Source organism: Staurois parvus, unplaced genomic scaffold (assembly GCF_062004578.1).
Source record: "Staurois parvus isolate SC_StPar_1 unplaced genomic scaffold, SC_StPar_1.0 ptg000655l, whole genome shotgun sequence".
In the NCBI taxonomy this organism is placed as follows: Eukaryota; Metazoa; Chordata; class Amphibia; order Anura; family Ranidae; genus Staurois; species Staurois parvus.
Window position 1 is genome coordinate 627,065 of NW_028318451.1, and position 228,234 is coordinate 855,298.

The window sequence follows — 228,234 nt, forward strand, 5'->3', positions numbered from 1 at the left end:
AGCTCTTTGGATCTCATCTTGAGAGTTGACAGCAACAGATTCCAAATGCAAATGGCACACTTGAAATGAACTCTGGATCTTTTATCTGCTCTTTGTAATTGGGATAATGAGGGAATAACACACACCTGACCATGGAACAGCTGAGAAGCCAATTGTCCCATTACTTTTGGTCCCTTAACAAGTGGGAGGCACATATGCAAACTGTTGTAATTCCTACACCGTTTACCTGATTTGGATGCAAATACCCTCAAATTAAAGCTGACAGTCTGCAGTTAAAGCACATCTTGTTCATTTCAAATCCATTGTGGTGGTGTATAGAGCCAAAAATGTTAGAATTGTGTTGATGTCCCAATATTTATGGACTTGACTGTATATCCCAAAGTTTGTGAACTTTATAACTTTCCTACAAACTAAAAAATACATCCTAATTTGGGTTATTTTCACCAAAGACATGTAGCAGAATACATCTTGGCCTAAATTTATGAAAAACAATTATTTATTTGCAAACTTTTATAACCGAAACAAAGAAAAACGTGTTTTTTTTTCAAAATTTTTGGTCTTTTTTTGTTAATTTAGCAAAAAATAAAAACCCCAGTGGTGGTTAAATACAACCAAAAGAAAGCTCTAGTTGTGTGAAGAAAATGATAAAATTTTAGCTTGGGTACAATGTTGTATGACCGCGCAATTGTCATTCAAAATGTGAGAGCGCTGAAACCTGAAAAATGGCCGGGGCAGGCAGGGGGTAAAAGTGCCCTGTATTGAAGCGGTTAAGGGCCCTGACATTTCAAATTTCCTTCTGTTCTGTTTCATGAAGTCCTCTTCTGAGTAGGAGGCAGCATAATATCTGCAAACAGATTTTAAATAAGGTTTTTTTTTTTCTTTTTAACCTTAATGCATTCTCTGAAGCTAGGTGTTGTATAAAAATCATCTGAGAGTGAGCATAGAACTGGCCAGGTACAATATTTTTTTCTGCAGTTCATATTTGACAAAGCATTAACTAAAAGTTGATAAGACTTGTTCTCTCAATATCTAGTTGACTGATTGAAAAGACAAATGTTACTATAGTAGTGTTTTAGCTTTTACCACGTGATGTACATTATGTGCCTACTCTTTTAATTGTTGTTATATCTGTCACCAGTGAATATACAAGGAGTCATTTGCAATGTATAAAGAAAGCTGATTTTTGTAAATTTGCATTCGAGCTAACTATTATGTCAAATATGAAAACACAAAAATGGTAATCAGATGTATGAGAATTGGAGTTAGATGGAGAACCACTATGGTAGGCAGGTTGTGAATACTCCTAAATGATTTTCTCTACTTCTCTGAAAGGAAATCTGTAAGGATAGAAACGCTATCATTAGTTACCATTGTGGACAGCACTTTGGAGTGCAGGCTTATCAGGCTGTCATCCTGACTCACGCTTAGTAAGTCACTGACTTGGAACAAGCATACAGCAAGTAGGCCTAAAATTGTCCATTCTTCTCCTACATACATAGGTCAGGTCAGTAACTCCCTATATAGTGAAGCCTGGATCAGGATGACACTGTGCTACTTTAAAAATAAGTAGATATTGGCAGTGCCCATAGTTCTATCCTCACAGGTTAGCTTAAAGGGCTGCACATGATAATGTTTTTAAATCTGCTTGTTAATAAAAGTAATGAGTGCATTGTTTCAGTTGTATTTACTGTTTTCTCTGCAGTCAGTGTGAGAGCTCCCTTTAGTGGATCTTTAATCTGAAACCAACAACAATGTGAATAGTGACCACAATAAACGTGCAAATTGTGTCATTCACATTTCTCATTAACATCATCCGTACAGTGCTGGTGCATGTCGTTCTTTGCATCATTCTCACAAAAAAGTTGTGTGTAAAAGGGCATGTATATTGGTTATTAAAACCTGATCTGCGGATAAGTGTGCCCTATACAGTATTTGACACACAAGTCTCTTAGAGCCATTAGACAATCGGTAATCCAAGTCAAAATGGTAGATGCCTAATGGCACACAAGGGGGATTACTTCTTGACAAATAAAAAAAATTCTGCCTTTTAGCAAAGTTTGGGGGGATTAAATGTTGTGGGGGGTTTTTTTTTTATATATAATCTGGTTGGCATCATCATGGATGCTGTTTGTGCCTCTGGCTACTTATTTTTGTAAAACTTATTGTGCGGCTGGAAAGCTCACAGTGTGTAGATTTGCTCTGCCTTCAGCCAGCCATAGATGGATCGACATTCAGCCAGTTCAGTAGGGACCAGTCAAATTTTGATTCATCTATAGGCAGGCTGGTTGTCCTTCAATCCAATTTTTTTTTTTTATTTGATCTCCCCTGCAGTCCCCCCCCCCCCCCTCATCTGTGAACATGTGAAAGTCTGTGAACATGAGGGAGCAGTCAGTGATAATTGCTACACCTGTAAATACAAACTGCATATCTGCAGTTCCACAGCCATCTGTCCCATATCAGCTAAGCTTGAGTGGTCTCATGCAGTGCACGCTGAGAGGTGTCCACTCCCCACGCTGCTCTTATAGAACATACCTGGGCTGGGCGGCGGTTTAACAAAAACAAAGTTCCAGCTTAAAGTGTATTTCCACTTTTGCAGTCAAACTTGAGAAAAATACTGGCTATATGTTATGTGTTCCTAGTCACAGAGTATAATTGGAATTCGACTGGTCCCTTTTAAACAATAATTTCTTAACTTTTTTTAAGAAGTTTCTGAGGAAAGGGTGCCATAGCAGACTGAAATGATCTGTCAGCTCATTGTGATCTGTCCTAATAGCTGTGCTGGGGACTGGCTAAGTCTACTTCTGAATAATATACAATTGAGAAGCCAAGCTGTATGTTACTGAAAACAGGACTCAGCTGGCAGACAGCCCAGCTATTGGGACAGATCAAGAATTTTTTTTTTGTTCAACCAGCAGTTTGAACAAGAAAAATTAAATGACCTGACTTTTCTCCATCTACACGCTCCACAGGGATTAGAGAATACTTCCTACTGAGCTATTGTATTCTGACAGAGGGGGTGCTGCCCTGCCTCAGAATAGCTCAGCACTGCTATATCGGGGGAAAAAACCTGACAGGACAGTTGTACAGAATTCAATCAGTAGATCGACTCCTATCCAACCAGCCTGCACATGTGTGAATCGAAAGTAGTCTGGTCCCCGCTGAACCGATCAAATTTCGGTCCATGTATGGCTGGCTTAAAGTGGAAATTCACTCTCTCCAATAAGTGTTGACTATTTTTAATCCTTATGCTGCTAGCATTAGTAAATAGAAAGGAAAGTATATCATATTTACTTAACTTTATTTATTTATTTTTTTACCATTCCTTCAGTTACTTCCTGGTTTCCATGCCTAGGCAAATTGTTATACATCCCAGGAGAGTTCAGGAGGGGTTTTCTCAGCTAAGCACACCCTCCTGTCTGCATGCCTGAGATACGGGCAGATGGATTCCAGGAAGTTAATACTACATGAATCATCTGCCATTACGTAAGCTGGCCACAGCCATAAATGTTAGGGGTATCTTTCAAAGTGATTTCATCAAAATAAAAAACGGAGACATGGATGGATGGGTGAGTTTGCCTTGAATATGAAAAAGGAAATAAATAGTGGTTTTGGTTTGTGGTGCTCTCATGCCGTGTAGTTCCATTTTAAGCTAGCTAAGAAATGCTGGCAGTCAGCCATGACACTTAGGCTTCCTTAACTTTTTGTTAAGACAGTGTTCAAATATAATACAACTGATAAGATATTATCTGCTTTCATAGTGCAGAAAGGTTAATTATGGCAAACACAACCCCTTCATCACAAGGAAAACTAGAATTTTTCATAGCTGGAAGTTCCAGAAAAGAGCATTTATAAAACGGTAAGTTGCAATGTTTAATGTATGCTATACGAATGGGGACATGAAACCAATGTAATGTAGATATTATCCCACTGTGGTTGCAAAAGTAGAAATACCCTTTACATTTTGTTGCGAAAGAATAAGCCAATTGTAGACTGAGAACATTAATAATTGTTTCCCTTAAGAAAGAGAATTGTTGTGAATATAGTGGACAATTACTGGCCTGCCCATCTGGTTTATCCAAAGATTCTTCTTATGTACAAGATATGCCAGGTGGCAAAATATTGCTGGTTATCTCCTATTTCTGCTTTATTTACTTGTATGTGGTTGGTTGCGTTTCCTTGTTGTAAAATGGAAGCCCTTTAAGAGGTTCTAAATGCAAGGAGGCAGAGGCAGGCATTCTGATCATGTGACCACTGTTAATGGCAGTCACATGGAAAGCACCTGATTGCATCGGGAGCTTTCCAGTACCCGCTAATTACTGTGCTGGGAGTGTGCACTCCAGTACAGTAAATTGTTTAACTAGGCAAAGCCCACCCCAGGAAAGGCCACACTGTATGTGCCAGGTCAGTGGGAAGTGGTTAAAGGATAAGTTCACCCTTTGTACCCATACTCTGAGTATAACCTGTTATGAAAGGACTGGCTCCTGCTCCCTCATTTTGACAGCTAGAGGGGGATCTTAACACCCTGCTAGCTGTCACAATTTAAAAAAAAAAAAGAAAAAAAAGTGGCCGTGTGGGGCTCTGCCCGCCCAGCCATGTCACTCATTCACAGTATTCTGTGAATGGGTAAACTAAAAAATGTAAACTACAAGTTTTGACAGCCTTTGCGGCTATTACCTTGTAGTTCTCAAACTACTACGGTGCTCTGGTAGTTCATTGATTCTTCCTATCAGAGTGTATCTGCTTGCCCATCCGAGGTACGAGCACACAGATATACTGACAGATCTGCAGTAGTCCTGCATGCAATTCTTTCTAGGCTCCCAAAACAAAAAATAGTAAGTGCATGTTTATTAGCTGCAAAAAAAATGTGCATTTAATATTTTTTGTTAAAAGGTAAACTTAACCTTTTAAGTGCTCCTGGTCCCACATATTTTACTACTTGTATATTAGACAATCAGGATATTTTGCCATGTGTAAGACAACTTACTCATGACAAAAATTAGAAAAGCAAATAAAAATACGACTGCACCTCAAAGAAGTTCCTGTCAGAATAGATTTATTTCCTCTCACCCTAATGCCTGCTCTGAATACGTTTTGGAACCCCCTTTTTGTCTTGATCCCTCCTTCCATTCCCGATTGTAGTTGATGCAGTTCCGTAAGAAGAGTACGAGACAAAACTGAAATAAGGGGCAGGAATATGTACACAAAATACATATTTAAAGTCAACTTCAAGAATTAAATAGTATCTTTGCTTTATTTTTAAGGGGATCAATAAAGAGGCTATTGCTTTCCTCCTCTGCCTGAAGCTCCAGTGCGTGGATGGAGGCTCAGGGTCATCCTCTACAATACAGGGCCATTATCTTTGTATTGTATGCTGAAGAGGTTGGAGTGGGACCAGAGTCACTCACATCTTATAGAGGAACTGCAGGGGATGGGTCACAGCCCTAGAGGGACCCCGCTGGAGTGAGAAATAAGGTAAGTATTTACACTTTATTCATGAACCCCTAGCGTTGGCCTTTAAAGAAGTGACCTATCGAAAAATGCTTAAGGTTACCTGAAAAGTGTAAATGTAAGATGGGTAATAAACTGCAATCAAAAAGAGAAAAATTGCCTACACCCAAAGAACCAACAATACCAAAAGTGTGAAGATATGTTTAAATCTACTGTCCAAATGAAAATAGAAAGGTAGACTTTTAAGGTATTCAACAACCAGTAATCCCAAATTCAAGTACTTGTCTAGAACGTGAACTTGGTGCATGCTGTGGCACTTTTGCAAAATCTGTCTGTGCCAGGATTTCTCTCTGTACGCCAAAAGAGAATTGATCTAAATTAGCGCCACTTCCATAAGTTACAAACTCAGTATTTTATTTTTAATTTAGCACATTTGTTGTGCGACAATGTTAAAGCGGTGCATTTTTAAAACTACCTGAATTTGGCTTTCAGAAGAGTTGCATATGCTTCTTGAATTCGGTGCAAAACATTAACAAGTGCAATTAATGCAAGAAAAGTGGTGCAGCAGCTTTACTGAATTCCCTTTTTAATGTCTTTTTACATTAATTTTTTACATACAGTTAGAACAGTACAGTTGCAATAAAGGAAGTATGTTCACAATTTATATTTCCATAAATAAGAGCCCCATTTGAAGAGTTTCATCATACTCCCAGTTTGCAAAATGCCATTTTCTTCATTACTTGTCCATTATCATATTGTACACACATGATAAATATTATGTTGACCGATTTTAAATTACAGCACCAATTTGGAGTGTAATATGTAGCGCTAAACTCGAATTGCCAGAAGAGCATTCCACTTCCTCAGAAGTATAAATGAGGGAGCAAAGGGGAAGAAACATCTGGTCTGGTTATGATTTGAGGTCACAAGATGTCACTGACTTCCGAAGTAAAAATATGAAATATGTTTGTGAATTTGCGTAAGGCAGAGGAAGCTCTTTTATATTGTGCTTTCATAATGAGAAGCTTGTATCAGTTTTAGAATTTTAAGATTCAATCTACACACACATTCCCAGGATAATCAGAACTGGATTAATTTGTATAAATGATATCCAGCAAGTGTTAAGGGGAAAAGTAGAGAGATGGTCGTGACTATGGGATATATACTGTCTCTTTAAAAGTTACTACATCTCTCTCCAATTCAGGAGATAATACACTCATCCAGTGACAGCAAGACATCAGCTAGACTAGAGAACTCATGGGTATAGCTTTTGAATTCACAATGTAAACAGCATGTAAGGGCATTAACAAGCATGAACACAATGGTAGTAGGTCTATGAATGAAATGACCAATCCCAATGGCATCTGGGGAAAAAAAATGAATGTTGCATGTAATTGTATTACTGACAATTCATAAATGCCTATAATGGAATAGTACTGACCTGATATCAGCAAATAAACCTGAGAATTGCAGTGTCAGATCAAGATCAATCCTTGTGCAGTTGAGAAAAGAGGCAGGGTGTCTGTGTGGTAATCACTGAAACACAGAGTACTGTGTTCCATAGGTAATATATAATCAGCCCAAACTCAAAGCAAAAACCTTTCCATTCCATGCTACCAGTGGGCGTGAGCACATGTCAAGGAGGGCACATTATATTATATGATTGTAATGTACTTGCCTAAAAAGTCTTATTGGTTGAAGTTGGTACAATTGGTGTATTAGGGATGTTGGCAAGCTCATGTTCATAGTTACATAGTCTGTAGTCTGGTTGAAAAAAAGACAAAAGTCCATCCAGTTCAGCCATAATAAAAAAAAGTTATAATCCTATACCCAACAGAGGAAGGCAAAAAAAACTAGCAAAGCATGATCCAATTTGCTCCTGCAGGGGAAAAATTTCTTCCTGATCCCCCGAGAGGCAATCGGATATTTCCTGGATCAACTTTACCTATAAATGTTAGTATCCAGTTATATTCTGTGTATCCAAGAAAGAATCCAGGCTTTTTTAAAGCAATCCACTGAGCTGGCCAGAACCAACTCTTGAGGGAGTCTATTCCACATTTTCACAGCTCTCACCATGAAGAAATCTTTCCGTGTTTGGAGATTAAATTTCTTTTCCTCCAGATGTAAAGAGTGCCCCTTGTCCTCTATGATGACCTCAGGGTGAATAGCTCTAGACCGAGTTCACTATATGAACTACTGATGTATTTATACATGTTGATGTACATGTTGAGCTCCCACCTCACCGACAACAACCTTCTTGACCCTTTACAGTCTGGCTTTCGCTCACTCCACTGACACTGCCCTACTAAAACTCGCTAATGATCTACTAACAGCTAAAACCAATGGCCACTACTCCGTACTCTTACTACTTGAACTCCTCAAAAAACTCCATTCTCTTGGGTTCGGAGACTCTGCTCTCTCCTGGTTCTACCTATCGCAGCGCTCCTTCAGCGTTACCTATAACGCTGCCTCCTCCTCTTCACTCCCTCTTTCTGTAGGGGTCCCTCAAGGTTCTGTCCTTGGACCCCTTCTCTTCTCCATCTACACCTCCTCCCTTGGTCACTTGATACACTCCCATGGCTTTAACTACCATCTCTATGCTGATGACACACAAATCTATCTTTCCACTCCTCACCCCTACAATCTCCTCTCACATTACTAACCTACTAAGTGACATATCGGCATGGATGTCACTCCACTTCCTCAAACTAAATCTTTCCAAAACTGAGCTCTTAGTATTCCCTCCAGCCCGTGCCCCCTCCCCTGACTTCTCCATCAAGATCAATAACACAATCATCATTCTCTCCCCTCATGCCAGGGTGCTAGGTGTAATCCTAGACTCCCATCTGTCCTTTCACCCCCAAATCCAATCACTGTCCAAATCTTGTAGACTTCACCTCCGCAACATCTCCAAGATACGCCCGTTCCTAACCTCGGAAACCAGTAAGCAACTTTTCACTCCTTTGTTATATCTCGCCTTGACTATTGTAACTCCCTCCTCATTGGCCTACCGAATCGCAGGTTATCCCCTCTTCAGTCTATCATGAATGCTGCTGCCAGACTTATCCACCTTACTAACCATTCTGTATCTGCCACCCCTCTCTGCCAATCCCTCCACTGGCTTCCCATTGCCCAACGGATAAAATTCAAAACATTAACAACATATAAAGCCATTTATAACTGTGCCCCAAATTACATCAACGATCTTCTCTCTAAATATCACCCAAACCGTATTCTCCGTTCTCCGCAAGACCTCCTGCTCTCTAGCTCCCTTGTCTCCTCCTCCCATGCTCATCTCCAGGACTTTTCCAGAGCTTCCCCCATCCTCTGGAACTCTCTACCCCAGTTTATCAGACTATCGCCTACTCTGCTCACTTTTAGGTGATCTCTGAAAACCTATCTCTTCAGGGAAGCCTATCCTGCCCTCAGCTAATAATGGAATCTTCTACTCTTCCAACCAGTCCATCCCCCACAGTTACTACCTTTTGTACCACTAGCCCCTCCCTCCTAGATTGTAAGCTCCAAGGAGCAGGGCCCTCCTATCTCATATTGAACTGTACTGTTGCTGTATTGTCTCCCGTTATATTGTAAAGCGCTGAGCAAACTGTTGGCGCTATATAAATCCTGTATAATAATAATAATGTTGATCATATCCCCCCTTAATCTCCTCTTCTCAAGAGAGAATAAATTCAGTTCCTCCAATCTTTCCTCATAGCTGAGCTCCTCCATGCCTCTTATCAGTTTGGTTGCCCTTCTCTGTACTTTTTCCAGTTCCCTAATGTTCTTTTTGTGAATTGGTGCCCTAAACTGAACTGCATATTCCAGATGAGATGTTAGTAATGATTTGTACAGCGGTAATGTGATATCTCTCTCTCTAGAGTCTATACCTCTTTTAATACAAGAGAGGATTTTGCTCGCTTTAGAAACTTCAGCTTGGCATTGCATGTGATCTACCAGAACTCCAAGATCCTTCTCCACCATTGATTCCCCCAGTTGTACTCCCCCTAGTATGTATGAGGCATGCATAGTCTTAGTCCTCAACATTTATCAACATTAAACCTCATTTGCCACATAGTTGCCCAATTAAACAGTGAATTGAGGTCAGCCTGTAAGTTGAACATATCCTGTAAGGACGTTATTCCACTGCACAGCTTGGTGTCATCTGCAAAGACTGAAATGGGATTTTTAATCTCAGACCCTATATTGTTTATAAATATATTAAAAAGAAAGAGTCCCGAAACTGAACCTTGGGGTACACCACTGCCAACCCTAGACCATTCAGAGTATGAATCATTAACCACTACTCTTTGAATACAACCTTTTAGCAAGTTTTCTATTCATTTACATACAGATTTTTCCATGTCCATAGACTTTACCTTACACATTAGCCGTGTGCGGGGAACTGTGTCAAACGCTTTTACACAATCCAAGTATACCACGTCCACCGCCACCCCTCTGTCCAAGGTTTTGCTCACTTCATAAAAAGATAGCAGATTTGTTTGACAACTTCTCTGTTTCATGAATCCATGCTGTCGCTTAAAATATTTTTTTCCAGCAAGAACTTATCTATGCGGTCTTTTATTAAACTTTCCAGTATCTTCCCAACTATAGAAGTTAAACTAACAGGTCTATAATTACCTGGTAAAGATAAAGATGTTCACCCGACACTTCTTTCAGCTTGAAGCATTGCTTTCCTGTGTTTCGTATTTAGGTATTCATTTTAAGGTGAAAATTCAAATTTAGTTTTTGTCGCCATTTTAAACTGCTAAATTCTTCACTCTTTGACCTCACTGTCCTTACAATACAAAACTGTAAATCTGTCAGTGACTGCTTTATCTGACCTGCAAAAATGTGGTCTACTAGTCAGTCTCAACCTTTTTAAATTCAGAAGACTTTTAGGTACGATGTGCGTGAATTAGAATGTATTTCTCATAGTATAAGATATATAGATTCAAATTGTTTTCAGGGGGTACTAAATCAGTAAGGTGAGAGCTATTGCTCATCGTGAATGTTATTTAGCAAAATTCTGTGTGGGTAGAGATATTTGTCTTGATCTATGCAGTAGTCCACAAAAGATGAAGCCTACTTTTTGGGTGCAAAAACCTATGGGGAATCCCCAGTAGAAATAAGTAACGTCAAAGTCATGCACTCCTAACAGGATATGTTTGAGAAATAGAATAGTAGAGACAGCTAGATATGGAAAATTCATGCTATATTATTTTTTTTCAAATTCCTCGAAAAAACACGTACATACTGGAATTCCAGTGTTTAAATGATGAATGGTGATCATTTAAATGCTTTGCTTAGAATAAAAAGTTACAAAGACTATAACCGAATTAAGTAAAAAGGAAATCAAGGCTGCAAAAGATCAAAATGAAGGATAGGTTGCAAAAGAGAGTGGGATAAACTCCCAACAAATTCATCAAATGTATTAACAGTACAAAAGTCAGGTCTGAGCATGTAGGCCCTTTACTTGGTAATTTTGAGTTGGTGATTGAGGACAAAGAAGACAAACTTTATTAAATACCTTCTAAGGAAAATGAGGGAGCTCAAGTCCTTAATGGGGATAGTATTGACAATAGCCCCAAGTGAACCGCAATGGCTCACAATTGATATGGTCCAGAAACACTTAGACCAGGGGTGCTCACCCTTTTAAAGAGCGAGGGCCACTCAAGTAATTTGGTAACCACAATGAAATAGTTCAGAGTTTAAATTTTTTATTTTGAATAGCATAATGAACATTTTCCTCCTGCAGCCGCTGGAATGTCAGTGGGAGGGAGAGGAGGAGGAGTCGGCTTTCAGCGGTTGCAGAAGGAAAATGGAAAGGATCGGTTCCTGTATATGCTGCCCCACCACCCTTCCTGTCCAAGTGAAAAACAGAATGTGACAGGGAGGCCGCACGAGCCCTTTGGAGCATAGGGTGGGGCAACATTTCTGACCCCTGATGCTATAACAGTGGTTGGGGGAAGTGTAAAAAGAAGTCTCAAGCATGGGGTTTTACCACCCCCCTCCCCCAAGCCATAAATGTAAATGAGCCCTTACTGTCCTGAGCCCCCTATATGGCTGCTTTCACACTGATGTGCTGCAGTTTACCTGCACCATGAGTGCAGCCCAGTGCACCTGCGGCTTTCCTTCAGGTTAGCTGCACTATGCCATAGACTTCCATTTTATCTTGCGGGTGTGGTTCACTTTCTGAAAGCGCACCAAAACTCCTGCATTCAGGATATGCATTCAAGGCATACCAAACCCGCAGGATATAATTGAAGTCTATGGCACAGTGCAGCTAACCCGCAGGTGTACAGCTCTGCACCCACAGATCAGTGTGGAAGCAGCCTAATAATTGTTAACCCTTTTAGGTGCTAATATGCCAATTGCAAAATTTTCAAAAAACATTTGTGTTGTTTAATACACTGACCTTTTTTTTCCCCTCTTCCAGCTTCTGCTGGCACTGCTCTCCAGGCTGCTAGAAAGGTCCCAGGTGAAGTGCACTTGAGATCACTCTGCCTGGGACAGGAGCTGGTGTTGAAGAGGAAGCATCAGCTTATGTGTCTCCTGCTCTCTCCGTCGCTGCCTGCTTTCTCCACTGCCGGAACTAGCTTGATGCACTCTGATGCTCTGGGATGGTTGGCTGGCAAGCCCAGATCGCAATCAATGGGTTGCCAACCCTGTGCATGCACTTCCTTGGTTTGAGGTTGAGAGTCACATTGGAGGGCTCCTAGGGCCACAGCAGCCCTGACTTAGACAAAATAAAGGTGGATTAGGCATCTGGACCAGATGGCTTACACCCACAGGTCCTCAAAAAGTTGAGCTGTGTTATTTGTAAGCCATTGTTTCTAATTTGTAGAGACTATTTAATGAGTAGCTAAACAAAAACTTTTTTCCTTGTATTTTGCAAAAGTATCTGACACAGTTCCCCACTTGCTGCAAATGTTTAAATTAAAGACTATAGCCTTAGAAAATGACATTTGGAAATAGAAAACTGGCTAAAAGACCATATTCAGAGTAGTGATTAACTGCTTCCCAACTGCTCTATAGCAGAAATATCGCTACAGGGCGGCACAGGTGCGCAACATCGTGTGTGATTTTGCATTTCAGGCTGTCGATCACCGCGTCCCAGCTGGTGATTACCAAGGATCTCCGACGTGGAGGAGAACTGTTTTGTTTACTAACAGTTCTCCTCCGTCAGCTCGGGCACACTGCTTTGGATGGCTGTGCACAGCCACCCAAAGCAGTATGCTTACAGTGAAGCACACAGACACCGCCCCTTGTAAAATACTCCCAGCACACAGTTAACCCTTTGATCGCCCCTCATGTTAGCCCCTTCCTGCCCAGTGCCATTAGTACAGTGTCAGTGTTTTTTTTTTCTTCTAGCACTGATCACTGTATTGGTGTCACTGGGGATGTCAGTGACACCAAGTTAGTTCCCCCCAGTATCAGAATGTCTGCCGCAGTCCCGCTATAAGGCTCTGATCGCTACCATTACTAGCAAACAAAAAAAAAAAGAAAATCCCAGTGTATATATACCGCCATTTGTAAATGCTATAACTTTCACGTAAACCAAATAATTTACATGTATTGAGATTTTTTTTTTAGCAAAGACATAGCAGAATACATTTTGGCCTCAATTTTGCCGAAATTTTATTTTATTTTTTTTTTACTGGACATGTTAAATAGCAAAAAGTCAAAAATACTGTTTTTTTTCCTCAAAATTGTTGGGTTTTTTTATAGCGCAAAAAGTAAAAAACGGACAGGCGAACAAATACCACCAAAAGAGAGCTCATTTTGTGGTTTGTGTGCAGTGTTGCATGACTGCGCAATTGTCAGTTAAAGTATTTAGAGTATTTCATGATGAGAATCATTTCCCTTTCTGTACTATTTCAGTTACAGAAGAATGTTGCATCAATAAAAATAGACAATTTTAACATTAATTTTAGAGACATTAATATTATTTTTGTTTCTTTAAAAGGTCATGATGGTGCTTGGTTACAGTGACACTGAACTCTAGTTAAAAAAAAATTCTATTCATGTATGTATTCATAACTCTCCTTCTATTGTTCTCAGCCTCCTCCAAAATTCCCTTATCCTTATTATAGGCTGATTATTCACAGCCCCCGTGTTATAGACTGGTACCGTCAGGTGCTTTGGACACTGGCAAACTTTTGTGAACATGTCCCATCAGCGTCATCCCTATAACCCTTCTCCAATCAGTGAGTCCTCAGTTTTTTGCTAGTCTCCTAAGGTGATGGAGCAATCACTCTTAGCCTAACTAGTTTCTAATTTTCTTTTCCAATTCTTCGGTCTACTCTTCATTGTCTTCCTATACAAAAATAGAAGCAGTGCATCTGGATCAGGGCAACCTCTGTAAAAACCTAGGAAAGAGTACCCAAACCCCTTGCTGTGAGGGTGGCCTGTCATGTTGCTTCAAGCACTGGATCCTGTATGAAAGCACATTTTGGCTCACCTTTGTACATTGCATGTAGTCGCAGGATCCTATACAGGTCCAGGGCCGTTGTCTATTCCTATGGAACTCAGACCTTGAATACCACTCCAGAGGTATGCACATCAGGACAGGCAAAGCTTGCAGCCTATATAGGGGCTAGCAACTTTGACTGATATGTAGAATGTTACAGTAAAAACAAAAAGGGACTCTGTTTGGCATTGTATTCACTACAATGTAAACTTTTCAAACTTGGTGTTAAAATTCAACCACTCAGAGCTTAGTCTCAGGTGGATGTCCAAGTGTTACATCACTCCACAGGTGCCACACTTTACCGCCACTTCTGTGTAGAGCCCTTTTAATGCACTGAGGTGCTTCCTCCCACCTTTTTGCCACAAGGCCTTCTGGTACAAGCCAGTCTGCACCTGGGTTGCCGCATATTCGATCTTGGACTCGCTTACCCTGTTTCTGCATCTACTTTGTGGAGTACCTCACAGGGAAATACCCTCACCCATGGCATAAACCAGGCAAAGAGGAGCCATGGAAAAAGCTCAGGCAAACGATAGGTTTGCTGAAGCCCTGCACAATGCGCAACAACAAAGTGACAAGGCTTCCCTAGCAGGACCTGATTTTGAAATTGCTCTCTGCATCCAATTCTAGGTCTATCTCAGGGATTCAGAAGGTGGCCTACCTGACCAAGGCAGACTTTCCTGAAACGGTGTCACAATTCCTTGGAAAATGAACAACTTTAATACAGCCATCAATGTCCAGGGCTCCTTTTCCAGCTCCACAGTTTCTACCTGAGTCAGATCCTGATGCCTGGAAGTGGCAGACAAAAAAGGGAATGCAGAAGACCTAGAGGAGGCTGCAGAAGAATCCTCACCCCCAACCTTCCTGGGCTCCTACGCACCTGATGTCATGACTTCCCTCGTTATGCTTGCCATTGTGGATATGCTCACTTCTGCTGTCCTAAAAAGCCTCAGCATTGGCACACTTGACTCTTCCCTGCCTTATGTACCTTTAGGTACAAAGAGACCTGTTATATCAAAAAAGACATTTTCTGTTCATGAACAGATAGAATGGGCAATTTGTGACAATTAGGTCAATCCAGAAAACATTTTTTACCCCTCACTATACCAACTGAAGATGTTTCTTCATTCAAAGATTGTGCAGAAGGAGGTTTAAGGCACGGTTAAAGGCTCTCTACACCTGCAGGTCCAACTTCTACAACCAATATTGTTGTAATTTCTGACTGTCAAACTGCAGCTAATCAACAACCAACACAATCAAGGCAACAGTTGTATCAGGAAGGACTCCCTATTTGTCCTACTATCAGGACCTTGCAAGGGACATCCTGCTTTCAAATCCACCATTGCTAGATGGGTAAGACAACTCATCACCAGAGCATACATGCAAAAGGACAAAACTCCTGAGCTTTTACAAATTCATCCCAGGGTCTATGAATACTCTGCCTGTGTTCGGTGCTGTACAATTAGGATGAAGGGAATTTTGACTTCCATGTAAATTCCATATCTTAGAGTACATTACAGGACATGGGCCACCCCCCTCCCACCTTATATTTCTGGGTTACTCTTCTTTGCTTTTTATAAAACTGAGGACTCATGGAGTAGAGTTATAGCGGGGATGCCCAGGGAGGGGCATGTCCTGAAAACCTAGCCAGTGCCCAAACACCTGAATGTACCAGCGTATAACTCAGAGTCTATGAATAATCAGCCTATGTTCTGTACTGTACTCTAAGACAGAGTACATTGAATTTACAGAAAAGTCAATATTCAATATTTTTTTTTGCTTCTCTGATCTTCCTGTTAGAGGGTGGTTATGTTCATTCTCTGTGGTTCCATTGTAGTAACGTAGCCATCCTCTCTTGCTTATTCCTGAAATGGGCTAGAAGCTATGGAATGTGGGATTTGTAGTGTGCACAGAGCAGTACACTGCTCGTTCCAAACAATTGTAAGTGAGGGGGAATAGAAGAGGCTTGGAAGCTGATAGACGTTGCAAGGCAGAATAACACAGTAATAAAAACTATTCATGAAAAATAGATTACAGGACCATTAACAAGGAACTAAACCTACTGATTTAACTGCCTTGAATGATAACTGTTGAAGTTATTAATAAATGATAACTGTCAGTTACTAGTGTGCTTATGTTATTCTCTTTTATTTTAATATAAAAATCAGCTATACATTTATAAACATTCATTTTCAGTTTACAATCCCATTAAAACAACACAACACTTCCAATTGTGCATTGTTATTGCCAGACATTTCTGATGTTATGACTTTGATACATAGTAACACATTGCCACAAAGATTTTCTGAAAAAACAGTAATGACTCTTAAAGAAGAGGTGCACTTATTATGTTCTCAGTTACTGATAAAACGCCCTCTAGATTTAGCTAGGTAGGATTTAGTCAGAGGCTGAGTAGTAGCCTGGGATGAGTCAGCCTGTGAGTGAGACAGGAGTTCACCTCAGGACAGGTGGGGAGGCTCTAGCAGATCAGGGCTTCTAGAGTCCTCCCACCCCTCCAAAAACCTGGGCGCTTTCTAGGGAAGGGGAGGAGGCATAGATCTGCATGTTTGAGGGACCTTGGGCAATCCCCTGGCAGGAGGCTGGGCATGGTGACCAAAGCAACCCTCAAATATGGGCTCTGGGAGGGCAGTAGACAGTGTTGGGTGGTAGATGAAGTGAGGAACACTGGAGTGTAGAGCCTGGGAGGGGGCCCCATGGAGAGGGCCTACCTACAGGCAGCTTCTGGAAAAGAGGACCTTCACTGTTACACCATCTCCTGGGGAGGACATTCTGAGCAGCAGAGAAGGAGCCAGGTCAGCGAACGGTCTGAAGGCAGCCATCAACCCACTAAGCTGCCAGGAAAAGGCAGAGGCTTTTGTGGTCAGGTGAAAGACCCGACTAGCGTCTCATCCGGGATTGCTTGTGCTAAATTGGCAGCTTTTGGGCCCCCAGGGATACCCTTTAGGCAGCTGGCTAAAGAGGAAGAATCATCCCACTATCCGCATTTTGTACATGGTTGCTAAGGTGTTGTCCTCACGTTGTGCAGTGCCAGGGGCATCCCATATACCCCTAGACCCCATCCAAGTTCTTAACCCCTTAATAAGGTCACAAAACCAAACTCAAGGACCGTTTTTTCACTCTAGTGTGCAAGGTGTGGAGGATGCATGTTGCCTGGCCATGCATAGCTTAAGGGTACCCAAAACTCAGCAACTCCTAAGAGGATAGTGTCAAATAATGATGGACACATTTAAGTAGCATGCATATTTCCCTTTGAACACAGTTTACTAAAATCTCTGCTTCTATCTTCATGGCCTAGAATTGGACACCTCTTATGGTTTACACATTTTTCATGCTGTCATCTTGTCAATCCTGTCCTCTCTTATTCTGTTGCAGTAGGTGTAGCTGCCAAGCAGTTTGCAGGCGCTACGAAATAGCTTCCCTAAGTCCTGAAAAATGTTCATAAACTTATTTATTTTCCCCTTGATATTACAATTCCTAATGTTCAGATTACTTATAATGTAAATCACTGATTTTGTCATCTGGACTTCTCAGCTAAGTTCTTTACTTTCTCAGTTTCTTTTTAATGCTTTATTTGTGTGAAAAATCTTCTTTCAGGAAATGACTTTCAATGCTTACAGTGGGGATCGAAAGTTTGGGCACCCCAGCTAAAAATTTGTATTAATGTGCATAAAGAAGCCAAGGAAAGATGGAAAAATCTCCAAAAGGCATCAAATTACAGATTAGACTTTCCTATAATATGTCAACAAAAGTTAGATTTTATTTCCATCATTTACACTTTCAAAATAGCAGAAAACAAAAAAAATGGCGTCTGCAAAAGTTTGGGCACCCTGCAGAATTTATAGCATGCACTGCCCCCTTTGCCAAGCTGAGACCTGCCAGTGTCATGGATTGTTCTCAATCATCGTCTGGGAAGACCAGGTTATGTCAATCTCAAAGGTTTTAAATGCCCAGACTCCTCTGACCTTGCCCCAACAATCAGCACCATAGGTTCTTCTAAGCAGTTGTCTAGAAAACTGAAACTGAAAATAGTTGACGCTCACAAAGCTAGAGAAGGCTATAAGAAGATAGCAAAGCGTTTTCAGATGTCAATATCCTCTGTTCGGAATGTAATTAAGAAATGGCAGTCATCAGGAACAGTGGAAGTTAAAGCAAGATCTGGAAGACCAAGAAAAATATCAGACAGAACAGCTCACAGGATTGTGAGAAAAACAATTCAAAACCCACGTTCGACTGCACGATCCCTCCAGAAAGATCTGGCAGACACTGGAGTTGTGGTACACTATTCCACTATAAAGAGATACTTGTACAAATATGGTCTTCATGGAAGAGTCATCAGAAGAAAACCTCTTCTACGTCCTCACCACAAAAATCATTGTTTGAACTTTGCAAATGAACATATAGACAAGCCTGATGCATTTTGGAAACAAGTTCTGTGGACCAATGAGGTTAAAATTGAACTTTTTGGCCGGAATGAGCAAAAGTACGTTTGGAGAAGAAGGGGCACAGAATTTAATGAAAAGAACCTCTGTCCAACTGTTGAGCATGGGGTTGGATCAATCATGCTTTGGGGTTGTGTTGCAGCCAGTGGCACAGGGAACATCTCACGAGTAGAAGGAAAAATGGATTCAATAAAATTTCAGCAAATTTTGGATGGTAACTTGATGCCATCTGTGAAAAAGCTGAAGTTAAAGAGAGGATGGCTTCTACAAATGGATAATGATCCTAAACACACCTCGAAATCCACGGGGGATTACATCAAGAGGCGTAAACTGAAGGTTTTGCCATGGCCTTCACAATCTCCTGACCTCAATATAATTGAAAATCTATGGATAGACCTTAAAAGAGCAGTGCGTGACAGACAGCCCAGAAATCTCAAAGAACTGGAAAGAACTGGAAGACTTTGGAAGAATGGGCAAAGATACCTCAAACAAGAATTGAAAGACTCTTGGTTGGCTACAAAAAGCGTTTACAAGCTGTGATACTTGGGGGCAGTACAAGATATTAACTGTGCAGGGTGCCCAAACTTTTGCAGACGCCATTTTTTTGTTTTCTGTTATTTTGAAAGTGTAAATGATGGAAATAAAATCTAACTTTTGTTGACATATTATAAGAATGTCTAATCTGTAATTTGATGCCTTTTGGAGATTATTCCATCTTTCCTTGGCTTCTTTATGCACATTAATACAAATTTTTAGCTGGGGTGCCCAAACTTTCGATCCCCACTCTACATTGACATCCAGAGTAAAAGGTCAGTGAAGTAAATTGGCTGTGGTTTTGACTTCCCCCCCCTACTTAAATTATAAATATGTACAATCTTGTCTGTTCCTGTAATTAGCTAGTCTAGCAAAGCTCTGATAATATTAATACTGATAACATAATAACATTACTAGCTAAAAAAAACCCACAATGCTCAAAGCAGCAAAGGTCTTATTTATTTAAGAAGAAAGTAGAAAACGAACAGAAATCTAAAAGAATATTATAGAGCATATAGAAATAAAAGAAGTTACATAAGTCTGTTCTCTATGTTCTGTATCGTGGCTGAGCTCAAGGAAGAAAGAGACCGTTAAATCGCTGGACATCACATTTTTAAAGCACTCACAAACACAACCACCCTCTGCCCGCCCTGTGTAGTCCTCTGTCCAATGAGCTGCACTCCGTAAGCAATAATGGTCTGTCCTTCCTAAACACCAGGAAGTATGGCATTACTCCGAACAACCTCCAGTAAGTATGCTGCTGTCCTCTACTAGGTGGCATCGGTGCCCCGTGAGCAAATGCCTTGATCCAGGTCAACATTCCAGTCCACATCTGGCTCATTTGATCTTATTGCAGGCCAGTAAATCAGTCATTTTAATCTCCGCATCACCAGGGAATCTGAGTTGAGGCTTTCTCTTCTCCATGCCCCACCGCTAGGGGCTGCGTGAATTCTCTTCTAGGTCTGGTATGCAATCTTTGTTACACACGCCCTAGGGTGTAATCTTGCTCTGCTGGCATTCCAGGCTACCTTCAGCCGTATCCAGATGGCTTCAGTCTAACCAGATTTCAACAGTCCAAAAATATTTGATATACACTATATTGACAAAAGTATTGAGACGCCTGCCTTTAAATTGCACATGAACTTTAATGGCATCCTGGCACCCTTGTCTTAGTCCATAGGGTTCAATATTGAGTTGGCCCTATAACAGCTTCAACTCTTCTGGGAAGGCTGTCCACAAGGTTTAGGAGTGTGTCTATGGGAATGTTTGACCATTCTTCTAGAAGCGCATTTGTGAGGCCAGGCACTGATGTCGAATAAGAAGGTCTGGCTCACAGTCTCCGCTTTAATTCATCCCAATGATGTTCTCTCGGGTTGAGGTTAGGACTCTGTGCAGGTCAGTTAAGTTCCTCCACCTCAAACACGCTCATACATGTCTTTATGGACCTTGCTGTGTGCACTGGTGTCATGTTGGAACAGGAAGGGGCCATCCTCAAACTGTTCCCACAAAGTAAGGAGCAAATTGTCCAAAATGTCTTGGTATGCTGATGCCTAAAGAATTCCCTTCACTGGAATTAAGAGGCCAAGCCCAACCCCTGAAAACAACTCCACACTATAATCCCCCCTCCACCAAACTACACTTGGCACAATGCAATCAGGCAAGTACCGTTCTGGCAACTGCCAAACCCAGACATGTCCACTGGATTGCCAGACAGAGAAGTGTGGTTCATCACTCTAGAGAACACATCTCCACTGCTCTAGAGTCCAGTGGTGCAGTGCTTTACACCACTGCATCCAACACTTTGCGTTGCACTTGGTGATGAAAGGCTTGGATGCAGCTGCTCGGCCATAGAATTGGGAGGGGTGTCCCAATACTTTTGGTAATATAGTGTTATCTATAAATAAAAAAAACCCAAATGTTGCACCTTCCATCAGTCGGAAAAAAATTCTTCGATATTCACAAAAACTATGAACATAAGAATTGCATTTCATAAAGCCAAGAAACATAACAACTTGAGTGAGAAAAAAGGGAACGTGTAAGAAGATATACATTTTTACACAATACACAACTTGATAGCTGACATGTATGTGGTTGCTAGAGCTTACTTTCTGGGGGAAGTACCTGGAAGTTAAGTGACCAGTTACCAGATATAACAAAATGGCAGCCATGTCCAAGTAGGTAAATTGTTGTATTATGGGCATTGTAAGGGATAGTGGGGAGTAGGGGAGAAGAAAGAAGGAGGAAGGAAAAAAAAAGGGGGGGGGGACACTCTCCAGTGGCGTCTGCAACACAGTTTCGACAAATACATATGCACACTGCATGCTTAAGATAGCTCAGAGTCAGATTGAGACATTATCTGTAGATAATTATCGGTGCAGGTGAAGTATCTCCAGGGCTGTCTTAATTATTGAGCACAAAAACATTATATGTACCTGCCCAGGGGGATAGGTTTGTTTTAGCTGCTTATATAGGGTGCCCCTTGGCACTGTTGGTTACATTATAAAATATTTCCAGGGCCTCCACTTTTCTCAAAATGCTTCCTCAGTGTTGTGCAGTTTAGCTGTTACGTCTTCCATATGAAGAAGATCATTAACTTTGGAATACCATTGTGATCTAGTTGGGTGCGACTGTTTCCACAGAACCAGAATTCAAGCTTTAGCCACATTCACCAAGTGAATAGTAAGAGAAGCCTTGTAGTTCTGGATGGGTTTCTCCATTAGATGAAACAGGCAAGCTGCTGGGTAAATATGGAAAAGAAACCTCCAGTGCTACCAGTAACTCACTAAACTAGGTGAGTTGCAGCAAGCACTTAATTGTGTACCCAAAAACCTAGTAAATATTGAGGAATCCAAACAAATCCCTGAGGAAGTCATGTGATTTGTAACACAACGCATAGGGCAGAAGTGTCGTGACGTAATTTCTTGGTATACCCATCCCTATACTGTTTGCCACACTGGCAGGTGAAGAAGCACAAGTGGTGGTCACCGGTCAACTTATTGTTTATTGAAGCGTGTCTTTTGTACAGTAGACTCTATTGGGACTATTCTCCATATTGTGATTTTTTTGCACATATTTTGCACGCCCTTTTTGCTATTTGTCATGTAGAATTCTCAGCCAGGTGTTTATTATTCTGATTGTGTATTCCTATTCTTTTCACATTGATTACTGTTTATATCATTCTCCATTTATCCAAGGAGAGGTGCTCTGTCGGGTGTATATTTTATTTTTTTTTTTTTTACCGTTTGTCCATTAGTTGTTTTGTATATAATATTCTAATTGATTGCAATTTTTCACTTTATGGTATTATCATATGATTCATCAGTGCACATTATCACATTAGGGGAAGTTGCTCTGCCAGGTGTTTATTATCTTACCATTGTTTTTTATCATTTGTTTTATTTCTTCATGTCTTTTGGTATTTGGTGAGAGGTTTTGATTTGGAATTGATGGTTAAAACTTTGGGTTATTGGCTTTTCACTATATGTTGAGTAGCGCAGAATCATTTTTGGTTTATTTACAAGCTGCTGGGTTCCTACTTAAGTCAACTAAAGTCAGATGTTTGATGGTGGCTGTCACGTACACCCAGAAGGGACTGAGTTTGTGGCAAAACCAGAATATATGAGCTATTGTACCTACTTCTGCAGCACAATGCCAGCAGGTGTCTGGGATGTTGCAGTCCATTTTGTGAAGGACATATGGACTCAATACCATCTGGCTAGTGTCTTATATCCTGTTCCTGATATTTATTAGCTAAGGAAGATTTTACTTTCTCAGTTTCATTTTCAGTGTGCCTGGACTCCCCAGTAACTGCATGCTTGGAAATGTACTGTTTTTAGGCTCTGATTTAGACCAGTTTGCATTAATACTTGTATGTAATGGGCAATTCTCATTACTTTTAAATTTGTTAAACAAACATACTGATATTTCTGTCAGTATTGTTAATTGTGCACGTACACAACATTTACTACCCATATATTAAAACAACAAGACAACACTGCAATTATAGGCGTGTACTACAATTATGATATACATGGATAGGTGCCTTCATAACGAGGCGGAGTAACCTTATAAAAAGCTCTCAGACTCACCAAAATTGTGAGTGTGGGTTTTAACCTAAAAATAGCATAAAGAAACAAAAAGCAGCTGCAGATAGCAGACTACCAGAGTAGGTAATAACACACCCAATCAGAGTAGCTTCACATATAAAAACATTATTTTATTGATATCATGATAAAAACAGGTGATATCTTCAGTGAATAACCTAACATAATCACCTAAAAACACCATTAAAACAAAACAATCCAGATTGTAAAGCACCAGTAATGTCTATTAAGACATAAGTGTGATATGGTAGCTTACGCTAAATGTTCCTAATTATGGAACACCATTGGGCAATAACCAAAATCCCCTTAAAAAAAATAAACATCATATGGTAAAGAGTATGCTCAGTGATTTGTGTTTTCTATATAGATCAAAGCACAGTATGAGTCCATCAATCATATATGAACCAAGATAGGGGTTTAAAGTATAGATGTAGCAGCTGTAAAGATTTTGAGTCTTAGCTGGTTATACAGCATTATGAAAATTCATCAAAATATAGCATGAAGGCAAAGTTCTATGGTCAGAATTGAATTTTTTTTAATCCAGGTAATTGCCTAATATGATAGTGAAGCTACAGTTCCACTCCGACCATTCGTGCATGCAGTGGATATGATGTCAAGAGCCGATGTTAGCAGATAGGAAGACCATATCAGTAATAGGAGAGGAATTAAATTGGTAGAGTGTGAATAAGATGACATATAGATCGTATGTATATGTTTCTCACACTTACTACTACCATCCGACAGGGATTACTAGCAGTTCAGCCTCTCTTGGGTCCTTCCTTGTATAATGGCTCAGTAAACCATGTAATTGGCATTTGATCCATTCCAATAGTTATGCACTGTCCATGCCACTACACACAGTGTGTAGTCGTGTTGCCAGCTAATGGAAGATTCTTCCGGGGTTGATTGAGCTGCCCTGGTGTCATAAGACTGTCCTCACATGTCTAATGCATAGACCTCGTGGAGCACAATTTCTGAGTGTAATAACGTCATTGCGTTGACGCGTTTCGTCCACCAATCCTTGCGGACTTCTTCAGAACAGGGAGGGGTCAGTTTCCAGCTGCTTAGATACCTTAGTTTCAATTACGGCCATAGAACAGCACCCCCTAGTGTTATGTCATCATTACAGTGTATTAAACTGATTAAAAAGAACTAGGTTGCATTGTAAATGTATTGTAAAAACAGCAAACGGATCCAGGCACAACAAAAAAGGCATTTCAAAGTAATGTATGAAAAACATTGTTCAGAATCATAACTTAATATTTTTTACACATATATATACAGAATGTCAAATAATTATTTTAATCAAGAAAGACCTTGAAATTGAGTTCTATATTTAAACCTTTTGGAATTAAGGTTTCTAATGTATAAATCCAGAACTTTTCTTTTTGGAGTAAGAGTTCATCAGTCTCCTCTTCTCGAAGATATGTTAAGGGCAAAGATCTCTTTCACTTTAGATCCTCTTTTAGTTCATTATGTACTTCCCTGAAATGCTGAGCCAATGGATTTTCCTGTCCCTTTTCACTGGTTTTAGATTTATTCTTTATGTCTCTCAAATGTTCACCTATGCGAATTCGTAATTGTCTTTTAGTTTTGCCTATGTAAAGTTTTTTACGCAGCACTCTATCATATATACAACTTTACTACTAGAACAATTAATGAATTTACGGATTTCATAGAATTTCGTTCGATCTGCACTTGTGAACATTTGTGTTTTTTCTACTATTAATTTCTGGATAATGCAATTCAAGGAAGTGGGCCACTGCTATGATCCCCCATTTATGGGGAATGGACGTGTACAAAGATTCCACGTCCATCCCAGCTAGTAAGAGTCCTTCTGAGACCTCCTTGAATAGAATAAGCAGCTTTTTGCTTCACTACTCATTTTCAATCCAGAGCCATCCACCACAAGATGTCCTTAGTGTCCCTGCTTGAATGACTGCCAAAATCATTCATGCCATTGCTAGTCGACATGATCTTGAGCCCAACTCCAGCCTGTTGCTCGATAGTTAAGCAGAAGCAGTACAGTGATGATCCCATCTATATTATTCTACTTTTGCTGCTTGCCCACTGCCCTATAGTAGAAGTACTGCGGCAGGGCTGCGCAAAATCATGTATGTATTAACGTGATTTGTATTTCCAGCTAGGGGACGTGCACGTGCCATTGACGGCTACGGATGTCAATCGCCAGTTCCCAGCTGGAGATTCCCCGATCGCCGAGTAAAACGGACAGGGGAAAGACCTGTGTGTAAACAACACAGGTCTCTCTCCTGCCAGCAAGCACATGCTGCTGTGTATTTCTCTGCAGGGAAATACACAGCAGCATGTTTACCTAGTAAAACACATAAAGCACATTATGTAAAACCGCACACACCTTTGATCGCCCCAGATGTTAACCCCTTCCCGCCCAGTGTCATTAGTACAGTGTCAGTGCTTTTTATTAGCACTGATCACTGTATTGGGCAGCGCAGTGGCTACATGGTTAACACTGGCACCTGACAGTACTAGGGTTGTTGGTTCGAATCCCAGCCACGGCACCACCTGCCTGGAGTTTGCATGTTCTCCCTGTGCCTGTGTGGTTTTCCTCCGGGAACTCCGGTTTCCTACAACACTCCAGAGACATGCTGGTAGGTGAATTGGATCCTGCCTAAATTGGCCCTAGTATATGTATGTATGAATGTGAGTTAGGGACCTTAGATTGTGCACCCCTTGAGGGTAGGGACTGATGTGAATGTATAATATATATGTAAAGCGCTGCGTAAATTGACAACACTATATAAGTACCTGAAATAAAATAAATAAATAAATATTAGTGTCATTGGCAGTTAGTTCCCACCCAGTATCAGAATGCCCGCCGCAGTCGCTGATCACAGACATTAGTAGTAAAAATAAAAATTCCACTGTATACGGCAGGTATCTTTTTTTACAGGGCACGATTCAGGGTATAGATGTTACAATACTGACCTATTACGCTCCCAATGTCAACCCTGGAGCCTTTCTATCACATATTTACTCCCTCCTGGCAGTCCATCAACGGGGTACTCTTCTGATGGCAGGAGATTCCAATTTAGTATTAAATCCTTCCCTGGATAAATACCCCACGGAGAACTCTAACTTTTCCGCTTCAGCTAAATCCTTTAACCTTACGTTACGTACCCATGACATGGTAGATCTATGGCGTGAGTTCCATCCCCGAGGGAAAGACTATACTTATTATTCTCATCCTCATCATTCTCACTCTAGAATTGACCATGCTTTTGTTTTACATAAACATCTTCCTTTGGTGCATTCCGTCTCTATCCTCACGGTTCCGTGGTCTGATCATGACCCCATTTTGGTGGTTTGTCGATCTCTCCTCTGTAAGTCACCCTACTCCTCTTGGATTATGAACGACTCCCTGCTCTCGCTGAAGGAGATTCAGGTGGAACTACTGCGCAAATCCCAAGAATATTTTCAGTTAAACTCGGGTTCTGTCTCTTCTTCGGTGACGTTGTGGGAGGCTTACAAGGCTGTTCTTAGGGACCATATTATTCAGATAGCTTCGAAGCGGAAGAGGGATAGACAACATAAACAGCGTCAGCTTGAATCAAAACTAGCTTCCACGTCGGCTCAATTTAAGCAGGTACCGACCCCGGTTCATAGGTTATTAGATCAGGCCCACTTGGAACTGGATCTCTGTTTGACTGATGAGGCTGAGCGTTCTTTGCGTTGGACGTGCCAGAAATGGTATAGTAAAGCAAATAAACCAGATTCCATGTTAGCACGTAGATTGCGCTCTTTTACGCACCACCCTAAACCGATTTCTCTGTGCACTCGCCAGAATGTTCTTACAAGTAATCCTGTAGCGGTGTTGGAGGAATTCTGGCATCGACTTGCCAGACTTTATACGGATCCCACATGGGCTGATTCTCAGTCTATCTCTGACTTCTTGTCCCATTTGTCTTTGCCTACTTTGACTCAGGCTCATAAGGATCTGATGGATAGTGATATTCAAATATCAGAAATTTTGCTTTGCATTGCGTATCTGACATAAAAATCCTAACCAAGATCTTAGCCACTCGTTTGAATTCTTTCCTTTCTCGTCTGATTAAGAAGGACCAAGTGGGTTTCGTCCCCCACAGACAAGCGGAAGATGCCATCAGACGCATTTTACAGTTGCAACATCTGGCTCATACTCGCTTTCGGCCCTCCCGTATTTAGGAATCAAGCTCACTCCGACTTATGACGGACTCTATCGGGCTAATTTCCCTGCTCTTTTTAGTGATTTGACAGAGATGTTGTCCTCCTGGTCTCACTACCCACTTTCTTGGTTTGGTAGAAGCAATGCGATCCGCATTACTTATCTTCCAAAATTATTGTACGTGTTTCAAGTTCTACCAGTTTCTGTTAACTCACATACTGTATATTGCGTATTCATCAGCGAAAACTCCTGTCTTTCATTTGGGGCTCCTCTCGACCCAAAATTAGCAAACAAATCTTATTTGCCCGTAAAACCGAGGGTGGGTTATCTGTCCAAAATCTTCAGGCTTACAATCTGGCGGCCAATATTGCCCCCTTAGCCCATCTCCATGCATCTCACAATATTCCCTTGTGGGCTACTGTAGACTTGATGGATTCCCACCCGATACCACTCTCTTCTTTGCCGTGGCTTCCTCCTACTCATTGCCCTTCATTCCTTAGTCCGACGCTGACGCTTACGCTTTGTCTTTGGGATGCTATTAAATATTCCGTTGGCCTCATTTCCACCCACCTGCCGTTACTACGTTTGCTACATAATCCATTATTTTCCCCAGGTTGTGACAATCCTGGACAGTTTGCTTGGTGGCTAGCCCATGGGTTCCATGATGTACATTCCTTGCTCTCTCCCACTCGGATACTCACCTTTGGAACCCTGCGCTTTTCTTATGATATCCCACTGCGAGAGCATTTTGGCTACCTTCAACTCTGCCACTTTATCAATACATTAATACAGACGCATTCGGGACCCTACAGTTTGACCCCCTTTGAGAGTCAATGCAGACATAGACCCCATGCTCCGGGCTTAATCTCTCTGGTCTACTCCTCCATTATTTCTTATAGAACGTCTCCGGTCCGTTCTTATCATCAGTGATGGCAGTCGGAACTTGGGGGCACTCTGGATCAGCAGGATTGGCGGACCATGACCCAAGCATTATCTAAATGTTCTAGGAATGTTATTCTAGAAAATGCCTATAAGTTTCTTTATAGATGGTATTACACGCCTGCTTGTCTGGCTCGTTTTATCCCCACATACTCCCTGACTTGCTTTCGGGGTTGTCAACAAATAGGTACCATGGTCCATATTTGGTGGACTTGCCCCAAGGTTTGCAGATTGTGGATAAGGGTTTATGCCCTTCTCCACACCGTGTTTCACACAGATATTAAGGGCAACCCGTAAGAAGCGCTCTTATTTAAACCATTAGTGGGCCTACTTCGTCCTGAACGGCAGCTGGCTTCGTATCTATTCATGGCTACCAAGCTGACGATCGCGAAGGCTTGAAAGACTCCCCTCCTCAGCTTCGAGGCTGTCAAAAATCAGATGAACTTTATCATGGTTAATGAAAAGCTGACGGCTATACTGTTAGACACCCATACAAAAGTTTCTGCAGACCTGGCATCCCTGGCTTGATGTAGCCCAACCGTCGAGATTCGACCAGTCCCTCTTGTCGTTATAAGATTTACATACTTTATTTTCCTTTTTTTTTTTTCCCGTCGCAGTCCCTCTGGAGCCCCCCTTTTTTTTTTTTTTGTCTCCTTTCTCTTCGTTCCTCTCTTTCTTTCTGTTTAGTCTGTCTTTACGATATTTGTGCTGATTGTGATTTCTGCTTTGAGTATCGTACCAGCAATACTATATCCATATGCCGGACTCCATCGGGAGCCCAGAATATTATTATTATTATTACATCGAGTTTATATAGCGCCAAAGGGTTTTCTCAGCGCTGTACAATAGAGGGGGGGACAATACATGAAACAGTACAGCAACTACAAACAGCACACGAGGGATTAGAGGGCCCTACTCTTTCGAGCTTACAATAGCGTATCAATATGCATTCAGTGTGGCTTCATTTTCCATCTTTCCCGCCTTCTGTATACAGATATAGTGACAACTTTTTCTTTTAGTTTATTATGCCATTGGTCTCTAAATGTTCACCATTTTTGCAACTTATTGTTTTGTTTTCCTTTTTTAGATACGGCACTTGTGTACGAAGTTTATTTTTTTGTCTTTACATCAGTACATATTCTGTATTATTCTTCAGAAAATTTGTATGTTTTATTTCTGTCAGTCAGTGCATCTGTTGATTCTCTGATGTTATCTATTCTGCAATAAAATTCTTTGTAAAAGAAAAATTCCACTGTATATACCGCCATTTGTAGACACTATAACTTTAATGTAAACCAATTAATTTACATGTATTGGGAATTTATTTGAGCAAAGACATATAGCAGAATACATTTTGGCCTAGTTTTATGAAGAAATTTGATTTTTAAATAGATATGTTTTATATCGAAAAGTCTAAAATATTGCAGGTTTTTTCCATAATTGCTGGTCTTTTTTTGCTTATAGTCAAAAATTAAAAACTCAAAGGTGATCAAATACCAGCAAAATAAAGCTCTATTTGTGGGTAAAAAAATGACATAAATGTAATTTATGTACAGCATTTATGTACAGCGTTGCATGACCGCGCAATTGTCACTTAAAGTAACGCAAAAAATGGCCTGGCCAGGACAGGGGGTAAATCCTCTGGAGAGCAAGTGGTTAATCAGCATGCTTCTATCACAGCACACCAACTGATTGGGTCCATGCATGCTTCTTGCTCTCCCTCTCCACTCTTCTGCACATGGACTGAAAGAGGCTGATACTAGATCTGTCCCTGCTGTACAATGAACTTGAATAAAAACGTATCCGGTTCTCTTTGTATTGCTTCCTTTGTGTTAAATCCTTGGTGTTCCTGTCAATATGTCTGCTTTTCTAATAAAAACTGGCCACACTAGGCGAGCACAGCATGGTCAGTTTTCTAGCAGTGCTGGGAACTAATCCAATGACCAGGCTTTTGCCCCCCTCTGCATAGCCATCCACTGGGAAGTTTAGGGTACTGCTGTTTCCCTTTCCCCACCTCTCAGAGTTCCTGCTGAAGCTGAGACCAGAGGGTATGGGGTCACTTGTAAAAAAAAAAAGGGAAAAAAGAGTATTTGTAATTTTTTTTAATATGTATACACAAATGTTTTCCCTTTCATTTTTATTTTAAACTGATTGGGATGTTTTATAAGGTAAGGGTTCACATATACTTTAATGTTTCTTTCCTTGCCAAAATACCCTGTCTTTCTTTCCAAATGCCTGGGTGACCACTATATATAATGTAAATTTTGAGCATGGGCAGTTTCTATCCACATTCTACTTCCAAACCAAGGCTCATGTTATCATCTACTCCTAACGATACTGAAAATGACTTCCTCACAAAAGCATGTTTGTCCTGCAAACTACTTAAAACCCACAACTTGCACAATAAACATTATCTTACATCAACTGTTACTTCATTTGGTTGCATACATTTTTCAATACAGTGCTAGTGATCCATAACACACTTACAATTCAAAATAATTAAAAGTTAAAGATAATATATAAAATGTGCAAAAGCATTAAATATACAGTACAAAGGTTTATATATCATTAAAGCAATCATCAATGATTTTCACTTAACTAGTCATTTGCTCTGGCACTATTCAGTAAATAAAGATTGATGATGATATAATTCTACCAGGTGATAAATTTATATTTTTACAAGTCTTAAATAAAGTGAAAAAAACACAATTCTTTGAGCTCCCAGTGAAACCAACTGTATCTACATATAAAAGACAATTACCCCAGTTTTAGCCCTGTTCACACTAGTGCATTTTCTTCAGTGGCTGTTGCACTGGACTGCACTACACAACAATGGAAACTACCGTATTTGCCGGCGTATAAGACGACTTTTTACCCCTTAAAAATCTTCTCAAAAGTCGGGGGTCGTCTTATACGCCGGTATAACATGACATGACACTTTTTAGGGGGGCGGCGCGGTGCCGCCGCCGCCCCCCCCCTTCCCCTAACGGAAGGGACACTAAGTACAGGGGTGGGCAGGGGCTATTTCTTACCTGGTTCCGGTCCCACGACGATCCGGTCCAGGAAGCGCGGCTGCGCCTTCAGTTCGGCCACTGGAGTTCGCGCGGCTGCTCGGCTCCGCCTCCTCACCAGCGATTGGCCGCCAGAACTGTAGCTCAGGAAAGGCACACAGGCGGCCAATCACCGGCGAGAGGGTGGAGCCGAGCGGCCGCGCGAAAATCGAGTGCAGGACCAGCAGGTAAGTGGTCAGTGTAGAGGTGCTGCTGCAACCACATATGCTGGCTGCAGCAGCACCATACGAGAACAGAGTCAGCAAGTGTCAGTGGGAGGAATAGTGCCCCATCATTGGTGTCACTGATACCAATGATGGGGCACTATTCCTCCCACTGATACCAATGATGTGGCACTATTCCTCCCGCTGATACCTATGATGGGGCACTATTCCTCCCACTGACACCAACGATGGGGCACTATTCCTCCCCCCCACTGACACCAACGATGGGGCACTATTCCCCCCCCCCCACTGACACCAACGATGGGGCACTATTCCACCCCCCACTGACACCAATGATGGGGCACTATTCCACCCCCACTGACACCAATGATGGGGCACTATTCCTCCCCCCCACTGACACCAACGATGGGGCACTATTCCCCCCCCCACTGACACCAACGATGGGGCACTATTCCACCCCCCACTGACACCAATGATGGGACACCATTCCTCCCACTGACACCAATGTTGGGACACTATTCCTCCTACTGACACCAATGATGGGGCACCATTCCCCCCACTGATACTAATGATGGGACACTATTCCCCCCACTGATACCAATGATGGGGCACTATTCCCCCCACTGATACCGATGATGGGGCACTATTCCCCCCACTGATACCGATGATGGGGCACTATTCCTCCCACTGGTGTGCACTGGAAGAGGGGTAGTCTTATACGCGAGTATAGCCCAAACACTACATTTTAGCAGGAAAAGTAGGGGGGTCGTCTTATACGCCCAGTCGTCTTATACGCCGGCAAATACGGTACTTTATTTTCTATGGTTTTCTATGGTGCTCATTCACAGAAATGCAGCACAGCTGCAGTGCATTTTTTTATACAGTGCAGCATGTTTTTCGCCCCATAGACTTCAATGGGAGCACATCCAAACTGCATGTACATGCATTTTAGTGTGGTTTTGCAGAGTTTTGTATATAACATCCAGCTTCCTCCTCTAACAAAAAAAGGATAAAGCATGAAAACACATAAAAAAGGGCAGTGTTGTACTACAAAACTGCAATGAAAATGCATCATCCTACAACAGCACTAGTGTGAATCAAGGCTTTAGACATCTTCCCCATATCTAACTGTGCAGTAATCAACCTTTTTCAATTAAGGTGCTGCCTAAGGTCTTCAGGGGTGCTGCGGCATCCTGGTTGAGAAACACTGCTGAATCTGACTGAGCTTCTGCTCCACCAAATGTACATTGGCACAGCAGGACCTCAGGACAGTGCAATGAAGAACAGTGTAAAGGGGAGGCAGCATCCTGAGCTCATCATACTACATTCCTACTCTGCAACCGGAGGCCGATGCAGAGCTTTACCTGGCAGCACCAACCATATGTTCCCTGTCATTAACCTGGCAACACTCACTCCACTTGGCAAGCACCGCCCAGAGTCTTGTGGATTGTAATGAAAGAATGGCCCTGTCCTGGGGCTCTGGTGAGAGAAAAACAGGGCATGGGAAGGGGGTGTTGAAATACAGATGCAAACAGACGGGGTTTTAGGGTACAGAGGTGAGCACAGAAGGGTTTGGGGTACAGAAGTAAGCATGCAGGAGGTTTTGGGGTGCAGAGGGGGGCATAGGAGAATTTGGGGTACAGAAGTAAGCAGAGAGGGGGGTTTGGGGTACAGAGGTGAACATGGGGTTTGGGGTACAGAGGTGAACATGGGGTATGGAGATGAACAGAGGGAGAGTTGGGGTACAGAGGTGAGGCTAGGGGGGTTTGGGGTACAGAGGTGAACAGAGATGGGGGTTTAGGGTACAGAGGTGCACATGGGGGGTTGGGGTGAGTAGACAAGGGGTTTTGGGGGTACAGAGGTGAGCAGATGGGGGTTTGGGGGCACAGAGGAAAGCATAAGTGGGTTTAGGGTACAGAGGTGAGCAGGCAGAGGGTTTTGGAGTACAGAGGTGAGCATGTGAGCGGTTGAGGTATGGAGATGAGCAGAGCGGGGTGTGTGGAAGTGAGCAGAAAAGGGGGGTTTGGGGTACAGAAGTAAAGAGAGGGGGTTGGGGTATAGAGGTGAGCAGAGAGGGTTGTGTGGAATTGAGCAGAGAGGGGGAGTTCAGGGTATGGAGGTGAGCAAAGAGGAGGTTTGTTTGTGTGGACGTGAGCACCCTAAAGTGAAGGTTCACATCTGCTGCTGCATATAGCCATTCATTTCAGTGGGCTTCCTTAACCACAGAACAGGGAAACAACTCCCCAACCTTTTTTTATGTTTTAAATCGCAGACACTGTATGGATGGTAAGGTGGATGTGTCTGGCAGCAGCATTCATGATGGACTGGAGGGGGAATAGCCTATGCAAAGTTAAGCCAGTGAGGAGGGAGTTGCGGTAGTCAAGGTGGGAGAACCCCAGGGAGTGAATTAGAAGCTTTGTGGTGTCATTGGTTAGGAAGGGGCGTATCTTAGAAATGTTGTGGAGTTTGAGGTGGCAAACTTTGGACAGTGATTGCATGTGGGGCTGAAAGGATAGTTCAGAGCCCAGAATTACCCCTAGCACCTTGGCATGCTGGGATGGGTTGATGATTTTGACAGAGAATTCAGTGGAAGGGGAGGAAATATTATGAGCTCCATTTTGGATAGCTTGATTTTCAGGAAGTGGTGGGACATTCAGGCTGAAATGTCTGTTAGATTAGTGTTGCGTGAGGAGTCTGATGGAGTGAGCTGAGGGGTAGAGAGATAGATTTGAGTGTCATCAACATAGAAATGGTACTGAAAGCCATGGGAGGCAATCAATTGACCCAGAGAAGAGGCGTAGATTGAGAATAGGAGGGGTCCCAGAACAGAACCTTGGGGAACCCCAACAGAGAAAGGAAGAGGAAAAGAGGAAGTAGAATTGTAAGTGACACTGAAGGTGCGGTAGGATTGGTAGGATGAGAACCAACAAACAGCACAGTAACGGAGACCAAAGGAGTAGAGTTTTTTGAGGAGGAGGGAGTGGTCCACTGTGTCAAAGGCAGCAGAGATATCCAGGAGTAGGAATAAAGAATAGTGTCCATTGGTTTTATCCATTAGTAGATTGTTTGTAAATTTGAGGAGAGCAGTTTCACTGGAGTGCTGAGAGCGAAATACAAACTGAAGGGGATCAAGAAGGTTATTCTCAGTGAGGTGTTCGCTCAGCTGGTTGTAGACCAGGCGTTCAAGGAGGGGTGTAAAGAGATGGGTTGTAGTTTGTTAAGATTGGTGGGGTCTAATGAGGGATTTGTAAGTATGGGGGTGACTAGTGCATGTTTTAGAGAATTGGGGAAGATGCCGAAAGAGAGGGAGAGATTGAAGATGTGAGTTAGAGAGCGTAGGATAGAGCCAGAGGGTGAGCGTAGCATTTGCGATGGAACAAGGTCCGTGGGGCATGTGGTTAGGTGGGCATTAAAAAAAGTTTAGCAACCTCGTCTATAGTAGTGGGGTTGAATGCGGGAAGTAGAGATTGTCCCTGTGGATGTGGAGTCTTAGGTAGGGGAGGTATCTGCGCGTCGGAGATCTCCTCATGAATTGTATCAATTTTCTTTTTGAAATGATTGGCGATCTAATGGGCAGTGAGTGAGTTAGTGGGTGGAGGCAGTGGAGGATGAAGAAGAGAGTTGAAGGTAGAGAAGAGTTGCCAGGGATCAGATGAGATGGTGTTAATGAGAGTAATGAAATAAGTCTACTTGGCAGTGTGGAGGCAGGAATAGTATTTCTGGAGGGCAGATTTATATTGGTTGAAGTCTTTCTGAGACTTAGTCTTACGGCAGACCTCTTGTGTCATCTGTTTGCCAAGGTTGTAGGGGTCGGGGCCTGAATGTATATGTAGTGAGGGGGGTAAGCTTGTCTAGGGAGGATGACAGTGAACTGTTGTAGGCAAAAGTAGCTAGATATGTGCAGGACAGAGATTATATTTTGTCATAGAGGTAGTCAGTAGCAGAGAAGAGAAGGGTTGAGGTGGTGAAGGTTTCTATGGGTAACTGTTAGGTGGTCGGAGGGAGAGGAGGTGGGAGACAGGGAGAGAATGAAGCTAATAAGGTGGTGATGAGAGAGCGAGAGAGGGTTGTTGGAGAGGTTGCACAGAGTGCATAGATAGGAGAATACAAGGTCAAGGGTGTTGCCATTGGAGTGTGTAGAATCCTCTATCCACTGCTTCAGGCCAAAAGAGAAGGCTAGATTAAGAAGTTTAGAAGTAGCAGGAGTGTTAGCATTAAAAGGGATGTTTGCATCGCCGAGAATGATTGTGGGGATTTTAGAAGAGAGAAAGAAGGGTAGCCAGGCAGAGAAGTCATTTCTGCTATAAAACATCCAATAAAAAAAAAATAAAAAACCAAATTGCTTCATAAATTTAGGCCAATATGCGTATTTTTGCTAAAGAAAATCCCAATAGCCATATATTAATTGGTTTGCGCTAAAAATTATGGTATATATATTGGAATTTGTATTTTTTTATACTAGTAATGACAGCGATCAGCAACTTATAGCAGGACTGTGATATAATCGGACACTAACTGGCACTTTGTGGGAACCAGTGACACTAATACAGTGATCAGTACTAAAAAAATGCACCGACACTGTACTAATGACACTGGCTGGGAAGGGGTTACACATCGAGGGTGATCAAGGGGTTAACTGTGTGCCTGGCTATGGGCAATGTCTCCTGTGTAAGCTGTTTTCACTAGGTAATGTGAGAGAGAATCCAGCTTATTGCCGCTGATAGGACACAGCTCCGCCTTGTTTACATAGGTATGTAAACATCTGTGTTCTGTCAGTCTTCTAGATGATCAGTGGCTGTCAGCGGTAATCCATTGGCCAGCACCCACTGATCAGCTTCTGCTGTGACCATTTACAGCAGAAGCGCCACGCTGGTGACCAGGAAGTGCAGAATCACGTTTATATACATGATTCTGTTTGGGGAGAATTTTGGCTTGCAAGGGGAGTTTATTCTTGGGGGTAAGTGTGAACTTGAGTACTTAAATTTTTTTGGAATGGAGGGAGGGGATTTTTGCTGACACATAATGCTCATACATTTTGGGGAGAATGGGGTGCGCCATTTGGCATCTTTTTCCATGACCTTGTCCCAGCACTGAGTGGAAGGCTGTCCCCTTTTTATTCACTGGATTATAGCAGAAAGATGGGATGATAATAGTATTCTGTATTCTGTGAAATGGGGTAGCTACTTTAGGAATAAACCCAGGGTCTACTCCAAATACAATTCTATCCGGAAATACCCAGAAGAAAGGGGCTGAAAAATCCTGAATCTCATTTACTCTCCTGGCAGAGGATAGGGCAAATAACATTACATTTTTTAGAATAATATTCCTGTCTGAACATTGACTAATAGGTTTGAAAAGGGATTGCTACTGCTAGATCCCACTGTGAAGTACGGCTTCAGGGGAGGGATTTGGAAAATGTTTTTACTAATGGATTATCAGTTAAACAAAAATCCTTATAAGTAGAAAGGGTAGCTACCTGCACTCTTAATGTATTTGCTGAAAGATGCTTGTCTGCTCCCTGTGATAGGAAATCCAGGACTGAGTTCATTATGTTACAAGGTCCCTTGTTGTTCCTAGACAGCCACAAATTGTATGCTTTAGTTTCTCTTTTATAGATGGTATTTGTGACACTGTTTCTACTTGCCATAAAGGTGTCAATCACTTTTTAACAATATATTGCCTCTAAAGGTCCTTGAGGATAGACAGTAGGACCTTTTTGCCCGGAGTATCAGCTTTACAGCCAATCAGCCCTTTTATCCTTGATCCATAGAAAAATAGACAAATATACAGTTGCAAGAAAAAGTATGTGAACCCCTTGGGATTACGTGGAGTTTTGCATGAATTGGGCATAAAATGTGCTCTGAACGTCATCTAAGTCACAACAATAAAAGAACACAGTCTGCTGAACATAATACTACACAAACATTAGATGTTGCCATGGTTTAATTGCACATAACATGTAAACATTCACAGTGCAGGGAGGAAAAATTATGTGAACCTTTGGACTTAATAACTGGTTGACCCTCCTTTGGCAGCAATAACCTCAACCAAACGTTTCCTGTAGTTGCAGATCAGACCTGCACAACGATCTGGAGTAATTTTGGACCACTCCTCTTCACAAAACTGTTTCAGTGTAGCAATATTCTTGGGATGTCTGGTGTGAATCGCTCTCTTAAGGTCATGCCACAGCATTTCAATCGGGTTGAGGTCAGGACTCTGACTCCGCCATGTTTTAGAGTGGGGATGAGGTTTTGATGTTGGTGTGCTGTGCCTTTTTTTCTCCACACATAGTGTTGTGTGTTTTTCCCAAACAATTCAATCTTGGTTTCATCTGTCCACAGTATATTTTGCCAGTAGTGCTGTGGAACATCCAGGTGCTCTTTTACAAACTTCAAACGTGCTGCAATATTCTTTTTGGACAGCAATGGCTTCCTCCGTGGTGTCCTCCCATGTACTCCATTCTTGTTTAATGTTTTCCTTATTGTAGATGTGTCAACAAAAATGTTAGCATGTGCCAGAGATTTCTGTAGGTCTTTAGCTGACACTCTGGGATTCTTCTTTACCTCATGCAGCATTCTGCGCTGTGCTCTTGCAGTCATTTTTACAGGACGACCATGCCTAGGGAGAGTAGCAACAGTGCTAAACTTTCTCCATTTGTAGACAGTCTGTCTTACAGTGGACACATGAACATCAAGGCTTTTGGAGATACTTTTGTAACCCTTTCCAGCTTCATGCAAGTCAACAATTCTTGATCGTAGGTCTTCTGAGAGCTCTTTTCTGCGAGGCATGGTTCACATCAGACAGTGCTTCTTGAAACCAGTAAACCCAAAACAGGTGTGTTTTTTTTAAGAGCAGGACAGCTGTCAGCATCATATCCAATATCATCACACTGATTGGAGTCAAGGTTGGCTCACTCCTGGCTCCAATTAGCTCTGGGAGAAGTCATTAAGCTAGGGCCTCACATACTTTTTCCTCCCTGCACTGTGAATGTTTACATGTTATGTGCAATTAAACCATGGCAACATCTAATGTTTGTGTAGTATTATGTTCAGCAGACTGTGTTTTTCTATTGTTGTGACTTAGATGACGTTCAGAGCACATTTTATGCCCAATTCATGCAAAACTCCACGTAATCCCAAGGGGTTTACATACTTTTTCTTGCAACTGTATAGATAGATAGATCCCAACCGGGCATCCGCTTTTACCCAGTGCTGTATTTAGGGTTCGTGCTGCCCTAGGCAACACAAAAATCCCCCCCCACGGAGAGACCCTGACACCGACCAACACCCCCCCCCCCAAGAGAGCCTTCCACTACCATCGCCCCCCATACAGTGGCAACCTCCCCCCACCCCGGTGAGAGAAAAGACACTTATCTTCACAGCTCCAGACATCCCCAGGAAGAGTCAGACTCTGCATTAATCATCAAGCAGCCTCTCTCAGATCTCACCTGGTCCCCATGCTGCATGTGTCCCTTCTTCCATCCCCTCTTTTGGGGGGCAGCAGTGCCCCCCTGAAAAACTCTGCTGCCCCCCTGAAAATGCTGCCCTAGGCACATGCCTTGTTTGCCTTGTGGTAAATACACCCCTGCTTTTACCACAGAGTAAGCTTCAGAGTAAGCTTCTATACTGTTCGCAAGTACATCTCTTAGTGGCTGATCCCTCTTGGCTGATCCCTCTCCTAGGTCTATCGCTGTGTAAAGAGGTAGATCGCTTCTTAGAGTTCGGAAATGAAGAGTTGGAACTCTGCACTGCTGTCCCATTGGCGTGCCCAGTCTCAATTGTAAAACGGGGAAGACAGTATACCCCTTTACGGAGGATAGACAGCAGGACCTTTTTTTCCCGGAGTATCAGCTTTACAGCCAATCACCCCTTTTATCCTTGATCCATAGAAAAATAGACAGACAAATATATAGATAGATAGATCCCAACCGGGCTGTCAAGGTCCTACCTTTTCCCAGAGGTTATGTTACTCCATGTGCTGGCATCCATCTTGGATTTATGCTGAGCATGGTGGGAAGCTTTTATGCCTTCAGGTCTCTGAGGTCCATCCCCCAGAGGGGTGTGGCTGAGTACATATAAGCCTGTGATCCGCACATGCTCTTTGCACTTGTGTCTTGTGTCTTGGTCTTGCTACAGCTCTGTGTATATGCTCGTGACTCTTCTGGTATTTGACTCGGCTTGTGACTAGACCATTCTCTGTGTTTTCCTTCGATCTGACCTTCCGTTGCTGAACCCGGCCTGTGACCTGTGATTCTCTGTCTACTGTTCTGTACTGTTTTGTCCCGTTGTTGTTGACCCAGCTTGCCTGACTACGCTATTGTCATTCTCACCAGCTACACGCCATTGGCGGCGGCCATTACCGCAGCCGGGGTGTCTCGGGGGCCGCGACCTGGTTCCTGGCTGCGTCAAGTCCATCCCCACCATCAGGGGCCCTGGTGAAGGGCAGCCTGGGACTTAGACTCCGCGCCCTGAGGGACTTCGGTCTGTTGGTGGTGGTTGTCGTCAGCCAGTGCATTACCCTGCCACTAGGCCTACCTGTCCGTTCCACAGCCCTGCCCTGACACGGGCATCCGCTTTTACCACAGAGTAAACTCAGACTAAATAATGTGCCAGAGAAGTAATCCACTCTGGCCACAGCACAACGCATGTAAAAAACACACAATACTGACAAGAACATTAGGCGACACACGCTCAACATGTGTCAGGAATGGACTTGCCAATGGTGGTGGGACTCACCTGCCTTGTGGGCTGCAGTACCAAGGCTGGCCAGTGGGTGCTCTCAGCAGCCAGAATCTCACTTCTGCAATTGGGCCATCACCTGAGGCTGATTGCAGGAGGTGTATTTAAGCAGGACCAGGCCTGTGATCAGGGCCTTGGTGTATTGTGCCCATGAGCCCCTGTATCCTGAACCTGATCCTGTTCCTGATCCTGTTGTCTGCCTTCCTGATCCCTCTGCCTGACTCCTGACTTTGATAGAACTCTGCCTGCACCGACCCCGGCTATTCCTGACCATTCTCCTGCCTGCTCCTCTGGTACCTTGTCTGCCTGATTGTTTCTGACCTGGCCCATCTGACTACGCTCTGCCTGCTCCTTTGTACCTTGTCTGCTTGATGGTTCCTGACCCGGCCTGCCTGACCACTCCACCTCACCAGCCCTGACTACTCTTGTCTGTGAGCATTCCGTTATCAGCTGGAGGTTTGTTTTTTTGTATATTGTGCATTTATATTTGTGTATAGCCTTTAATAAATTATATTCTTATACATCACTCCTGGAGCCTGCATTTCCCCGTGTCAGTCCACACACCTCTGGTCACACCTGGAGCCCTGACATTACACCAAGGCCAATCCTGACCAGAAGTGGCTGTACAGGGAAGCCATCTTGGCTTGTTGTTGTGAAGGATGCATCCTGAGGATGTTGTGTACTTGTCGCTGTTAGTCTTAGAAGACAGAGAATATGGCAATCAGATTCTGAAGGAGTATACCAGGGATCGGCTGCTAGAATGCATGCAAGTTGCTCATTCACTAGTGGATCGGGGCACGGAGTTTTCTGAGGTGCAGCCATTGATCCAGGTTTGTGCTGAGTTGGCTCTGTCCTGTACCCCTGAAAGCAGGGATGACTTTTTTCCACCATTTAGTGCAGATCAAGTGGAATCACTGGTATGGTTGTTGGAGGATGATCCAGATTGCTTCCATGAGCATTATGCAGCTTGTCCATCACATGTGCTTATGGGTTGCATAAACGCAGTGCAGTCTTTGGTCAGACAGGCTATGTGTAAGCTGAGCTTTGTTCAACCAGTACTACAGACATGGTCAGACTTGTTACACCCAGCCTCAGTCAGCTTGCAAAGACCCAGTCCTACTTCCAATCCGTTTTTCCAAAGCTCTATTCCTGCATCCACGACAGCACCTCCAGTTACAGCCCAGTATACCCTGCTATCTACCACATGTCAGTACCGTGTTCCCACTCTCTGCACCTATCCTGCCTTTAACCCTGTAAAGAAGTCATCTGTAGCAACTGCTCCCTCCTCTGTTCCATCCTCCGGCTCTTTTCTGTCTGCAGCTGCTCCATCCGTTTACAGACCTGCATTTACTTACAGTGCTTCAGTGACTAAAACCAAGAAGAAGCGAAAATTCTTTCCAACCAGCACCATCTTGCCAGTATCCAAATCTGTCAGCCTGCCGTCTGAGAACCCGCCTTCTGTTATTTAGCCTGGTGCCCCGGTGCCCGCTGTTCAGCCTGATGCCCGGATGCCTGATGACCCAGTGTATGCGATCCAGCCTGATGACCCGGTGTACGCGATCCAGCCTGATGAACCGATCCAGCCTGATGAACCGATCCAGCCTGATGAACCGATCCAGCCTGATGACCCGGTGTTCGTGATCCAGCCTGATAACCCGATCCAGCCTGATGATCCTATCCAGCTTGATGACCTGGTGCCCGCTACCCAGCCTGATGGCCCGATCCAGCCTGATGGCCCGATCCAGCCTGATGACCCGATCCAGCCTGATGACCCGATCCAGCCTGATGACCCGGTGTTCGTGATCCAGCCTGATGACCCGATCCAGCCTGATGACCCGGTCCGGCCTGGTGCCTCGGTGCCCGTGGTCCGGCCTGGTGCCTCGGTGCCCATGGTCCGGCCAGATGACTTGGTGCCCGCTGTCGTGCCAAATGACTCGGTGCCTGCTGCCGTGCCAGATGACTCAGTGCCCGCTGTCGTACCAGATGACTCGGTGCCCGCTGTCGTGCCAGATGACTCGGTGCCCACTGTTCTGTCAGATGACTCGTGCCCGCTGTTCTGCCAGATGACTCGGTGCCTGCTGTTCTGCCAGATGACTCGGTGCCCGCTGTCGAGCTTGGTGACCCGGTGCCCACTGTTCTGCCAGATGGCTCGGTGCCCGCTGTCGTGCCAGATGACTCGGTGCACGCTGTCGTGCCAGATGACTCGGTGCCCGCTGTCGTGCCAGATGATTCTGTGTCTGTTGTTCTGCCAGATGACTCGGTGCCCGCTGTCGAGCTTGGTGACCCGGAGCCCGCTGCCTCGCCTGATGACCCAGTGCCCGCTGCCTCGCCTGATGGCCCGGTGCCCGCTGCCTCGCCTGATGGCCCGGTGCCTGCTGCCCTGCCTGACGTGCCTCTGCCTGCTGCCCAGCCTGACGTGCCTCTGCCTGCTGCCCAGCCTGACGTGCCTCTGCCTGCTGCCCAGCCTGACGTGCCTCTGCCTGCTGCCCAGCCTGACGTGCCTCCGCCCGCTGCCCAGCCTGATGTACCGGCTCCTGATGCCCAGCCTGCCTCTGGAAATCCTGTGTCCAGCAATCTGCCTTCCTGCGGTCTCCTGCAAAAAGGTTGGCCTATCAGCAGGAGACCCAGTCAATCGCTTGATTCTGGCAGTGGGATGTCCAGCCAGTTGCCGCACCCAGGCAGTGGAACATTTGGGCCATTACGGACTGTTTGGAGCGTCCTGAGGCCGCTCCTTGAGGGGGGGTACTGTCAGGAATGGACTTGCCAATGGTGGTGGGACTCACCTGCCTTGTGGGCTGCAGTACCAAGGCTGGCCAGTGGGTGCTCTCAGCAGCCAGAATCTCACTCCTGCAATCAGGCCATCACCACTCCACCTCACCATCCCTGACTACTCTTGTCTGTGTGCATTCCGTTATCAACTGGAGGTTTGGTTTTTTGTATATTGTGCGTTTATATTTGTGTATAGCCTTTAATAAATTATATTCTTATACATCACTCCTGGAGCCTGCGTTTCCCTGTGTTAGTCCACACACCTCTGGTCACACCTGGAGCCCTGACAACATGTTTTTGGCTCACATATTTTTCATTGCTTGTTCACAATCAAAGTAAAAAACCTAAGACCGACAAACACTAACTGTGTACTCTAAACAGTATTTATTACTCCTGGCCCCTTCTCTGCACTGTCTATGCTATGCATTAAACTCCTCTCTTTTCTTTCTATAGTCTTTGTTACACTGTATATTATACTTTTGACCCATTCTCTGTATAGTGTATGTTGTACGTTGTACTCCTGACCTTTTCTCTGTATAGTCTTTATTGTACATTAAAAAGCTATGCTTCACATTACACTTCTGACCTCTTCTCAATAAAATCTGATTGTTTGATATGAAGGGCTTATGGAGCTTCTATACTGTTCGCAAGTACGTCTCTTAGTGGCTGATCCCTCTCCTAGGTTGATCGCTGTGTAAAGAGGTAGATCGCTTCTTAAGAGTTCGGAAACGAAAAGTTGGAACTCTGCACTGCTGTCCCGTCGGCGTGCCCAGTCTCGACTTTACAACGGGGAGGAAGGTATACCCCTTTACGGAGGATAGACAACAGGACCTTTTTGCCTGGAGTATCAGCTTTACAGCCAATCAGCCCATTTATCCTTGATCCATTGAAAAATAGACAGACAAATATATAGATAGATAGATCCCAACCGGGCATCCGCTTTTACCACAGAGTAAACTCAGACCAAATAATGTGCCAGAGAAGTAATCCACTCTGGCCAGAGCACAACACATGTAAAAAAACATACAATACTGACAAGAACATTAGGTGACAAACGCTCAACATGTTTTTGGCTCACATATTTTTCATTGCTTATTCATATTCAAAGTAAAAAACCTAAGACCAACAAACACTAACTGTGTACTCTAAACAGTATATGTTACTCCTGGCCCCTTCTCTGCATCTTCTATGCTATGCATTAAACTCCTCTCTTTTCTTTCTATAGTCTTTGTTACACTGTACATTATACTTTTGACCCATTCTCTGTATAGTGTATGTTGTACGTTGTACTCCTGACCTTTATTCTGTATAGTCTTTATTGTACATTAAAAAGCTATGCTTCACATTACACTTCTGACCTCTTCTCAACAAAATCTGATTCTTTGATATGAAGGGCTTATGGAGTTTCTATACTGTTCACAAGTACGTCTCTTAGCGGCTGATCCCTCTTGGCTGATCCCTCTCCTAGGTCGATCACTGTGTAAAGAGGTAGATCGCTTCTTAGAGTTCGGAAACGAAGAGTTGGAACTCTGCACTGCTGTCCCGTCGGCGTGCCCAGTCTCGACTGTAAAACGGGGAAGAAGGTATACCCCTTTACGGAGGATAGACAGCAGGACCTTTTTGCCCGGAGCATCAGCTTTACAGCCAATCACCCCTTTTATCCTTGATCCATAGAAAAATAGACAGATAAATATATAGATCCCAACTGGGTATCCGCTTTTACCACAGAGTAAACTCAGACCAAATAATGTGCCAGAGAGTTATACAAACATACTCATTAAAACCTTAGCATATTACCCCTTCTGCTCTGCATTTCCCTGTTCATTTCTGGAGATCGTGATTGCTATAAAAGAAGAACAAAATATGTTTCCATATTATTCTATGTTAATCCCTCATAACCTCCAAGTCTAGCCTTGACTTTTTTGAATTCCTCCCATTTGTTCAAATAATAAAGTTCCTCCAATTTACATATTTGATCCACCCTATACACCCAGTCTTTTATTTTCGGCATCTCCTGTCTCCTCCAATACTTGGGTATCAGTTCCTTTGCTGCATTCAAATAGTACAATAAAACCAAATCCTTTGTATTTTTTAACTGAAAGCTTAGTACTATGAAAAAGGCAAATCTCTGGGTCTACTAGAATATCAACCTCTGTAATTTTCTGAATCAAGCTTACTATTTTCCCCCAATACTCTTGTATTTTAGAAAAACCCCACCATATGTGATACATTGTGCCTCTACCTCCACATCCACGCCAACATAAAGGTGAATTATCTCCACTCAATCTGTGTGCCACACTTGGTGTGATATACCATCTTGCCAGACACTTATAATTAATTTCTACCACCTGCATATTTATATTTCCGTGGATTATTCTATACAATTTCCTCTGTTTTTCTGCATCTATTGTTACTCCTATTTCTCCCATTTTTCTATATATGGAGGACTTATATCTGCATTTATTTCAGTGAGAATCTTATATATTTTAGAGGTTCCGTGTTTCCCTTCTCCCCGTGTACCTATTAAGTGCTCAAAAGGATTCCAATTCTCTCTTATTCTTAAAGGCTTTGGAAGCTTTCCATAAAGTGTTTCAATTGAAAATAACGCCACTCATCCATTCTCGTAAAAACTCCTTTTTTTTCCCAATTCCTTAAGTGATCCTATTTCCTCCCCCACCATTATTGTCAAGGTCCTACCTTTCCTCAGGGCTTGTGCTGCTCCATGTGCTGGCATCCATCTTAGGTGTCTGCAAAGCATTGTGGGATCCTTTATGCTTTCAGCCCTCTGCGGCTCCTCCCAGGAGGTGGCGGCTTATCACATTTAAGTCTGCTGTCTGTAGCTGTCCATTGCATTCATGTCCTGTCTGTTGCACAGCAGCAAGCTCCTGTTCAGTTCACTCATTGCTCTCCTGGATACCGACTCGGCTTTGGCAAAGACTCCTTCTGGCTTCTGACCCCGGCTCTGGCGACCATTCCTCCTGGCTTCTGACCCCGGCTCTGGTGACCATTCTTCCTGGCTTCTGACCCCGGCTTTGGCTACGATTCCCGCTGGCTCTCGACTTGATTATCCTGGAAGACGACCTCGGCAGGAGAACTCCTGTCCTACCAAGTCATTCGCTGTTTCTGTCAGACTTGCATAGACTCTTGCCTTGTTTCTGTGTAAATAAACCTACCTTTAATTGCACCTCCTTGTGTGTCTGGCTCCCTGACACTTATATCCCCTAATTGTGTATCTTCCTTCTTAATCCACTTCCCTGTGATATCTTCTTTACCCGGGGGAAAAACTCTGTGGACTTTTAGGGCATTAACAATGAATTAAATTCCCATCCCATCTGTTTGTGTAAAGCATCCCAAACTCTTAAAACATTAAATGTGAACAAACTTGTCCTGTCTGCTAATCCTCTGTATTGTGGAGGTAACCATACAATTCCACTTAATTTAGTATTATATTTTCTATTTTACCCAGCTTTTCCCCTCTGCATTATATGTCCAGTCAAAAATTCTCGCCATTATTACCGAGTTATAATATCTTTTTAAATCTGGGACTCCCAATCCTCCTTTCTCTTTATTTCTACATAAAATTTCCTGGCTGATTCTCAGTTTTTTATTCCTCCAAATAAATCTTGTTAATATTTTTTTAATTGATCTAAAGTATACTTCTGGTAGTTTAATTGGTATCATTTGAAATTTATATAATATTTTTTAAACAATCACCATTTTTATCAAATTTATACAACCTATCCATGACGGAGTTCCCCCTTCTAATTTCCTTAGTTCATCCCTGATCTCATTTAACAATGGGAAATAATTCAATTTATACAAGTTCTTGGAGGATACAGTTAATTTTATTCCTAGATATTTCAATTCTTTTCTCTCCAAACAAAGGGATATTCCTCCTGTAGCCTATTTTTATCTCTATTTGGAAGATTTATGTTTAAAATTTCTGTTTTTGTTGGGTTAATTTTTAAATTTGACATCTGCCCATATACTTTCAGTGATTTCATTAAATTTGGCAAAGTTATCCTTGGTTTTCCCACATAGAACACCATGTCATCTGTATAAGCTGCCACCTTATGCTCTGTATCTCCTATCCAAATTCCTTTTATATCTATATTATTCCTTTCTGTAGCCAAAAGAGATTCCAATGATAAAACATATAACAATGGAGACAGAGGGCATCCCTGTCTAGTTCCGTTCTGCATCCCAAAATACTCTGACAATTCCCCATTAACCATGATTGCTGTAGAGGGTTTACTATATAATTTCCTTATCCACTCTCTCATTCTAGGTCAAAGCCTACTTGGTCTATGTGTATCCATTCCGACATTAGGTCTTTTAACCTAATTGCCAGAACTTTTGCATATAGTTTGGTATCTGTGTTTAATAAGGAAATCGGTCTGTAACTTGAACAGTGAGTATCATCTTTACCTTCCTTATGTATGAGAACTACATGGGCTTGTAGGGATTCCCTCCTCATTTCTATTTCTCCTCACAATGCATTCATATATATCCTCAGTTTAGGTACTAATAATTCTTTATATTTTTTATAATATCTCACTGTGTATCCATCAGGTCCTGGACTTTTCCCAGCTATAGTGCTCTTTAATGCTAAGTGTATTTCCTCCTTCGTTATTGCTGATTCTAGGGATTTTAATTGCTCCTCACTTAATTTTGGTAATCCTGCCTTTTTTAAATATGTCTGTCTTTTTTCTATTTTTCCTACTTCATCTTTACTTATGGAGCTGTGGGGAATAATATTATATAGCTTATTATAATATTCTTTAAACACTTTAGCTATATCTTTAGTTGAATACATTAATTCTCCTTTGTGGTCTCTTATTTTCTCTATATAGTTCCTAGATTTTTTTTTCTCTGAGCCCTCATTAAATACTTTCCTGGTCTATCTCCCCATCTGTATCTCTCATTTCTTATCTTCTTCCAGAAATGTATTTAATTCTTCTCTTTTATTTATTACCCTCTGCATAATCTCTTTTGTTACTTTATGTGTATGTACTTGCTCTAACTCACAGAGTTCACTAAAAAGCATGTTTATTTTTTCTCTTCTTTCCCTCTTCTTTTTTGCTTCAATCGCTATCAGGATTCCCACACTGTTGCTACGGACACTTCCCCAGAGTAATTTTCCTTAAAAAAATTGCTCTATTTCTTTTTTAATTCTTTGATCCACCTCTGAATCCTGGAGAAATGTCTCATTTAACCTCCTTAATTTCCCCCCGATCTGCACATTTCCCCATAATAATTGCATTGTGACAGGGGCATGGTCCGATATTGACATCACTGCTATTTTTACTTGACTTGATAAGTCGATGGTCCAGCAATATATAATCCAGTCTTGAATACATCTCATGTGCATGAAAATAAAACGTATAGTATCTGTCCTTCATGTGCTTAATTCTCCATATTTCTACAAGTTGACTTTGGTATATCATTTTTTTCAAGGATTTCAGAAACCTACTACCATCTCTCTGCACAGGGGACGTCACATCCATCTGGGGATCCATGCAGAGATTGAAATCCCCTGCCACAATAAAATTGCCTTTTTTTTAAATCCATTAACTTCCTCAGGGTATTTTTTAGGAATAAACATTTGCTAATGTACAGTCTATTTCCTGTAATTTTCCCTTCAGAAACAGAAATCTTCCTTCCGGATCTACCAATCTGTCTTCCAGCTTAAACCTTATATTTTTTGCAAAACCTATTGCCACTTCCTTGGCACGTTTAATTGGGGAATCTGCATAAAACCAAATTGGATAATATCTGGAATTTAATTTCACATTTGATTCTTGCACCAAATGTGTCTCCTGTAAAAAAACCACTGAAGAATATCTATGTTGAATTTCTTTAGAAATCCCAAATCTCTTCCCAGAGCTATTTAACCCTTTAACATTATAAGTCACAAAGTGAATCTCTTCCATTCTTCTCCTCTTCCCCCCCATCTGTTCTCTCTTCCTCTTTCCTCCACATCTTCCCCTTTGATCACTAGGATTTCTCCAGACTTATGATTCTCCCACTATTTTGCAGAGTCTTCAACTACATATCCCCTCCCCATACCCTCATCCCTCCCTCCCATTCCTCTCCCTCCCCTCGCCCCCTCCCCCCCCCCCCATCTCCCTTTAGGCTTACATTTTGCCTATGAATCATTTGTGGTCCTAACCCCACCTTTGATTCAGCTTGTAAGGTGAAGCTCTGCCCATGAACTTTTCCCCAATAAGCGTGTCTCATCCTCCGTGTCCTGTCATACTCTAGTAAACTTCGAAGATCATAAGTGAGAGGCAGAAATGGAGGGAGAGAGAGAGAGAAAAAAAAGAGAGAAACCCCCCCACCCATCTTATTCCTCTTTACTATTCCTACTCTCTATTTCTCTTTAGAGCTATCTGCCTCCCTTTATTTTCTATAGCCCACATTTCTCCTTCTTCTTCCTCCCATCCAGGGATATTTATTTTCTGTATATCAAGTGTCTCACAAAAGTCTCTCAGATCTTCAGGAAATCTCAGTCTTGCTGAACGTCCATTTCTCCATCCGATCAAACACGCTGGAAACCCCCAGCTATATCGAACATTCTGTTTACTCATCTGTTCCAATAACGGTTTCAAAGATATCCTTCTTATTAATGTTTCTGCTGCTAAATCAGCAAAGATCTGTATATTTATTTATCCATATTTTATTGATGCTCTTCCTTTTATCTTCTTCCAAAGCTCTTCTTTATCCCGAAAAGTATGAAATTGCACTTATTACATCTCTTGGCTTTTCTTTTCTATCTTCTTGTATATATTTTCCTATTCTATATGCTCCCTCCATTTTGAGAGGCTCTGTTATAGTTCTATCCATTATAGTATTCAGCATTCTCGTTATTATTCCCGTCAAATCTTCTCCTTGGGAGATCTCTGGAAAGCCTTGTATCCTTAGATTGCATCTCCTATCCCTATTCTCCTCATCTTCCAATTTACAGTCAGGTCCATAAATATTGGGACATAGACACAATTTTACCATTTTTGGCTCTATACACCTCCACAATGGATTTGAAATGAAACGAACATGATGTGCTTTAACTGCAGACTGTCAGCTTTAATTTGAGGGTATTTACATCCAAATCAGGTGAACGGTGTAGGAATTACAATAGTGTGCATATGTGCCTCCCACTTGTTAAGGGACCAAAAATAATGGGACAATTGGCTTCTCAGCTGTTCCATGGCCAGGTGTGTGTTATTCCCTCATTATCTCAATTACAATGAGCAGATAAAAGGTCCAGAGTTCATTCCAAGTGTGATATTTGCATTTGGAATCTGTTGCTGTCAACTCTCAAGATGAGATCCAAAGAGCTGTCACTATCAGTGAAGCAAGCCATCATTAGGCTGAAAAAACAAAACAAACCCATCAGAGAGATAGCAAAAATATTAGGCGTGGCCAAAACAACTGTTTGGAACATTTTTAAAAAGAAGGAACGCACCGGTGAGCTCAGCAACAGCAAAAGACCCGGAATACCACACAAAACAACTGTGGTGGATGACCGAAGAATTCTTTCCCTGGTGAAGAAAACACCCTTCACAACAGTTGGCCAGATCAAGAACACTCTCCAGGAGGTAGGTGTATGTGTGTCAAAGTCAACAATCAAGAGAAGACTTCACCAGAGTGAATACAGAGGGTTCACCACAAGATGTAAACCATTGGTGAGCCTCAAAAACAGGAAGGCCAGATTAGAGTTTGCCAAATGACATCTAAAAAAGCCTTCACAGTTCTGGAACAACATCCTATCGACAGATGAGACCAAGATCAACTTGTACCAGAGTGATGGGAAGAGAAGAGTATGGAGAAGGAAAGGAACTGCTCATGATCCTAAGCATACCACCTCATCAGTGAAGCATGGTGGTGGTAGTGTCATGGCGTGGCCAATGGAACTGGTTCTCTTGTATTTGTTGATGATGTGACTGCTGACAAAAGCAGCAGGATGAATTTTTAAGTGTTTCGGGCAATATTATCTGCTCATATTCAGCCAAATGCTTCAGAACTCATTGGACGCCGCTTCACAGTGCAGATGGACAATGACCCAAAGCATACTGCAAAAGCAACCAAAGAGTTTTTTAAGGGAAAGAAGTGGAATGTTATGCAATGGCCAAGTCAATCACCTGACCTGAATCCGATTGAGCATGCATTTCACTTGCTGAAGACAAAACTGAAGGGAAAATGCCCCAAGAACAAGCAGGAACTGAAGACAGTTGCAGTAGAGGCCTGGCAGAGCATCACCAGGGATGAATCCCAGCGTCTGGTGATGTCTATGCGTTCCAGACATCAGGCTGCAATTGACTGCAAAGGATTTGCAACCAAGTATTAAAAAGTGAGAGTTTGATTTATGATTAATATTCTGTCCCATTACTTTTGGTCCCTTAAAAAGTGGGAGGCACATATGCAAACTGTTGTAATTCCTACACCGTTCACCTGATTTGGATGTAAATACCCTCAAATTAAAGCTGACAGTCTGCAGTTAAAGCACATCTTGTTCATTTCATTTCAAATCCATTGTGGTGGGGTATAGAGCCAAAAATTTTAGAATTGTGTCCATGTCCCAATATTTATGGACCTGGCTGTATATCCATTATCTCCTGCGCTCAAAGACTCAGATCAAACGGGCGTTAGTAACAAGCAGCGTGTTGTGTGTTCATCCGCTGGTGATCAGAGGTTGTGCAGCTCTATCATGAAGCTGGGGAAGCTTGATAAAACTGTAGAAGAAGATGAAAGAAAGAGCGCACAAACCTTGCGCATTACCTCAATAAATAGTGACTAATTTTATTATTAAGGAAATATACTCACAAAGTGATGGTATAACAGGCATAAGTAACCATAATCCAAACAGGGTTACAGGTAAATCCAAAGGGGGGGGTGATGACTAACGCGTTTCGAAGGGTGCTCCCTTCTTCATCAGAGCTGGGTTGAGCAGATAGAGACTTCAGTATGGCAGAGTTCCCATGGCAAGGAGATATTCAGCCACTGAGTGTCAGTATTACAGTAGTTCAGCCTGTTTACTTTCTTTCATCTTCTTCCAATTTATATAACAGATTTGTTTGTTCTTTTCTCATTTCCATCGCCCGTTTTTCTAATTTCTGTATAATTTGGGCATGTTTATCTAGTTTTTCTTCCGTCTCCTCCACCCTTGATATATATTTGCCCCAGGTCTTTGTGTAATTTCTCCAGTTCCTGTTTTAAGGATCTTTCAAGTCCTTTAAACATTTCTGCTATTTCTGCTTTAGTAGGCATCTGTGAGCTCTCCTCTTGTTCTTCTACTTTATCCATATCCACTTCTTCTTCCATATGTTGACTACTGTTAGCTATTCCCAGGGATAATCTGGAACATTCTCCACCGTTTTCCCTCTCACCTCTTACACTTATTCCCTATTGTCTCTCTGGTGTCTGTTTCTCCTGTGAGGGTATATTTTTTTTAATTGACCCTGTTTGGGAAGCTTTAGGCCCTCCTACCTTTGATACTTTGTTTTTCATGCTGTCAGGGACTATTTCAATTTTCCACGGTTCTGGCTTTGAGGGGGGTGTCTATTTTTGATTTGATATCAAAATTTGTTGTCTTCCATGGGTATCCCCCTCTCAGTTCTTTTCTTCCTTTTTCTCTCCCCCCACTACCGAACTCATCTACCCTGGTCCCATTCTTCTAGGTCTTCTAGGTTTTACATTGTCCTGCTTCTGATTTTCCTATAAGACCCCCTGGGTGAACCCCTCCTCAGTTTAAACATATAGTTCAATACATACAATTCAGTTCCCATGCAATATATTAATCTCAGTACTTTTGCCGCTCTCACTCACCCTCTTGTCCCCAATACGGCTTTTCCCCCGTATGAGATCTTTGTCATATATGAAGAAAAAGGCTTCTCCGAAAAATATTTCCCGCACTCCGAACAGGTATGCAACTTCTCCTCTGTGTAAGATCTTTGATGTGTGTGAAGACTGGGCTTCACTGAAAAGTATTTGCCGCACTCAGGACAGACATATGGCTTTTCACCTGTGTAAGATCTCTGATATATGAAAAGTCTAGACTTATCTGAGGAAACATTTCCTGCACTTAGAACAGGGATATAGCATCTTCCTCATGTGAGGTCTCTGATATATATGCAGGCTGGACTTCCGTGAAAAACATTTCCCGCACTTTGAGCAAGGGTATGGCTGCTCCCTCTTATGTTATTACTAGTATATATAAAAATAGGACTTACATGAAAAACATTTCCCGCACTCCAGACAGGTATGCAACTTATCCTCCGTGTAAGATCTCTGATATGTGTGAAGACTAAGCTTCACTGAAAAGTATTTCCCACACTCAGGACAGACATATGGCTTTTCACCTGTGTTAGATCTCTGATATATGTAAAGTCTAGTTTTGTCTAAGAAAACATTTCCCGCACTTAGAACAGGGATATAGCATCTTCCTCATGTGAGGTCTCTGATATATATGAAGGGTGGACTTCTGTGAAAAACATTTCCCGTACTCTGAATTAGGGTATGGCTGCTCCCTCTTGTATTATCACTGGTATATATAAAAATAGGACTTACATGAAAAACATTTCCCGCACTCGAAACAGGAATACTTCTCCCCCATGTGAGATCTCTGGTTTCTATAGAGATTGAACTTCTCTGAGAGACTTTCCCGCACTTTAGGACATCTCTTCCTTTAACAGACACCTGTTGTTAATTTCATTAACACCAAAGCAGCTGAAACTGATTAACAATCCCCTCTGTTACTTACCTGACCAGATCAATATCCCAGGAGTTTAATTGACTTGATGGTAGACTTCTGGTTAAAGTCTTCCTTTAATTTTTTTGAGCAGCGTATGTATGCATGTATGTGTGTGATGGATGGATAGATATTATACAGGACTTATATAGCGCCAACAGTTTGCGCAGCGCTTTATAATATAAGGGAGATAGTACAATTACAATACATTTCAGTACAGAAGGAATAGGAGGGCCCAGCTCGTGGAGCTTACAATCTAAAGGAAGGGGGAGGTGATGCAAAAGGTGATAGCTGCGGAGGATGATCTGGTGGAAGTGATTCAAGTACAGTTCTTAGGTGGAGGTGGGGTAGGCTTCACTGAATAAGTGAGTTTTCAAAGATCGCCTAAAGGCAAACAGGGTGGGGGCTGACCGGACATACTATGGTAGGGAGTTCCAGAGAATGGGAGAGGCTCTGGAGAAGTCCTGGAGGCCAGCGTGGGAGGAGGTGATGAGGGAGCTAGAGAGGAAAATATGTTGGGAGGAGCGGAGTGGCCGATTTGGACGGTATCTGTGGATGAGGTTGGCGATATAGCTAGGGGCAGTGTTGTGGATGGCTTTGTAAGCTATGGTTAGTATTTTGAATTTTATACGTTGGGTTAGCGGAAGCCAATGAAGGGATTGGCAGAGGGGCAGCAGTCGCTGATCGGTTGGTAAGGTGTATGAGTCTAGCAGTAGCATTCATAATAGACTGAAGTGGGGATAGCCTGTGTAATGGTAAGCCAGTTACACAGGCTATCCCTGACAGCACAGTGGCTGAATGGTTAGCACTCCCCCCTAGGGTCGTCGGTTTATATCCCAACAACAGCACCACCTGCTTGGAATTTGCATGTTCTCCCTGTGCCTGTGCTGGTCTCCTCCAGATACTGATATCCAGATACTGATATTAATAGAAGCGGGGGATGGTGGTAAGGGTGATCCATTGGATCAGTGTCCGATTCCAACAAATCGAGAGGGGTTCTGGGGTGGGAGGGGTTTCTGGGTGGGAAATTTGCATACAAATTTGCATATTTTTGAATAATCACACACTTCTTGAGGAAAAGAGTTTGCAGATTAGAATGCAAATTAGGGTCACCATCATCCTTTGCAATCAGAACACTCCCTAATGTGCAACAACAAAAAAAGGAATATAGTATATGGGGAGAAAGAATGAAAATGGGTCTTAGTATACAAATTAACACTCTCCCTAATGTAGAATAACAAAAGGAGGATGGTATATGATGGGAAAAAAAACAAAACAAAAAAAAGCCAGTCTTTGGGGTTAAGGTATGGGCAGCACAGTGGTTAAATGGTTAGTACTTCTGCCTGGCAGCACACGGGTCGTTGGTTTGAATCCCCACCATGGCACTACCTGCCTGGAGTTTGCATGTTCTCCTTGTGCCTTTGTGGGTTTCCTCCCACACTCTAAAGACATGCCGGTAGGTGAATTGGTTCCTGTCTTAATTGGCCCTAGTATGTGTATGTATGAATGTGAGTTAGGGACCTTAGATTGTATGTCCCTTGAGGGTTAGTGACTGATGTAAATGTACAATATATATGTAAAGCACTGCGTAAAATTGATGGTGCTATATAAGTACCTGAAATAATAAATAAATAAAATTTAGGTCAGTGTGCTTGTGCCTTATCTTGGCCATAGGTAACAACTGGTGCCAATTCTCACTTCTCTGTCTTTTTGATCAAGTGTAGTATCTGTTCTTATCAGTGTCCAGTAGGGGCGCTCAGCCATCATACTTGCTTCTTGGTGAGGATGGTTGGCTGTATAGTATCCCTGCTGGAATGATGGGGGGGTTGGGGGTACTTGGTGGTCGACTTCGGCTAGCCACAAGGAAAGGGGTCCGCTAGGTCTTTTGGCTAGGTGGACCATGTGGAAACCTCAGTTCCTGTCAGGAGCCTCACGCCCCGGGGACCTTTGCGTTAGGGGGTGGACTAAATCACACCCCTAAGTGCACTTTTTTGTGTTGGTGTTTTGCACTTGTACTTTTTTTTTGTTCACTTACGGTTTTTCATTTTTTCGCACCTCCGCAGACTTAAAAAAAAAAAACTGCTAACATCTGCTGGCAGCCTAAAGGGAACCCATGCTCTATCTTGGCACTCATTCACATCACACATTAACCACTTCCCATCCGGCCGTTGTATATAAACAGCTGGACGCTGGCAGTGCAGGAACGGGTGGCCATTTATAAATGGACTCCCCACCCGCTGCTTGTGCGCTCTCATCCGGACAAAGTGAAACATCGATCGTTGTACGGGACCTCTGTGCGAGGTCCCGATCATGTGATCACTGATTGGTCAGTAGAGTATTAAGCAAGATGCTTACTACGTGTGAAATCTGTGAATGATTACAGAGGTCACATGGTACAAGGCTTTTCACAACAGCCTTGTACCATGTGACAAGCTGTGACCAATCACAGCTCACACAGAAGGAGAAATGATTGCTTTTACAGCCTTTATGGGTGTAAAAGCAATCAGTGTAAAAATAAATCTTCATAACCCCCCACAAATAGTACAGTGTCACCATGGTGACACTGTACTGCTAGGGTGACAGTATGTAAAAAAAAAACAAAAAAAACCAAATATATAACAAAAAAAAGTACAAAAAAAATATTTTTTTAAATGATAATTTTTGGTTATAAACTAATTTGCGTTGTTTTTTTTTAAAAACTGAATAAATTTTGGTCAAGATTTATGAAGAAAGATTATTTATTTGCAAAATTTTATAAGAAAAACACTTTTTTTAAAAATGTTTTGACTTTTTCATTTATACAGCAAAAAAAATAAAAAATCCCAGTGGTGACTTAATACCACTAAAATAAAGTTTTATCTGTCTCAAAAAAATGCTAAAAAATTCATATGGGTACAGTGTTGCATGACTGCGCAATTGTCATTCAAAGTGTGATAGCACTGAAAAGCTGGGCAGGAAGGAGGTGAAAGTGTCCGGACTTGAAATGATTAATGTGCACCTAACACATGTGCTGCAATGGGTTGGAGAAACGAACTGCAGTGCTTGCTTTTTTTTTTTGCTTGTTGCAATGTCTTGATGGGTGTTGTGATACATTCATGTGAGCTGTACAAAATGATTTGGTGTGAAGTGGATACATTGGGGTTGATTTACTAAAGGCAAATAGACTGTGCACTTCAGAAGTGTAGGTGCATTCTGCTAAAGCAGAGCTTGGTAAATGAGCGGAAGCTCTGCTGACTTCTATCATCCAATCCTGTGCAAGCAGAAATGCTGTGTGTTTTTCCTTGCATGTGATTGGATATTCTTTGTAAATGACGCTTTATCTCATTTACTAAGCTCTGGGGCTCATTTACTAAGCACTTTCAAAGTGCACATTCTATTTGCCTTTAGTAAATCAAACCCATAGTCAGCCATAGTATTTGCTGTGGCCTATTGGCTCAGCTCAATGTACTAATTGTGAATGAGCCTTATTGTTTGGAATGAAGGATTCTGCCTAATCTGCAAACACCACAAGACACCCACTGTTCCATTTATTACCTAGAAAAGCTTCTGTGTTCCTCTCTGATTTAGTTTCACAATGTTACTGGGGCCTTATTTCCTGTGAGTTAAAATGTAACTCTGGGCAAAATAAAAAATTACATATGATGTAGCCTGTCAGTGCAATTAGCACAGCAGGTTTTGTTTTTCTGACCCCCCCCCCCCCCCAATACCTTTAACATTTTATTAATGGTTGATCCCATCAGTAGATCGTTTTTTTCCCCCCACTTCCTTAACCACTTCAAGTCCGGACACTTTCACCCCCTTCCTGTCCAAGCCAATTTTCAGCTTTCAGCGCTATCACACTTTGAATGACAATTGCGCGGTCATGCAGCACTGTACCCATAAGAATTTTTTAGCATTTTTTTGAGACAGATAAAGCTTTATTTTGGTGGTATTTATTTACCACTGGGATTTTTATTTTTTTTTGCTATATAAATGAAAAAGTCAAAACATTTTGAAAAAAGTGTTTTTCTTATAAAAATTTGCAAATAAATAATCTTTCTTCATAAATCTTGGCCAAAATGTATTCAGCTATCTTTTTAGTAAAAAAAAATAAAATAAAATAACCCAAATTAGTTTATAACCAAAAATAATTTTTCTAATTTTTTTTACATTTTCATATTATTTTTTTTTTTTAAACATACTGTCACCCTAGCAGTACAGTGTCACCATAGTGTTGGGGGTGATGATTTCTTTTTTTTTTACACTGATTGCTTTTACACCCATAAAGACTGTAAATGCAATAATTTCTCCTCTCTGGCAGCATTCCTGCAGCCACTGAGTAATACTGTGAGAGCTGCGATTGGTCACAGCTTGTCACATGGTACAAGGCTGTTGTGAATAACCTTATACCATGTGACCTCTCTGATCATTCACAGATTTCATTAGTAGTAAGCAATGATGTAGTAAGCAACAGATTTCACTAGTAGTAAACAAAGTGACATCTTGCATACTACTATTCATGTAATCACTGATTGGCCAATCAGTGATCACATGATCGGGACCTCACACAGAGGTCCCGTACAGCGATCAGTGTTCCGCTGTATCCGGAGGACAAAGCAGGCACTGGATTGCGGTGCCGAGTGCTCCCAGGGAGCGCACAGGCTGAAAATACGGGTGCCATTTATGAACGGCAACCTGCTTCTGCACTGCTCCCGTCCAGCCCTTTATGTACATGGGCCAGACGGGAAGTGGTTAAAATGGTGACAACGCTGTTCATTCTGCAGTGAAATCATAGCAGCGCTGTCATCCTGTAGACAGGGGATGGGCATTGTCCATGCCTCTGTTATTGCATGGTCCACGGTTCAGATTTTAGGTCCTTCTCAGCCCTGGCAAAAGGGGACTCCTACAGTACCTGAAACATGTTGACTTTTCCTATGAACATTTTAAATAAAATACCATTCTGAACTTTTAGTGGAGGAGTGGCACTTCTATTCCTTTTTCTATATGGTATTGCATATCTTTTTATTTTATTTTGCCCAGAGTCACATCAACCTATGCTTTGAGGCCAACATTAGAAAAGTTGATGTTTTATTGTTACATGTTACATGTTTACATGTTAAAAATACAATGAAGTTGCATTACAGTTTAAAAAAAAAAACAAACCTATTTCGTAAATCCAGAAACGAGGCTATTGATTTTATGTGCTTTGGGATCACTCAAACTGTCCCCCAAAAAACATATTCTGCAGGGAGCTACAGTTAAAAGTCCACAGTGAAATCATGATACAGTTGGAAATGGCTTAGACAATGCTGAAATCCATGTGCAGATGAAACCATGCTTGATGCAAGCAGGTTAGTTTTGCATCCTAAGTCCCAAGAGTTCCATTGTCTGCTGGAAGAAGGAAGGGGTGGAGCCTGGATATGTGCAGGGTACCTCCCTCGAGGATCCTTTGGCATTAACAGCTGGTGAAGGTGGAGGTGAAGAGGCATCCGATGCATCAGCTGGTTTGAAAAATGCATCTTATGAAGAATCCTCTCTTCTACCCTCTGGGGAAAACCAAGACAAAAATGAATCCGTTTGTTACCACAATGTTCAGTATACTTCTCTGGTGTTGGATAAATACAATGGATAGGTTTTCCTATTGAGGTGATTTATTAGGATGGGAAATGTCTCCAATAGGGACACAAACAAAAATACAATTTAAACCGGTGAAGAAGGGTTAGAACATCTGAAATGGTTTACTATCTGCGCCTTTCTGTCATGGTGACAATCCCTTTTATTTGGTGAACAGAAATTAAGGGGGAAGTCCATCAAACAGGTTCACAGGCAGAAATAAAAGCCTGACAGAAATGTAATTCTTCCTCAAGCCATCTAAAGCTAGAGAAACATTTTGGTTGGAATTTAAAGCCCAGGCTCACCCCTGCAGATGGAGTTGTTCTGTTTACTTTTGACCTGACTGGGTGACCATTTGCCTAGAGTTGAGATTTCATTTTGGCTGTCTGAAGTGAAATTATGTCTCCCAATGAGTCAGGAATGCCAACTGCGCCTAAATGATTATCATCACTTTTTCCTCTTCAATGGCTGTAGTATGTTATTAAATAAAAATATATTTTCTTTTTTTTTTAATTATAAGGCTCCTCATTAACATAATTTTAAACAAATATTAAAGCAGACCTCTAGGCATATACCTACAGCTACAATACAGATGAGATGGTATCAAAAAGTTTAGAGACTAGCTCTGTTTACAAGAAAGTACTTTATCTACGTTTACACACTTCCACCTTCAACATAGTTCCCTTGCACAGCAATACAGTGCTCCCAGCGTTCCGGTCACTTCTGGAATGTGTCCTGGAGGTCTTCTTTTCAAAGCACATCAAGTACCTTCTGCTATTCATGGATCTCTGCAATGCTGTCAAAACGGCGACCTTTGAGTTGGATCTTCACCTTCGGGAAGAGGGCGAAGCCTGCAGGAGCCAGATCTGGTGAGTAGGGTGGGTGCAGTAGTAAGATCATTGCAGCCTGGGGTCAAACTTTGCAGCAACATGCCACATGTTCAAATCACACATGAGGATAGCCTGGACTGTTCCGTATGACAGCCTTTCTCAACCAGGGTGCCTTGATGTTTCTTCAGGGGTGCCTTGGCCAATCGCCTAAAATTGCCCAAAACTTGTATACAAGCCTGCCTTTTAGTTACACAAAGCCACAGGGATTTCATTGTGCAACATTCTAGGTACCAGCGTCCTGACAACCAATGACATCATCAGCTGATAAGGATGATATCAGCTGCCTGCACAGCATTCTAATTTGACCCTCCCCTGCCCCCCTCCATCAGTGTTGTGGTCACATTAGCGCAGTTATGGAGAAAAACTGGAGAAGAGAAACACTGGAATATTAGTCAGTACCAGTGTGTGAAAGTGTATTTGCTTTGGAAGAATAAATCACTTCTAATGTTGGGTGTCCTACATGTGTGGATGTTGCTGCATTATATAAAGCTTTTCAATTTTAGAACGGGGTGCCTCAAGACTGTCCATAATTTTAAAGGGTGCCTCGGGAATGTCCATCATCTTTAAGGGTGCCTTGACTGAAAAAAGGTTTAGAAACACTGCTGTATGATATACCGACAATGGCCGCAATGTTGTAGATTGTTCTTCAATGATCATCATGCACAAATTGCCGATTGGTTTTAACATTTTGACATTTACGAGGGTTGAGCTCATTCAAGGTCTTCCCGATCTTTCGTCATCTTACAGTGATGTTCTTCTCCTCTTGAGTAGCTTTACGCGCCACTCACATCTCAATCGACTCATTACAGCATCACCGTAAACTTTCTGAATCATGTCTCTGTGGCAGATTCAAACATAATTTCACATTTTCTCTTTGTTCTAAATTGCTGGTAGAGGCAGACTGACCATTTGGGCACTGCCTGAGGGCCCAGGATCAGTAGGGGGCCCCATGAGATGACCCTAGTGCCTTTAATGGGCTTTTTTGCATCCCCTATTGCCCGGGGGCCCCATGAGTTGTCAGTCCACCCCTGCTTGCTGGCCATGATGAAATAGCAGACGTGGTAACGCACATAGACAGAATAACACCAGTTTCACAGCTCCTGATGTACAATGTCATTTGGCACACTGACTTGTGAAGGTCGATGCTCCCTGTGACTGTGCATGCAGCCTTGTGCTGCCATCTGTCTACGTGTTACAAAACTAGTCTCCAAATTTTTTGATACCACCTCGTACATGCATTTCTGTCCAGCCAGTCTTGAGATTTATGCAGCAGTGCCCTGTCTGGCCAAGATTTTTTTTTTGCAGTAGTTAACACTTACAGACCTTATTCCCCTCTACCCCCTGTGACTGAAAAATGAATAGAAAAGCAGTAGGTTTGATAAGCTGAACTCTGGCACTCTCTCCTCCTACCAGGATACTCCACAGCAAAAGGAAATGCAGCAAAACATTACTGCCTCCTTTATGCTGCTTCTCTTACTCCCAGTCTGAGCTCTGCTGTTCGAGGAACTACAAGATGCGGATACGGAGTCACATTCAAGCACTTACACTGCTTACATTAAGCTCTTGCCGTTCACGTAATGCAAAGAGAGTGGGCTTTAGAACCCACACATCTCATATATGCGTCCATGGGAGGCAGAGCTTTCTGCATTGATGACGTGCTCACTTCCTATACCCAGCACAGTGACCAAGCTGTCAAAGACAGCCTTTGGTCTCTGTAAGGGCTCATGTACCCGGATCATTCAAACTTTTCTGAACAATGGAAATTGACTGCTGTAAAATGTAGGTTCAAAAAATGTCAGTTTAGCCGCGTTTGCATACCATGTTTGTGCGCAGAAACATTTTTAAAAGATAACCTCAGAAGACCTTCAAAAAAGCCCAGAATGCACTGAAAAATAGTGAAAAAATAACTATTTCAGACATTTTGAGAGGAATAGAGAGAGCAGAAGCAGAGACAGCAGTATGTGTTGAGATGACCTGTCTTTTCTGGTTGTATTCACTAGGGATCCCATCATGAGTATAATGCGGCACGTTCTACCATTGTTTCCTTCACGTGAAACCTGGAACTGATTGCGCTGGTGTACCGGGTCCATGTGAATACATGGAAAAATGCTTTGTATGCATTTCCAATGTTGAAAAAAGGCTCTGGACATCATCTGGACATGGAACAGTTAAAAAACGCTTCTAAACGTAAACGCTTATAAACGCAGTTAACCGCGTTTACAAGCGTTTGGCATTTTGAAACGCTGGTAAAATCTATTCCTGAACGCAAGTTTGGTGCGTTAAAAAAAACGACTGTAAATGACGATGTGTACATGGACACATAGGAAAACATTAGGGAGAGTTCAGGGGCTGCTGAAAAAAAAAACGCTGAATGGCTCCTGAACGTCAGTTTATCAGCTGCAGTGTACATGAGCCCTTAAGTATTGGAAGCTGGCAGGACTGTCTCAAAATCACATAACCACTGATAGGCAACTGCAATGGTCACACGACCGGCTGGTCCTCCCCACCCACCAGGCATAAAGACCCTGATACAGAGACCCTGGGGCTGTAAGGGGTTACAAAATACACGGAATAACAGAGCTGCATTCAATTGTGTCTTATATCTGCCTGGAGTTCACATTTCAGCAAAGAGCAGCAGCAACTCTTCACGTTGTAACATTTTGCATACTGGCTCTAGAACATTATTGTCACATGTGCCGCCTACCCCCCCCCCTCGTCGCACACAGCCTGTGCGGGATGAGGGGAGGGGACCACTGCGGCAAGGGTCACAGCTCCCCCGGCAATTCAGCCGGAAGAGCTGTGACCCCCCCACCCCTGCCAGGAAATCTCGGCGGGGGGCCGCTGGGAGGTCTCTGCGCGCCCCCGGCGGGAGCAGGGCTTCCCGCGCTTGCTGCCCCACCGGAAACAAAGGCTGCGCTCCCTGCGCGTGGCTGGAGTGAGGGGGGCGTGCCTCATTGCCCTAGCAAAGTGGGGCTGGCCATTGCCGGGGCAACTCGGAAGCATCCCGCTCGGCTTTTTAAAGGCCAGCGCAAGACCAGGCTCGCTCTCTCTCTCCCTTCCTGCGCTGTCCGGCCGCTCTCCCTCGGCTCGCCGCCACACCAGGGACAGTTCAGGACACAGGTGGTTGGTGCGCACAACAGGGTCTTGTAAAAGCAAAAAACAAGAGATCCCTGTGCTCAAATCCCAACAGCTGGTGCATGCATTTATCCATCAGGTGCTAAAGGGGTGTAACCACATATTAACACTAGAAATTCTCAAGGACCCTCTGCACACTGGTATATACCCTTTCAAGCAGACTATGCAATAAATAGGGATATTTAGTTCACACATATTGCAATACATGCTTAATGTCAGCAAGCGCAACGGCGTATGGATCTGCGCATGCGCAGAACGCCAATGCGCCCTAATCTGCTTGCGCTAGGACCTGGGAGGCGGCGGCTGCACATTCGCACTCGCGTTCGCGCGCCTGGCACCAATGACAGCTCAGGGCGCCCTATTTAAACCAGCCCTGCACAGACACTAGTTGCCGTATGGTCTATTTATCCTGTTCCTGTTCCTGTGTATCTGCTGATTGACTTGTTGCCGACCCTGCTTGATCCTGACCTCTGCTGACTATCTCCTGCTCTGACCCCTGGCTTGTTTGACTACTCTCTTGGATATTCCTATTGATCTGAACTCCTGTTACCGAACCCGGCGAGTGACCTGACTACTCTTTGCCTGCTGCCTTGTACCGCGCTGACCCCTCTGTTATCGAACCGGCCCGTCAGACCACGCTTACTACTCTGCCATCCATCTGTCCTGCACGGATCCGGTTATCACTGCTCAGGCCTTTCCGCCTCTTCACGTCAGGCTCTCTACCAAGTAGATACCTCTGGCTGATCCCTCTACCACGGACGGGTGTACTCAGGGCCGCGACCTGGTCACTGTCTGCTCCAAGTCCATCCCCACCATCAGGGGCTCTGGTGAACAAGCAGACTGGGGCTTAGACTCCGCGCTCTGGGGAATCCTGTCCTGTGAATTGCTAGAGGTAATGTCAGGCGGTATCTGATAGAACCATACGGCCATGACGGAGCCTGGAAGAGGACCATCCCCACTGGAGGACGTATGTCAACATCTGGCGGCTCTAACCCAAGCTGTCAAAACGCTACAGGAGGGGTACACGCACCTCGAGAACCGTATCCAGGCGTTAGCCACACCAGCCGCTCCGTCCCAGAAACCAGTTACTCCTTCTGCAGCCGGAGAGCCTTCAGAACCTCCCGCCAGAGCAGTAGTCTCGTTGTCTCCACCAGAACCCCGTGTACCATTGCCGGAACATTCCAGCGGGGATCGAGCTAAATTCAGGGCCTTTCGGAACGCGTGCCAGCTGTATGTTAACCTGCAGCCACGGACATTTTCCACTGAATCAGTGAAGGTGGGGTTCATCGTTTCACTACTCCAGGACGAGCCCCAGGACTGGGCTCACCGACTAATGGAGACCCACGATCCCCATCTAGAGACTGTAACAGATTTCTTTAATGCGATGGCAGTCCTATATGATGACCCGCAGCAGGCAGCCTCCGCAGAAATGGCTCTATACTCTCTCAGACAGGGCCGCCGGGCAGTGGAGGAGTATGCTTCAGAGTTCAGACGCTGGATGGGGGACACCCAGTGGAATGATGACGCGCTATGCCACCAATTCAGCATGGGCTTGTCCGAATCCCTTAAGGATGAGTTAGCCAGGGTGGGCCTACCCGACTCCTTGAAGAATCTCATCACTCTGGCCATCCAGATTGACCGCAGACTGTGGGAACGCAGAGTAGAGAGGTCCAGCCAGGGTCAGAGACCTACAGTACACGTGTACTCCCCCGTGCTCCAGTCCAATCTCTGCCAGGAGGAAGCCAGAACTTGGAGTCTGATGACATGCCAGAACCCATGCAGCTCGGATTGGCACGACCATCATTATCAGTTGAGGCGACAGGCGAATAACCTCTGTCTCTATTGCGGAGAAGCAGGTCATGTGGTACGTTCTTGCCCAGCGAAACTGAGTAAGTGTGCTTCCGTTTTTTCCGCTGTATCCTCTAATTGTTCTAACCATTCCAATTACTTAGCCATAAACGTTTCTTTCCAGCTCCCAGGAAGAACCGTGTCAGCAACAGCAATCATTGATTCTGGGGCATGTAGTCGTTTCGTTGATATAGATTTTGCCACTCAACAAAAGATCCACCTCCAGACAAGGGAATGTGGGTTGAACATCTTTTTGGCTGATGGGTCACGTATTAAGTCGGGGTTAGTGGACCGGGAGACCCCACCTATCTGTACTACGGTGGCTGACCACCATCGGGAGTTCTTCTGTCTGGATGCCATTGCATCCCCTCTATTCCCAGTTATTCTGGGGCTCCCTTGGTTGTGGGCATACAATCCCCAGATTAATTGGGAAACCGGGTCCATCCAGTTTCAATCACCTTATTGCCAGGAACATTGTTACGCCCCAACCTTCCCGGCTCCCCAGTCCCTCCTATGTATAGACGGAGACGCCGAGCTAATCCAAGTCATTCCCCCGGCCTACCACAACTACCTAGACGTATTTAGTAAATGAGGGGCAGACATTCTTCCTCCACACTGAACCTACGACTGTCCCATCGATCTCCTACGCGGATCTGAGATCCCTTTCGGAAGGATATTCCCCCTATCTGAGCGGGAACTGGGGGTACTCAAGGAGTACATTGATGAGAACCTCCAAAAAGGGTTCATCCGCCCCTTCACATCGCCAGCCGGAGCTGGAATTTTCTTTGTTGAGAAAAAAGACAAGTCCCTAAGGCCCTGTAAAGAATATCGTGACTTAAATAAGATTACGATAAAAAATCGTTACCCACTTCCTTTGGTTCCAGAACTATTCCAAAGGTTAAAGTCAGCAGTAGTGTTTACTACTAAATTGGATTTAAGGGGTGCATATAACCTGGTCCGCATAAGGGAGGGGGACGAGTGGAAGACCGCATTTCGTACCAGATTTGGGCACTTTGAGTATCTTGTCATGCCTTTCGGACTTTGCAATGCCCCAGCCACGTTCCAAAACTTTATAAATGATGTATGTAGAGACTATCTAGACATTTTCGTGGTCATTTACTTAGATGATATCTTGATCTTCTCCTCTTCCCTGGAAACCCATAGCGGTCATGTCAAAAGTGTGTTGGAACGTCTACGCCAACATTGGTTGTATGCTAAAACTGACAAATGCAGCTTCGAGCAACGTAGCATTGCATTTTTGGGGCTGAACATCTCCACCACGGGGGTTGTGATGGATCCCCAGAAGGTCTCGGCAATTTTAGAATGGCCAGTACCCACAGACAAGAAGGGCGTGCAACGCTTCATAGGTTTTGCAAACTTTTACAGGAAGTTCATCAGGAACTTTTCGGGTCTCGTGTCTCCCATTACCCAGCTCACCAAGCAGGGGGTCCGTTTCCGGTGGACACCCGAGGCGCAAGCAGCATTTGAGACCCTGAAGGAGCTATTTACTACAGCCCCTATTCTTAGTCACCCAGATTCCTCTCTACCATATATTCTGGAAGTCTATGCTTCTGAGAACACAGTGGGGGCCATCCTGTCCCAGAGAAAAGGTACCAAAGAACTCATGCACCCAGTGGCGTTCTTTTCAAGAAAACTCACGTCAGCAGAAAGGAATTATGACATTGGGGACCGGGAACTCTTGGCTATTAAGACGGCACTGGAAGAGTGGAGGTATCTGCTGGAGGGGGCCACGCATTCAGTTTTGATCTTTACAGACCACAAGAACCTGGAGTACTTGAGGACAGCCAAACGCCTGAGACCACGCCAAGCGAGATGGGCACTTTTCTTTTCTCGATTTGTGTTCCATATTACATATAGACCCGGGTCCAAGAATACAAAGCCCGACGCTCTCTTGCGCATGTTTGAGGATCCAGAAGAGGTCCCTAAACCAGACACTATCCTATCCACTGGAAACTTTCTCGCCCCTCCAAACCGAGCTACGCTTTAGGTTACAGACCGCATCCATAGGCATGCCAAGCCCACCCGGGGTTTCCCTACAGAGCAAGGAGGGTCTCTTTTGGAAAGAAGGGCAAATCGTGGTACCCGAGGAGGTCCGAACCTTAGTCCTGGGGCACTGTCATGACCATCCACTGGCAGGCCATTTTGGAATTGCAAAGACCCTAGAGTTACTCCAGCGTACATTCTGGTGGCCAAGCATGGCTAAGGATTATGAGCTGTACGTAAAGACCTGCGCTACTTGTCAAAGGAATAAGCCCACCAGAAGCAAGGCCTGGGGTTTACTATGACCATTGCCTATAGCTGACCGGCCATGGCAAATGATCTCTATATATTTTATAGTGGAGCTCCCACTGTCTCAAGACCACTCAGCAATTTTTGTAACTGTGGACCGCCTGTCAAAGATGGCCCATTTCCTGCCGTTAAAGAACACGCCCTCGGCTCTGGAAACGGCACAAATTTTTGTGAAAGAAGTGGTAAGGCTTCATGGAATTCCAAAAGACATTGTCTCAGACCGGGGAGTCCAGTTTACATCAAAATTCTGGAGAGCGTTATGCGAGGTTTTGGGAATCAAACTGTCCTTCTCATCCGCCTACCACCCACAGACAAGTGGGCAGACGGAAACGACGAACCAGACGTTGGAGCAGTACCTGAGATGCTATACGTCTTTTGTCCAGGACGATTGGCTGGCGCTCTTGCCATTGGCTGAATTTGCGTACAATAACGCAAATCATTCTGCTACGGGGCAATCCCCATTTTTTGCTAATTACGGGTTCCACCCCACGTTTTTACCTGATCTGATTCCTGAAAGCCCAGTTTCTGCTACACAAAATATGCTGAATGTTTTTTCTGCCAACAACAAGGTGCTTCAAGAAGCCATTGCGAAGGCCCAGGAGGACAGTAAAAGGGCTTTTGATAGGAGAAGAAGAGGTGAACTAATCTTGCAACCGGGGGATCAGGTCTGGCTAGCAACTACTAATTTAAAGATGTCATGAGGTTGAAGCAATCATACACTGCAGGAAAAGGGGCGGTCAGACACAGTTCCTGATTAAATGGAAGGGTTATGGTCCTGAGGAGAATTCGTGGGAGCCGGCACAAAATGTTCACGCCCCTAGACTTGTCCGGGAGTTCTATCGTAGCCACCCACGGAGGAGAGATCAGTTGGGCACCCGGAGGATGCCTGTGGGGGGGGCAATGTCAGCAAGCGCGACGGCGCATGGATCTGCACATGTGCAGAACGCCAATGTGCCCTAATCCGCTGGCGCTAGGACCTGGGCGGCGGCGGTGCATGTACACTCGCATTCGCGGACGCGCGCCTGGCACCAATGATGGCGCAGGGCGCCCTATTTAAGCCAGCTCTGCACAGACACTAGTTGCCGTATGGTCTATTTAACCTGTTCCTGTGTATCTGCTGATTGACTTGTTGCCGACCCTGCTTGATCCTGACCTCTGCTGACTATCTCCTGCTCTGACCCCTGGCTCGTTTGACTACTCTCTTGGATATTCCTATTGATCTGAACTCCTGTTACCGAACCCGGTGAGTGACCAGACTACTCTTTGCCTGCTGCCTTGTACCGCGCTGACCCCTCTGTTACCGAACCGGCCCGTCTGACCACGCTTACTACTCTGCCATCCATCCGTCCTGCATGGATCCGGTTATCACTGCTCAGGCCTTTCCGCCTCTTCACATCAGGCTCTCTACCAAGTATATACCTCTGGTGGATTCCTCTACCACGGGCGGGTGTACTCAGGGCCGCGACCTGGTCACTGTCTGCTCCAAGTCCATCCCCACCATCAGGGGCTCTGGTGAACAAGCAGACTAGGGCTTAGACTCCGTACTCTGGGGAATCCTGTCCTGTGGATTGCTAGAGGTAACGTCAGGCGGTATCTGACACTTAAGCTGGCCAACTGCGTCAAAGTAATCCCTCTATGGCCAGTCCTACTCTGCTCTGCCTACGCAAATGCCTGGATGGATTGGTTGACGCAGTTGGCTAGCTTAAGCATGTGTTGCAATATGGCCTTTTAAAAGCCTCGCGAGATGCTTCCAGGTTGCCCCAGCAACGGCCGGCCCAGTGCCCCATTGCCGGGGCAAAGAGGCACGCCCCCCTCACTCCGGCCTTTGTCTCCGGCGGGGTGCTGAGCGTGGGAATCCCTGCGCCCGCCGGGGGCGCGCAGAGACCTTCCAGCGGCCCCCCGCCAGGATTTCCTGGCAGGGGCGGGGGGGGGGGGTGTCACAGCTCTTCCGGCTGAATTGTCAGGGGAGCTGTGACCCTTGCCGCAGCGGTCCCCTCCCCTCATCCCGCACAGCCTGCTTCAAGGCTGTGTGCGGCGAGGGGGGGGTAGGCAGCACACGTGACAACTATTTATACTGGAAATGTGACAGGTACTCTTAAGAAAATCAGCCAAGCATCTACCTGAGTTTGTGGAAGAGCCACATCAAAGGGGATGTAGATGTCCTTTCCCATAATCTTTGCTACCCGCATGCTGTACGTGTAAAGTACTGCACAAAACTTCAGGGTGCATTGAACCAGCAGCTGGCCTTTAAAGACTGAAAATAAAAAGTAGTAAAAAATAATGATAAATGCAAATAATCCTCCCAAAAAGGAGCAATTCCATTTTTACATTACATGACGGATTCTTTACTAAAGCTGGAGAGTGCAAAATCAGGTGCACAAGAATCCACAGTATGCATTAGAAGCTGCTCCAAGTCAGTTAAAGCTTGTCACGTTTCATGGAGGATATCCAGCTTCCTCTAATCCTTTCTTCCACAGACTAAAAGCACCTGGCATGTCCCTTTCATTCTTTGCATTTCAATTCTTTCTATCATAGAGACTTAGGATCACATGTGGGCAGTCTGACTAACATCCACTCATCAAGACATAATTCCTCCCACAAGCCAGACCACTGCTTGCATCAGGGATGAGGGTCCTTGAAAGAAGTACTGAGGCAGGGTGCTGTGATGCTTTTCAGAAGATATGTACAGCACCTTGCTGGCCCCTCCAAACAGCCATCATTGTATAGAGAAGCACACAGATCCAGTGATGCCATCACTGGTCTAAATTAAGGTGGATTGCCTTTGATGCTGATCTTACCTGATGCCGGGTGTAAGTGATACCAAGGAGCAGTCCCTGTTAGCTGAGAGGGTCCACTGAGAGGTCTGGAGTCCAATCCCTGGATGTACCAAGCGCCATCGTAGTGCCTCATCCCCATCAGTTCCCAGATGACCACTAGTGCCCTTTATCTTACATGCGCAATATTATTGTGCTTCCGGTGAGTGCAAGCACACCTCTTTTTCCATATCACGGAAGTCACGAGCATCTTATTATTATCATTGATGCAAGTTTAATGGGAGTGATCGGTACCCCCCACACTCTGGAATATTGATGCACCGTTTGAATAGCTCAATATTTTTTATGGACTTTTATGCATTTACAGTCAGGTCCATAAATATTGGGACATGGACACAATTCTAAAAAATTTTTGGCTCTATACCCCACCACAATGGATTTGAAATGAAATGAACAAGATGTGCTTTAACTGCAGACTGTCAGCTTTAATTTGAGGGTATTTACATCCAAATCAGGTGAACGGTGTAGGAATTACAACAGTTTGCATATGTGCCTCCCACTTTTTAAGGGACCAAAAGTAATGGGACAGAATATTAATCATAAATCAAACTCTCACTTTTTAATACTTGGTTGCAAATCCTTTGCAGTCAATTACAGCCTGATGTCTGGAACGCATAGACATCACCAGACGCTGGGTTTCATCCCTGGTGATGCTCTGCCAGGCCTCTACTGCAACTGTCTTCAGTTCCTGCTTGTTCTTGGGGCATTTTCCCTATAGTTTTGTCTTCAGCAAGTGAAATGCATGCTCAATCGGATTCAGGTCAGGTGATTGACTTGGCCATTGCATAACATTCCACTTCTTTCCCTTAAAAAACTCTTTAGTTGCTTTTGCAGTATGCTTTGGGTCATTGTCCATCTGCACTGTGAAGCGGCGTCCAATGAGTTCTGAAGCATTTGGCTGAATATGAGCAGATAATATTGCCCGAAACACTTAAAAATTCATCCTGCTGCTTTTGTCAGCAGTCACATCATCAACAAATACAAGAGAACCAGTTCCATTGGCCACGCCATGACACTACCACCATCATGCTTCACTGATGAGGTGGTATGCTTAGGATCATGAGCAGTTCCTTTCCTTCTCCATACTCTTCTCTTCCCATCACTCTGGTACAAGTTGATCTTGGTCTCATCTGTCGATAGGATGTTGTTCCAGAACTGTGAAGGCTTTTTTAGATGTCATTTGGCAAACTCTAATCTGGCCTTCCTGTTTTTGAGGCTCACCAATGGTTTACATCTTGTGGTGAACCCTCTGTATTCACTCTGGTGAAGTCTTCTCTTGATTGTTGATTTGACACACTTACACCTACCTCCTGGAGAGTGTTCTTGATCTGGCCAACTGTTGTGAAGGGTGTTTTCTTCACCAGGGAAAGAATTCTTCGGTCATCCACCACAGTTGTTTCGTGTGGTATTCCGGGTCTTTTGCTGTTGCTGAGCTCACCGGTGCGTTCCTTCTTTTTAAGAATGTTCCAAACAGTTGTTTTGGCCACGCCTAATATTTTTGCTATCTCTCTGATGGGTTTGTTTTGTTTTTGAGAGTTGACAGCAACAGATTCCAAATGCAAATATCACATTTGGAATGAACTCTGGACCTTTTATCTGCTCATTGTAATTGAGATAATGAGGGAATAACACACACCTGGCCATGGAACAGCTGAGAAGCCAATTGTCCCATTATTTTTGGTCCCTTAACAAGTGGGAGGCACATATGCACACTATTGTAATTCCTACACCGTTCACCTGATTTGGATGTAAATACCCTCAAATTAAAGCTGACAGTCTGCAGTTAAAGCACATCTTGTTCGTTTCATTTCAAATCCATTGTGGAGGTGTACAGAGCCAAAAATGGTAAAATTGTGTCTATGTCCCAATATTTATGGACCTGACTGTATATATTGCTTTTATGTCATTTAACGTGTTTCCATGAGACGATACACTGTTGTCACTTTATACTACATACCGTCTTTATTAAGACATTACATCTATTCCACTTTATAGCGCACAACCTTGCACACTTATTATCACTTTTTCACTTTATAATTTATTTGAGCACTGCATTTTGATTGTATTAATAATGGGGCTGACACCAATGATGGGGCACTATTCCTCCCGCTGACACCAATGATGGGGCACTATTCCTCCCGCTGACACCAACAATGGGGCACTATTCCTTCCGCTGACACCAATGATGGGGCACGATTCCTCCCGTTGACACCAATGATGGGGCACTATTCCTTCCGCTTACACCAACGATGGGGCACTATTCCTCCTGCTGACACCAATGATGGGACACTATTCCTCCCACTGACACCAATGATGGGGCACTATTCCTCCCACTGACACCAATGATGGGGCACTATTCCTCCCGCTGACACCAATGATGGGGCACAATTCCTCCCGCTGACACCAATGTTAGGGCACTATTCCTCCCGCTGACGCCAATGATGGAGCACTATTCCTCCCGCTGACACCAATGATGGGACACTATTCCTTCCATTGACACCAATGATGGGACAATATTCCTCCCATTGACACCAATGATGGGGCACTATTCCTCCCGCTGACGCCAATGATGGAGCACTATTCCTCCCGCTGATACCAATGATGGGGCACTATTCCTCCCGCTGACACCAATGATGGGGCACTATTCCTCCCGCTGACACCAATCATGGGGCACTATTCCTCCCGCTGACACCAACAATGGGGCACTATTACGCCCGCTGACACCAACGGTGGGGCACTATTCCTTCCGCTGACACCAACGATGGGGCACGATTCCTCCCGTTGACACCAATGATGGGGCACTATTCCTTCTGCTTACACCAACGATGGGGCACTATTTCTCCCGCTGACACCAATGATGGGACACTATTCCTCCCACTGACACCAATGATGGGGCACTATTCCTCCCACTGACACCAATGATGGGGCACAATTCCTCCCACTGACACCAATGTAAGGGCACTATTCCTCCCGCTGACGCCAATGATGGAGCACTATTCCTCCCGCTGACACCAATGATGGGACACTATTCCTTCCATTGACACCAATGATGGGACAATATTCCTCCCGCTGACACCAATGATGGGGCACTATTCCTCCCGCTGACACCAATGATGGGGCACTATTCCTCCCACTGACACCAATGATGGGGCACCAATCCTCCCACTGACACCAATGATGGGGCACTATTCCTTCCGCTGACACCAATGATGGAGCACTATTCCTTCCGCTGACACCAATGATGGGACACTATTCCTTCCATTGACACCAATGATGGGACAACATTCCTCCCATTGACACCAATGATGGGGCACTATTCCTTCCGCTGACGCCAGTGATAGAGCACTATTCCTCCCGCTGACACCAATGATGGGGCACTATTCCTCCCGCTGAATGTGCTAAATATTCCAAAGTAAAAAAACTAAAATTTTTTTTAGTGTATTGCCCGTCTCTGTGCTAAATATTGTTTTAAACCAAAGCCATGTGGTTTTCAACTCTTGAGCAGGGTATACACAGACAATTTTTTTTTTCGTTCAACCGCTGCACAATTGTATTCTGACAGTCGGGAACAGTTCCCCGTACCAGCTGTCACTTTCTGAAAAAATACTCATAAAAAGTGATACAGCGCAAATAATACAAATAATAAAAATGTGAAAAATTATATATTAAAGTCCCAAATTAAAGTCCAATGTCCCAAAAATTTGTGAAAAAAATATTTTATACAACTGTAACTAAAACTTCCTAAATTTTCCAGCATGCTCACATCTTCAGTGAAAAAAACATTTTCACTGAAGATGTGAGCATGTTGTAAAATTTATGAAGTTTGAGTTACAGTTCTATAAAATATTTTTTTCACAAATTTTTGTGACACTGGACTTTAATATATAATTTTTCATATTTTTATTATTTGCGCTGTATCACTTTTATGAGTATATTTTAATGTTTAGTCAATTTCTGAATCCGCTCTGAGAGGACGTTGATGACGAAACGTGTAGAGCGGAGCCTGTGGATGTGACGTCAGTACGTTCCCAAGCTGTTGGTACTGTGCTTGCGCAGCTAGGCTGGGTTCGTGTCTATTGTATCCTATCACGCTGTTTATGCTGGTGTCGGCTGGGACACCGTTTTTTGTAAGTGCAATGTGTTTTTTTAATAAATTAGATATTTTAAGAAGTACTGCACCATGAGTTTCTGTTCTCTTATACCCGAGTGGTGGTCTGAACATCCAAAGGAAGTAGTGGTTTCTTAATAAAGTGAATCCATATGGTCATACATTCCCTGCAGAGTATTACTCCCTGGATAGTGGATATCAAGTTTCAAGTATTGTCTCATCATCTGGCAGAGTATTGCTCCCAGAGCAGAAAGCGCTTATGCCGATTTATAATTTTATAGGCATATTGCTCTGGTGAGTTCATTCATTTTATCTGGTGGTGGATTGTCACATGGTGGATTTTGTTGGACACTTTTCATTTGCTGCACCATATATAAAAAATTTTTTGGGGACTTTATATGATTTGTATATGATTTTTTATTTCATTATGTATATATAATTAATCTATTTTTTGGACACTCTTCACTAGCGCAACCTGTTTGTTCAACAATTTCTGAGCAGCAGCATTTACTTTTCATTTATTCCTTTGGCGCAAGTTTTCTATATACTTTCTAAAAAAAGCCCACATGGCCGTGTCATTCAATCACAAAGTTCCATGATGAAATCATCTACAATTACCGGCATCCTTTGCAGATGCTGGCTTGTAGTTCTCAATGAATTACCACGACGCTGTTGAGCGCTCTAGTAGTTCACTGATTCTTCCTGTCAGTGTGAAACTGCCCGCCTGTACGAGGTACAACCAGACAGGATTACATTGACAGTGTGCAGGAGTCCTGTGTGGCACCCACGATCTGCTGATTGCTGGTGCAATGCTTTTCAGGCTCCTAACAGAAAAAAAAATTAAATGCACATCTTTTACCTGCAAAATAAAGTGCATTTATTATTTTTTGTAAAAGGTAGTAAACTGGATAAAACAATCTTTATGTATCCTTTGTTACTTCTGATCTCCTGCAGCTTCTTCCTGTCTACATGCACTCCAATGATGGCTGCATGACATTTCTCAGGGTGGGTTTCCTGATAATGACAGTAGTAGATCATGCCTGTGTGATGTGGGTTCAAACAGCCACTTGTAATCTTTGTAAGAGGTCGTATAATAGGGTGACAACATAAGCGCACAACTGGTAGACAAAGACAGAGCGTTGTCACCCTTTAACAGGAAATGCCTGCCCAAGTACATTCATGGCAGGATCAGCAGGGATTATTTGAATGAAAGCTGCAGATTTGAAAAGTTTGTATGTGATTTTAGCAATTAGATTCACATTTAACCTCTTCATGCCGGCCGAACGCAAATGTGCGGCTTCCTGGCGTCTGGGCCTAGATGCTGAGTGGCCGCACATTTGCGCTCTATTAAAAAAGCGCTCCCAGGACACGTCTGCTACTCACGGAAAGGTCTCGATCTCCACTTTTGATTGGGACCTTTCCCAATCATGTGACCGCCATGATGGCGTGTCACGGTGGTCACGTGACCCTACACCCCGACTCCGGCTTCTGAAACCCTTAAAGGGTCGGGAGGTACCGGCGCCAAGGGGTTAAAGCACTATGCACTCATTGAAAATATACTGTACATAGCCTTCAACCACAGGTGTTCTGCCTTTGCCCTCTGGCCTTGTTACATAGAGCAGTACAGGGGTTCCAGGACATGCAAATGTCTCACCACTGACTATCATTGAGCCTACAGAGCATTTATGATGTACCTTTCATGAGCTGCAGCTGTAACAAAGAACAACCATCCACAGAGTCCAGAACCTTATAGAATGTACATGTCTACTTCAACTCTCTCCTATCCAGGCTCCCTTTGGATGGATCAGTCACTGGAATGACCTGTACAAAAATCATAAACTGCATCTACACAGAAAAATAACTCAACAGATCTGCTTATTTCATACCTCCTTCCCCCAGCAACATGCTAATGACATCTTTAAATAAAATCTTTTCATTGCATACCTTATTTTAGACCCAGTATCACTGGGTTTCTGTGCTTCTCTATGCAGTGCTGGCAGATCATGGCTATTGTGAGAGGCCAACAAGGTGCTGTACATACAATAGTTTCCTGAATACATCACAGCCCCCTGTCTCAGTACTCCTCTCAAGAGCCCTCAGTCCATAAGAAAACAATGAGTTGGTTCTTGTGAGGAGTTCTGCAAATATTATGCAAAGCGTCTTGATTAGTGGAGCAGTGGGCATTCTGAGTCAGGCTTTATTTGTATGCAGACCCCTCTAGGTAACACCCCCATGTGATGCTGAGCCTCCATGATTGAAAAAAACTGAAATGCAATGAATGAAAGGGTTGGGCCAGGGACAGGCAGGCTGGGGAGGAAAGGCCTAGAGGGCGCTGAATGTCCTCCAGCCAGAAAACGAGACAGGCCCTGACCTGCTTCTAATGCACAATGGGAGAAGCTCACAGTGTGCAGTGAAATCAGAGTAAGCACTTATAGTACAGGATAGGAGCTGTACAACAAGATTGAAGGGAAGGATGGCGTTCAGCTTCAATCCCCAAAGGTCCACAAGCTACTCAAATCCAATGAGACATCAAATCAACTTACCAGCCTTAGAACATTAATACTTTCCTCCTTCAGAGATACTTTTACATCCCCTTCCGCTGGGTCTGGCACTCCCAAAGTGATCACACTGAAAAATAGGAGGCCATTATTTATCTAAGTTGTCTTTATTCAAATCCCAACCACGACACTAACTACATGGAGTATGCATGTTCTCCCTGTGCCTGCATGGGTTTCCTCTGGGTACTACAGTTTCCTCCCACACTCCAAAGACATAATGGTAGGTTAACTGGCTCCTGTCTAAATTGGCTGTAGTATGTGTATGTATGAATGTGGGTTAGGGACCTTAGATTGTAAGCTTCGAGGGCAGGGACTGAGGTGAATGTACAATATATGTAATTGCTGCGTAAATAATCGATGCCATATAAATACCTGTAATATAGAAATATTCATTCCAATAGTAAGGACTGCAGAACTTAAACAGTCTTCAATAAGACATTACACCTGTGTATGTCTGCTCTAGGTAATGAGAACCTCCAGTTTTGTTAGAAACATTGCTTTTTCTCAGCTTGGGGATTTGCTCTGCTCCTTCCAATGCCCAACTCACGCTCGACCATTTAATAGACGAGTCATGGTGGCTGGTACAGAATCTTAAGCCCTGTACACAAGGGCTGAATATTGGATGGTATCAGCCGGTTCAATGGAAACTGTCCGATGTTCAGCCCGTGTGTACACCAGCTTGTGTGACAGAAGCCATCAAAATGGCTGACTTCTGTCGGACGGGAATGCTGGAAAACCAGCATCTGATCGGTGCTGCCAGCTAATAGCTGCGAGCACTGACTGGTGTGTTCTGGCAGAGGACAGTTGGTAGTTCAGCGGGGAGATCGTTGTACCAACATTGGATAGTTAGCACAGCGAGCTCCTGACAAGTTCTTCAGTCTTTTTTCGTTCAGCCCACTGGGTTGAACGAAAAAAAAAAAAAGAAACAAACTGATAAGCGAGTACTCAACATTACACTGAAGGGTATGTGGAGCTTATGGCCAAATCAGGCAGGAATGGAGTTGCTCCATACAGCACTCACCCAGGATCTAGGCAATGTTATTAGCCCTGATCAACGAATAAGTATATATATATGGCGCCAAGGAAGCTGGGGCAGTGGAGTTATCAAAAATCATAGTCACTATTGTGACCAATAAAAAAAAAGTCACTGTACAAATGACTGCAGCTTTACTGGAGAATAAAGGATAATCACTCTAGGATCTGTAGAAAAACAAAAAGGAACAGGAAGTGCTGCCATCTAAGTGTAGATATTTATTTAAAACCAATAAAGTGTTAAAAATGCACTCACATTGGTAAGTCGATAAAAGTACACTACTGTATATTGCCAAAAGTATTGGGCCAGCCCTCCAAATCATTGGATTCAGGTGTTCCAATCACCTCCATGGCCACAGGTGTATAAAGTGACTCCAAGCGTGGTACCATGATAGGGTGTCACCTGAGCAATAAGTCCATCCGTGACATTTCTTTGCTACTAAATATTCCACAGTCAACTGTTAGTGGGATTATAACAAAGTGGAAGCAACTGGGAACAACAGCAACTCAGCCACCAAGTGGTAGGCCACATAATATGACAGAGCAGGGTCAGAGCATGATGAAGCGCACAGTGCGCAGAAGTCGCCAACTGTTTGCAGAGTCATAAGCTAAAGACCTCCAAACTTGGTGTGGCCTTCAGATTAGCACAACAACAGTGCGTAGAGAGCTTCATGGAATGGGTTTCCATGGCCGAGCAGCTGCATCCAAGCCTTACATCACCAAGTGCAATGCAAAGCATCAGATGCAGTGGTGTAAAGCACGCCGCCACTAGACTCTAGAGCTGTGGAGACATGTTCTCTGGAATGACGAATCACGCTTCTCTATCTGGCCATCCAATGGACATGTCTGGGTTTGGCGGTTGCCAGGAGAACGGTACTTGCCTGACTGCATTGTGCCAAGTGTAAAGTTTGGTGGAGGGGGCATTATGGTGTGGAGTTGTTTTTCAGGGGTTTGGCTTGGCCTCTTCGTTCCAACATGACTGTGCACCAGTGCACAATGCAAGGTCCATAAAGACATGGAGGAGCCAGTTTGGGGTGGAGCAACATGACTGGCCTGCACAGAGTCCTGACCTCAACCCCATAGAAAACCTTTGGAATGAATTAGAGCGGAGACTGCAAGCCAGGCCATCTCCCCCGACATCAGTGCCTGACCTCACAAATGGAAGGACGGTCAAACCTTCCCATAGACACCCTCCTAAACCTTGTGGACCTTACCAGAAGAGTTGAAGCTGTTATAGCTGCAAAGGGTGGGCCAACTCAATATTGAACCCTACGGACTAAGACTGGGAGGCCAATAAAGCTCATGTGGGTGTAAGGGCAGGCGGCCCAATACTTTTGGCAATATAGTGTAGGTCACATCCTGTATTATCAACTGCAGAGCTCGTCAGGACACGGCAGGGTGGAGCAGAGCAACGCCAGGGAGTGGCTTGGGAAATTTTATACACAGTTCACCTTGAAAGCGTGAAGTGGCTCGCTGTTGCTCAGCTCCACCCTGCCGTGGGGCAGGAGAAAAAAGGTCAGGAGTACAATGTACAACATACACTATACAGAGAATTGGTCAAAAGTATAATGTACAGTGTAACATAGACTATAGAAAGAAAAGAGAGGAGTTTAATGCACAGCATAGACAATGCAGAGAAGGGGCCAGGAGTAACATATACTGTATACAGTACACAGTTAGTGTTTGTAGTCGGTCTTACGTTTTTTACTTTGATTGTGAATAAGCAATGAAAAATATGTGAGCCAAAAACATGTTGAGCGTGTGTCGTCTAATGTTCTTGTCAGTATTGTGTGTTTTTTAAATGTGTTGTGCTCTGGCCAGAGTGGATTACTTCTCTGGCACATTATTTGGTCTGAGTTTACTCTGTGGTAAAAGCGGATGCCCGGTTGGGATCTATCTATCTATATATTTGTCTGTCTATTTTTCTATGGATCAAGGATAAAAGGGGTGATTGGCTGTAAAGCTGATACTCCGGGCAAAAAGGTCCTGCTGTCTAACCTCCGTAAAGGGGTATACCTTCTTCCCCGTTTTACAGTCGAGACTGGGCACGCCGACGGGACAGCAGTGCAGAGTTCCAACTCTTCGTTTCCGAACTCTAAGAAGTGATCTACCTCTTTACACAGTGATCGACCTAGGAGAGGGATCAGCCAAGAGGGATCGGCCGCTAAGAGACGTACTTGCGAACAGTATAGAAGCTCCAAAAGCCCTTCATATCAAAGAATCAGAGTTTGTTGAGAAGAGGTCAGAAGCGTAATGTGAAAGATAGCTTTTTAATGTACAATAAAGACTATACAGAAAAAAGGACTATACTATACTATGTACGGTAGCCAATCAGCTTCTAACTTTAGCCTGTTCAATTAAGCTTTGACAATAACACCTGGAAGCTGCACCAGATTTTGCGCTCTCCAGTTTTAGTAAATCAACCCCTCTCTGTCCAAATAGTCTGGATTTCTTTGGACAATATAGGAAGAGGGGGGAAGGCATAAGCTGATTGGAAAGTCCAAGGCTGAAAAAACCCAGGCCACCATTGTTCTCTTCTAGAGAGCAGACATTCCTTAGCATGTGTGTTTGTTTTAGATAGTTGATATTTAATGTTTCAACTCTTTCCTGCTTAGGAAGTCCAAAAGGGATTTTACCGCCCTCTTAGGAAAGGAGATGATCCTCTGTGAAGATAAGATTGTCCTTCTTTAAGCCGATCTGGAGCCCGCCTATCCTTATTTGTTTATGTATGCTTTTGTCCAAAAATACGAGGGCATCTTTCTAGAAGGTGGAAGAAAGCTGTCATTACTTCAGGTTCTCTAACATTGGAAAATGTTGCTGCCTGCTCTTGACTCACCTTCAATTGGGTGGCTAACTGTTGAGTGAGCCCCTTACCCCCATGAGCTTGCATCTGTTGTTAGCAAGTCCACGTTGCTTGTTAGCCATACTTGCCCCTGAGACAGGTTAATATGGCTTTTCCATCATAGCAGAACACTTAAGGCACTAGGATCTTGGTGTCCAGCATGTTTTGTGATCTGTCTCAGTTTGCCAGGAGAAACATTTGCAATTTCCCTAAATGGCTTTGTGCCCACTCAACCTAAAAGTCGATATATGGACCATCAGTAAGGATTCCACTGCTGTCTGAATTTGTTCTATATTTTGAGTACACAGAAACATGTCCTGAACGGTGAAGTCTATTATATATTTCCATCATTTATATGGACTGAGCAGCAAGGGGAGGGTGTCTTTAAAGTTAACCTGTTGTTTTGCCCTGCATGGGAACAGCAATGGTCACCTTTACATCAGAAAGGTGAAAAAAAATCCAGGAGCAGAATATTATGTATAATAAAGAGTGCATCTTGTAGGACTCTTTTTGGAGGGCTTGCACTATTCCTGCCTAGGGAAGCCCCATGTAATTCTTGCTCAGGGCCCCTGTTTAGTCCTGTCCATGGCCATGTACAGTAGTTGTTACCAGATTTGCCATCTGTCTCATATCTATTGGTTGTCTCACAGCTCCACAGACTTTTTTGAAGTATGTAAAGCTAAAGCTTTTTTGTTGCTTTGGATAGCTTTGCAATAGAGGAAGCAAAAGGAAATATATCTTAGGCTAGGGAAATCGTCTTTTAGACAGTTGTCAACAAGTGTCCATGTTGGAAGGCTTCCTTTCTATTCAATTTCCAGTAACAGCTAAATATTTTGGATTTTCCAATGGTTACTAGGTCAAATAGAGAGTGAATCTCCCCAGTGAGATCAAAGACATAAACAAAAACTGCTAAATCTACCCCACTCTATCCAAAACAAAAAAAGTTTGCCCAAAGATACATTTTGTTATTCAGCAGGAAGCAATACTACTCTATTCAGGAAGCTTTACACAAGATAAGGATCTTTATTTCTAGCTAAGTGACTCATTTTCAGATCACATTGTCACTTTTATTAAATAAAAATCCTATCCTGGTGTGTTAGCTTTGTGATTTGAGTCAATAGTTACCTTTATATTTAAAGCTCAATTGGACCTTAAAGTGGATGTATATGCTCAAGGTTTTTCACCTTCATGCATTGTAAGCATGAAGGTAAAAAAACCTGTGTGCAGCAGCCCGCTCAGCCCTCCTAATACTTACCTGAGCCCTATCGCGATCCAGTGATGTGCATGAGAGCCTTGGCTCTCCGGGGACTCTCCCTCCTCAGTGGCTGAGGCAGTAGCAGGAGCCATTGACTCCCACTGCTGTCAATCACAGCCAGTGAGACAATGAGGAGAGAGGGGGGCGAGGCTGAGTCATGGCTCTGTGTGTGAATGGACGTGCAGTGGCTCAGGAGCAAGCATGTTTGGGTACCCCCATTGCAAGCTGCTTTCTTACAGTGACTGATCACTGTGATAGCCAATCAAAGGCTATCACAGCGATCAGTTGACCTGGAATCAAGAGTTCCGGGTCCCAATATTTAGAACGGGACCGAGGACTTTCAGTGAGACCCTGGTATCTGTGCTGGGAGCACGGTGTGTGGCGTGCTCCCAGCACAAAGGCAGGTACACAAATTAGCGGCCCCATGGAAAAAAAGCCCAGTCCAGTGGTGCCACATATTTGGGTACGGTCAGCTTGAAGGGGTTAAAATGTATTTCCAGTCAAATACTAACTAAGCTAAAATCTACTCCCATCCCCATTATACGCCTATTCTACCTACCATGTAAGAAGAGAGAAGTTTATACTTACTTATTCCTAAGTTGATCTGATCCCAGAGCAGGCTTCGGTGTAGAGGTGGGACAGCCAACAACAGCTGCCCCATAGTAAGCCTATGGGTGACATCATTGCCCAGGCTCTGCAACCCTTGTTGGCATTCTCTCCTCTACATTGAAGCTGTCAATGGAGAGATCATGTGACCGGACCAGAGCAACATCTTTCCTTTTACAAGGTAGATAGACTAGGTTTAGAATGGGGGTAGATTTAAGCTTAGTTAACTAAAGTATCAAAAAGAGGTACAAGTAATTCCACAAGGCTGCTAATACAGTCCAGTATACATGATATCATTATTTCCAAACAATGATTGAAGGTTCATAACAGAATGTCCACATCCTGGCTGTAATAGATCTAATTACACAGGAAGGGGTGCTGCTTACTATGGTCCTCAAACATGTCCTTTCCAGGTCCTAGGTCTCCTGCCTTCCCCTTCCAAAGATCAAATTGCTTCCTTTCTAATGCTGAATCTTGCAAGGAGAACACACCTCAAGAGGAGAGTGTTTATATATTAAAGGGGTATACCTGCTTACAGTAACAAGAAAAATTATGTGAACCCCTTGGGATTACGTGGAGTTTTGCATGAATTGGGCATAAAATGTGCTCTGAACGTCATCTAAGTCACAACAATAGAAGAACACAGTCTGCTGAACATAATACTACACAAACATTAGATGTTGCCATGGTTTAATTGCACATAACATGTAAACATTCACAGTGCAGGGAGGAAAAAGTATGTGAACCTTTGGACTTAATAACTGGTTGACCCTCCTTTGGCAGCAATAACCTCAACCAAACGTTTCCTGTAGTTGCAGATCAGACCTGCACAACGATCTGGAGTAATTTTGGACCACTCCTCTTCACAAAACTGTTTCAGTGTAGCAATATTCTTGGGATATCTGGTGTGAATCGCTGTCTTAAGGTCATGCCACAGCATTTCAATCGGGTTGAGGTCAGGACTCTGACTGGGCCACTCCAGAAGGCGTATTCTGTGCTGTTGAAGCCATTGTTTTGTTGAATTACTTGTATGCTTTGGGTTATTGACCTGTTGCATCACCCATCCTCTGCGGAGCTTCAGTTGGCGGACAGATGGTCGTACGTTTTCCTGCAAGATGTCTTGATAAACTCTGGAATTCATTTTTCCATCAATGACAACAATCCGTCCAGGCCCTGAGGCAGCAAAGCAGCCCCAAACCATGATGCTCCCTCCGCCATGTTTTACAGTGGAGATGAGGTTTTGATGTTGGTGTGCTGTGACTTTTTTTTCTCCACACATAGTGTTGTGTGTTCTTCCCAAACAACTCAATCTTGGTTTCATCTGTCCACAGTATATTTTGCCAGTAGTGCTGTGGAACATCCAGGTGCTCTTTTGCAAACTTCAAACGTGCTGCAATATTCTTTTTGGACAGCAATGGCTTCCTTCGTGGTGTCCTCCCATGTACTCCATTCTTGTTTAATGTTTTCCTTATTGTAGATGTGTCAACAAAAATGTTAGCATGTGCCAGAGATTTCTGTAGGTCTTTAGCTGACACTCTGGGATTCTTCTTTACCTCATGCAGCATTCTGCACTGTGCTCTTGCAGTCATTTTTACAGGATGACCCCGCCTAGGGAGAGTAACAACAGTGCTAAACTTTCTGCATTTGTAGACAGTCTGTCTTACCGTGGACACATGAACATCAAGGCTTTTGGAGATACTTTTGTAACCCTTTCCAGCTTCATGCAAGTCAACAATTCTTGATCGTAGGTCTTCTGAGAGCTCTTTTCTGCAAGGCATGGTTCACATCAGACAGTGCTTCTTGAAACCAGTAAACCCAAAACAGGTGTGTGTTTTTTTAAGGGCAGGACAGCTGTCAGCAACACATCCAATATCATCACACTGATTGGAGTCAAGGTTGGCTCACTCCTGGCTCCAATTAGCTCTGGGAGAAGTCATTAAGCTAGGGCCTCACATACTTTTTCCTCCCTGCACTGTGAATGTTTACATGTTATGTGTAATTAAACCATGGCAACATCTAATGTTTGTGTAGTATTATGTTCAGCAGACTGTGTTCTTCTATTGTTGTGACTTAGATGACGTTCAGAGCACATTTTATGCCCAATTCATGCAAAACTCCACGTAATCCCAAGGGGTTCACATACTTTTTCTTGCAACTGTACATCCCATCAGATGGAGCTCCTCTACTATCTGGCAGTGGACTGTCCCTTGGCGTCCTCAAGTCCAAAACAGAGCTATGGGCCCTGCATCTGTCTTGAATATGTCAGAGGACCTTAGACCCCTTGGGTTCAGGGGAAAGGAAGCTGCAGTGATTGGTCCAGCAGCGCAGAGGAGCTAGCAGAAATGGAGGATCAAGTAAAACTGCTGTACCCGGTCCCATGGACATAAATGTGGATTTAACACTTTGCAGGGCTGGTGCAGCCCCTCTGCAAGGGAGGACTTTTTTTTTTACTGATGGTCTAGTTCACTTCCTCAGTCCTCACCTAGGCAAGGATGATGTTCACTCATCCCATCCTCAGCCTCCTCAAATACACATCACACATCCCAGAAGGCTTTAGAATGTTTCCCCCATGGGCTGGTAGATAAGTGTTTTTTTAGGCTTTTTTCACACACACATACACGTATTAGGGCTGTGTTTGGCTGCACGGGGATGCACAGGTCTTCCATGCATCCCTTTGCAGGAAGTCCTATTCATGTCAATTGGGATGCAGCAGTTGCATGGACACAGGCACTGCTCCCAATGTGATATCCAAGTGGGTGCAGGTACATGGTCCCGAATACATACTGTCTGTGTTTGGGGTCGTGCACCTGTACGGCTGTCAAATTGGAAGCAGCAGTTGTATCCATGCAGCCGCTGCACTCAAAGTGACATGAATAAAAATACCTGCACAGAGGTGCATCGAACATCTGTGCTTCCCCGTGTAGGCAAACATGGTGCTCGCATGGATGTACTCCGCAATACACCCTTGTGAATGAGGCCTTAAAAGTCAGCAGCTACAGCACTTTCAGCTGTTGACTTGTAGTTTTCCTAGACCCAGGTAAAGTTCCTCTTTACCTGGGTCTCATTTACACCATATCCGTAGAGCTCCATAAATGCAGGCTCAATGCAGGAACACAGAAAATAATTGTTTAAAATGTGCCCTGTCCACAGCATACAGGTGCGTTGAAAAAGAATGCAGCATGTCTTCATTTTTTCATAGCACAACTCACAACACATTGCAATGAATGGTTCACGCAATATGCTGTTGTGCATAGAGTTGAAAGAAACTTTTTATTCATTTTCATAGAGTTGAAAAAAAGAAAAAGCGTAAATACTGCAAAGGGCTCAAACCCACCACTTGATCTGAGACTGCATTGGACAGCCTTGCCTAGTACAGTCCCAGTGAAAGTCAAGGCATGAAGCCTTCTTTCCAGTGGTGTCGGTTCAAACCACTGCCTTGCATGCAGTACTTTTTTTCAGTACAGCAAGTTAAACTGCACACTACGGCATCGCAACAGCGCTGTGTGAACAGAGCTTTATAAAATGTGACATTTTGACATTTAAAAAAGTTTGAACGAAATAAAAAGGTAAACATTGTAGTGTACTAGGATCAGTGCACCAGCACTGTTCTTGACGGAGCACACTAGCAGCCGTGCGTTCACTGTGGCTGTCTCATGTGAACGTGTCCTTAAAGCGATAGTAAACTGTGACCATTTAGAGAAAAAAAAATCCCCTGCAAGACAACAATGGCATAATGTGCTAGAATGCTTGGCATACCAGCACATTATGAAATACCAACATTAGAATGCAGCCCTCCAGCATTGCGCTGTCACCGCTGACAGGGCTTCCATCTTCTGCCGGTCCTTCCTTCTGGGTTCGCTGGCAGAGGTCCTTTGAATGGCTGAGCTGCGATGACGACAATCCCGCGCATGCGCATGGGAGTCACGGTTTACTGCACAGAGCTCTGAAGGGATGGCATGAGTATGCCGTTCCTTCAGAATGCAAGTGTGCAATCCAAACACACACGTTCCTGCGTTAAAAATGGCTGTGTGTATAAGTGAGTGCTGCAGCGACCATCGGCTGGAACCGAACAGAATCAGCAAGGGGGACTGTCACCAGCACACAGAGGATCACCAATATATGTCCAAATGTTTTAATGAATGATCACATAGTGAGACAACGTTTCAGAGTTTTGCAGGACTCCTTCATCAGGCATGTGACCAAATGCGTCACATGATTAATGAAGGGGTTCTGCGAGACTCCAAAACGTTGCCATTTGGTAACTATGTGATTTGTTCATTAAAACTTTTGGACCTATATTGGTGATCCTCGGTGTGCTGGTGACATTGTCCCTTTCCATCCCTTCAGAGCACATGTGTCGGTGACGTCATCGGCTACATATAGTGTGAATATCTCCTAAACACTGCACGTTTAGGAGGTATTCACTGTACCTACAGATAAGCCTTATTATAGGTACAAATTCTAAAGGGGACTTTACTTTAACTGGTTCCCAACCGCGTTATATCCGAAGGATGGCTACAGCGCGGTTGCGTATTCCTGATGATCAGTGCCCTGCAGCGCCACCCACCTGTGCCCAGCAGTGCTGTCCTCTTGTACCCATCAGTGCAACCCACCTGTGCCCATCAGTGCCTTCCACCTGTGCCACTCAGCAGTGCCACCCACCTGTGCCACTCAGTGCCACTGTTCCTCTCAGCAGTGCCACCCACCTGTGCCCTGCAGTGCTGCCCAGCAGTGCCACCCATCAGTGCTGCCCAGCAGTGCCGCCTATCAGTGCAGCATCATCAGTGCCAGCTCATCAGTGCTGCCTATCAGTGCCTATCCGTGCCCATTAGTACTGCCTATCAGTGCAGCCTCATCAATGCACAAGAAAAATTACCTGTTTGCAAAATTTTATAATAGTTGTAATCATGGGTAGCACAGTGGCTAAATGGTTAGCACTTATGCCTGGCAGTACTAGGGTCGTTGGTTCGAATCCCAGCCACGGCACCACCTGTCTGGAGTTTGCATTTTCTCCCTGTGCCTGCGTGGGTTTCCTCCCGGTACTCTGGTTTCCTCCCACACTCCAAAGACATGCTGGTAGGTGAATTGGCTCCTGTGTAAGTTGGTCCTAGTATGTGTATGTATGAATGTGAGTTAGGGACCTTAGATTGTACGCCCCTTGAGGGTTAGGGACTGATGTGAATGTACAATATATATAAAGAGCTGCGTAAATTGACGGCGCTATATAAGTACCTGTAATAGATACAAAGAAAAACTTTTTTTTCAAATTTTCTGATTTTTTTGTTTGTAGCACAAAAAATAAAACACCCAGCGGCGAGAAAATACCACCAAAAGAAAGCTCTATTTGTGTGAAAAAAATTATAAAAATTTCATATAGGTGCAGTGTTGCATGACCGCACAATTGTCATTCAAAGTGTGACAGCGCTGAAAGCTAAAAATTGGCCTGGGTAGGAAGAGGGTATAAGTGCCCAGAAGGCAAATTGTTAAATCAAAAGTTCTAAAAACAGTAAAACACATAGTTACAAAATGTTCACAAAGCAACGCATACTTGCACTGTTGATGTGGAATCTGAATTTAGATGATCTCATATAATCTTCAATAAACACCACGTATACTTATTTTAGGTCAGAAGGCTGTGAATGTTGACCTTAGATCCTGTTGCACTGTTTACAAGGTAGTCATACACATGTTTAACTACACATTGTTCCCATGCCATGTGTAAAATCAATACAACCAGCAAAGGTACAGTAACTGATAACATTTCAGTCTAATTTAAAGTACTTGAAGTATGAGTAATCACAGGTTATTTATGTGACCTCGATAAACCACTCTAAAAACTGCTCAGATAGGCAGTTTTCTCTGCAGCTACTGATCCCATACCAGAGCGTCTGATCAACATTCCGAAACACGCACTTTACAAATTCCCCATAGCCATTCTACATGACAACGACAACAGAGAGGTGTGGGTGACTCAATAAACCACTGGTTTTTCTGCAGTTTTGCTACATTACAAGGTCCCATGCCTAATTCACAAAAAACATACAGCAGTTTTTTTGCTGTTTCAAATGTGTGCAGCAAATCTATGTAGTTCTTGTGTGCTACTCTTACATCCTGCCACTATGGCTGTGACCAATTCTTAAAGTGGTTCTAAAGGCTCAAGGTTTTTTACCTTCATGCAATCTATGCATGAAGGTAAAAAAAACTTCTGTGTACAGCAGCCCCCCTAATACTCACCTAAGCCCCCTTTTGATCCAGCGATGTGCAATGGAGTCTATCCCGGGACTCCCTCTTCTCATCGGTTGAGACAGAAGAGGGAGCCATTGACTCCAACTGTTCTCAATCACAGCCAGTGTGCCAAGGAGAAGAGAGAGGGGGCGGGGCCGGGCCACAGAGCAGCAGGTGCCGCCATAGCAAGCTGCTTGCTGTGGGGGCACCCGACAGAAGGGAGGAGCCAGGAGAGCCTGCGGGGGATTAGAGAAAAGGAGGATCCAGGCTGCTCTGTGCAAAACCACTGCACACAGTAGGTAAGTATAGACATGCTTGTTATTTTTCCTTAAAAAAAACAAGCCTTTAGAATCCTTTTAACCACTTGAGCTCTAGAAGTTTTTACCCCCTTCATGCCTAGGACATTTTTTACTATTTAACACTGCACTACTTTAACTGGTAATTGCATGGTCATGCAACACTGTATCCAAATGAAATGTATGTAATTTTTTCACACAAATAGGTTTTTCTTTTGGTGGTATTTTTTCATCATTGAGTTTTACATTTTTTATTATATGAATAGAGCATAACAAAAATTTTGAAAAAAAAAACTTTTTTTTAACTTTCTTCTATAAAATATATGCAATTAAAAAAATTCTTCATAAATTTATCATTGGCCAGGACCTGCTGATGAAATCGACGGGCAGGGGCGTGTGTTTGTGTAGTGAACTCGGAAACAGCCAACAAAGTACATGTACTTCGCTGTGCCTGTAGGAGCCGCCCGTCTGCAGGACAATGTGGGCACGCAGTCCTAAAGGTATAGTTCACCTTTACCAAAAACTGCTTTTGAAGGTAAGAGGTGTCTGTGGATAAAAACAAACTGTGCAGCTTTGACCAAAGTTGAATAATGCCTTTTCTATAGATGTAGGCCATTTACATACATCATGAAGTCTGACAGGGAAACTCCCAGAGATTGCATCTCCCTGTCTTGTCTTGTTGATAAGACACACCCAGCTGTTACTGTTCACATTCACTATTGTGGGATTGAGCTCTCAAACCCTGAGCTCAGAGCTACTGTATCAGGGGAGAGAGGTTGCATGTGAGGGGTTTGAATCAGAGAAAATACTCACTCCAGTAATGGTGGAGGTAAACAGTAACAACCGGATGTGTCGTAGCAACAAGGCAGGGCAGGATGCTGCAGTATCTGGGAGTTTTTCAGTCAGGCTTCAAGATGTACAGTATGTAAATGGCCTAAACCTATAGAATTATTCAACTTTGATCAAAGCTACACAGTTTACTTTTGTCTACAGATGTCCTTTATCTGCATAGGCAGTTTTTTGGTAAAGGTGAACAATGCTCTTAACCACTTCCCACCAGAGGTATGCATGTACAGTGGACATAAAAAGTCTACACACCCCTGTTAAAATGTCAGGTTTCTGTGATGTAAAAAAAATGAGACAAAGATAAATCTTTTCAAAACTTTTTCCACCTTTAACATAACCCATAAACTGTACAACTCAGTTGAAAAACAAACTGAATTCTTTTAGGGGGGAAATAAACATAAAAAACTAAAATAACGTGGTTGCATAAGTGTGCACACCCTCTTATAACTGGGGATGTAGGTGTTTTCAGAATTAAGCAATCACAATCATGTTAAATAGGAGTCAGTACACACCTGACATCATTTGAAGTGCCTCTAATTATCCCCAAATAAAGTTCAGCTGTTCTAGTTGGTCTTTCCTGACATTTTCTTAGCCACATCCTACAGCAAAAGCCATGGTCCACAGAGAACTTCCAAAGCATCAGAGGGATCTCATTGTTAAAAGGTATCAGTCAGGAGAAGGGTACAAAAGAATTTCCAAGGCATTAGATATACCATGGAACACAGTGAAGACAGCCATCATCAAGTGGAGAAAATATGGCGCAACAGTGACATAAACAAACTGGACGGGACGTCCCACCAAAATTGATGAAAAGACGAGAAGAAAACTGGTCTGGGAGGCTGCAAAGAGGTCTACAACAACATTAAAGGAGCTGCAGGAATATCTGGCAAGTACTGGCTGTGTGGTACATGTGACAATAATCTCCCGTATTCTTGATGTCTGGGCTATGGAGTAGAGTGGCAAGACGGAAGCCTTTTCTTACGAAGAAAAACATCCAAGCCCAGCTAAATTTTGCAAAAACACATCTTAAGTCTCCCAAAAGCATATGGGAAAATGTGTTATGGTCTGATGAAACCAAGGTTGAACTTTTTGGCCATAATTCCAAAACATATGTTTGGCGCAAAAACAACACTGCACATCACCAAAAGAACACCATAACCACAGTGAAGCATGGTGGTGGCAGCATCATGCTTTGGGTCTGTTTTTCTTCAGATGGAACTGGGGCCTTAGTCAAGGTAATTATGAACAGTTCCAAATACCAGTCAATATTGGCACAAAACCTTCAGGCTTCTGCTAGAAAGCTGAACATGAAGAGGAACTTCATCTTTCAGCATGACAATGACCCAAAGCATATATCCAAATTTACAAAGGAATGGCTTCACCACAAGAAGATGAAAGTTGTGGAATGGCTCAGCCAGAGCCCAGACCTGAATCTGTGGGGTGATCTGAAGAGGGCTGTGCACAGGAGATGCCCTCGCAATCTGACAGATTTGGAATGTTTTTGCAAGGAAGAGTGGGCAAATATTGCCAAGTCAAGATGTGCCATTCTGATAGACTCATACCCAAAAAGACTGAGTGCTGGAATCAAATCAAAAAGTGCTTCAACAAAGTATTAGTATAAGGGTGTGCACAATTACACAACCATATTATTTTATTTTTTTTATTTTGACTTCCCTCCACCTAAAAGATTTCAGTTTGTTGTTCAACTGAGTTGTACAGTTTATAGATTACATTAAAGGTGGAAAAAGTTCTGAAATGATTTATCTTTGTCTTATTTTTTTACATCACAGAAACCTGACATATTAACGGGGGTGTGTAGACTTTTTATATCCATTGTATGTGGCCTCTCGGTGGGTGGGCTTTTATGCTGAGTGGCTGGATATGCATCCCTGGATATGCATCCCCCCAACACATTCCTGTGCTGAGAGTGCACTCCCAGCACAGTAACCAGCGGGGACTGGAAAGCTCCCAATGCATACTCGAGAACGGGAGCTTTCCGATCATGTGACTGCTGTGACTGCCAATCAAAGCAGTCACATGATCCGAATGCCCGCCTTCGCGCATTTAGAACCTCTTAAATGGCCAGGAGCCGGCAGCCACATCACCATTTTTTCAGGTAAATATATTTCTAAAGTTGCTATTGACATGAACTGTTCACCACTTGTTGGCAACAACCTATGCAATCCATACATACAAAGAAAACAAAACAAAAAAGTTCAGAAATTAAGTTATGTGTAATAAAATGGAATGACACAGGGAAAAAGTATTGAACACATGAAGAAAGGGAGGTGCATAAAGGCATGGAAAGCCAGCTGAAATCTATCAGTAATTAGCAGTCCTGCCCCTTGTCAATGCAAATTAATATCCGCTGGTTCAGTCTCAACTGATGGCTTATAAAAAGGTGTCTCATTACCAAGGTGTCAAATAAGAAACATCTCATGATGGGTAAAATCAAAGCGTTCTCTCAAGACCTTCGCAACCTTATTGTTGCAAAATATACTGATGGCATTGGTTACAGAAGGATATCTAAACTTCTGAATGTTCTAGTGAGCACTGTAGGGGCTATAATCTGGAAGTGTAAAGAACTTCATTTCACCATAAACTGGCCACCACCAGGTGCTCCTTGCAAGATTTCTGACAGAGGCATGAAAAGGATTATCAGAAGAGTTGTCCAAGAGCCAGGTGCATCCAAGCCTAACATCACCAAGTGGAATGCAAAGCGTTGGATGCAGTGGTGTAAAGCACGCCGCAACTGGATTCTAGAGCAATGGAGACGTGTTCTCTTGAGTGACCAATCACACTTCTCTGTCTGGCAATCCGATGGACGTGTCTGAGTTTGGCAGTTACCAGGAGAACAGTACTTACCTAAATGCATTGTGCCAAGTGTAAAGTTTGGTGGAGGGGGGATTATGGTGTGGGGTTTTTTTTTTCAGGGGTTGGGCTTGGCCCCTTAGTTCCAGTGAAGGGAACTCTTAAGGCGTCAGCATACCAAGACATTTTGGCCAATTTCATGCTCCCAAGTTTCTGGGAACAGTTTGGAGGTGGCCCCTTCCTGTTCCAACATGACTGCGCACCAGTGCACAAAGCAAGGTCCATAAAGACATGGATGAGTGAGTTTGGGGTGGAGCAACTTGACTATTCACACCTATGCGTTCTGATTCTGCACATCGCACCGCGTTTTGCGGACCACTTTTGCGGTGCTGTTAACATACACACCCACAGTGGTTTGCATGAACGGGTTGTGAGTCTGATGCGGTCTGGAATTTGCACTGAAAATGCATCAGTGTAAACCAGGGCTTAAACTTCTTCCAACTACTAATGTAATGTGGTTTTGTACATGACAATATGGAATAAAGCTTTGTATGATTTTAGTAGAATGTTAAGTGTTTGAAGTCTGTTGAGCACCTTAACCACCTCCCGCCTGCCATATAGTTCAATGACAGGCGCAAGGTGGTTCTCTCGTTCTGGGAGGACGTCATATGACGTCCTCCCATTCTCACCGCACATGCGCGGCTCAGGGAGCGCGCTGTGCGGTGATCGGCAGTGCGCTGTGTCCCTCCGACACAGCGGATTACAGATCTACGGAAAGAGCTGAAGATGTCGGCTCAGTCATGTGATCAGCTGTGTCCAATCACAGCTGATCACATGTAAACAGGGAAATGCCGGTTATCGGCATTTCTCTCCTCACGAGCTGTCACACTGACAGCTCGAGAGGAGAGGAGAGCCGGTATTCCGCGGAGGGAACATGTACACTGATCATCAGGGCACTGATGATCAGTGTGCCCTGATGATCAGTGTGGCCCCAGAAGTGCCACCTGTCAGTGTCCATCAGTGCCAGCTGTCAGTGCTGAACAGTGCCACATGCCAGTGCCCATCAGTGCCACATCAATGCCACATATCAGTGCCTACCAGTGCACATCAATGCCACATATCAGTGCCCATCTGAGCTGCCTTTCAGTGTCGCCCATCAGTGCCAGTCAGTGCCACCTGACAATGCCAATCAGTGCCGCCTATCAGTGCCAGTCAGTGCCGCCTATCAGTGTGCATCAGTGCCGCCTAACAGTGCCAGTCAGTGCCGCCTAACAGTGCCAGTCAGTGCCACCTAACAGTGCCATATATCGGTGGTTTTTTTCAGTGCCCATCAGTGATGCCTGTCAATGCACATCAGTGCCACCTACCAGTGCCTCCTCATCAGTGCCCATCAGTGCAGCCTATCAGTGCCCATCACTGCAGCCTCATTAGCGCACATTAGTGAAGGAGAAAAATCACTTATTTATAAAAGTTTACAACAAAAACTAAGAAAAAATGTTTTTTTTTCACAATTTTCAGCGGTTTTTGGCGGCCGGCAAATGTCATCAGCGTTCCGGGTGGACGCCATATGGCGTCCTCCCGCACATGCGCAGATTGCGTTCCTGCAGAGCCGTGCAGCGGCGCGATCTGTCACCAGCCATGTACCCCGAGGTACATGGCTGGTGTCATCGGCCGTGTCCGAACACGGCCGATGACAGATCTGAGTATCGGCCCCAGTTGCTGGTACCATGTGACCTGCTGTGACCAATCACAGCAGGTCACATGACAGTTGTATACAATGGATGGCTTCATTCATGCCATCCATTGTATACTAGTGTCTAGTTGTGAATGGTCACAGCTAATCACATGCACATGTCATGTGATTAGCTGTGGCCAAATTACAGCTAAGCACAAAAAAAAAAAAAAAACCCTGAATGAATCGATGTCATTCAGGTAAATGCTTGCTTATAGCAAAGTAATTCTTTGCTATAAGCAAATTGTGTAAAAAAAAAAAATAATGATCACTTCCCCAAAGTAGTACAATGTTACTATGGTAACATTGTACTACTTTGGTTATGTGAAATATGAAAAAGAAAAATTTAAAAAAAAAGAAAAAAAATTTAATAATATAATAAAAAAAAAATATATATTTTTTTTTTTTTCTTACTGTCACCAGTCAGTGTCCCTGATCACCGCCATGCCAGTTATATGATGAAGCTGTACTGCACTGGTGACAATATGTAAAAAAAAATAGTGAAACTCATTTTTTAATTTTCCGAAAAATTATGACAAAAATATACAACTTCAAAAAACTCGCCATGCCTCTTATGAAGTACGTCGGACTGTCTACTTTGCAAAAAGGGGTCATTTGGGGGATATCTGTACTGTTCTGACATTCTTGGACCTCAAGAAATTATTCTGGCTGTCAGTACTTCAGGATTGAGCAATATTCAGATCTATACCATAGTTTGTGAACTCTATAACTTTCCTACAAACTGAAAAATACATCCTAATTTGGGTTATTTTCACCAAAGACATGTAGCAGAATACATCTCGGCCTAAATTTGCATTGTATTGGTATTATTCTGTCACATGTTCTGTCCCCCTCTGTAATGTACAGCGCTGAGCGAACTATTGGCGCTTTATAAATACTGTATAATAATAATAATACATTTATGAAGAACAATTATTTATTTGCAAACTTTTATAACAGAAACAAAGAAAAACATGTTTTTTTCAGAATTTTTGGTCTTTTTTTGTTAATTTAGCAAAAAATAAAAACCCCAGCGGTGATTAAATACCACCAAAAGAAAGCTCTAGTTGTGTGAAGAAAATAACATTTTAGTCTGGGTACAATGTTGTATGACCGCGAAATTGTCATTCAAAGTGTGACAGCGCTGAGAGCTGTTAATTGGCCTGGGCAGGAAGGTGTAAAATTGCCCCGTATTGAATTTGTTAAATACCACCAAAATAAAGCTCTGTCACAAAAAAATGGTAAAAATTTCATATAGACACAGTGCTGCATGACCGCGCAATTGTCATTCGAAGTGTGACAGCGCTGAGAGCTGTTAATTGGCCTGGGCAGGAAGGGGGTAGAAGTGCCCTGTAGGCAAGTGGTTAAAAATCCCTTTTTTTCTGTACAAGGCTGGATATTCAATACATGGGATGTGGTGCTAGCTGATCTCCAGTCCACCTGAAATACAGAAAAGATTTCTGATGAATGTCTATGAGCTTGATGAGAGGTGGGTGAGGAGGCGACATGTTGCCTGTTTTAACCCTGCATATGCCGCACCACCACGCTCCAACTGCAGACATTACATGCAGTTGGGGGTTGAATTTGGCAGCAGTATTGCCTGCGAAATGCTGTTCAATTTTTGCTGCAGCTACATAGTGGAATGTGTATAGCTTTGAGCAGCAGCATGCTCTTTTTTTTGGTGGGCAGTCAGGGGGCATTGAATCCATGACTCAACCACTTTCTTTTACCCCCCCCCCATGCGAATGAACCCTTTATGGATTTCCAGGTGTTAGAGATAACTTCAGTCTTGCAGGTTAGGATTCTCCTTCGTTTTTCTAGTCTGAGCAGACAGCAATGACATGGCATAAACAGTATGCTAAGCAGAGGAGCAGAGCAGGCACACCCTCCTCAGCATTGCTGTGTACCAGCTTCCGTGTGTGTGTCTCTAGCTCCTCCCCCAGCCAGAGGAAGAGGCCAGAGCTGGGAGAGCTGCTGCTGGCTGTGTGTGTTGGATGGGAGAAGGTGGATGTGGCAGGAAGGTGACTGCTTATCTTACCTGAAGTGATCAGGCAGCAGCTTAGCTCTGCTCCCAGCTCTCACATGAATGGGCACATGCTCTGCTAGCTGCTGTGTGCTGACACTGTGACTGTGCATGTGTGTGAAGTGTACATAGTACTGCACAGATGAGCCATTGCCTTCCAATACCTATCTGACGGCTCTGTGCCTCTGCTAGCAGTTGCTCTTTGTGTGTGAGGGATCTTTTGCTACTTTTCAGGAACAGGACTGATAATCTATGTGGTGAGCTTGGCTGTTGAAGAGGACCTGTGCTTGGCGTTCCATGGCTGCTCCCAAGTTCCTGTGCCTACCACTGTTGTCCTTACTTGCCCTGCTTGTTGCCTACTGGTTCCGCCATGTAGAAGAGGACAACCTGCAGGACCAGCTAGATACAGTCTTATCATCTCTGCTTCGAGCTGAGCAGAAAGTTGGACTGGATGCCCACCGTCCCCCACGAATAGCAATCGGTGAGTTACCTGTGCCCCTGATCTACTGTAGAAAGCGACAGTGGTAACAATGTTTCTGAAGGTGATCTATTTCGGTGTCACTGTTCTACGCACGCACATTCATAACATTTCATAGTCTTAAGATGGCTATACATTAGCAGAATTGTGTTTGCAATTTTTCACATTAAGAACATTCGTTCACTTGTTGAATCATTAGGGGTGTCAGATCAACATTCGATTTCAGTCACAGTGATGAGAAAATTTTTAAGGAAGAGGGACATTTTTTCTGGAATGAATACATTTCTAAAAGTGTATGTGGGTTTAGTTAAGTAAAGTCTATTTGTTCCAAAATTGAATGTTAACATTTTGAAGTAATGGCATTTTGTCAAGCCACCGAATGTACTTAGAATTTTTGTACGAACATTTGTTTGAAAATATACTAGTGTATGGCAAGCTTTAGTTTGCCAAAGGATGCATAAGGTAAAAAAAAAAAGATCTATAGCCAACTGTTAGAAATGATCATTATCTTTTGTTTCAGGGCCAGTTCACGCATGAATTGTGGTTCGTGTTCCTGTGCAGTTTAGGGTGGTCTGATAAAATGAATGGGCTGAAATTGCACATTGCACCAAAAGTAGTGCCTGCACTACTTTTAAAAACGTACTGCAACCAGATTACATGGTACTGCGATACCATGCAAACTGGTGCAGGCAAACGTACTGAACTTGTGAGCTTCATTTGGCATGTCGTAAGGAATACATTGACACCCACAGTAGATTGCATACCCAGTGAGTTTTGAACACTGTGTGGGAAAGCATGCACAGAACTGTTTCCTGCATGGCGTTCTGGTGTAAGCAAGCCTCAGAGAAGGATGATGTTGAGAACACTTTTGTGATACAACTGATACACCTTGATGATACATTTTGTTAGGTGCCAGATCAAAGCTGGACTCCAGGTATTGTTGTTTTTCTGTTCCATTGCTTCAGCTTGGACCAAAGTTAGTATGTACAGTGGGGCAAAAAAGTATTTAGTCAGCCACCAATTGTGCAAGTTCTCCTACTTCAAGATGAGAGAGGCCTGTAATTGTCATCATAGGTAGACCTCAACTATGAGAGACAAAATGAGAAAAAAAATCCAGACAATCACATTGGCTGATTTGGAAAGAATTTATTTGCAAATTACGGTGGAAAATAAGTATTTGGTCAATATCAAAAGTTCATCTCAATACTTTGTTATATATCCTTTGTTGGCAATGACAGAGGTCAAATGTTTCCTGTAAGTCTTCACAAGGTTGGCACACACTGTCGCTGGTATGTTGGCCTATTCCTCCATGCAGATCTCCTCTAGAGCAGTGATGTTTTGGGGCTGTCGCTGGGCAACACAGACTTTCAACTCCCTGCAAAGGGTTTCTATGGGGTTGAGATCTAGAGACTGGCTAGGCCACTCCAGGACCTTGAAATGCTTCTTACGAAGCCACTCCTTTGTTGCCCGGGCGGTATGTTTGGGATCATTGTCATGTTGGAAGACCCAGCCACGTTTCTTCTTCAATGCCCTTGCTGATGGAAGGAGGTTTGCACTCAAAATCTCACGATACATGGCCCCATTCATTCTGTCCTGTACATGGATCAGTCGTCCTGGTCCCTTTGCGGAGAAACAGCCCCAAAGCATGATGTTGCCACCCCCATGCTTCACAGTAGGTATGGTGTTCTTTGGATGCAACTCGGCATTCTCTCTCCTCCAAACACGACGAGTTGTGTTTCTACCAAACAGTTCTATTTTGGTTTCATCTGACCATATGACATTCTCCCAATCCTCTTCTGGATCATCCAAATGCTCTCTAGAAAACTTCAGATGGGCCCAGACATGTACTGGCTTAAGCAGGGGGACACGTCTGGCACTGCAGGATCTGAGTCCCTGGCAAAGTAGTGTGTTACTGATGGTAGCCTTTGTTACGTTGGTCCCAGCTCTCTGCAGGACATTCACTAAGTCCCCCCGTGTGGTCCTGGGATTTTTGCTCACCGTTCTTGTGATCATTTTGACCCCCACGGGGTGAGATCGTGCGTGGAGCCCCAGATCGAGGGAGATTATCAGTGGTCTTGTATGTCTTCCATTTTCTAATTATTGCTCCCACAGTTGATTTGTTCACACCAAGCTGCTTGCCTATTGCAGATTCAGTCTTCCCAGCCTGGTGCAGGTCTACAATTTTGTTTCTGGTGTCCTTCGACAGCTCTTTGGCCTTCACCATAGTGGAGTTTGGAGTGTGACTGTTTGAGGTTGTGGACAGGTGTCTTTTATACAGATAACAAGTTCAAACAGGTGCCATTGATACAGGTAATGAGTGCAGGACAGAGGAGCCTCTTAAAGAAGAAGGTACAGGTCTGTGAGAGCCAGAAATCTTGCTTGTTTGTAGGTGACCAAATACTTATTTTCCACCATAATTTGCAAATAAATTCTTTCCAAATCAGCCAATGTGATTGTCTGGATTTTTTTTCTCATTTTGTCTCTCATAGTTGGGAGAACTTGCACAATTGGTGGCTGACTAAATACTTTTTTGCCCCACTGTATATGAAATACGGTACGGGATCACTTCCTGGGCACAGGTGCCATTCACAGAACACCTTTATTTTTTTCTAAATGAATACGAACCTTTCTCTGATTGGATGATGTGTAGATTGTGACATTGTTGCTACACCTCATCCAATTGGTGAACAGCTTGCATTCATTGCAAGAAAAATGTAACATGTTCTCTGAATGGTGCCTGCTCTGAGAAAGTGACCCCCTGTGATTAATATTCAGTGGGACCCAGAAGATAATGGCTATCACTTGTGACGGCAGCTACTTCTACAGCAGTCCCACAGGTATGGAATATGCATTCTTACTGTTGTCCAAGCTGGAACAACATAACTTTGCAATGAAATCCATACCTGGAGTTCAGCTTTAAAGTTGTATGCAAAGCCTAAGTGCAATTCACACCTACCCTGTGTGGTAGCATACTTTTTAAAGTGGAAGTAAAGTCCCGATTTTTGTTAAACCTATAATAAAACTTACCTCTAGGTACAATAAATATCTTCTAAACATGCACCATTTAAAATATTTACTTTAGCAATGCCGGTGAAGTCATGGACACATGCGCACTGCACTCTCAATGGATCCATTGAGAGAGCCATGCCGTGGCTGATACTCCCGCGCACATGTGAGGGAGTGATGTCATCATGGCTCGGCCAGTCAAACGGCCACAGCCCATGAACCCGAATGAAGGACCAGGTGAGGATGGGAGCTGTGACAGCACTCCGCTGGAGGGCTTAGTTTTCAGGTAAGTCTTTCATAGTGTGCTAGTATGCAATGCATGCTAACAAATTATGCTCTTAACTTGCAGAGAGAAGATTGTTTTTATTTTTTGCGGTTTACTCCCGCTTTAATGCACATTACCAAAACTCACATCTAGGGTGCCATTCATTGTCCAGTTTTAGAAAAAAGATTGTTGTTGATACCATAATGCATGGCAGTGCATTAAGTCATACACGTTGTGTGTTGTGCTGCACTGCTTCTGCAAAAATGCTGCATATCCATTGAGGAGCAGGCGTTGCCTTAATGCAAAATATTTCATCTCTGGCCACAGAACACATATATGCAGGAACAAGAAAAGTGGGGTTTAACGCCCAGCCAGCACCCACATGCATCCATGGTGGCCTGAGGTAGTGTGCTGACAGCACACTGAGCAAGCTGTCACTGACAGCTCTCAGTCACAGTCTCTGATCTAGATCCTGCAGGACCTGTTCCGGATCATGTGACTGCTCTGGGAGCCAATCCCAACAGTCACAGAAAGCTGTACATTGTACCCAAACTAAAATGTTCTCGTTTTCTTCACACAACTAGAGCTTTCTTTTGGTGGTATTTAATCACTGCTGAGGTTTTTATTTTTTGCTAAATTAACAAAAAAAGACCAAAAATTTTGAAAAAAACACGTTTTTCTTTGTTTTTGTTATAAATGTTTGCAAATAAATAATTGTTCTTCATAAATTTAGGCCAAGATGTATTCTGCTACATGTCTTTGGTGAAAATAATCCAAATTAGGATGTATTTTTTAGTTTGTAGGAAAGTTAGAGTTCACAAACTATGGTATAGATCTGAATATTGATCAATCCTGAAGTACTGACAGCCAATCTAATTTCTTGAGGTCCAAGAATGGCAGAATAGTACAGATATCCCCCAAATGACCCCTTTTTGCAAAGTAGACAGTCCAACGTACTTCAGAAGAGGCATGGCGAGTTTTTTGAAGTTGTATTTTTTTTGTCATTTTTCGGAAAATGAACTAAAATTAAAAAAATTAGTTGCACTATTATTTTTTTTACATACTGTCATCAGTGCAGTACTGCGTCATCATATAACTGGCATGGCGGTGATCAGGGACACTGACTGGTGACAGTATGAAAAAAAATATATATTTTTTTTATTAAATTTTTTTCTTTGAAGATTTTTTTTTTTCATATTTCACTATGACCAAAGTAGTACAATGTTACCATAGTAACATTGTACTACTTTGGGGAAGTGATCAGTATTTTTTTTATTTAATTTTTAATTTTTTTTTTTTTACACAATTTGCTTATAGCAAAGAATTACTTTGCTATAAGCAAGCATTTACCTGAATGACATCGATTCATTCAGGGTTTTTTTTTTTTTTTTTTTTTGTGGTTAGCAGTGATTTGGCCACAGCTAATCACATGACATGTGCATGTGATTAGCTGTGACCATTCACAGCTAGACACTAGTATACAATGGATGGCATGAATGAAGCCATCCATTGTATACAACTGTCATGTGACCTGCTGTGATTGGTGAACGGGGGCCGATACTCAGATCTGTCATCGGCCGTGTCTGAGGTACACGGCCGATGACAGATCGCTCCGCTGCGCGGCTTTGCAGAAGCGCAATCTGCGCATGTGCGGGAGGACGCCATATGACGTCCACCCGGAACGCTGATGACATTTGCCGGCCGGCGGCAAATGGTTAATCTTGCAGCCAGAACCTTTGAAAGCAACTTCACATCCATGCGTAATAAAGATATTGGTCTATATGAGGAATGGTCAAGTAAATCCTTCCCCTCCTTAGGCAAAACTATGATAGTCCACTCCCTCACAGAAGCGGGTAAAACCCTCTCCTCCTCTGCCCTATTAACCTCCCTGGTGGTATTCCCGAATGTAGCTCGGGGTATACTTTCAGTACCAAAAGCGGTAACCCCGAGCTACACTCGGGATTACCCTGCAGCGTTTCTCCGGGATCCCTGTTTCACTTACCTTGTCCTTCGCTCCCGCGATTTACCCCCTGAAGCGTCCCCTGCCCTCTCCTCCGGCCAATGCCAGCATCCGTTTTCCGGGTTCCGGTCCCTGCGAGCGTCGGGACGTACGGGGGACGGAACTAGCGGGAAATTGAAAAATTTTAAAAGTGACACTTCACTGACTACACTAAAGTCACATAGTAAAACATTACTGTATCAAAGCATTTCACATACATTTTGTCCCTAGTGCTTTGTCCTGTGCCCTGCCTGCATTTTTACCGTTCTTTCTGCCTGGAAACAGAAAAGTCTATGGCGTCCAAAAAGCATCCCTTTAGGTCAAAAGCGGTATTAGACCAGCTAGAGAACAGCGATAGTAAATTAGAACCACTTGCAGAATTGAGTGATAATGATTCGTGGGGGAATTCGTCATCGGACACTGAAAACGATTTTGCGATTTAAGCTCAGTGATGTGCAAACTTTTTGGTTTGATTACATTATTAAAATAAATGTATTATTATTTTTGATTTCGTGTTTCAAATTTTATCATATCTGGGATGTGTACTAGACTCTTTTTCGGACAGATTTCAGTGAATTATTCCTAAAAATTACAGGCCTTCAATAAAACGACGTATTTCCATGCAAAAAAATGTACCGCTTTGAAAACAGAAATATTGACATAATCATACCGCTAGGGAGGTTAATTACCTTCAAAAGTTCCGACAGCAAATTCTTCCCATAGCATTTGTATAACTCTGCCGGCAAACCATCTGGTCCAAGGGACTTCTGGTTTGCCATTGCAAGTACCATCTGTTGTAACTCTTCCAAAATGTATAGGTGCATCTAAGATTTCTCTTTCCTCCCTGGATAAGCATGGATTCCCCAACTCTCTAAAGAAAAAAATTCCTTCATCTCCCCTTCCGCATCTTTTTGTTGCTTCCTATACAATCTTTCATAATATTGTTTAAATGTATTGACAATTTCTGGTACATATGAAGTGACTCTGCTCATTGAAAACATAATAGTGGGTATGACCATTGTTGATGTATTTGTTCTTGCCAAAAGAGCTAACATATGTCCTACACTCTCTCCTTCATAAAAATGCTGATTTTGAAATCTTCTATTTTCTGCCCTCATTAGAACCCTGCACTTATATTCCTCTTGCTTATTCACCCATTTTTAAAATGCCTCAGGGTGTGGGTCATCGAAGTATTCCTTTTCTGTAGTTCCATACTCCCCCATTATGATTTTTTTCCATTCATTATTACGTTTCTTAATTTTGGACACCTTTTTTATATCAATATGCCCTGAAGGACAGTCTTTAAAGCATCCCAAACAACCCCCATGGGTACCCTACCAACATTCCTCTAAGTAAACTCCTTCAAGAAGATCAACACTTCTCCAGACTCTCCCACTATTTCCAGCCAAAAGGGGCTCATTTTCCATTGCTCTATTCTACGATTCTCCCCCAGGCTCATCGACAACACCAATGGTGAATGGTCCAAAAGACCTCTCGGCATATATTTTATATTTTTAACGTAACATGGTGTACCTTCACTTCCCAAAGCTAAGTCAATTCTGGATAATGTGGAGTGTGTTCTAGAAAAACAAGAATATTGTAAATCATTAGGGTTTCACAACCTTCATATATCTCTCAACTCTCCCTCCCCAACTAATTGGGACAACAGACTATCCGCTGCTTGATTTGTCAAGGGGCCTGGTGGGAATCGGTCTATCCTATTATCAAATACCATATTAAAATCTCCCACTGCTATTACCAGTACATCGGGTTTATCAAATACCAATTGATAAATTTCTTAATTAACTTCAGCTTTAAAGGGCGGGGGAATATATATATTAGCCAACACACATACAAAGTCTCGAAAGGGCCATCAAGAAAAATATATTGACCCTTATCATCAATGCTAGTTTGCCTGCAGGAGAACACAACCCCCAAGTCAATCAAAATACTCACCCTTCTAGAGTAGGATGATACTGGTTACAAACCACCTACATTTTAGGTCTCCTTAGTAAGATGTGTCTCCTGCAGGCAAAGCACCCCACATTTTTATGTGTACATTATGGCAAAGACTGCTGCTCTCTTTGCTTGTTCCCCCAACCCTCGAACATTCCAGGAACATATATTCAAAGTTTTAGACTGAAAGGGCATGTTTTACTGTTTGTCATCTACCTTATTAATGTCCCTCATATCCAAATTTACCACCCTGATTGTTCTACATTCCTTTCCTCCCTCAACATTTTTTTTTTATTCCATTTTGTCTATACTGAATAGTGCATCCATTTCTCGGTGACATAATCAACTCCTAAAATTGAACCCCTAAATAACATTTGTTTCCTATTTCTTCTCTTCTTAATAGTGCACTTTTACTGAAAACCTCATACATTTTACACATTTGCAACAACAAAAAAATAACAAACATACATACACCCAACCCCTTACTTTCCACCCTTGAGCCTCATTAGGCCTATACAGGGGGCTTCCTTTTGTGATCAATGTGAAATTTTGGCTCTCCATATTGTGATAACTTCCTGCTAAATCCGTTCTAAAAAAAAAAATAGAAAAAAACCCAAAACATTCCACCAAAGAGGAACCATATACCCATCATTCCTCTTATGTGCCCCCCCACCAAAAAAGAAAAATATTTCAAAATCAATCTACTGTGAAACCTGGATAACATAAGCATGCTCTATATGCAAATTCAGTTTGTCTGCAACTTATTTATTTAATATTTATTACAGATACTTATATAGCGCCGTCAATTTACGCAGTGCTTTACATATATATTGTACATTCACATCAGTCCCTAACCCTCAAGGGGCGTACAATCTAATGTCCCTAACTTATATTCATACATACACATAGTAGGGCTAATTTAGACAGGATCCAAATAACCTACCAGCATGTCTTTGGAGTGTGGGAGAAAACCGGAGTACCCGGAGGAAACCCACGCCGGCACAGGGAGAACATGCAAACTCCAGGCAGGAGGTGTCGTGGCTGGGATTGGAACCAACGACCCTAGTACTGCCAGGCGGAAGTGCTAACCATTTAGCCACTGTGCTGCCCCCTGCAACTTCCTCTCCTTCTTTTCCAGCCATGTTGTCACCTCCATTGGTGTGTTGAAAAATGAGGTTTCCTCCAAGGCCACCACTCGCAGCCATGCGGGGTACAACATGGCATAAGTAACTTTCAGTTGTTGCAGTTTCCGTTTAATTTCTATAAACTTTGCTCTTCTTCTCTGGAGTTCTGGGGAAAAGTCTGGAAATATTGAAATCCTTGCTCCATTATAGGAGACGTCTTTCATTTCTCTAGCCTTTCGGAGTATAGTAAGTTTATCTTTATAATACAACACTTTCATGAGAAGAGGCCTAGGCTCACCCCCTGGAGGCGGTGCTCTAAATGGCACCCTATGCGCTTTCTCAATGGCAAAAAATGTTGAAAAGGAGTCTCTTCCAAATATTTATATAAGCCATTTCTCCAAAAACTCAATCAGGTTAAACCTTTCACTGCGTTCAGGGAGGCCCACAATCATTGCATTGTGTCTTCGCAGCCTATTTTCCATGTCTTCCATTTTGGAGGTATATGCATTTACTTTCTTGCTAAGTGCTTTTAATTCATGTTTTACTGGACTCAAATCCTCTTTCACTGCACTTCTCCTTCCTTCCAGGGCCGTTGTTTGCTCACGTACTTTCTACAGATCGTGTCTCAAAAAGGATATCTCCTCTCTTATACCCTTAAGTTGATCAGACATTTCAAATAGAGAGGATTTACAGGAGTTGATTGCTTGCAGTACTTCCTTTAAAGAGGGTTCTTCTGCTGTTAGAGTACAAGCTTCAGGGTTTTCCGTTTCTACCACCAGCTCTCCTACTACGCTCGCATCTAAGCTTATGATGTGCTCCTCCTTGCTTTTCTTTGCTGGTGAGGCCGCTGCCTGAGTTTTAGTCTGCTGTAATACAGTTTGACTCCCTTTTTCAGGAGTATGCGCAAAACGTTCCAATTTGGCTGCCGCCTGACTTCCCTTATCCCTTGCAGCTCGCTGCATTTGTGTGCCTTCCCCATCCTGCTGTGCTGCTGCTTCTCCCTTCTTTCTAGTCATTAGGACCACATACACTGGGAGATCGAATATCGTTAAGTCAGTTTTTAGGTTGTCACAGTCCCTCTTTAAAAGCTCTCAAGCCAGTTAACCAACATTTCAACCTCTGTCTCTGTTCCTCCTTTCCTCTGGCTCCAGCACAGCCCAATTGTCCTCACCACTTGGCAAGCAATCCTCCTCTCCTCCACAGCCCCCCGCACTTCAACTGAAGCCAACACAGACAGCCATCAAGCTCACCGGCCTCCAGGTCTTCAACCGCAAGGACCACCGCTTTCACAGCTCTGCTGCCCTCTTCTCCCAGTAAGAAGGCCGCTATTCCTCCACGATTCACAAAGATTTAGATTGCCAGGCAATCAGCCACACTGGACCTGTCCAGACCGCCACTTCAGGATCATCACTGTTCAACCCAGCCACCAAACTACCCACTGGGGAGCTCCTTCTCAGTTACGGCTCACAGCATCAAGGGTATCGCAGGGTGGGAGCGGGAGTTAAGTGATGCATGTCTGCTCACATCGACATCCAATTTTGATTGAGGTTTCAAAACCTTTGGCCAACTTTCAACTCCTCTCCTTCAACTTTTAAATTGATGTTTTGTTGCGCTGGGTGCACAGGGCTGTCCAGAGCTGGAAATAGCTTACAGTGTAGGCCCAATGCATCTGGTGTGAATGGGCCCTAAAAGTGAAAAATCAAAAGAATTATTACTAGTCTATAGTCAAATGGATAGTGATGAAGCATTCCTACCCTATGTAAAGTGTTACCAAACCCACAAAAGTAAAATCAGTTTTTGTTATGCAGTAAAGCATGCTTGTCATACTCATTGTGGAACCTCTGCATTGTGTAAAAAAGGACGTTAGATCCTGTCTTTTCTGATCCTCCCCTTCTTCTATGGTCCCCAATCCATCTGCTGACAGAACAGAGCCTTGGGGGCAAGCTGCAGATGCTCAGTTTGGAGTTTGTTTCTTGGGAGAGTGCATGTGATCAGCCCAGTGCCAATCCAGACAGAGGGTCAGGGGTTATGCAGACTCATAGGACAACCAGGGGAGAATGAAAACTCCTCCTACACACTTTAACCAGTGCTTTGGGGGACACCGATAGAAGTCACAAGACTGTTCTAATTGCTGATGAGAAAATGTATTTAGCAGTTTATATTTACTAAAATAATTGCATTTTCATGTTGTGTATACTTGTATAAACAATCCTACAGGCTCCTAACTTGTAAAGCTGTTAAGAGCTGCTAAGTAGAGGGTTGTTAAGGAACAGGCAGCCACCATGTCCTTGACAACCGATGACTCATCAGTTGTCAGCAGGACTTTGATCCAAGCATGCAGGCCAGGAAAAGGGGACGAGCGAGCGGCCGCCCGCTCCTTAAGAACCTGCTATTCATTGCTATATGCTTGTAAAACAAAAAGCTAATATTAAGTGTGTTTTTTCTCCAAGTGTGCATGGAGCCTTAATCAGTTTTCTCTTTTAAAGTACAGAAAAATACTTATTGATGGCCTGGAAATAAACTGAACTCTAAGCTTCCTATTGTTAGATAACAAAATACAGCATATTTGTGGACTGAGTGGTGTCAGCCCTGCCCATCATTTTATTTGCTAAGCTATTCAGCCATTCTCACTGTTATCTTATTCACAGCATAGGTACTAATTGACTTGTAGTCCAATATAGGAACAATAAGGGCTAAATAATCCCCTTGAGATGACATAGACCAAGAGCAAAGAACAACTCTCAATTTCTGACAAGATCAACGGGGATTTTCTGCACTTCTAAAACAATTTTAACAAAATTCTTCAAATGGTATACAGTATATATCAGAGCAAACATGAGAAGGCAGTGGTCAGCAACCATAGGGCAGATAACATGTTAAGTTTGGCAGGCAGACTTCAAGCAGAAGGTAAAAATGAGTAGGTAATTTAGGTAAGTATAGTATATAATGACAGTGGGTAAGTCTCTTGCAAAAGCAGAGCGCTCCCCCCCTCCCCCAAAAAGGTCACCTGTCATTTTGGGAATGCAGTATAGCAGCATTTTATGGTATTTCTGTTCATGCAGGTTAGACAATGGCACCCTGACTGCCATTAGGTATCGGAATGAAATCCTTGGACCCACTGTCAGACCCTACGCTGGTGCAGTGGGTCCTGGGTTTTTCCTGGTGCATGACAATGCCTGGCCTCATGTGGCGAGAGTATACAGGCAGTTCCTGGAGGATGAAGGAATTGATACCATTGAATGGCCCCCACACTCGCCTGACCTAAATCCAATAGAACACCTCCTGGGATGTCATGTTTCCGTCCATCCGACATCGCTAGGTTGCACCTCAGACTTTCCAGGAGCTCAGTAATGTCCTGGTCCAGATCTGGGAGGAAATACCACAAGACACTATCCATCATCTTATTAGGAGCATGCCCCAACGTTTTCAGGCATGCATACAAGCATGTGGGGGCCATACAAACTAGCGAGTACCATTTTGAGTCGCTGCAATGAAATTTCAGCAAAATGGAATAGCCACCTGCATCATTTTTTCTCTTTGATTTTCTTTGAATTCAGTCCTCTGTAGGTTGATCATTTTCATTTCCATCAAACGATGGGGCATCCTTACATTCTGGGATTTTCACTGTCTCTGCAGGGTGCATAAAAATACAGGAGAGGATCAGCAGCACTCAGATGCAAAAAATGATAGAAAAAAGGTGAAAATGGCATGAGCATGGTTTATGCTTTAGCAAAAAAAATAAAGTCTAATTAGGATTTAGATCAACTTTAAGCAGGTATTTGTAATGTGTACAAGACCATGTTTAGCTTTCAGGCCTGAGCAACCAGTTGCAGCTAGTTTGTCACATGAGGAAGAAAAGTATTCAAATCTTGGAGACTGCATAAGACATTAGGTTTGACATTCAGCATAGGCACGGCTATTTTACCATTCTCCCATTCAGAATATAAGAATACAAATAATGGGTGGTTATAATTTTGTAGCTGCTTGCATTTCCGCCAGAAATCATTTAGAGTCTGCTTATGAGAAGGTCTCAAAACCGAGCTCCATAAGACCCCTTTCACCATTTACAGACCAGTCCGTTCCTTTCATCCGTTCAGTCAAAAAATGGATGAAGTTTACCATCAGCTTTTCATCAATTTTTACATCTACTACCAATGTAAAAATGGACCAGTTGTCCATTTACATCGTATTTTTTTTTTTTTTTTTTAACGGAACAAACATTTGGTTACTAACATTTTATAGGTAAAGTTGATCCAGGGAATATTCAAATGCCTCTCAGGGGATCAGGAAGGAATTTTTTTCCCCTTCAGGAGAAAATTGGATCATGCTTTGCTGGGTTTTTACCTTCCTCTGGATCAGCTGTGGGTATAGGATTATAACTTTTTTTTTTTTTTTTTTTTTTTTTAATGGTTGAACTGGATGGACTTTTGTCTTTTTTTCAGCCAGACTAACTATGTAACAAAAATAGGACTTTGATCCGTTTACATCCACATCTGTTTTTTTTAAAACCGATCATCTGTTTACATCTGTATTTCCATAGAGATGCATTGATGTCCATTTTTCATCTCTCAATGGTTGGATAAAAAAAGAAACGAACAAACGGTCCACTTGTGTTAAAGGAGCCTAAATCTTGTGGCCTCATGTTCCAGTTGCAGGTTTGCTGCATCTGGCATTATGTGCTGATCTAAATATTTGCACATAAGCATTTAATTTACCGTATGTATAAAGGCTGAAAATCTTTATTCAGTCAGCCTCTACCATCAGCGCTACAGATACCTAGCTGTTAACTATCACTGTGCAGTACTGTGGGTCACCCTAAGAGATCTTGCAGTGCAGTCTGTTGGGTTCAGCTGTAAGATTGACAGCTAGGTTGTGGTATGTTTTTGGAAACATGACAACAGATTTATCATTGGCCATATGCCTGACAGGACATTTCTCTGTAAAGTGCATACTCCTGACCCCTGCACTCTGTGAGTAGTGCTGTCATTTGAATACTCCTGTTCTTTGCCACATCTGCAGAGTATGGTTTCGACTTAAGTTCCATTTAACTTGCCCTGTTACACCACTGCCAGTGCCTGTGCCATGAAAATGCCTGGACATCTATGGGGATGTGTCCTGATCATCTTGAGAGATGACCCCATGGAATCTACAGTAATCTACTGCATAGGCACCACCCAGACACGGAAGATACAAACTCTGGAGGCTGCAGCTGCTAATGAAAATAATTATGCATCTGATGGGGAGGGTGAGATAGGTTAAGTCAGGTAAGGGGCCCAAAATGAAAAGTAAACTTTATTTTTAAGTATACTTATCCTTTTAACGTAATGTCTAAAAAAAAAAAAAAAAAAACTTGTCACAATGTACTGTATATTTATTAATTCGTACACAAGTACTATCTGTACTCTTCCACTAGTTAGTGGTGGAGGGGTGCTGGACATCAAAATGTAGACAGTCATTACTTCAGCCCAAAAGGCCTGTATTCAGCAGCTCACAACAAAGTAATAGGTCAAAGAGAGAGCCAAAGTCTTTATTGTTCAACTGCTCACAACAAGCAGGGCAAATGACAGCTAACTCTGTGTTTACTCTCCCCTGCTTACTACTACTTTACTACTCTCCTGACTTACTATAAGCTCAAATGTTAAGCCCTTTTCCAAGTGAACTCTATTTGGATCAGCAAGAAATCCAGTCACAGCTCCCCAGCTGAGCAGAGCGGGTGGATGACAGGTCCCTGTCCACTCAGCTTATGCAGAGCAGACATGGACAGAGCCCACTGTGCTCTATGGGCTTTTGGTTGTAAACGGATCCTGCTGTCTGTTTACACCTGACTGCCCTCCTACTGATCTGCCTAGACAGGAACGGATTCACTTCTGTGTTTGGTTTTTGTTTCCTGTGGACGGGATTGGAGGTAGGCAGGTGTAAACAGACACAAGTTTGTTTTACCACCCGCTGGTCCTTAGGGCTGAATGGAGTGTCTGGTCAGGTCTGCCTGAAAAGCTGACAGGCGGACCGGATGGAATAGTCCGTATAAAAGGGGCCTTATGTATAGCTCCAAGATCTTTCTTGATCAGTTTTCAGCCTCTGAATTGTTTCCTTATCCTGTTAGGTAGGATTGTATAGAGGTTTGCAGCATTTAATATTTAATAAATAGTGCTACATAAGGTGTTGCCACTTTTATAAAGAAAATATATTTGACGCACATTTGTTCCATCCATCCATTGGCTGAACAGGTAAGAAGACTAGAGTTTGTAATGGTTGTTCACGGGTTGTATGGATGGTCATAGTCATCAGAGATATCTCTTGTAATGACCCCTAGCTTTTCTACGGACCTAAACAGGACAGTGTTGTGGCACAAGCATTCCTATTTAGTGGTAGAGAAAAAGGAGGACCACACTGACTCAATGCCAGCTTATAAAGGTGGGAAAAAATAGTCATCAGATCAAATGTTTAATCCTTTCCATTTTTTTTCCCCCCAAGAATGTTTGTATCTCAGGAAGCCACCTCCTAGATCAGAACTCGATTCTGCCTAAAACAGATGGGAAGATTGCCATTTTATGTCTATGATTACCATAAGACACTGAAATAATTTCATTAAATCAGTTTCTGAAATATACAGAGCTGTTTGGAAAGTCATGTCTGGTGAAAGTGAGGTTGTACAAGGTCACTGACATCTGTGTAAACAATGCCTGACAAATAGACTTTTGTAGCTTGAAAAACTAGTCAGGCGGTTGCTGTAGCTTAAAAGATTTCCAAGCAGTTGACAACTAAAATATCTTTATGCATTTTGGAGCTGTAGCTTCAAAACTTTCACTGGGACTGCAAACATCCAAATAGAAATTGGATGATAATGTGTAACAAAAGAATCTTCGCCATGTACCAAGTATTTTGCATTACGTATTCTAACTTGCATTAGAATTTAGTAATGCAAGCTGAGTTATGAGTTGCTAAACATTTCAAATCTGGAATTGTAATAGTAATGTGTATCAGTAGACAGGATGCAAAGACTTCTCCTGGGGTAATGAAACGATATCCCTTTCCCTACAAACAGCCCATATGAATGCAGGCTTTAGCTAGTGGTCTCTTGCTTTGCATGTATGCTCATTAAGCATACTTCTTTTTTTAACATAATGGTGCAAAATACTATGTATGCAATAAGATTAAATCCCCCATTAATGTCTGTTAACTCATGATACGCTGTCTTAGGAGACTGGAGTGTCATTTAACTCTTCACAAACAAAAAGTGAAGTATTATATCTGGGGGAAAAAGGTGCTTCAACTGAACTCTCAAAAAAAAATAACCAAAGTAGAAAAAAATGCCTCTGCTACCAAAATCATTTCTCCTTTCTTTTTTTTTTTTTTTTTTGCCCATTTATACTGTCTGTGGCATATGCATAATGCAGTATACACTGTTGACACCTCTAAGATGCAATAGAGTGCATCCTAATGTTGGGATAATGCAGCTCCATCAAACATGTAGAAGTTGCATAATCACTGTCTGCCCATTGGCCAAAAGAAGGCGACATCAGAGAGGATGGCAGCAATGGAGAATGTAGAGCTGTCATCGCAGGCCCACAACAAACTCAGGAGAAACTTTGTCCTAATGTGCTAGTATAATGTAATATTTAACCTTAAGGAAGAACTTTACCCATACAATAATCTTTCCATGAAATGCTCTGTTTTTTTAGCTTTTTTTTTTTTTTTCCTTAGAGCAAACAAAGTATTCTGTGTATTTTGTGCAGTGCTGACAAAAGCATTTGTACTTTGCATGGCTGTTTCTCTGCATCAGCGATAGGCTGGAATGAAGGTTTCACTATGTAATTCTGGCATCCGCAGCAGTATCGCTACAACATATTCAGATGAGCCAACAAGTATGAAACCATGTATGCAAATTCATGTATGCGATCGTAGTGCCAAGTAACAAATTACATGTATTAAAAGCTGACTCCATCATCTGGCAACAGAAAGGTTAGACTAGGGTTTCTCAACAAGGGTTCAATGGCACACTAGGGTTCTTCCAGAAGTTCCCACTGACATTGTTTATCTACAACTCATGATACATTAGTGCGATATAGTAATTCTTAGCTGGGGTTTACTTGGCTGAAAACTCAAGCAAAATGAAAATGTTGCAAAACCAAGACAAATTTGTATAGTTGTCACTTAATTTGTGACTATTGAGCTTTGGGAAAGCACATTTTGACATGAATTTCAGATATTTGTAAACCGTTATGAAAACAATTTATCATTTTCCTTCCACAATTATGTGCCACTTTGTGTTGGTCTATCACATAAAATCCCCTCAAAAATAAATTTTATGTTTTTGGTTGTAACATATGTTGACATTTTCAAAGGGTATGAATACTTTTTTCAAGGCACTGTAGTTTGCAAGGTACAAAATAATATGCTAATATCAGAAAATTCATCATGGTGGGAACGTTGTATAAAAATGAAAGGCACAGTAATCTTGAGCCCCAGTTCACACCAGTGCGACTTGTCATGCGATTTGACAGTTCCAAATTGCATGCCAAATCACACCTTATTGGCAGTGGAACCATTGATATCGGTGCTACTCCCACCCCGTTGGAGTCGCAGCAGTTTTAAATATAGTTCCTGCATGAATTCACAGAGATGTCAGGCAAGTCTCATCTGAAATCGCACTGACCTGTGGTTCTGTAATTGCGCTACTTCAGGTTTCAGTGTGAACAGGGTTAAAGATCCAAAGAGCATCACTTAGAATTGATCAGGCACACCCTTTTTAACTTCTGCAATTTGTAAATAGACTTGGCTTCTCTCAAATATATGACTCCTGCTGGTCATAATTTTGATAACAAATATACTTTGTACTGAGACAATTCACCCGTTATTTTAGGCCTTCTTACAAATGCTTTTATAACCTGTAAGTTTGTATTTCCACACAGGTTTTGGAGGCTGCCTGGATATCATTGTAGATGGTGTAGCCCTGATGAAGGAAACAACCATAGAGCCTAGTTATAACCCGGTTCACCATAACTTCATTGAGACAGAGACACAGTTGGCTGAGAGTTTTGCCTATTTCTTTCCTCCTGGTGCAGCTTCAGAGTAAGCGTTTCATTTACCAACACCTGAAATAAGCTTCGCTATAACTATGAAAAACCACCCTTACCACTGTATGAATGCACTGCTGACAACTCTGACCAGATGTGGTGTTTTGCAAATAGTGGTTTAGTCTAGGTTTGCATTTGTGCAGGTGGTGAGACTTGCATTTGTGTGGGCACTGCAGCACCTTTGTTTAAATTGGCAGCTGTACCTGCGTTTCCTGCAGGGGGAAAAAAATCCTCTGACCCTTTTTTTTTTTTATGTAAAGGTGGTCACATGAAACCACGTGGTGCTTTTTGGCACCATGCGGTTTCATACAGCCAAAAACAGGTCACTTCTTTTGATGCATGGGGGTGACATTACGCTTCTGCAAAAGAAAAGTGTGTTTTGGCTGCAGGTGTGAGCACTCCTGCAATTTTACATGCAGTCCTGCACCCACAACAGTGTGAACCTAGCCTTGGGAATAGTATTTGGGTCTGCCATATGGGTTGGGGCTCACATCTCAGTAATATTTCTATAGTAAATGCATTTTAATTGCACATAAAAGGACTTGCGCCACCAGTCATTAATCTTAACACATTGATAAAACATCATACAGCTTTTACTAAATAAATATTACTTTAGAAAATCCAAATTAATGTTCTGAAATTCCTTTTATATTTAAACAGACATTGTGCCAAATGATCTTATCTATATAGCTAATCCTCCAAGGGGGATATTGGAATGTCATTACTGCATAGTAAGGAAACTTAACAGATATTGTATGTTTTGGAAGAATATTGTTTTTAGCTATGAGAAACAAATGGTTTATTTATAGCCATTGATGTTCTAGATTAGCCTTTCACCTTCCTCTTAGTTACATAGTTAGTCTGGCTGCAAAAAGGTAAAAGTCCATCCAGTGCAACAAAAAAAAAAAAAAAGTTATAACCCTACACCCACAGTTTGTATCCAGAGGAAGGCAAAAAATCCAGCAAAGCATGATCCAATTTACTCCTGCAGGGGAAAAAAATTCCTTCCTGTTCCCCCGAGAGGCAATTGGATATTCCCTGGATCAACTTTACTTATAAATGTTAGTAACCAGTTATATTCTATGTATCCAAGAAAGAATCCCAGGCCTTTTCCTTCTTTTTTTTTTTTTTTAAGCAATCCACTGAGCTGGCCAGAACCAACTCTTGAGGGAGTCTATTCCACATGTTCACACCTCTTACTGTGAAGAAACCTTTCTGTATTTGGAGATTAGATCTCTTTTCCTCCAGGTGTAAAGAGTGCCCCCCTTGTTCTCTGATGACCTCCAAGCTGAATAACTCTACACCAAGTTCACTATATGAACCACTGATGTATTTTTATATGTTGACCATATTGCCCCTTAATCTCCTCTTCTCAAGAGAGAATAAATTCAGTTCCTCTAATCTTTCCTCATAGCTGAGCTCTTTCATGTCTTATTAGCTTGGTTGCCCTTCTCTGTACTTTCTCCAGTTCCCCGATTGTTCTTTTTGTGAATTAGTGTTCAAAACTGAACTGCATATTCCAGATGAGGTGTTACTAATGATTTGTACAGGGGTAATATGATATCTCTCTCTGGAGTCTATACCTCTTTTAATACAAGAGAGGATTTTGCTTGCTTTAGAAACCGCAGCTTGGTATTGCATACCATTATTAAGCTTGTGATCTACCAGAACCCCCAGATCCTTCTCCACAATTGATTCCCCCAGTTGTACCCCCCCCCCCCAGTATGTATGATGCATGCATATTCTTAGCCCCCAAGTGCATAACCTTACATTTATCAACATTAAAACTAATTTGCCACATAGTTCCCAATTAAACAGTGCATTGAGGTCGGCTTGTAAGTTGGAGACATCCTGTAAGGACGTTATTCCACTGCACAACTTGGTGTCATCTGCAAAGACTGAAATAGGATTTTTAATCCCAGACCCTATATCGTTAATAAATACATTAAAAAGTAAGGGTCCCAACACTGAACCTTGGGGTACACCACTGACAACCCTAGACCATTCAGAGTATGAATCATTAACCACTGCTCTCTGAGTACAATCTTTTAGCCAGTTTTCTATCCATTTACATACAGATTTTTCTAAGCCCGTAGATTTTACCTTACACATTAGCCATGTGTGGGGAACTGTGTCAAACGCTTTTGCAAAATCCAAGTATACCATGTCCACCGCCACCCCTCTGTCCAAGGTTTTGCTCACCTCTCATAAAAAGAAATCAGATTTGTTTGACAACTTCTGTCTTTCATGAATCCATGCTGTCTGTTGCTTAAAATATTTTTTACAGCAAGAACTCATCTATGTGGTCTTTTATTAAACTCTCCAGTATATTCCCAATTATAGAAGTTAAACTAAGAGGTCTATTATTAATTGACAAAGATTTTGTCTCTTGAAGAAGCTAAACTGAGAAACCACATCCAGGATGGACTCTTCCCTCTTCAGCAAGCAATAGTTAACTGGAATTTCAGGGTCTAATGGGGGACTAATAGAATGCTGTAACGTGCAATAAGGGGATTAGCCACACAGAAAGTAATTTAGCACAGTGTCTGAACATAAATGTTGTCACTAAATACACTTTAGAATGTTAATTTGGATTTTTTAAATAAAACCTATTTAATAAAAACTGTAAGATTTTTATTATTGTGTTAAGACCTCAATAGTCTTACGTAGTTTCACAATTTGCAAATAGGGGTTGCAAACACACACAAAAAAAGCAATCAAAATTAATTCGCCTGAAAGGTGTGAACCACTATAACTGGTTTTTGATTTGCATTGCAATATTGCACAATACAACTTTTATGGCACACCAGTATCCAGCACAGATTAATGTTCCTTTAAGGATAACTCCTTTGTCGGATTTTCATTTTGTCACTGGGAGTGTCACCCCCTATAAACAGATGTGCCTGTCCTGTTGACACCAGCCCCCTTCGGTGCTAGCCCTCCTGTCCACTTTCACCCAACCCTCTTCCTGCAATGTCCATTGCAACTGCAAACCTCCTCTCAGAAATTACAACATCTACAATCCTGCTTTTCTCAGCACCCACACTATCTGCACCCCTCTTCGCTTTCTGCCCACTGCGCCAGCAACCCCTTTCTCTCAACAACCATTGTGTTTTGCTCCCTCCTTTTCCCAGCACCCTTTTGCACTTACGGTTTTCATTTTTCTCAGCTTCCATTGTACTTGCAACCCTTTTTCCTCAGCACCCACACTTTCAATCATAGGGTGACAACACTCACTGCATTTGTATGCATAGAGAAGCAGGGTTGTTTCCCTAGGCTGATTGCTCCTGATTTGGACTACCTACCATCTACCCTTCTCCTAATTTCCTTTACAGGTGTTCAGTAGTAACCTGGGAGGGTTGACAACACCACTTGGGATTTCAGTGCAACAGTAGCACAGTGTTGTCAGCTCACTACAGGAAGTTACAAGCTCACTGTATTTCTGGCAGGATCAGCAGGAATTTTTGCACTTCTCAAACAGCTATAAAGAAGAGCTTTGAGAATGGTAACAGAAGGGGTTTTATATACATTTGTCTATTAAAGGAAACCCGTAATGAGAGAAACCTTTAGACTGCCATTGCTGATCTCTTTCTGAAAATGCTAGAGTGAACTGAAGAGATCGGCAACTCAAAGTAGAAAAGCCAGAGGATTAGATGAAAGTCAAACTAGAAAATTTATTTTAAAAAATTAGTAATGGAGACTTCAAATTTCTGCGCAACGGAAGGTTTATGATCACATAAAACATAAAATGCCCTCTTGGGGCAGGCAACTTTAATTCCTTTTACTAATTAGTGACATACCAGTCACTAACTGGTGAAATCTTTACAATGTCTCAGGTTAAACAAAAGAAAGTGTTTTATTTCTGTGTTGCTGTTCAGGAGCCATTAATATCTATATATTTTTTTTTTCTCTCGATAATGTGATTTTCTGACTGCATGCATGTCATTAAAATTTTGTGTAATAATTACTGTTTTTAACCCTTGTAGCTTCATACTCTTACCAAATTGTGCTTTTTGTGTTTTCTTTTGTTGCTTTTTTTTTTTTTTGTTTAGCCTTCATTTACCAATCTTGAGGTACTTTGAAGATATGCAACATTCAAATGCACCATTATCATTTATATAAAATATACAAAGACCGCTAAACTTAAAGCAAATACAACCCGTAACAGTGCAGGGAATCTTAATTTTAATCTTGTTCATTTTAATAGGAGATATGTATCCAACGAGACGTTGTTTAGAAAGCTTGTGGATGCCTCTAAAAGACTTCCTGAAATGCGTTGGGCTCTAGGTGGAAATGCTCCAGTCATGGCAAACCGCTTAGCTGCTGAAGGATGTGATGTTCTACTAGGGGGTCGTCTGAGTCAAGAAGAAGCTAGTGTGTTATCCGATCGCATCATAGGTAAGGTTATGATTCATTTAGTCTGTCATGTTCCACTTAAATCACGTGTCAATAAGAACCATACAAGTGTGGTATCTCTTGTTTTAAAATGTGTGTATCGATTGCTATATCAGCGAGTGGATAGACCTCTACTGATAAACTACAGCTGCAGCCAGTGCTGTAGCCATAAGCCACCTGAAGTGATACCATCTATTGGATAAAACCATAGGCGCCCACACAGAGGTGTCAAAGTGGCACTTGGTTTTTGTTTTACTATTGTCTTCTTTCAAATCTGTTTCTTTGTGTGCACACAGAAATAATGTGACAGCTGGAGCCAGGTGAATTTTGTTAGTCTGCCTACCTCTATGTAATTAATTCATAGCTGTAATGTGATCACATGATTGGGGACCATGCTGAATGGTTCCAGTTGTTGAGACTATAGCTTGGACCAATGTAATTATGTATATACCATACCTGGTTGATCCCCCTGGAAGCTAGAAATCACTGAAATAGACACGGTTACTCCAGTGATCTCCACTAGCCGGTAGATGTTTCACTACCCATTACCTGGGCATGATCCACGCTTACAATCGGGCAACCTGCACTGAGAGGGTCCATGCATCCATTTCCACATTGCAGGCATATGGTCAGGAAGTGGCTGAAAAGTGCTGCAGGAGATCAGCAGCACTGAGATGAACCTAAGAGAGAATAAAAATCGAAAACAATATTGTTTAAACAAAAAGTCAGTTAATACAGTGATTTAGCAAACTAAATGTCATTCAGCCAGGGTTTACATCTCCTTAAAATCCATAAAGGTTGAAAGTACTGATATTTTGTTAATAATAAAAAATATAATTAATAAAAACTGAAGCAGAAAAACAGGTTGCTAAAGTTATTTATATCCTGAAAATTCGACTGTTGTCTATTTTAAGATAGTCTAAGCACCTAAACCAGATGGCATCCACCCAGTGTGCTAAAACCACGCCAGTGAATAATAAACCACTATATCTCTTGTTCTTTCCCAGCTGGAAAAGCCCCGTGCATACTGTGCAGTTGTTTAACTACTTAGCTACTGGGCACTTTCACCCCCTTCCTGCCCAGGCCAATTTTCAGCTTTCAGCGGTGTCACACTTTGAATGACAATTGCGCGGTCATGCTGCACTGTACCCATGTAAAATGTTTATAATTTTTTTTGAGATCGAGCTTTCTTTTGGTGGTATTTAATCACCACTGGGTTTTTATTTTTTGATAAACCAAAAACTGAAAATTTTGAAAAAAGTGTTTTTTTTCTTTGTTTCTGTTTATAAAATTTTGTAGATGACTAATTTTTTCTCCTTCGCTGATGTGCACTAATGAGGCTGCAGTGATGGGCACTGATGAGCATTGACAGGCATCAGTGATGGGCACTGAAAGGTAGTACTCCTATATGGCACTGTTAGAGGGCACTGATATGTGGCATTGATGGGTACTGACAAGTGGCACTGATGGGGCTACACTACTCATCAGGGCACTGATCACCGGTGCCCTGATGATCAGTGTAGATGTCCCCTCTAAGGAATGCCGATTACCGGCTCTCTTCTGCTCACGAGCTGTCAGCATGACCACTCGGGAGGAGAGAAATGCCGATAACCTGCATTTCCTTATTTACATCGATCAGCTGTGAATGGACACAGCTGATCACATCACAGAACCAAAGTCTTCTGCTCTTTCCGCTGATCGGTGATCCCAGGGAAACCGCGCACCACCAATCGCTGCACACCCCCAGTTAGAGTGAGAGGACATCTTATGACATCCTCCCAGAATGAGACAACCACCTTGCGCCCATCATTTCCTTATATGGTGGGCAGGAGGCGGTTAAGGTGGAGAAAAACATCTAGATATGGGTAACCATAGACAAGTACTGTAAGTCTAACTTCTGTGTTGTGTAAATAATTGAAAGTGGGGCAGGGGGGCAGAGAATTAGGTTCAGGGGAATAGGGTGGTGTGATTTTATCAGGCATAGAGTAACGGTGGGGGTGGGGGGAGGCATACATAGGTGCCACAGGGGATTTAGGGATGTAGTGAGGAACGGGCCTGTTGAGAGTAGGAATGGTTGAGAGCGTAAAGATGCAGTGTATGTTGATCAGATGGTTTTGGGAACAGGGTTGTGATTTGGGCAATGTGCAGGTGCAATGCTGGTAAGGGTGGATGGTAGTGATGGGGGAATGCAGGTGTTGGGAGATGGGTGAGTTCAGGCACAGTGGGTGTTGTGAGCGAGGGGTGCTGATAGGGGCTGTAGGTGTGTTGAGAGAAGAGGGGCTGCAAGTGCAGTGGCTGCTGAGAGAACAGACGTAGATGCATTTAGTAGTCAAGAGGGGGGGGGGGGCTGCAGGCACCATGAATGTTGAGAGAAGGAAGACTGCAGATGCAATGGGTGCTGCGAAAAGGGGGGCACTGGCACAATGGTTACTGATAGAACAGGGGCTGAAGGTGTGGTGGGTTCTGAAAAGGAGGGGGGTGTAGGCATGGTAAGTGGTGAGAGAAGGGGTGCAGATGCAAGCTCTGAGAGGAGGGTGCAGATGCAATAAGTGGTCAGGCACAACTGGTGGTGAGAAAAATATATCTGCTGGTACTGTGAATGCTGATAAGAAGGGGGGGGGGGGTGCTGTAAACAAAGTAGGTGAAAGAAATAGAAATAGTTGCAGGCACAGTGGGTGCTGAGAAAAATGGAGTGTAGGTGTGGTATTGAGAGAAAGGGCTGCAGATGCAGTTTTTGCTAAGAGAAGTGGGGTCAGCCAGCAGCGGCTGCAGGGAGAGGAAGGACCGTCAACCACTGACAATGCAAGAGTTGAAAAATTAGGCACGTTCAGTTTGGAGAAAGGACATTATATATGCACTCACATGTTTTTGGCAAAATAAAGAGTAACATGCATTACATTTCTATAATACGTGTACATTTCTTTGTTTATCCTTTGAAAAATGCAGTACAGAAAAGGACCTGGTATTCCTTCCAGCAATCCATTGATTGTTGTGTGGTGTGTTGTGTTTTTTTTTCCCCCCCCAGCAAAACAGAGCTACTGCTTTGACTCCTAAAAGCCTGGCCACTGTGTGTGTGGGTAAAGGGCTCTTGGGAGATGTAGTTCAGGGGGCATGCTTACATCCGTACGAACTGACCTAAAAAGCTATACTGACCATTCTATCAGTAGCTGCCCCTACAACAATTTCTTCACATGAAGTGAAGAAATGTGTTTCTTGTTACAGGAACGAGCTTAATGTGGAATGTCACCCAAAAAGGGAAGTTCTGCTTGTTTGCCTCCCTGCCATTTGGCACTTTTTGGGGGGGAGCGGGTACCTGGTTTTGATGCCCGCTCCCACTTCTGGTCAGATGCGCTGGAAGTTCACCCTTCCTTTCTCTGCAAGCTTCTGGGACACTTCACAGGTCCCAGAAGACCGCGGGACCATTCACTAACCTTACTGAAGATGCTGGTACCTGCATCAGAAGCCGACTGAAGAGATGGCTTGGGTGAGGACATCGCTGGATCCCTGGACAGGAAACTGTCCTCATATTAATGGTCAGCAGCTACAGTATTTGTAGCTGCTAAATTTTAATTTTTTGGGGGGAGCCCAGGGACAAACTCTAAAAAGAGAGTGGAAAGATTGGGGATACTTTTTGGGTCATGCTTATAAAAATCATTTAATTTACTACTTCAAATATATCTGAAGATATTAGGATTAAGCAATATTAATTTGGAAGTTCAGTCAAACCCTGACTATACTTAAATCTACTCCCGACCCCATTTTAAGCATATTCTATGCATCCTGTGAAAGGAAGGATCTGTATACTTACCTTTTCTGAGGGTGCTCTGGTCATATGATCGGGTCCCAGAACCAGATTCAGTGTAGAAGAGAGACAGCCAACAACGGATGCCCCGTAGTAAGTCTTTGGTGACGTCATTGCCGAGGCTTTGCAGCTGTTGTCGGCGATCTCTCCTCTTCACCGAAGCCAGCGCTAGGACTTGATCGTGTGAGTGGACCTCAATCAGGATAGGTAAGTATACAGACCTTTCCTTTACAGGATAGATAGAATAGGCTTAGATTGGGATGGGAGTAATTTAAGTATAGTTAGTGTTTTGACTGAACTTTCACTTTAGGATTTCAAATGTTTTTTTTTTTGTTTTTTTTTTCTTTTTCAGCAGTTTAGAGTTTACAATTGAAGTGGTTATGCTGTAGAATGTTTTTTGTCACATGATGCAGTAATAGCAAAAACCAGAGTGACCAGAGTTGCAGGAGACGAGAGCTTAAACTTGGACATATGGTCTTTATTCAACCTTATTCACTATGTAAGTCTTGTTACTTGTTATCCATGTTACCTCTTGGTTTAGCATTACCGGCTGCTGGTTCAATTCCCTGCTTACTGGACACATCTGCTAATTCATTGTCCAGCAAGCACGCTTGAGGCAGCTAGGTGACACAGAAAACTACATTGATGAACCAGGAAATAAGGGCATCACTTATCTTGCTGTGCAGAGTGACAGATGTACAGTATGTAGAACACAAGTTTTGATTACCAGAATTACAAATCATTTTGTGTGCAAAACTATAAACATGTACATTTCGGTAGTGTATTTAGTACCCTATTGTACGCAACGGAAGCGGTCATATCAATGCAATTCCAACTCCGTCTGAGTCGCACAGATTTGGAAAGTACTTCATGCACTACTTTTTGCAAGCTTGGGTGCGACTTGCATAGACATCTGTGCATGAAGTCCCACAGGTGTCTTCCAACTTCACACTGAATCAGACTTTGAAATTGTGTGAATTCAAGTGAAGTTGCACGATTTGAAAGTCTGATTTGGTGTGACCAAAGACTAAGACATTTGCCTGCCACGCTACATTTGTTATTGATGCAACTAATGTACTGTAAATCCCCAAATTTGCCTTTATATCCACCAGTGGAGCCATCCGGCTCTGCTACAATGCCCATGTGTTGCCAGTAAACATACGAACAGGAGTAGTGAGTCAAGTGATGAGTCTGTCCATAAGCCACAGCTCACAGATGATGCCAAATGAGTACACAGCAAAGTCTGTACTCCTGCTCTTGGGGATGGACTCAGCAATGGCTATGGTAACAATTCAGATATCCTGGAAAATGCACTCCTTACTGCCCTCAACAGACCGGGGTAGTCCAAAGTCACTGGATACAAAGAAAAGAAACAGAGGGTGCACCGGCCTAGTGCATTATTGTAAAAAATATTTATTAAAAGGATAATAAGTATCGTACTCACAATTGACATAAGGCACAAAGGCACATCACACTAAACAGCAGTGTCCAATCCACGCTGCATATAAGTCCATAAACGGAATCCTGAACTTACAAGAAACTAACACATTTCGAGGACTCAGCCTCTTCCTCAGAGCTTTCCTTCCCTGGCTGAGTCCTCGAAACTCATTGGCCTGTTGGAAGTCCAAGATTCCATTTATGGACTTGTATGCAGTGTGGATTGGACACCGCTGTTTAGTGTGATGTGCCTTTGTCCTGTATGTCAATAATTTTTTACGATAATGCACTAGGCCGGTGTGCCCTCTGTTTGTTTTCTTTGTATCCGATGCCAAATGAGTAGGCTGGGGGTGTATTTTGGGCAGTGTTCTAGACCAAGATGGGTTTGCTGCTTCTGCAGTTAAGGTTGACCATCTGGAGGTGCAGTCCAGCAAGAGTGCTTGGATCACAACATTCTTTTTTTTTTTTTTCCAGTAAAAACTATTTCTGTGTATTTTTTATCTACTTCTCTGGAGTTCAACTTAAGACACATGGCTGTATTAGACAAGCTTTGCTCATTTTAAGTATTGCAAATCTGTTTTTAGCAGCTGAGGAATAAAGATTTTTCAGGAAGTCAGGTATTGCTATTTCCTGTTTATTCGTTATATACTATATGTATTCCTCCTCCTTCTTCTTCCTCTTCCTCCTCTTTCCTCTTCTTCCTCTTCCTTTTTTTTTGAGCATTTGTTCATTAACTAGATAAGCATACAGATAAGCATAGTCCAGTCAAGTTTGCTGTGTAAAAAAAAAAAAAAAAAAAAAAAAAAGACACGCACTGCTCCAGCTGCCATACTCCCCTCCTCTCTTCCATAACACCCTCCCCCCAAACATTTACCAGCTTCTCAGTCTAATGCAGATCCTTTTTAAGGCTCACTGATGCCCAGCGTCATTTACTTTCTGTTAGTCCACAGCTTTGTGGCTCTGAACCCACAGGAGAAGGTCATTGTGGCACGCCTCTCTGTAGCATTTAAGATTCGCCCACTTCCAGAGGGAGAAATATACCTGTAATGTCGCTGTAGCAGACCAAAGACACCTGGGAAAAATAGTGTGTGTTTGTGGCAGGACTGCTCTAACTGGGGCGGGGATAGGGCAAATGACCTGTGAACACCAGCATCCCCATCCAGAAAGTAATTTTTGTCTCTGGACAATGCCTGATGGTGCTGTCCATCTGGTGGAAGAGGCAGATGAAGGTAATATTAAGGGAAGTCCAGTGATTTTCTGTGAGAAGTAACAAATGTCTGTGAGAAGTAACACACTGCGCAACCTTCATGGACTTGATGTGAACAAATGTATTTTTATGTTAGGCCCACTTTGATTGCTTTCCTAACTGTGTTGTCCACTTGCAGTTGCTGGCGAGACGGTATTAGATGCTGACATCCACCTTATTATGGAATATCCAACCGGTGCCAGGTGGGGAAACCACATCTCTCGACGTGCAAATAGGTGACTTATCTGTTTATTAACTTTAGTTGTTTTATTTAAATCTTTTTGGAATGTGAATAATCAATTACAATGTTTATTCCTCATTTCTCATTGCTCCCCAATCCTTGCCTTGTACATAGTGATCAGGTCTTGCTGAAGACTACCAAGCCTGAAATCCCTGTATGCAAGGCTGGACAAATGCCTCTATCTGACCTGTATACCTTCAGCTGGCCAAAGGTGCATGAATGGCCATGATCTTCATGATTTTGCCTTGAATAAAGCATGAGAATAAAAGCTCATTTTTATTTTGGATTTTTGACAGAACCAAATCTTGTGTTTTAAATAGGCAACACTGTGCTTCACAGCTCTACAAAGAAGGGCATATTTGGCTCTGTCTTTATACCCTGACTGGCTAAAGTTAAACTTTTAAGTTTTTACAGAATAAAGTTGATTTACTACTGAAATAATGACTGTTTAGCAAAGTAAATAAAGCGATTACTTCCATCATCCAATTATGCTAGCAAAATGTTTAATTTCTCTTGCACATGATTGGGTATGAAAACTAAACTGGTGAGCGTTATTTACTTTCATTCATTTTGCATACTTTATTCCTTTTAGTTAAATAATTTGGTATTGCCAATCATTGTGCACTGTGTAACAGAAGAACTAATGCAAATCACATTTGCAGATGGTTCAGTTATCACACAATGAGCACTTCAAGCCATTAGCACAATATTCTTCCAATTTGTGCCATTATTATTCTCTCGCAGGAGCCCACATCATCATTTCTACATTTTACCAAAATAAGTACCCAAAGTTATACAATCGGTGAAAGGAATGGGTGCATGGATCAAAATCCAGATGTATGCATGTGACCATCAATAGCAGAAAAAATATCCACTACTACTGCATACTTCCTAACAGACTGGTTTCAGCCTACGGAGGAATATTGTTGTGTAATTATATAACATAGTATTGGTGTTTATAACATCTTGGAGTTCTGGCTAATTTAAATAGGGGTTATAAGAAGTGTAAGTGCAGAAATTTACAATTTATCATGTGTAGAACTGCTGGCAGGGACACTCTTTAGAAGACTTTTACACTCCTATAGGACATCGCAGGGAACTTTTTAATTACAGACAGTAGGGCAATAGCTTGCTGAGGACAGGGAATATAATAGATAAGGCAGGTGAGATTTCTTTTTCTAATCCTATTTATTTTACCTTGAATTCATTTTATTTTTGACAGGTACATCGTACACAGTGACTCTCACAATCCCATGATTGACTCCCTTGAAGATTTCAGATCACAACTGGAAAGTTTTAAGCCTGATCTTCTTGTGATTGGTGGGCTACAAATGATGGATAGCTTCCCTTTCAAACCAGGTGAGGATAAATGCAACTCTGTGGTTAGAGGTGTCTTCATATACCTGCAGCAGCCTCCAAAATACTGTGGCTACAGCCAAATTCTGAGCCATTCTAATGGGCACAGTTTTGGCACATCTTGGTAGTGTTAAAGCCTTCCTTATGCATAATCTTGTCAACAGATCATAGTGATGGGTCAGTTGGATAATATTGGAAATGGAGCTGCAAGCTTCAACATTGCCAGGAGTGTTGGTGATCAGAACAGCCCAAGATGCAGGTAGAGAGGTAGGGACTTGAAGGCTGCTGTACGTACTAGAGATGTATCATTTCTTGAAATTATAAAGCCATGGGAAAAAATGTTTTGTTTGTTTTCCCCCTTTTTATTTTTGAAAAAAATTTGAAATTTTTTGAAAAAAAAAAAATCCATGTGGAATAGTTTTTACAAATCGAAAGTCATTTTGTTACACTGCAAATTGCAACTTTTGCTCTCCGCAGAAATTTCACTGTGGAAATGTTACTAAACTCTAGAACATCTCCACAGTGTACCTTTTGAGGAACCCCTGGCAAAAAGTCTGAGCTCTCAGGAAACCCCTGAAATTTTTGTATGTACAGCTCACGGAACATTGATGTGACCAGCGAACTGTAGGTATAACAATTATTCTTCCAGCATTAAACAATGTGAAACTTCTGCTTGCTTTTTTTTGCACAGATGCTCAGTTCTGGATCAAATTTGAGATAAGCAGTGTACAGGAGGTCAGCAGGGCAGAGCACAGGAGATCCAGGATGGGACAGCATAGGGGTGCCAGGAGAGAACTTTATAGGAGGGCCAGTAGAGCATGGCACAGTACAGAGGGGCCAAGAGGAAACTGTACTGGCAGGGATCAATACTGGAGACAGTAGCGGTTTTCCTCATGCAGAGTAGCTCAGGAAAGTTTCTGGATTGTATCTGGTGCATTGATCTCCTCCCACCCTCTCTAATCCCTCCCAAGTGATGTCACACGGCACCTGGGACAGACAGGAGGAGAGGGCCAGCTAAGATCAGTGCAGGACAGTGATGCAAGTTTCCCTCTGAGGCTATGCAGATTGACTGTCCGCTATGTGGGAATGCAATCTGCCCTTCAATCACAAGCAGAAGATGGGTAGGTCATGACAGAGCCCCTGGGGACCTTTTCAAGGAAACCCCAGTTGAAAAATACTGCTCTAGTTATTATTCTCACCATTTTACTGAGAGGAAAATAAACAATTTACAGGCATCTATAAACATTATGCTGTGATGGTGGAGAACATTAGTAGTATGTTTTTAAAGGTTAAAAAAGACAAACTAATTTGTCAAATTTACCCACTTGCCTCTCAATTAAGGCCTGAAACTATCATCTACTGTATCCCAACAGTCACCCAACTGTATTTTTGATTTGAGCCCACAAGCAAACTAAATTGGAGCCTTTCCCTTGCAGTGCTCCTCAGTGGCAGAAACGCACATTTCTCTTGTCTGAGACCTCCATTCAAAAGTACTGTTACTTGAGATATATTCCAGGATTTGCTTGTTTTCAGCTAAGAGAACTTTGCATAAAGTCTGAGAACCTTTCATTAAGCTTTTCATGTTCTATAGTTTGATTACCATGTCATAGATATATTGTATATCATTTTAAAAGGACTTACTCCACACTTTTTTTTTTTTTTTTTTTTTTTTTTTAATTTTACCATTTTTTATCTTTTTCCAGGCATTCCTATCTCTAGGCTGTACATATGTAAGGCAACTTTAGGTGCCTGCACTTTATACTTTGTATTTTTTTTTTATTATTTATGTAAATGTTCACTGTGAGCAGCATACTGTGAGCTTGACATATAAAAAATATGAAAATAATTGCTGTCTGCTTAATGTTAAGGTTTGTTCACACCATTGTGCTGCATTGGTACACACAATATGTTATGTTGTGTAAATTCAGAGTAAATTGTACCAGTGCATGTGCATTGCAGTAACCGTGCAAAGGTGTGAGGGGCCTTAATGGTGCCTATAAGTCAGTACCATAAGCCTGCAGTTGATTCAGAGAGAGACAAAATTGTGGTTGTTTGTCCTAACAGTGTTTTTCTTCTAAGTATTATTAGCCATTTAAATTTTGAGAATTTTTAAAATCCTTTTTATGACCGCAATACACATATACAGTGGGGAAAATAATTATTAAATCCCCTGCAGATTTTGTAAGTTTGCCCACTTACAAAGAAATTAAGTGTCTAATCATTTAATATAGAACTATGATAAAATTATAGAGACAGAATATCAACCAAAAATCCAGAAAACACGATACACATGTTATCAACTGAGTTCCAGTTCAGTGAGTAAAATAAGTATTTTGGTCCCCTACCAACCAACAATAATTCTGGCTCTAACAGGCTGGCTATGTGCTCATGTAGTGCACAGATTAGTCCTGTCAATTTAAGAAGGTGCTCCTAAGGGCAACTCTTTGTATATAAAAGACACCTGTTCAAAGAATCTTTTTTTCCATTCAAACATCACCATCACTATGCTCAAGACCAAAGGGCTGTCAATGGACATCAAGGACAAAATTTTAGACTTGCATAAGGCTGGAATGGGTTACAAGACAATCAGCAAGAAGCTTGGTGAGAAGGAGACAACTGTTGTGAACAATGGAAGAAATACAAAATAACCATCAATCGTTCTCAGTCTGGAGCTCCATTCAAGATTTCGCCTCATGGGGTAAGGATGATCATGAGAATAGTGCTGGATAATCAGCCCAGAACAACACAGGAGGAACTTGTGAATGATCTGAAGGCAGTTGGGACCACAGTCCCCAAGCAAACCATTGGTAACAAAATACGCCGCCTTGGATTGAAATCCGGCAGCACCCGCTAGGTCCCCCTCCTCAAAAAGACACATGTACAGGCCTGTCTGAAGTTTGCCAATGAACATCTAAATGATTCAGAGAAGGATTGGGAGAAAGTGCTGTGGTCAGATGAGACCAAAATTGAGCTCTTTGAGATTAACTTGACTCTTGTGTTTGGGGAAGAAAAATGCTATCACCCTAAGAACATCGTCCCTACATTTAGGCACGGTGGTGGAAACATTATGCTTTGAGGCTGTTTCTCTGCTAAAGATACAGGCTGAGTTTGCTGCATTGAGGCGCCATGTATTGTAAAATCTTGGATGAGAACTTTCTTCCCTCAGCCAGAACACTGAAGGTGGGTCGTGGATGGGTCTTCCAGCATGACAATGACCCAAAACATTCCGCCAAGGCAACAAAGTGGTGGCTCAAGAAGCACATTAAAGTCATGGAGTGGCCCAGACAGTTTCCAGACCTTAATCCTATACAACATTTATGGAGGAAGCTGAAACATCCAGTTGCCAAGAAACCTTAAGGATTTTAAGAAGATTTGTAAAGAAAAGTTGACCAAAATCCCTCCTGAGACGTGTGCAAACCTTGTAACGAACTACAAGAAACGTCTTACCTCTGTGTGCTTGCCAACAAGGGTCTCTCCACCAAGTACTAAGTCATGTTTTGCTTGGGGATCAAATACTTATTTTACTCAGTGAACTTCAACTCCGTTTATAACATTTGTATCATGTGTTTTATTTCTGGAATTTTGGTTGGTATTCTGTTTCTATTTAAAATACACCTATGATATAAAATATAGACCCTTCATTTCTTTGTAAGTGGGCAAACTTACAAAATCTTCAGGGGATCAAATAATTATTTTCCACACTGTATGTGGCATTAGGGTGGTGGGCCTTAATGCCCAGCTGTCATATATGTCTCATTGTCCTGTTCTGGGGTGCACTTCAGTGTTCTCAGAACTGTGACTAAGTTGAACTGGCACCCTTTTGCCTGGTCTCCTATAGCTACAGGTGAGGGTATTCCCCTGTGGGGTACTAATGGAATAGGGTGTGGAGTATAAAGTAAACGTTGTTTGTAAGAAGTATTCAGTAACCTAGGTTTAGACCACACTGTAATGAATCCTTGTGGCGAAATTACAATTGGAAGCACCTGAGTACCTTATAAATGCTCTAGGTGGAATTGGAGGTAAAGTGTGCAACCATTGGTGTGATACAGCACCTGGTCATACATCTAAGCTCTGAGTGGCTGGATTTTGGCGTCAAGTTTGAAAAGTGTACACTGCAAGGTAAATACACTTCAAAAATAGCCCATTTTTTAGTAACTGACTTACCTGTTCTAATGCTAGACTGTAATTTAAGTTCAGGCTTCTTCTGGCACGCTTCGCATAACACCCCTTCCCGCCAATCTTCCTGGGGCTTTCAGGGACTGGGTTCCATAACCGTGGACCATAGCCCTGGACTTGTATAGAACCCTGTGGCTAATTTTTACACCAAGCATTTACACCAAGTGCCAATAAGATTAGATTACCGTGAGGGCTGAAGAATTAAAAGTTTAAAAGAAAAATTAAACTAAGGGTGATTTTCTCCGTGAAGGAGAAAAGGCCCATCAACTTCAGACACTTAACACAAAGCTGAGGACTCACAAAGTGGGGTAGGGCACCCAGGGGGCTTGTCCTCTAAAAGCTTTGCGAATGTCCATCTGAAAGTACACCCATGGAGTATGAATACTGTGCCCTGTACTGTACGATTAAGATATTCTGTTTGTCTTGCAACTATTGCAAATATTACCTGCATGGAATACAAGGTTTGCAAGATTTCTCAGTTTCCTGAATTGACTCGCTGTCTTTCATAGAAGACTGCAAAATGGCTGGAACATCGCATTCCCCAGGGTTTAAAATTACACCAAAGCATGTTAATGCATATCTTGTTTTTATTGACATAAATGAAAATGCATGTCAACACACATAATTGTGATTTCTCACAAATGTTCATTGACATGCAAAACAAAGTGCATTGCAACATGTGTATTTTCATGTGCTTCTTTTTGTTTAGCTAAAAATGTATGTGCCTAAAAATAAAGTATGAATGCAGCCAAAAAATACTGCCTAATGCAAGGGTGTAAGGCAAAACAGGAAAAAAAACAGAGGGGAGCAAAAAGTATAAACTAGAATCTAGTTATAAATTGTATATATTGTCAATTACAATTTTTAATTATTTGTTCAGGTCAGCGTGAAGCAAGATTGAAGGCGATTCAAGAAATGGTGTTGTCCATGGACCAAAATATAGGCTGCCACTTTGAGATGGCATCCTTTGTGGAACAAAACCTCATGAAAGACTTGCTAGAGTATGTCATTCCTTATTCTGACTCTCTGGGAATGAATGAGCAAGAACTTCCAAATCTTCTCAGTTTAATTAAAGGGGGAAACATTACAGTCTTATCTGACCCTTATCCTCGTGTGGCTTCCATTCTGGACCAAATGCGTGAACTTTATCACCTGCTTACATCCATGGAACTTGAAGAGGGTCAGAGGAGGCTGACCCGGCTGCATGTTCACACACTTGCATTTCAGGCTATGTTGGTGGGCAAAGGCTCCATGTGGAAGAACACAATGTCTGCTACAGCAAAGGCATCTCTTACTGCTAATAGACATGTTTGTGGTTCTGCACATATTGATACTCGCAAGGCTAAACTCATTATGGATGATTCTTTCTCAATCAGCAGAGAAGTTGGCAGCCAGAGGATACCTTTTAAGGTAAATCGTCCTGTGTCTTGTTGGGAAGAGGACACTTATGAGATCTGTCTAGCACCTGTCTTGGTCTGTACTGAAGTTTTCCAGACAGCAGGTGGAGGAGACAATATATCTGCTGCAGGACTGGTGTTGCAAATTTAAAACTTTTAGTAGCTTCATTATTTTGAGAAGGCCAACATTCCACGAGAGAAGTCTGTGAAATTTTAGCTGTATGTTTAAAGGAGGTTGTCAGAAGAGGGGTACAATGCATACTGACATGATTTGAAGCATATTTTGTATACTAAGAAACAGCGGAATCGGTGAAGAATCCTTTTTTTCACTCTAAGTACCATTCCATTTTTTTTTTTGTTTAAAGTTTAGTCCACTCAGAACTGATGTAGAATGCTGCACAAGATTCAGACTCCATGTTGTTGGGTGAACGCAGAGTTAGGAGGATAACTCATGTACGAAGAAATCACTACTGAAGGCCATGAGCCATATATGAAACCCTTCGTCTATATAGTCCTTCAGTATCTTCCCAAAAAAGAGTTTAATCAGTTTTGATTGAACTGACATTTTAAATCTAAAATGAACGCCCAGTGTAAACCTGCTGAATATACAGTTCCAAATGAATCAAAGCAAAAGGCATTCAATGTCATACAGTTTGAATTATTTTCAAAGTAGCTGCACCCTGAGTAGAGAAGTTTGTCCTCTATCAGCATACTGCACAGCGAAATCCTTTCTCTCTGTGGGGAAGCAGTGATCTCTTTGCAAAGCTCATGCTACCTTGCAATCAGAGAGCTCTGGCTCAGTAGGGGGAGTGTCAAACATCTGCAGATTTGCTTAGCTCTATCTCAAAAGCAGTGGTTCAACATTCTCCCTGAGTCAAACAGGGAATAAGGGTCCTTTTTGTTTAGTGTGCTTGCTGGCAGGGGAAATGTTTTTCTACTTACACTGTGGCTAATTCACAAAGAAAACAAACACTAAAGGCAGGTTCATATCATTCCTGGGACTGAATCGCACAGGAATGCATTGTGCTTTCCTGTGCGATTCACATGCGGCTCTGTGCAGTACAATTTCAAGCCCATTTGTTTTGAATGGGCTAAAATCGCACCGCACTGTGGCAAAAGTAGTGTATGCACTACTTTTTAAAATGCACTGTAACCGGATGGAATGGTTTCTTTTGATGCACCTAGAATATATTTAGTGGATTTAAACTGATTGGACTTTAAAGTGTCACTTTTCAGGCCCTTATGCACACTGGGCATTTTGTAGCTGGTTCTAGGGCCATCTGCATTTATTGGCAGATGAGTGTAGAGACCGGAAAAAAATATTGCCAGTGCATCCAAGAACAGCAAAGATTTGGCAGAAAAAAGCTTGAAACACGTTCGTGTGTAAATGCTAGGTATGTTTAGCGCTTGTGCATTAATCCATTTCAGCAGCCAGAATAAATGATCTATTCTGGTCAATAAAATGTATTTATTTAAAATAGATACTGCGCTATGTGAACCATTACATTTCATATAATATACATATGCATTATGTAGACCCTCATACCTCTGAAAGGCGATCCAAATAAATAAAAAATTGATTAAATAATACTGTGCAAAATACACTAATCACAAGTGTACATAAAGAACTGTGAAATATGGTCAAAACAACTTATTGTTCATCTAGACATATTAAAGTCCATATAAAGATAAAGACTCCATAATCAGTGATGTACTTTAAATCGATGCTGTAGGTGCAATGTGGATAATCTTCCTTCAAATGGTCACCAGAGTGTGTACCACCACCAAATAATGAAATGGAGGCTTACCAGAAATGGAGACCTCTTAAATATATTATTGGAACCCCCTATAATTAAGGAGTCTCCATTTCTGGTAAGCCTCCATCTAATTATTTGGTGGTGGTACACACTCTGACCATTTGAAGGAAGATTATCCTATGTCTATATGGACAATAAGTTACCATTTTGTTGTTTTGACCATATTTCACAGTTCTTTATGTACACTTGTGATTAGTGTATTTTGCACAGTATTTAATCAATTTTTTTATTTGGATTGCCTTTCAGAGGTATGAGGGTTTACATAATGGATATGTATGTTATATGAAATTTAAAGGTTTGCATAGAACAGTATCTATTTTTAACTCTTACAAAGAGGATATCCTTTTTAATATTTTGTGGCTTGGCGACACAAGGTGATTAGAGATTGCGTTTTTTGACCCCATATATAATAAAATTAATGCCCAAATGCTTGATACCTGTAAACACTTGTAAAAGCGCTATACACTTTAACAAGTGTCAGGTGTTTTTTTTTGTTTTTTTTGTTTTTTTTGCCAAAACACTGCTGCCTGGAGGAAGGCTTCTAGGACAGTTTAGAAAATGTCCCGTGTGCATGAGGACACGGCAATAGAGATTGAAGCTAGACATTGACAGGTGAATCAATATTCTACCTGTTTGTTATCCATGTCTTTGTGATCTCTCCTAGAGAGACAACCGGTGGGCTGTGTTTCCTAAACTATTAAATGTCTACTAACTCATGCTTTTTATAATGTGAAGAGGTCAGACAGACCTTCCATATTTTATATATGTATGTTAATTTTATACATGTATGTTCATTTTAAAATTGTTTTTTTTCTCTTTGACAGTGACTATGCATTGCAGTTTTTACTCATTGTACTCATTGACAGAATTGCAGTTTTTACTCATTGTATCACAGTAACTGAAATGTGTTTTGGGACAATTTTTTCCCCACTTAATTTTGCCCAGGTAAATTACTTTTTATTGACAGAAGTTTGTTGAGTACTAATCATTCCTTCAAAAACATATTTATGTTAATGTATACCTGTTTTTAATCCTCCTTACCCACCTTTCTTGATCTATATTTGCCACCACCAGTACTCCCACAAAGACCTCTACCTACATAAGCCTTCCCTGGAAGTCCATTCCTGCATTCTGCTATGTGAATTAACCCATGTGTATATTGGCTTCTTGGGTACAAAATGCTGCATTGTGGGAGGCAAGAATGCACGCTGGACCTATACTTGATGGTACATGGAGTTTACTCAAGAAGTAGTGGGAATTATAGGCCGACAAGGTTGTCTATGGTATGTGAGTGGGAGGGATAGGAGGTTCTAATACAGGTGTTTGTTTGTTTTTTTTTTGTCATTCCATCGCGCACTGAACTTTGCACTAGGCAGAATATGGCATTTAATGAAGAAGTACCATCACATTTAAAATGTTCTAATTCAGTCCACCAAGGGAATAGGTGGATGTAGCAGGGAGAGGGGTCAGCATAGATTACAACAAATCAACCATCTGCTAGTATACATTTAAACAAATGTTTACTAGCTGCTGGTTGATCACACAGCGCCGCCTTCCTCCCCAGCCTCCTTGGCTGCCTGGACATAGGTTGGAGAAGTTATACAAACATTTTAACACCGTCAGCCAGCTGCTCATAAACATTCGCTGACTGGGCAGACATTTCACAATGTGAATTCAAGCAACTGAATGTTTACTAGCAACTGGCTAATCCCAGCCTTCGCCAGCACTGACTGCCTTGGAATACTTTGTATTTCTTCCCCAAAGTGCATCTAAGTACTCAAGAATGCAGTTGATGAAGTTAAAACTATTTAATTCAGTCAACACTGTGTGAGAGGTAACAGATTGGAACACTGTACAATCCTTGTGTTGGCTACAGTGCTGTGTCCTACCTTCCTTGGGGGAACACCCATAAATTGGGATTTGTTAAGGGGAGGAGCTACAGCAGGCAGAAATAAATTAAAAAAAAAAAAAAGTGATTTTAATGCAAAAATGGGCCATGGATTACAATGAGGTCAAATGCTACATACACTTGTTCCCTTTAAGGATTTAACCAGGATTTTTTAAATGTGATATTTCTTCAAAAACACATTTTTGTGGTACATATAAACTGATGTTCATAGTCTTGTTCTTTGAGTGTTTATTTGCTACAATACTTCAATAAAAAGGAATGGGATTTTATGTGTGGGCATGGTTTTGTTTCAGCTGTACTTTACTTTCCTCATTAGTTTAGGAATACATTTAGCCAGTTCTGTCTTGAACTTCACTTTTGAAGCAAATAGAGTAGAACTGTAAGAGAAGTGTAATTGTGATTCCTGGGAGAAAAAACGAGAACATCATAGGACAGATTTGATTCCTTTTCCTAAGTAAATGCTTAGCAAATAGAACAGACCAAATCAACCCAAATTTTTTTTAGGGATGAGTTGCTTAGTATTTTCAGCACATATGAGGGAAGATTTACACAGGCTTCTCCATTTTATATTGAAAAAGCTCATTTGTGATCTTTTACCATATCATTAAACATCCCTGGAAGGTTATGTTAGCAATGTGCAAAATGTATCGTATGTGTAATGTGTAATGTGCAACCTGTCCACAATTACTATTGATATTTCTGGCAATTATAGAGCAAGACTATTCAGGTATCATAATCGTACAGCCCAGCACAAAGGCTGGATAGTACCTTCAGGTGATTGGACACTGGCAGAACTGAGTATGTCCCTATAACCATACCCCACTCTGTGAGACCTCAGTTTTTTGCTAGTGTTCTGGGTTGATGGACCCAGTCTCCCTTTTTGGTGAACTGGTTTATTATTTTATTTGGAATTTATGTCAGACCAAACTGTTTTCATTCTGTGAGGAAGTAAATGAGAAATTGGATAGTGGAAGTCCAGGGGGATATTGTTTTATCTAGATTTTGCCATTTTTTGTGTTACAGCGCTGTTACTTTAAGTGACAATTGCGCAGTCATGCAACGTTGCACCCAAATGAAATTGTCTTTTTTTCCCCCCATGAATTGAGCTTTCTTTCGATGGTATTTGATCACCTGTGCATTTTTTATTTTTTTGTGCTATAAAAAAAACCTGACAATTGAGAAAATAGAAAAAAAGTAAAAAATATTGTTATTAAACATGTCCAGTAAAAAAATAAAATTTCATCAAATTTAGACCAACATGTCTTTGCTAAAAAAAAAAACTCTGATACATGTAAATTAAATGGTTTACGTGAAATGTTTTTTAGCATTTACAAATGCAAATGGCGGTATAGATACTGGAATTTTTTTGTTCCTAAATAATCAAAGGGTTAAAAGTGTGCTGGGAGTGTTTTACTAGGGGCCTGTGTTAGTGTGCTTCAATGTAAGCACATTGCTTTGGATGTGCACAGCCATCCAAAGCAGTGTGCCTGAGTTGGCAGGGAGGTAAACTGTTAGTAAACAAAACACTTCTCTTTCCTGTCAGAAATCACCGTCCGGGACCCGGTGATTGACAGCCGCCGCTGCGAAAAGCGGCGCAGGTAGGGCGTGCGGCTCGCACGCGCTCCCTACCCGGAAATGCAAAATTGCGTGCGTATATACGTGACTTTACACACCTGTGCCGCCCTGTAGCAGTATATCTGCTATAGGGTAGACAGGAAGTGGTTAATTTGTTTATTAAAAATATTGAGAAATTTAAAGTTATGCACTTGGGTGTCAACAATACAGTAGGAGGGGCTACGAGAATTGGTGGTGGAAAAGGAGATGCTTATAGATCACACTTCACAATAGCATGCAATGCCAAGGTGCAGCTAGCAAAATAATCTCATGCATTAAAAAGGGCATACTTGAGAGGCACTTAAGGAGGGATATATCAATGTATAAATATCAAATTTTACTTCAGTAACTGTAATAAATGGTTTACTCTAGGGACCTGGAAGAGGACATGCATCTGCAATCTGAAGTTAGGAGATAAGAGGATTAACCTTTGCTAGAGGAATTTTTTTGACTGCTAGGGCAGTTAAAAATGTGGAACTCCTTCCCCCAGGAATTGGTACTAGTAGCTGAAAACGTTGACAACTTCCAAAAACCTTTTGGATGGATGTATTTTTTCAAGAAGCAGAGTATATAGAGCTGTGGGAATTTGTTAGAGGATAAAAATCAAACACCCATACATACCCCCACAGCACTAAATGGAACTGTGATTTTTTTTTTTTTGTTTTCCTTTCAACCTTATAAACTGCTTATTGCCTGCTATTTCATCAGAAGTAGCGCAACCTAGGTTAAACGCTGGAAGCTATACCCAGACCCCACACTGTAGGACTGTCCTGTAAAAGTTGCTTCAGGCACTGGATCCTGCTTGGGTGATCACGCAGGACCCTCACACAGGACCCTATGTGTAATGGCACTCAAAACGCAATGTGTGTGGATTGCATCTGTGTGAACAACATAATATGTAGCCTGTCATGCGAAGCTGTGCATTTGAAAACGCATCCAGAATTGCATATACGTGAACCAGGGCAGCTCCATTCATGCCTGGACATTTTCGGACTGTGGCAGAATTGCTGCAATTCTGCTTGCAATTGCAAAACGCACCTACAGCTTGGGGTTTTGCAACGTTGCAAATCACACTGTGAGGCTTGTTGCCCAAAAGAAGCTCCTGCTACTTTTTTTTGACCACAAGCTTCACCTGATGCAAATTGCTGCACAGTAAATCACACAACAAACTTGACACAGCACATTGCATGAAGCTTGTTGCCCAAAAGAAGCTCCTGCTCCTTTTTGGGTGACAAGCTTCACGTGATGCCATTGTGCAACAATTGCAGGAAATCTGCACTGTGTTTTAGGTGCCATTGAAAATGACAACACCTGAACCTTTGTTTTGAAATTGCAGGCAGAATTACAGCGAGGTGTGAACATGGCCTAACAGAGTGGACAGTAGAGGTTGACTAGGCTGCTCAGCAGGCACTAGTACTGAGCACCCAAGTGCTTCCATGTGTGAAGATAACCTGAAGGAATAAAGGGGTTCCCCCCCTCAATGGGGCCAACACTTTATTTACTCGCTCAGCAGATGCGGTAAAAGAGCCCAACACTCCCCTTTCCTAACAAGCCCCATATCGGTGCTCAATACACTGCAAGATCTCTCCCATGCCTGCTAGTTCCCGACTGTGGTTCTGGAGACAGGGATGGGAGGAGGAGATAAGCAGTGTTAAGAACATGCAAAGTTTATGTTGCAATAAAGCCTCTTTTGCTTTTAAAAGCACCTCTCCTTTAAATATGGTTTTGGTTAAAAAAAATACTGTTTGTTTTTTTTCAATCAGGACTGCTACATTTTCATGAATGACAAGTAGGTTGGGACCGTGCTTTAGGCCCTTGGCCAAGTAGTTTTATTTTTTTTTTTAAATTTCCACACCCCTGTGTAACCTCCCTTTCCAGGTGTTTAAAATTATTCATTTGTACATTGTTAAATATTTCAAGCGTGGTGGCAAAAATGACAGCAATGAGGTGTTGTCAGACCAAGTTTGCACATTTACCACCACTTCCACCCAGCGCTTGTTACAAAGCTACTCAGGCCCTTCTGCTACTGGACGTTGACATCCAAGTTTATGTGTACTGCTTCACAGACAATCTACCCCATTTATAAACCCTACCTTGTGAACTGCCCATGGGAAAATACAGTATCTCACAGAAGTGAGTACACCCCTCCCATTTTTGTAAATATTTTATTCTTTCTTTTCATGTGATAACACTGAAGAAATGACACTTTGCTACAATGTTAAGTGGTGAGTGTACAGCTTGTATAACAGTGTAAATTTGTTGTCCCCTCAAAATAACTCCACACCCAGCCAGCCATTAATGTCTAAACTGCTGGCAACAAAAGTGAGTAAACCCCTAAGTGAACATGTACAAATTGAGCCCAATTGGCCGTTTTCCCTCCCCGGTGTCATCTGACATGTTAGTGTTACAATGTCTCAGGTGTGAATGGGGAGCAGGCGTGTTAAATTTGGTGTTATCGCTCTCACTCTCTCATGCTGGTCACTGGAAGTTCAACATGGCCCTTCATGGCAAAGAACTCTCTGAGGATCTGAAAAGAAGAATTGTTGCTCTACATAAAGCTGGCCTAGGCTATAAGAAGATTGCCATTCCTCTTGGGTACTAAGAGACCTCCTAAGTTTAAAAGGAAATTCCTCAATCATTAACAAATAGGGCAATTTATGACGACTGGGATTGCCTTGAAAAGATTTTTACCCCTCCGAGAATAATTGCCATAAAAGAGTTACCTAAAAAGTGTTGCAGTAGACCCTGCCATCTCAGCACTGAAGAAAAATCTTACAGATGTTCCTTCATTTAAAGATTTTGCTGACAGAAAATCTGAGACATGTTAACCTTGCAGGCCCAGCTCTACAAGCAATTTTTACTGCTAGTTCTGTTTGCCAGACTGCAGCTAATTGGACTAGGGCAATGAACAACCAGCAAGATCTTGACTTCTAGGCTTGAACCGCAGCAGTATACTTGCAGACTTCACCTTCTGCCTTACTCTCATCCTGTTGCCCTAGAACAAGTCGTGACACAAATCTCCAGTGGTACTCATTTCTATTCATATGTGCAGTATCATATGGCTAAAGCCTGGTCAGTGGAAGCTGCTTGCAAATGTCACCTCACACACATGCCCTTTGAAGGAGGATGTCTATTTGTTGAGGCACTTGAGAATTCATGAAAGAAGTTGCAGGGGAAAAGGTACTTTTTATACAAAAGAAGGTTCTTAAACCACCTTCCTCAGGGGCTTTTATCTTATCAAGAAGAAGAGTGTCTAACCATGCTCCCCAGGCTTCATCTTCAAACCCAAAACTCAGTCCTTCCTTTTGGCACAAGACTTCAAACACAAAACCTACCAAGTCCACCCCAAGACATCTCTTCACAACTTAACAAAATCCACACACAATTCATAAAATCTAACAGGACCAAGACACATTAATATTAAATATATATTTGAAGGGGGAATATTCTACCAAACAAATCAAGGTCATACACGACTAAGCTAGCACATACAAAAGGGGAGAAAGCATTCTTCGACTTCCTGGGTGACAGGCCCATCCAAAATACTATGCGTTTGGTATCCCTAGACACAAAATATAATGCTAAACAATAATCTACCAGTTTCCAGAATGCAACCTGTACATAGTGGAAAATATTAATATTAGTATAAAGCTGTATTTGGGACTTGGTAATAAACATGGTGACCTCCCAGCACCCAACCCTTAAACTTGGTAAGTGGTCAGATGGTGTCTGTCGACACTCCTTTGATACAACAGAAAATGGAAATGTAAGGGCCCTCTGGTAGCTCTCATTTTAATATCAATCCAGGAACACCTAACCGGACCTGAGAGAGCCACTGCAACGTTTTTGCTTGGACAAAACCAAGTACTTTGCAAGTATTCTTCATTTTCAACTCTTATTTCTCTTTATTTCTTTGTAACACTTTATTTTCTGTAAATATTTTATTTGCGCTATGTTGACCTTTTTTATCATTAAATCCTATTTTGAAAAAAGGTAAAAACTGTCCGTAAGTCTTTTAATGCAAATTAAAGATTCCTTGTCTTTTGAAGAGGGCTACTCTATATGATACATCTCTGAATATATCTGTGGTGACAGTGTGTACAGGCCTTTATTTTTCATATTTGTAATTGCTAAGATTATCAGTTCTCACCTTCCCAGTCACAAAAGGTGGTGGTGGTGGTAGCGTAAAGAGTTAGTAACTTAAAGCGGAATTCTATCTAAAAGTGGAAACTCTACTTTTGTGCCTCCTCCCTCCCCCGCCACATTTGGCACCTTTCGCTGCAGCCTGGAATTGCACTAACCCAGTGACAATCGCTCTCAGGCTGTGGCACCTAGATTGTGGTCCCGCAAGTTGGAAAATCTTTGTACAGGGTGCAGCTGAGAGTGACATTGTTATGTAAGTGACAGCATGGTGAGATTAGCTGGTCCTTTTCTTGAGTTGGTGAGAAGGGATCGGGCATCGCGTTTGTCACAGAATAAATCCAGATCACAAATGGATGTCATATGCATTGAAAAAGAGACTATCAATGGTGAAGTACTGTTTAAAAACTTTAATAAACTAAAAGGTTGCAAATAGTACTTTATGGTGAATATTTCCTAGTATAATATTCAGGTTTATATTTGCCAAGATTTAAATAGGTGCTCATTTGCTATTGATTTGACACTCTTAAAGGGACAGGTTTCGACCTTGCCCATTTTGTTACAAAAACCCCTGGCTTTTGGTGTTTCTCAAAATAGAGCACCCTTGGCATCATTGGGATCTTCATTTAGTTCTCTCTACCCTGTGGGACCACCCTTTGAACCCATCAGAGACCTCTCTTTGGATGATCTTTCTGGCAAAGAAGTCTTCTTAGTGGCTATCACATCTGCGAGATGTGTCTCTGAACTAGTGTCTCTGTCTTGTAAGGTGCCATTCCTGATTGTTCACAAAGGCCTTGCACCCAACACCTACCTTAAACTTTAATGGCCATAGTCCTGCCCCGCCCCTAAGCACCACAAAGAGATTGCTCTTTATTGCCTGGATGTTGTCAGAGCTATGAGAGTTTATTTAAAAGCCACAGCTTGCAATCGACTATTGTTGGGGTGGGTAAGACAACTCAACTCAAGAGCTTACACTCTAAAAGGATAATACACCTCCAGCACACTTACAGTTTGGTCCATATGATTTTAGTTTTTTCAGGTATTTACCAAAACATAGTCAAGCTATAGTTATATACAACGTCATCTGTAAAACATGGTGGAGGCAGTGTAATGGCATGGGCATGCATGGCTTCCAGTGGCACTGGATCATTGGTGTTTATTGATTATGTGACAGAAGCAGCTGGATGAATTCTGCAGTGTTTAGAGATATACTGTCAGCCCAGATTCAGCCAAATGCAGCAAAGTTGATTGGACGGCGCTTCACAGTACAGGTGGACAATGATCCAAAACACACTGCAAAAGCAACCCAGGAACTTTTCAAGGAAAATAAGTAGAATATTCTACAATGGCCGAGTCAATCACCTGATCTCAACCCAATTGAGCATGCATTTCATTTGCTGAAGGCAAAACTAAATTCAGAAAGACCCACAAATAAAGAACAACTGTAGACAGCTGCAATTAGAGCCTGGCAAAGCATCAGAAAGTAGGAAACCCAGTCTTTGGTAATGTCCATGGGTTCCAGACTTCAGGCCATCATTTCCAGTAAAGGATTCTCAACAAAATATTGAATATAAACATAAAAATACTCTTATTTGTCCAAATACATTTGAGCCCCTGAAAATGGAGGGATTGCAGTCCCTAAAATTTGTACTTGATATTTATGTTCAAACCCTTGAATTAAAGTTGAAAGTCTGCACTTCAAATTCATTTGGATTGTTTCGTTTTAATTTATTCTGGTGGCATACAGAGCCAAAAGTATGATAATTGTGCCTGTGTCCAAATATATATAGGCCTAACTGTACATACTCTTTCCATCAGATTGGTGAATGCTTCCTGGGCATTCTGATGCCAAGCCTCTGTTGTCCAGCATTGCAAGGCTGCCACCTTGTCTTCAGTTCATACTTTCTCCAGGTTCTACCAGTTGGAAGTTCAGGTTAGATGAATGCAGCTTTTGGCTTCAAGGTGCATTGACCCTTGTTATCGTTGAACATGTTGTCAGTTTGTTTGCCTTGTTATGGTCCAACTTTTTTATTAATTGCTTATGGACATGCCAGGATCTATGAATTACCAGTTATTTCCTTTTCTAGGCATTTGTCCCTGGGTACATACTACCTTAAGTGAAAGTACTGCTAAGTGCAGCCCATCTGGCCGCAGCAACTTTCAGAGTTTGATGCACGACAGCAGGGCTGGACAGTGCGTGCTTATGTCCTCCAGCAGCAGCTAAACAATGAAGCCTCATGCACCGAGGCTTAACACCTAGTGTGCATGAAGCCTGACTAATTCCCCTCTAGCGCAATATTTTCAGTTTTTCATAAAATTATTTAAAAGCCCAAGAATATTATACATTGGATGAACGCAGAGGCTTTTAATTGTTTTTATTGCATTTTATTCAAAACCTTTTTCTTAGCAACTTTATCACTATCACAAGTGGGCTAACAAGGGCATTGGTCAGGTGACAGGTCCTTTTTTTATGGAGAAGTCAGGAGTTTATTGGACCCTCAGCCCTGGTTCACACTGATGCGGTGCGGCACATCGCATGTGATTCGCACAGGAACTGCACCACATTTCTGTGCTAATCACATGTGATTTCTGTGCGGTCCAATTTGAGACATGTATATTGCGATCCAATTCTGCACATAACACCCCCAAATCAGTTCGCAAACGTGGTGCGAACATACACACCCGCAGCAGATCACATGAATGGGGTGTGATTATGATGCAGTGCTGAAATCGCACAGAAACCAATGTGAATTCTGCACCGTATCAGTGTGAACCAGGCCTTAATGTTTCCCCCTAGCCCTGCAACTAATCAAGCACAGCTTGTGGTTAATTAGCAGTTTCCCTGGTTACAGCAGCGGGGTATATGCAAATTTGGAACTAGAAATGTTAATTGCTGAGAGATTCTGGCTTTATAGGCAGAAGAAGAGCTTTGTTGGAGAGTACAAATACCTTTATTTCATACAAATAAACTTAAAATTCTTATTTATACAAATTTTAGTTTACAATTTATCTACAGTTTCTGCGGCTAGTCATTTGATTACTAAAGTAGTAGAGGTTATTTATAAAGGAAATTGAATGATCGAAAATACTGTGAAATTGTGTTCACTCTGAATAACCAGTCATGTCCAAGGGAAAGAAAAACAGCAGGATTGCTTATTACGCGATTGGTCGATTAAACTCAGCTTAGTTACTAACCTCAGTGAATTTATTTTCTACATAAACCGTCTCTGTTCCTTTAGTAAATTTAACTTAATAGTCTGTTCTTAATTAGATTAATATAGGCACGGATCCTTCATCCTCAGCAGAAGAGATCTTAAATGTTGGTTTTCTGCCCAGTGCAGTTGGACACTCATAACGAACCTCTGAAACATCACAACCAAAAAAAAAGTTAAGATGCGATAGGAAAACAAAGTAAACTATGTTAATAATATAATAATAATCAGGACAAAATTCGTTAGTATATTATTTTTCCTGATATGTGCCTCCTGTACAATGTACTTGTATGGAAAAGTATCCTGTTCTCTTTGTATTGCTTCTTTTGTGTGAAATACCTGGTGTTCCTTCCAGTCCCTCTGCTTTCCTATTAAAACTGACCACACTAGGCACGAGAGCATGGTCAGTTTTCTAGCTGTGCTGTGAACTCAGGTTGCTCTCCTCCAATGATCAGACTTGCCCTGACATGTTGCCCCCTGCATAGCCATTCATTGGGAAGATCAGTGTAATGTTGTTTCTCCGCCCTCACCTCTCTATGCAGCTGAAAACAGAGGGTATGTGATCACTTATAAAATAGGGAAAAAGGGATTTATGTTTTTTCTTATATAAATACATAAATGTTTTGTCTTTCATTTCTATTTTAAACTGAATGGGTTGTTTTACAATGTTAGGGTTTACATATACTGTAATGGCAATAGTCAGCATTGTGCTATGCTATTGATATATTTGTATTCAAATGCTAAGCATAACGATCTATCATGGTTACGCTTAAAGCTAGTAACTAGCCTTCCTGCCAAAAACTGGATTCTCATATGTGGTAAATCGTTTGCTCAAAACAAATCTGTTTTTATGGATAGAGTCAAATAACTGAGAATATGTACTTAAATGTCTGGAATTTCAATTACCTTTCCTGTTGGTTACTAACTAAAACATTAAAACAAATGTTATCATACACCTGGTGATTCAATCCCTTTTGTGAAACTGGCATGCAGAGTGACAGAAGGGAATTGCAAGGTTAGCTACATGTATCCAAGGCTCCCTCTAGGTCTTTAAGTTTAGTGATTCTGTTCATGAATAGAGGCATCGATACTGAAATATATAGGCATCCAGCACTTGGCGCTTTGTTTCAATAAACATATTTAATATAATAGTTCAACTATATAGAAGCATATAAGAGGTCTTAGATATTTTTATCTGTGCTGAATAATATAATACATTTCAACATAAAAGAAACTAAATTGAAGTGATCTGTTTACGAAACAAAGTTAAACATTACATATAAAATATTTATATATGGTGAGTAATGCCATGTATGAAAGCTGTAAAGCAAAAGGACACTGAAACATTGAAAGAAGCCTGGTGATGTATGAGAGAGTACACCAAGGCTAGCTTCACAGCATAGTGCTGCAATAACGTACGTCATTCTATGGCACCCCAATATACACACACAACACAACCAAGGCAAAAGACCTGCATTGCAGCACAGAGTAACATAATTATTATTATTCAGGATTTATATAGTGCCAACAGTTTGCTCAGCGCTTTACAATATAATGGGAGACAATACAGCAACAGTACAGTTCAATACAAGAGGTTTAGGAGGGCCCTGCTTCTTGGAGCTTACAATCTAAGAGGGAGGGGCTAGTGGTAAAGGTAATAACTGTGGGAGATGTACTGGTAGGAGGAATAGAAGAAGCCATTATTAGCTGCAAGCAGGATAGGCTTCCCTGAAGAGATAGGTTTTCAGAGATCGCCTAAAAGTGAGCAGAGTAGGCAGTATTCTGATAAATTGGGGTAGAGAGTTCCAGAGGATGGGGGGGCTCTGGAGAAGTCCTGGAGACGAGCAAGGGAGGAGGAGACAAGGGAGCTACAGAGTAGGAGGTCGTGCGAGGAGCGGAGAGGATGGTTTGGGTGATATTTGGAGACAAGATTGGTGATGTAATTTGGCACAGAGTTATAAATGGTTTTATATGTTATTATTAATGTTTTGAATTTTATTCGTTGGGCAGTGACATGTCTTGTGGTGTAGAGTATGGAAGCAATAAGATTAGGTCAGCAAGCATTCATGGAGGGAAGCCGGGTTAATCAGAGATGCCTTGAAAGTGCATAGTTTAGAGGAGTCAGCAACCAGTAGATCTCGGCCAGGTGACTGGTAGATTACGGCCTGGCCTTGCTGACCCGCCATTGCAGAGCATCAGAGTGCAGTGCAGAGGGTCTACTTGTAAAGTTGGATCTGTAGCAGGGAGCAAGAATCGCATGCAGTGTGGCAGAAGACCTCTAAAACGCCAGCTCCTGTCCCATGCAGAGTGATACCAACTGCACCCCACCTCTTATTCCGGTGAGCGGTCTCCAGAGAGCAGGAAAAAGATGTTTAGGTCAGTGTGAAGCAATACAATGGGCATAATACTATAGGTCTGCTTTCACACCAATGCGCTGCAGTTTCTGTACACTGCGGGTGCAGTGCAGTATACCTGCAGGTTTCCTGCGCTTAGCCATAGATTTCTATTTTGGTGCACTTTCAGAAAGTGCACTGCACCTGCAGGATATAATTGAAGTCTATGACAAAGCACAACTAACCCAGGAAAACCGCAGCACATCAGTGTGAAAGCAGCCTTATAGGGGGCTCAGAACAGTAAGGGTTCATTTACATTTGCAGTTTGGGGGGTGGTATAACCCCATAGTTAATTGAATGAGGCAGCTCTACAAGTGCCCTGTAACCTTGTGCAGCACACTAAAGCTTAAAGCAAGCAGCGTTGTGTTGCTCTCTCACCACCAGCTTTAACCCCTTGGACCCCGCAGAAGCATGCAGTTACGGGATGCCTTCAAAGTGGCTCCATTTACTTAAATGGGTCACGATTAGCAAGCGGTAGCACCCACCAAAAGCAACAGGGGGTTTAATTACTGCTGCGGCATGTGTAAACCTTTGGCTGCTGCTAAAGGGGTAAAGATTATAGGTGGTAAAACCAGGGCTTTTTTCAGCGGGAATGTGGGGGAACGCAGTTCCGGCACCTCCAGCACAGGATGTATATAATGGCAAGGGGTGCTGGGGTGTGCTAGAGAGTATTGATGCTGGCTGCATGGGAGTCTATTGTTCCTGGAGGGGATCTATTTTTGAGTGGGGAATCTGTTGTTGCTTGGGGGGTCTTATCTTTCTGGGTGGTCATTTGTTTCTGAGAGGGATCTACTGTTGAGGGAGGGGGTCTATTATTGCTGGCTGCTATAGGGTGTAGAGATCTGATGTTGCTGCCAGGAGTCTATTGTTGCTGGGAGATCTATTGTTGCTGGCTGCAGGGGATCTATTTTACAGCTTTAGCATTAAAAACTTCCAAATTCCACAACAATAGGATACTTTAAAAGGGGCACTACTGGGAGGTGGAACCAAGAGACGATGCTCGGAGATGGGTAGGAGGTGGAGACAGGGGTGACGGGGGGAGTTCCTACACCTATTCTCTAAGACATCAAACACTGGTTAAAACTGAGATGCAACCGTACATGTGAATGAGCACTAAGGGTGCCCCTGCTGAATGCAACCAAGGGCTTATTCACAATTGCAGCAGGCACTGCTGCTCCTCTGAAAAGCAATCTGAGTGTGTTTGACAGTTGGTGAGGAGGGGATATGTTGCCTCCTCACCACCTGATTTAAACTCGATTGCCATGCAATGCAGGCATTTGCAATTTGGTAGTATGGCAATTAGAGGTTTAAATCAGGTGTGGGGAGGTGACACTGGTCGACACTGTGCCCGGTGATCTTTGACTTCTCCCATGTTGTTCAGAAAATCTCCACCTCATTAAGATTGCCTACCTTTGGTTAATAGTACATGCTTTCATGTTGGCCTGGTTAGCACCTAGCCAAGTGAGTGCTTTCCTATTTTTACATTGTTGTAAGACTTTACTTAGGTTGAGCATTAAGGTTCCAGCATAATGAGAGTTCACAAAATTCAAGTATTACAGTTCACATAAAGTCAGAAACACGGTTCATTTGGTATAATGTTGCATCCAAGTAATTCATTTGTGTGGTAACCAGGTTCAGAAATGTAGCCTGCCATAGGTTTTCTTGCATTCCCGTTCTGCACTCAGTTTTAAGTATGCTAGAACAAATGGTTCAGGGAAAGATAGCCTGGGGAATGCTGGGTAAGTCACGATTTTAAAAAAAGTAAGAGGAAGGGAGAGGTAAAAGGCGAAAAAGGATGTGAGGGGCACCTCCTCCTCCACTTGATCTCTACTCGACTACCACTAGGATTACATTCCTTTGCTCATACGTCACACGTGTAACGTGCACCTAGCCTTCCTAAGATTGGAAAATTACGGAAAATTATAAATACTTGGAATCGGACCTATATACGAGACTGCTACCTAGACTACCACATGGGTCCTCTGACTACTACTCTGATTGTTTTGCACGGTTTGACCCGGAGCAGTTGCAGCTGCTTCCCCTTCTTCCCCTCTACATCTACCCCCCCTCCCTTTTTTTTTCCTCTCTCCCCCCTATTTCTTTCCTCTCTCCCTCGCTCTCTTTTTCTTGCTTTCCTCCTATTCCTCTCTCTTTTTTACGTCGCTATATCCTATATTCTCAAACTTATTTCCCCCAATTTTTTTTTTAAGTCTAGATGAACTTAGAACATCAGTAGACCGATAGATACAACTTCAGCTTCTTAGCTCCTGCCCCTAGGGGTAGATGCCTCATCATCCGCTGTTTCCACAACCCTCCTACTTCGTATTGCATTACATGACACTTTGTATCTAAAGATGATCATATGAGGATCGGCTGATCTCTGTACCCAATCGTTCTGTTCACATCATAATATCTAGATGTGTTTGGAATATGTTCTCCTCTTTCTCTGTTTCACTCGTGTAACTCTTTTACTTCAAACCATGTTAATTGTTGACATTCAATATGTTTCAGATGTACATCCCCTTAGGGATACGGGCATTTACTAAATTGTATACATGAACCGATTGTAACCTGTATATGTTACCTTTGTGCCTTATTTCTCAATAAAAATTGTTTTTGGAAAAAGTTAAATAGGCAGCAAGGAATTAGTATATACACTATAATGTTGTGTTTTTTTTAATCTCTGTAGCATACACTAAAAAAAAAAAGTGATTGTATTTTATATCTTTTATTTGGCTGTGTTCTCTAGGTTGTATGCCATTGTAGTACATGTTATGTTTAGCAGTGGATTGTACAAGAGACCAGTAAAATGCTTGACTTCCAAAGACATAAGAGGACAAATAATTAGTGTTTGCTTAGCTGTGTGTAAGGTTGACATCCAAACTGTTTTGTATTTCAAGATCAACAATCGCCACAGTTATGACTGCATATACAATGCATGGCAAAACTTCATTGGTAAAGAAAAATAGTGGCTGAAAACATTGCTAGCATTGGTTTCAGCCCTTTCATGGATGTTGGCTTAATGAAGTTCCATGATGACTGCTGTAATGGAAACAAGGTTTTCAAGGCAAATTTGAGTTCTTATAGTTACATAGTTAGTCTGGCTGAAAAAAAAGACAGTTCAACCATAGAAGAAAAAAAAAAGTTATAATCCTATACCCACAGTTAAATAGGCAGCAATAGGCAGTTCTGCATTACATTTTGCTGCAGCAGCTCTGTGTTGCTTCGCCTCAATTCCTTTTTGGCTCCTTTCACATATAGTATAGCAGGAACAAGCGTTCCAGCTCACAATTTTTGTTGTGTGATTTTCACACAATTTTGCGTATTGAGCATATAGCAGCCCATTCACTTTAATGCTCCTACTCCTTTTTGGGCGACAAAGTTAGCTCAGTTTAACGTTTGTTCCTGCTATACTATATGTGAAAGGAGCCAAAAAGGAATTGAGGCGAAGCAACACAGAACTGCTGCAGCAAAATGTAATGCAGAACTGCCTATTTCTGCCTAATTAACTGTGGGTAAAGGATTATAACTTTCTTTTTTTTCTCGTGTTTTGCTGTGTGATTCTGCCACAACAATCGCGGCAAAATCTCATCATGTTTGGGGTGCCGTTAAAGGATAATGGCATCCAACAGCACATCACACATGCTGCAGCAATTGCCACGCAACTTGGAATTGCAGGCAGAATCGCAGAGATTCTGCCCGTAGTTCTAAATGGTGAAATGTGACTGGGGCTTAGTGTTTTCAACAATTCAAGTCACTCAATTTTGGCAAAAAATATATGAAGGATGTTTGATGAACACATAACTGCATTCATTTGTGATTTTAAAGTCTATATAGAGTTATGCATTAAAGAGAAAAAAACATTACCAAATTGAAAAACATTGCTGCAGGGCTTCCTGTTATTTAAACCAGTTGTAGGTTACCTGAAAGACTTCTTGAAGTATAACCACTTCATTTAACAGACTTTCCAAATTTTTTCTCTCTATAGCAAATGCCTTTATTTCTATATCACGGATTTTGTGGTCGTTTTTTCCTGAATATCTTAGCTTTCGAAAGAGATCTTGTTGTTTGATCCGAATTTCTGGAAATACAAAATGCAAAACAAAGATTATTAAAAGCATGACTTATTTTTGCTCATAAGACTGACATATATTGAAATATTTATCCTGAAATTAGATTTAAACGAGCAAAAAAAAATATCTTATTGATTAAAAATAGGCAGGGGCTTGGGCTCTGGTCTGTTTACTAAGTGGTTGTACACCCAGTGAAGTGACTGGCCTCAGGTGATACACGGAGATGAAACAAATCCTTCTACATACGGTGTACTTGTTTATCTGCAGTATTCTCTTCATCCATTCAAATTGCTGGATTTTAAAGCTTGTCTGAGAGTTCAGAAAAAAGGGGACAGAAAGCTGAAGTTACACTCTGCAGAGCTCAGTGAGGAGAGCTCTGAGAGCAGATTGAATGGAAAGGACACCCTCCTCCCACCTTCACACAGCTGTCAGGAAGGCTGTCAAACTGCTGGTGCTCCCACCCCATCACATTTTCTCTCTTGGTGTCAAGAAAACTTGTCAGAAGTGCTGATAGCTAGGGAACAAAGCAGCAGACAGAAATGACACTTAGTACTTTTAATTGAAACAAGTATGCTTTGTTCATATTGCATGTCTGAGGTTTACAACCACTTTAATGGTCCTCCAGTTTTGGGCAACAGATTACACAAAGAAAGTTTAGAACTGGAAAGAATACAGCGAAGGGCAACTAAATTGGCAAAGGGCATGGTGGATCTAAACCACGAGAAAAGATTAAACTCAATGTATTCTTCTTTCAGAAGAAGCAATTAAGGGGGACCCACCTCATGTAAATAACTACTTGGCCCATACAGCAAATTCAGTAGAACACGGTTCACTTCAGCAGTTAGCTACAAGACGCCAGCAAAGGTTCTTTGCAGTAAAAGCTGTACGGAGTGAAATAAGGGATCTGTGGAAAAGACGTCATAGGAGCTAGTTCCAGCCAACTCAATAGATAATGTGTGCACTCAGAAGTGCACACATTAAAATTGGCTACAATTTCTCAGAAATCCCTGTACATTGTAGAACCACAGATTTTTCCAATTGACTTTAGAGATTCAAATTCCTAATTGGAGCAAACTGAACCACAGTTTATAAAGGGCTTATGCACAAGAATGTAAAAGCAGGCGTATGGCTATACAGTATAAAATTTACAATGCCTAGGAGCCCTAGCTGTGGCTTATTTCTGCCCATAATATTTCATTACAAAACACACTGTGTAACTGCAAACTTGCATAACCTTCAGTGCTCACGATTACATGCACATAGATATCGTTTCTGAAATGCAAGAGGTGCATGTCTCGGAAATTACGTCCATGTGTTCTCATGTAAATCGCAAATACCAGCGTTTACATGAGATTACAGGTGCACAGTGTATTCTGTAATACAGTAATATTTGCAGAAAAATATGCTGCAGCTGAGGCTTTCATATGCTGTAAATACAGATGTAAAAATGGCTTTTTTTAAAATTTTCATTGCACCTGATTTGGTATTCTGTACAAACTGAAGCTTCACCACATCTAGTAAGCTTTGGAGAAAATTAGTGCAACTGCACAGCCTAATCGCCTTTAGTAAATCAACCCCATAGTAACCTTGGTGCAAAGTTATTTATTTAAGCCTTCAGTTCAGTTTTAAGGTCATCACAAAGGACAAGAGAGCATGCTTTACAACTGGAGGAAGAGAGATTTAACTTCCAAATAAGCTTCTTTGCAGTAGGAGCTTTCTCTGATTGGTGGATGTCATCAGCCCGCCTATGGATCTACCCAGAAGCCTGGACTGGCAGCTGGCTCAGCCTGTCAGTATGCCACTTAGCGCCTTGAGCTAGCAGCTCCCGCCCCCTCAACAACCAGTGCACCAGTGAGTGCTAGTGGGGCAGAGGCGGACTCAAGAACTGAATGATCAGTGCATGATCGCTCAGTTCTCAGTGCAGAGGTGGCAGGAGCAGATGCAGTATACGAATGATGCTGCATACACCTATGGGAGTATAATGTTTTGTTTTGTATAGCCCATTTGTCTCTTTTAGGAAAAGCACAGACCACATCTGCAATCTCTGGTCACTTCCATCACTGCATCCTTTACATTCTCCTATAACCTTCAGTATCATTCAGTTGTCTCAGAACTTTAGTGAACTTATCAGTATGGAAAATGGACCAACTAAGAGTGCACTGGTAAAGTCCATGACATCTACTTTATTTAGAAAACAAACAAAAGCACAATTGCACTTACAGCTGTGGTGATGGATTGTGATCATCAGAGCCAAACTCCTGGGCAAGCAGTAAATGCCTGAATGTAGCCTCTTCGACACATACGCAATTCAAACACTCAGCATATAAAATATTTGGATATAAAATGGTTTGGTACTTACCCATTCTTCTTTTACGCATACCAATCAACTGCTGTTCTAACTGTGTGTTACACTAAAATATAAGCATAAGAAAAATGATTTGACCAATTGGATCATATATTTTGCACTCATATCTGATCAATGTAGTTTAATGTTTAGCTACTTCAAGACCGAACACTGTACACATACTGTATATATACACACACACTAATATCTATCTATCTATCTATCTATATATATATATATATATATATATATATAAATAACACACATACATACATATACACATAGAGTATATACACATACACACAGTAATACCTCGGTTTACAAATGCCTTGGTTAATGTACTTTTCGGTTTACAAATGACAAACCATTGAAAATAATGCTCGATTTACGAATCTTTTACAAATTTTTTTCGCAACATGAAGTGTATGTCAGTGCTGATTTTTAAATGCAATTGCCAGCTTTTTTTTTTCTTCACTATAGCTCACAGAATTAGCTGTCACTTTCCCCGGATTTAATGGAAACTTTGTTTCTTTTAAGAAACTAAAAGGAAACATTGTTCCTCTTAACTCTGGCAAATAAACTAAAAGAAATGTTTCCTTTCTTTTTGCTGGGGGGAAAGTGACAGCTGAATTTCTGAGGGGAATTTCCATGCCAAAATTAAAAAAAAAAAAAAAAAAAAATCAATACCAGACCCTTATCCGATCATGTTACCCGGCAGGTCAGGAAAGGGGGAGGGAGCGAGCGTGCGCCCCCTCCCCTCCTGGACCATACCAGGCCACATGTCCTCAACATGGGGGGGTGCTTTGGGGCAGAAGGGCTTCCCCCAAAGCACCTTGTCCCCATGTTGATGGGGACAAGGGCCTCTTCCCCACAACCCTGGCCGGGGGTTGTGGGGGTCTGCGGGCAGGGGGCTTATCTGAATATGGAAGCCCCTTTAAACAAAGGGACCCCAGATCCCAGCCCCCCATGTGAATGAGTATGGGGTACATAGTTACATAGCCTGGCTGAAAAAAGACAAAAAGTCCATCCAGTTCAACCATTAAAAAAAAAAAAATTATAGTTCTTCACCCACACTTGACCCAGAGGAAACCAAAAAAACCCAGCAAAGCATGATGCAATTTGCTCCTGCAGGGAAAAAAATTCCTTCCTGATCCCCCGAGAGGCAATTGGATCCCCTGGATCAACTTTACCTATAAATGTTAGTATCCAGTTATATTCTGTGTATCTAAGAAAGAATCCAGGCCTTTTTTAAAGCAATCCACTGAGCTGGCCAGAACCAACTCTTGAGGGAGTCTATTCCACATTTTCACAGCTCTCACTGTGAAGAAACCTTTCCATGTTTGGAGATTAAATTTCTTTTCCTCCAGACGTAAAGAGTGCCCCCTTGTCCTCTGTGATGACCTCAGGGTGAATAGCTCTACACCGAGTTCACTATATGAACCACTGATGTATTTATTAATTAATTAAGTTATTAATTAATCTCCTCTTCTCAAGAGAGAATAAATTCAGTTCCTCTAATCTTTCTTCATAGCTGAGCTCGTCCATGCCTCTTATCAATTTGGTTGCCCTTCTCTGTACTTTCTCTAGTTTCTTTAGTTTTTGTGAATTGGTGCCCAAAACTGAACTGCATATTCCAGATGAGGTTTTACTAATCATTGATGTCACATGGGGTGGGGTCACATGCGTGATGTCCCCGGGTGGCCCCGCGCTTACATATTTAGGAACTGTCAAACCACCGGAGCAGGCAGAAGGCTGGAAGCCATCGTCGGAAATGGAGCCTTTTTTTTTTAAATTCTTTTTTCAGGATGGCGGTGGCAGTAACGGCGGGCATTGTGATTGACGTTGGATCTACTGCGGGGGATATTCTTTTCGTTTTTTCTTTTAATAAAGGACTTGTTAAAGACCGTGTCCTGTCTTTACACAAAGTCACTACACTTTTTGTTTTTTGTGAATGAGTAGGGGTACCATGTATGATTCACATGGGGGGGGGCAGGATCGGGGGTCCCCTTGTTAAAGGGGGCTTCCAGATTCAGATAAGCCCTCTGCCCGCAGACCCCCACAACCACCGGCCAGGGTTGTAGGGAAGAGGTCCTTGTCCCCATCAACATGGGGACAAGGTGCTTTGGGGGGGAGCCCCCCCCGCCCCAAAGCACCCCCCCATGTTGACGGCATGTGGCCTGGTATGGTTCAGGAGAGGGGGGCAATCGCTGCCCCCCCCCCTTTACTGACCTGCCGGGCTGCATGCTCGGATAAGTGTCTGGTATGGATTTTGGGGGGAACCCCCATGCCATTTTTTTTTTAAATTTTGGTGTGGGAGTGCCCTTCAAAATCCATACCAGACCTAAAGTGCTTGGTATGGATGAGAGGGGGGACCCCATGCCATTTTTAAAATTTTTTTAAATGCTGGCAATTCTTTTACATTCAGCTGTCAGTGGGGAACTCCGCTGACAGCTGAAACATTAACACATGGTTGTCACTACTAAAATACCGCATGACTTGATAAAATAACTTGTGGTGTTTTAGTAGCGTTTACTTTTTTCTGATCTCCGGAATGGATGAAATGGTTTTCTATGGGAAACGGCGTTTCGTTGCAGAAATAATTACATTCGTAAACCGAGGAATTACTGTGTGTATATACATATAAATGTGAAAGTTGATCAGTCCTGATGGTCTAATCTCATCTCAAAGCCCTAAAATGCCAGAACAAAAAAACACAAATGTACCCTTTTTAGAAAGGAGACAGCCCAAGGTATTGGAATGGTGCATTTTGTGAAGTTGTAATTTTTTGCGACACTTTTTCTGAAAATGAATTTTTTTTTTTTTTTTTAATTTTAACAAAGTTATTTCTCACAAACAGCATAGGCATATTTACACTTACACCACAAAAACATTCCTCTACTCCTCCCAAGTGTGGGACTACCACTAGTAATCCAGCCAGCAAATCTGTTATTTTTCACTGCATAAACTCTCCAGCAGATGCATCAGCTTACATTGATAAGACAAACCACTTACGACTGGCAGGAGTGATTAAAATGATCAGCTTTTGTTTATTCAAGTAAAACCATTACCACAAAAGGACAAATAACTGCTGTAATTGATTATAAAGCATGAGCTGGAGTTTGGTTTTGTTAGTGGTTCTAAATCTGCTAATACATATAACACTCCCCTCCTCCCCAGACTGACAATGCTGCTGTCTGCTGTGCCTCCTATGCTCAGCCCTTCAAAGATGTATCTCACTAGTACAGGAGGTGTGTTACTGGCCAGATCACCAGGTGAAAACAGAGAGAAAAAAGCCAAAACAAATGAAACTTAATGCAGCCACCACATCTAAAGATTAGTAAACTGCAATATATTACATTTTTGGTTTTGGGTTTAATACCACTTTCAGGCTTTCAAGGAGGATACATTATGTGTCTAATTTCCTGATTACTTATCACATTTTTAGAGGCTCTGGAGCACCAAGACAGTGAAAACACCCACACAATGGTCACATTTTGGCAAGAAAACACCCCAACATATTTTCTATTTTTTTTTTTCTACACAAAGTTGTCAATTATTAAGATATTTCTAGGACACAGAATAGGGATAGTTAGAATTACACTCCAAAAACACATTTTACTACTTCCCCCAACTACGAGGATACCACATGTTTGAGGCTTTTTCAAAGCCTAGCTATGTAGAGGGGCCCAAAATCCAAATAGCATCTTTAGGTTTTCTAGGGACATAAATTACACATCTAGTTTCTTGACTACTGTTCACATTTACATTTTTGATACCCTGGTACGCCAGAACAGCATAAACACTCACATAAAGACCGAATTTGAAGAGTAAACACCCCGATGTTTTTTTTAAGAGGCATTGTGACTCTTGATCACCTTTTTGGCACAGGTTTTTGGAAAACACGGAAAGAAAATGAAAATTTATTTTTTGCACAAAAAGCTGTCAGTTTTAAAAGATATTTTTCACACACAACATGAGCATACTTAGAATTACACCCCAAAAAATATCCTACTACTCCTCCCAAGTATGGGGATGCCATATATGTGAGACTTTTTCAGTGTTTGGATTGATTGTGTACTGGACATTGAATCTTGTGTACTGCAAACATCAATCAAGCATAGAAAGCAAATGTACTGTAATGATCACCTCTGCAAAAAATCAACCAAGTGTAGCAAAGCAAATGTACTGTAATGATCACCTCTATATAAGTGGTAAGGGACTATAGTGTAATGTCACCTATAGCAGTTCTGGTTCCTACAAGTTAAACAAGCCTAGCCTACTGGTACATAGCTGCCCTCAAAAATGCCATGTTCACTGGCCAGGAGGCTGAAGAAAAGAAGAACAAAAGTGTTCCTGTGGTTCCAGGAGTGTAGTTGTCTGCAGGGAACAGCTGGGATTGATATCTCTTAGCAAATGGGTCAGTTCAGGTGGCAAGTGGAGATGATATCAATAAACAGACAAAAGGACTGGTCCAAAGAGTAGGCAGAAATGTGGTAAATGAACAGGCCAGGGTCAGTACAGGTGGCAGGCAGAGGTAACATTGCACTAGTATGGTGGTGATCAGGAAAACATCAGGCCGGGAACTTATGCGCAGCATTAGTAAAAGGTCTGCATGACTGGATTTGCTGATGCAGGGCTGTGAAAGGGAGAGGGTTAAGAGGGTCATGTTTTAAATATAGACAGCCTTACCTTATTGGAGGATCAAGGGGTGTGGTGGGGTGGGGTCAAACCAGGCTGGAGAGGGGTTTTGTGGGAGGTGGTCTTTCTTGTATCACCATTCCCAACACGGGCAGCATTGGACGAGCTTCTCCCACCCACCCTCCCCTTTTCTTGTTTCTGCTAGGCAGTTTCTGCTGCTCTGTGGTTACAGTTGCGTTGGTTTTGGGGTGCAGATGTTCGGGGAGCTGCCCTTTGGCGCATTGCTATAAGGGTTTTTTTAGTATTGCCATAGCAGGGGACAGAGGTATCAAGGTTTTTGAAGGCAGGGATGGTAAACTGTTTGGGAAAAAAAGGGTTGGGCCCATCTTAGGTATGGGTGTACCTTCCCTACTAAGTGCAGCAAGAATGGGTTCTTGGATTGGTGGGGCTGTATCGGACGGTGACTTAGTAAGGAGTTGTCCCTGAGCCGGTGTATGTGCGGCTTGGGGCCTTAATTTGTAAGATGGTGGCAGATCCGTGGTATTTTTTTTATGGCTTTACATACGATAAAAAATTGATGTATGTATTTTGCTATGGGTGTTATTTAAATAAACTGGCTGCTATGGCCATTTAAATTCCAAATTTAAGTGTTTCATTTTTTTATTATTATATTAACGTTAGGTGGGGGGTGGTATTAGAAGTGGGTGGTTGGTGTCATAGCAGCTGAGTTATAGGCAATACCCCAGTCATGCTATTGCTGACTGAACTGGCTCTGATGACACTGTGCTGATCTAGCAGAGATCTTAAAAGATACCATAAACCTCCAATCTGGGGTTTCTGACCAAGTTAGCTGGGACTGAAAGTACCTTTCTATACCAGCTAACTTTGTGATAATTACCAAGCACCAGCTATTTAAAAATACAGACACTAGAAGGTTCCCCACATGTGAAAATAGGGAAGCAGGTCATCAGACACAGGAAAAAAAACACAGGTAGTTATCTTTGTTACTGTACTGTTGCCAAGTTGCATAAAACAGTCGTTTTTAATTTTTAATCTACCTGTGCTGCAGCTTTTTTTAAAATTCACTGTGATAGCATCATGCTGGAGATCTGCACTGCAGCTCTATGCAGAGAGCAGTGATCCGGATCTCCATAGGTCTAGATGCTACCTTACACAGTGGTCCAATCACAGAGCTCGTTCTCCCCGAGTTTGCTTTGACAGCTTCAACAAAAAAGCCTATTGTATGCACTATTACACAAACTGAAGCCCATATGTACAAGTCTTCACTGTGCCACCAGCTTATCAGTCACACAAAAACTACAAGGGACAAATTTCTCCCTGTTTGTGGTGGTTATACGTAACCTTAGACTACCATCCATTAGACAGAGAATCATTTTTGCTTTGTGATTCTCTGATTTCTTGCATGTAATTTTAGAAGAAGGGGATCTTTTTCCTCCCTGAAGAAACTGAAAAATACAACAGAAAATAGGTTTGCTTACCAGTTGTACGGATAGTATGTGCTTACAATTATCTGCAGAATGTCTCATCACTGCCGCTATGGACCTGTACGGTAAATGAAGACAAACATAAAAAATGGAACATAGCAATGACCATTCAGACCAACTGGTTGTTTAAGACACAAATCTGTTATTGAAACATATCATCCTGTTAATTCCTGAATACAATTGAAAGTGGCATTTCATTCAATTAAAATAAAAAAAAACCCACAAAAAAACATGCTGCACCAACACCCAGTGCCACACTTGCAATCACTGCATCTACATCCACTGCTGCGCTTGCCATTAGTGCAACGATGCCCACTGCCACACTAGTAGGTGCAGTTTGTTCTCCATCCTGTAGGTGGTGCTGTGCTATTGTGCAGATGGAGCAGAGGCTAGGAACATTGTTCTTCTGCAGACTCCGTAGGTGCCTCAGGGGAAGCAATTGTCTGATTGGACGCTAGCAACTCCTGGTGACTTTCTGTGGCCATCATAACTGTGGGCAATGTTAATAAATACAGTGTCAGAACTACCAGAGTTGCCGAAGTCACGCTTGCGACCGGGCCCTGGAGTTGCACCACTGGGAAGGGGGTGGGCGCCCGCTGCCTGGCCACGCCGCTTATTCTAATGGGAGTTGGGAGATAGAACAATGTGGTTGAGCGCACCCACTGTCACTGCCATACCCACACAGCGAACCGCGGCCTGCCCTTTGCTGCAGGCAGATGACATGTTGGGAGGCAGAAACTGGAGGAGAAAGGCAGCTGACTAGGTGAAGGGGAGGAGCTCTCCGCTTTGCATGGTTACCTCATGTTGAAAGAGGCATTACTGGAGGCAGACTCAAAGATACAGATATACTGAGCAAGGAGATGGAATGCACTGACACATTGAGAACAAGCGAGAGCCAGTGCCACTGATCTCATCACCCCCACTTGCTCTGATTGATCCCATCCCTATTCCCCAGGGCCCCCACCACCACCACATCTGACTGTTCCCATCTCCCCCCAGGGCCCCCAACACTAATGCTTTGATTGAGAACAGAATCAGAAGTGATTCATGCTGATAGCAGAGGAACAAAGCAGCAGAGAGAAATTACACTTAATCAGGAGCATGCCTAATGAGGTCACAGTAGCGGCCCCCCCTGTACACCTGGATAGGAGGACTGGTGGAGGCGGCTGCATATAGAGCAATCGATCTCTCTATTTTCCTCCTGCAACAACTGAATGCTGGCTTCTCCTCCTATCCTTCCTACAGGCATTCAGTGGTTTCATGAGGAGAATAGAGAGATTGGTTCTTCTATATGCAGCCGGCCCTGCGCCCCTCCTATCCAGTTTCTTTCTGCTGCCCCTGTGCTCTCAGCCCCACTGTGCTCGCTGCCCTCTCTTCTCCCACCAGCTGGTGCGGGGAATCTGTCAGAATGGAGAACGGGGAGAATGGGACTCTGTCCATTCATAAATTAAATGTAGTAAACTATGTTTACTATGCTTCAGTGTGTGAATGGAGGAGAAGCTCTGTACAGAGCTATTCCTGTCCATTCATTCTGTGCTGCTGAGGCTGCACAGATGGAGATTGACAGCTATGTCCTCAATCTCCTTTCTCTGTCACAAAGTTGGAACATCAGAGGTCTGTTTAGACCCCTAATATCTCACCTAAGCCCTCCAACAGGGGTTCTAAAAACAGATTGTAAAAAATAATTAAAAACAATATCGTAAAAATTAAAAAATAAAAGAAATGGTAAAAAAAAAAAGTACAAAATAAGATAAAAAAACAAAAAATGGACACCCGTGGCAGAATTACCAGGGTCACAGACTTGGGACCGGCCCCTGGCGTTCCACCACCAGGCTTGGAGGGTCAGGGGGCAATTCATGGTTTCTTGCACCAGAGACCTGAAAGTTCTAGTTACACCACTGAATGAATAGCAGTGCCTGTGACGATCGCGCGTCAGACACCTGACCTTCTCACCAAACTCGTGACCGAAGGACTAGCCAATCTGAAACCACGATGTCACGTGCATAACAATGCCACATCCAGCTGCACCCTGCACAACGATTTTCCAGCTAATGGAGCACAAATCGACGTACCGGCAGCCTGAATGCGATTGTTACTGGGTCAGGTTAATTACGCAATTATATCTTCACACTGCCACCACCTCCTTTTTGTACAGAGGAAACTTAGCAATATCAGCAATAACACTATGATGGTTGAGATAATCATCTGTATAGCACGGTCACCACAGACAGGTTATACAGAGGGTTAAACACACACAGTAGCACTCTTTTAGAGGCAGGAATTCATAGATTGCATTAAGGAGCTTTAGAAACAGTTCAACACTTTCAGAAAGAAAGAAAGATTTATTACTAAAAGGTCAAAAGGGTGCAATAAAAATATTTACAGAAAAAAGATGTAACCAATATATATATATATAAATATACAGAGAACAACATCACAGCAAAGAGATAACAGAGAGAAGTTAGAGGGTTAAAGTACTTGCCAAAGTCCTGGGTTGAGCAGACCAAGTTTCAGAGCAAAAGGGCACGGTCTCCCAAGGTGGTTCTGATGTTAAAAGGGAGAATTCTTCAACTTAACTTCTCTTAGGCCTGACAGCCCATTTTGTAGTCCCCCAGCAGGGGGTGTCTCTGAAGCCAAGGACCAATGCCTCATTTAGGGAGGGATTGTCTGGGCGGAGACCCAAACTAGAACCAAAATCTCTCTTAACTCATATTTTGGCTCATAACTTTTCCTAGGCACAAGTACCATTCCACCCGCGGGTAGATTAGTATGCAGACGCATCTGAGTAATGGTTACATATGAAATACTTATTTGAAGGGTTCAAGAGATGTAATTTTCTGCTTTCCTATGTATTTTAGTCAGAGAGTGTGACCTATCAAATGATTTGCCATCTGAAGATAGGCCTGGTTTTTATGTAAGTCTCTCATATTCCAAGATATGAGACATAGGGGAAAAATGGATTTTAAAAGTGTTATCTAGTCTCTTACTCCTCTAGAATGTCTCTGAACTCAGGGGAAGGCTTGGGTTATCTTTTCACGAGGTGCCAAATTGCTCAGCTTCTTTAGACAGCGAGGCCCCAGCTCCCTTGGGGGTGTTATAGCTCGGAGCTTCCTGCTGTGTTTTGGCCTCCTGTAACACTTTGAGTGAATCCTGGATAGGTGACAGCCCTACTCATGATACAACCTGTGCCATTACTGTCTGGACTGTGCTGTGTAAAAGCAGAGTATTAGCTACTGTAAGGGTTACAGCCAAGGTTCCTGCAAGGGGTACTACAAAGATCACAAATTTTATTACCATCGTCACTAAAAGTATTTCCATAATTTTCTGCAATACTACTTTTCAAATACGAGAACCTATACCTCTAATTGGTGTTCAAGTAAGTGCTCTCTTATTACTGGGTACTACCTCTACAGGTCTCACCCACAAGCGCACGCTATACCACTACACCAACACGTACTGCCGTACTCTTTACCACTGCACTGAGGTGCTTATTCACATTTATCCCAAACAGGTGCCTTTTTGCTACTCCAAATGAAAATACATCTTACATACCTGTAAAAATTCTTATCAGCTGTTTATACATCCAAGGTTTTTTTCTCAGTCAAGAGCAATGAAAACTTTTGGTTCAGTGCTAGACCATGTGACTCAAGCACAAGCAGTGAACCACAGAAGCGGACAAGATTGCCACAAAACCGTAAGATCAGATAGTAAAAAATAGCATTCTGACTTACCTGTATAATATATATTTTTTTTAGAAAGATATGCAATTTTATTCTTAATCATAAGTTATATGCAGTTCAATTGATTTAACACACTAGCAAAAAAATGCACTGATCTCCCTGTATGGTTTTTAAAGAAGCAGCTGAAAGCCGCAGGAGGTAGGGGGGAGGGACAGGGAACTGTGCTCCTCAGTTCCCTGTCCCTCCCCCCATCCTCTCCTCCAATAGGAGAGCAGAGAGGCTGTATCTGCTCTGTCTCCCCTCGTGCCCATGCAGCTTCTCAGAAGAGGATGTGCAGGTGGAAAATAGTATACAGAGCAGCCATCAAGCCCTGTGATGTTTCTGACTGAGCCATGCGAGTCTGACCTTCCTTCCTTCTTCCCCTCCCTTCCTTTCTTCCCTCTCCTCCTTTCTCCCCTTCCTCTCCTCCCCACCACTTCCTTTCCTTCATACAGTTCGTACCCCTCTCCCTGCACTATACGTCACACCTCTGACCTCCGCACTGTGCGTCACTTTGTTTCCCTATTGATGAAAAGCACTAATATTTCTTTTATGTTTACATTGCTTTTGTTAATATTGTTAAAGTTGTTAATATTTATTTTTGGACCTTTATTATGCATAAAACATTTAACAGTGTAATTTCATGAGATAATTTAGGAGGGCGTGTTTAGCGGCAGAATTAGGGGCAGGGCAGGAGAGGAGTTGGGTGGGGCAACTGGTGGCAAGTAACTCTTAAGGCTTGGCTACTAGCTCAGGACTTGAAATTTTGAGCCCTGCATCCACATTTGTTCAGCAAAGAGATGGCCCATATATCCAACAAAGAGACATCCCCATATATTCAAAGAGACAGCTCAATCCATCTGAGAGACATCATCATATATTCAGCAAAGTGATGTCCCCATATATTCAGCAAAGAGATGTCCCAATCCAGCAAAGAGGCATCCCCATATATTTACCAAAGTGACATCCCCATATATTCCACAAAGAGACAACCCAATCCAGCAAAGATACAAGCATATATATTCAGCAACAAGGTATCCCCAATCCTGCAATGCGACAGCCCATTCCAACAAAGATACAGCCCAATATATTCATCAAAGCTACATTCCAAATTCACTAAAGAGACATCCCAAATCCACTAAACAGACATCCCCAAATATGTAAAGAGATAGCCCAATCCAGCAAAGAGAAATCTCCATATTTAGCAAAGAGACATCCCCATGCATCAAAGAGACAGCCCCAATCCAGCAAAGAGACACTCACAGCACAGGCCCATATCCAAACAGCATGAACAGACAGCCCCATCCAGCGGCCGCTCTGTTAAGCAATAGAATGCTTCACACACTCTTTGTCTCTGGCCTGGCTGAGGTTCCGGAACATGTTCCTGAGGGAGCAGCGGAGTTCCAAAAAGAGGCAGAGAATTAGACTGTGGGCAATGATCAGAACAGAAAGTACTAGGGCACTTCAGAGAAAGACCATCACTACATACTCTTCCTCTGGGCCGTTAGCTGAATTCAAACCAGCGAGGCCCTCTGTCCCCTTGTCTCTGTACTGATGTGTGCAGTACTAAGTGTCCCCAAAGTAGGACTCAAGACCTTCACTGCTCCAGTGTCCAGGCACCTGAACGCCGCTGCATATAACCTATGGTTAATACTAAGATCCTTTGTTGTGTACTGTACGATTAGGAAACCGGAATGTTTTTAAACTCCAATATATATACCTATTACACATATATGGAAACAGTTTGGGATGGGCACTGTTGCAAGTATAACATGATACCCAGCCAGTATATAAAATTAGAATAAGGTTACACTCAAAATGCATGTACTTGGTGATGCAGCACAACCTATGATAAATGATCAATCTCCCCAGAAGAACTAGCTCTTATGAAAAAAAGAAAATGGCAGACTATTCAGCACTGGGTCAAACAGCATTGCTTATACTGTCAAATTTACAAAGGCAGGAAAAGGCTTTGTTTCCTGAGTGTCGCAAATGTGCGCATCAGAGATGGACGCGGTTCAACCATTTTGGCTTCAACCTCTATCTTGGCGAAGGGATTAACCATCCTAACATATATTTTTCCCTCATTCTCCTTCCCCCTCCCTTCCTGAGAGGCCCAGCAACATGTGGCCAGTATGTGTGTGAGTTAGGAATGTCACAGGAGGGTCATATGAGCTGTAAAAGCCCCCAAGAGAGTTGGAGTCTCTGTCCACAGAACCTGCCAATTGTAACACCTCCTAAGAGAGCTTTCTCAGGAGTTGAAAGAGATTCTAACCTCATAAGACCTAACTCTGTGTAGGTGACAGAATCAGATAACTTCTGGTAAATCCATTTTTCCCCTATGTCTCATATCTTGGAATATGAGAGACGGACATAAAAACCGGACACCTCGTCAGATGGCCAATGAGCAGGCGAACAGTTTGATGGGTCACTTGCCTTGTCTCGAACATTCAGGGAAGCAGAAACATAGATCTCGTGAACCATGTAGTATATAATTTCATAATTCATATCTAATTAATCCTCAGACTTGTCTGCATAATAATCTATCCACGGGTGGAATGTCACTTGTGCAGATGAAAAGTTATAGGCAAATATGAGTTATGGGAGATTTTTGCTCTAGTTGAGGCATCAACCCAAATCTCCACGCCCTAAGTGGACATTGGCCCTTGACTGCAGGGCCACCCCCCAAAGTCCCCTGCTGGGGACTTTAAAACAGGCTGTCAGGCCTAAGAGAAAAGAGTTGAAGAAGTCTCCCATTTTATAACATCAATACCACCTGGGGAGACATGTGCCCTCTTGCTCTGAAACATGGATCTGCTAACCCAGGACTTTGGCAAGTACCTTAACCCTTTCACCTCTCTCTATCTCTTTGCTGTGCTATGGTTCTTTGTATATCTTAGTTACAACTTGCTTCTGTATATAATTTTTATTGCACCCATTTGACCTTTTAGTAATAAATCTTTCTTTCTGAAAGTGTTGAACTGTTTCTATAGCTCTGTATTGCAATTTACGAATCCTTGCCTCTAAAGAGAACGCTACTGTTTGTTTAACCCTCTGTATAACAGGCCTGTGTTATGACCGTTTACAGACCATTATCTCAATCATTATAGTGTTTTAACTGAGATCGCCGAGTTTCCTCTTTCTCTGACAAAAAGGAAGTGGTGGCAGTGTGAAGGGTTAATTGCGTAATTAACCTGACCCAGTAACGATCACTCAGGCTGCCGGTACATCGATCTGTGATCCATTAGCTGGAAAATCGTTGTGCAGGGTGCAGCTGGGTGTGGCATTGTTACGCACGTCACATCGTGGTTTTAGATTGGCTAGTCCTTCGGTCACAAGTTTGGGCGAGAAGGTCTTGGGTCTGACGCCGCGATCGTGACATATTGGATGTCGCGATCGTGGGATTGTCGCATGTTGGTGGCGGCGATCTTGCGATCGTGACAGTGAGCCCTTACAACATCTGGGAAAACAAACATCAAGACAAAATCAAAAAGTATAATAAGTAAAAAGAAGAAGCATTTTACTTTACATATATACGTGTATATAAAATTCACTTACGGACGCTGCATGGAGTCTATTTGTAAAGTAGTCAACAAAGCATTAAAAGTTTGCATCCTAAACACAGAGAAAGTACTGATAATTAAAATTTTTGCATAACATATATTGATAATGCCATTTTTTTGGTGGACAAAAGACAAACCAGCCTCTAGTAGCCTAGAAATCAGTGGAAAAAATACTCGGAACCTTTTAGCCTCGTATTCCCCATGAACAAAAGGGAATAAGCAGCCTGAGCTGCAAGATATTACACATGATGCAGGTGATCAAGGCTTTAGGGAAGGTCCTGTAGACCAGTGGTTCTCAACCACCAGGCCGTGGTACGGTATTGGACCACAGCCTTCCTCTTCCAGTCCCTGCTGTCTTGTACTTCACTGGAGTGAGTCCCTGCCTGCAGCCCCCCCCTTCACACATTTACACACCCGTCTCCCCCAGGACCATTGCAACCCCCTTTATCTCAGCAACCATTGTGTCCCCCCTCTGCCCCCTTTCTCTCACCACCCAGTGCACCAACAGCTTTCCTTCTCTCAGCATCCACTATACTTGCAGCCCCCTTTATCACTGTGTCTGCACATACCCCTTCTTTTACCAACCTCTATGCCTGCACTCCCACTTCTTTCACCACCCTCTGTGTCTGCACCCACCCTGCCTGCACCCCTTTTCTCTCACCACCATCCAGGATGCCCCTCTCTTACCACTGTACTTGTGCACACCCTCACCCCATATGCCATGTTCCCTCACCAATGTACCTGTACAACCCCCTATCCACCCCAAACACTAACCAAATGCCTACACACACCTTACTATCATTACAGCATAAGGCCCCACCACCACCACCCTGCTCCCAACACCGTCTGATTCACATTATCCGCTCCATCCCTCAGCTTTCAACACCACAGCTACAAGCCCCTCTCCCAGCCATCTGATCTACAATCCATCCCATCCTCCTCCCTAAACACCACACATGCGTACCCCCACAACCACTTTTACTCCATGGACCCTGCTGTTACCCTATGCTTGTTGGAAGTACTGTACTCCATCCCCTCTCCCCAAACCTTTTCACCCTATGCCCTGGAACTTAATAGTGCTCCCTGCTCTTACAACTGCATCTGCAGTTTCTCCCATTCCCTGAAAGTGTTCAAACCACCCCAATCTTACATGTTCTGGAACATTTATTAAGAATTTATTGATTTATTTATCTGGAAGCTTACCCTGCTGAAACTCTGCCTTTGACTGCGTCAGTTATGAAGGATATGCTTGTTACCCTTAAAAGCTTATTACGTAAAGATATGCTGAGTTTTGTGTCTCAAGTAAACGCAGAGGTTGAGAGTCTGGGGGAGCGCGTCAGTCATGTGGAAACTAAAATGGGCGAGTTTGCGTCTGCCCACGAGTTAGGTGATGTTCATAAATGATGCGGAAGAGGAATTAAAAGCGCTGAAACTAAAAGTGGTGGATCTGGAGGACCGCTCGCGCAGGAACAATATTAAATTTAGGGAGGTGAGCAAAACTGTCTCTGCTGCAGACCTTAGACGGTTTATCCAACAGATGATCAGTACCTTGTTACCACATACGTCAGAGGGAGATGTGATAGTGGATAGAGCGCATAGGCTGCCGAAGCCTTCCTTTCTTCTCGATCATGTTCCTAGGGACATTATCTCTAGAATCCACTTCTACCATATAAAGGAGGAATCTTTGCTAGAACACACAATCCACTACCGACGCCATATAATGGGATATCTCTATTTATGGATCACTCGCAGTATACCATCATTGCTCGTAAAAAGTTAATCTCCCTTACAAAATTACTCCGCAATAATAGTATCAATGGGGTTTTCCCACGAAATTGCTGATAAAACGGGACAATCGTTTACTGACTGTCAGCTCGGAGGAGGAGGGTTTCCGACTGGCGCAGAAAAGGGGGATTGTACCTGCAGAAAAGAAGTCATCAGCCACTAAACCTTCCCCTAAGAAAGTTACTTCGGAATGGGACAAAGTAGCTGGTTAGCCTTATGTACTCCCATGCTTTGATCGTGCCTTGAGAGGGAGTCTCACTAGCCCAGTACAGCGTAAAATTGCCGAGCATCATTGCTCGTGGTTCCCTGATATTCCCCCCAATACGTCAAAGTGATTTGGTTCACTTGCAGTTATTTGCTATTTGTTTATATTGTTTATGTTTGGTTTTTCTGTTGTTATTTTCTAAGTTTTTCCAACAGAGTATCGGCAACTACTTTAACCCAGGAGTTCCTATGGGGCACTGCAATGATTCTGATTTCAGCTTTGCCTATGTATCCAAATCAAAGAGAGCTGAAGTGCGTGGCTTTATACAGGTTAGCTATAAAGGGCCGCTACTGTTTTTTAGACCAATAGATGGCAAGCATGCATTATCTATGTTATATGCTTTAGTATGGTACTGAATATTGTATCTATGAATGCGCACGGTCTCAATAGCCCTTACAAATGCAGTATGATGTGGAAAGAGGCACAGAAATTACATGGGGATATTGCCTGTGTGCAAGAGACACATTTTTCTACAAACAAACCTCCACGATGCTCACACAAATTGTACCCACAGGTGTTCACAGCTAATTCCCCTGTGAAAAAATGTGGGGTTTTATTAGCCATTAAAAGTTCTGTAATATTTTACCCTCCACTCCCTGGAGAGTGGCTGGAAGGGAAGATACCTAATAATGGTTTGTGCATTAAATAATGTTCTCTACACGGTAGTAAATTTATATGTCCCTACCAAATCAACCAAATCTCCTTTTTCAACTCCCTGAGGAAGAAAGTCATGAAAATTCAGAAGGGTTTCTTTCTCTACTGCGGTGATTTTAATGCTGTCATCCACAAATTTTTGGATGTCTCAGGCCAGTCCCACGGGGTAAGGTATTCTATGGCGCCAACTATACAGGAATCAAATCTTTATGATCCTTGGAAATGTCTCTATGACTCTGAGACAGATTTTACATATTACTCAGGTCCGCATAGGTCTTAATCTAGGATTGATTATTTTTTAACCGATATACAACTTCTGCAACTTGTTACTAAAGCAACAATTCATCCCATGACATGGTCAGACCACGCGCCTCTATCTATTAGTATTGAGGAGTCATTGCGATTCTCACCAGTATTCCTGTGGTGTAATGACCCCAATACTCGCACATACATTTCTAAATCTTTGCAGGCGTATTTTGATATCAATGTCTCTTCAGATGCGGATATCTTTAATATTTGGGGTGCACATAAGGCCTTCTGTCGAGGCGTTACTACAGATAGCCTCTAGGGAGAAAAACCGTAGACAAAAGGTCATGTCAGAACTGATTACTAAGATCGCTAGCTTAGAGTCTCAACATAAAAGAGGTCTTTCTCCTACGGTATTACAGGAATTACAGACCAATAGAATAGCCCTTAAAAAATCCTATTACGCTAACACGAAAAATTCCTTAGAAGAGCCAGAACTACTTATTATACCCAAGGTAATAAAGGCGGAAAATTGCTGGCTTCCTACATAAATGTCATGGCTGAATCTGAACAACATGACGTCCTTGCCCTTCCACACAGCTTTATGAGGGCTCAGCACGTGTTACCATTACAACTTCCGTGTATGAAAGCCACAGAAAGACAGAAGTATAGTATTTATACCATGTGAGTTTTATTTTATGTATTTTACACAGCCAATTTAAAAGAAAAAAAAATGTTGTTTGCCTGAAGTTCTGCTTTACCTTTTTCGTTTACTGGCCAAAGTCCTACTTTATGGACATGAGAAAGAAGACTTGTAATTGAGAGTGCTCTAAAATATAGTGTTTCCATATGTTTATGATTGGAAATATAGGTGACTTACCTCTTCAGAGCAAGTTCTTTATTAGTCACAGAGCAAATTTCATTTTCCAAGGGGTCACGAGCAACACTCATGCTAAAAATGAAAAAAAAAAAAAAGTTTGTGAGTGACAATGTGCACTTTTAAATTCTGCTAATATGATGCCCATATTTCAACCTATATATACTGTACAGTACCTCTAGCATACATTTGTAAAGAGATTTGTAAAAAACAAACAAAATAAAAACCAAACAAAAAACCTTACCTTATACTGAATGAGCCATCTATATCTTCGTTGGAAATGCCTCCTATAAAAGAATACATATATTATATATAAAAGTGTGTGTATGTATATATGTGTGTGTGTGTGTGTACTTACTGGCCACTTTATTAGGTACACCGTACTAGTGCCAAGAAAATATCCTCCAAGCCATTGCACCACCACCAGCCTAAACTGTTGATACAAGGCAGGATGGATCCATGCTTTCATGTTGTTTACACCAAATTCTGACCCTAACATCTGAATGTCACAGCTGAACCAGTCTGCCCATTCTACTCTGACCTCTGCCATTAACAAGACATTTTTGTCCACACAACTGCCACTCACTGGATATTTTCTCTTTTTCAGTCCTCTCTTTGTAAGCCCTAGAGATGTTTGTGTGCGACAATCCCAGCAGATCAGCAGTTTTTCAAATACTCAGACCAGCCCATCTGGCACCAACAACCATGCCACGTTCAAAGTCACTAAAATCCCCTTTCTTATGCTCAGTTTGCCTAAATGCATTGAGTTGGTGTGTGTGCTTGTGTGGCAGTACTAGGGTCATTGGTTCAAATCCCAGCGACGGCACTGCCTGCGTGGGTTTCCTCCCACACTCTAAAGACATGCTGGTAGGTTAATTCCCTTGGATTATCCCCCTGGTTGTTAAGCCGGCCCCTTCTGCCGTGCAAGTCCCCTATAAAATGGCCGATTGCTGGACTTTTCACAGACTTGATAAAGCGCATGCACGCAAAACATGTTGTCCCGGCAACCAGCCTCTTCCTTCTAAAGCTGCGGCTCCAGCAAGAGTTCCCCCCCTCCGTCTCTCCACATCGTGGTGACGTCATCCGGGACGCTGGGATGTCGGATACACGTGGTCCCTGCACTGACAGGCATTCTACTCCACTGCTTCCCTCTGAGCGGACGGGCCGTCCATCTTGGAACCTGGCTTCTTAAAGCCACAGGCTGGTTATCTATTTTATACCATATGAATTATTAACGGCACACCTCCATATAAGGTGTATTACTTTTATCACAAAACTACACAGCGCCTGGCTTCTGTTTGTAGGTTAATTAGAGCCTGTATAAAATTGGCCCTAGTATGTGTAGGATTGTAAGTTAGGGACCTGAGATTGTACACCCCTTGAGGGTTAGGGACTGATGTGAACATACAATATATAGGTGTAAAGTACCTGAAATAAGAAAAAAATAAAATGTATATATACAGTACATGTATACACACACGTACAGTATATATACCTACTGCAACACTTAGTGGAACAAACAACCTTTAAAGAAGTATTCTGCTCAGTTGGTTAATGAGGTTAATGTAGAGGGTGGTGGTATAAGTGAGGATGATCAGATAGGAATATTGGTTATTGTAGTTAAAGGGAGTGGTAGAGGCTCACAGAAAAAAAAGGCCAGTCCTGTTTTTGAACATCCAAATTTGCCAAGCTGGTTTAAGATGTGGGGTGGCAAACTCAGAGGTGGCAGCCCTAGATAGCACTGCAACCCCAACAGCCAGGAGAGCAACCAATCTAGCAAGGGTGGTGGGGGTATTGAAGGAAGGCCTAGACAGCTGGTTGAAATTGTGGATTCTATAACCAAAAGGACTAATAGGATAATTTGTCACCAGGATTGCCTGGTTTGCTGTCTGCATGGCGACACCTGTCCCATAACCCCATTCCTTCACAACTACTCCAATCACCCTTTTGCTCTATTCCATACTCTCTAACTCACATAATCTATCTCTCCCTCTCTACTAGCATCTTCCCCTCCCCTTGGGGAAACGCACTGGTCACTCACATACTTAAAAAGACCTTGATGGACCCCATGAGTAAACTTAAGACCCATCTCTTTTTATTTAGCTCCAGACTCCAATTTTAAAACTGATTGAGCGGCTTCTTCACAAATAACAACCTATTCAACCCATTACAGTCTGGCTTTTCTCACAACACTCCACAGAAAAAGCCCCTCTACAAATAACAAACAAACAATTTACTAACTTCTAAATCTAATGGCTACCACTCTGTACTTATACTAGTAGACCTTTCTGCTGCCTTTAACACAGTTGACTATCTACTCCTCCACAAACTCCACTTCCTTAGCCTCAAAGTCTCCTACTATGAGCCCTAGAATTCCTTCAGCATTACCTACAACTTACTCTCCTCCACTCCTCTTCCTTTTTTCATATGAGTCCATCAAGGCTCTGACCAGGTGCTTCTTTTGTCATGTATGTATTTTTCCTGCAAAAATGTCACACTGGTATTAATCTCAAAAACAAAAGTTTATATATTGCAGCTTTTCAGCCCTTACATGTTGTGGCTGCAATAGTTATCTTTTTTTCCTATTCCTTTGCAGAAGGAGTATGTGAGTGAAATTCAGTTCAGCAAATGAAAGAGCTGGTCCTTTGGGACATAGTTTGGACCAAAATGAGCCTTATCCTGATTTGGCTTTCGTTGGAGCAGTTTAGGTCTTCAGACCTCCACAATGCAATACATTAGATACCTTATTTATTTCATATGTCTTGGTCAACTAACTTTGGCTCTATGACCCATTTTATCCATCCCCACATCCCTCTTTTTTTTAAAAAAATGTTTCCCCTAATTTTTTGTTCTTTACCTTTACCCCTCCTTTCCTCTTATTCTGTCCTTTACTACCCTTTTCCACTACTACTCTACAGTTTTTTTCCTTTAATAAATACAAATTTATCTTAGAATACAGATATATTGTATATGTCAAAATTAAAGATACAAAATAAGACACTAGTTCACACTGAAATTAATGGCTACCATTTTTATTAGGATTTATGCATTAGCACAAAGGGTCTTCTCCTATGCCACTACATTTCTGTGTGTTATTCTGAAACACAAGTCACAAAATGTTAGAGAATATGTATTTCTTGTATATATGATGTATCTTTTGTCATGCATGTATTTTTTCCTACAAAACTTTAATCAAAATAAAATTATACTTAATTAAAAAAGGTATTTATTTAAAAACCATAGTCTCAGTAGGGATTTGATGTCAATAATCCCTATGAATGATGCATTAAACTCAATGCAGAAGGGTCAAGAAAGATACATTTCAAAGCCTGGAAGTCTTTACCTGCGTTGGAAGGCCAGAGCTTGTGGTCAGTTTGTTTCTGAGTGAGAGCTGTAGGTGATGATCTGCCAGTGTAGATGTAGTTGATGATCTGCCAGTAGTAATTTGTGAATTCTAGAAAGTACCGTGTAGCTTTCATTGTGCCGGAAATAGGCCAATTGGAGATAGCGGCAATATTTTCAGGGTCCATGGAAATACCATCTTTAGACACTATAAAGCCCAGGAAAAGTACCTCAGCACTGCAGGAGATATTCTTGATCTTAACATAGAGAATATTTTCATATTTGAGGCATTGTAAGACAGTACGGACATAGCGTCTGTGTGGGCAATTTAGAGGAGAAAATTAGTATATCAACCAGATATATCCACTCACAGAGCACACCTTGGATTATTTCACTGACAAAATGGAAAAGTGTGGGGGTGTTAGAGAGGCTAAAAGGCATCACAATGTACTCTTAGTGACAGTCCCAAGTACTAAAAGCAGTCTCCCTCTCTGATGCAAATTACATTGTATTCATCTTGTAATTCTAAAGTAATAAATCCTTGCACTGTAAGAAGAGGCAGCAGGTAGTGGCTCTTAACTGCGATGGCATTTAATCCATGGCAGTCAGTACAGGAATAGAGTAAAAATGTTTTTTTTTTTCTAAAAAGAACCCAGTCCCAACAGGAGAAGATGGTTTGAGGATGAAGTCTTTTTGGAGATTCTCAGCGATGTATTCTGACATGGTATTGGTCTTTTTGAAAGTGATGAGGCGACACCTATTCTCTCGGGGAAGTGAAGCCTGGGAGTTGGGTTGATGGCCCAATTGTAGGGAATATGTGGTGTCAAATGAGCCACTTTGAGCTTTTAGAGGACTTCTAGGTAATCCAATACTGAACCAGAAAGGGTATAGCAAGGGGAAGAGCCCTGTCTGGCAAGACTTGGGTGAGGCACGTACAATGAAAGGTAGGGCACTCCAGGAGTGTATTGTGATCCATAATAAGAGTTCTGCAACTGTAGCTCTCAGTGATTACACAGATTTACAAACCTGTGGCATCAGACCTTGATTGAGCTGAAGGCTATGAAGCTGGAGCAAGAGAGTCCTGTAGTTGATTCAAGTGCGTCAAGAGGGTGTGGAGATGTCTGATCACCTGAACTTGACTGGTTACTTGGGCTTTCAGTCCTTGGGAGAGACGCTTGCTAGGATCAGTAGGTGACTGGGGTATATCAGACAGGTAAGAACTGTCTCCTAAATGGCCATGATGCTGGTACTCTATGTGAAACTAGAAAGTGTAGATGTGAGAGTTAGAACATAAACTCAATGCCTTTAGGCATCTAGACATGGTGAAGATTGTAACAATCCTGCACACAGGGAGAGGCGCGGTTTTCCATTTTGCTCCAAACGTCAGCATTTTGGTATTTCTCTTAAATTCCAAATCAGTCTCCCTCCTCCGATTTTCCCCCTCCCTCAGGAATGCAATCAGTGTATGATGCTGAGCCCCTGCATACAATCCTTTTACCAAATAAGGCAATTGGGTTCTGTTGTAAGAGACACCCCGTTGATTTTGGGTAGGAAAGAGGCTGTTATGTTTTGTGTGTAGACAGAAGTGAGGACCTTCTGCGTTTTAACATCTAGCAGACAGAGAGAAAGGGGAATCTTGCTGTAACAACGAAACTGAGTGCGAGACCAGAAATCCCTTTTTAGCTCATCAGTATTGAAACTGCTTAACCCCAGGCAAGTACTTATTTACCTAAACTTCTTTCCGTTATCTGTTTGCTGTGCTGTTGTGCTCTGTATATATATATATATATATATATATATATATATATATATATATATACTCATCTTTTTTCTGTAAATATTTCTACTGCACCCTTTTGACCTTTTAGTAATAAATCTTACTTTCTGAAAGTGTTGAACTGTTTCTATAGCTCTTTAATGTGACTTATAAATCCCTGCCGCTGAAGAGCGCTACTATGAGTGTTTAACCCTCTGTATAACCTGTCCGCAGAGATAGCAGTATACCAACGATTAACCAATCATCCTAGTGTATTGCTGAGTTTCCTCTTTCTCTGTATAAAAAGGAGGCGGTGCAGTGTGAAGGGTTAATTGCGTAATTAACCTGACCCAGTAGCAACCACTCCCAGGCTGCAGGTGAGTCGATTGTGGTCCAATTAGCTGGAAAATCGGTGTGCAGGGTGCAGCTGGGCGTGGCATTGTTACGGACGTGACATTGCGGTTTCAGATTGGCTAGTCCTTCAGTCACGAGTTTGGTGAGAAGGGCACGGGTCTGACGCGCGATTGTCACAAAGATGGCTTGCTGAAGTTCAAAGTGAGCATCAGAATGTGGAAAAAAGGGGATTTAAATGATTTTGAAAGTGGAATGGTTGTTGGTGTCAGACAGGCTGGTCTGAGTATTGCTGTGGTGGGAGTCCAACAGGAGGGAAGGGCCAGGAGAGCCTGTGCGGGACCCAAGAGTAGGATCCAGGCTGCTCTGTACAAAGCTACTGCACACAGTAGGTAAGTATAGACATGTTTGTTATTTTCCAAAAATGAAAAAAAACCAAAAACTTTTAGACAGGGGCGGACTGACAACTCATGGGGCCCCCGGGCAATAAGGGATCATGGGGCCCCCGGGCAATAGGGGATCATGGGGCCCCTGTGTCCTTGCCCAAACTCAAAAAAGCCTATGAAAAAGGTACCAGGGGCATCTCATGGGGACCCCTACTGACCCCGGGCCCTCGGGCAGTGCCCGAGTTTCCAAATGGTCAGTCCGCCCCTGCTTTTAGAATACTTTGAGCATCCAAGATTGGGGCATAAAAATTCCTCAGCAATTAAGACCTTAACCACTTCAGCTCTCACACCTCTACACCTTCTGTGTGTAGCAAATTTTACATTTTACTATGAGCCAGTTTATTTGGTAATAACCTTGTCATTACCTAAGATAAAGAATTACATATATATTTTTCTGCAGCACAAACAAGGCTTTCTTGTGGCAATTTTTTGGGAATATTTTTAATGCAATCCATAAACAAAAAACAAACCATGTTATTTTAAGGGTCCATTAATACTACAATGCAGAGAGAGAGCCAAGGTACTACGCAGCTTCCCACACCACATTCCAATCGCAATGACCTTGTGATCTGCTTCGGGGGTTGCCTGCATTGGCCTCCACTGGATCGCATGGTACAGACGTTTCCGGGCATTTCATAAAGTAGTGCATGCACTACTTTTGGTGTGGTGCAATTTCAGCCCATTCAAAATGAAAAAAAATCCTTCCAGTTCCATCTGGAGCTAATTCGATATTCCCTGGATTAACTATCTCTTGCGTTATTACCTATAAAAATTAGTATCCAGTTAAATTTTGTGCATTTAGAAATGCATCCAGCTCTTTTTTAAAAAACATTTACTGAGCTGGCCAGAACTAGTTCTTGAGGGAGTCTATTCCATATTTTCATATTTACTGTGAAACAGCCTTTCCATATGTGAAGGTTAAATATTTTGTCCTCCAGATGTAAAGAGTACCTCCTTGTCCTCTGTAATAAGTGAATAACTCTACACAAAGTTCACTGTATGGACCACTTATGTACGCAGGGCCAGTGCTTCCACTAGGCAAACTAGGTGGCTGCCTAGGGTGCAGTGCCACCTAGGGCCACAGCACAGTTCGGCACTCTCTCTGTGTGGGATGCTGCCACATCATGAATGATCCTTCAGCTGAGGGGAGGGGTGGCAGAGGGGAGGAAGAAAGGACAGAGGAAGATGCTGGGTTTCTGGGGCCAGTGTAGCAGCTGAGCTGCAGCTCCTTTCAGTGCTCCTCTCAGAATCAGTCCCTACTGGTGGCTGCTGATCACTGTTGAGTTCCAGCTCTTCTGTTCCCATTCATCAGGAATGTAATGTCTAACTCTGATGTCTCGTGTCTAAGTGTGACCCAGCCTGCCAGCCATCATCACAATCCCACAGCCTGCTCTTCTAGAGCCCGTTGGGCCTGCTGATCTGAGTTTTATCTCCCCCTATTGCCTGGGGAATTCCAGCCTGGGATCTGTTGGTGCTGGTGTCATCTTATGGCACTTATTTTTAATTAAAAGAAATTTACCAGTTTCATATTTTGTTAACTTAACATTTTCTACTGTTTTTTAAAATTAATATTTTTTTTTTTGTGGAGCCAAATAGTCTAGCAGCAGCCCAGTATGTATGTTGTATTTGTACACGTTGATCATACCCTCCCCTCTTCTTAAGAAAATTCAGTTCATCACACAATCTTTCCTTATTGTTGAGCTCCTCCATGCCTCTTATCAATTTGGTTGCCCTTCTCTGCACTCTCATCCTTTTTGTGAACAGGTGCCTAAAACTGAACTGCATATTCCAGAAGAGGTCGTAAAGAATATGTAAACACAACATTTCATATTTCTGAGATGTGCCTGCTGTACCATGTACTTATATGAAAAAGTATCCTGTTCTTTGTTTATTTCTTCTTGTGTAAAATCCCTGGCGTTCCTATCAGTCCCTCTGCTTTCCTAGCTATACTGGGAACTCAGTGCGCTCTCCTCCAATGGTCAGACTTTTCCTGCCTCCCCCCCCCATAGAGCCATTCATTGGGAAGATCAGTAATTCTCTTCCCCCAGCTCTTATGCGACAGAGAACAATGAGAACAAAGGGAATGTGGTCACTTGCAAAAAAAAAAAAAAAAAAGGGAAAAAAGATTTTTATAATTTTTTTTTATACATCTACAAATGTTTTGCCCTTCATTTAATTTCTATTTTAACCACTTCAAGTCTGCACGCTTTCACCTCCTTCCAGTCCAGGACAATCTTCAGCTTTCACACTTTTTCAAACTTTTTTACATTTGCAGCACTGTCACACTTAAAAGGACAATTGCGCGGTCATGCAACACTGTACCCAAATGAAACCTTTATAATTTTTTTTCACACAAATAGAGCTTTCTTTTGGTGGTATTAGATCACCACTGTTTTTTTTATTTTTCGCTATAAAAATGGAAAATATACCAAAAAATTTTGGGGGAAAAAAAAACATATTTTGCTTAGTTATAAAACTTTGCAAATAATCTTTCTTCATAAATTTAGGCTAAAATGTATTCTGTTCCATTTTTGGGGTGTTTTTGTGAGCACCGGGACAAGTGACAGGGGCTGGCTGCATTTTTAATTATGGATAATCCTGGGGCAGTGATCAGGGACACTAGGGTTGGCTTGCATTGTAGTTACAAGCCATCAGCCACAAAGGCTGATGGTAGTTAAAGTTCTTCCATTGACAAAACTCTTTTTTTTTTTTTTTTAAATGGTGATAATGAGTGCAGAGAGAAGATCCCCGGCTTGCTGTCACTGGGGGGCAGCAGATCACGGAGAGGCTGCAGGAGTAGGAACATGTTCCCTAAGGTGAACTTATCTTTTTAACTGAATAGGTTATTTTACAAGGTTAAAGTTTACATACACTTTAATAATGATCTGTACATGGAAAAAATTATGTCTCTCTCACAAGAGTCCATTTTCATACAAGAAAGTATCTTGCTAGCTTTAGAAAATGCAGCTTGGCATTGCATGCTATTATTAGGCAGAGGCGTCCCTAGGGTAGGTGTCACCCGGTGCAGTAACACTTGGTGACACCCCCTCCAACGATCCCTGCAGAATGGATTGGATCTGCGGATTGAGCATAATGGACCAGACTATGCTCAATCTGCAGATCCTATGCATCCTGTGGGGATCGTCAGCTTTCTTTACAACATAGCTTTTTGTGGAGCGGGTCCGGTGTTACCCCGTGTGGTCGGTGTCACCCGGTGTGGAAAGCACCCCCCGCACCTGCCTCGGGACGCCACTGTTATTAGGTAGATCTACTAGAACAGCTAGATCCTCCACCACTGACTGCCCCAGCTGTTCTCCTTCTAGTACGTATGATGCAAGCATGTTTTTAGCCCTAAGTGCATAACTTCACATTGATGAACATTAAACCTCATTTGCCACATAGCTGCCAAATTAAATAGTGTGTTGAGGTTGATTTGTAGGTTGGAGACTTCCTGTAGGGATACAATTCCGCTGTGTAGCTTAGTATCATCTGCAAATACTGAAATAGAACTTTTATTCCTAGATACTATATCATTTATAAATATGTTAAAAAGTATTGGTCCACTTAGAAGCAACACAGCAACTCCCAGGTAGTAATTTTGACAGCCAAGAATTGCTGGCAAATGCTGTGAGAGGAGGCCTGTGATCTTTGATGAAGCTGCATGCCCAATGTCCACAATAGGTAAACTGCAAGAATCAAGAAAGGCCATTATACAAAAAAGAAGCCTGGTGGACATTTCTATATGTTAGGTTCCTAGACCTCTCAGGATCTAAGTAATTATATAAAAATTGCAATCTTTCTTATGGGTAAATGCAACTCATTTTTGCTTTTTCTCTATGTATTCGCTTTTACATATTTTTGTTATTTAGTAGTGGAAGTTATTTCAACTCTGTGGGAAGAAAAATAAAATGCTTGAGAATAAATTGTACGTGTATACCGTGTGTAAGCTATCGCTCAATGTGCTTTCTAAATGTATAAGATTTTTTTTGTTTTTGTACACAAAACTCATTAGGATTGCTTTACTAAACCTGGAGAGTGCAAACTCTGGTGCAGCTGTGCATGGTGCCAATCAGCTTCTAATTTCAGCTTGTTCAACTAAGCTTTGACAAGAAAAAAAAAAAAAAAAACCTGTAAGAAGATGCACCACTGCCTCATCATTTTTACCATGTGGATCCAGTGGACAAAAACGGTTTCAGTGGTGTTCCTTTCCACTAAGCCTTCAACCCAATTTACCCTGCAGACATCATGAAGACAGACATATGAATTCAGTATGGACTCCTTGAAAGCATGAAATGTGACATTTCTAGATAGATGTCTTTCTTTGCTCATCTGGTATGTAGCACATGTTCCCTATGTCTATGATAAAAGTGGGCAATAAAAGTGTTCCAAGACCTGTTGGACTCTGGAATTTAGTCTGGTGGATTCAGATATACTGAATCAGTGCCAGATTGGAGTACATTGCATCTGTGGGGGCTGAGTACTCCAATGCATTTCAGCATGGTTCTGGTTGTCAGGGAGGTCACCTGGGTTGCATAAAGCACCTATTCTCCATTGATTCTTTTGGTTAAAGATTTATGTGGATGTGTGAAGTGCCAGATATCAGGCCCTAGAGACCATTATCATGGAATGTTGGGTCCCAATGCCAGTAATCAAAATACTTTATGAACTAATAGCAATGGACCTAAAAAGGACCTGTGGTAAAGTTGGCAACAGCCCACTTTATGGGTATGGATGAGTTGCTCCCTTTAAGAAATATCTCCTACCAAACTGTAGGGAAAGAGTTTCTTCATAACATGTAAATTTGTAATTGATCAAGGAATGCCCTTTAGGTTTAGGGCTATGAAAATGTTATGTGAACTATTGACTTCTGTGTAGCACCCTCAGATGAATTTTTCAAATGATTTATCGATTTATTAGGTAACTGAAAAAGTAGGAGAAATAAATTGCACGATTTTCAGGGCTGACAAATTAGAATAAAGACCAGGTTTAGCACATAAAATATATAAGTCACTGGAAAGATAGAGAGGCCCTTTCAGCAGCCATATCCTTCCTCTTAAAAGAGAAGGAGAAATAATGGAGGAATCTTTGTCCCCACTCCAAGTACTGCATTTGACTCAAATCTTATTGAATCCATACGGGGTATACAGGCTGCCACAGAAGAATGTAAAAGACTGTTTGGACCTTAGAGCTGTGTTTATTAAGCTATTGGTTGGGACCCAAATTGGGTTGCAGACCTGCTTGCAATGGGTCCGCAACACGTCAGTAATAGAAGTAGCTGAGCTTTTACAAGCATGAAATTGGTGGTGAGTGCTATAGCATTTGACCAAGGTTTTAAATGATATATAGACATATTAAATATTCCTGTCCACAACACCACAACCCCCTTTAACCACCTCCCTCCCGACATATAGTAATATGACAGACGCAAGGTGGTTCTCTCGTTCTGGGAGGACATCATATGACGTCCTCCCATTCTCCGCGCACATGCACGGCTCTGGGAGCGCACAGTGCGGCAAGCGGCGGTGCGCTGTGTCCCTCGGACACAGCGGATCACCGATCCACGGAAAGAGCCAAAGATGTTGGCTCGGTCATGTGATCAGCTGTGTCCAATCACAGCTGATCACACGTAAACAGGGAAATGCCAGTTATCGGCAATTCTCTCCTCTCGAGCTGTCACGCCGACAGCTCGAGAGGAGAGGAGAGTCGGTAATCGGCATTCAGCGGAGGGGACATGTACACTGATCATCAGGACACTGATGATCAGTGTGCCCTGATGATCAGTGTAGCCCCAGCAGTGCCACCTGTCAGTGTCCATCAGTGCCTTGTGTCAGTGCTCATCAGTGCCACGTGCCAGTGCCCATCAGTGCCACATCAATGCCACATATCAGTGCCTACCAGTGCCCATCAATGCCACATATCAGTGCCCATCTGAGCTGCCTTTCAGTGTCATCCATCAATGTCAATCAGTGCCACCTATCACTGCTGCAAATCAGTGCCGCCTATCAGTACTGCCTATCAGTGCCATATATCAGTGCTGCCTTTCAGTGCCCATCAGTGATGCCTGTCAATGCCCATCAGTGCCACCTATCAGTGTCCATCAGTGCAGCCTATCAGTGCCCATCACTGCAGCCTCATTAGTGCACATCAGTGACGGAGAAAAATCACTTATTTACAAAATTTTATAACAAAAACTAAGAAAAAACTTTTTTCTTCAAAATTTGCAGTGGTTTTTGGTTTGTTTAAGAAAAAATAAAAAACCCAGAGTTGATTAAATACCACCAAAATAAAGCTCTGTCACCAAAAAAAATGATAAAAATTTCATATGGGTACAGTGTTGCATGACCGCGCAATTGTCATTCAAAGTGTGACAGCACTGAAAGCTGGAAATTGGCCTGGACAGGAAGAGGATATATGTGCCCTGTAGGCTTATGGTTAAAAACCTTTTATGATTGACTGCACAAACACACAATGGGGGATAGAACATGATAGGGAGCAGACGAGACTACATAGGTAAGGTTGTGACATGAAGAGTTCCCAGAGCTAGTTGAAAATGCTGCTTTACTAAAGCTTAAAGAGTTGTTAAAAAAAAAAATTCAGTAATGTGTTCTATGGCCATACTTTCCAGGCATTTTGGTAATATTCCTCTTCCTGGCCACCCCCCCCCCCCTCCATCAAAATAAAAATCCGTAGATTCAAAGACACACTTGTAAAGCACACTGTTGTGCTATGTAATATTTTTTTTTTTAATAGCAGCAGTATGGCTATACTGGTGCTTTCCAAATGGACTCCTAAGTTCAAATTTTAAATTGCAGCCCAAACCAAGGATAGATAAATCAGCTGAGAAACTGGGCCTTGGCAGGCTCTACTGACAGAGGAGATAAAGTGTTTTGTTTTTTTTTTTTTACTCCAAGTGTCTCTTCCAGTAAATCAGGATTCCCAGCAGACACATTCCACTCAAAACTGGTGGGTTGCTGGAATCTAGAAATATAATCTAGCTTTTCTGCTGATTTCTGTGTGTCGACAACCAGGAGGGGTAAGGATATTTAACAATGACTGAAGGCTGTTACCTACTTGTAGAGTTCTTACTGTGATATTGCATGCATTGTTCAGATTCTGCCAAGGCCAGACATAGAACTAGCCACACTAATAGTGACTGGTATTTTTTCTAGGATTGGTGGCAACCTTACGTCCAGGCCCCTGGAACATGAACAGTTCTTATGGCAACTGACTAAAAAAAGTAAACAAGGGCATAGCTATATGAATTCCAAGGTTTAGCTATTTTCTTCTAAAGCAGTACAGTATACAAATATTAAGGGAATAATTCTATTTTACCAAGGCACTTTAGTATCCAAAGGGTACATATACTACAAGCAAAACCACTTAAAAGAAAACAGAATACTAACGTGTTATGAGGCCAGTCTTCATATCTTTTAACTGTTGTTGCATTTGCTTTTTAAACCTGTATAAACAGAAAATAGGTACTGCTAAAATCATGTAAAGTCATATTTATTATTCATTTGTGCTATAAAAGAAATAAATTGCATTTCCCCCATATGTTTACACAAGGTCTTATGTAGATGGGCAATAAAAGTTGGCCTAAGTCCTGCATACAGTGTTTATTCTGCTGAGTACTGGAGAATGGATCACACTGTCTATAAGATTTTACTAATTAAAATGGATGGTAGTATTTAGGGTGACAGATTTCTGTTAAAATGTATTCATTTTGCACTGCCCACATATTTAGGGGCTAAATCACCCTGACATTTATCGTGCATCTGCCCTCACCACTTCCCAAATTTATTATCTGTGCACAAACTTTGAACTAAAATAGGATACTTATGTGGAAGGGTAGAGCCACTTCTACTGTCTATTGTTGAAATAGATCTTACTCCCTTTTGCCCTTCATTTTTTGCCTGGTTTCTCTTGTTTCCCTATCCCTCTCCAGTATCTAACCTGACATTAATATTGACCGCTAATGGAATAGTATAATCACCTTGATGTTCATTTATTGATTGCATTTTCTGGCTCAAGCAACTCCTCAAAAGCACAAAAAGCAGTATTGATTATATCATGTAAATACAAGGGTTGCTTTTTGTTTGCCAAATATAGTAATATTCCAAGTCTTATTAAAATATTCTAAAGATGGTTACTGACACCAGCTTATGTGATCCCGGGGCAGATGTTATTAACAAAAAGGTTAATTCTACCCACCCACATTTTATTAACTGTAAATGGAACAACTAAGATTTGTTAACCTTGAGCTTTGTGAAATCTTTCGTTACGTAAAGTGCCTGTAAAAGTTCACTCCCTTGAAAGAGTTCAATGCTTGTCCATAGAATCACCTTGACATTAATTGTATTGTTTTGACAGGGATCTACATAAATCTATCCTTAAATGTCAAAACAGATCTTTGCAAATTAATTTAAATTCTTTACAATGAAAAAAATACAAAACAAAAGAACACTTCAAGCAACAGCATGAATGGGTGATTGAATAAGCACAAGTCAGGGGATGGATTTATGCAAACTTCCCTTGCAGTGCAGTTAAAGCAAAAAGATACCAATTATTGCAGCTCATCGGTCATTTACATTTTATGTATTTTTTCAAATGCAAACAGTGTATGTACCTGTAGCAGCCTATTGCAGTCCCTGTCAACACTGGCTGAAGTGTGAAAAAGCAGCAGTACAAGAAGCCAGTCAAATCATGTGCTGACAAGATGCATGCTGATAGGAGGATAAAGCAGAGTGGCAGAAAGAAGAGCTAACCACTAAGCTGTTTCTATAACTGTCAAGTCAGAAGCTGGGGGGGGGCAGAATCCAGGATGACCTGGGCTCAGGGAAGTGGGTTGAATAATGATAGCCATCAGGGCACCTAGCAGCAGAAAAAAGTACCGTATTTTTCGCTCCATAAGACGCACCTAGGTTTTAGAGGTGAAAAACAAGAGAAAAAAAATATTCTGAACCAATGGACTGCAGACACGGTACAGGGGATGACCAGAGACTGCGGACACAGTACAGGAGATGACCAGAGACTGCGGACACAGTACAGGGGATGACCGGAGACTGCGGACACAGTACAGGGGATGACCGGAGACTGCGGACACAGTACAGGGGATGACCGGAGACTGCGGACACAGTACAGGGGATGACCGGAGACTGCGGACACAGTACAGGGGATGACCGGAGACTGCGGACACAGTACAGGGGATGACCGGAGACTGCGGACACAGTACAGGGGATGACCAGAGACTGCGGACACAGTACAGGAGATGACCAGAGACTGCGGACAAAGTACAGGGGATGACCAAGAGACTGCGGACATAGTATAGGAGATGACCAGAGACTGCAGAAACAGTACAGGAGATGACCAGAGACTGCGGACACAGTGCAGGAGATGACCAGAGACTGTGGACACAGTGCAGGGGATGACCAGAGACTGCAGACAGTGCAGGGGATGACCAGAGACTGCAGACAGTGCAGGGGATGACCAGAGACTGCAGACAGTGCAGGGGATGACCAGAGACTGCAGACAGTGCAGGGGATGACCAGAGACTGCAGACAGTGCAGGGGATGACCAGAGACTGCAGACAGTGCAGGGGATGACCAGAGACTGCAGACAGTGCAGGGGATGACCAGAGACTGCTGACCTTTGGGGAGGGAGGGGGAGCGGGTACCTGAATTTGACAGGTACCCGCTCCCACTTCCGCGGAGTTGCCTTCCCTCTTCTTCCCGGGCCGGCTTCTGTGACAGCCGGGAGCCCACTGCGCAGGTGCGAGAAGCGCTTCGCTTTGTGAATGGGCCGGCGCCTTCTGGGACCTTTCATGTGTCCCAGAAGACACCGGATCATTCACAAAGCGCAGCACATGCGCAGTGGGCACCCGGCTGTCACAGAAGCCAGCGCGGGAAGACTGTGCAGCGCTGGAGCGAGGAACAGGTAAGGCCCTGCAGGAGACAACAGCTGAGCGGCCGGCCCGGTATTCTGACATGGTGGCCGCAAAAATACCGGACCGGCCGTTTTATATTCGCTCCATAAGACGCACTGACATTTTCCCCCCTTTTTGGGGGGGAAAAAAGTGCGTCTTATGGTGCGAAAAATACGGTACTTTGGTGTAAATCTCTGGATTGATGGTGAATATTGCAGCAAAAGTTGGTTTATGTATTTTATCTTCGAATGGGCTAATTCTCAGCCTCCTCCAAATTCCCTTTCTTTTGGCTGGTATGATCTGATCTCCTGTTTGAGGGGTGGCTATGTTTGTTCTCCATGGTCCTTCTGTATGTAGGAACATAGTGTAGCCCAGCTTCTCTTGCTCATGCCTGAGATGAACTAGAAACTATGAAATATGAGATTAGACAAAAGTGGGGAGGGAAAAGGAGTTTCAGGAGCTCACAAAGGATGTTACAAAGAGGCAGAAAAACGCAGTGAGAAAATATTTCCTGAAAAATAGATAACAGGGCCTTGAAGTAGTGGAAATGTTTGGATTATTTTTGGAGAATAAGGATATAGTTTAGTGTCATTTTACTTTGGAAGTATGGCCAAAAATCCATTGTTAAAGTGTTACTAAACCCACAACAGTAAAATTAGTCTGTATATGCAGTAAAGCATGCTTGTTATACTCCCTATGGAACCTAAGGGGTTAATCCTCCGGATTGTGTAAAAATGCTGTTTGATCCCGACTTCTCTGATCCTCCCCTTCTTCCAGTGTCCCCATCTTATCTCCTGATAAGACATATCATGCGGAGACACTCTGCATACGCTCAGTTTACTGTGTATTGCTAGAAAGGTTATTTTTTTCTTGGGAAAATGCATGTGATCAGCACAGGGCCAATCAGCACTTTCCAGACAGAGGTCAGGGGTTTTGCATCCTCCTAGCGCAATAAGAAAACTCCTCTACAAGCTTTAACCAGTGATCTGCTGAACACTGATAGAAGTCACAAGACTGCTCAAACTGCTGATGAGAAAAGGTATTTAGCAGGTTATATTTACTGAAATAATTGCATTTCCATGTTCTGTGTACTATGAGAGACCAGATAGAATGAATGCAAGGTCCTGGGTTTAGGAACACTAACTAGAACTCACTTGTCATCTTACCTAGAGTTTTCCAGGTTGTAAGTGTGAGACCCCATGCAGCCGCATCACCAAAATTTTCCAATGGGGCTCTGCTAAAATCTCCATTCATTTTTATGGCAAGGCGATTTGTCTATTTGGAAAGGTGAGAATAATTTCCAAAGGAATAATTGGAGATTCTTCAAACTAAGGACAGTCCAGCTGATAAGACTTTTGGTGAAGAGGCTGTGAGGCTCCCAGCTTAAATTCAAGCCTTCATTTACAGTTTATGAATCAGAATAACCATTTTCTTCCCAGGTGTTCTTTTTATATTCCTTTTTTATAAATACCCCATTTTGGTCCCCTACCTGAAGTCTGCTTACAAGAAAAATACTTCCTTTCTTAATGTCCTGAATTAAATTTTCTACGAACTTTATGATTTCACAGTCCTTATAAGGATACAACTTTTACAACAATTTGTTCGCATTTTGCTGTTCACATTGGTTCCTCAATTATAACATATTTTTGTGCACATATGCAAATTCATATAATTTCCTACATCAAATATATGTATTGGCAATACTTGTGAATAATTAAATTTTCTACCATGTTGCCGTCATTTTTCACTCTTAATCCTTTCCAGCAGTTGATACAAATATTAATGACTTAAATATACAATTTTTTTACATTTATTTTAATTACTTGTCTCTTATTCATCAGAGAATCCCATTACACTGTATGTGACAATATTCCAGTTCACCATGTGCCAGTTCACCATGTAGTCATCCACATTTACAGTCAAACCTAAAATTTTAGCAATTCAAGTCCAACAGGATTTTTAATTAAAGTAATTTAATCAATTGAATAATATGCCATTTAATTAATAAAAAAATTCAAATGCAGCCTTGACTCTCTTGAATACTCTCATAAATGTACCCAATACCCAAGCCAAACCCTAACATATGCAACTTTTTGGCTCTGAGACTATGGAGGGAGATGGCAATGCCAAGAGTACAAGCTGTGGTTCTTGGAGACATTCTTGGTAGAATTCTGCATATGATCACATAAAAAGACCAGGTGCAAGTCTGTCATACTATGCAAGTATGCACAAGCATTAAGGTAACAGCCGTCATGCAAATGGAAGTTTTGTTCTGCTTTAACCACTTGACCTCCAGAGGATTTACCCCCATTAATGACCAGGCCTCGTTTTCCTACTCGGCGCTGCACTAATTCAACTGATAATTGCGCGGTCATGCAATGCTGCACCCAAACGAAATTTATGTCTTTTTTTCACACAAATAGAGCTTTCGGTGGTATTTGATCACCTGTGCGCTTATTTTTCACGCTATAAACATAAAAAGGCCAAACATTTTGAAGAAAAACAATATTTTTTACTTTCAGCTATAAAAAAATATATAGTAAACTCAAAGTTGGTTATAAATTTAGGCCAAAATGTATTCTGCTACACGTTTTTGGTAAAAAAAATCCCAATAAGTGTATATTGATTGCTTTGTGTGGAAGTTATAGCGTCTACAAACTATGGTATAGATACTGCAATTTACGCCATTTTTTGCTATACAGCGCTGCGCTAGTTTAACGGACAATTGCGCGTTCATGCAATACGGTACATAAATTAAATTTACATCCTTTTTTTCCCCACAAATTGAGCTTTCTCTCGGTGGCATTTGATCGCCTGTGCGATTTTTATTTTTTGTGCTATAAAAAAAAAAGGCTGACAATTTTGATGAAAAAAAAAAAACAATATTTTGGACTTTTTGCTATAAAACATGTCCAGTAAAAAAAAAAATTTAAAAATCAAATTTAGTCATAAATGCCTGCCAAAATGCATTCTGCGACATGTCTTTGCTAAAAAAAAAAAAACCCAATACGTGTAAATTAATTGGTTTACGTGAAAGTTAGAGCGTTTACAAATGGCGGGAAAGATAATGGGATTTTTAGGTTTTTTTTATACTAATAATGGCGACGATCAGCGACTTATGGCGGGACTGCGGCGGACATTCTGACATTGGGGGGTACTGACTTGGGGTCACTGACATCCCCAGTGAAACCAATACAGTGATCAGTGCAAAAAAAAAAAAAAAACACTGACACTATTAATGGCACTGGGGAGGAAGGGGTTAAGTTTATTTTTCAGGGAAAGGGTTAAATGTGTAAGGGGATGGTTTTACTAGGGGGCGGGGGTGTGTACTGCAGGGAACACCGCTGATCGGGAGAGAGAAACTCTTCTGTCCCGATCAGCTTGTCCTGGAGCTGTCAGGGAACTGACAGAAAGCACAGCTACTGCAGCTGTGCTCTCTGTCAGCGATTGCCGCCAATTGCTGGGACATAGCCAGTAACAACCGGCTGTGCCCTGGCGACTGACATCCGCGGCTGTGATCGGAGGGACAGGTAGGGCGGCAGAGCACCTAGCGTGCTCCTTACCTGTTTACAAAACACACGTTTTAAAACATGCTTTTGCCCAGCCGTGCCGCCCTGCCACCGTATTTATACAGTGGCTAGGTGGCAAGGAGCCATAGGTATCTATAATATGAAGTTATTGTAAATAGAGATTTTAAAAATGCAATGATATTTGGGATATTTAATTGTGGAGTATTTTATGGTGAAACTGTTGGGACAAAATTAACAAGAGCTGCAAATGAGTTCTAGCTGGAACGTGGAATAATGAAAGTAGTATTAAACTCAAAACCAAAATTATATATATAACAGCTTACCAATCAGATGTGACAGCTGCGTTATTTTAATTTTTTTAGTTTTTTTTCCCTCTGTTTTACTTGGTAATCTGGCCAGTAACACACCTCCTGTTTTAGAGTGCCTCCACTCTGGGTGAAGGAGCACAGGGGCACTCTTAGACACATTTTCCTATACATGGCTATACAATATTAGGACAGATCACCCTGTACCCCTAACAGGCACAGGGTGCCTTACACATAAGAGGGATATGGGGAGCTGAGACAGGGGTCTCCCCACCTCTCCAAAGGGGGCTGTGTTCCATGGGCCTCCCACCGAAAGTCACTCCTGTCACATATATACATGTAATTTTGCAGTTCAAGGTAGGGGCGTGTGCGTTCACCCTACCAGTGCTGCCAATCACCGGGTCCTGGCTCGTGATTCCCCGCCGGAAGATCTCTCTCCCCCCTGTCAGCTCCTGCACAGTGCTTTGTATGCATAGCAGAGCCATACAAAGCAGTGTGCTTACAGTGTAAAGCACACACACACAGCACACAGTTAACCCTTTGGTTGCCCCACATGTTAACCCCTTCCTGCCCAGTGCCATTAGTACAGTGTCAGTGCTTTTTATTAGCACTAATCATTGTATTGGTGTCACTGGGAATGTCAATGACATCAAGTCAGTTCCCCACAGTGTCAGAATGCCCACTGCAGTCATGCTATAAGTCGCTGATCGCTGCCATTACTGGAAAAAAAAAAAAGTAAATTCCAGTATATATACAACGCTATTTGTAAATTCTATAACTTTCACGTAAACCAATTAATTTGCATGTATTTTTTTTTTTTTTTAGCAAAGATCTGTAGCAGAATACATTATGGTCTAAATTTACGACGAAATTTGATTTTTACAATTCTTTTACTGGACATGTTTAATAGCAAAAAGTTAAAAATATAGTTTTTTTTTTTCAAAATTGTCAGATTTTTTTTGTTTATAGCACAAAAAATAAAACATGCAGAGGCGATCAAATGACACCTAAAGAAAGCTCTATTTGTGGGAAAAAAGGACATAAAATTTAATTTGGGTGCAGCGTTGTATGACCACGCATTGTCAGTTAAAGTAACGCAGCGTCGTATCGCAAAAAATTGCCTGGTCAGGAAAAGGGGTAAATCTTCTGGAGGGTAAGTGGTTAAACTGCTTTAATTATGAGAAATATTGTTGATTTTATCCTTGAATATGGCTGCCGTTTGCACATTGAGTTTCAATTGCCCTGTGTGAGCTTTGAGTGGTATACGGCAGTGTGGGCTCTGACTACACTAAGAAAATAACATCAGAGATCAGTGATTTTTTTAGACAGCAACAGGAGTGTAGGTCACCACAATAAAAGATTATACATGTCATATATAGAATGCAATGTTCAAAATTCTAGATAGTAATAAATAGTAATGCAAGAATTAAAGTCATGGCCAAAAATATTGGCACCCCTGCATTTCTGATAGATAATGCTCCACTTCACCCAGAAAATTGTTGCAAGCCAAATCTGACACCTTCCACACAAAACCCCAAAAATGGACTCGGCAAAACTATTGCCTCCCCTCTATTTAATATTTGGTAGCACAACTCTTTGAAAAAAATAACTGAAATCAATCATTTCCTGTAACCATCAATGAGTTTTCACCTCTCTACTGGAATTTTGGACCACTCTTCATTCGCAAACTGTTCCAGGTCGCTCAGATTGAAAGGGTTAATTTTCCCAACTGTGGTTTTGAGATCTCTCCACAGGTGCTCTATGGGATTGAGAATTGGGCTCATTGCTGGTCAGTTCAGTAGTCTCCAGCGCTTTACCATTTCTGGGTGCTTTTCAATATGTGATTTGGGTCATTGTCCTGCTGTATGAACCATGACCTCTGACAGAGACCCAACTGTCTGACACTGGGCCCTAAATTGCACCCCAGAATTCATGGTAGTCTTCATGATGGCTTTACTAGAAAGCTGTAATTTTGTTTTGTCTGTCCAAAGCACATTCTCCCAAAAGGATTTTGGCTTCCTCAGGTACGTTTTGGCAAACTCCAATCTGGCTTTTTTATGTTTGTGTCAGCAATGAGGTTCTCCTGGGTCTCCTACCTTAGCATCCCTTTTCATTCATATGGCAACGTATAGCTGACACAGTTGTACCCTGAGCCTGGAATTTGATCAAGGTTCTTTATCCACCATTCGAACAATCCTTCATTGCAATCTTTGATTAATTTTTCTCTTTTGTCCACGCCCAATGAGATTAGCTACAGTGCCATTGGCTATAAACGTCTTGACAATATTGCACACAGTGGACACAGGAACATTACGATCTCTGGAGATGGACTTGTAACCTTAATATTGTCCATGCTTATCCACAATTTTTGTTCTCAAATCCTCAGACAATTCTTTGCTGCCCTTTCTCTTCTCCATGTGGCACACAGAGACACACAACAGAAAGGTTGAGTCAATTTTTCACCATTTTAAATTGGTTGCCGATGGGATTTCTATATTGTCAGCACATGTTAACTGATACAGGTGAGTTTATTACAAATTACTGGAGCATCACAAATTTGGAATGCAATTATTTATTACAATTTTGAGAAGATAGAAATAATTTTGTCCAGTCCATTTTTTCTGAAAGCAAGCACGGCGCACTGGAACGGACATCACAGGTCCCAGGAGGAAGCAGAAGTCGGCCACCGAGAACCAGGCTGAACTGCAAACTGAGCTGGTTGCCAGGACTATGCATTTCGAGTGCATGCGTTTTATCAAGTCACCCCCGGCCAGCTTGCTTTCAGCGATCACCTTCGCATTAACATCTACTCCGGCTTATGCTGCCTAGGTGAGCGGATATTCCATCATGGCCACTAATTGGGCATTAATTTACTGCTGTTATTGGATTACTATACTGCTCTTTTATCTGAATAAATTTATATCTTTTAATGGAGTACACTGTGGGGTTATTACAACTATAAGCCTAAGTCTCTTTAGCACGATTCCTTTGGACTCTATTCACCACGTCTAGTTTAAACATGGCTGCAGTGTTTCTTGGAAAAAGTTAGCAACACCTACAGTTGTTTTTAAATAAAAATAGTTACCAAATGAGTTGCATGAAGACGTTTGGCTGTTTGGTGGCTTCAGGAGAATCTTCTAGACTTCCTTGAGCATTCCGGAGGCAACTCTTCAAACATTTGACACTTGCATTGTGAAGTTGTACAAGTATTTCAGGCATATCATCCCTGTAAACAGACACACTTTAGAGATGCAATCTTTCGATGGTATAGTTTATATCATTAATATGTTGGAAAATTTACAAAAAAACTTTTTATTTCAGAGAGGTTTCATCTTGCTTCCTGTTGTGTCTAAGGGACAGAAAGTAAAGGCAATGGGACACAGAGGGCATTTGATAAGGGTTTTAAAGTGGAAGAACTGTGGCTAAATTTTTAGGGGAAAAAAAGTTCTACATACTTAACTGTAAAATCAATTTCTTAGAGTACATTACAGGACACAGAGAGGGCTATTCATGACTATATGGGTTATATGGACATTGACCGATAAGAGAGGATATCCTCCCCTATATAACCCCTACTACACAGCAAGTACCTCAGTTTTGTAGCAAGCAAGGACATTCCAGAAAGAGGGGAGGGACTTGTGTGTCCTGTGATGTACTCAAAGAAATGAATTTTACAGGTAAGAATGTAAAAAAAAAATAAATTAAAATTTCCTTTATCGTACATCAAGGGACACAGAGCAGGCTATTGATGACTATGTGGGATGTCCTAAAGCAATAAATAAAAAAAAAAAAAAAAAATGAGGGGTAGGAGACACCATAATAGCCATCGCCATCAATCTCCAGGGACCTATTCAGCTGTTTGTAATATGCTGCAAAATCCTCCACGTCTCTGACATCCACCTGGTAGAACCTTGTGAATGTATGAACCAAAGACCATGTAGCGGCCTTGCAAACCTGAGCAACTGATGCCTGATGGCAGATAACCAAAGATGCCCCCACACTGCTAGTAGAATGTGCTCTCACCCAAAAGGGTGGGACCTTTCCCTGCAAACCATAGGCTTGAGCGATTAACTGGTGGATCCAATGCGAAATAGCCACTTTGGATGCTGCCTGCCCTGTCCTGAGCCCATCTTGCAGCACAAACAAAGAATACAATTTCCAGATATGTGCCATCATCCTCAGAAAGATCCTTACAGCCCGTACCATATCCAGGGTATGCAAACACCTCTCTTTTGCTGACTAAGGTCTCGGAAAGAATGAAGACAGGATACCATACTGATTTAAATGAAAACTAGAAAACACTTTTGGCAAAAAAGATGGATGAGAACAACACCACCATATCCCAATGCAAAACAGAAATGTTTTTCAAGAAAAAGCTGCCAGCTCCGACACCCTTGTTGCAGAAGCAATTACCACTGGAAACAGTACTGCGAGTCAACAGCACTAACAGAATCTCCATAATAGGCTCAAATGGTGGTTTCTGCAATACTGCCAAGACCAAGTTCAGGTCCCAGGGACACAAAGGCTGTCTGACAGAAGGACCTATATGCTTTACTCCTTGTGAAAAAGTATGAGCCAAAGAGTGAGACACAATGGGGTTGATTTACTAAAGCATCTAGTGGGCAAATGGTCACACAAGCATCTACTTTTAGACGGAGAAAAGATTTACAAAAGCAAATCAGTCAATAAACAGAAACAATTCAGAATTTACTAATTGTCACAAAACCTAGCGACCATCTAAATGAGTTCACCTCATAGAACCAGGTTTACAGCACAGAAAAATCTTTAAATGACATGCAATTTATACTTCCTATACATGTTGAACATTTTAAAGAATAACTGCTTTAAAAGAATTCTAAATTTGTCTGTATGAAGTGATATATTTAAAAAAATCCAAAGAGGCATTGACTTCACTTGGTTCAACCATCTCAGTAGTGACGTGACTGAGCATGCCCAGACTAGGAAACATAAAAAAGTGCCGTCACTCTGTTGTTTTTAGGGAAGTGCTATAGAAAATGTCTTTGTTTGTGAGCCTGGAAAAGTCATTGAAAAGAGTGAACCTGTTTTTGTGAAAGAATGAATAAACAGGCTAATATATATATATATATATATATATATATATATATATATATATATATTTATGTTACCTGCTACAGGACAATTTTATGGTACAGTTCATTGAGGCCCCAACTAGGAATGATGCTCTGTTGGACCTGGTAATCAAACCATGCACAGCTTAATACTAATGTCAATATAAAAACATCTGTGTACCAGTGACCATAACATGATTTTTTTCTTATTGTTAGCTGTAAACAAGCACACACAGGAAAAATAAAAAACGCTCAACTTTAAGAGAGCTAGTTTTCCAAGGCTGGGAGCTACTCTCCAAAACTTAGACTGGGAGAAAATATTGGCATTGATAAACACAACACAGATATGGGAGTTCTTCAAAAAGACTGTATGTGAACACACTTTAAAATAAATTTCCATGGGCAAAAAGTTTAAAAGCTAAAAATCAAACCTATGTGGCTTACGACCAAAGCTAAAAAAAACTATAAATAATAAGAAAAGAGCTTTTATTCAATATAAAAATGAAGGAACGCTATCATCATTTCAACATTACAAAGAATATAACAGAATATGTGAAAAGGGAATCAAGGCCGCAAAATTTGAAAACGAACGACAGGTTGCAAGAGATAGCAGTACAAACACCAAGAAATTGTTTAAAATATATTAATAGTAAAAAGGTCAGGCCAAAGCATGTACTCCCTTCACAAAATCTAAAGTGGGTGACTGGGGACAAGAGAAAGCAAATTTATTATTATACCTTCTTCAGCTCTGTGTATACAAAGGAGCATGGGGGAGCTCTGGTCCATACTGGACATGGTATTGACACAGCCCCAGATGATCCACATTGGCTCACAACCGATATGATCCAGAAATATTTAGACAGAATAAAAGGTGAAAAAAGCACCTGGACCGGATGGCATAGACCCACGGGTCCTTAAAGAAGTGATTTTGTTTCTGGTGTCCTTCGACAGCTCTTTGATCTTCACCATAGTGGAGTTTGGAGTGTGACTGTTTGAGGTTGTGGACAGGTGCCTTTTATACTGATAACAAGTTCAAACAGGTGCCATTGATATAGGTAATGAGTGCAGGACAGAGGAGACTCTTAAAGAAGAAGGTACAGGTCTCTGAGAGCCAGAAATCTTGCTTTTTTGTAGATGACCAAATACTTATTTTCCACCATAATTTGCAAATAAATTCTTTCCAAATCAGCCAATGTGATTGTCTGGATTTTTTTTCTCATTTTGTCTCTCATAGTTGAGGTCTACCTATGATGCCAATTACAGGCCTCTCTCATCTTTTTAAGTGGGAGAACTTGCACAATTGGTGGCTGACTAAATACTTTTTTGCCCCACTGTATATCAACTTCTGCTTCCGATCGCCTAGGTCATCACAGTGGAAGTGAGAGCTGGTACCTGTCAAATTCGGGTACTCGCTCCCCAAAGGTGCCAATCCTTAATGGGGAGTGGGGGACAAAGGCTTAAAGGCTCCACCCCTTTTGGGTGGAGATCCGCTTTAAGGGGGGGGATATGATCAACCTGTATAAATACATCAGTGGTTCGTATAGTGAACTCAGTGTAGAGTTATTCACCTTGAGGTCATCACAGAGGACAAGGGGCACTCTTTATCTCTGGAGGAAAAGAAATTTAATCTCCAAAACGCAGAAAAATGTTTCTTCACAGTAAGAGCTGTGAATATGTGGAATAGACTCCCTCAAGAGTTGGTTCTGGCCAGCTCAGTGGATTGCTTTTAAAAAGGCCTGGATTCTTAAGATACACAGATATAACTGGTTACTAAGATTTATAGGTAAATTTGATCCAGGGAATATCCGATTGCCTCTCGGGGGATCAGGAAGGATTTTTTTCCCCTGCAGGAGCAAATTGGATCATGCTTTGCTGAGTTTTTTTTGCCTTCCTCTGGATCATCTGTGGGTATAGGATAACTTTTTTTTTTTTTTTTTTTTAATGGCTGAACTAGATGGATAGTGGTACCATGATTCAAGAATTAAGATTTATAATTAAGTAGATATAAGAAAATTTGAATTCGATATTAAAAATTATTTGTCATAAAACAGAGATATAACTGTCATTCCTCCTAGATTGTAAGCTCTAACGAGCAGGGCCCTCTGTTTCCTCGTGTACCAAATTGTATTGTAACTGTAATGTCCTCCTTCATTTTGTAAAGCACTGTGCAAACTGTTGGAGCTATATAAATCCTGTATAATAATAATAATGGATTTGAAGGGGAACCCCATGGCCAAATAAAAAGAAAAAAAAAAAAAGTTTGGCTTCCCCCCAAAATCACTAACACACACTTATCTGAGTATACAGTCCTGTGGGCCAGGAAAGAGGGGTGGAAGAGCGATCAGTGGTTGCCAACTTCCATACCACCAACAGAAAGGACCTCCCCTTCTCCAAATTCCGAGCTTCCAATCAACAATTCAAGCTTCACAGTTCTTTGGAGGACAGAGACATGTGGCAATCCAGGGCTGAAAGCTTCTTGTTCCAAACAGACAGAATGTTCCTCTGTCAAGGTCTGGAGTGAAATTGTGCATAGACCTCAAATGAGGACACCATCTTCCCCAGTAACCTCATGCAGAGCCGAATTGAAAGATACCTCTTGGCCCTTAAACTGCAGACCTGGTCTCCCAGGGCATGGCCCTTTCCTGGAGGCAGAAACACCTTTGCCTGAACCGTGTCTAGGACCATCCCCAAATACTCCAGGCTCTGTTCTGGCTCCAGGGCTGACTTCTCAAAGTTGAGCACCCAGCCCAGATGTTCTAAGATATGAGCCGTAAGGGTCAGATCTTGCCGCAAGCTTGGAACAGACTAACCCCTGAGTAATAGATCGTCTAGATAACCCACAATAGATACTCCCCAAGTTCTGAGCAGTCCCAACACTGGAGTGAGAACCTCTGTAAACACTCAAGGGCCATGACCAACCAGAACAGTAGCGCCACAAACTGAAAATGCCAAGCCCCTACTGCAAAACACAAATTTTTGGTAAGAATTATTGGCACATGCATCCTTGATGTCTATGGATGCTAAAAAGTCTCCCTCTTGTAATGAGGCCACTACTAACTGGATGGATTAAATCTGAAAAGAAATAACATTTAGAAATTGGTTTATATATGAATAAATGGGAAAACCATAAACAGCGCTCTCAATCATCAAATAAAATCGGAAAAATAAAATTAAATCAAAATAACAAATATAGTATATATATATATATATAAACATAAAAAACATATAAGATAAAAGCTGCTACCAAATAAATAAAGTGCCAAAATATTGTGCCAAAAAATCAGTGACAAAAAAATTAGTGAATTATCAAAAATAATCAGAAAAAGTCCATATTAAAAGGTGTAGTCCATATATAATTCCTTCAAATGATATATATTCGCCACAGCCGTGAATTCCTTTGTGCTCAACACCCCATCAAAGTGATAACTCACCAGATGCTGGTGATTAATCAGCATATCTTTTAAAATATCAGTAGATGTAGAGAACTCAGCCAAATAATGATTACTCCAGATAATAATCATTCATCAGATGGTTGATCCAATTAAACTCCGTCATGGTAAGTATGTGGATAAATAAAGAACACTCGCCATAGCATAATAATGTTTGACTATTTATTGTATCAAATTCCCTCCCTAAAATCAAACTCACAATATGTAAGCTAAAAAATCAGCATTCATTAATAGATATGTATCTGCAGTCTGCAATCAATCTCCAGCTCTCACAGTGGCATCTCGCCAGCCGCTCTCAGCAGCAGATGACGTACTTGCAGTCACATGGTCCAGCCACATGGTAACGGCGTACGCGATGACATCACTGCTCGATCATGCCCTTAAGCGTTTCGTCACACAACTTCGTCTGATGGTGTGATCAGCAGGCTGACGTTCGGTCTCTTATAGAGCCGCTCACACTCCTATAGGTCAGCTTTGATAGACCTCCGACCGCCATCTAATGAATGAACAGATAATGGCATATACTCAACTGATTTGCTAATTTAGACTTTATAGCTATATAGATGATGGTAGGAGGTCTATCAAAGCTGACCTATAGGAGTGCGAGCGGCTCTGTAAGAGACCGAACGTCAGCCTGCTGATCACACCCTTAGACGAAGTCGTGTGACGAAACGCTTAAGGGCATGATTGAGCAATGGGGGGAATTTGATACAATAAATAGTCAAACGTTATTATGCTATGGCGAGTGTTCTTTATTTATCCACATACTTACCATGACAGAGTTTAATTGGATCAACCATCTGATGAATGATTATTATCTGGAGTAATCGTTATTTGGCTGAGTTCTCTACAGCTTTATGTATTTGGTGGCAGCTTTTTTCTTATATGTTTTTTATGTATATTTATATATATATATACACACACACACACACACACACACACACACATTTATATACATTTGTTATTTTGATTTAATTTAAAATTTTATTTTTTCTATTTTGAGGATTGAGAGCGCTGTTTATGGTATTCCCATTTATTCACATATTGTTCAATTTTATTTAAAATAGCGGCTCCAATTATAATAATTTGTAATTTGATGGTTCTCACGTCAGTGTGGCGCGATGTTGAAGGCCTTTGATGGATTGATTTGTCAATTTAAATATTGATATATCCATTTTTTTGCTTATACATAGAACTTTATAGAAATTGGTTTAGTCCCTTGAGATCTAGAATAGGCCTTATGTCCCCATTCAGCTTTGGAACGGTGAACAGGTTTGAATAAAACCCTTCAAACGTTTCGTCCACTGGAACTTCCACGATCACCCCCTGCAATTGCCTGCAACAGAGAATTTTTTACTAGATTTGCAGGTAAATTTGACCTTAGAAAACAGGGAGGGGGGGGGAGGACCCGAAATTCCAGTCTGTACCCCTGAGAAACCGTGGAGATTACCCACTTGTCTCGCATTAATTCCTTCCAGGCAGCTAAAACACTCAAAAGCCTTCCCCCCCCACCCGAACAAGTGGGGGCGCCCCTTCATAAAGAGGCGAACTTTGAATCTCCCTTGGCAGATTTTTGTACCCGGGGCTTTCTTTGGTTCTAACCCTGAGACCTACCTCTAGAGGCAGAGCCCTGCGTGCTATGAATCAACTGTCTCGCAAAATAGGAACCAGCACCCGAAGCCTAAAAAGACAGGCACTTGAAATTACTCTTAAAGAGCAAAAGAGAACTCTTGCTCCCGGAAATCTTTTGAATATACTATTTCAAATCCTTGCCAATCAGTCATTCCCCATAAAAGGAAAAATGTGCCAATAACTTCTTGCATGGCAGTTCTGCCTACCAACTCTTTAACCACAAGACTCTGTGGATGTGTACTGACAAAAGAACCATGCAAGAAATTTGTCAATAGCCGCCACTGCTGGCTGTGTGGCAGAGCCTGCTGGATCCTTGAAAACCTGGACATTATCCACAGGATAAAAACTTGTTGAGGGATGAAACAGCTGCATCCACCACAGACATGGCCCATTTAAAGACAACTTCTCCTCCATGGGCTTTAGGAGAGACAATCTTTTTGGTGGGACAAAAACCCTGTCCTGGTGATGATCCTAGTCAGCAGTCATAATCTGCTGCAGGAGAGGATGTAATCTGTGGAAGTTTTAAAGAGCCCAAAGAAGAATAAGTAACCACAGAAGTTTCTACTGGGGGTAGCCTGAACCCAAACCGGACCATATCAGTAAGGTCCTGGACTAAATAACCTTTGAGAAGCAGACAATACCTGCTTCTCTTCAGGCTGTGTCCCCTCAGACAAAGACTCCACTCCCTGATCTTCTTTCAGATCTTCTATCGCCTCCTCATCCTTAGGTTTCACCCATTTCTGCTCAAGGATTGATGGATCTATCGACGTTACAGATGCAATCGCATCCCTGTGATCCTATCCTCTAACCCTGCTAAGACTGAAGCAAGATCATCTTTGGTTACATACGCCTAAACAAAAGCACCAGTAGTAGCCACAATGCCAGACAAACGCAGCATCTCAGATTGCCCAGTCGCTCCTGCCCTATCACATCAATCTCCAACTAGGTTCCTCAGGACCTGACGGCGGTGCACTTGTAGCCCTTGCTGCTGTGCCTCCCCCTCTTCTCTTTCTGGAAGACATTACTATCTTAACGCTTAGACTTGTGTACAATCAATCAGTAAACACAAAGCCCAGGATACAGCCATGCAAGTAGTGTGACCCTATACCCTCAATGCAATCTGCAGACAACATGGGATGCCAGAGGCAGCCTATTGTCTGACTGGCCAATGCCCCTCCCCCAGGGAAGTACTCACGTGCCCCCTAGAAATGCCTGTTGTGTGTCCCAGCCACATCACAGGAAATCAGCCACAGCAGCAGCCCATGTGTGCCCAGGAAGCCTGATAAATAAATAAATATGGCCAACTTACGTTTCCAGTGGCTCTCCTGTGCATACTAACTGCTCCCTCTATTGGCACAAAGGCAAAACAACAGGCAGGATTAGACACTAACAAGTACTCCCCCTAGTGGTATTTTGGCCAACAGACCAAAAAACCCCCCACCTGTTTTTCCCTCTTTTTTAAGAAAAAAAAAAAAAAAAAAAAAAAAGGTAGCTTACCAATCCCACTGCAGGTCCCTGACCAAAGCCAGGAACCAACCTTTACCCCTCATGGCTGGCCCTGTCATGTAGACCTTCAAAGACTTGGTCCCCTTTTAAGTGGGGTGACTGCCTCAGACCTGTACAGCACACCTCTGGAAAGCTCCTTGGTCAGTATCTACTGCACAGGGTTCCATTACGCAGGGTCCAACAGCGTAAGACTGCATTACAGGCAAAACCCTGAGGGTATTCATCCCCTTATCCAGCGAGGCTCGGGTACCATCCATCATATTTTCGAATGGATCCGATTAAAGCCCCTGATTCTCAAATGGAACCATTCTGGACCTTCAAGTATGCTCACACGCAACACTCCAGTGTTATCCACCTAACAGAAAAGTACTTCCTGTGTAAGAGGGGGAGGAAGACTTCTCTGATTGGTCGGCCAGTGTCCATTCACCTATAGTCATAGTTAGAGATGAGCGAATCGAACTTGGCGAAGTGGAATTCGTTTCGAATATTAGGAAAATTTCGATTCGCGACGAATCCGAAGATTAGCAGACTTCGGATGCGCGAATCGAAATTTTTCCAAAAATGGCGGCGACATGTGCGGCGACGGAGCGGGGATCTCTGGGAAGGCGCGCAGACAAGGCGCGCTGACCCATAATGCATTCATTCATGACATGTGATCGCATTAGCCAATCAGCAGCCAGCCAGCCAGCACTGTGTAATGGTCGAGCTATAAATTGCGGCCATTTTAGAATTCTCCATTTGCCTCCAGTCATTCAAGAGAGGCAGACCTGGCTGTATTGAGGGAGAGAGTTAGGGCCACAGAAACGTTACTTAGGGCCACAGAAACGTTACTCAGGGACAGACACAGAATTGTTACTGAGGGACACAGAATTGTTACTCAGGGACAGACACAGAATTGTTACTGAGGGACACAGAATTGTTACTGAGGGACACAGAATTGTTACTCAGGGACAGACACAGAATTGTTACTCAGGGACAGACACAGAATTGTTACTCAGGGACAGACACAGAATTGTTACTGAGGGACACAGAATTGTTACTCAGGGACACAGAATTGTTACTGAGGGACAGACACAGAATTGTTACTGAGGGACACAGAATTGTTACTCAGGGACACAGAATTGTTACTCAGGGACACAGAATTGTTACTCAGGGACACAGAATTGTTACTCAGGGACAGACACAGAATTGTTACTGAGGGACACAGAATTGTTACTGAGGGACACAGAATTGTTACTGAGGGACACAGAATTGTTACTGAGGGACACAGAATTGTTACTGAGGGACACAGAATTGTTACTGAGGGACAGACACAGAATTGTTACTGAGGGACAGACACAGAATTGTTACTGAGGGACAGACACAGAATTGTTACTCAGGGACAGACACAGAATTGTTACTGAGGGACACAGAATTGTTACTGAGGGACACAGAATTGTTACTCAGGGACACAGAATTGTTACTGAGGGACAGACACAGAATTGTTACTGAGGGACACAGAATTGTTACTCAGGGACACAGAATTGTTACTCAGGGACACAGAATTGTTACTCAGGGACAGACACAGAATTGTTACTCAGGGACAGACACAGAATTGTTACTCAGGGACAGACACAGAATTGTTACTCAGGGACAGACACAGAATTGTTACTCAGGGACAGACACAGAATTGTTACTCAGGGACAGACACAGAATTGTTACTCAGGGACACAGAATTGTTACTCAGGGACACAGAATTGTTACTCAGGAACAGACACAGAATTGTTACTCAGGGACACAGAATCGTTGAATTAAAGAGTATGTCAGACAACATGCAGAGGAGTGGCAGAGGAGGCAATGTTTTAGGAGCGAGCAGATGTGGCAGCAGAGGAAGGGGTCGAGGCAGCACTACTCGCAGCCAGAGGCCAGTGCTCCCGGTGTCATCCAGCGGTCGTGTCTCCACCGACAACCCTGCCGTCATCGATTGGTTGGCTCGGTCGTCTTCCTCTTCCCAGGTCACCTCTGACACCTACAGCCAACGGTCGGTGGGTACGTCAGACACAACCGTTAGTTGGCATGGCCCGGGAGCAAGCCCACTGAAATCACGTGTCCTCTACCTGCCCCTGTCCTTTGGTGTTCCCTCACCAAGCGAAGTATCGCATGTTGTGGGCTCAGCCCCACTGTACAGTGAGGAAGAGCTAACAGAGGGCGGTCAGGAACGGGGGGAGACATCCGCCTCTTCAGCAGCCAGGCAAAGAAGTAGTGGCGAGGAGAGTAGCTCGGTAGCCAGTCTAGAGACAGGTCTGTCTCCTGACCCACACGCAGCCGAGGGGGCTAGTAGTGAGGCGGAGACCCTAATTGATGATGATGAGGCTGATCGCACTTGGCAGCCTCGTCGTCATCAGGCTATTGCTTCCGCATCATCAGGAGAAGAGGGTGGCAGCTTGGCAGCGAGCAAAACAGTCGGTGGGTTGCCCAGGAGGCAGCAGGGTCGCAGCAGTGTCAGTGGAGGCAAATGGCCACGGAGTAGAGCACCAGCTCCACTGCAGCCTACCACCACGGCCAGTAGTGGTGCCGGTGTGCACGGAGGAAGTAGCAGTCAGCCAGTGAGGAGTAGCGGGGGCAAAGTTTCCTACTCGGCGGTGTGGCAATTTTTCGTCAAGCCGCCCGAGGAAGTAAACGTAGCCGTATGTCGACTATGTGGCCAGAAAGTCAAGCGTGGCCAGGGGGCCCATGTTGGGACTACAGCGTTGCGTCAGCATATGCAGCGTCGCCATTTGGTGGCCTGGGAAAACCGTGATAAAGATACGGCGGTTCTGCCTGCCCCAGCCCCCGCTCCATCACCCGCTCCGTTACTTGCTCCGTCACCCGACGTCAATCGCCCTCTATCAGCCAGTCAAGGCTCCAACACCTCTGCTGAGGGGAGTTGTCGCTCGTTGGCATCTTCCGCTCCTTCAGATGCTCCTTCTCCTGCTACTCCTCTTCACGGATTCCGTCAGCAGTCTTTCTTGGAATCCGTTTCCAAGAGACAACAGTTTGCGAGCACGCACCCGACGGTGCAAAAGCTGAACGTCCTCCTGTCCAAGTTGCTGGTGCTGCAGTCCCTCCCTTTCCAAGTGGTGGACTCAGCACCTTTCCGAGAAATGATGGCTTGTGCCGTGCCGCGGTGGAGAGTGCCAAGCCGTCATTTCTTCGCCAAAAAGGCAGTGCCAGCCCTGCATTCACATGTAGAAGAGATGGTGGGCCAGTCTTTGAGCATGTCGGTCTCTGCCAAAGTGCACGGCAGCGCCGACGTGTGGAGCTGTAACTACGGTCAGGGACAGTACATGTCATTTACGGCCCACTGGGTGAACGTGGTGCCGGCACAGCCGCACCAGCAACTTGGACAGGTCACGCCGCTTTTGCCTCCACGTTTGCACGTCCTTGGTCCACAAAAAATGTCCGCCTCTACCACCTCTTCTTCCGCCGTGTCCTCAGCCGCCACCCCCGTGCCAAGTCCCATTACCCGACCGGCATATCACATGTGCAGGGCGCAACGGTGTCACGCTGTGCTGCACCTGGTATGCCTTGGCGAACGTAGTCACACAGGGGAGGAACTTCTGAGTGTAATGAACAGAGAAATCGACAGATGGCTGTCTCCGCGCAAACTGAAAATCGGAACCATGTTGACTGACAACGGAAAGAACATGGTGTCTGCTCTGCGTCAAGGAAGGTTGTGCCATGCGCCATGCATGGCTCACGTGTTCAATCTGGTTGTCAAGCGGTTCCTAAAATCCACCATCCCACTGCAAGACATCCTTAAAATGTCACATAAACTTTGCATGCATTTCAGCCATTCCTACACCGCAAAGCACACCCTCCTTGAGCTGCAGCGGCAGAACGGAATTCCACAGCATCGCCTGATCTGCGACGTTGCAACAAGGTGGAATTCAACCCTACACATGTTAGACCGCCTTTACGAACAGCGAAAGGCCATCACCGATTTCCTGATGTTACAAGCGGATAAAGGTACTCCCCTGTGTAACTTCGATGTCAGCCATTGGCAGCTCATGCGTGACACCTGCCGCTTGCTGAGGCCCTTTGAGGAGGCCACGCTATTCGTGAGTCGGCAGGACTATGGGATGAACGACGTCATTCCTCTGTTGCACGTCCTGGAACAAATGCTGTTAACAATGGCTGGTCAGGGTGCGGTAGACGTGGCGCACAGATCTCAACGCCACATGACCCCTGTGGGGGCAGCACAGGAAGAAGAGGAGGAGGTAGAGGAGGACATTTGTGCTCAGGAATTATTGAGTGAAATGGGTGGTTTTTCCACTCAGCGGACAGGAGTGGAGGAGCAGGAGCATCTGGTAGAGGAGGAGGAGGAGGAGACAGAGGACCCAGACGCACCGTGGCAGTATGCTGTGGAGATGGAGGCAGGGAGTCCCTCACATTCCTTGGCACAAATGGCCCATAGCATGCTCGGTTGCTTGCGTAGCGACAGCCGAATAATAACCATCAGACAGAGGGATGACTTTTGGCTGTCCACCTTGTTGGACCCTTGCTACCGTTCAAAAATGGTGGCCTTTTTCACACCTGCTGAGAGGGAGGCCAAAATAACGTACTATAAAAACCACCTATGTAGTCAGTTGGTCTCTGCCTTTCTGCGCCAACGTCCATCCTCAGACACTGTGGGCCCTGTGCGCTCGCGTTCCGCTGCCATGGCAGCAGGGGAGGGGTGGGGTGGTAGGAGCAGTGGCAGCTCCACCAGCAGCGGCTGCCTCAGTCTGCAGTCGATGATGAGTAGCTTTCTTCACCAGCGCAGTGAGGAAACTACTAACCAGCCGCAGCAGCAGCAGCATCAGGTGGACCTGGAGCAGGACCTCAAACAACAGGCTTGGGCCTACTTGGACAGCACCCTGCCAACCGAGGTAGACAATCCCCTTGACTACTGGGCAACGAAACTTGACCTTTGGCCCCAACTAGCTGAATTTGCCCTTGAAAGGCTGTCATGCCCGGCCAGTAGCGTGGCATCGGAGCGCGTGTTTAGTGCGGCAGGAGGTATTGTAACTCCGCGGAGGACACGACTGTCCACCCAAAGTGTGGAGAGACTCACGTTTGTGAAAATGAATCAGGCGTGGATTAGTCTGGATTTCAAACCACCAGTTCCTGACACAACTGACTAAATCCGCCATGAATCATGCCCCAAACATATGCCACTTTCAGGTCTCCTCACACTGCTGGTGTGTTCCATTTTTTGTCATAGGGTGCTGGCAGATTACGGGCCTCCCATTGCTGCTGCCAGGCCCGTAATCTGCCATGGGCCCCCATACCGCCTCCTCATGCTGCTGCCAGGTCCAGAGTCTCTCATGGGTCCCTGTACGGCCTCCCATTGCTGCTGTCTCCATCGCCACACTCTGCCATGTGCCACTTTCAGGTCTCCTCACACTGCTGATGGGTTCCATTTTTTCATAGGGTGCTGTATGGCCTCCCATTGCTGCTGCCTCCACCGCCACACTGTGGCTCCACACTCTGGTTTTGGCCCCGTGACTGCCCAAATGAGTGAAGTGTGCGGTGATTCTAAGATCGACGGCACTCATCTGCATGTCATACTGACTGACAGTATTATTTCTCTTCCCCAGCAGACTCCAAGGGCATTTAAATTAAAGGTACAGTGTTCTGCACTAATATGAAGGCTCTCTGAAGCCTAGAAACACCCTTTTATAAGTTAAATTTGCAGCGAATATATTCGCATCGAATCGAATTTATTCCTCGAATTCGCCAAATCAGCCGAATCGAATTTTTGAATACTTCGCTCATCTCTAGTCATAGTCATGAATAGCCTGCTCTGTGTCCCAAGATGTACGATAAAGAAAGTTAATTTTAGTGCACACAAACAATATATTATCCAGTTGTTTTGGAAAATTAAAAAGAAGAAAGTTCATGGAGATATGTAACGTGTAGCATATTCAATATTTTTGAACATAGGCACACCAGTTGCATAAGTTTATGTTCTTATGTGTGTGTACAAGGGGTGCAGGGAGACTGTAAAATTTATGTTTTTTTTATGTTACAATTAACTTTATTGCTATCACATAGTGGGACAAGCATTTTTCTACGGAGACACTGGGAATTTCAGTGAGGAACAATAATATATTGTCGGCAAAGGGCGATAGTGTTTACTATATCCTCCCTGTTATGTCATGATCCACACAGAGTCGCCAGTGAAATGGTTCAAAGGTGAGTATATTTATATGGGTATAACAGTCACCCCTGACGGGTACAGTTTTGAATTGTGCAAGTGTCGGTGAGGCAGTGTCACGTACCTGATTGGTGACTGAAATGACTAGGTCGGCCTCACTTGTGTCACTAGCCCTGACCCCACTGGAAGTGGAACAGAGGTTGTCTAGGGACCAGGGGGACAAGAGCGCCAGCAGGTGTTGTTTGCAGCTCTTGCAGATGGAGACTTTGGAAGACTGATGAACCTCCAATTTAGGAACAGTAGTGATATGCAGAGCTGGCATGGTAGGTCGCCAGGTGTGCACCATAGCAAGGCAGGAAGCTGGGTTGGGAGACAGGAGCAATGTCATAGGAATAGCCGGGGTGATCAACGGGCAGACAGCGAGGTACCAAATCATAAGCAAGCCAAAGTCAGGAGCAGAGCTGAAGTCAGGAACAAGTATCAAGCAGGAGAGTAATCAGAGTCAGGTCAGGAACAAGCCAGGTCAGCAACAAGGAAATCACACAGGAATGAGCAGGAAACGGGGAACAGCTGAAGACCAGTCAGCACTCAGCACAGGCAGAAGCACCTTTTAAATAGTCCGTCTGGCGCCAATCTTCACCATGCATGTGCACGATCGCGCATTTCTTTGCGCATGCACACTTCTATTCGCCAATCGTCTCACCGGGATTCCCTTACAGGCAGCTGTTCACCTTCACCTTGGCACTGGGATTGAAGTATAAGAGCCAAGGTTCTTGCAACCAAAGTTTTTTCTATTCCTACCAAAGTGAAGACTGCCTTTATGTAGCCTCATGCTACTCTATTAATTGCCTTTTCAGCATTCATTGACAAAAAGAACCCTTCCTTTTTAAGCTTCGTAGAAGAGCGATTTAGTATACAGCTTTCAGTGTGTTGTCTCAGGCTTTCCTTCCTGAGGCAATTCCCACTTGCACTGGTGTGGGGGGGAGTAGTAAAGGTAATATGCAGTTTGGTATACAGTTTGACACACATAAAGAAGCAAAATGGGCCTATAACTGGAAAACCTTGGCAGGATCTTTACCATCATTTGCCAAAACAGATAAAGTGTGAAGATGTTGTGGGAGGTGTGGAAGAGTTGAAAGCACTTACAAAGTGTGGGTCCAAATGCATTCCAGGTTTTTATAATATTGAGGCTCTAAGTGCTGGTGGGCTCTGGGGAAAAGGGCAGTGTTGCAATAAAAATGGTCTTTATTTTGAGTAATGCTCTATAGGTGATGGGAGAGGCTTCTGAAGAAGAGCAAGAGGATTGAGGTGTATGTTAAAGTCTCTCACGACATTTTTTTTGCACACAGCGCAGAAGAAGAGCACCTGCTTATCATTGGGGCAGTAGATTTTAGCTTTAGCTTTTAGAAATTAAGGCAATGGGTGTAAAACTAAGACTCCATTCAACAATAATTAACAGCCTTGTCTGTCTGCCACATTGTTTATCATAGTAAATAAAAAAAAAAAAAAAAAACAGTTGGCCAAACACTGCAAATTTTATTTGACCAATGAACAGACTCAAAATTGTTTTATGGGTGGTCCTGTTGGCCCCCTCCATTCAATTTAACATTTTTGGCTGAATGGCGGCTGCAGCTGCTGTAGGGTTGCCACTTCATCCCTTTAAAACCAAACACATTAACCACTTGCCCTTCAGATGATTTACCCCCCTTCCTGACCTGATTTTTTAGCTATTTGGTGCTGCACTATTTCAACTGGTAATTGCACGGTCATGCAATGCTGTACCCAAACAAAATTTAAGTACTTTTTTCACACAAATAGAGCTTTTTTTGGTGGTATTTGATCATCTGTGCACTTTATTTTTTGCGCTATAAACAAAAAAAAAAAACACAAAATTTTGAAAAAAAACACAAAACAATATTTCTCACTTTTGGCTATAAAAAATATATAGTAAACTCAAAGTTAGTCATACATTTAGGCCAAAATGGATTTTTCTACATGTATTTGGTAAAAAAAATCCTAATAAGTGTATATTGATTGCTTTGTGTGCAAGTTATAGCTTCTACAAACTATGGTATAGATAATGGAATTTACACAGCTTTTACTTTCTGACTGCCCATCACATCTCTTGAGGTGCTAAAATACCAGGATAGTACAAGAGACCCCAAATGACCCCTTTTCGGAAAGTAGACACCCTAAGCTATCTGCTGAGAGGCATATTGGCCCTGATTTACTAAGACTTGAGTCTACCAGCAGACTCTGAACATTCAGGCAGACTCAGTTAAATCAATCAAGACCTGTCAGTCTTCTGAGCGGCGTCTAGCAATCTCATTGACAAACGTCTACTTTGCTATTAGTAAATGTGGAATTGCATCTGGCACATTTTTAGGTGCAATACTGGATATGTTCGCTAGATGGCGCACAAGCGCGGGCTTTGTAGCATTGGCGTTTTTCTGTTAGCATAAGAGAATACTTAGAATGTAACAAATAGTACACCTATATTAGAATTGTTTTTTTTTGCTGTTTCTCCAAAATGATCAGACAACTAATGCATTTACTAATGAATGTCATAAATTCTATTTTCAAATGTTAAACATTTTCACACTTATATCTCAAATAATTTGGATTGTCTAGTTTTAATTTCCCAATATAATTATATATCTTCATTCTCTTTAATCACGTAAGTATTCTATGTTAAAGTCAAGGGCAGTGCTATAAAAATGCATGTGATCAATAATGAACGCATGTAAAAACCAAAAAGTGCAAAGAATTGCAATAATGATGTAAAATGGTAAATGGTGCTAAAATAAGTTCATATAATCATTCCTGAATAATGGAATGTCCTTTGTGTGGGAGTACCAACTCAGAGAGTGCCTATGACTGGCACGTGTGATTTCTCCGTGACGGACAGTAGTGCATGAACTCGAGAAAGATAAACCACCCTTGGGACTGGTCTACACTCACCAGAACAAAAGGATTAATGCACATGGGTTATACACATCACACATCTGGGGGTGCAGCGGTATGCTGGCAGCTATGGGTTAGTCATCCAGTTCCAGCCATCCATCCATCAGGGTGGGTGCCCAAATGGTCCTGGGGAGGAATTAGCTCAGCCACAGGAGCCAGAAAGGTGCTTAATAGTGTAGTACACTGTCACAAGGGTGGACGACCTTTCACGAGTTCATGCACTACTGTTCGTGGTTATATTTATCTTGTGTAATACCATTTTAGTAGTCTATATAATTTTACCAGCGCTCGCTTTATCATTTTTAAACAATGTAACTATTCTACATTGTAGCTCAAACTGTGTCTCCCACAGTGGTTTAGTGGTTAGAACTCAGAACTTACAGCACTTGGGTCATGGGTTCTAATCCCAGTCATAGCTGCATCCCAGTTTGCATGCTTTCCCTGTATGGATGTGTTTCTGCAAACACTCAAAAGACATGCTGTTAGGTTCATTGGACCTAGTTACATGGCTGAGTTTCTGCCCTTAGATTATAAGCTCCTTGACATTTATGAACGTTAAAAAAATGGAGATCAATTTTCTGGGTTGTGTCAGTGCCAGGAATATTGATCAATTATGATTTTGCCTAATGACTAGAAAGTGGATGAATGTTACCTGCGTCCTGTTCTTCTGCCAATTAGGAAATGTGCAAGTTTCATGCTGTGTATATTTCATTGTAACTTTTTTCTCTTCTTTTAAATCTGTCTCCTTATACAACTTGACCCCCTCCCCCACCCCATCATCACCTGTCCCATATGTAAATCTATGGATCACCGCCCCACTCTTTTTAACTATTTACTGATCAAGTGAATGCGTCTCATTTTCTATATGCTACAGCTCAGATCTCACATTATTATACGATTGCTGATTTTATATCACCACTAGTCTGATTGAATTCACAATCCCTGGTCAGTCCCATTCCCTTACCTCTAATAATCTTTAGGGCCAGTTCACACTACATGTGTTTCAGTTGCTTTTTCGGCATCACAAACGCACAGAAAGAAGGTTATATGGTTGTCAATGTCATAATTCACATCAGCGCTTGCATTTTCAGTGCATTGCAGGTGCTGTAAACAAAGTTGACCACGCTGCATTGTTTCTGCACAGAACTGTACTGGAACACATTGAAACGTCCTTTAATGTACTAAAACGCACATGTCCCTAATTAAATTGAATAAAGTGTAGAAAAAACTAACTGGAAGGGATACAAAAATGCAATGCAATGTGTCCAAAATGCATCCAAAATGTACTGGAACAAACTAAACATGCATGCCAAAAGGGCATGCAAAAACGCATTAGGAACACATGTTTCTATAGTGTGAACTGGCCCTTAGGACTTGTTCACACCATTGGTGGTGCAGAAACGCATGCAAGAACACACATTTTCCAGCACAGCAAAGAAATGCAATGCCCTTTGCAGATGTGCTCAGTTAGGTGCAACACACTTTTAAAATAATATGCCTGCAGTATTTTTGCATGTTCCCACACATTAGGCAGGCCATTGAAATTAACGAGCTGAGGAAAAAAAAAAAAAATGCCCCATTCACACAGCTCCTCTGGCCTGTACAGCATGAATGAGTGGGTTGTTTATGTGGCTAGAGCCACCTGTTACACTATGGGGACACAGCAGCTGTATGAACACAGGTGCTCAGGTGTGAAGGCGTTGGGAAGTGGCCCTGAATGCTCACTGTCTGTGTTCAGGGCTGTACACCTGCACCCATATGCTTGTCAAATTATGACCTGCAGCAATTCCATAGTGTAACATAGGTTGCCTACAAACGGCGATAGCCACAAAAACAAACCACTGATTCCCACTCTACAGGCCCCAGCACCCATGAGCCCCAAAACCTCAATTACACCTCAGTTACACACACAGCTTTATTTATGAACTCAGTACAGTTTTATCATTTAGATTTCACAGGAATATGGTTGGGATTATGTCCATTAATAATGTTTTTAGTGTATTTTTACCATAAATATAATTTGGATATTTTCTCTGGCGGTGGGGGGCTGTCAGGGGCCCCATGATATCTAACAGTGGCCCTGGGTGTATGCTTGTGTCTGTGCCACATGTATAGTAAGGAAGAACCTTGAACCTCTGCTATGTACCTCAATGGATCTAGGAATTGGACATGTTTTCAACTGAAAATACAACAATTATTAGTAATGTTTCCCCAGCAAATGAGGATCAGCTCCTCGGTGGAGAACAGCGATCTCGCCATGTCCAGATGTGGTCTGGAATTCCACAAAAGAACAATTCACAAAACTAAAAAATAGACTTGCAAATTACCACTAAACTCTCCTAACTACACTCCCATCCACTCACACTCCCCACTTCCGGGTGTGTGCAAACATCCTTCCGCAAGCGTCATGACGTATTTCCGGTATGACAGCTGCTCTAGCGCCTCCTCCAACAGCCGTCTTGGCATTTATTTGGGCACCATAGCAATTTTACATGTGGCTCCATTGTGTATATGACATTCGCAAATATATGTTTCCAGTTCTATTGTAGATTTGGCATTGGTGAATGTATGCTTGCAGCTATACTGTGTATATGACATTGGCAAATATATATTTGCCAGTAAAGGCCCAAAGTCAACATAAATTGGGGGCCCAATTTATTACTGTTAAGAGGATTGTAGAAAAAGAATAGCTAGCTGCACATTGAACACAACCTATTCATTGGAACAAAACATGGTCTGGTGGTGCAATAGGGGGCTTTTGGTTTGTTATTTTGGACATACTCGCACATTTGCGCTCTAACAAGGAAGATTTGGGCATATTATATAGCTAGCAAAAATAAGTTAGGGGTGCTAGTACATTTCAGATACTTATATAGTGCTGTCAATTTACGCAGCGCTTTACATATAGATGTGGTAAATTCACATCAGTCCCTAACCCTCAAGGGGCGTACTAAGAGCCCTAAATTACATTCATACATATACTAGGGCCAATTTTGACAGGATCCAATTAACCTACCAGCATGTCTTTAGAGTGTGGGAGGAAACCGGAGTACCCGGAGGAAACACAGGCACAGGGAGAACATGCAAACATGCCGTGGCTGGGATTCGAACCAATGACCCTAGTACTGCCAGGTGGAAGTGCTAACCATTTAGCCACTGTGCAACATTCAACTAGACCAGTGTTTTTCAACCTTTTTTGTGCAAAGGCACACTTTTTTCATGAAAAAAATCACGAGGCACACCACCATTAGAAAATGTTAAAAAAATTTACCTCTGTGCCTATATTGACTATATATAAAGTAATTCTCTTGAATAGGAATCAAACACAAAGAAATTATTTTATAATTACTTTATTATGAAATAATAAAGTATTTTATAATTGGACCCGGGGGCCGGACCAAGAGTAGATGAATGATGTGTATGTGTCATCCATAGTAAGTATAGTAATATTCCCCCATAGTAAGCATAGTAATTAATCCCCCATATAGTAATTCATCCTCCATATAGTAATTCATCCCCCATAGTAATTCATCCCTCATATAGTATTTCATCCCCCCATATAGTATTTCATCCCCCCATATAGTATTTCATCCCCCCATATAGTAATTCATCCCTCATATAGTATTTCATCCCTCATATAGTATTTCATCCCTCATATAGTATTTCATCCCCCATATAGTATTTCATCCCCCCATATAGTATTTCATCCCCTCATATAGTATTTCATCCCTCATATAGTATTTCATCCCCCCATATAGTATTTCATCCCTCATACAGTAATTCATCCCTCATATAGTAATTCATCCCCCATATAGTATTTCATCCCTCATATAGTATTTCATCCCCCCATATAGTATTTCATCCCTCATATAGTAATTCATCCCCCCATATAGTATTTCATCCCCCCATATAGTATTTCATCCCCCCATATAGTATTTCATCCCTCATATAGTAATTCATCCCTGATATAGTAATTCATCCCCCATATAGTATTTCATCCCCCCATATAGTATTTCATCCCTCATAAAGTAATTCATCCCTCATATAGTATTTCATCCCCCACAGTACTATTCCCCCCCCCCCCCTTCTAGTAAGCCAAGTCCCCCGTGTCAATTCACTTACCTTTTGCGTTCCTCTCGCTGTCTTCCCGCGCCGTTCGGGTCTTCAGGGCGGACTGTGAGAGGAGCCTAGCTCCCCTCCCCTCACGTTCGGCACGCTGCCCCGCCTACACACATCCTGACAGCCACATCCGCAAGCCGGATTAAAAGGTCCGCGCGGACTTTTGGGGCTGCCAACCGAGAGGAGGCAGGGGAGCGGCCGACCGAGAGGAGGGAGGGGAGCAGGCGCCCGGCACACAGAAGAGCCGCATTAGACTGGGTAAAGAGCCGCATGTGGTTCGCGAGCCGCGGCTTGCCGACCACTGAATCATTAGATTCTAATGATTGGTCTATTTGTGAGCCGAAGCCACATGTTACAGATGAAATTGGAATTTTTCCCACGGCACACCAGACAATATCTCACGGCACACTAGTGTGCCGCGGCACAGTGGTTGAAAAACGCTGAACTAGACCATGAAATAATCCCCCCAAAAAATACATAGTACAAATGTTTATTGATCAAATACACATTCCACATTTATTTGGACAGCAACAAAAAGCTACATTCAATATCTTGGTGTGAAAAGGCAGTCACATGACCACATCTCGCATGCAATACTGAAAATGTCAATTCACTTTTGCTAGTATGCGGCATTTCCCATAAATCGGAAAAACACTCAGGAAATCAAACATAAAAAAGGCCTTACACCGCAGTCACATCAAAGCCGATTTAGAAATTGTGCGATGTACAGTGAAGATGCTGATTTCCTTACGATTTGCAAGATATCTGACACAGATATCTATGCAAATTGTCACAAAAGTAGTACATGTACTACTTTAGAAATCAGTGTCGGAAACGCACCCATGTGACTGCTCTAATAGCAGACAATAGGGTGCGACTTGGCATACGATTTGCAAGTCGCATGCCATGCAGATCACATGCCAAGTCGCATCCAGGGTGCATGATTTCAGGTGCAATTTGGGAATTGAAATTGTACCCAATATCCGATCTAATGAATGTGGATGTGAGTGTCTTAACGTAATCGATTTGCTGCAGCACAATTTCAAAAGTAGTTCTTGTCTAACTTTTTCAGCATTTTGTAGCGATTTCACATATAGACTACAATAGAAATCGCAATGCAAAACACAATTGAAAACGCAATAACTCATTGGTAAATCTACAGAAAACACGGTGAAATTGACAACAAAAATCACAAATTTAAATCACATCTAGTGTGAACCAAGCAGGCAATTCAACAAAGGAAATAAATCTTTGAAGGCATGCGGTATCTGCATGCTCAGATAAGGGTCTGTTATGGATTGGGGGGGGGGGGGGGGGGGGGACTCCATGCCATTATTTTATTTTTTTTTTTTAATCCTTTTCTCTCGCTCACTCTTCTCATGGTTTGACAAACTTTCCCAAAAGGAGGTGGAGTGCAAACCAGCATTATCCAATCAATCATTAGTCCAGGCCCTTATCTCATTCCACCGTTTGACATTCATATAAGGTGCTACTTTAAAGCTGTTTGAACAGACAAGGCCTCATTCTGATTCACATTCTAGGGATCATTTAAACAGAAAGCAAAGATACTGCCACCAGCACATGTATGTTAGGGTAGTCACACGGAGATTATGCAAATTCATTGCTGTGGTTGGGATTCAAACCAACAACCCTAGCATTGTGAGGCAGTAGTTCTAACCACTAATCCACAGAGCTGTTGAACACTAATCCTGCCTGTATTTCTGTGGTGTGAATCAATCCTAGGTCCCCCAGCAAGGTCAGTGTAACTAGCCAGATATCTCAAATGTGACACAAATGTTGTTGCCAATTCAGATGTATGTTGGTTCTATGTATCCCAATACAAAGGATTGCAATACTAATACAGGCGTACCTCAGTTTACCAATGCCGCGGTTAACGTAATTTTCGGTTTACGAATGAAAATCCATTGAAAATAATGCCTCGGTTTACACAATTGTTAATTTTTTTCGCAATACAAAGTGTATGTCAGCGCTGATTTTCAAATTCAAATGCCAGCCTTTTTTTTTTTCTTCACTATAGTTCACAAGCTTAGAAGTCACTTTCCCCAAAGTTACAGAGTAAACATTGTTTCCTTTAGGGATATAAATTCCAAGAAAACTCTCTCTTTTAGCTGGGGGAAGTGACAGGTGAATTTCTGAGCTATAGTGAAGAAAAAAAAAAAAAAAAAAAAGGGAAAATTACATTTAAAAACCAGCACCATAATAAATAAAAAAACGGCATGGGGTCCCCCCTCCCATCCACACCAAGCCTTTCGGGTCTGGTATGGATATTAAGGGGGAACTCCACGCCAAAATTAAATAAAAAAACAGCTTGGGGATCCCCCCAAAATCCATACCAGACCCTTATCCGAGCATGCAGCCCGGCAGGTCAGGAAAGGGGGGGGGTGAGCGAGCGCCCCCCCCCCCTCCTGAACCATACCAGGCCACATGCCCTCAACATGGGGGGGTGCTTTGGGGAAGGAGGGGCTCCCGCATGTTAATGGGGACAAGGGCCTCTTCCGTTAGTGGGATAATTGGTCAGCCATTTTTTGGGATTTTGGCACATTTTGTTTATCAGTAAAGCTGGAAAAAATTTTTTCCCAAATTTACTGATAAAAAAAAAGTGCCAAAATCCCGAAAAACGGCCGACCAATTAACCCACTAACGGCCCGAAAATCGGTCGATTTTTTTTTCGGCAGAAAAAGCGGCCGATTTTTGACCCATCTATGGGACCTTTATTTTTACATTCAGCTGTCAAAATAAATATTATCTAGACCTTCGAAATAAGTAAAATCATTACAGAAATAATTATAAAGGATAAGAAACAAAAATAGAATCACTAGAACTAAGGAAATCAAATTAGAATACATAAAGATATGCCTAGTGCTGTTTGTTAAACACAGTAGACGCGACCAATGTGGCTAAAATGTGTTCTGCACATGCGCATTTGTATCAGCCAAATAAACTGCCCGAGAATCTAGTTTTTCACTGTGTCGTTAAAAAAAAAATTAAACACATTTTAATTTTTTCTTTGAAATGGTAGATATTGTTTAAAGTGAAGTCCTGATATTTGGCAAAGTAAATTTCAAAGTGAACATGTCTCTGCAGTGATTTTTCATGGTGTTAGACATACCTCTTACCTAGTCTGCTTTGTGAGTCCGATTCCTGGTGTGTGTCTCGTTAGTAAATTCGATTGGGCGTCTACTTGTTGATGCTGCTCAATAGTAAATCTCTTAGCGGGGTAAAAGTAGACGGTCGCTCATAAAAATTAGACATTCGCCCACGGAAATGCGCCCAGGCACAATAGTAAATCAGGGTCATTGAGTCCATGGAACATTTATGTTTTTTTCACAAGTTCCACAAACATTTTTTTTTTAACACAAAGTTGTCACTTAAATGATATATTGCTCACACAAGCCATGGGTATATGTGGAATTACACCCCAAAATACATTCTGCTACTTCTACTGAGTATGGGGATACCACATGTGAGATTTTTTGGGAGCCTAGCCACATACAGGAGCCTGAAATCCAATGACCACTTTGAAAGCCTGAAGGTGCATAACTTCCTTATTTCACTTCCTCACTACCTATCAGTTTTGGAGCTCCTGAAATGCCAGGATAGCACCAAACCCCCCCAAAATGACCCCTTTTTGGAAAGTAGACACCCCAAGGAATTTAAAAAGAAACATGGAGTATTTTGCAGATCTAATTTTTTCTCACATGGTTTTGAAACCGAAAAAAAGAAAATAAGAAATTTGTTTTTGTTTTCTTTCTTCATTTTCCAAAAACTTGTGGCAACAAACGAGATCTGCAAAATACTGACCATGCTTCTTAGAAGTAACAGAATATATTTTGGGGAGTAATTCCACATATACCCATGGCATGTGTGAGCAATAAATAACTGAAGTGACAATTTTGTGTAAAAAAAAAATAATTCTTTTTTTTTTTTATTTTCCAAAAACTTGTGGTTAAAAAATAAATTCTTCTATTGACTCAACATGACTCTCAGCCAGGGGCAGACTGACAACTCATGGGGCCCCCGGGCAATAGGGGATCATGGGGCCCTTGTATCCTTGCCCACACAAACCACACCCAAAAAAGCCTATGAAAGGTACCAGAGGCATCTCATGGGGCCCCCTGCTGACCCTGGGCCCTCGGGTGGTGCCCTAGTACCCAAATGGTCAGTCTGCCCCTGCTCTAAGCAAATAGTTTGGGGTGTACTTTCCAAAAAGGGGTCATTGGGGGGGGGCATTTTATGCCCAGCATTACATTTCCTGCCACACATCACTCACTCTTCTAACCACCTGAAGACCAAGTCTTTTCTGACACTTTTTGTTCACATGAAAAAAAAAAATCAGTATTTTTTGTTAGGAAATTACTTTGAACCTCCAAACATTATATATTTTTTTTAAAGCAGACACCCTAGTGAATAAAATGGTGGGTGATGCAATTTTTTATGTCACATAGTACTCGCACAGTGATTTTTCAAACGCAATTTTTAAAAAAAATAAAAACACTTTTTTTTACTTTTAATGCACAAAAACACAATATATTGGCCACTTATTTGGTAAAATATAAAATATGATGGTATGCGGAGTAAATAGATACCAAACATGACATGTTTTAAAACTGCACATGCCAGTGCAATGGCGACAAACTGCAAACATTTTTAATATCCATAGGCAACACTTTAAAAGCCTTTACAAGCTACCATTTTAGATTTGCAGATGAGGTCTGGTTAGAATTACTGCCCTTGATCTGACGTTTGCGGAGATACCTCACATGCCTGTTTACATACCGGCTCTGGGTCAACGCTTGTGCATGTGGGGGGAGGGGTTTTTTTTTTATTATTATTATTTTGACACTGTCCCTTTTATTTTTTTTGGATCACTTTTATTGCTATCACAGGAAATGTAAATATCCCATGTGATTGACGGGTATTCTTATTTGAGGAATCTGGGGTCTGTTAGACTCTAGATATCTCCTCTGCCCTTGCATCATCTAATCTCACCAAGATCGGTGTGATCAGATGCTTTCCCAATTTACAAATGGCGCTATTTATATCCTGCAAAACTGAAGTGATGAAATGCTTGTAGCTTCCGATTTATTAAACTATAGAGATGATTGGCACCATTCCAGTCTCCAATCAGGTCTATGGTCAGCTAGCAGAAACATTGTCTGCATTCTCAGGTTCCCCCAATGGAACGGGACTGCCCGAGAAGGCTGTGGAACGCAGCTGGGGAGGGGGAGCATCTTTGCCGGCTGCTTGTAAAAGCAATCCTGCAGCTAATTAGCCACTAGGATTGTTTTTATATGAAAGCTGATCTACGGCCGAAAAAAATGATACTGGAATGATGACTGCAGCTCCTAGGAGTAGAGACACGAGGGAAGTTGCAGGAGCTCTTTGGTGGCTTGATTTTTGAGCTACTTAAGGTGGATTTCCTTTGATGCTGACCTTACTTCATGCCGGGTGTAAGTGATACCAAGGAGCAGTCCCTGTAAGCTGAGAGGGTCCTACTGAGAGGTCTGGAATCCAACCCTGGGTGCACCAAGTGCCATCGGAGTGCCTCATCCTTATCGGTTCCCAGATGACCATTAGTGCCCTTCTGATTATATGCGCAATATTATTGTGTGTCCGGTGAGTGCAAGCACACCTCTTTTCCTTACCACGGACGTCACGAGCACCTTATTATTTATGCAATTCCAGTAAGAGGGATCTGTAACGCCAGACTCCGGCGTTTTGATACACCATGTGAATTTCTCAACATTTATATTGTGGACTCATATGTGTTTAGTGTGTGTTTATGTCATTATATTTCGTCTAAAATAAGACGACACACTGTTATCACCTTATAGCGCTCAACAATTTATCACTTAATTTATATATATGTACTTTTATTTAAGCACTGTAGTTTTGATATAAAGGAGTTAAATGTGATGACCGGTGTAGTGACGGCAATCTGACGCTATCTGGGAGGGACGCTAACACTATCTGAAGTTGCCGGTGACACTAGTACAGTGATCAGTAAAAAATCTGTACACTGTACTAATGACACTGGTGACAGGGCAGTAAAGGGGTTAACTGGGGGGAGGGTATAGGTACAGAAAGATCTCTGATAGGGCAGGGATCGATCATCCGATTCAGGCCAAACATCACTGGCCTAAATCGGATGATTGATTCCTTGGGCACCGAATCATGGCGCCTGCGGGTCAGTGGGGGCACGCCCCCAGCCTGCAACCATCGCGGGAGTGCAAATCACAACTATATACATGATTTTGCGCACCAAGCCATCCTGTAGCAGTATTTCTGCTATAAGATGGATGGGAAGCGGTTAATTACACAGGTTCTGAGGCCAATTTAATACAGATAAGGCACTAGGTGAGGTTAATTACCACCTTAGTCAGCCACAGAACCTGTGTAATTAATGTGTTTGGTTTTACAGCAACCCTAAAGCTGCTGTTTGGGTATTCAGAAAAAAAAAAAACTTGCCTGGCAGGGGAGATTCTTCCACCCGTGCTGTTTAGCATGGATGGGGGCATTTTATTAGATTTTTAGGGGGGTAAATCTATCAAACATATGGCCAGTTTAAGATTAAGACTCAGTTTTAGAAGATGCACTAGTGGCATAATAAACCATCTGGAATCTGGGGAAAGCATTGCTTTTAAAGGGAGTTTCATGAAAGAAGGCTTTTAATCTCTTATTTTTGTGAAGGCTGTGGCACCTGTGGCTCAGGTGCGTTGAGACCCTTGGCATTTAGGAACAACGGTTTTAAGAAAGTGGAAATTGTGATGTCACAGCCCCTCCTCTCCACCTTATCCAATCAGAGAACATCTTCATTGAAAAACAAAAAAACACAAACACAAAGTGCTCTATAATTGGCAGCAATGCCAAGTTAGCAACCCACTATGATCAGTGTGCAGAGGGGAAGCCACTTGCATAAACCTAGGAAGAACCTGGAAGAATGTAGCCCTCATTGTAGCAGCACTGACTATTACAGTGATTTCCAGCTTCCTCAGCAATCAGTCAGGTATGAGTAATGCATACCAACATTGTTCCAAGCTGGACTGTAAGTATGCAATACAATTATTCCTGGAGTTTAGCTTTAAACATCTTTCAGTTTTAAAAACCATCAGGATTAAAGTAAAGCTGAAAATGATCCATGCATATACGCAACAAAACATATGTAATTTGCCAATATATGGCCTGTATAACCCTTATGCTGGCCATAAACACAGCAATTTTCAGGCAAATCTAACTGTGACTATTGTGAGCAATAGAGACATGGATGCTGTATGTGATAGCCATCTTGTTAGGCCTCAGCCATTTTGTCTCTCCTCCCTCATGGGAGCCATTTTGTCTCTCCTCTCCTCCCTCATTTATAGCTGTAAGTTGAATGGACATCATCAAAAGGGCCTCTTATTTTAAAACACAGATAGATGAAGCTCCAGGACTGTAAACCGCTAATTAGTCTGGTGCAGGAGGTCTTCTTTGAAAGCCACTTTCCTCTGCCCGATCGTAAAACAATAACTCAGTCAGTCATGACTTGTTAGGCCATTAGGGCTAGAGCGTGCCATAAAACATACATTCCACATGTAGACATTTTTCAAACAATTCATAAATTTCAGCAGAAACTGGGCACATTAATATTAGGTGTATATTTGGATAGATCATTTTAATATGAGTCAAACAAGGCTTTACATGACTATATGAACACCAAGGAGAGAGAAGAAAGCAGTCTCTTCCCTCCTGAGTGACAAGGGTATGCTGTGTTTGGTATCCCTGGGTTTGAAATATAATTCTGAATATTAATCTGCCAGTTGCTAGGATGCCATCTGTACCTATTGGAGGTTGTTAACCTTAGTATGAAATTGTAAGGCGACTTGATCATAACCTTGGTTACCACCTAGCACCCATCCCCAAACTTGTTCTCAGGTGACACCCCTTTAATATGATAGAAAAAGACTGACAGGCTTGAGAAAAGACAGCTCTTATTTACCATCAATCAAGAAACATCTAACGGACTTGAGAGCCAAGGCAATCTTTATGTTTGGACAATTGGACTCTGCTTAAAGTGGAGTTCCACTCACCCTGTCAAAAAATAAAAGTCTGCAGCTACAAAAACTGTAGCTGCTGACTTTTAAAAAACAGCCACTTGTCCCTTGGTGTGTCCCCCGCAGCCCGTTTCACCAGCCGTCCTGTATTCCAGGAGGCCGGCATCTTCAGTGTGGGCACCCGGCTGTGATAGCGTGCGGCTTCAAAGCTGGGTACCCACTGCGCATGCGCGAGTAGCGCTGCACTTTCTGAATGGTCCTGTAGTCTTCTGGGACCTTTCACGTGTCCCAAAAGACTACAGTGTGTATTACAGACAGCTATGCTAATATCATAGTGTTATTGCTAGGATTTGTGAGTTTCCTACTTCTCTGTAAAAAGGTGGTGGTGGCAGTGTAAAAGGTTAATTGCGTAATTATCCTAACCTGGTAACAATCGCTCTCAGGCTGCTGGCACATAGATTGTAGTCCCGCGAGCTGGAAAATCTTTGTGTAGGGTGCAGCTGAGAGTGGCATTGTTACGCAAATGTCAGCGCAGTGCGAGATCGGCTGGTCCTTCGGTCATGAGTTGGTGAGAAGGGCAGGGGTCGGGCGCCACGTTTCGTCACACCAACCAGCTTCCAATTGCAAAAGCAACCCAACCAAAGGGATTATTGAAGCATACCACCGTGAACTCTTGGCGGTAAACTGCCTTGACCAGTGTATTTCTTAACTGATAAGTCTTGTGGATTGCATTTATTAGGCTGGTGACAACATGGAAAATCTCAAACCGAGGAACATATTTAGCCATGTTTGTAAAGATTTTTAACCGCTAGCCTACTGGGCACTTATACCCCCTTCCTGCCCAGGCCAATTTCCAGCTTTCAGCGCTGTTGCACTCTGAATGACAATTGCGCGGTCATGCAGCATTGTACCCATATGACATTTTTATCATTTGTTTGTGACAGATAGAGCTTTATTTTGGTGGTATTTAATCACCTCTGGGTTTTTTATTTTTTTCTTAAACCAAAAACCACTGGAAATTTTGAAAAAAAAAAGTTTTTTTCTTAGTTTTTGTTATAAAATTTTGTAAATAAGTGATTTTTCTCCTTCACTGATATGCACTAATGAGGTTGCAGTGATGGGCACTGATAGGTTGCAGTGATGGGCACTGATAGGCTGCAGTGATGGGCACTGATAGGTGGCACTGATGGGCATTGACAGGCATCACTGATGGGCAATGAAAGGCAGCACTGATACATGGCACTGATAGGCGGCACTTGCTGGCACTGATAGGCAGCACTGACTGGCACTGATGGGTGACACTGAAAGGCAGCTCAGATGGGCACTGATATGTGGCATTGATGTGCACTGGTAGGCACTGATATGTGGCATTGATGTGGCACTGGCACAAGGCACTGATGAGCACTGGCACAAGGCACTGATGGACACTGACAGGTGGCACTGCTGGGGCTACACTGATCATCAGGGCACACTGATCATCAGTGCTCTGATGATCTGTGTACATGTCCCCTCCGCGGAAAGCCGATTACCGGCTCTCCTCTCGAGCTGTCAGCGCGATAACCGGCATTTCCCTGTTTACATGTGATCAGCTGTGATTGGACACAGCTGATCACATGATCGAGCCGACATCTTCGGCTCTTTCCGTGATTGGTGATCCGCTGTGTCCAAGGGACACAGCACACCACTGATCGCCACGCTGCGCGCTCCCCAAGCCGCGCATATGACGTCCTCCCAGAACGAGAGAACCACCTTTAGCCCATCATATTACTATATGGCAGGCGGGAGGTGGTTAAACAGCAAAAACTTTTGCAACTTTTCAGCTGATCCTATCAGCTATACCTTTCGGTTTTTCAGGCAGACCTGATCAGACCCTGCAATCACCCCTATGGACCGACGAGTGTAAACAGACTTGTGTTCACTTACACCCACCTACCTCCATTCTGAGCAGGTCCGCTAAAAACAAACAGAAGGGGATCTGTCCCTCTCCGTCTAAGGCTAGGTTCATACCTATGCAGGTTGTGTTTGAGACGTCTCTGCATTGCGTTTCATTTTTGCACCTGTGTTTTTGTGCATTTTTTTTCCATTTTTCTTATCGCTAGGCAGATTTAATGCAAAACACATTATTTTTGTTGTGTTTTGTGGCAAAAATGCAATACGTGCTTTTCTACAGCGTTTCCATCTGAAGTCTATAGAACCAAAAACACAACTTTTTGCGTTCAAAAAAGTCCCTGACCCTTTCCGAAAAACACACCTGGTGAAAACGCGCAGATGTAAACATGTCCCAAAGGAAATCATGTTAACCGCACAGTATAGCAGATATACTGCTACACGATGGCACGGGTGCGCAAAATCATGTATATATACCGGGCCGGTGATTACCAACAATCAATTAATGGGGAGAAAGACTTTTTTGTGTACAAATAGTCTTCCTCTCTGTCAGCTCGGGTGCACAGCACAGCCATCCTGATCAGTGTGCTTACAGGGAAGCACACACCCCCTACACACAGTTAAGCCTTTGATCGCCCCTCACATTAACCCCTTCCTGCCCAGTGTAATTAGTACAGTGTCAGTGTGTTTTTTTTAGCACTGATCACTGTATTGGTGTCACTGATGGGAGTTGGTTCCCCCCAGTGTCAGAATGCCCGCCACAGTCCCACTAAAAGTTGCTGATCGCCGCCATTACTAGTAGGAAAAAAAAATCCCAGTATTTATACCGCCATTTGTAAACGCTATAACGTTCATGTAAACCAATTAATTTACACGTATTGGGATTTTTTTTTTTAGCAAAGACATGTCGCAGAACACATTTTGGCCTAAATTTATGCCGAAATTTGATTTTTTAAATTTTTTTACTGTACATGTTTACTAGCAAAAAGTCCAAAATACAGTTTTTTTCTCAAAATTGTCGGTCTTTTTTTACTTATAGCGCTAAAACCACACAGGTGATCAAATACCACCGAAAGAAAGCTCAATTAGTGGGGAGAAAAAAAAAAAGACGTGCATTTCATCTGGGTGCGGCGTTGCATGACTGCGCAATTGTCAAAGTAACGCAGCGCCACAAAGCAAAAAAAGGCCTGGTCAGGAAGGGGGGGGGGAAGGGGGTAAATCCTCTGGAGGGAAGTGGTTAAATGGACTGTACTGCAAAAATGCTGCAGAAAACGGTGTGAAAAAGGTGTGAACCTAGGGTTAGGCTACTTTCACACTGATCCATGGCAATAATGCATAGGCGTTTTTACCGTGCTTTTGCCACACTTTCTGAGGGCACGTGACTTGAAAACTGCACCAAAAATGAGGCATTTTTGGAGGTGCTTTTCAGGTGTTTTTTCATTGATCTCAATGGGAAGAGGCGTTTTTGGAGCATTTTTTTTTAAACTCACCAAACACGCCCTAAAGATGCTGCAAGCAGTTTTTACACCGCACCGCAACACCTCAGTGTGAAAACATACATATATATATACATTCACATACATACAGAAGCATTTTTCTTGAGCTTTTCAGGTGCTTTTTTAACGCAAAAACGCTTCAAAAACTCCTCAGTGTTAAAGTAGTCTAAGCAGATTAGAGAGCAGACAGCAAATTTAGTTCACACACACAACCTCCCATATTGCAGAGCAGGCTCTGTCCATGTCAGTTCTAAATAACTTGAGTGGACACTGACCTGTCATCTGCCTGTTCTTCTCTGGTTAGCAGACAGATTCTCTGCTGATCATAACAGAGTATATCCCATGTGGAAAGGGGCCTAAAAATGAAAGTTCCCACTGCTTTGTGCTAAAAGCTTTCACAAAATGTGTTGCACACTACTTTTCGTTATTGCTTTTTACTAAAAAAAAAAGTCTAAAAGATTCCTCCATCCACGCAAATGAGGTGGACAGAGGAACCCCCCACCCTGCCCAGGATTGCACTAGTGCTGCATGATTGTACATTTTTGTAGCACGCTTTTGCCCATTTTTACATGCATTTTTTTTTTTTAGAAGGAGACTAGATTTTATACTTAAAACTCTGCCAGAAAAGCACTACAAATGCATTTACGTGCATTTTACATGCAATTTCCATGCATTTCTATTCAAAGTCTGTAGGGCAAAAAAAAAAAAATGCTCTGCACTAAAAGAGGTGACTGTGCCTTCTCAAAAAACACACTGCACTGCATGGATGTGAACAAGCACTATAGAGAATGTGATTTCCATTGTCATGCATGACAGCGCAACAGTAAATGCAGGAGAAAATGCACTAGTGTGAAGAGGGGCTAATGCACATGGCTGCAGCACAGCCCCATTTACTTGAACAGAATGTGTTTGCCAGCAGTACTGCCCATCGAATGTGACCTGCACTTTAAATTTTG

The 228,234-nt window shown here is 42.4% G+C and overlaps 2 protein-coding genes and 1 pseudogene across 2 annotated transcripts; 1 reads left to right on the forward strand and 2 right to left on the reverse strand.

The window, feature by feature from the left end:
• Positions 1–58,755: 58,755 nt before the first annotated feature.
• LOC149448841 (mitochondrial mRNA pseudouridine synthase RPUSD3-like) lies at positions 58,756–77,468 on the reverse strand (annotated as a pseudogene).
• Positions 77,469–96,488: 19,020 nt separating this feature from the next.
• On the forward strand, positions 96,489–136,513 carry LOC149448842 (ADP-dependent glucokinase-like). The gene is made up of 6 exons (XM_089694185.1): positions 96,489–97,044; positions 114,304–114,463; positions 118,676–118,866; positions 125,488–125,584; positions 126,812–126,948; positions 132,002–136,513. The coding sequence occupies exons 1-6, from the start codon at positions 96,861–96,863 to the stop codon at positions 132,667–132,669; spliced, it is 1,437 nt and encodes a 478-aa protein (XP_089550311.1). The 5' UTR covers positions 96,489–96,860; the 3' UTR covers positions 132,670–136,513.
• Positions 136,514–144,932: 8,419 nt separating this feature from the next.
• Positions 144,933–224,682, reverse strand: LOC149448843 (uncharacterized). Its single transcript, XM_089694175.1, has 13 exons — positions 224,557–224,682; positions 201,737–201,835; positions 201,078–201,144; positions 198,608–198,770; positions 194,010–194,150; positions 184,571–184,626; positions 171,517–171,559; positions 171,276–171,347; positions 167,441–167,497; positions 160,158–160,221; positions 154,036–154,087; positions 151,527–151,684; positions 144,933–145,360 (listed from the first exon to the last, which is right to left on the reverse strand). The coding sequence occupies exons 1-13, from the start codon at positions 224,680–224,682 to the stop codon at positions 145,271–145,273; spliced, it is 1,188 nt and encodes a 395-aa protein (XP_089550301.1). The 3' UTR covers positions 144,933–145,270.
• Positions 224,683–228,234: the final 3,552 nt, after the last annotated feature.

Coding starts and splice junctions, on each gene's coding strand:
- LOC149448842 (XM_089694185.1), top strand. CDS start 96,861: ATGGCTGCTCCCAAGTTCCTGTGCCTACCACTGTTGTCCTTACTTGCC. Junction 114,464..118,675: donor CCTCCTGGTGCAGCTTCAGA/GTAAGCGTTTCA, acceptor TCATTTTAATAG/GAGATATGTATCCAACGAGA. Junction 125,585..126,811: donor ATCTCTCGACGTGCAAATAG/GTGACTTATCTG, acceptor TATTTTTGACAG/GTACATCGTACACAGTGACT.
- LOC149448843 (XM_089694175.1), bottom strand. CDS start 224,682: ATGGCTAAATATGTTCCTCGGTTTGAGATTTTCCATGTTGTCACCAGC. Junction 171,348..171,516: donor GATGGCTCATTCAGTATAAG/GTAAGGTTTTTT, acceptor TTTCATTTTTAG/CATGAGTGTTGCTCGTGACC. Junction 154,088..160,157: donor ACATACTATCCGTACAACTG/GTAAGCAAACCT, acceptor CTTATATTTTAG/TGTAACACACAGTTAGAACA.